Source organism: Ylistrum balloti, unplaced genomic scaffold (assembly GCF_031769215.1).
Source record: "Ylistrum balloti isolate Yb309-2 unplaced genomic scaffold, AGI_CSIRO_Ybal_v1 Utg370160, whole genome shotgun sequence".
In the NCBI taxonomy this organism is placed as follows: domain Eukaryota; kingdom Metazoa; phylum Mollusca; class Bivalvia; order Pectinida; family Pectinidae; genus Ylistrum; species Ylistrum balloti.
The window spans coordinates 1-288,358 of NW_026782156.1; the positions used below are offsets into that span (position 1 = coordinate 1).

At 35.4% G+C, this 288,358-nt stretch overlaps 8 protein-coding genes across 11 annotated transcripts; 5 read left to right on the forward strand and 3 right to left on the reverse strand.

The window, feature by feature from the left end:
- Positions 1-325: 325 nt before the first annotated feature.
- Positions 326-52,446, forward strand: LOC132550960 (ubiquitin carboxyl-terminal hydrolase 24-like; the record flags this gene model as incomplete). The annotated part of the gene is made up of 40 exons (XM_060215059.1): positions 326-379; positions 819-931; positions 1,568-1,745; positions 2,638-2,736; positions 3,065-3,178; positions 4,218-4,244; positions 10,645-10,689; positions 10,948-11,033; positions 11,295-11,379; positions 11,753-11,929; positions 12,085-12,462; positions 13,145-13,304; positions 13,565-13,720; positions 14,437-14,689; positions 15,938-15,999; positions 16,298-16,483; positions 16,748-16,862; positions 16,988-17,132; positions 18,671-18,831; positions 19,284-19,464; positions 19,994-20,076; positions 20,935-21,073; positions 21,328-21,447; positions 21,907-22,160; positions 22,625-22,764; positions 23,061-23,193; positions 23,928-24,129; positions 24,504-24,607; positions 24,975-25,088; positions 26,869-26,968; positions 30,274-30,393; positions 30,945-31,040; positions 32,042-32,153; positions 34,057-34,178; positions 34,530-34,643; positions 36,115-36,180; positions 45,547-45,637; positions 47,764-47,918; positions 48,175-48,267; positions 49,539-52,446. Coding segments are annotated over 40 exons (5,334 nt in total), but the record flags the coding sequence as incomplete, so codon positions are not given.
- A 1,369-nt stretch (positions 52,447-53,815) lies between these two features.
- Positions 53,816-161,036, reverse strand: LOC132550985 (cAMP-dependent protein kinase catalytic subunit alpha). 4 transcript variants are annotated; one of them, XM_060215088.1, is made up of 11 exons: positions 160,789-161,036; positions 117,635-117,796; positions 71,272-71,333; positions 69,221-69,349; positions 68,230-68,328; positions 67,208-67,290; positions 64,115-64,241; positions 58,210-58,305; positions 57,129-57,251; positions 56,573-56,737; positions 53,816-55,977 (listed from the first exon to the last, which is right to left on the reverse strand). In XM_060215088.1, the coding sequence occupies exons 2-11, from the start codon at positions 117,756-117,758 to the stop codon at positions 55,852-55,854; spliced, it is 1,134 nt and encodes a 377-aa protein (XP_060071071.1). In that variant the 5' UTR covers positions 117,759-117,796; positions 160,789-161,036; the 3' UTR covers positions 53,816-55,851. The 4 variants fall into 4 exon arrangements, with proteins under 4 accessions (XP_060071071.1, XP_060071073.1, XP_060071070.1 ...); XM_060215090.1 differs by lacking the exons at positions 117,635-117,796; positions 160,789-161,036 and adding an exon at positions 105,331-105,656; XM_060215087.1 differs by lacking the exons at positions 117,635-117,796; positions 160,789-161,036 and adding an exon at positions 82,248-82,795.
- A 29,135-nt stretch (positions 161,037-190,171) lies between these two features.
- On the forward strand, positions 190,172-191,344 carry LOC132550975 (uncharacterized). Its single transcript, XM_060215077.1, has one exon. It carries the CDS (start codon positions 190,172-190,174, stop codon positions 191,342-191,344), a length of 1,173 nt encoding a protein of 390 aa, XP_060071060.1.
- Positions 191,345-210,418: 19,074 nt separating this feature from the next.
- On the forward strand, positions 210,419-221,676 carry LOC132550961 (serine/threonine-protein kinase Nek8-like). The gene is made up of 17 exons (XM_060215061.1): positions 210,419-210,587; positions 211,183-211,388; positions 211,719-211,774; positions 212,237-212,413; positions 212,828-212,877; positions 213,468-213,549; positions 213,799-214,007; positions 214,224-214,288; positions 214,753-214,925; positions 215,530-215,671; positions 216,243-216,319; positions 216,430-216,547; positions 217,019-217,169; positions 217,551-217,708; positions 219,140-219,295; positions 219,637-219,792; positions 220,420-221,676. Exons 1-17 carry the CDS (start codon positions 210,541-210,543, stop codon positions 220,455-220,457), a joined length of 2,061 nt encoding a protein of 686 aa, XP_060071044.1. The 5' UTR covers positions 210,419-210,540; the 3' UTR covers positions 220,458-221,676.
- Positions 221,677-222,493: 817 nt separating this feature from the next.
- Positions 222,494-246,781, reverse strand: LOC132550954 (mediator of RNA polymerase II transcription subunit 23-like). Its single transcript, XM_060215054.1, has 34 exons — positions 246,654-246,781; positions 245,203-245,322; positions 244,160-244,284; positions 243,338-243,449; positions 241,970-242,068; positions 241,265-241,369; positions 240,395-240,464; positions 239,933-240,045; positions 239,715-239,810; positions 239,228-239,428; positions 238,746-238,832; positions 237,908-238,110; positions 237,286-237,359; positions 236,720-236,888; positions 235,821-235,963; positions 235,382-235,556; positions 234,793-234,962; positions 234,212-234,409; positions 233,343-233,409; positions 233,078-233,131; positions 232,594-232,705; positions 232,244-232,315; positions 231,825-231,935; positions 231,327-231,386; positions 230,708-230,815; positions 230,129-230,228; positions 229,082-229,180; positions 228,524-228,655; positions 227,826-227,991; positions 227,298-227,370; positions 226,705-226,901; positions 225,846-225,966; positions 225,418-225,503; positions 222,494-224,215 (listed from the first exon to the last, which is right to left on the reverse strand). The coding sequence occupies exons 1-34, from the start codon at positions 246,705-246,707 to the stop codon at positions 224,056-224,058; spliced, it is 4,032 nt and encodes a 1,343-aa protein (XP_060071037.1). The 5' UTR covers positions 246,708-246,781; the 3' UTR covers positions 222,494-224,055.
- Positions 246,782-247,091: 310 nt separating this feature from the next.
- On the forward strand, positions 247,092-252,944 carry LOC132550995 (myosin regulatory light chain 2, smooth muscle minor isoform-like). Its single transcript, XM_060215100.1, has 5 exons — positions 247,092-247,146; positions 247,844-248,045; positions 248,623-248,784; positions 249,291-249,358; positions 250,403-252,944. The coding sequence occupies exons 2-5, from the start codon at positions 247,862-247,864 to the stop codon at positions 250,496-250,498; spliced, it is 510 nt and encodes a 169-aa protein (XP_060071083.1). The 5' UTR covers positions 247,092-247,146; positions 247,844-247,861; the 3' UTR covers positions 250,499-252,944.
- A 3,632-nt stretch (positions 252,945-256,576) lies between these two features.
- Positions 256,577-257,276, reverse strand: LOC132550989 (uncharacterized). The gene has a single exon (XM_060215092.1). It carries the CDS (start codon positions 257,213-257,215, stop codon positions 256,625-256,627), a length of 591 nt encoding a protein of 196 aa, XP_060071075.1. The 5' UTR covers positions 257,216-257,276; the 3' UTR covers positions 256,577-256,624.
- Positions 257,277-268,330: 11,054 nt separating this feature from the next.
- Positions 268,331-279,161, forward strand: LOC132550965 (RNA 3'-terminal phosphate cyclase-like). Its single transcript, XM_060215066.1, has 11 exons — positions 268,331-268,471; positions 269,681-269,781; positions 270,071-270,214; positions 270,534-270,657; positions 270,989-271,047; positions 271,354-271,495; positions 272,019-272,143; positions 272,463-272,521; positions 273,663-273,757; positions 274,240-274,344; positions 278,224-279,161. Exons 1-11 carry the CDS (start codon positions 268,331-268,333, stop codon positions 278,305-278,307), a joined length of 1,179 nt encoding a protein of 392 aa, XP_060071049.1. The 3' UTR covers positions 278,308-279,161.
- Positions 279,162-288,358: the final 9,197 nt, after the last annotated feature.

The window sequence follows — 288,358 nt, forward strand, 5'->3', positions numbered from 1 at the left end:
CTTACTGTACGCAGGAAATCTTTAACTGTAGTTGAACTTCTGCCCTTTTGTCAAGAAGCAAAAATGAAAGATGTGCAGAAGTTTCAGGTCGAAGTTTATATCTTTGTTTGTAGGCATTTAAGGCAAATTTCTCTCTTTATGAAAATGAAAAGTTTTCAGTGAGGATGCACATATTTTCTTATATGAATTAGTTTACAGTAAATTCATAGTGCTATATCTACTCCCAGTTTGAGGAGCATTACATTCTAACTATATTACTTACTGAAATGATTGCAATAGAAGTGTTATGTTTTGGTGCTTGGACTGCCCTCTTGAATTTTTCTAGGACCCTGTGATACTACACAAGAAATTCATAGCTGACAGCAAGAGTAGACTGGAGGTATGTTTCTAGGGTTGAATTATGAGAGGATAGGTAAAAAAAATCAATGTTTTGTTTATCTGTTTACAATCTGAGGGAAGAAATTTCATTATTGCTTTAAATTATCTTTGATTTTTCATGTAAATTTATGCTCAACATCAGTTGTAAATTGATTTATTGAGGAAACCATTTATTTATACTGTATCTGTTAAAATGAAATACAGATGATATCTACACGACTACAAGATGATACCAGGAAATAAAGTATATTTAAAATGAGAGGAATCATTTGGATTTATTCCAGATATGTAAGGTAAAGAAATATCTTTGTATCACTTGATATGTGGGAGTTTTTGAAATGTTTCACCTAGAAAGGTGCTGATACAGTTTACCCAGATCTCATACATTGTTAGGCGTTTGGTGTTGGATTTTCTGACATTTATGTCATGTTTCTTTATAGGCGGCCATGATTGGTATAGGGGGCACTGTGATAGCTCAGTCCATCTCCTGGGCAACCAAAACTCTCACAGCTGCTATTGTACCAGAAGTAGCTAATGTGCCTTTACCCTCTCGGTAAGAGTTTTTTGAATTTCTGCTATGGGGAGAAGGAGAGTGTCATATAGATTGATCCATGTCCATGGTTCGGATCAATATCATAATCTTGAGAACCTTTCCTTCAAATCTTGTAGACATTTTTTAGGTTTTTTTTTCAGTTTTTACACCTTATTTCCCAACTAATTTTTGCAGATTTTCCATTTGATCAAATGCCACATTAATAAATTTGTTTTAGAAGGTGTAATCTGTAGAAATGTTTAACTTATCAGAGTGGAGCAGTAAAAGCATAAAACTCAGGTGGATGATGTTTAATATCTTCTTACCTGGTAGCTGGTGCGATATAAATCCTACACCATCGACTAGTGGTCAAATTTATTGTGATTATCGTCTGACGATGAAAAGGAACAACGTTCTTATTATTATCATTAAAATTGTTCATTACGAACTGATGAAAAACATAATGCTACATGAACCAGAATAAAATTCCTTTTTAAACAAAACTATAACTGAATGTATTTTCCTGTTACATACTGTAGATAGGATAACTAAACAAATTTGCTGTTGTAAAATCTGTCGTACATGTCTTTCAGTAAAATGAATATTGATGGTCTTGCTAAATAAATAGTAGCCAATACTTTGTTTGCTTTATTTTAGGAACATCAAGCTGATGAACATTGAGCGGTTGATGTGGATCGCTGAGGAGTATGTGTTAAATGTAGAGGAGACACATCACACGACTCGCACCATCCTCCCCCACGGTGCATCCTTCCATGGACATCAGATGAACCTCACTGTAATGTCAGAATCACCCAAACAAGAATTCTTACTTGTGGTGAGTTATCAGACCTGGCTTGAAATATATACACACCACCTGTAATCAATGCTATCACACACATGAACACTAAATTCTTTTTAAATCTTCATTCATTCTTAATAGTTTTATGATACTACATTTTGTCTCTTCAGACCTTATGTCTATCAAAGGAAATTTAGGTTTGTTAAACCCTACTGTTTATGTTAATTACTCTTGGTGATTCCTGTCCAGCTCTTCTCTTAGTTAAATGATTTACTGGAAGAGCTATGATTGAATTTCAAAGGTATACAATAGCAAACAGGAAAAATAGTTCAATCGTATTGCAGCATTTGAAATTTTGTTAAGATTTACAACTGATAGGCAACACGGGAACCTGAATTATTTTATTCAGTATCAAAGTTGTTATGAAAAAACAGAGGAATTGACAACCTCAAACCTGATTGAAGAACATAGCAACCATCTGAGATGGCAAACATTACAAACCTTTGTGAAATATCAGCTTTACTTCCATTACTGATAATGAATATGTATAATTGTCTCGGTATACGAGCTGAATTATTTCTATCCTATTGAAAACTTTGCCACAAATTTGAACGATCACCTGCCTTTTGAAACCTTTGTGAGACATAGATCAGGATTATCATATGCCTGTCTAAATCTTTGTTAGACACAGATTTGGACTGTCATATGCCTCTTGAAATCTTTGTTAGGCACAAATTTGGACCATTATATTCGTCCTGAAACCTTTGTCAGACACAGATTTGGACCATTACATTCATTCCGAAACCTTTGTCAGACACAAATTTGGACCATTACATTCATCCCGAAACCTTTGTCAGACACAAATTTGGACCATTGTATGAACCAAATCTTGAAAGTGTATGATTTGTATTTTGTTTACTTTCTACAGTGTCATAGTAATGAAACTCTTGGATCAATCCGGTCAAAAATATCCAGCAAATTACGCCAGACCCCAGAAAACATACAAGTGGTTGCTCAGGACAAAATGGTAAGGAATCAATATTTGGTTTTCCTTTTGCTTTCCTGCTTCGCACTGTTCAAGAAAATGAAAAGATTGTATTAGTAAATTTAATTTTTAATATTCATAAAATGCTTGTATAGGAAATGAGTCTGAATTGGAATTAGTCACAAATCATCACACCAAAAAAAGTTCCTCTAGTTATAATTTGGTGTTTCATCAATAGCACATCCAGAGCAAGTCTTGCTTCAAGTGATTACATGTGAAATTCAGCTTTTAATCATACAAGTATTTAGATTGATTTAGGAATTATCATAAAACAGGTTTTGATAATAATGTTAGACACACTTTCTTTAAGCTTGGGATTAACGACGACCAGAAATTACTGAACCAGCTAGAAATTGAAGACAATCAGGTGATTCAAGTAAGGCTAGCAACATCCTCAGCTCTCCAATCATCACAAGTCAAGGAGGTAAGTGAACCTAAACAGAATCATCATTACTTAATGAAGGGTAGCCTCATGTTTATGTACAATGTTTTGTTTTGTTTCACAAAAAATGTTGAATTTTCATTGGTTTTGCATGTTATGGTGTTCATAATATTATGTCGAGGATTCCTTAATGATTTAACAGGGAGCCAACTCATGAACTTTGACCTCCAAAAAAAGATGTTAGATTATCGGTCAATGGTTTAACAATAAGGGAAGCATTTGCTTGTACATGTATTGCAGTAGACATCACTCCATACTACCAGACATGACCTTATCATATATTACAATACAGCACAGTACTTTGGTTTCCATGGTTTCTAACACTCAGTTTAAAACCATGGTTACTAACACTCAGTTTAAATTGCAAGTTAAATTGTAATGTAGTTTCCAAAAATCTAGATACAACATTAATTGAAAAAATAATTTCACAATAGCCTTACTCTGTTTTTATCGAAAAAGATATTTTCTGATGAGGAAGGTATCAGAAAATATCCGGGTTTTTTTGTTGTCATGGACTGATATCTATATGTAATATTATGTTTTACTGATTCTGAGACAAATTGTAACCTTAGTTTTATTTTCATTTTATCTTCATATCAAGTCTCCCCTTAATGATGACCCCAGGGTTTGGGGAAATTTAGTTTTTTATAAGATGTCAAAGACATGTTCACTAGGTGATTAAATGATGACGTTAGATTTCTCGGGGGAACCTATCTAGATCCTTCATTGGTGATGGTCATTTATGATAATGATGACAGAAGATTGGACGAAATCATGTTAGTTTCTTTGCTGTTCCTGTTAATACTCACAAAGTGTTGATGTGGTGTGACTGAGGGTTATGCATGTATTCACTATGTGCTTCTTGTATGACATATGTCCAGAATTTGCATGGATTTGGCTATTTTTTCACATATCTACCTGGAATGTCACAGAATAAGATTTTTTCTCCGTCAGAATGCCTAAACTGTAGTTGTGTATCTCAGATTTATTTTGTTTATTTACGTTTCTTTCCGTTACCCAGATTCAGGAAAGCCTAAGAATAGATGAGGTAATTGCCTATCGTATCTGTGTGTACTTTATATATAGCCTTGTTTCTGCTTCATCTTTATTTCAACATCTCTCATTAGCACGATTCTTTCTGATTTATTTTCTACCTTCCCTTTAGTGTAACCTACTGGTCACTGCTCTGAAATACAAACTAATAAAAACTACTGATTATATAAAAAGCAATTGTGGGGAGACTCGCAAGACTCTGCTTTGTCACTGATGTGAAATGTCAGAGCAGAATCCTGTGGGTTTCTGATGAGGATAAAAAAAGAGGAGTATTTACTCCTGAAGCCAGACTTCAAAATGAAGTATATTCTACTTTAGTTAAAGCAGGATGCTGGTTTCAGCTTACCTGTGGAATAACATCCACAATACTCCAGGGGTTACGGCCACTTTGGCTCACTGCACCCCTGGAAGATGGCACAGCAAAATTGAAGGCACGAGCAAGGTAATTTGATTGGTTCCAGGAAAAAACTCTGACCAATCACAGGCTGATACACTCCTTTTGAAGATTTCAAAGGAGTGACACCCAGCTTCAAAGCCATAACAATATACTGTTATTCAGCCTTGAGATTCGTTTGATGTACATCAAAGGATCAAACTAGTCTTTTTGTCTTGTGCACCAAGACTCACACATGGAACTTTCAATTGTGCCAAGATGATGAAGTAGAAGCTTCTATATCATAACCATTAAGAAATTGATGGATGACCTGTCAAAAATTACACATCATTTTCATCAGAAGTATGGTGGCTGGCCTGTTTAGACTTGTAAGGTCATCAGACAGCACAGCCTAAATGATGAATGTCAAAGTGACAATACAAATGTTGACAACAAAAAGACTATTCTTTATAGGTATTCTGTTATTTATGATATACTTTTTCTAAAAATTAAGATAGAAAACATTTTAAAAATGTTTTGGCTTATAAAATTAAGGCTTATTTTTTATGTCTGTAAAATTCTTGTTTTTCATTATTTATTTATTAATCTATTTCTTTTTTATATTGAAACATTTAAGGGTAGCAAAAAGTTAATAACATAGAAGGTGTATGGAGTAATGATCGTGTTTATAAGGTGTAAGAAAGTTACATAATCACAATCTTTTTTTAGTATTATTTAGCTCACACAGAAGCTCCAAAAAACTGGTAAGCTTATATCATGACGCAGTGTCCATCGTCTGTCTGTTTTTCTAGTATTACTACTAGTCATGAACATCTAAGTGGATTTTGACCAAATAAGGTCAGAAGATCCTTGAGGGAAGGGGAACAAAGTTTGGTTAAATGATGGTTCTCCGTGTAGGGCTCAATAGGGGAAATGTTCCAAGTTCTTTAAAATCCTACTCCTTCTGTGGGAATGATTGGATTTCACCCAAATTTGGTCTGAAGCATTCTTTGGGGGAAGGGGAATTAATTATAAATGGTGGGTCCTGGCCCCCTTGGGCAGGGTCAAGTACAGAAAGTAAAACAAATTCTTTAAAATCCTTCTCCATGTGTAGGATTGAATGGATTTGCTAAAATTTGATCTGAAGCATTCTTGTCTCTATCAGGAATACTATAAGTGCTACAGGATTTTTAGGTCATCTGACCCGAAGGGTCCGGTGACCTATAGTCATCATGCTTCGTCCGTCGTCGTCCGCCGTACGCCGTGCACCGTGCGCCGTCCGCCGTGCGCCGTCCGTAAACTTTTCATTCAAACGACTTCTTCTCAAATACTAGAAGGTCTAGGGGGCTAATACTTGGCACAGAGGATACTGGCATGGAGCTCTACCAAGTTTGTTCAAATGAATGACCTTGACCCACTTTAAAGGTCACAGGGGTCAAATATGTTAAAATCTTTAAACAACTTCTTCTCATTAACCAAAAGGCTCAGAGTGTAGATATTGGGCCTGTGACATGCTGGGATGAAGGACTACCAAGTTTGTTCAAATGAATGACCTTGACCCACTTTGAAGGTCACAGGGGTCAAATATGTTAAAATCTTTAAACAACTTCTTCTCATTAACCAAAAGGCTCAGAGTGTAGATATTGGGCCTGTGACATGCTGGGATGAAGGACTACCAAGTTTGTTCAAATGAATGACCTTGACCCACTTTAAAGGTCACAGGGGTCAAATATGTTAAAATCTTTAAACAACTTCTTCTCAATAACCAAAAGGCTCAGAGTGTAGATATTGGGCCTGTGACATGCTGGGATGAAGGACTACCAAGTTTATTTAAATGAATGACCTTGAACAACTTTCAAGGTCGCAGGGGTCAAATATGTCAAAATCTTTAAATAACTTCTTCTCAAATACTAGAAGGCCTAGGGGGCTAATACTTGGCCCATAGCATGCTGGCATGGAGCCCTACAAAGTTTGTTCAAATGAATGACCTTGGCCCACTTTCAAGGTCACAGGGGTCAAATATGTTAAAATATACAAAGGACTTCATCTCAATAAGCAAAAGTCTATGAGTGCCGATATTGGGTCTGTAGCATGCAGGGAGGAAAGGCTACCAAGTTTATTTAAATGAATGACCTTGAACAACTTTCAAGGTCGCAGGGGTCAAATATGTCAAAATCTTTAAATAACTTCTTCTCAAATACTAGAAGGCCTAGGGGGCTAATACTTGGCCCATAGCATGCTGGCATGGAGCCCTACAAAGTTTGTTCAAATGAATGACCTTGGCCCACTTTCAAGGTCACAGGGGTCAAATATGTTAAAATATACAAAGGACTTCATCTCAATAAGCAAAAGTCTATGAGTGCCGATATTGGGTCTGTAGCATGCAGGGAGGAGAGGCTACCAAGTTTATTCAAATGAATGACCTCAACCCACTTTCAAGGTCACAGGGGTCAAATATGTTAAAATCTTTAAACAACTTCTTCTCATTAACCAAAAGGCTCAGAGTGTAGATATTGGGCCTGTGACATGCTGGGATGAAGGACTACCTAGTTTGTTCAAATGAATGACCTTGCTCTACTTTAAAGGTCACAGGGGTCAAATATGTTAAAATCTTTAAACAACTTCTTCTCAATAACCAAAAGGCTCAGATTGCTGATATTGTGCCTGTGGCATGCTGGGATGAAGGGCTATCAAGTTTGTTTAAATGAATGACCTTGAACAACTTTCAAGGTCACAGGGGTCAAATATGTCAAAATCTTTAAATAACTTCTTCTCAAATACTAGAAGGCCTAGGGGGCTAATACTTGGCCCATAGCATGCTGGCATGGAGCCCTACAAAGTTTGTTCAAATGAATGACCTTGGCCCACTTTCAAGGTCACAGGGGTCAAATATGTTAAAATATACAAAGGACTTCATCTCAATAAGCAAAAGTCTATGAGTGCCGATATTGGGTCTGTAGCATGCTGGGAGGAAAGGCTACTAAGTTTATTTAAATGAATGACCTTGAACAACTTTCAAGGTCGCAGGGGTTAAATATGTCAAAATTTTTAAATAACTTCTTCTCAAATACTAGAAGGCCTAGGGGGCTAATACTTGGCCCATAGCATGCTGGCATGGAGCCCTACAAAGTTTGTTCAAATGAATGACCTTGGCCCACTTTCAAGGTCACAGGGGTCAAATATGTTAAAATATACAAAGGACTTCATCTCAATAAGCAAAAGTCTATGAGTGCCGATATTGGGTCTGTAGCATGCTGGGAGGAAAGGCTACTAAGTTTATTTAAATGAATGACCTTGAACAACTTTCAAGGTCGCAGGGGTTAAATATGTCAAAATCTTTAAATAACTTCTTCTCAAATACTAGAAGGCCTAGGGGGCTAATACTTGGCCCATAGCATGCTGGCATGGAGCCCTACAAAGTTTGTTCAAATGAATGACCTTGGCCCACTTTCAAGGTCACAGGGGTCAAATATGTTAAAATATACAAAGGACTTCATCTCAATAAGCAAAAGTCTATGAGTGCCGATATTGGGTCTGTAGCATGCTGGGAGGAAAGGCTACCAAGTTTATTCAAATGAATGACCTCAACCCACGGTCAAATATGTTAAAATATACAAACGACTTCTTCTCAACAAGCAAAAGTCCATGAGTGCTGATATTGGGCCTGCAAGATGCTTGGAGGAGAGGCTACCAAGTTTGTTCAAATGAATGACCTCAACCCACTTTCTAGGTTTGGCTTGCTTTTTGTCAGATGACCGTTAAGGCCCATGGGCCTCTTGTTATTTTAACCTGAATGATACATCCAGGTAATTCTACAGATGCTGCTTTAACCATTTTTATTGCTGTACAGACGGTTGATAACAAATGTTCAGTTCAATGAATAAAAAGCTGAAGTAGCCAGGTGAGTAATTATGGCCCTTTGGGACTCTGGTTATTTTATTTTTCAATCAATTTTTTATACTGCCGATGGGACTTAGTTGTTCATGACTAGTAATGATTTGTAGAGAAACATGACAGACAGATGGACAGATAGACGATGGACACTGTGGTATGACATAAGCTCACCATCTCATTTTAAGATATTTTACGATTGGGATTGGTTTCTAATCAAAGGCTGTGAAAGTTCTTTCTGTGTCAAATAATCATGTATATCTTCAGAACGGTGATCTATATAGTGAATATTTTGGTTATGTGTTTTGTTATTACTTAGCTTACGAAAATTATTATGTTTGAATATGCAAGTTTATTGTGTCGCATGTTTGTTTGGAACATTAAAATTTTTCACCTGTGAAGATACATTTTGCCTTACCTCAATAAGAACCATTGTATTTTAGTCCGGCTATCGGAATAAAAAATTGTCATACACCTATATGTTACCTATATTAGCTCTGCCAACATTAGATATCAGCATTAGCATGGAAACAGTTTTATTCCCCTAGAAACGGATGGATTTGTTCAAGAATTTTAGCAATTTACTTTCAGGAAATTTTAGATTGGTCTCATAACACAATGGAAAATTGCATGCAAGCTATTTCTGCTGAAATCTTTATTGAAAAACTTTAATAAATTTAGGGATGAATTCTCTATGTAGTTTATTTATGAAGTTTTAACTTACAGCAGTAATAGAGGTCTGAAATCTTCTTTGTGAAACCCTGTGTGAATTTTATTTCATCAGCACTGTATTGCATGATGCTTTCTTTGAATAAATATTCATGGTTTACTATGAACCATCAGTACATGTTGAGGCTAGCAAATCAATTCAATTTTAGGTAAATAGCTGGTTAAGAAGTTGTACAATAAAAATATGTGAACACAATTCAGTTGAAAATGTTAACAACCTATTACAATGAAATGTTAACTTACACAATGTAAATACCCTGTGTATGACTCCTTACAATGAATAATAACATTCCTAATTATGTAATGGTGTCTGGGCTAATAAGCTTCACCTGTACAGGAATTGTATTATGTAATGGTGTCTGGGCTAATAAGCTTCACCTGTACAGGAATTGTATTGCCTTAACTAACCACTACTTGTACATCAAGTTCCACTGCACACATTATTTACTTGGTCAGGTTTAAAGTATTTATTCTGTAAACTTATTCTGTATTCTTATACTGTCATTAAAATTACAGGATTCAGATAAAAAAGGTCCAGATTTAAATCTCAGTGTCTAGATCAGTAATGTTCCAACCTACACAGAAATTATAAAGTTTTGACTAATGAGATATATACTGAAAGTGTTGGGAACTACTGTTTCCTGACGAAAAAGAATCCACTCTACACTAGCAGCCATGTTATCTGCACTGATACAGAATCGGATCTGCAAAGGATTTCCACTTCTATGTAAACATAGTATTAACTTATACGATACAGGATGATATCTGAAAAAAAGATGAGGAAGTATCACAGATATATGATCTATATATCTATGTTAATATTTATGTTGATGAAAAAGTTGTTAGATTTTGTTATTGTTCATCTCTTCATTTACTAAATATACCATCAGAGAGTAAATTAAGTACCTATTATCACATCAAACTATTTCCACGTAGGAAAAATATTGTCTGACTACTGTAAATTACATAAGAATTTGTAGTTTATTACAATCAATAACGATTACACAATTACCACCAGGAAAAAATACCTTGTAATTGAAATGTAATTACAATTACATGGTAAATTTTCACTGTAATCAATTAATTACAAGTAACTGAAAAAGTCTTCAGTTACTAACAACTGCAAATTACATCAGAATTTGTATATTTGTTTATTACAATCAATAACGATTACACAATTGCAATTACCCCATGCCTGTTATAATTATTTTGTTGTTTTCTGTACATCCAGTGCCCAGATGAAAATGTCATCACCTTCACCATGCATAGGTACAAATATCCATAGTTTTATCATAAGATAAATTGGTACATCATGAGGATTCTTGAAAAAAATTAACTGCTTTATACTGTAAATGGTATATTGTAGATTGTGTATTTTAATCTTTTTGTCATTCTTTTTCAGCCCCCAGCAACACCAACTTCAAAGCAGTCTTTTGATCTAGAACAGGTAAGACATTTACTGAACATTACAATATAGTTGTGGCTTGGGATAGGGATTGAATTTAATATCATTTTTCTAAATAAAGCTGGAAATGAACTCCTGTAAGGGCCTGAGATATAAAGTAGACAACGAGTCACTGTTATGATCTGTTTTATATTAAAAATTCTAAAGAAATTGATGTATTCCAGTGTTGTGTAAAAATTTTAATGACTTCTGTATTTACAAAATATTTGTGTTATGTAGCAAATCTGATTTTTCCTGCAGGAGAAGATGTTACCAGGAGTTGTAATGGCTATGGGCGGACAGGTGTTTGAAATGCTCTACCAGCTTGCAGACTTAGACGAACCACGGTATTGTGAAAGACTTTCTTCTTGTGAACTTTTTACTTATTGAACAGTCAGCTGTGTAAAGTCCTGAAGTCTTTTAATCGACCATTTTAGAACACTAGGTTTCTTTCCTATGTAGGCTTGTCATGTATGTAAAGTAGGTGTTTAACATACAGGTGAAGGATATTATCATAAATCAAAATTTAAAACATGATTCTGAATAAGTATGAAAGACTATCTAAGTAAATATTTCTTACCTTATTGATGATTTTGTCTGACCATTAGAATCACGTCCCGTGTGCGTAAGCTGCTGATGCTGATCCCAACCGATCCAGCAATATCGGAGTCCCTTGACTCCATCAGTAACAAGGTTAGTATCATTACTACATGTCAGAGTCCATCAGCCTGTATCTCAATACAACAATTTTTATAGGTATTCTGTACAAATATTTTGAGTGTTTCAAGAAAGATTAAAATTGCAAGGAATAAAAATAATGCCTGCTCTAGGGTACCTTGAAATTACAATAAGAAGGTTTGGCTTGTTTCATAATTTTGGTAAAATCGAAAATAAGAATTAGAATATATTGGTAATTTGGTAATAATCAAAGGGAGAAATGTTGGTTTTAATAGAATTTGTTATGTAATGGGCGATAAAGAAGTCAAAAATGTCAGACAGTGGCCTAAAAGTGTGTATTATAATAATACAATGTAATGCTTATTGTCCTAACAATCCTATTCTACAGGTCTCCAAACAGATGGGGTCTGGTGATGACATCAGTCCACGCGCCAGTCCTCGTAAGACAACAGCCACAATCACCCCTGTGTCAAGTCCTCGTCTACCACCAAAGGAAGTGCTCAAGGTTTTGTTTGACTCTGGAGCCCAGGACATGTCAGCCTTCAGGGTGCTATACAACCTGGAAGTAAGAAACTCATTTTAGATGTGTATAAAATAAGAATTGCTCTCTCAACTTCAACTTTCTCGTTGATGTGTTCTATCCATTTACATAAAGTATTACCATATTCTGTACAGTCTATATACGTATCTTCATGACATTGCTTTTACATTCTGATTTAGGTACTGAGTTCCAAACTGATGCCCACAACAAGTGATATAGGGACACGGCTCAGTGCTCAGCAATTCTGTGAAGACTTCCTCAACTGTGATGGTTTACAAATGGTTGTGAATGTCCTCCAGCCTGAGAGTCTTGCTCCAGAGCTAAATTATACCACACGCCAGGGCTGTTACTCTATCTGCCTACAGCTGGCCCGATTTCTCCTGTGTGGTCAAACAGTAACTGGTGAGGCCATTAGTACAGAAGGGGTGGTAGCCCTTCCCTCGGAGGCTGGTGATACACCTAAGGTCACTCTGTCGGCCACACCTCCTACATCCCTGACCAGTCCACTGACTATTAATGTGGAAAGAGCAGTCACTGCTGCTGGGCATGCAGTACAGGTAAGATCCTAGTGTTATAGTGTACACCATGGATATCAGTTTATTTCTATACTTAGACTTCCATTTCTAAAAATAAAACCAGTCGGATTGATGAATGATTAGCAGAATCTGTTAATCAAATTTCAGGTCACCAAGTGACTATTTTGAATTTGAATTTTTTTGTCTTACCTGTTGAAGCTATGGACTATGGTGTTGCGGCATCAACATTTCATAATGTTTTGCATTTAGACCTGTTACTTAAAAAGTATTAGTCAAAAAATGGTACATACCAGGTAGCTAAATTATGTAATGGACACCTCAATACATTTATCATTCATTAAATTTCAGAAAAAAATGACCGTCCAGCAATTCTGAAAACAAACATTGTTGAAAAGCCAGACTTTTAAGTTTTAGCGTTAACTCAGTTTGCTAGTTTGTTTAAAATGTTGTATACAAGCAAAGCAAACAGGCAAGACATATATGTAAATCTTGTTTTGTGAGTGTATTTCATCTTTTCATTTCAGTTCAAGTTTTCCATTTTTTGTGAAATTTTCATCTCAAATTTTTTCAATTTTCTATTCCAATTGGTGTACGTCATCCTGGGGCTTTCTAGGTAAAAATGTGATTAATGATTTACAGCAGAAGACATCAGGTTTGTTCAGCATTATAGAAAAAACAAAGGATTTATATTTTGTTTTTACAGACAATGGGTGTGCACGTCTTTACAGAAACAGTTTCTTGTTTTATGAGGGTGACATGGGCTGCGGCTGCTGGTCGGCTACATCTCCTGAGTTCTCCTCAGCCAATCATAGAAAGCTCCAACATGTATGGGTGTGGCTGTCGTAGTCGACAGAGTAGCACTGGTGAGAATTCTACTATATAGAGATTTGTTATAGAATTATTTATCAAAATATCCAAAATAATGATCTATTAGGTAATACTGTACTGTAAAAAGTAATAAGGACCAAGTAAAACAAATATCCCACCCTGCAGAGTTCTTGAGTCAAGAAGGAATAGCCCTTAAGGTACCAAGACCCTGAACAGATTTTCAAAATAAATAGTGATGTAATAATAAAGTTTATAGTGACATGCTACAAATGTTTCATCCATTTTGATTTAACAGGCAGCACAGCCAGTACTAACAGTGACAGTGACTGCCAGACACTACATGCTGGTGTGTGTATAAGGCAAACATTCATCTCTTCTAAAGACTGCAATATAGCTAAAGAAGCATTAGAAATTCTCGTGGCTTGTCTTCAACTACGTAGCGAGTTACTAGGTAAGCACCATGTTCATTCATCAGTGAGTGAGATGACTGAAGCAATAATTGATCAAAGTATTTTGATGATATTTTAGTTTCTAAATTACTCTATGCAAAACTTCATTAATTTGTAAAGCTATTGGCTGTATATTAAATATCACTTGATTCTAACTTTTATTTAAATCACAGTGTTATACATAATAGTATGTACTGCACTGAAAATAATTTTTTATCCTGAAATGAGTTCCTGTAATAAGTGTGGGTATGTGTGGTTACAAGGTAAACTACGATGTGTTGGTGATTCTGGTGTACAGCAATAGATAGGGGTAGTCATTTCACCAGATATTAGCAATTTGTATGATAAAAATGGTCATGGTTCTGATTTACTATAGTATTACTGCATAAGTAAAATTCATTAATTTCTATGGGGGGATTTATTTTCATGTAATTTGTGAGTACTCGATAACCATGAATATTTATGTGCACAAGATTATAAACAAAGAAATGTTGACATGGAGTAAAGTGCTAGTGGATTTTGTGAGCAAGATTTATCCTCAAAATCAAGAGCCAACAAAAAAATATATTTCTGGAAACAATGAAATTCGAGCCCCATGAAAATGCAGGAATTTACAGTATACTTGATAATAAAGTTGGTACGCAGCATGTTCAACACAAACAATTGCTTCCTGTTTTACTATGTTTTTTGTGAACATGTTTTTTTGTTTTATTTTCAGCCTCATTCTACTCGCTGCCATGTGTGAGTGACTTCATTATAGACATCTTAGTAGGCTGTTCTCAATCTGACATTAGGAATGCAGCTCTCGACCAGTTTTATCTTCTCAGTCAGACTCAATTATCTCTAACTGAGAGCAGCACAGTCAACTCTGTTGGACACCAAACACCACACCAGTTCATTTTGAAAGTGCTTCTGAAGGCTTATCTCCCCTTCTGGGTATCTTCTGCTAGTACTAGGGGTGCTAGTCAAAGGTAAGACATGTGACTGTATCTCTATTTAGGTGGCATTCACGTAACCCAGTTGCAACAGTTCAGGTGGTCTGGAATTATTCCATAATACGTGAACGCACTTGTACTGGATGTTGGACCTGATATATGTAAAGCTCAGAATGTACAGTCTCGGTATTTCCTGTCAAGCATAAATCAATTAACTAAAATTAAGATTAGTTTTGGACAGGTACGGCTGGACCTCTCAATCTGCATGTACCAAATATTTCGCAGTCCAGCCTCGGTCCCCAACTGTACCTTGCATTTTGCTTGCGGGCTCAACCGGTCCAACCCTTTCAAGTGCTTAAGCGAAAGTGCCTTTAATTGTTCAGCAGTATGACATTCAGCTATTATCTACTTAGTACATATGTTTTTTGAAGATATTTATTGTAAAATGGAAATGTGCAGTAGACATATTTCTGACAACATTAATGGAAGTAACTGTTATTCTGTTTATTGATTTTATTTTCATGCCATGGCACATTGTCCTTTTTTCTGTCTGGCATCAACTTTTCCATTTAAACAACTTCTTCTCAATTACCAGCAGACCAAAAGTCATGGTATTTGTCTGATGGGTGTTGGAATGAAATGACCTTGACCTATATTGAAGTTCACAGTGGAAAAACTATTTGAAAACTGTAAAAGATTTCTTCTTGTAAACTGAAAGTCCAGGAAGCATGATAGTTGTTTCTAGGTCAAAGCCCAAAAGATTTTGTGAAGAAAGGAAATGGCATTTACTTAAAATCTAGATCTTAACTATCAATGTTAAGATTTAAGTATTAGAAGCTCTTTGTTGTGGGTATTGGTTAAAATTGCCAATGGTTTTTAGTCAATATATTTGTGATATTAACTCTGATTCTATTTTAATGAACATTGAATACCAGGTGAGTACTGCAGGCCCATTGGGCCTCTTGTTAGCTCACAAGGTCTGAAGGCATTGCCCAATAGGGGAAATTGAGCAAATTCTTTAAAATCCTGTGCCTCCTGTAGGAATGATTGGATTTTGCCTCTTGTGAAAGTGAATATTTCTGAAAATTTCTTTAGAGTTTCCATCCTCCAAAAAAGTCATGAAATAAAACTCATAGAAAATGGCAAGCTTCACAACTAAACATGTACACTGAAACCTGTTCAGGAATGTCCTTTTGATAGTATCCATTGGTATATATCTATTGGTATATTTATAATGATAAATGATTAATATAGAAATGTTTATGTGTTCTGATGTCATTCCAGGTTATTAATGCAGTGTTCACAATATTTTGATCTGCGATGTAGATTGTTGGAAAACTTGAGTGGTATGTATCTACAGATCTAGAATAATGAATACACACCTATCAGCATGAATCTAAAAAAAGATATTGTTTATTAATGCCATTTAAAATAATTAACACTATGGTCATATCTGCTGTCAAAATGGATATCTTGTGAATGGAAATATTCTCAGTCTCTCTCTTGAAACTTTTTTTTTCATGACACCAACAGTTTAAAACATATTAAACTTTCTGGGTGGATATTTTGGTGTTGATTTTCCATGCCGTACAAATTTCAAATGTGTCAGTATGTTTGTGTAATAGTGAGGGATTTTGGTTGCAGTTGAAGATCAAAAGAAGTTATCATTAGATGTGCCTACTATGTTGGAGGATGAGATCAATTGGTTAGGAAACTTTGTACCATCTACAAACCTAGATCTGTCCGATACAGACAACAGTTTACTGGCAGGTCATTTAAAACTCATCAAGACCCTGTTTACATGTGATGGTGTCGACAAAGAGGAGTTTGGTATGATATTACAATGCTATACAATTAATATAGATATATGAAAATGTTTTTTTTAAATGTTAGTACAAAATAAATTCACGGTTGATAATATTCTTTTTCTAAAGCAAAATTGTAACTTACAAGAATATTATGACTTGCAGTCAAAAACAACTTCTTTCTTTTTAAAAGTTTGGTTCAAGTTTAATGAAAGAATATTTGAATTTATAGAGGAAAAAATCCAGTGAAATGAAGCAGGGGAGATAATACTTTTTTTATTGTTACCAGGGAGAGGACTAGTGTATGACCTTCTCAATGATTTCCTGTTTCCGGCCTCAAAAGTCATGATGGACAGTATGGACGACTCCAATCTCAAGGGTGACCTCACAGAAGCCAATCCAAAGTAGGTTGATGTTTAGACCAATGTGTCAATGTGTGAAATAATCAGAATAATATGTTAATAGGATTGCAAATTATAAATCCTAAATAGAATAGAATTGGACTAACCTGTATGTTTGTTTTGTGTAGGTGCAGTAACTCCGAATCCCGAGTTGCCGCTTATCAACTGCTGGTGGAGTTAGCCACAAACAGCTTGCCTATCCTTACAGACATTTGCAAGCAACTCATTCAAATGCATCACCTACCTCAACCTGATTGTGCCAATGAGTGGGAGGTAGGATGGATATTATCAATAGCCACACAAAAAGACATAGGCACATTTCACTTCCCCCAATATCTAAGATGCAATAAGCTTTGGGAGCCAACATTTGAATTCTGATTAAAAGTTTAGGGCTGGGCTTATTACAGTCAATGACATAATAATGTATATCTACTGAAACTGTGACTGGGCTTATTACAGTCAATGACATTATAATGTATATCTACCAAAACTGTGACTGGGCTTATTACAGTCAATGACATAATAATGTTTATCTACTGAAACTGTGACTGGGCTTATTACAGTCAATGACATTATAATGTATATCTACCAAAACTGTGACTGGGCTTATTACAGTCAATGACATAATAATGTTTATCTACTGAAACTGTGTGGCAGGGCTTATTACAATCAATGACATAATGTATATCTACTGAAACTGTGACTGGGCTTATTACAGTCAATGACATTATAATGTATATCTACTGAAACTGTGACTGGGCTTATTACAGGTCAATGACATAATAATGTATATCTACCGAAACTGTGACTGAGCTTATTACAGTCAATGACATTATAATGTTTATCTACTGAAACTGTGTGGCTAGGCTTATTACAGTCAATGACATTATAATGTTTATCTACTGAAACTGCGTGGCTGGGCTTATTACAGGTCAATGACATAATAATGTATATCTACCGAAACTGTGACTGAGCTTATTACAGTCAATGACATTATAATGTTTATCTACTGAAACTGTGTGGCTAGGCTTATTACAGTCAATGACATTATAATGTATATCTACTGAAACTGTGGCTGGGCTTATTACAGGTCAATGACATAATAATGTATATCTACCGAAACTGTGACTGAGCTTATTACAATCAATGACATTATATTGTTTATCTACTGAAACTGTGGCTGGGCTTATTACAGGTCAATGACATGATATTGTATATCTACTGAAACTGTGTGACTGGGCTAATTACAGTCAATGACATAATAATGTATATCTACCGAAACTGTGACTGGGCTTATTACAGTCAATGACATTATAATGTTTGTCTACTGAAACTGTGTGGCTAGGCTTATTACAGTCAATGACATTATAATGTTTATCTACTGAAACTGTGTGGCTGGGCTTATTACAGTCAATGACATTATAATGTTTATCTACTGAAACTGTGTGACTGGGCTTATTACAATCAATGACAGTAAAATGTTTATCTACTGAAACTGTGTGACTGGGCTTATTGACGGATTGGTCCTTTTCAGACCTATGGCTGTCATCTTAGGTTCTCAGTCAATTTTACGCCTGTTTTCTAAGCTATTGTAGCTGCCTTTGGTTGCATCATTATGCACATTCTCAAAAACTCGTCATTCTTTGTAAAATTCTCTCTATTTCTGATGTAATTGTAAAAAAATTTTATTGATTCACATTGATTTTTTCCCCTCAAATGAGTTATTCAAATGAGGTATATATAGCTACATAATTAGATGTTTGTAATCAATGTTTAGTGATGTAATAAGATTGTAATGATATACATCATAGTACCTACCCCCTGTTGATGGACGAGCCCGATGTGGTTTTGTGGGCCTGAAGAATGGTGGAGCAACCTGCTACATGAATTCTGTGATACAACAGCTGTACATGGCACCTGGCATTCCAGAGAGTGTGCTGGGTGTTGATGATGACCAGATAGATGAAGAAAGGTTTGTGAAGATAACAATGTTAATAAAATCATTGCATAAAAGTCACCAGCTTAAATTTCATCTTCATATCTGCTAAACTATTGTTGGTATTAAATTTATCCTTTTGCACCTGAATCTCTGAAACTAACATCATTAAATGTTTGAATTGCCTCAAATTTTACTTTTTGGTTAGATAAAGAATTTCCGACTTTGATGGAATGCATTAACATAGAATTAATGATAAAGATTTTATTTTTCTAATTCTGACTGGAGTTTGGAAAGGCTATCCAATGTTTGTCTTACTACTTATATTAAATTTTTAAAAAAAAGTCAATGGTCAAAATGCTAGAGAAAATCAAATCTGAACTTTACCTATATATTAACTAGATAATAGTACCAAAACACAACTCTATATCTGTATTCCTTCTTTGAAAATATATATTGAATGATGTGTGAATATTTCTGTTGGACAGTGTGTTTTATCAGATCCAGCAAGTGTTTGGTCACCTGATGGAGAGTAAGCTCCAGTACCATGAGCCAGAGAAATTCTGGAAGGTGTTCCAGCTTTGGGGACAGTCTATAAATATCCGAGAGCAACAGGATGCATTTGACTTTTTCCAGGCTTTGATCGACCAGGTTGACGAACATATGAAGGTAATGTGTAATGATTTGCGGTGATCTTTTCAAAATGAAGTTGTAGTCACTTTGTCAAGATTAAAACAATGTAGAAGAGAGTATGGTGGTACTTATGTATATACATGTAATACCCTGATCTGAGGAAGATATGCAGATTTGTAAACCTGAAGACTGAATGTTTATTAACCCAAAGGTTGAAATGGCCATGATAGGACAAAGGAATCTTTATTATATAGAACAATTGTGGATTAATAATTATCATGTATTTGAAGCAAATAATCAACAATTTAATGAAGTAAATAGAAACCACAAAGTTGTTTAATCAGGTGGCGTTGTTATTAAGAGATTTTGGAAAGTTACCAGGAGGTGCAATGTTTTGTCAAAAATTGTTACTTCCGTGAACTCTTCATGCTTGTCTTGGTCACATGTCAGAATGTTTTGAAGACGAGGAAACATGAATTAGGTTCAATTATATACCTGGAGTTTGCACTTTGAAATGCTTGCCAAACTTTTTGTATTAATATGAAACTACATATTCTGATTTCAGAAAAGTGGAAAGGAAGAACTTTTTAAATCCAAATTTGAAGGCATTTTTTCTGACCAGAAAATCTGTAAAGATTGTCCACATAGGTAAGTTATCGTTGGTCACATCACCCCAATGCTTTGTTACGAGATAAAACAATTGTCTACTTTGATGATGAGATCAGATTGGTAGTTAGAAGTCCCACTGACCTGTTGAGTGTTTTGGATGTAAAAATAAAGGAATCCTCTGATACCTGGCAAAATATAGACATGGATAATTACACTTCAAAGAAAGTTCATCTCTAAGATTACGGTTATAGGTCATATTGTAAAAATCAATTAACAAAAGATAGAATCATTGAGAATTCTTTCCTTATCGCTGTTTTAAATTACTGAAAATTCAAGAGGTATATATGTATTTAAAGCACTTCCATTGAAGTTTACCAGCATATCTTGTCATTATAGTTGTGTATAATCTTGTCATTATAGTTGTGTATAATCTTGTCATTATAGTTGTGTATAATCTTGTCATTATAGTTGTGTATAATCTTGTCATTATAGTTGTGTATAATCTTGTCATTATAGTTGTGTATAATCTTGTCATTATAGTTGTGTATAATCTTGTCATTATAGTTGTGTATATAAGAGAATATTTCTGTGCCACCTGAATCATTCATTTGCATACTTGAAAGGACCTTATTAAATGAAATCCTTAAGATTATAAAATGTTATTGCTTTAAACCAAGTATGATTCCACTATAAACACTGTTGTGTTATGATACACTTGTGGTTTTCAATGCGATTTTATCACTCTCTGAAAACGGAAATAAAAAATTAATGGGATGAAAATTTGTTGTTGTACAGTTGTTCTAAATATTCAAGATATTTTGTTGTGGCGATTCATTCAGTTCAGTTTAGTCTTATGTTCAGTTGTTGATGTATAACACACTGATCTGTTATTTCCAGGTATGAGAGAGAGGAGTCATTCTTCGCATTAAATTTGACTGTAAAGAACGCTACATTGCAAGATTCCCTAGATCAGTTTGTTCATGGAGAGTTACTGGAAGGGGACAACGCTTACTTTTGTGAGAAGTGTGGGGAAAAGGTGACTTATTCTTAACCATTGTCATTTATTTATGTACATTTTTTTTGTTGTATAAACAAATCCAGTATCTTAGTTAAAGTTGTTTTACATGAAGTTAACATTTTTCACTAGTGCTTAACATGTAACCAAGAATATTCTGTATTTCATTTTTCTTAGCTTCTTTAAACAGAACATTGATTGCAAGATTTTGAAAAAAAATGAAATTAAAAATGACAACCCCATTATGAAGAGATGTTTTGATAATTAACTTGCAGAGAAACACTATTAAGAGGATGTGTATAAAGACGTTACCGCCACTGTTGTGTATCCAACTTAAGAGATTTGGTTATGACTGGGAAGCCAACCGAGCTCTTAAGTTTGATGATTATTTCAAGGTGAGTCCTATTTTGACAAAGTGATCTGTATTGCTACTTAGAGAAAAAAATTATTATCTTCAGAAAATTGAACAGCATCTTATGATAACTGCTATCTAGACAATTGGTCAGTGGAGTATTGTTTTTGGATACTCTCTCAATCTCATAAATTAATTTGTCATTCATACTAGAATAAATTGAGTATACCTGTGTATGAAGGTGTGAAGGGAGACAGAGATTTGGAAACGTGAAGATACAAGGTATTTTGGATGTAAATCAAGAACTACAGTAATGGTCAGGTTTCAGTGTTGTTGTGAATCATCATTTCTTCACAATAAGACTATTTAGATACCATTGAAATTTTTGTAATCTATCTGTTGCTTGATATTTTGTTTACATTTTTTGTTGGACAGTTGATATGATAACGAAGTAAAATGTTGTTTAAATTTTTGTGTAACCTTCTTTACATCTTGTCTACAGTTTCCTTGGGTGTTAGATATGGAACCATATACAACAGAGGGAATGGCAAGACGAGAAGAAATTACAGAAAATGCAGAAAGCAGTTCCGAGTCAGAATCAGGGGAGACAATTTCATCTTTAGACGATCGAATGTCAGAAGTAGTTGAGAGCTCACAGGTGGAGTCAAAGCAGATAAATTATGAGTTGGTTGGAGTTGTGGTTCACAGTGGGCAGGCCAACGCTGGACACTACTACTCGTTTATCAAGGACCGAAGGTATGACTATGGTCATTGTGTGTCAATTCTGATAAGTTCTGATGTATCTTGTCCTTATACAGAGAGAGTTTATACCAAGATTGAACTTTGCCTGAAATTATTATGTAGATTTTACCATTACTAGTTAAACTTAATCAAATTTGAAATGATCGTCTCAGTTTAAAATGAAAATTGAAATAATTCATATAACATGCCAGTACTCAGAAAATATTCAACCAACTTTTCTTTTTAATTCTGACTTGTTTTGATATTGAATTTGAATTATTATATACCTAATTTAACAGTTCAGATTTTATCTTTTTATTGTTGTTGTTGAATATATGGTTATACAATATAACAGGTCATTACAGGTCTGAAAAATTATATTAACCTAAACTATATCTGTGTTAATATCTCTCTCACATCCCATATCCACCTCAAAATTTGTAAATTCTCTTGTAATGACCAATAATTATTTCTGACAGGGGGACTGTGATGGATAATCCAAATAAGGGCAAATGGTACAAATTTAATGACACAATCGTCGAGGAGTGTGAGATGACAGACGAGACGTTGGAGGCGGAATGTTTCGGTGGCACATACAAAGCTAAAGTCTATGAATCCTGTAAGATCCTCTGGTTTTGTATTGCAACATATTGTCTGTAATATGGCCTTTAATACAATGAGTTGATAATAGAATTTTGATTTATATTCAAAAGGATGTTTTTATTAATTCAGATTTGGAATTTAATTTTTATTAAGAATTTTAACACTCCCTTGCAAACCATATTCCTGTAACACAATGTAAGATTTAAAATGGAATTCTCAAAAAATACATCTGAAGTTGTACATTGTATAATTCTGTTGGTGGGAAGTTAACAAATTAGGAAAGAATTTCTTTGGAAAATGTATGAATTTCAGCTTCAAGTTACCCAGATGACAGAGTGCGGTATTGGAATGGATACATGCTGTTTTATGAGAAAGTACAAGAACCCAAAAATCCTAGTTCTGCCAAGAAAACCAAGATAATCAAGCGAGTGGTTCCAGATTTAGGGTAAGATTATATCAAAAACCTTGAATTTCATCGTAGATGAACAATGTGTTGTTTTCACATTTTGTGTGTAGCCATCTGCAAATAGAAATCATTTTTACCCAGACTCTATGTTAAGATCTTTGAACTTTCAAAGCTAAGTAGCAAAATACAGTGTTCAAGCATGGGATGAAAGAATTTTTATTAGAGTTAAAATTTTTGCTGTTATTGCAAAAAATAGAACAACTTGTGCATTAATTTGATTGAAATTGCCATTGTTCTGCAAAAATAAGCTCTGTTATGATATGATATACTATATTTTTGGACAGTGTTTGATCTGGGTTTCTCTTATCCTTGCATAAGACTGGATATTTCTCCAGTTTTATGTTTGACATTAATATGTAGAAATATATGTATCGGTTTCAAAATCAAACTTAAGCCCGACTTTTATTTTCACCTTGTTGACAAAATTCATGAATGGGCCTGTGGAGATATTTCTCTGTGTGTTGTATGCTTGAGCTCGACTATTTAGGGCCTTTGATAGTCTTGGTAATTACAATATCTGTGTTTCTCTCATACATTCAGATGCGCAGTGAGAGTTTGAGCAATTCCTATGAAGAAGGTCATTGTTTGGAAGCATAGAACAGGAGATACACTGTCTATTATCATAACTATATGGTGTTGTAACACATGCTCTAGACAGGGTAGAAATTACTTTATTCATTTTCATAACTCTGATTTTGTATTCTGATTTTTAGGAAAGGAAGGCTGGATTCTGACAGTCTAATGGAACTAACTGAACTTGTCCACAAGGGGGAGCGACGAGGAATCTTCACAGAACAGATGCCTGCCAGTATACACCAAGTTATTCAGGGTGAAAACCTCACATTCGTCAAAAACAGAGACGTTTACAATGTCGAGTACTTCAGATTTGTCAAAAACCTTGTAGATCTTTACTCGGTAAGAGACTCTGTGTATTTTAAGTGATTAAAGGAATATTTGGGAACAAGGTTCAAGAGAAAAGACAATTTTTGTTTAAACCTGTGTCATGTTCATACAGTCATACAGAAATGATGTGAAAAATATCATGAGAACAGTGTCCTCAACACTTCAACCATGACAATCATAGGTCTTGAATTCTACTTGTAAAAGTGTAAGATTGTTTTTGTTATAGACAAAATCTTCAAATTAAGGAAAGATTTTTCAAAGTCTCCAACTTTGATAAAACTTACAATATACAGAATATGTCAGTGATTAATTTTTGACTTATTATTTGATAAACATATGTAGATTTTGTCTCGATTTGCGATTAGAATTGTGATTCTGTTTTACAGAGAAGTAAAGGTAGAAAGGATTTCACGGCGATTTCTGTGCAAGCTCTCCAGCTGGGAATGAAATACCTATTTAACACATTCTTCAGGACAAAAAAGAGAACAAAGTCAGTGTACTGTCTGTTGTATCTAGTTATTGTTACCTTAACAATATTTAACTGAATACAGTTTACTTTCCTAAGTCTTAATTATATATGATTATTCAGTGATTGATAAGATATGCTTATAAGTTTATCTGAGAAAAATGAAACCTTCCATTTCTGTTCACATAATTTTTTTTCTGTTTTAAAAAATTTTCTCAAACTTTGATTTATATTAATTTTTCACCTATTTTTGAACAGAAAATATTTAATTTTGTCAGTTGTATCAACTAAATGTATCAATGCCTAGATTTATAAGTTTCTGGTTTGTCTATACAAAAGATATATTAGACGAAAACAAAAGCAAATTTGACAGTTAACAATTTACTTACAGAACGGATCTGAGTGACTGGGCAGACTCCATAGAGTATGAACTTCAGGCTTGTAAGGAAGCCTGTCTTTGGTTGGTGGAGTACATGTCTGGGGTGGAAGGATCTTCCTATATAAAGTTAGTATTTTATCATTTTTATTTAGTAATAAGTTCATGCCTAGTAATAAGCTCATCAATTATCAATTGCTAATCAGAAAATTTACCAACAAATACTGTTTCAATAAACTGTAATAAGCCTTGCCCTGGGAACACATGCATCCTGACTTAACTTAGAAGTATGTAGCACCACAACCAAGTCCAGCTGACAGCTAGTTTATATAAGATTTTACTATTTGAACAGCCAGTGTCTGTCTGAAACTTGGTATTAAGCTATGTAAGTATTTTCCATTTCTACAGGAAAACCTATATGGTGAACTTGTGAAATGTAATTGTATGTAGGTTTCTTTGTGCCAAGTAAAACTATTACACCGACGTTTTATATCTATATCATAAGAAAAGGTCTTTGTGCCAAGTAAAACTATTACACCGACGTTTTATATCTATATCATAAGAAAAGGTCTTTGTGCCAAGTAAAACTATTACACCGACGTTTTATATCTATATCATAAGAAAAGGTCTTTGTGCCAAGTAAAACTATTACACCGACGTTTTATATCTATATCATAAGAAAAGGTCTTTGTGCCAAGTAAAACTATTACACCGACGTTTTATATCTATATCATAAGAAAAGGTCTTTGTGCCAAGTAAAACTATTACACCGACGTTTTATATCTATATCATAAGAAAAGGTCTTTGTGCCAAGTAAAACTATTACACCGACGTTTTATATCTATATCATAAGAAAAGGTCTTTGTGCCAAGTAAAACTATTACACCGACGTTTTATATCTATATCATAAGAAAAGGTCTTTGTGCCAAGTAAAACTCTTACACCGACGTTTTATATCTATATCATAAGAAAAGGTCTTTGTGCCAAGTAAAACTATTACACCGACGTTTTATATCTATATCGTAAGAAAAGGTCTTTGTGCCAAGTAAAACTATTACACCGACGTTTTATATCTATATCGTAAGAAAAGGTCTTTGTGCCAAGTAAAACTATTACACCGACGTTTTATATCTATATCGTAAGAAAAGGTCTTTGTGCCAAGTAAAACTATTACACCGACGTTTTATATCTATATCATAAGAAAAGGTCTTTGTGCCAAGTAAAACTATTACACCGACGTTTTATATCTATATCATAAGAAAAGGTCTTTGTGCCAAGTAAAACTATTACACCGACGTTTTATATCTATATCATAAGAAAAGGTCTTTGTGCCAAGTAAAACTATTACACCGACGTTTTATATCTATATCATAAGAAAAGGTCTTTGTGCCAAGTAAAACTATTACACCGACGTTTTATATCTATATCATAAGAAAAGGTCTTTGTGCCAAGTAAAACTATTACACCGACGTTTTATATCTATATCATAAGAAAAGGTCTTTGTGCCAAGTAAAACTATTACACCGACGTTTTATATCTATATCATAAGAAAAGGTCTTTGTGCCAAGTAAAACTATTACACCGACATTTTATATCTATATCATAAGAAAAGGTCTTTGTGCCAAGTAAAACTATTACACTGACGTTTTATATCTATATCATAAGAAAAGGTCTTTGCAAAATCCTCTTAGTTTTAATTTACCTGTTAAAGTTTCTTTTTACAGTGTCTCCATCTTTGCCTGCCTTGACACTTGATATTTTCAGCATTTAGAACTTTTAGTTTTCAGCATAAATTTTTTTTGTCAATTTAAAAGACCAGTACTTTGTACTTCTGAACCTTCTGTTTGTGTTTTTCATTATTAAGATAAAAAAAATTGTCAGTATAGTAATTTGAATTTTACTTTTGTAGGCCATTTTTACTGGAATGTCCTAATAGAGAAGTGCGGTATACCTTTGCACGAATCCTCAATGCTCTGATGTCCAGCTACTTCAAGCATGGTGGAATTCAGGTATATAACAATATATGTATACCTCTATGAGTGTCTGTTTATTAATTCCTTGAGTTTCAATGTTGCTTGGCATGTTTGTATGGTTGTTTATGTGCCTGATTTGTGTTCATTTGTTTTACACACTGTAAATGAGGAATCTTAACAACCTGGTATAATCTACATTTATTATTTTCTGAGTATGTTTTCATGCATTCAGTGTCTCAAGCATCACCCAATTAAAATTACACAATAACAGTCATAAAGTAAACACACTTTAACAATTTGTATGTTTATTGTAAAATTTTTGTCCATGGAATTGTATATTTTGTGTGTTATAAACAAGGTGAACCTAGTCCTTCAAAGGCGTAAGACTTAGGCTAGGATTTGTTCCTTGAAACACATAGGCATTTTAGAAGAGGGATAATCTAGAGCAACATGATATCACTGGCATCATGGATCAGGCAGGGAAGTTATCATATCTTACTGAAAAACATTTGATTGATAATTCCAGTATGCGTTCGACTGGACTTCATAATTAGTTTTTGTGAATGGGGATCACTTAAAATTGAATGATTTATCTGCAATCAATCTTCAAAAAAAAAAATGTTATTTTCAATTTAGTGAAAAAAAACTTAATGTTCTAGGGTATTGTAAACAAAAGGAGTTTTAATGTTCTAGGGTATTGTAAACAAAAGGAGTTTTAATGTTCTAGGGTATTGTAAACAAAAGGAGTTCAGAATTATAGGTCGAAAAATGATGTTTTGATGATTCAAGATCTTATCTATTTTAAACAGATTTAAATTTGAAAGAAAGCAATGTATATATTTCACAGGGTTTGTCTCCATCACAAAGGAGAATGGTATGTAGAAGATTGGAGGATATAGTTTTCGATATAAGTAATTTGATGTGTGTTTGTTTATTGGCTGTTGTAATAGAATTGTTTACTAGATATTAAAAAAAATAAAATAAAATCTATGAGGCTGTAATTTTGGTTTTTTTAAATTAGAACAGTAAATTTCTTATGAAATTATGAAACCCTGGAAATTACCACAGGCAAAGATCTATGATGTAACTTTAGTATTTAAAATACAAAAAAAAAGTCCATGTCACAGAAAAATTCTTCTATTCTTAATTTAAAAAAAACCTCAATATGAATTATTAAACAACCAAATAAAAATGAGTTTTTTTTTCTTTTTTTTTTTTTAAACAAAAAGCATAATCTTGTAATTAATCCTCCCCATGCTTTGATGAAAATGTTTATTTATCTAAGATACAATGTTGGGAAAGGCAATAATATCTTGTAATTAATCCTCCCCATGCTTTGATGAAAATGTTTATTCTTTGAATCCTAACTGTCATCTTCATGTATTATTGAAAATGTTTATTTATGTGTGTACAATGTTGGGAAAGGCCATTATTTAATTCATCATGTAAATTATAAAATGTTTATTTATCTAAGATCTTTATCAAGTAACAGTTGTTTTTTTTGTCATTTTGTCCTCTTTTTTTATTTGTGTAATCTTTCATGGTAGGATGTAGCCTTATACATACTGATATGCAACAAAATTTTTTAATTTTTCATTCATGTATTATTGAAAGCGTAAAGATGCTTGTAGAATATCAACCATTATTTAATTCACCATGTAAATTATAGACTGGTGTTTCACTTATCTTTATCAAGTAACAGTTGTTTTTTTTGTCATTTTGTCCTCTTTTTTTATTTGTGTAATCTTTCATGGTAGGATGTAGCCTTATGTTGTGTCCGTCTGTCCTTTGTCCATCCTTCTGCTATTTTGTCTGAACTCTATCTCGTACACTACTTGTCACTGGAACTTCATACATGGAGTATTTGTTCATCCAGGTGAGGCAGTGTTGTGTATCAAAAGTAGGTCACTCTGACCTACATTTTGACCTTTGACTTACATCAAAGAAAAAGTTTGCCTGGACTTTATCCTCTCCACTACTAGTCAGTGCAACTTCATACTTAGGGTATGAGGGTTGAGGCAGTGTGTTATGTATCAAAGTAGATCACTCTGACCTACATTGTGACCTTTGACATGCATCAAAAACAAAGTTCATCCTTTACTACTGGTCACTGTTGGTGTTGTTTTTTTGGGTTTTTTTTTTTTTTGGCGGGGGAGGGTTATTGGGGTTTTTTTTTAATGTTTTATTCTATATCTTATTTTAAGTCCTGATATTATCACATTATCTGCAGAGAAAATATTCACCAGTAAAACCTATATATGAAAATTGGTGAAAACATTTTTTATCAGATCAATTTTCTATGAATTAATTTCATTCCATTTTAAAAATGCAAACAACAATGTGATCTTATATCACAATGAAAATACTTGTGGAGAAATACCTTTTTAGCTGTCTTGGTCCATACAATTAATAAAATTATGTCTTAGTATGGCTTTGTTTATCATCTGTCGGTTGTTTGTCTCTCCAAAAAAGAAATAGAAATAGACTTTGAAAATGGTTAGAAGACATTGGGCCTAATAGGGGTAATGGATGGAAATCCCTTTTCCTCTGAAAAGATGAGGAAAACATTGAGAGATTGTTATATACAAAACTACCCTAATTGAAGAAGATGGAGCAATTTTACTAAACAGAATGATTATGTCATCCTGACATTGGGTTATTGTAGAAAGGCCAAATGATGGAACTGTGGTTTTAAAGTTGAGTTAAATTTTCAATAAAATTGTTTTTAGAGTCAAAATGGGAAATTTGTGAACTGGAATTATAAATGGTGATTTTTCATAGTGATTGTTGTAATTGTTTTGTGAGTGATACAGACCCTCAACATCTCTTGTATAGAGGGTGCAGTGATATTTATCAGTGTTTGTTTCCTGGTGGGAGATTTTTCTATCCAGGTTTTAAACTAATCAAGAATATATCACCGCAACGCATACTGATCTTTAATACAACATTTTTTAGCTGGTATTAATCTTATATATAAAGATTACGCAATACAGCTTAACTAATGACTATATTAAAGTAAGCCATATATTGTCTAGTGGACACTATATCTTGAAACCAAATCTGATTAAAAAAAAAAAAAAAAATGTGAAATTCAAGTTACGATTGTAGAATGAAAATAGTGAGTTAAAACTACAGTTAACTTGTTTTCAGAAAAAAAATGATTCTATATTTATTGTAAATCATACTGTATTGCTTATGAATTTGTTCTACAGACACTTCAATAAGGGTATAGATTATGTAATGTCACAGATTTACATTAATACAAATTTCTGTAGTAATTAAACAGTTTTTGACACTTATGTAACTGATGTACAAAAATTGTATTTTGCTTTCTTTTTCAGACACAAAAGGACTTTGATGAAATCCTCGAGCGCTTGCTTCAGATGCTGAATAAGGATGTGATAGATCACTGTAAAAATTGCACCCAGTATTTCCAGGTTTTGTTTCACTATGTTCAGTTGGTAAGTATAATAAAAGAAAGGTTACAGGTGATTCTTAATACCTATAAACACTTTCTTATTCACAGCATTTTTTGTACATGTGCATGTTGAAAACAGGATTGAAGTTCAGACAGGTAGTACTCTTTGGTCAGAAATGGTCATTTTCATGCCAAAAACGAACTTGCCTTGTCTTGAATATTTTGACAATGATAATTGAATTGCAGATACCCTTGTATGTGCGATAGCTACAAAACTCTATAATAAAGGATTTTTGCTTTCCAATACTTGCTAAAAATAAATGAGAAAAAAAGATTTCAGTTCAACCTGAAAATATTTACTTAAACTTCTAACTTAAATGTTTCCATTTTTTGTGACTAAGAATTACATCTTATCTGTGCGATTTTTTTACTCTCCCCGGGGATTAGGTAGTTGGCTGTCAGATGTTGGGAGTAATTTTGATAGTATTGTTTCATTCTCCTGAAGAAAACTTTTAGAAATGTATCCATTTCTTCTTACAGTACAAAATGTATAGCACTACTTAATGACATTTATGTTGTGTGTTTTGTTTCTAGGGCACAAAGGCATGTACCCACATGTTTCTGAGACGAGGCTTCCCCCGATTAGTCACATTTCTCCTTGGACAGTCACACCAACACTTGGAGGACCACGTAAGTCTACACATGAAAACATACTGAGGCACTAGTTCATTGCTTTGTCCTTATAACATTTGTATGTTACAGAGGTCATTATTTATTTCTATGCCTCTGCTAGGATTTGAACCCTGGACCCCTGGTTAAATAGTCCTATACTCAACCAATTGAGCAAAAGCAAGACTTCTCATCATTATCATCATCTGATAATGGTGGGCTATACAAAATGGCCAATATGCAGCCATCTTTGATTTTTACAACAAAAGTTTGTCATTGCTATTTCTTGTAAAAAATGGATGCATCTTTCTCAAATTCCATCTGTAGGTTTCCGTTGGTCCCTCATTGTGTATATTTGATTTTGGGACTAATCACAAAAATGAAATGGACAACTGGTGGCCATCTTAGATTTTCTCTATGATGATTTGTTATCATTATTTCTTGAGAAGTACTGGATGAATCTGTATTAAATGTTTTTATATGTAGGTTCCCCTTGGTCATTAGTTGTTTCCCTTCAATAATGGGATTGATAGGAAAAACAAAAGGGCAGCAAGTTGACCATCTTAGATTTGATAATGAAAGATAATTATAGCTATTTCCTGAGAAGTACTCCATGGATCTTTCTCAAACTTCATATGTAGGATCCCTCTTGATCTCTGGTTGTGCCTCTTCAATATTGGTACTAATCTGGAAAATAACAATGGTTGACGCAAAGATCCCTCTGGGATCTCTTGTACTAGTTTTAAATGTAGTTACTTGTTCTTCAACTTGTTAAACATGACCTATACCTGAGTAGTTCTGGAGACATAGTGCACAACTGTGTCGTGCCTGCTGTTATATCAAAGAACAAAGCCTTCAGGTTTGAAATATGTGAAATTAATTATTAAAGAAGAATGTTTAAGAATTCTTTTCACTTATACAAAGCACAATGGAGTTATTGTTTTATGTTTCCTTCCTCATCATACAATTTCTATGGCCTTTTGTTATATTGAAACACAATGAAGAAATCTAATGTTTTACAGGAATCGTCAACTCGGCGATGGAGCTCAATACAATCAAGAGAGTTTGGCTTTCTACATTCAACCTTAGCAATATTGATCCTGAACTGTGATGTCTCCCACTATCACACAGAAGGTTAGTTTGGTTTCCTAAGTTACATCTGGATGGTCAGTAAGGGCCATTGAGGGTCAGTTGGGGTCAGTGTATTGTTCTGGAAATAAGCTCACCCACATTCATTAACCTTCAGTTGATTTACTAGTTAATACTCTCACCTCCAAATTTTTAAAAATATCTTTGGCCCCTTGGGTTTATAGGAGAATAAAGGATAAACAACTATTTGTATAAAGAGATTCTAGAGTTTAGAGTTTGCGAAAAAAACAAAAAGTGTGATTATTGTCCATTTATAATTTCAAGTGAAAAGACTGTTGATTCTGCAGTTCATATATATATATGTATTCACTTGTGTGACATTTTTACAATCATTGATACTGTTAAGTGTTCCATAGCAGCATTACCGGTAATTGGCCTGAACCTCAATACAGCAACTTTATGTATAAGTTATACCATGTGGAGTTACTGTAAATACAAAACTTGTTCATGTGACCTCACTATTTTGTTTATGTGACCTCATTGTCTTGTTTATGTGACCCCACTGTTGTTTTCATGATCCCTATTATTTATGTAACCTCATTGTTTTGTTTATGTGATCTCATTGTTTTGTTTATGTGACCTCATTGTTTTGTTTACGTGACCTCATTGTTTTGTTTATGTGATCTCACTGTTATGTTTATATGACCTCATTGTTTTGTTTATATGACCTCATTGTTTTGTTTATGTGATCTCACTGTTATGTTTACGTGACCTCATTGTTTTGTTTATGTGACCTCATTGTTTTGTTTACGTGACCTCATTGTTTTGTTTATGTGATCTCACTGTTATGTTTATGTGACCTCATTGTTTTGTTTATGTGACCTCATTGTTTTGTTTATGTGACCTCATTGTTTTGTTTATGTGACCTCATTGTTTTGTTTATGTGACCTTATTGTTTTGTTTATGTGACCTCATTGTTTTGTTTACGTGACCTCATTGTTTTGTTTATGTGATCTCACTGTTATGTTTATGTGACCTCATTGTTTTGTTTATGTGACCTCATTGTTTTGTTTATGTGATCTCATTGTTTTGTTTATGTGATCTCACTGTTATGTTTATATGACCTCATTGTTTTGTTTATATGATCTCATTGTTTTGTTTATGTGACCTCATTGTTATGTTTATATGACCTCATTGTTTTGTTTATATGACCTCATTGTTTTGTTTATATGACCTCATTGTTTTGTTTATGTGACCTCATTGTTATGTTTATATGACCTCATTGTTTTGTTTATGTGACCTTATTGTTTTGTTTATGTGATCTCACTGTTATGTTTATATGACCTCATTGTTTTGTTTATGTGACCTTATTGTTTTGTTTATGTGACCTCATTGTTATGTTTATATGACCTCATTGTTTTGTTTATGTGACCTCATTGTTTTGTTTAGGTGATCTCACTGTTATGTTTATATGACTTCATTGTTTTGTTTAGGTGATCTCACTGTTATGTTTATATGACCTCATTGTTTTGTTTATATGACCTCATTGTTTTGTTTATATGATCTCATTGTTTTGTTTATGTGATCTCACTGTTACGTTTATATGACCTCATTGTTTTGTTTATGTGACCTCATTGTTTTGTTTATGTGATCTCACTGTTATGTTTATATGACCTCATTGTTTTGTTTATGTGATCTCACTGTTATGTTTATATGACCTCATTGTTTTGTTTATATGATCTCATTGTTTTGTTTATGTGACCTCATTGTTTTGTTTATATGACCTCATTGTTTTGTTTATGTGACCCCACTGTTGTTTTCGTGATCCCTATTATTTATGTGACCTCTGTTGTTTGAACTGTAATGTTTTAAGTGACCTTTTAATTGTCTACACAATATCTTTGTTATGAACATGACCTCTGACAATTCAATCTCTCTGTTTATTCAGAAATAGGAGAATATCAACCTTATAAGCCACAATCAGGTGTTCATCCATCAAAATTACTTAAGATGTCGCCAGAGATGGAGAAATATGTGGTCGGAGCTGAGTCTGTCCGCTATATTCGTGAGGTAAGTTCATGAGTGTTAATTTCATTATAATTATGTCAACAGAATGTTTCCCTTTACATTTTAACTGATTTAGCACGTAAAATAAGCACATTAATGGAGCATGTATGATTATCATTGAATTAATATCATATATCAGTTGCTATAATGTCAAGACTAGATGGAATGATATATATATATATATATATATATATATATATATATATATATGACAGTATGATGGTCTTTGCAAAACATGTATAGATACACTTGGTAATGTATTTATAGTACTTTTTGACTCGTCAGTAATTGGGGAAAAATCTTCATGTACTAGAGTACATTTGTGATTCCTCAGTGTTTATCCTGTATTTGAAGGTGGTGCAGGCTGTTAGGGAAATCAGCAATATGTCCAGCCATGTGTCTGACATGATCGTCTACTGTAGCTTCTGTAACCAAACCTTCAGTGACACAGTTCTCAAGCAACTTATGGTAAGTCTGTACTGCTAGATTAATACAGAAATGATTTCAGACAGATTTGTGACATATTTAAGTCACTAAATATTTAAACTCTCTCAATTCTTTATTTTCAATTTTGTTTAAGACACATACACGTCCCTAATCCCACCACATTAGGGGACAAAATATTATGGAAGTTATAAAAGGGTTTAGAGATATTGGCATATTAGGTCATATTTTTTTATAACAGAATACCACCATTAGCATAGCACACGACTCTTTTATTGAAGAAGATATTTTGTACAAGTTAGAAATGTTTTGGCTATTTTGTACCTTTTAGAACTTTTTCTGATGACTAATAAAACTATTGTCAGCATCAGATTATTTTTAGGTCATCTGACCAAAGGGTCTGATGACCTGTTGCGATCGCCTTTTGTCCGGCACCGTCCGTCGTACATCGTCCGTCGTAAACATTTTCAACTTCTTCTCAAGTTCTACATGTCTCATTGAGCTGAAACTTACCTGAAATGATCGTGACATGATCCTGACCAAAGTTTAATTTCGGGTTGGTCCGAAATTCAACATGGCCGCCATCTCGAAAACACATTTTCAACTTCTTCTCAAGTTCAAAATTTGAAATCTTGTATTTTATGTCAGATGAACGTTAAGGCCCATGGGCCTCTTGTTTTAAGATAAGTTTCGACAGGTAGACTAGATGGAAATATCCCCAACCAGTATAAACTTAGACTGCCTGAATATGTAGTACTTTGTAGAATCTAGCACTCTGTCACTTTGACTGGATCATAGATTTCACTCAAAGTTCTGGTTAGATACACACTTCTGTACTCTGTTTACTTATAATTTCTGCTGGGGTCATTATTCCATTGTTTGGCTTATTTCTTGTTGATTTGATATATATACAAATATTTCACATTGTTCGGCTAGTAAAACACAACCATGTCACACTCAATCATGGTCAAGCAAACGTCTGTAAATCAATTTAGCTAGATCTATATAGAATTTCAACAAATCAAATATCATATGTTTACTCATATGGTGAAATGAGCGTACAATTTCTTTAAGAGCGTAAGCAAATTCTTTTGTGGCATTTTTATATGAAACCATTTAAAAAGATGTCATGTCTTTAAACTAGTTCAGTTTTTTCAGCCTACGTCCAGTGCACATTTCTGTGTGATAAAGAATTGTCAATTAACTGCAGATAAAATGATTAATTAATGACTTAAGGCATGAATCATAAGGAGTTCTTAAGTAAAACAGGTACCAGTCTATATAGTGGCAAACCTGTCATCATAGGACTTTTATCCTGTCTTTGTTAAGTGTTTGTTTGATAAGCTTATTTTAATCACAGGGTGTAGAATATGTGACTCCTTACCAGATAGTGTGAATTTATAATGTAGACAAATTATTTTAGTATTACATTTGTTATCAGTGTATTATTTCATATTTTGAAGTGATATTAATAGTCCACATTACTTTGTGACAGCTTCAGTACACGAATGGTCCTTCTAACGAACTCAAGATGATTTTCTCACTGCTGATGGATCTCCTGGTGAGTACCAAGTTTTAGCAGTTGTCTCCCTTTTATTTGTATTCTTGGCTACTTTTGTTTATAAAAATCATTAGGCAGGCCAAAGTTGTACAGATTTTATTTTGCTTTCAGGCTAACCTTGACTAATCATTTTGAGGCCTGCATTAATATGTGAGATTCTTTGTTTGTTTCCCTTTATCTATGGCCAGGGCCACTTCTGTTATTTTTAGTTTCACTTGTCCAGTAAGAGTTGTACAGATATTATTTTACCTACGGACTAACCTTAATTTAGGCTTTTGTGACCAGTGTTAGTAGGTACAGGTCCTTGCTGATTTTACGTCTGAAATGTAAACTTTTGTGGCCTGTATTAGTTGGTATAGGTCCTTCCAAATTTTATATCTGAAATGTAGACTTTTGTGACTAGTATTAGTTGGTATAGGTCCTTCCATGATTTTACGTCTGAAATGTAGACTTTTGTGGCCTGTATTAGTAGGTACAGGTCCTTCCCAATTTTATGTCTGAAATGTAGGCTTTTGTGACCAGTGTTAGTAGGAACAGGTCCTTCCCAATTTTATGTCTGAAATGTAGACTTTTGTGACCAGTGTTAGTAGGTACAGGTCCTTGCTGATTTTATGTCTGAAATGTGATTTTATGTCTGAAATGTAGACTTTTGTGACCTGTATTAGTAGGTACAGGTCCTTCCCAATTTTATGTCTGAAATGTAGGCTTTTGTGGCCTGTATTAGTAGGAACAGGTCCTTCCCAATTTTACGTCTGAAATGTAGACTTTTGTGACTAGTATTAGTAGGTACAGGTCCTTCCAAATTTTATATCTGAAATATAGACTTTTGTGGCCTATGGTGATTATCTGGTTTGTCTGCACTCACAGAAATAGCTCTATTTAACGATTGATTAGCCAATCATTTTACCTTATAAAAACAAGCAAAGACTTAACAGCATGTGGAGGAAATTCAGTTTTATTGCACACTGCACCATTTTGTCATAGGTATTTAGAATACACATGTTGTATTCTAATTGTTAATTACGTAGACAAGGAGGATGGGGTGTGGGGTTAGGTATCTGAAAAAATTTTCTTTCTTCATGTAGGGTAATGTTTAAAAAACTTCAAGTAGCGCTATAATGTGGAAAGTTTGTCTTTGATGTAGGTGAACTTGAGTTAGATTTGATATCCGTTCATTAAAAAGATTGTTTACCTTTTAAATCCTTTTGATTCTTTTAAAAAAAGTACCAAATGATGAACTTTTCATATCCTTTGACAATTGTGTACTTAAGAATTATCTTAAGAAAATCCATAAAAGAAACATGTCCTTTCTTTATATATAGTCAATAAAGATCATATATCTGTGGAAAACATCATTCCTGAATGGCTTATTTATACATTTGACACGTTGGAGTTACTTCCCTTCTCTAGTGCCACAGCAGTTCAGAACTTCTCATGTATGGTTGCAATTTTAATTCTTACGTGGAAAGGTCAAATCAAAGATGTGGAAAAAAAAGATGAAAGGGGGCTTTGTGTGGTTTTTTTTTTTTTTGTTTTTTAATTTTTCTTTTAGTTTCATTTTGTTAACATTAATTTGCTTTGCATTCATGAAAAATTGAAATTAATAAGAGCAAAGTTAAGTTTTCTCACAGATGTAGGGTTCTTTAGCACAGAAATCAGGGGAAACCATTTTATGTAATAATCAACTTGATAATTTTCAAAGAACCGAGAACAAAATAATTGAAATGTTTCATCAGAATCATCACTAAATCATATGCCTGATCTGTTCATCAATGACAGGGATATGATCTGGTAACTGTTGTAACTTGTTAATACCTCTTTAGCATGTCTGAAAGCTTCACCACACTGATCAGCATCTTACTGACATATCACTTACATTATTGTTTGTACAATGACTGTGTAATGTCACTTCTAAACTTACCATACTTTTTCAGCCCAGTGATAAGCCCAGTGATAAACCCATATATTGCTAATCAGTAAAATTTCAAACCAATGTTATCTCATTGACCTGCCCTAGTGATTTCCATGTTGATACTGATGGAGGAAAACAACATGGCCAACAAATGGCTATCTTGGATCCTGCAATTACAGTTTTTGATATAGCTATTTTAACTTACCATGATAAGTGCTGGATAGATCTCTTTTGGTCCCTATTGGTGCCCTCTCTATTTTCTGACTGATCAGAAAGAAAACTGTCTTACAGATTCGAGTTACAACTATTTCATTAGAAATACTCAATGAATCTTTCTCAAATCTCATGTGTAAGTTCCCTTTGTTCAATTTTCAATTTTGAAACTTATAAGAAAAATGATCTGGCTGACAGGTGACCATCTTAGATTTTGACAGTGAAAGTTTGTTACTGCTTGAGAAGTACTTTGTTGATTGTTCTTAAAATTTTAGGTAGCTATGGTCATCAGGAGATTTTGATGTGTAGGTAGCTATGGTCATCAGGAGATTTTGATGTGTAGGTAGCTATGGTCATCAGGAGATTTTGATTTGTAGGTAGCTATGGTCATCGGGAGATTTTGATTTGTAGGTAGCTATGGTCATCGGGAGATTTTGATTTGTAGGTAGCTATGGTCATCGGGAGATTTTGATTTGTAGGTAGCTATGGTCATCGGGAGATTTTGATTTGTAGGTAGCTATGGTCATCGGGAGATTTTGATTTGTAGGTAGCTATGGTCATCGGGAGATTTTGATTTGTAGGTAGCTATGGTCATTGGGAGATTTTGATTTGTAGGTAGCTATGGTCATCAGGAGATTTTGATTTGTAGGTAGCTATGGTCATCGGGAGATTTTGATTTGTAGGTAGCTATGGTCATCGGGAGATTTTGATTTGTAGGTAGCTATGGTCATCAGGAGATTTTGATTTGTAGGTAGCTATAATCATCGGGAGATTTTGATTTGTAGGTAGCTATGGTCATCGGGAGATTTTGATGTGTAGGTAGCTATGGTCATCGGGAGATTTTGATGTGTAGGTAGCTATGGTCATCAGGAGATTTTGATGTGTAGGTAGCTATGGTCATCGGGAGATTTTGATTTGTAGGTAGCTATGGTCGTCGGGAGATTTTGATTTGTAGGTAGCTATGGTCATCGGGAGATTTTGATGTGTAGGTAGCTATGGTCATCGGGAGATTTTGATGTGTAGGTAGCTATGGTCATCGGGAGATTTTGATTTGTAGGTAGCTATGGTCGTCGGGAGATTTTGATGTGTAGGTAGCTATGGTCATCGGGAGATTTTGATGTGTAGGTAGCTATGGTCATCGGGAGATTTTGATGTGTAGGTAGCTATGGTCATCAGGAGATTTTGATGTGTAGGTAGCTATGGTCATCAGGAGATTTTGATTTGTAGGTAGCTATGGTCATCAGGAGATTAGATTATGAATTTTGGTTTTAACACAAGATGAAGATTTTCTGTTGACCAGATGTATTAAATTTTGAATAATTTCCATATTTTAAAAATGTATGAAAGATGTTTCACTTTAATATAATTGTTATGTCAATAATGAACTTTTATCATTCTGTTGACACATTTTTCTTTTCTGTCCTTTCATACATCTTTTCTGTCCTTTACATCTTTTCTGTCCTTTCATTCATCTTTTCTGTCCTTTACATCTTTTCTGTCCTTTCATACATCTTTTCTGTCCTTTCGTACATCTTTTCTGTCCTGTCCTTTCGTACATCTTTTCTGTCCTTTCATACTTCTTTTCTGTCTTTTCATACATCTTTTCATTCATCTTTTCTGTCCTTTCATACATCTTTTCTGTCCTTTATATCTTTTCTGTCCTTTCATCTTTTCTGTATGTCCTTTCATACATCTTTTCTGTCCTTTCATACATCTTTTCTGTCCTTTCGTACATCTTTTCTGTCCTTTCATACTTCTTTTCTGTCCTTTTATATATCTTTTCTGTCCTTTCATACATCTTTTCTGTCCTTTCGTACATCCTTTCTGTCCTTTCATAACTTCTTTTCTGTCCTTTCATACTTCTTTTCTGTCCTTTCATTCATCTTTTCTTACCTATAATTATCCTTTTATTTCTCTCTAATTATAAAAACAGTACAAAGTGCTATGTTTTTCATCTCTTGAAATAATGTTCCTGCTTTGCTTTATTTACATATAAAAGAATTTAATTACATACAATTTGCTGTTTGGTATTTAAAATATTTTGGAAGGATGGAAAAATATGATTTTCATGTATGGAAAATTGGAATATGAAAAAAAGAATTATGATTTGACACTAGAACCACAATGTAATTGATAACTGTTTAGAAATGAATGTGGATTGTTCTTTTGTGATAATTGAAGGGAACTAAGACTTTGCTGGGATCATAACATCTTAACTTAATAAAGAATAGAGTTTTCAATCTGTTAAAGATAAACATCTTCTCAGAATATATGGGAATGATTGTTCATCTCTTTGAGTCTTGGCCCAAATCACATGAACATATTAACTAAGTATCAGTAACATCATATTTTGGTTCTCTTGTGCATTTCAATTCTTACATAAAACTGTCAAGACAATACCCTATTCAGATAAGTATATGACCTAATAAGAACATAGGTGAATCAGTGTTATAGGCTCAAAGTCAATGCATTGAAGACTTGTTTTATTTTTGTTTGTAGTTTTGTGTTGAAACTATTTTTGTCTCACCAAAACACATCCTTGATGTAACAGTGTAATTTACAGCATTCTTGACATTTTACCATATCAAAAATAACTTTCACTAAGATAGACCATGTTGTGTTAGGGATTACTGGTGTGTGAACTCTTTACACTAGGACAAAAATCCAAGTGGCAGACAATTCTTCTTTATCACATGGCAACACTAAACCTGATTCCAATAATACAATTAGTTAGTTATTCCGTCTGAAAAAGCCCATGCATTACGACAGCCTCTATTTTATGTTGAATACAGCTGGTTGTTTACTCTAAGTTAGCTTTGAAGTCTAAATCATTTGAATTCTAGTATGGTTTTTGTGTACTTGGTGATATGATCTGGGGAAGAGTGGAAAGGAGAATGAAAAATTGTTGTTTCCAGTCGGCCTTTAATAAAATAAAGACAGAACTTTATCTCCTTTATTATATATCCCGGTGGATATTTATATTTCGGTTGTAATTCAGTTCGCTGGGTGCTGGGTATAAAATGCAATTTGACCCCACATATGCTTCTCGGAAGTCTTTTAATTCTTTACTTGTGTTTTGTTGCTATTTTTATCCAGCAATAAATCTGTGCCTGGTAATAAGCCCACTATTATTGATTGCATTCAGTAGAAGTGTTTATCAATAGACACTATTTCCTGCAATAAATCAATGCCTGACTTTGTGTTAAGGTTTATATGTTGGCATATGGTGCATATTTGTAGGAATGTATAAATAGATTACATATTGTATTTGATCAAATAATCACACTATGTAATGTACAAATCAAAAACAGGTAAATGTATCAAACTATTTTCAGGGGAAAATTTACTTGTGAAATGTGTGAGTGTCTTTACCGTGATTTTTCATAATTTCACATTCCAGTCTAAAATTATGCAATAATGTATTTATTGTAAGTATTCATATATGTAGCACATTTCATGCTGGAAGTATTGTGCTAAAATATTATTGCTCTAATTGCAGTTTCAATATCTAGTTTATATAACAATCATCTTCAAAATAACTTCATACAAACTTGGCTGCATTGAATTATTTCCAGAATTGTTTCTATGGAAACATAATGAACACTCCTGATTGGTCATAACTGTTGTCCAATAAAGCTGAAATGTAGAGTGGACAGCAAATGCATGATTACTTTTCAAACTCTGTGCATCTGAGAAGGATTAGTTATTCTCAGGCTGTCAGTTCTAGTTTACCATGTGTATATAAATTTAGTCCATCCTCAGTGGAATTATAATATCTTACAATCATTATAATCCTGTAGTGAGCAGGATTTTATATGTCTGTACAGCTGTATAAGTAGACACCTACATCTTACAATCATTATAATCCTGTAGTGAGCAGGGTAGTATATGTCAGTACAGCTGTATAAGTAGATACCTACATCTTACGATCATTATAATCCTGTAGTGAGCAGGATTTTATATGTCTGTACAGCTGTATAAGTAGACACCTACATCTTACAATCATTATAATCCTGTAGTGAGCAGGATTTTATATGTCTGTACAGCTGTATAATTGGACACCTACATCTTATGAACAGGACAATCCTGTAGTGAGCAGGATTGTATATGTCTGTACAGCTGTATAAGTAGGCATCTACATGTCATGAATATGGCTTTAAGATTGTTTACATTATTTTAACAGCTGTATGTTTTAATCTGAATGTTGACCTGTAGAGAGCCTGTGTAATGACCTATCCAGTTGAGCACTTTAACATAAGACGTTCGTGAACCAAAAATATGTCTAGACTATTGTTCAAACAGTGTAAATAGATCTGCTTTTTCCAAATATAACTTTAGATTTAAAAGGATTTCGAGTCCTATGATCTCTTGCTACCAAAAATAGTTTTAGCTTAAATGAATTATGTATGAAAATATTTTAGTATTGCTGTGATAGTATCATAGATCATGCTTGAATTTAAATTTAAATTCATTTTGAAACAAGTACGTAAAACAGGTGGCAGATGATGTGTCATATTATTGAATAATTGTATCACCCTGTAAACACAGAACAGTGTTTCCCATACTATGGCAGGTCCTGTTACGTAAAGCATGTAATTTGTTTGTCTGTGAAAGCAATATCTGCGTTTACAGTGATGAGGGTGTTTTCATGTTAAGAATTGTTTGCCCGTTAAATTTTTTTGTGAGACAGTTACTTATTTTGTCTTATCCTTTCAGACACTCAGTAACTATAAAAGCCTTCAGTATATATTCTTGGAAAGCTTGTGATATATGGTGTGATGTTGGGTGGGTGGCACCATCAAATCAATGGAACTGTACTTAAATATAGAAAGCGCTGATGAGCTTTGAATCAATCCATTCCAGATATAGCCAGCAATATTTTCACCCGAGGGGGATGACCTATAATTCAATCATACCTGTTTATAGTCAGCAGCTAGCAAAGGAATTGTTACTGACTATACATATGGAAATTTACTTTAATTCAATACTCAGTATTGAGAAGAAAAAAAACATTCTGTACATCACCCATTCATTTCTGAAATCTATCCATGATATAAATATCTGTTCCTTCTGGTAACCATTTCTTTTTGAACATTACAAAAAAAAACATTAGGTTTATTGTTTGTGTGTGGTAATGATGATGTGTAGTAGTGATGCTGTCCTGGCATTTCTACAATGTTATAAGTCTGTTAAGTAAGTTTTTAGACAGAAGTACAATAATATTGTCGATTTTCCTAGGTCAGCTAATTTTTTGGCATGAGCACACTTTCCACACCATAGCATTGAATTTGGTGGTTATTGGTCAAGGTTGAAAGTGGTAGGTCATTCTTGATCACTTTCAAAGTAAAACGTTTGTGTGCAAGATACCTTATGAACATGTGGACATGTTTAATTCAGATTGATAGCATTGCCTCACAACACTAAGGTCTACTCCTGATCACATTCTAATAGACGTTTGGTCAAGGTAAGGTTAAAAATTGCCGTGATGAAAAAGTTTAGGGCACTAAAGTTTACAGCTTGTTGATGAATACAAGTAAATATTTATTTTGTGGTAGTAAAGATTTGACCACAAGTGATAACTACCATTAAAATGCCCAGAGACATGCAGTTTTATCATTAAAATGATTGGCAGTTAACTATGTGTTCTGTTGGTGTGGTTTCAATATCTCTTATTGAAGCTCTTTAAGTTAGGGTTATTTAAATTATTCATGAGACATACTGAGGAGATGGAAATGTTTATGTTTATCAAAAAGGAAAGACATCAAATTCAGTTTATCTGCCATTACATCCTCATAGTGTAGAGCTAAAATTAGGGTTTAAACTCTACGGATCAAATCTGTTATCAATATGTCATTCAAAACATTGACTCTAAAAAGCCATAAAGCGTGTTAGAATGAGTGGGTATTTATAGGTATCCAGAGTTGTGGCTCTGAAATTAGTCATGATGGATATCCACGCCTTTAAAAGTTAAAGTATGAAACAATGGTTTTTATAATTAAATGGGTTCTATCTGTGCGTCCTTCCATCTGTGCGTCCTTCCATCTATCCATCCACAAGCTGCTTTCCGCATGATTTCTTTTGGAGGATTAGTCAGATTTTAATGAAATTTGGTTGGTACACTTCCTTAATCCCTTGCCAAAGTTCGATTAACGGCTAATTCTGCGCATATTCAATGAGGCTGCTGTGACTTGATTGACTGATTTCTTTAATTACTCTATGAGAAGTCTTTCCACATATCATCTTATGAAGGAATGATAAATTTTTTAGGAAACTGTTCTGGTTCGATTATCGGCAAATTCTATGGAAATTTTATGAGACTGCTGTGACCTGATTGGCTGATATCTTTTCGCACTTTTACTGAATGTTTTCCACACATCATCTTTTGAAGGAACAAATGAATTATCATGAGATTTGCTTGGTAGACTTGTTAACGGAACCCCTTGTTCAAGCTTCATTATCAGCTAATTCTGCGCATATTTCTTTTCCAGTTTTCAATGTTGCTCACTTTAAATGTATATAATTTACAAATGAACATGACAAGGGAACTTGATGACCATATCCTTGTCATTGTCCTGTAGTAAACCAATCCACTGTTATGAAGTAAGAACTACGGCCAAGGTGTTGGTCCCCTGGGCTTACAACAGATAAATCAATATAATAGGTAGTATGTATGTTGGTGTTACAAAGGGTCTACCCCAGGTACTCAAGTTTCCTCTCTCTGTAAGGTCACCAATGTTTTTCCATCTCCACCAACCAGAGTGACATCAGTTTATACACCAATACTTATTAGTACTGCCATCCTGACCAACAAGGGAGAAATCAGAATATAAAACAGTACTTTTCAGTATTCCAGTCTCCTACAGCAAGGATGAAATTGGTATATACACCTGTACTTTACAGTACTGCCTTCCCCACCAACAAAGGTGAAATTGGTAGATAAACCAGTACTTTTCAGTACTGCTGTCCCCACCAACAAAGGTGAAATTGGTATATACACCAGTACTTTTCAGTACTGTCGTCCCCACCAACAAAGGTCAAATTGATATGTAAACCAGTACTTACTATCAATACTGCCATTCCTGCCAACAACAGTGAAATCAGTATATACATCATACTTATCAGTACTGATGTTTTCGCCTTTGATACAGTGACTTATTACAACAATAGCTATTATATTAGTACATAAAATAGATTTCCTTGGTAAAGGTGATAACTGTGTGTATTTTCCTATCATTTTACAGTCTTTAGAAGACCCAGTGCAACTGTCTCGCCTGGAACTAGTCATAGAGGGTACTATAGATGACTCTGGGACTCAGTACGAGGGACTTATAGGTAAGTACTTGGCTATCATTGTACTCTGGGATATAGAATCATGTTTTGAAGATCAAATACTACTTTAAACACTATATGTGTAATATTTTATGTCAAGGTTGTCACCCTTCATGAACATAAAATATTGATGAAGAAAGCTTCAGTGTATAGATATATAGAATCACTGCGTTTGTTGAAATCAGTTAAGTACCAGCTAGTTTAACCAGCTGACATTAATGTTCATTTTTAGCCTACCATATTTGGCATTTCAAATCGCCCTATACCTCTGGTTCGTCATCCTTGTTATTGCTATTTCTTGTAAAGTCTCTAGTTGTGTCCATTCAATTTTAAGTGCAATTAGTTAAACAAAATTGTCAACAAGCAGTCATGTTGGATTTTGACAGTTGAAATTTGTTTTAGCTATTTCTTAAGAGGCACTGGAGGGATATTTTTCAACCTTAAATATGCATGTTCCTCATGGTCCCTGGTTGTATCCATGTACTTTTAAGATGATCATGAAACAGAATGGCCGACAGCCAGCCATCTTTGATTTTGACAGTTGAAGATTGTTTATGCCAGTTCTTCAGAAGAACTAGAAGGATATTTCTGAAACTAGTTGTGTTTGTTCCCCATGGTCCCTAGTTGTACACATTTATTTTTGGGATAGATCAGTGAAACAAAATGATGGACAGTTAAAGTTTATCATCACTCTTTATCAAAACGGAAAAAAAAATTAGTAGATCTTTCTTAAATTTCATTTGTTTGATTCAACTGTTTTCAAATGATGAATAGAAAAAAGGGAAAAAATAGAGGAAAGATTTGTCAAGCATAATATCAATAAAGATCATTCTATGATGGACACCAAAATCTCATTTTTTTCATTAAGTTCTTTAAGAAGAAAGATCAATTTTCATGATAAGGCACTGTATACCTTTGAATAATAGGATCCATGCAATGTGTAAGTCACAGTTTTTCCATTCCTAGACAGGAAGGATATATCTGTAAATCTGTAACTGTATTAGAGTAAGGCAGCATATACCCTTAAATCTGTAATAGTATTACAATAAGGTAGCTTGTATTCTTAAATCTGTAATTGTGTTACAATAAGGAACTATATACCCTTAAATCTGTAATTGTGTTACAATAAGGAAACATATATCCTTAAATCTGTAATTGTGTTACAATAAGGAAACATATACCCTTAAATCTGTAATTGTGTTACAATAAGGAAACATATATCCTTAAATCTGTAATTGTGTTACAATAAGGAACTATATACCCTTAAATCTGTAATTGTGTTACAATAAGGAACTATTAGCCTTAAATCTGTAATTGTGTTACAATAAGGAAACATATACCCTTAAATCTGTAATTGTGTTACAATAAGGAGACATGTACCCTTAAATCTGTAATTGTGTTACAATAAGGAAACATATACCCTTAAATCTGTAATTGTGTTACAATAAGGAACTATATACCCTTAAATCTGTAATTGTGTTACAATAAGGAGACATGTACCCTTAAATCTGTAATTGTGTTACAATAAGGAACTATATACCCTTAAATCTGTAATTGTGTTACAATAAGGAAACATATACCCTTAAATCTGTAATTGTGTTACAGTAAGGAAACATATACCCTTAAATCTGTAATTGTGTTACAATAAGGAACTATATACCCTTAAATCTGTAATTGTGTTACAATAAGGAAACATGTACCCTTAAATCTGTAATTGTGTTACAATAAGGAAACATATACCCTTAAATCTGTAATTGTGTTACAATAAGGAACTATATACCCTTAAATCTGTAATTGTGTTACAATAAGGAAACATGTACCCTTAAATCTGTAATTGTGTTACAATAAGGAACTATATACCCTTAAATCTGTAATTGTGTTACAATAAGGAGACATATACCCATAAATTGGTGATTGTACATTCAGCAAGCTTGTACTCTTAAATCTGTAATTGTGTTTCTATAAGGAAGTATATATCCTCCAATTTGTAATTGTGTTACATTATGGAAGCATGTACCCTTAAGTGATTTTTCCAGCATTCATTCAAACATTTAGCCATAAAATAGAGCTAAACCAGTACATTTCCTTTAAAAAATTATGGTCATTTAACCCTGAGTATTGCCCTACAGGTGTGATACGACAAAACCACTTGCTGGACAGTAGAAGGTCTTACTCTTGTATCAAGTTCCTGGTCAGTCTGGCCAACAGGTGCTCTGCGGCAAAGAACTACCTAATGCAAATCCCTCCCAAGTGGCAGTGGGCGGTCAACTGGCTGAAGAAAAAGGTAAAATACTGCTGGTCATGTGATTTCAATATTTTATTACATAATAAAATACAATAACCATTCCATGTTGTGTAATGCTGTCAATCTGATATAATACTCTCTGTCTTTGTAAGTAACCAGTGTCACTGTGTCAGTAGAATAATCTACCATGAAATGTATGTTATATATGACTGTTTTAGAATTTGTAGTCTATCTTTTTTAATTTAGATATGTATCATTTGAACAGTCTTGTTAAGTTGTTTTGCTTGTTTTCCAGATGTCTGAGTATTATTGGAATCCTTCCTCCACTTCAACGGTGTCTAATGAAGATTCCAATCGCAAATCATTCCAGCGAACAATCAGTGCACAGGTTAGACCATTTATTGACTTTGAATGGTAACCGATCTTGGAATTTCCTATACCTTGCTCTGTGTTTGATATATGTGATTTCTGTCTACCCTAATAGAGATGCTTACTGTCTATATATTCCATAATTTCTGTATACCCTAACAGAGATCTTTACTGTCTATATATTCCATAATTTCTGTATACCCTAACAGAGATCTTTACTGTCTATATATTCCATAATTTCTGTATACCCTAACAGAGATGCTTACTGTCTATATATTCCATAATTTCTGTATACCCTAACAGAGATGCTTACTGTCTATATATTTCATAATTTCTGTATACCCTAACAGAGATGCTTACTGTCTATATATTCCATAATTTCTGTATACCCTAACAGAGATGCTTACTGTCTATATATTCCATAATTTCTGTATACCCTAACAGAGATGCTTACTGTCTATATATTCCATAATTTCTGTATACCCTAACAGAGATGCTTACTGTCTATATATTCCATAATTTCTGTCTACCCTAACAGAGATGTTTACTGTCTATATATTCCATAATTTCTGTCTACCCTAACAGAGATGTTTACTGTCTATATATATATTCCATAATTTCTGTCTATATATTCCATAATTTCTGTCTACCCTAATAGAGATGTTTACTGTCTATATATTCCATAATTTCTGTATACCCTAATAGAGATGTTTACTGTCTATATATTCCATAATTTCTGTCTACCCTAACAGAGATGTTTACTGTCTATATATTCCATAATTTCTGTCTACCCTAACAGAGATGTTTACTGTCTATATATTCCATAATTTCTGTATACCCTAACAGAGATGTTTACTGTCTATATATTCCATAATTTCTGTATACCCTAATAGAGATGTTTACTGTCTATATATTCCATAATTTCTGTCTACCCTAACAGAGATGTTTACTGTCTATATATTCCATAATTTCTGTATACCCTAACAGAGATGTTTACTGTCTATATATTCCATAATTTCTGTCTACCCTAATAGAGATGTTTACTGTCTATATATTCCATGTACCCTAATAGAGATTTCTATATACCCTGTCTACCCTAACAGAGATGGTCTATATATTCCATACTGTATATATATTCCATAATTTCTGTAAACCCTGACAGAGGTATCTACTGTATATATATTCCATGATTTCTGTAAACCCTGACAGGAGTATCTACTGTATATATATTCCATGATTTCTGTATACTCTGACAGAGGTATCTACTGTCTATATATTTTGTGATTTCAGTCTACTTTGGATGATGCCAATGCTCTGCTGATGGAGCTAGAAACCCATGAAGGGACCGGATCAGCCTTGGACATGGATACAAATGGAAACAAATCTGACATGGAGACAGACACAACGGTCAAGACTGTCCCAACAGATGGTCAGTCAGACTCACACATGTCTACTGAGGAGGAAGAAAAAGTACAGAAGCCCAACACTTGACCGGTTGCTATCTGTTGTCCGGATCAAATTCACTTTCCTCATCAGCAATTCTCATGGATGAACAAAGATTACATTAAAGTGTCAAGAGTAGATTTCTCTATGGCTCTTCATGATTAAGACTACTAAAGAAAGTATTTTAATATGTCAAAGTTCAAGGTGGGACATGGCAGAGAATGTTTATTCCATGAAGGTGGATGTAACTTGATGCACTTTATAAATGTCATGGGGTTAAGTGAGTGCACTTTGGGGTCAAGCAAGAGCATTATGAGATAATGATCAAGTGAATGAACTATTGAGTCAAGTGAGGGCAAGAAGGGTTAACAGGAATGCACTTTGGGGTCAAATGAGTGCACTCTGGGGGTCAAACAAGTGCACTGTGAGATCATGATCAAGTGAATGTAATTTGAAGGTCAGAAAATGCATTATGGGATTGATGAATGCCTGGTGATGTCAAGGACATGCTCTGTAAAGTCAGTACAGAAAGGAAGGCCTCATGTTTAGTGCTGTGATATAAACTCTCCATGATTAAGTCTGCCATTGTTGATATATATAACATTTGCCTTGGTTGAATTAGAGAGACTATCAAGATGTAAACTACTTCTGATATGTATGTGCCCTAATGACCTAATATGTGAAACCTGTTAGTGAAATGGGCCAAGGGTGGATGGTCCAGGCTAAACACTCAATCCACATAGAATTCACTCATGCTGACTGACTATCACTGCAATGATTTATAATACAATATAAATAGGAACAGCACTGAATACTTACTGGTTACGAGAAGTGGGTAATGTTCTTTATCTTACTGGTCATAGATCCAATGTTCTATACCACTGTTGTTATTGATTTTGATATTTATTACAACTACACTTAGACACTTGTTGAGAAAAAGTTAACTCTTGAGTTCAAAAAATGTCAGTTTTACTTTGTTTACTGTGAAATATGTGTAACAAGTGCTTATCAGAAACACAGAGACAATTTTCTCTTGGCCCTATTTACCTATCTGTGTGGCAACCTATGTTTTGCTAGCTGATTGGAATGTTAGCTTGAATTGCTTACATATAGTCTGACCAAGAGCTCTGAAGAAAAGTACTATTAATTGTTATATGTCCTTGGTAGCAATAGCTTCCCTTCTTCTTTAGATTAAAGAAATCTCATAAAATATCATTTATGAAAAGTAGAGCCAGATTCTGTTCTTTGTACAAGCTTAAGTGAATCAGTGATATTGGCGCTGTCTGTTACAAAACTGCTGTCTTTCTGTAGTTATTACATTAACACTTAACTTATAATCTGTAAATGTTCATGATGTTCCATGTACCAGGTTAAAATGTATATAGTACAAGGCAACAGTATACCCAGTACAGTGAACAAGGTTTTTATATACACAGTACAAGGCAACAGTATACCCAGTACAGTGAACAAGGTTTTTATATACACAGTACAGGGTAACAGTATACCCAGTACAGTGAACAAGGTTTTTATATACACAGTACAAGGCAACAGTATACCCAGTACAGTGAACAAGGTTTTTATGTACACTGTACAGGGTAACAGTATACCCAGTACAGTGAACAAGGTTTTTATATACACAGTACAAGGCAACAGTATACCCAGTACAGTGAACAAGGTTTTTATATACACAGTACAGGGTAACAGTATACCCAGTAGAGAAAAAGGTTATTAAATACCTGTACAAGATTATGATGTACCAAGTAAGAGATCATGATGTACCCGGTTTTAAGATGATATACCCAGTTATGAGATCATGATGTGCCTAGTATGAGGTCATGATGTACCCAGTATGAGGTCATGATGTGAACACTACAAGGTCGTGATGTACCCAAAATGAGGTCATGATGTAAACACTACAAGGTCATGAAGTAACAAGTAAAATAACATGATGTACCTAGTATGAGGTCATGATGTACCCAGTATGAGGTCATGATGTACCCAGTATGAGGTCATGATGTACCAAGTATGAGGTCATGATGTACATGGTATGAGGTCAGGATGTACCCAATATTAGGTCATGATGTATTCAGTAAAAAGTTAAAAATCTTGTGTGTTATATGCATGTCATTACTCATAGCAATTCTAGGCTGTAACTTGTGCAAAATACATTGGTTGTAGATGCAGCTGACTCGGAACTTTTAAGAATCGGTTACATTTATTTGAAAATGGTTGATATTATTTATTTGAGATGTGAAACAATGAGGAACTGGATCCTAGTTTTGTCCCTTTTTCATATAACCAGTTTAATAATTGTTAAGAGCAACATGTTGTATATGCAAAGTAAAAATGACTGTATACTTAACCCTTTCTGTAATTTTATTAAATCTACTACACTTAACAGTTTAAAAATGTGTTCTCCATTACCGAGATCATTTTACAACTATAAATACTTTGTGTCAAGTTCTTGGTTAGTCTGAAATGTGATGAAAATGATGAAGGCCAATGCCAATCATTGTCCTAGAGTGTCAATCAGTTTTGTACATGGAAATGTCCAGAGAATTTATTTTCTCAAGCGATAAACAAATATATTCTCTTACCTTTAGTTAGGAATTTTTCCTCATTAATGACGATATATAAATAGATGTTGATGTTCTTCTGAATAATGAATTGCTGATCAAAGTTTTTACAATGATTTATGAATTCCTTATTTTGACTATTTTATGTTTCAGAAGAGGGCTACAAATGAAAGAATTAAAATGCTATGAATGTACAATTTGTTGTTAATTTTTTTCAAATCAATTAGATCATTAAAACTTGACAAAGATATATATTAGGCCTTAATATTATTGTGTAGACTCCTATCCATTTACCAGTAATTAGTGTAAATAGCATTAGGTCAACAAGTTTCTTCTGTTTAATGTACAATATGAGCAATCAGATGCAATAGCAGGATCTCGATATTGGACAATATTTCAGTCTTGAACTGTCGATTTTTTTAAAATGAAATAAATTCTTTCCACTTAATGATGTGGTTAAAGGTCATTAAGCTAGTACATAACTGCTACTCATAAAAGGTTACGATGGTGAAGAACAAATCCATCCCATGCTAAAGAAAGATAACTCGTCACATTGAAATGATGCCAAAAAAGAAAACTTGTATGTTTTGTGATAAAGCAAATGAAGTTTTAAGGGACAGGGAAAACTGAAGTGCTGAAAACAACAAAGGAAAATATCTGAAATATCATTAAATCAAAATAATGTTTGTGAAAAACACAAGCTATAGGTCACGTTATGGTTTTAAGCCTACCTAACTTAATTGTAAGATCTCTTCAAACAATTGTAAAATTATAATGGTATTAAGGAAAACAATGTCAAGTAATGGTTATAAAGACCAGTAAAATGAAGACTTGGGAAGATCTTGATGTCAGATTTGAAATGCTGAAAAAAAAAGGTAAATACTCCTTCAAAACGATTTGATATGATGGTTATAAAGCCTACAAAGTTTGAAAGAAACAGGTGGAAGACTGACAGAAGATACCTCATGATGAGATAAACTTTATGAAATCACAAAGGGCAGTAACTCTTCCAGAATACAGCTAAAGTGATCTGCCAATCGAACAACACAACTTCATGTCATGGCGATTAACAAACCGACATAATAAATGCCACTAAAGTCCAATAAGGTACTTTACTGCCAACTGTTGCCTATGATTAAGCCACAAGGGCAAAGTACTGTTCCCAACCATAACAAAATTGTGGAATGGGCCATAACACTGCAAATAGAGGGGGAAGCAATCTTTTGATAATGTAAGATTTTTTTCCCCAAACAGACAAAAACTGCACTGCAAATCAGACATTTTTGTGTGACTTAAATTTTTGTGGTTTTAAAAAATTTGGCTGTTTGGTTGACATGCTATTTTATGACTAAAATGTACAAATGTACTTGTATGAAAATTAATGTCAATGTCGACATTTCAACAAAATTTCAAAAATTCTTATTTCATGGACACATGAATTTGTGAATTGACAATACCTACATAATCATCGAAAATAAAGCTCACACAAAAATTAATGATTTTTCAGTATCCAAACTCATACTTTCACAAATTAAAAACAACTAAAGATTCTGCAGTTTTCTTATTTATTATTACCTTAATTATGACTCAGAACTTAAAACAAATGCTTTCATAGTAATAATATTAATAATTATATATGATTCAATTGAAATAATTATACACTTATGGCTATTTTCAATTTACCAGTAAAATGGTAAAATTTTGAAAATATCACAAGATGTTAAAATGTTACTTTAGACAAAAAAAACACTAGATATTAAAATGATACTTGGCATTGATTCAGATCTGCGACACTACAATAAGCACGGCACTGAACATGTATTTAACTTGTAACAGTAAATTCACATAACCACACATTCTACCTTATAGCTTCTGCTTGGTTACTGAACCATACGTCCGAAGAAATTGTCAGGTGTGCAATATTTTGAATCAGCATTCAAATTTTCTAATGAAATATTTATGAAAATAACTGAATGTGACCAAAAGAAACAACACAATAATTACAAAACTGACAGATAACAAACCACATCTTTTACAATGTTTATGAACAGCTCCGAAATGGTATGTTGAGCACCGTTTCTGGAAATGTCAATCTTATATGACTTGTGCTCAAGAAAACTAGTACAGGTGTTTGTAAAAATTTGCACAACTTATTTTTTCAATATATGTTCCCACTTTCTAATATTGTTAAGAAATTCATACTTGGTGTAACTAGTTGTTACAATTAGATGAGGTTTAAAATGCTAAATAACAGATGATGAGACTGAATTGATTCTTCTAACCCATACTTTTGAGAGAAACTTGCAGTCATGCAAACACGATATAAATCAGCACCAGCTCCAAGTGAGATGGGACAATGAAAATTGACATTCAAAGAGATACAAAAATAAGTTATGCTGAATAAGAGCACTCATTTCCCACACATACTCTTTTGCTGGAAACACCAATTCAAATAATGTGACTGATAACCTTGTGTCATTTATCACCCATTTCCACCAAAATATCAAAGAATAATTTAAAGAACAACACAAACATTTAAGTTATATAACTCAAATGCCCCATTAAAAAACTAAAACAAATACAATTTCATAATTTGCAATTTTTAACCCAACATCTATTTGCTTTGAAGTTTGGCTGTTGAATATGTATTTTGACAACACAACAATGGTATTACATCTCTGTTTGTTATCTTGTCATGGAGCTACCAATTGTAAGTTTTATAATGTGAACATGAGCCAAGTATCATTACCGGTAATCATAGTGAAGCAAGTTGTTACAGCCAACACAGACCATTTATTTTAACACCTTAAGACAAACTTCACAGATAAATTGGCATCAGGAAAGAGGAGGTAAATGAGAGAAAAAAAAAATTCACTACTCGACCAAGACTAGTGAACACCTATATAGTACAGCAGAACTTGATTAAAACAGTCATTCATTCAGTATAAAAATCCATCTGAAATATGTAAAATTTGTAAATTATGTACAGCTTCATCCATAACAAAATACAATAGTCATATACATTCTAAGAAGATGTATCTGTATGTCGCTCAAAACAAACACTGATCAATGTTAATATAACTTGATCATCTTGATCATGTAGCACAGGTGTTAAATGCCAAACATTCCCATCACATCTGCCGATATGGCCACAATTCCTGTAATATCATATCATAGCCTTGGACAGTCACTGTGTATGCAGTCATACACTCGCCCATCATTGGGGCCTTCCATCGTTTCTACGTCAATCAACAGCCAGTTTCACATGTGCAGTCTGACTGGGATTGAACACCCAATATCACAGACATGTCCACAAACAACTGAAACATTAAATAATGATTTGATCAGTCTGTCTTTGCAGGCTACACACATAATTTGGCCAGTTTTTTGTTGGTTTAACATAAATATTGAACTCTTTGCCACAACAAATCATTGTTCACTCCCTGCTCAAGCTGCATACTGCATGTATTGCACATGTGGGATTTATCGATGCTTGATGAGATCTGTCACCGAGATGTTCAAGTGACAACACTTTACCTTGATGAGAACAACCAATGGGGGTTTACTATTCTGTTTCTACATCCTCAAAAGTCTGCAAATTCCTTAGCACACTTTTCTGTTGATGATATTCTCAGTGGTTCTTCCTCGTAATCATCAAAGTTACTTGCGTCCCCAGGGCCTTTGCATTTTGGTACAAAGGGAGCATCCACCTAGGGTAAAAACGATAACAACATAAAACAGCATCCAACACAGCTATGTCTAGAGGTTCAAGCTCTCTTCAGCTTAATTTTGATAATTTCAGACAATTTATGAATTATGTAATGTATTTTGTTCAAGTGTTGCTTGTTTGTAAATGACTACTTTGAATAAAATTTTGTGATGATGACAAAGTTAAAGATTTTTACATCAATTTGATGATTTTACGGCTTATCTTTTCAATTGAAAAACCAGGTCACAATAATAGATGTTAACTTCACAATGAGAGGGTTCGACTCAAATTCTGTCACTTTCATCAAGAACATACACCAAGATTTATGAAATGAATCCTTACTGTAATTGTAGAATATCTATTTGCATTGTAATGTATTGTTACAACAAATTTTTCGAAAGTAGAAACAAAATAAACAAAACCTCAGTACAGCTGCAATCAATACAGTGTCTCCTAAGAGATAAACTACAAAAGTCAATTGCGAGTTGTTCAACTTTTATCAGTCTTGCTCATAAAATCTGGAGAGATAAACAAATCAGAATTGGTATTGTTTACAAATATGTGCCCTACAGGTTACTGTCTGTAGAGGAACTCACCTTTCTTTGGTAGATAGCAATCCAGTCTGTGGATTGGAACCATCTGTGGTTCTTTATATCATTGACAGCATTCTTGAGGTTGCCATATCGTTTTGTGAGGTCCACTTGAAGAAGGTTACGCAATAGATCCTTAAGATCTGAGCTGAAGTGCGAGGGGAATCGTACCTGTGATGTGCAAACCAATTAATTAAGAGACTACATTTTTTCATATATACATGTAAAGATATACTATTGAGGGGCAAATACATTTTTTACATTGAAGAAAAATTGAGTAATTTTCAATGATAGCTGAGATAAGAACTGATTTTTTTAACAAAGACTGTTGGTCTCAACATTTGACCAATTTTGAAGACAACATTGTTCTGTAGGATTATGATGTATGTGGACAGTCTCCTACAAGTTTCATACCAGTTATTATCAACAAATATCAGTTATTTGTCTATTTATTTCCTCAAATCAAATCTTCAACCACTCAAACAATCTGCAGAAAGCATCTCAGGTTTATAAATGATAAAATTATGAATTTCCCTGCTGTCCAATTCTGATCGAATTATACCTTGCCAGAGACAATCTTTTCATAGATCTGTATAGGTTGGTCAGCAAAGAAGGGTGGATAACCTGCTGCCATTTCATACACCAGGACTCCCAATGCCCACCAGTCCACTGCTTTGTTGTAGCCCTAGAAAATACAATGCATCAACCTTGTTGTAATTTTTATGTATCACTATATGATACATATACTTAATAAGTGTATTATCTTCTGAAACTACATTCTGCATATATCTGAAAGCATGATTTACTTATTCACATATTAAAAAATTCTTTCATCTGTACATATGCTTTGTCAAGCAACACACTATATTTATCTAGCAATAAGCCGATGTCTGGCATTAAACCCATCCACCTCTACTTCATATCTAGCAGCTTTGCCAACAAATATTACTTCAATATCTTATAAGCCCATCCCCACTTTTAGTGAGAGTTTGTTTTGGATTTCCTGACCTTATTGCAGGGCAAATACAGTTGTACATTTTCATTAAGAAAACGAGACCTGTAGCTCTAGTAGCCGCAGCTGGCTATACTTTAACTGAGGTATTAACCAAACCAGGCCTTGGGATCATGAAACTCAATTTTTGGCTTGGACAATCACATGACACCACTTTTCATGACCTTATCCGTGATTTGCTTGGTCAAAATTTAAGACAGCCTTAGACTGAAGATTGTTTCATTATCCTGGAGCTAGGTCAGTCTCTTTTGTAATTATTTGAGCACAGCCTTTAAAACACTTGAGTACAAGCTCTGGACTATGAATTCCATAACTGAACTGACAGACAACAAACTTAAATATTGTCTGGAGTCTTTTTTGGATGTTTTACAGAAACAAACCTTACATTACAGGCACCATAAAAGCAGTTACATTCAAACGGTTCTATTTTTCACTATTTTTGAGGATACAACTAAACCATAGAAACCTTATACTAAGCAAATGAATTTTACAGACAAAACCATAGCCCGTTTCACGACATCTTCTTTGCTCCAAATTTTTAAACCAAGAAAAAGAAACAAAGATTGAATGGTAGTTATTAGCAGTGAGATACTTCTCTACCTGGGAAAGATTTTAACTTTCATTGATTTACCTTGCTGAGGATAATTTCTGGTGCCAAGTATTCAGGAGTACCACACAGTGTCCAGGTACGGCCTTTTACTCTCTTAGCAAATCCAAAGTCTGTCACCTGATCAAAAAAACAATCAAAATATCTAAAAGCTGTTAATTCACGGTTCTCAGGTTCTATACTTACCAAACACTACATGTTTATAGACATAATTACAAATAACTTACTTCCCAAAGAATACAAAGCCAATATAAACATTACCAATTGAATATACAAGAAATTGATTACAATCTCTTGTTAATCTGACAATCAAATAATTGTATTTTTTTTTTAAAGTTCTATTTTTACTTCATATTTTTCATTATCATTGAATTTTTATTTAATGGCTATGATGATATCACTATCCTCAGTGAAACGTAATTTAACAAATGTACAGGAATCTCATTTCATCAGTAATGTCTCTTTTTTTTTTAATTCACACACAAAGAAACACTAAAAAATTTTGACAATTTACAGAAAACAATTATTACAGAAATATTTTATTGAAAGCCGAGATGATTCTTGCAAGTATTAGTCTGTGCAAACTTCTTGTTCACTTCCATTCATTTGAGATAATGTAAGATTTAGTAGTTAAAGAAATGAAAAATAGCTTGATTTGATCTTATTTAGAGTATTTTAGTACAAATACAAAAGTTTAATGTAAGTTATGTTTAAAGAATAGAACTTTATGAGACTCATGTCTAATCAAAGTACACAGTTATGAAAAAATGTGACTATCATTATAATTATTATTTTCAGTTTTTTTTTTTTTTTGGTCTCGCAGATATTTAAGCTATATATATATTTTTTTCATTATCATTTCAACTTATTTGCCCTGCAGACATTATCTTGTACAAAGCATTGGTAGTTAGCTTGTGGTTGCTATGGTGACAAGAGCTCTTTCATTGCATTAACCAGATGTCTGGTGGGTTTGGCAGCTGTAGCCCCAGTATACACTGTAGGCCTTCACACACATATACACATAGCCAATGAATATGCTAGCAGCTCTTGTGCCAGAAAAAGTGCAATATGGGATGTTTTCACATTCCATGATCTGACAAAAATGCTGTGTACTGCAGTGAAACAAAACAATCTATATCAAACCAACATTGACAACAAACAGTGCAGCACTTCTTTTTTTTAAACAAAGGAAACAAACAAAAAATGTAACATACAAACTAGGTACCTATCTTCTGTGAATTCTTTCTCAGTATACCCAAGGTAACTGATATAAAACAGGCAAGGAAAAATTAACCACAGAGTACAAAAAGGTCATTCCTAATCATGTATGGATTTCATCAGGTGTACATTATTTCCAATTAACAAACAGATGCTAAATGTCTATAGAGAAGCAGTATTACAATACAATAAACAATTAAAAACTTAATGAACAAGTTCCTTCTACCCCCCCCCCCCCCCCCCAACACCCCCCACCCCCACCACCCCCTTCCCCCAATCCCTTGATCTTATCAGTACGTTCAGTACTAAAAGGCCATCAAGAATATTGGCAACACCAATAAAACGATTAAAGTTCATGATCATAATAAGACCATTGTATGTACAATGCTCATTCGACAACCAGCTATTATGCCATAAATAACTCTCACATTACATGAACATAAATGCAAAATGTTGTCACAGTATAGCAAATCCATATCATAATGTAGTGCACCATATTTTAAGAACTGGACTAGAACTAAATATGTTTCAACTGAAGTGATCACTGCTGATTGAACAAGCACTCATTAATGAAAAAGCTAGATTTCATATATTCTTACATTGTCCCACCAACCCAGCATTAAGTGTCATCTTTCTTTTCAATGAATTATCAAACTGAATTTAAGATGTGTCCCATTAGCCTTCAGTTGCTAGATACCCTTAACCAGATAGATGTACATGAGAATGACTGACGCAGACACTGGCATAAAGCAGCTGTTCTCAACCTATCAAATACTTTGTATAAAATGAACGATTTTTTTTTACTGGAAAAAATTTAATGAAATTTGAAACGTCCTTCAGTACATAGAAGTGACTTAGGAGCATAACAATCAATACCAGGCTGCTATGTACATACTGAGCTATCAGCTAAATCTACTACCAATCTAAAAGGAGACACATATCACCCAGGAAACCAAGAAGCTCCAATTCTGATCAATACTGGTCCTTAGGTGCCGTATAATACTTTCTCACACAACAATCTCCTACTTCAGATCAAGGATGATATACAAGTATAAAGAAACATCCAAGACATTCATGTATTGTACAATCAAGACAGAAGAATAAGGTGTGTCAATACTGTAGTGTACCAAGTAATAGTCAAAGTTAGAAGTGTGGACTTATTTCACACTTAAGCTAGACATTCGACACATTTCCCTGCCACATCAGATATTTAGTATTTCAGACAAGATCACTTGTGTCAGTATGTTACGACCTGTTCCATCCTAAACATTTTGTTGGATGCAATATATTATTGAACATTGTAGTTCTATAAAACTAGCCTGGATGTATTCTTTTCACATGGAATTTCCCCAAGGACTCAACACATCACCTGTGACTCAAAGACAGAGGGTGAGCCTGGTACAGGACATTGACTTGGCATTTGTTTGTAATTCTTTAGAACAATAACTCATATGTGTGGGCTTATTACTAAGCAAGGGCTTATTGACAGGTTTTTGGGTACAATTACAGCTGGGGACACATGCTTGCTCGTCTGTTTCAATGAGAAAATGCCAAACACGTTGAAGAAATGGACAAAAATACTCTGTGATGACTCTAGGTAGAATGTAAATCATGCACAAAATAACACACTTGCAAACAAAAAATAATTGTTTACTGGAAAACATAATCCTTATACAACTACTTGATGGGTTCCTGTATACAATTATGATTGATGGAGCCAGCCTATAAATAATCACATAGGCCTCTGGCGTACCTTCCAATCAATTGCCTCATATATAATACACAAACTGCCTGGCTGCACTGGGTAAACTTTTTATTAAGTTTGTTAATTCAAGGCCACGATTAGAAATCTGTCCACTTGACCCTGAGGTTGCTGACCAGTGATTACACCAAAGAATTATCAACGACCTAACAGTTGAATTCAGTGTGCTATAACATGGTAATCCATGTTTGCAAAGTCCTCTCCAGGACAGCCTGTTGCCATGGATGTTCAGGAGATCAATAGGTTATGAGCTGCTTCTCCAGTGCCTTACAGAATTTTATTGTACACGATTAGGGAGCCGTAGAAAGAAAAGATAGATCCACATATACCCAGTTGTATTGAATAGTTAAAAAAACTTTGCTCTCTGCCATTGTGAGAGCAGGTTGTGCTGTCAAGTGTACAAATCACCCACATATATACACGAATCAAGTAGGCTGTTAAAGCACAGGTAGAAACAGTGCCACACCTGGCTGGTCACCAGGCAAGCAGCCTTAATGGATTTATAACTACATAACATGAATGACTTACATTGAAATTGTTCCAACTGTTGCTATTTAAAGTAACAGAAGCTATTTATAGATACAATAATGACAAACATTCACATACAGCCATTGTGAATTTTATGTGGGGTTCAACCTTGTGTATAGGAGTCTGTTACAGATGGGGTGATAACTAGGGAGGGGGACAGAGCCAGTAAGCATATTATGTAGAGTAGGAGATACAATCATTGTAGAACATGCTATTCAAACATGGCTGTCACATTCAGCTATGGTGTATAGGATCATGCATGGAAAATTCTACACATGAGATCTAGTTTGAAGGAAAGTAGTCTTGGGAAAAACAGACAATATGTACACCTGAGCAGAATGCCACTCGCAAAGAGGTAGAAATTTCAATAGTTCTTCAGAGGACAAGAACACACACAGTTTGCACTTTTATTGAAGTTTTTGATAAATTATTAGAAAGACATATTCTGATGTAAATCAAGGTTTTAAGGGCAAATTTATTGGAATTTTTGTTGGAATCTGTTATCACAAATGATCTCCTGACAAACAAGACAACTATAAACCACGTAACAATCTAATAATGGTGACCTACAGAAGCTATATCTAAAATACAGCACAGTAATTACATTATTTTAATACAAAATGTAAACAACATAATGACAAATTTAAAGTAATTGTATCCAGACAAATTGTTTGTGTAGGTTTTACAAGAATAGATAATGAATTGAATCTCTTTCTTTGTAGCCACTAACTGCTGAGAAAACGAAATGGATCTAGATCTAGATAAAAGACAAGTAATTCTGTGATGGTTCCAGCTTGTCTCGGTACATGTACGATCAATAACTTCCTCTTGTGAACTAAAATACTATCGGGAATATGGCATAAGAAAGGGTAATTATGTAAATTTGTGGCATTCGGCTCCAACTCCACCCCCACAATAACCAAAACTGCCTTTAGCAACACTTAAATAAGCTACAGCAAGTATATGACTGGATTATATTATCACATATAACTACAAAATATGCATGTACTACAAATTAGACCTGAAAATCTCCTTCTTTCAGAAAACTGGGTATACATCTTGAAAAAAATATCAACCCAAATAATTTACTGTATTTATTATAAACTTGCAAAGGTAAGAAAATCTATCACCATAAGCTTTACAAGTAATCTTTGACTTTTGAACCTCTTCAAAGATAAAGACTAAACAAACCAGAAAAAAGACATCCTGTTTAACACAGAGAGATACATGCATTATTGTAGCATTATCTGAAGCATTCACTTTGAGTCTAATGCACTTGATGCATTAACCTTGGTATTAACACATACAGTAGATTGGGGATCCAGAGGGGCTGCCAGCTGCTGCATCATGTAAGCTGCCAAGTTATCAAACCTCTGACTGGACACAACTAAAGGGCAGGATTTTGGTCTATCTTTATGTCAGCTAGTCATGCTATAAAAATTTTCTTCATGCAGATCCGTGGCCTTTCTGAATGATAACTTAAATTCCAGCCTTTCAAGGCAATATATTAATCTAGAAGCTATACCTGGTCATGCTGCCTAAGATGTTTTCAGGTAGATCTCAGGTCTTGATGTTCCAATGATAACTTACAGTCAAATCCCTCAGAGCATCACAATCATCTAGAAGCTATACCTAAAAATTCTTACATATATTGAGCATACAAAGCAATTAAACACAAAATGATAAATTTGGTTTGAGATTTCAACACAGATCTGACAGTACACACATTCAATACATGCACACATTCAACACATGCAGTGTTATCTAAGCATTTAAGCACATAAAGCAACCTCTACAAGCTGAAGACACCTACATGCTACAGGAAAAGCAAAGAGATAAGGTGAGGTCAAATGGAAAGCAATTACATGCCACAAGACATTAAAGCTCAAATGAGAATTGAGGTTTAGCTTGCTACAAAGACAAGAATTGTGAGAAATCAGGTAATTAAAAGAAAACCAGTCATGTTCCTTATGTAAGTACCCTTTCACCAGACACTGGACGTTAAGCACACACTGAAAGCTTACCCTGGCCTAGGGTAAGGTGTATGTCAGAGCTAGAGACAGTTGCTGTCAGAATATAGCAACAAGTCCTACTGTTTCAGAACAACACCACACCGTACCTTCAGATAACCTTGGGTATCTACGAGTAGGTTTTCTGGTTTTAAATCACGGTACATACAATCCAAATTATGTAAGTATTCCAAGACCAATACTATTTGTGCAGCATAAAACCTGGAATGCGGCTCACTGTCAAAAAGAAAAAAATGCACAATACATATGTATAGCATTCTATAACAACATGATGCATCAACCAAACTATATTAAGGGAGTGAAGGTTAGAGGGACACTGGGAATTGGGGATCACACATATACCACAGGTTGGAAACATTCCTCATCAGCACAGGCAAAACCTCTTACTTACTTTAAGATAGCCATGAGAGTCAATTAGTAAATTCTCTGGCTTGAGATCTCGGTAAATGAGATCCAAATAATGGAGATATTCAAATGCCAATACTATTTGAGCTGCATAAAACCGGGAATGTGGCTCACTGTAGGAAAAAAAGACACATTGATGATTAGTACAGGCGGTCAGCTATTCTACCAAGAAAAAGGGCATATGGGGATGTGTTATTGAATGTGGTCAACTGTGGTCAAGAACAGTAAAAAAAACCGGGTCAAGATAAAATTTGAAATGATAACTCTTTCTCCCTCATAACATGTCATTTATATATTTTTTTAAAATCATTTAAAATTACATTTAAAATCTGAAAATATTGTTTCCAAAAAAAAACAGTTCCATTGGAAATGTTCAAGTATAAGTAAGGTAATAATAATTTTCTTTCTTTTAACATTTCCTGGTTTCCCATATAGACAGGGCTTGAAGTCCATAATTCACAAGTTAACTGATTATAAATATTATAAATGATTATTTCCACCATGCTGCTCAAACATTTGACATCTGAGACTTGAAATTTAAGTACAGCCAATTAACACAACCCCATCTCAAAGAAGGATCAGAAATCAATGTTGATGTTTAAACATTTTCGGGCAATGATGTTTGTGAAGACAATCAATAAACACTGTTAGAGTTGAATTGTTCATAGCAATGAAAACTACAGTAGATCAAATGTACACGTATTATAAAATTTCAAATTCAGTAAAGTTTTGAAAAATGTATACAACTAATTCATAGTTTTAAATTAGTTTTGTGGGTTTCAAAGATTAATTTCCTAGGAAACATTCTTCCAATTTCCAAGATTTTCCTATATGTCAGAAATGAGTGACAAAAATCAATACTATAAATTCCAGATGTGAATGCTTAATGTGAAAATAACATAAATGTAGCTTTCTATTATACAGAATTATATTCTGTACTATTTGATAGTTTCTGTAGTAAAAAACAATCATCTGTTTTATATAAGAGTCCTATTCAAGAATGTTAACATTTGACCTACAAAGGAAATGTCACTTTTAAAATTATTTCCATTAAAATTGCAAATTGACTGAAAACCATCTGTAAGATACCATAACAGAGAAAATATTTTCTCTGTCTTGTATCAAAGAGAGTATAACAATCTGAAAATAACTGTATATCAAACGATAAATGGATATGAAGAAATAATTTCACAACTCGAGTCTAAACAAATGGGAGAAGAAGAAAAGAATGTGATGTATATTATAAAGTGCTGTATGGTATGACAGAAATTGGATTATGAATGATATGAATGACTAACTGAAAATGAAAAGTTTTAATTAATGGCTCTGGTATGTTCTCACCAAGTGACCATAGCTGAATATGAACCTATAGTTAGAATGATTTAGAAAGATAACTCAATATTAAAGCAGATCCATACAATAATATGTATAGATACACAGAATCACAAGAATCCGTTGTTTTGCTGAAACTTACTACATTGTGTTCTCCCCTTATAATAAGCAAATAATCATAAACAAGGGTCTGCATTCTGTTCCCATAATCTGAATTTTAGAAGAAATTCCTCAAGGTTTAAAAACTCATATTAATCTCCAAATTTTCCTTTTTTTCAACAATTAAGCCAAAACTTTTTCAAAATTAGATTTTTCTGAATAAGGATTAGAGAGTCATTCAGATTCCATACTTTGTGTTGCAATGGAAAAATACAAAATTTGACAATCTTTGAACAGTTCATTTAATGAAATGTTTACAATAAAAATTATCATAATCTTGATCTATGTCACTAGCTCAAGCTGCCAAAATTATCCCTTATCTTCATCTATTTTTCCCTTCTCTCTCTTATATAAGGACTTTACTTGTACATTACACATGTAATCTGCAATCATTTTAAAGCATGTATATATATTTTCTTATATCCCTGCATATATATTTATTTCTTTATGTACTCTTAAATGATTGTACATGTACAAAAGACAGTGAATAACACCTTTCTATACAAATTTAATTTATTCATATTTATCAAAATTCTGATCTTGAATTCATAATTCATAAGTTACCACTTTAAGGTAATATAATCACACTGATGTTTACTCAATTCAATTCATCTATCAGTTGCTTAAAGAAGGGCTGTAACGAGTACCCATGTACCAGTATACGGGTCGGTTTTGAGAAATAACCAGTCTGAAAATATGTACCCAGATACCTGTCAAAATAGGAAACATTCTGTCTTCCCTCAGTGTTTACATTTCAGATCATTTAAGTAATACAATATCTCACTCAATTGTTCTGTTTTCATTTACTTTGGATGACACTTTATCTGTTTGTTTCATTTCCACATTCAACATTGTCATACTTTAGTCTTCTCACTACCACAATTCATTTTGGGAACCGTCAAACATGTGTTTACACAGCAGACTTGTGTACTGTATTTTACCCTGTTACCATGGATAACATGCAAGGATTCCCGAATTTCTCGTTTGAATTAAACAACATTCTTATTCGTTTATCTATGTTTTGATTACAGGTTGTTGGTGTTGTTGCTATGATGTCATTGTCGAGCACAATAACAATGTCTCATTCTCATTCAACTTCCTGTTGTAAGCAACATCATTGTACCATATTTTCGATAAGCTTGAGGGGGTTACGTTTTGTCAACTTTTGATCCAATGTGATTTGTCTCGAGATCATGTAAATTACAAAACAGTTGATAGATGCAAAGAAATGAACATAATAATATCATAAGTGAAGCATTGTGTTCATACAATGTATGGTATATGGTTGATTTTTATTCGTTACTGAGGTTACAAGCCCTTTTCAACATGGTAATACGATGTTTCATTATATGTCAGATAAAATTTGGGTACCTAGGTATCAGTCGGGTAATAAAATTTGGGTACCCTGGCCCAAAATTTTGTACCCGAGACAGCCCTACTTTAAAGCTTATTCCAGCCATTTCCATTTCAAAGGATTGTCCTTTGATTAATGTTTTCACTAAGTTTAGAGCTTCCATTTCATCCAAGTCAGATTTTCATTGCCCTATAAAACAGGTTACTTATTTCTGTGTTAGCTTAAATAACATACCTGAATCTTCCTATTCTCCTGAGATGTGAAAACATTTCTCCACCTGTCACAAACTCCAACACCATATACAAATTTGAGTTGTCCTGAGGAAATAAACAAAAAGTACAAAATCTTAGTGAAAATATACATAATATTTATAATGACAATGAAAATGACTCTATCACTTAATAGACCCAGAAAATTTTCTCACACTGACTGTAATGAGATCAGATAAACTCAGCCAATACAAAGCAAAGCACTACATTAATTATATATGCAATCAACATCTTTGGCCAATTTTCAGAGGGAAAATGGGCCTTATCCTTAATTGTGTATCGTGGGACAAGTGACCTGAAAGATTGAAGTAGTCCTTCTTCTAGAGATTCTCAGATCCAAACTCAGCAATTGTAGGCAATTAATGAACTACAGGATGTAACGCAGAGCATAGTTGGGTAAAAGATAAAAGTTTTGTGGATACAGCATATGGGGTATGCCTCAAGCAAACAGACTGTGAACAAAGGGCTTTAACTCTGTATACCGAGATCTTCATGGACTTTTTTTTCAGTTCTGATTGGTAACAAAACTATTAACAATCAGATAGAGCAATAACTCCATCTGATCATCAATTCATATTTACACACTCTTCTTATTCTCATATTCTTTTTAATAAAGCTACAATAAGATGCCAGCTTAAGTACAACACTGGCAAGACCATTTGACAAAATATCAAAATCATTGTCGATAGGTATCAATTAAAAAGTTTCAATGATTATCAGTATTATAAGGGCTTCAACAGGACAACACAAGGAACAATGTGTACTTATAAATAGATTAATTCATAAATATGACTTACACAACAAGGGTTCATGCAGTATGTGTTGGGAGTTTCTAATGCACTGACATGTATTGGTAGGTGGCCAAGCTTTGTAAGCTTTGTTGTTTTCTAATTTGTTGGTTTACCAACACTTAAAAATTGTTTAGTATGACCTTCTGACCTTAATGGCATGACTTTGATAACTAAATGGTAGAAAAATGTGACTTACCTTGAAATGATACTCTAAACTAACAAGGAATGGAAAATTGATGGCTTGCAAAATCCTCTTTTCATTCAAAGTATGCTCTACTTGTTTTAATTTCACAACCTGAATAGGAGAAAAAAAATATCTCCATTATTCACATCATAAAGGTAAATGTTCAGGAACACACACCATGAAACCTAATTATGGTAACAAGTTAATAATTCAATCCTCATTCTATTAGTACATTCTGAATTATTCAGTGTAATTAGCAGTTACAATGTTGGCGTTGAATACATATGGATCCATCTCCTTTAAGGTTTCTACTCCACGTGTGAACATATTACCTGTATCATGTCAACTCATTGAGCAAGATTCACCAAAGTTTTTTTAAAAACAATATTTTTAGACAAAATATATCAACTAGGTCTCTACCACATGTACTTTTACATTAAGTTTCTAATCATGAAATCAATCTCTCCTGTAAGTCATTATCAGAAGACTGCTAACCAACTATAAATCAAGTATCAGAATAGTCATGAGGCTCATTTTTAACGATCGCATGTTTACCAAAGTAAAATGCACCAGTTATCCTTTGATCATTATGAGCTACAGATGGACAAAAAAAAAAATAATAATCAAAATTGCTGACACTTAAACCAATGCATGACCTGTGATATTTATATATATTGTTTTATGTTAGTTATATAACAAAAAAGGTGTCAGCATCTTAACTTTACTGAGACACCAAAAAATGTTTTTGAAGACATTTTGTATGGTGACCACTTATATTTTTGTGTGTTACTATCTTTTACTACTTATAGTTAAAGTGTTGGAAGATATTGTATGCGCTTCAGATGTATGAATTGACTATCAACATTTTGTCGTTGAAAACGTTTCTAAATAAACAATAATATAAATTGCTTCTCAAACCGTATTAAATGTCCTGTTAAATGCATGTCTACCCAGGAATCTAGAGGTCAAAACAAATCATATGTTCAGTCACAAAGAAACCTACCTTTTGTTTGTCTAAGATTTTCATGGCATAGTATTCTCTGTTTTGCTTATGTTGCACCAACATGACCCGACCAAATGACCCTGTACCCAGGGTCTTTATCCGGTCGAAGTCATCAAGGCAGGCTGTGTTCTGTAAAGGAAAATAGCACGTATTATTTCAATTTTTCACTTTCCTTGTTGTATCAGACATTCTGAACAATACAATTCTTGGGTGTAGCCATAGTTCATTCCAATCACAGACTGGAAATTACAATATAAATTTTAAATCCAAAGTACATACACATTTCATGTGTACCTGTGAGTGGCCTCAGTATGAAATTTAAATTTCTTGTAAATAAAAACATATATATGCAAATTTGTGGTATCATACTTTTTTTAAGGGTCTTATTATGAGCCCCTATTCCTTAAACTGGATTTATTTTGTAATATGGCTGAACTCCCAAACAACATAGTTTACTTCTAAAAATTACCTACCCAATTATATTTTTTCTTCCCAAAATGAGATAAAAAAAGCCCATGCAAATGGGTGGATATATAACCTTGATGTATTTAAGGAATTACTGCTCATTAAAATGAAATCTTGTAAAATTCATCAATACATCATCAAAATATAATATTATACTGAAGCAGTCGAGATATTGTGAAAGTTGTATTTAAAGATTTACTGCTCTTTAAAACTGTTGCAAGATTTATCAATACACCATTAAAATATAATATTCTACCAATACATTGAAGATTTTTCACCTTTTCTACACATTTATTCTATATATAATTCTTTTTTGCACATTTATTCCATATATAATTAATTTTTGAACTGATGTTAAAATTTCCAATTGAAAAAAAAGCGACTTTAGTCACTGGAAAGGCATAAATGGGTTTGATCTGCTGTTTTAAGTGTTCAGTTTATGTAAATCATTTAAACCATGAATATACAAAAACATTCATGACGTTCAATATACGTGTATATTAAGATTCCCATCCATATACATCTATTATTATAGCTACATGATTAATGAATTAACAACAACAGTAGGGACAAGTGAATTGTCCAATTTTCCAATCGTCCCTTTATCAGGACCAAAATATTACATAAACTACATTACATACATAGAATATGAAACAAACACAAAGTTATAAACTAAAACTGAGAACAGTAGTGAAGAAATGATCAAGACACATAAATTTACACTATGTAATGTAATTTATGTGATATTATGTCTTTATAAAAGGGCAGATTGCCTCAAAGTTTGACAATTCACTTGTCCATACATACTGTTGTTGTTACTTCATTAATTATATATCTATTCTAGTTATATGCATCCAACAAACATTTGTTTGTTAGGATCCAGTACCAATATTGGACCACACTGCTGTCACATACACCTAATTTTACAGTTTACTTCATTGCTTGGTTTAAATGTATCCAATTTATTTTGAAGGTGCTATTCACCTATCTTTTCTATATAGTATGTGTAACTGAAAACATATAATGCCACTTAACATCATTACAGTTCACAACACTATCTAAACCTCCTGATCATGAGCAATGTGTATATATAATTCACTGACAATATGAAACATTTTCTATAACTGACCTTTTCAATTTTCTCCAAAAACAAAATCAATTACTACAAAGGATATATCACCTTGTAAATAAGCTACAATTTTGTAGATTGGCTGATATTATTAGGACAAAGCCTTCACTATCCAAACATGGTATACTGATATCTTGTTCGCAGGATTTCAGTGCAATTTACCAATTACAGACTATTGATAAAGATGAATGATCATAATAATTACATACTGTTGTTCCTTTTAAGTTATCACTATCAACTGAATGTCACATCAGTAAATAGAGACATTCAAATCTATTAATCTGTTTATGCATATTAAAAGGATCAAATTTGCATGCCAATAATGAAATAATTACAAATATCCTAATTAATATCCCTTTTTTAAAGCACAGAGATTCAAAAGGATATGGGAATACATACCGGTACTTATATCGTCTATGTAAACTTATAGTTCCATCTTTCTTACATATATATTTACCTGTTGCGGGTGATCCCATTTGTGTGTGAAATCTTCTCTGGCTTTAGTTAGAAACTCCTTGACTGAAAATAAAAGAAAAATACCACTGAATCTTTCATTTTCATGTAATGTGGATAAAGTTTTCTAAACTCATTGTGGTTATAGATGTATTTTCAAAATACCATCTTAACAGTTGAGATATTTATAACTTTAAAGCAATGAATGATGATCAAAAAGTGGATGACAACTATATATATGCCAAACTGCTACCCTTCCACAAAAAAAGAACACCACCAAAAAAACACAACATTGTCTTTATTACTATACATGTATAACTGCATATTCTTGTCTATAATGAAATATGTGACAATAATGAAAAAAAAATCTATCCCAATACAATTACAAAGCTTTTGTACTGCAGAAATAGAATTTAATTTCTTTGAAATCCGATTCTACCATAGACAAGTTCAGTTTTCCAGCAATTATGTCCAACCCAAAAGAATCTGTAAATGTGCACACCAACTAAATAATTTCATTCACATATGGTCTTAGCTTCCTATATCTAGCTTCAATTTCCAACTTTGATTAAAGTATTACACAGGAATGGGATCAATATGGAAACACAAAATTTTTAATATCTTGTTAACAGCCACATAAAGAACACTGTCTGATGGGAAAGGATTCTAAACATACCAATTAATATGACTATGTGATATCCAGTATCATAAAAGTTATCAGTGATTTCTAAGTACAGGTAAAAGTGACTTTATCTCTTCAAATTCAATGGCAACTGATTAAGAAACCACATGTACACCACAACAAAGTCAGATGAAACATTCCTATCTTAGTAACAAAGATATGATCATGGGGCCAGATATATATGAAGGTGCTTATATTGATAATACCTGTAAGTAAGAAAAGAGGGGGCTAAAGTTGGACAGCCTAGTACAAAACATTTCTACAACAGCAACAACTCCTGTATGGAGAAGACTTCTTTGTACATTAAAATAAGAGCACTTATTAAGTATAATTATAAATAAATCTATCATTGTTCTACAATAACTTCATGCATGTGTTTCAATGATCAATGTTAATCAAATGAAGTTTTGATTAACCATTATATGAAGGTGTTAAATGAGACAATTTTTTCCAGGTTTTATCATCTGGTTAAGTGTAAATATATTCAATATTTATTATAACTATGAACATTACTCTATATTGTCCTTTTTATCATTGATTATACTCCTAAAAGATCCATTTATGACAGGTGTAATATACCCTAGTTTACATCAAGCAGAAATTCTTTTATAGACATATATAAAAATAAAAATTATCATTCATGACATGTCAGGTGTATTATAGTGTATAATAACTTGAGGTTTAGAAACAACCATCATTAGAAAATATGTATTTAGGATTACAGTGTGTAAGTATGTATTATAAAGTTAAGCTAGACCGACCCTGCATACACATATGCAAGTCAGGAAATTGAATTTACAAGATAAATTGTACCCTTTATAGTACTAAATTCAGAACAAGCTGTTTATTTACCTCTGTTTACATGTGTATCAGGAATCACTCTGAGGAAAGCTTTAAGTAGTGTTAACAATGATCATTCCAAAATCTCATTATATTTCTCAGAATGAACACTTTGTATTATAAATGATATATTAATATATCCACTTTCTGCAAATCTTTAAAATCTATCTCCCCTTATCTTGACCCAGAGTTTCCTTTCTATATATGTTCAGCAATAATTCAAATGATGTACAAACTTATTAGGAGTGAGCTAGCACTTGACATACAATATGAACTTCTTGATGTAATAGGAATTGTCCACTTGTCAAGGAGTCAAATGTGAATTTGTGTTCTCCTTGTGAAGGTTGTATATAAACTGCATCCATTAGGTTACTCTCCCACTGTTTTAGTAAACTGTAGCAAAGACAATGTGATCCTCATGAAGAAAAGATAAACACTTCAGTTTTTATAAACTTATAACAGGTCAAAATGTTACAAGATTACCAAGATATTTCACAAGCAATGTACACTGATCTAGATGGATAACAACTGAACTAATGATGATATGAAGAAAATTCTCAACTCAAGCATTTTCAGTACGATTTTCAATTATACATCCATATTCAAACATGTTTATAAATTTGTATAACCAATATCAAATTACTGAACCATTAAGCAAGAATGAAAATCTTAACATCTGGCACATCAAAGGATCAAACCGACAATCGTCCAAGTGTGGTTTACATTTGCATATGGTATCACCTGGCATCATCAATGAATGAATGAACACACACATCCAGTGGACTTTTGACATTTCACTTTAAAACCCACAAAGCAAAACTCATTAGGGTGTCAAAAATACACTCTCAATGGTCTACTGAATGATCTGGCAGACAAACTGTTAGAGAAAATGTTGACAGAATTTCACAATCACTCAAATGCTATTGTATTTACAGTGTTAAAAAACTTTGCTTCAGTGTTTATGGTGTGTACTACCTAATGCTGTTGATGAGTGCAAGTACGTGCATATTAAAGGGACTTACTAAAAATTTTAGGAATCAGTTTAGTGATATCTAGGTCACATTTGAAAACCAAATATACAATCAACAATTTGCAAGATTGAATTGTGGAAAATTCAGACAATTTCTGATTGAGAATGCCAACCATACCTTAAGTATATCATATATGCAGGAATGTACCTGTATGTTGTTTTGCAATGTTTAGTACAATGTTTTGCATCATAATTATACATGTTATTTATACTGTCACACCAATCATTTCTTACTTTAATTTTCTTCTAAAAAGCAGATAAATTAAAATCCTTTGTTTTATTATCAAATGTCATCAACTATTGAAATAGAGCAGAGACTTTCCATGTATATCGATAGAGAGAGAAGCACAATATCATACTGTCAAATGACTGATCATGAAAAACTCCCTTACAGTGTTATATATGTAATGACGTGAACCGGTATTGCATTTTACACTACTTACTTTCGTAAAGAATACAATATTATCCAACATATTCATTTAATATGTTCTTCACAACAAGGTGCTTACGTAAAATCTGAAACTTTTCCCCTAATTTACCACGTTAGATTGATTTAATTTCCCAAGCAACATGACAGCAAAGTAAATGACGTTTGATTATCATAATTAATGAGGGAGAGAATGTAATCACACAATTACGGTACGATGGACAATTTAAGTTAACTATTCTGATGTAATAGTAGGGATTAATATTTCCTAGTTGTCAAAACTTTTAAGGCTAATAACACGTGAGAATATTTGGATGTTTGGTAATGCTATTTCCCTAGCAATCGAAATTTTGTCGATGGCCCATCAACATCTTAGCTCGTATGCGGCTTTTAGAAACCCCATATTACACCTACCGCTTTCTGCAGAATCTCCCTTTTTCGATGCAGCAGCATTGCCCATGGCCTCAAGAAATTATAAAGTGATGAAAACGTGATGATCTACGAACTGAATTTTCTGAATAAACACTTTCCTCTTCGTGAATGGTATAATCTACGTCCATGAACCGAAACTCAGCTAATATATCCTTACTCGGTTCTGAATTTCATTACGACAACGAGGGGAAAATAAATCAAGAATTCATATTGATGCTTGCAATAATCATAACCAGTCAACTCGAATATACGAGTGCAATACCGTGATATGGCATAAAATACGATAACATATAATATATTTACGAGTTTACTCCTCCATTTTGACTACAAAAACACAGACTACTTTCTTCTGCGCGCGTATAAAGCAAGTGCTTGCGTGATGCGGTTCCTCCATAATAGTTCTTATCAAAGTTCACAGTGGGTCAAACTAACGTGGGCCCGACAAAAATAGTGTATAAACACAGCCGGCAGACTCGCACAGAGAAGAAGTAATCTATTTTTAAACTTCTTTACACTAGGGATATTTTCATGTGCGTGTGTCTCATGTTATATACCGTTCTGTTATTTTAACGGATCGATACAGAGTACGTTATAAATGTGTTTGAGAGACAAAGTGAATTGTGATCTAAACGATCAAATCGATAAAATATTAAAAAATATACTAATTATAATCACCGATGTTATAAATGTAAAACACATTAATTTTTCATAATATGTTATTTCGGTCTAGTACAGATCTATTACTAGCCGTCAGAGATTAATTGCATGAAATTACAACGGGACTTTTCCTATTTTCAGAGTAAATTTTTGCAAAAGATATTGACTATATTTAGATAATAAGAAAGTAATCAGATATTACACTTGGGCACTAGTTTAGTAGAAAGCTAAAATTAAATCAAATTTAATTCCATTAATTTTATGAATTTCATCCCGTTGACAGCAGAGTCAAAATCTTTTGCACATTATGATATTAGGAAATTTACGTAAAACTATAATTGGTTGATCAGACATTGTTCAATAATGCAGCAGAAGGGAGGTAACACCCGAGACTTTCACCAAAATTAACTGAAAATAAAACTTATTGTTCTAGGCCTTGTCAAGTCTGGCCATTTAAAAAAAAAACAAACTTTTACAACGTGCTACATGCAAATAACTTGTCCGCGTTGACTACAAATTAGCATGTACAGGTGCTTAGCTGCGAGTTTTAAAATGCCGGTACCGTACACCCATTAAGCTTGTTAGGCTGTTTAAACCATTTCTGGTTTAGATACGAATTCTTGATTTCTTTCAGATTTGATGTTGGATCTACACAAGGCTTAGCATTTAATTCCTATGTGGCCAGGGGCTCGAGAGGAGACGACTGAGGGGTGTCCACTAGTGAAAGTAAGTTAACATATGAGAGTTTTATTTAGGCTACCTATGTAGGCCTACTCATATGATGTTTTAAGGCCATACGATCATCCCATTAACTAAAATCACACACATCCCGATTAAGTCATAGTGACATACATTCAATAAAACATCAATAGGCCCACTTGTCCTCACAAATATCCTACGTCAGCCATGTTGACCTTAGTGCATGGCGTTATTATGCAAACTTAGCGTAAAATATAAAAATAATAATTGTAACAGACTCTATTGTTCTGTGGTCTTCCATATGAAACTTAAAACCAAAAATATATATTGAGCATATTGCAAACAACTCCAAAACATACATGCAGGTGGAAATGGTTCTGCATCGTCTACCATTTTGTCAGCAGATGAACTTCCCGCTTTAATCACTTTACGGAAAACAACGAAGAGTGCGAGAATATACGAGAGTTCAGCAATCGAGGGGGATTAGACAGGGCGAGATTCCAGATTACGAGGGGAACCAGACAGGAAACAAAATCATTTCCATGGTAGCGTGGAAGACCTCCCCCGTTCACTGTTCACCAAGTGTCATAGCAATGAAATAATTTGGTTATTACACATAGATATTTCAGCGAAATTAAACAAAAGATATAAACAGTTTCCATGAATTCAGTACACAAGACTAATTAGTAATTTTACACGGGGGTGACAATGTCCTTTATCACATTTTCAGCACTCGTCGACATCCTACCCAATAAAGATTTCGTCTAACCTTGCTTCCGCATTACTGGTATCTGCATAAACAGTCACAGCGCTGAAACAATTGTGTTGCACAAATAATGGCCCACGTCAGTCATGAATTAATTACTTTCCTTTTAAACTTTAATATATATCGTGGAAGCGTTAGTTAATGAAATCAACAATGCTATGCTGGTTATTTTATTGTCTTGTAAAGGTCATATGCTAAAAGTTAAAAACAAACAAACAAGCAACAAAAAAAACCCCAAACAGACAAGGAAACATTTATCTTAATTTTTAAAGCAAGATTACAGCAAAAGAGTGTATATATATATAGCAGTATCATACTAATTCCCAGTATACGACAACCATGGACATGTTATATTTAGCCAATTGTCCATCTTGTCAACTTATCACATGTCAGTCTCAAAAGGTAACCCCGAAGGCCATACAGACACCTGATTATGATAAACAAATGTACATATGACGATCAATAACGTCGGGTCAATGATAATATCTCCTGCTTACCATCACTTGTGTACCATTACCAGTTTCACCTGGTAAACTGTGTTGATAATGTTTATATAGACGAACTGTCTGATAACGATTTCGTTATTTACAGTTTGGACAGTGTGCAGCAGAACGACTTAGCATCGGCAACCTTCGGCAGTTGACGTAAACGAGAAAATAACGAAAAGTGGTAAAGGTTCCCGATTGGATGACGAATTTGTATGATGTTTCTTAGATGACTCATTACAAGGACGGATTCTCAAATTGACAAGCCACATAAATTTTACCCTATGATTTTCCCATCATGGATGTGAATTATCGATACTTCTACCGGTTTGCGAAAAATCACAATTAAACCTGTTTGAGCATAAGATAACATCTCGCGCGTCATCCACTCATTTTCGACCTAAAGGATGTCATAATCAAAATGAAATCATCTCACAGTTGTCTTTCTGACAGATATATATAACATTAAGACAGATAAACAAACAAATAAACAAAAAATACAGTACAATCCCATCGAATTGAAGGATTTGAGAAAAAAAAAAGGTAGCTGACATATAGTTGACATGTGGACGTAACATTCAGGTGCACATACCGAGAAAGAAAATCTATTTGCTCTTATCAGGGACGTTCATAGAGATATACACATATTTAAAAATCTACAATTATTTAAACAGATTTTTTTTCTAACGTGACCAAAGTGTCAGAATTTTGTAGCCTTAGGCTATCATACAACAGGAAAAGTTTGGTCGACAGTCGAAATGTTGCAGCAACCAAAGAGTGCTATCGATAAACATGATAGTTAAAAGTGATAACTTGCAATATATATCGATACAACAATCGATTCTCATGTCAAATATTTATATGAGGAAGGAGCAGATGGCGGATCAATGGAATAGGTTTGATTAAAGCTATACACATATAATTATATATATTTGTCTTAAACAAACAAACAAAACGACCGAGGTCAAATCCACGTTATGTAGGATATCCTCTTGCGTCATGTCATCATTTGCATACGTGATCTTTTGTTACTGTCTAAATATGGCTTCACAGGGCTTGCAGTAAGTGTAAAATAAATGTACGTACAATCCCAATATGCACCTTTTAATATGTATATACGACGTCACACAATGTCGACCCTTCTCTATTCACAGGAAGCATGACGTGCAAGTATGCTGTGTGCGTGACCTCCTCCGTGAGCGTATGACATCAGTCGCTGTGTTGCCTTCCTCAGTGTCATGACATCAGTCAATGTGTTTGCCTCCTCCGTGAGCGTATGGCATCAGTTAATACGTTGCCTCCCTCTGTGTCATCATGACATCAGTCAATGTGCTGCCCTTCTCCGTGTAAGTATGACATCAGTCGCTGTGTTGCCTTCATCAGTGTCATAATTACATCAGTCAATGTGTTGCCTCTCTACGTGTTGGTATGACATCAGTCGCTGTGTTGCCTTCCTCCGTGTCATTATGACATCAGTCAATGTGTTGCCCTCCTCTGTTTCATCATGACATCAGTCAATGTGTTGCCTCCCTCTGTGTCATCATGGCATCAGTCAATGTGTTGCTCTTCTACGTGTTATTATGACATCAGTCGCGTCACTGTGTTGCCACCCTCAGTGTCGAAATGACATCAGTCAACGTGTTGCCCTCCTCTGTTTCATAATTACATCAGTCAATGTGCTGCCCTCATCTGTTTCATCATGACATCAGTCAACGTGTTGCCTCCCTCTGTGTCATCATGGCATCAGTTAATGTGTTGCCTCCCTCTGTGTCATCATGACATCAGTCAACGTGTTGCCTCCCTCTGTGTCATAACTACATCAGTCAATGTGTTGCCTCCCTCTGTGTCATCATGACATCAGTTAATGTGTTGCCTCCCTCTGTGTCATCATGACATCAGTTAATGTGTTGCCTCTCTCAGAGTCATCATTACATCATTCTATGTGTTGCCATGCTTCATGTCAGTATGGCATTAATGAGTGTAAAATAGATAACATAAATGCACAGCGATTAAAACTTGCCATATTAATCGAACCACGGATAATTGACAATGCCTTATATCTGTGGTATGTGTAGATCTGTATTACGTGCCTTCTTTATCCCCGGTAACATCCCTGCAATGACCACTCGTACAGAAATACATACCTAACAATCTAACTATCCATTAGCAATGCCCTGTCCCTATTTGCTTGTATGCGGCACTTGTTCCCCTACTTCTTTCTACACTGACAATTAGATCCCTGTAAATGCCACAGATATTAGATCAGGTGATCGATGCCGTAAATAATCCGTCTGGGGGTGGTAGAACCGTTTACTAGGTAATCAGCATGTTTCCATTTGACAGAAAATGCCAAAATAGGGCTTCACTGTTAATGTTTGGAGTAAGACTTTTAAAACACTGATTTCAGGACTGCAATGTTCCACGAGACAGGCGCAAAAAAATCGACTTTCCTTTTTCAAGATTTTTTCTTTCGAAAGCGAGATACAATAAATTACATAACATTGCATAAATAGACATTCAAACATGTCAATGGAGGGCACGTAGTATGTAAAACACTGTAACAACTAGGAGGGACATACTGTTGTGTTGTATCACGGGAATCACAGGGAGGGACATACTGATGTGTTGTATCACGGGAATCACAGGGAGGGACATACTGTTGTGTTGTATCACGAGGAGGGACATAATGTCGTGTTGTATCACGGGAATCACAGGGAGGGACATACTGTTGTGTTGTATCACAGGGAGGGACATACTGTTGTGTTGTATCACGGAAATCATAGGGAGGGACATACTGTTGTGTTGTATAACGGGAGTCATAGGGAGGGACATACTGTTGTGTTGTATTACGGGGAGGGACATAATGTTGTGTTGTATTACGGTATGACAGGGAGGGACATAATGGTGTTGTATACAGGAATCATAGGGAGGGACATACTGTTGTGTTGTATAACGGGAGTCATAGGGAGGGACATACTGTTGTGTTGTATTACGGGGAGGGACATAATGTTGTGTTGTATTACGGGGAGGGACATACTGCTGTGTTGTAACACGGGGAGGGACATACTGTTGTGTTGTATCACAGGGAGGGACATACTGTTGTGTTGTATCACAGGGAGGGACATACTGTTGTGTTGTATAACAGGAATCATAGGGAGAGACATACTGTTGTGTTGTATCACGGGGACCACAGGGAGGAACATACTGTTGTGTTGTATCACAGCACCACAGGGAGGGACATACTGTTGTGTTGTATCACAGGAATCACAGGGAGGGACATACTGTTGTGTTGTATCACAGGGAGTGACATACTGTTGTGTTGTATCACAGGACCACAGGGAAGGACATACTGTTGTGTTGTATCACAGGGAGGGACATACTGTTGTGTTGTATCACGGGAATCATAGGGAGGGACATACTGTTGTGTTGTATCACAGGGAGGGACACACTGTTGTGTTGTTTCACGGGGATCACAGGGAAGGGACACTATAATGTTTTATCACATTGAGGGGCATAATGTTGTATCAAATTGACCACAGGGGGGGATACTGTTGTGTTGTATGACAGGGAGGGACACACTGTTGTGTTGTATGACAGGGAGGGACATACTGTTGTGTTGTATGACAGGGAGGGACATACTGTTGTGTTGTATGACAGGGAGGGACATACTGTTGTGTTGTATCACTGGGAGGGACATAATGTCGTGTTGTATTACAGGAATCATAGGGAGGGACATGGTGTTGTGTTGTATCACGGGAGTCATAGGGAGGGACATAATGTTGTGTTGTATTACGGGGAGGGACATACTGCTGTGTTGTATCACGGGGAGGGACATACTGTTGTGTTGTATGACAGGGAGGGACATACTGTTGTGTTGTATCACAGGGAAGGACATACTGTTGTGTTGTATCACAGGGAGGGACATACTGTTGTGTTGTATCACGGGGAGGGACATAATGTCGTATTGTATTACAGGAATCATAGGGAGGGACATAGTGTTGTGTTGTATCACGGGTATCATAGGGAGGGTTAAGGTTTGTTAAGGACATTATGAGGGACTATTAGATATGTTTAATCTAGGATCGGCATTTCACGTGAACACTTACAAAGTACACCTATTTCGTTGGCCATTTTTGCTGACCTTTACGAGGAATCCGGACATTCTTTGACAGCTAATTTAAACAGACATTTACTTTTCTTTTGTTGTAGGTGACATTTAGCTTTAAACAATTTTCCGACTTCAGTTTTAGGAGAGATATTTCAGTTAGACTAAAAGCCAGAGATTTCCATGTCGTGGCTCTAATACACTCAAACACGTCATTTAGACAAATGACTTCATCAGATATCGCGGCTGATGTTGTGTTGTACTAAAGTAACAAGAACCCAAGGTTAACCGACGTCTAAGACCAACAAACACTGTAAGTTGATAGACGATCGGCTTTACAGATGCAATATATACTTCTGGAGAATCCCATGATCCCTATATACCGTACAAAATTATTTCTAAAAGTGTAAATGCGACATAGAATATTTGTTATTGTCTGACAGAACATCCTCCGCATTTGCAAATACGTACGTTTACTCTAGTATTGTCATTGAAACGCGAGTAGAGCATTGACTATTGTCCTGTTCGATCTATAATGGGACCTTGCTTTTGTCTGAAGAGTTGGAGGCCTCTGGAAACAATCAAAATTCTAATTTTAGACGTAATCTACGAAATAATCTCGACACGAGTCATTAACGAGATTTAAGAAACCGACGAATATGACTCATGTCGTATACCGTGGTTTTTACAAAGGATAGGCCGACGAAATGTTTACGAACATTAACGGCCAATGATAGTGATATAAAATTAATGCTTGAAATAATTCAAGCTTTTATTGATAGTAAGTATCCACTATGCTAGTTTCATACAAAGCACTTCACACAAGCCAATGAAAGCCCCCCTTACATAATACTTACTATCCCATAAATACAAACGGTGCAATTCCCGCTTTGTTCGTTCGTCTCGGACACGATTCGTATCCCGTGTGTCATATTTTCTGAAACTAAAAGCATGATGGCCCCTTCCTTCGATTCTGAGAGGGGGTAGTTCGCCTCCACTTCCGGTCCTGTTTCGATTGTCTGCCTGCTGTTGGGCTGCCCTTCTCTTCTTTTCAGAATCAAATAAGTCGAAAAAGAAATCCATTATTTACAAAGTATTGGTTGAAGATAATACACACTCTCTTTGTATACGGTTCACCAACTTCTACGTTACACTATGGGTCACACACGGGGCACATATTTCCAGAATTAATTCACTACCAACACAAAACAAGATGCTAGCCTTAGCCGATAACAGCTTGAGAAGTAAGGGCTTGCTTTTCCTTCGGGTCCTGTAATATGATCCTCCCCTTACAGACGCCGTCCGTTGGGATAACCTCGTTCTTTACCGTAACACGTGTGTGTAGTAATATTTTAGTTTTCCCTTGACGGGACATCCAATATAAAGTTGCGTGATAGGCCAAGTCCTATGTATTACGGTGTAAATTTGATGGTGGCGAATCCCTGACTAACTAACAGTAGGACTTTCTCCACCATTGGGCCGTACTTGGGAAACCAGGTGTGACTAAACTGGAACCTGACACTCTTGATTGATGTCCCATTCACACTGTCACACGCTTGTAATATATAGATACACAGGTATATCCGTCTGCTAGCAATAATTGTTTTTGCATTCTATTGAGCGACAAAATGCCAAAATAACCTAGTCTCGTTTCCGATCTACCAATTATTTGATTCATATATAATGCCTGTTCATTTGAGATAAAAAAAGAATAAGACACGGTTCGTATTATCGGTGCACTATAAAAGCTAGACATGCGTATTTCGGCGGGATCCAGTTACGGACCCACTGAACCCAAACAATGGCCTTTAGGTTGTGTTTACTATTTATAGCGAATAAAGGGACAAAAATAGGTATGAAAGGAGCCATTTCCCGGTTTAACTTAAGTGGCGTGTGATATTGCGTGTGAAACCGCTCGGAACAGAGAGTCGTTGAAATTGCTTTTTAAAAATTATTTTTGATAAAAGTGCAAAGCATATTAATACAACACTTCCACCGTTACATGTACATATGTAAGTTAATTAATGGCACTGTCAGTCATCATATTGGCATATATATACCACGTAATGACGGAATTCATATTACATAATCTGGTAGAGAGTATCTGGCGTGCAGCCATTTATCACATGTGCAAGTATGGAAACTTAACACATCAAATAAATAAACGTCCTGTGCTTGGTTGTCTCATTCACTGAAGTTATTAAATGGTTTTGTGGATGTAGGAGTTCTCCGTCTTGTATGCGATGTGTTGATAATCGTTATATAGAAACCAAAAACCGTCGTTAATGGAAATGGCCAAACATTGTTTATAAACGATTACATGAGAGTGTGCCATAAGTTTAATTTAAACACATACATATAGACCAAACTCGAGGAACTGACTATTAATCTAGAGACTATACATGGCACATACCGAAAGTAATCTAACGACCAGCACGCGTAGACTGTGAAATGGAAACTATTCCAGGATAATTTCGCCACCCGCATCATGTAACACGGAAACTATTCCAACGTAATTATGCCACCCGCATCATGTAACACGGAAACTATTGGAAGTAATTTTGCAACCAACATCATGTAACATGGAAACTATTCCAAGGTAATTATGCCACCCGCATCATGTAACACGGAAACTATTGGAAGTAATTTTGCAGCCAACATCATGTAACATGGAAACTATTCCAAGGTAATTATGCCACCCGCATCATGTAACACGGAAACTATTGGAAGTAATTTTGCAACCAACATCATGTAACATGGAAACTATTCCAAGGTATTTTGGCAACCCACATTACGTGACCGCAACCAATGCATGGGAACCTGGCGACCATTTTACTATGAAAACTGAGGTGGTAACCACTGTTTTACTGCCTTTTTAAGATAAAAAAAGTGTTGCTAGGTAACCGATTTGTCAAAACCGATATATATGAAAATTATTGATGGTAAAACAGCGCTTACGGTGTATTCGATAGGACAACTTTGCCGAGATAAGCATTACCATAGAAGTATACATGTCTTGAAATCGATTTATGCTAGATATCCTGTCTGGCCTGCTGCTGTTTCCCTATCCCGTGTTACAAATAGAAATTTAATAGGATTTTATATAATTGAACAAAAGTTGTAGCTGATAACCCAAAACCACACAATATAGGCACGCCCTTCATGTAATTTTTATTGCCAGGAGTTCCATTTGCGTGTTAGCCAATCCTACCTCCATAAACACATACCTATGGACATGTAAACACAAACCTCAGTGTTGAAGGGAGGAAGGCAGCATGGCGTTGTGTGCTTACTTACCTTACAAGTTTACAAGGAATTAATGTAATTATTCAGTATGGGACTTTGTTGAAATTATTAACAGTATTGATGTAATTGACGAAACACACATGAAAATGGGGTAATTTGTACACTTCCTAATTTTCTGTCTGATAAATAATTCATTTGAGAAGAGGAAATCACGCAATTACAGATACACTGGCCATAATTAGATTTTAACCTTATTACACAGATTGGTGTCCTGATGATGTCATGTTACTTGTTGCCAACGGACACTTATCTTCGCCAAACGAGATTCGAAGCTCAGCAGGGACAGATTTTTTTATATCTTTCAAATATCTTTATTCTGACAATAAACGGATTGAAGTAAAACATTTTTTGATAGATAGTAAAAGAAAGAAAGAAAAAAAAATTTAAAAAATTAAATCTCATTTTTATTTTCGTACCAAGTGTTGAATCCTCATACATCAACAACAACTCGACCACCATCACGTTTACAGGCTTCCACCAGCTTCTACTCTCTGCTTAGGCTGAGATCAGATTGTGCAGCACGTTCCCTAAAGACACGTGACGGATTGGAAATCCATGCCTAATACTCCAATCCGATTCCGTGGACATATTTCCGGATTGTCTCGAGGACGCTTGAGAGATTGGGTGGTGGCTGACCCAGGCTTTAGGATAAAACTTCCATTAGAGTGGAATCTAATTCCAGCTAGTATTCATTTACCTCAAATTAGCTTCATCATTCTTATAGAGGTACTCCAAACAGTGGGAGATCGGACGCATCTCAAAAACGGATTTTGGTCCAAAAATAAAGAGACTCGTGACAAAGTGTTCCAAAATCGATCTTAAATGATCTTCTTTATCCACTGGTAGTAATTTTTTATGCAGACGCTGTACAGGTCAACTAATGTTTAACAATGTATGGATGGTTGGGTAGCGCAGTTATAACGCTTTCGCTTTTCACCTAGCCGTTCGGGGTTCGATTTCCAGGAACGGACGTTAAAAGGTGGCGGAGGCACCTAACCAACCACGTGGGGTTTCCTCAGATACTTCAGTTTCAACCCACAATAAAACCTCCCGCGTGCTTATATCTCATCATCTAACATTGTATTTTTTTAATCGATTTTTACTTTCTTTTTCCCGCCATAAGGCTGGATAAATTGACACGTAGGAATTATCTTAGCTATTCTCATATACAGCTAGAAAGTTTTGAAGGTTTAATTTGTACATGAAATTTCCATCGTGCAGACGGCGCGGTATTGTTAGGTGTTAAAGAAACCAAGTAGAATAATCCTGACTTTTAATGTTTTGTATTTAAAGATAAACTACAGGTTGGACTAATCTGAAATCCTTATAGGTCCATTATTGTAAATAAACGACTCACATGAAGGCCGTGTGTTGCGTACAGTGTACTTCCGGACAAGAACTTCACTGTGGTCTTCCGTATGTTAAGATCAACATGACCTGTGAGATGAAGACATCCTGTTGGGAAGTTAAGGACAAGAATTACTTGTATGATGAAGACATCCAGTTGTGGAGTTAGGGACCAGAATGACTTGTGTAATGAAGACATCCCAGTTGTGGAGTTAGGGACAAGAATGACTTGTGTGATGAAGACTCCCAGTTGTTGAGTAAGGGACAAGGATAGCGTCTGGGATGAAGACATCCTATTGTGGAGTTTGGAACCAGAATGACTTGTGTGATGAAGACATCCTGTTGGGGAGTTAAGGATCAGAATGACTTGTATGATGAAAACATCCTGTTGTGGAGTTAGGGACCAGAATGACATGTGTGATGAAGACATCCTGTTGTGGAGTTAAGGATCAGAATGACTTGTGTGATGAAGACTCCCAGTTGTGGAGTCAAGGACAGGAATAACATGTGTGATGAAGACTCCCAGTTGTGGAGTTAGGGTCCAGAATGACTTGTGTGATGAAGACTCCCAGTTGTGGAGTTAGGGACCAGAATGACTTGTATGATGAAGACATCCTGTTGTGGAGCTAGGGACCAGAATGACTTGTATGATGAAGACATCCAGTTGTGGAGTCTAGGACAGGAATGACCTGTGTGATGAAGACTCCCAGTTGTGGAGTTAGGGACCAGAATGACTTGTATGATGAAGACATCCTGTTGTGGAGCTAGGGACCAGAATGACTTGTATGATGAAGACATCCAGTTGTGGAGTCTAGGACAGGAATGACCTGTGTGATGAAGACTCCCAGTTGTGGAGTTAGGGACCAGAATGACTTGTTTGATGAAGAAATCCTGTTTTGGAGTTAGGGACAAGAATGACTTGTATGATGAAGACATCCAGTTGTGGAGTGAGGGTCCAGAATGGCTTGTGTGATGAAGACATCCAGTGGTGGAGTTAGGGACCAGAATACTTGTATGATGAAAACATCGAGTTGTGGAGTTAGGGACCAGAATGGCTTGTGTGATGAAGACTCCCAGTTGTGGAGTTAGGGACCAGAATGGCTTGTGTGATGAAGACATCCTGTTGTGGAGTTAGGGACCAGAATGACTTGTATGATGAAGACATCCTGTTGGGGAGTCTAGGACAGGAATGACTTGTGTGATGAAGACATCCAATTATGGAGTTAGGGACCAGAATGACTTGTGTGATGAAGACATCCTGTTGGGGAGTCTAGGACAGGAATGACTTGTGTGATGAAGATATCCCAGTTGTGGAGTTAGGGACCAGAATGACCTGTGTGATGAAGACATCCTGTTGTGGAGTTAAGGATCAGAATGACTTGTGTGATGAAGACACCCAGTTGTGGAGTCAAGGAAAGGAATAACATGTGTGATGAAGACTCCCAGTTGTGGAGTTAGGGTCCAGAATGACTTGTGTGATGAAGACTCCCAGTTGTGGAGTTAGGGACCAGAATGACTTGTATGATGAAGACATCCTGTTGTGGAGCTAGGGACCAGAATGACTTGTTTGATGAAGAAATCCTGTTTTGGAGTTAGGGACAAGAATGACTTGTATGATGAAGACATCCAGTTGTGGAGTGAGGGTCCAGAATGGCTTGTGTGATGAAGACATCCAGTGGTGGAGTTAGGGACCAGAATGACTTGTGTGATAAAGAAATCCTGTTTTGGAGTTAGGGACCAGAATGACTTGTATGATGAAAACATCGAGTTGTGGAGTTAGGGACCAGAATGGCTTGTGTGATGAAGACTCCCAGTTGTGGAGTTAGGGACCAGAATGGCTTGTGTGATGAAGACATCCTGTTGTGGAGTTAGGGACCAGAATGACTTGTATGATGAAGACATCCTGTTGTGGAGCTAGGGACCAGAATGACTTGTATGATGAAGACATCCAGTTGTGGAGTTAGGGACCAGAATGACTTGTGTGATGAAGACATCCTGTTGGGGAGTCTAGGACAGGAATGACTTGTGTGATGAAGATATCCCAGTTGTGGAGTTAGGGACCAGAATGACCTGTGTGATGAAGACATCCTGTTGTGGAGTCTAGGACAGGAATAACATGTGTGATGAAGACTCCCAGTTGTGGAGTTAGGGACAAGAATGACTTGTGTGATGAAGACTCCCAGTTGTTGAGTAAGGGACAAGAATAGCGTCTGGGATGAAGACATCCTATTGTGGAGTTTGGGACCAGAATGACCTGTGTGATGAAGACATCCTGTTGTGGAGTCTAGGACAGGAATAACATGTGTGATGAAGACTCCCAGTTGTGGAGTTAGGGACAAGAATGACTTGTGTGATGAAGACTCCCACTTGTTGAGTAAGGAACAAGTATAGCGTCTGGGATGAAGACATCGTATTGTGGAGTTTGGGACTAGAATGACTTGTGTGATGAAGACATCCTGTTGTGGAGTCTAGGACAGGAATGACCTGTGTGATGAAGTCTCCCAGTTGTGGAGTTAGGGTCCAGAATGACTTGTGTGATGAAGACATCCTGTTGGGGAGTCTAGGACAGGAATGACTTGTGTGATGAAGATATCCCAGTTGTGGAGTTAGGGACCAGAATGACTTGTTTGATGAAGAAATCCTGTTTTGGAGTTAGGGACAAGAATGACTTGTATGATGAAGACATCCAGTTGTGGAGTGAGGGTCCAGAATGACTTGTGTGATAAAGAAATCCTGTTTTGGAGTTAGGGACCAGAATGACTTGTGTGATGAATGCTTTTCATGTATAGAGTATAGGGCAGGAACTACGTGATGAAGACCTCAAGTTGTTGAATCATGAAACTTGCAAAGACATATCTTCATACTGATCACGGGGTATGCACGTAAGGAGATTTATACTAATTGTATGTCCATCAAATGTCTTGGACGGGATTTTAGTGTCCAGATATGAATTTATCATAGCGCAGGGATCATGTCTGTTGCATGACGCACGTCTGGAGGAGCTACCATCCACATAATATTTACATTTACTCTCAGCTGTTATAAATTCCGTAGCATCCAACATCACAGAACTAGCAACACATCTCATAACAAAATGACTAACTGGTTATAAATATGTGCATGAAAGTAGTCGTATTTTTAATACCATCACTTGTTAAAGTAGAAACCCTTCGAGTGCAATATTTTCCAATGCAAGGGGAATAACTCGAAATGGCTATGTGTACGACGTTGTATAGATAAAACATATTTTACACGATATTATGGCTTCTGAAGTCTACTGTCGATCATTTTTTAAAATCACAATATGTTTGATAATATTTGCAAAGGTTTTAAAAAGTTTATATTGAATCCCGGAACATCCTCAAGTGTTCTGTCATGATAAATGTTTACTTTGTTCTTGTTCACTTAGTCAGTTTGGATGACACTACTTTACAGGTTTACTGCTTTTTAGACCGTGTTTACAGGCAGTATCCGCTATCATATTTCCTAATTAAGGCACTTAAACAATTAAAATGTTTATATAATTTTCGCATATTTTCTGGGTTTATCCAAATTTAACTACTTTCATTCTAAAGGGAACTGCAATATAATATTCTTCCTAGTGTTGCTAAGTGTTACAAGCAGTAAGGCTGTCATGTTGTTCTTATAATGATATCAGGCTGTGTGATTAGTTTCTATTAAGATATTCTTTTATCAAGATATTGAAATTACTTTCTAAAGGAGGAGCCCCCGTACAAAAGACTTTTCAGTCTGAAATCGTGTATTTTTGCATTGCGTACACTAGCTCAATACAACATATCAGTGTATTACCACTATAAGCTCTATCCACAGAGGATGAGAAGCATTCTCAACGTTTCCGTTCGGTGTTGACGACCGAGAACCGGAACCGGAAATTGGTCTATGGCCTTGTGGCTGATAGCAAGGTGTATATATATGTAAAGTATTGTGTCTAAATTGACCGACGTCAAAAATATACAGTCTGTTGTTCGAAATACAGACAATGGAGGATAATCTGGATATAACAGAAAACGTTTTGAAGGGGTTGCAGAGCAGGTTAATGGCCTCAGAACCTCTAATTCAAAATGCAGGCTTCTTTTGATGTGATTTTTCTATGTACACACACGATAAATAAATAAGGATTAATCGCCTGGATGACACCTAGCGTAATATCAGGTGTATCTCCTGAGATACTGTACGTAAACAGTTATCGTTCTACAAACTCTACTGTAAACAGCACCCAGTCTGTAACGAACATTATTACCACTATATCTCGTTTTTTTCTTCTTCTTTTGTAAAAATAGACGAAGCCAGAGCAGTTGTGACTAGAGATAACACAGGAACTGCTAAAGATAACATCATGACACAGAGAGAAAGCCTCCAAACTTGTGGTGTAGTGAAGTATGCGTGTTTATAACGTAACGATACTGCATGTTCACGTGCATCTGACAGGTAATGTACGTGTACACTGAAGGAGGAGTGACGTTAGAGCATGGCGCTACCTCATTATGGCCGGCCTTGAGTTCCAAGCTCAGTCGAACAATAATGGGGATACCGTGCTGTGGGCTGATGAGGGAAACCTCCATCACAGGCCATTGTTAACAAGAACATCTTTATCTAAATCTGCTCTTATTACCGTTGACTCTCTTGCCAACCAGTATGGTATAGTATGGTATGGTATATGAATATAGATTTGTAGAAAACGAGGCTTTCTTTTAATTTTTATCACCTGTCATACTGGACTGAAAATAGATCCCCACGCTCATAATGTGAATTTTGTCGAGTATGATATGGAGATCAGAGTGAATCCTGCAAAAAGTGTGTTCCAGTTTCGCACGTGCCTGTGATGTTATCAGCACTGACAGTAGTCCAAGAAATGTCCAACAAGAAGCTGGAAACATCACAAATGTAACCAAAAATAGCGTTCTGCTATCGGGACATTACGGTACACGCCTGGTATGTATCTACACAGGAACTACAGACTATGACTAATATTAAAGTAAACCAAACAAAACGACGGAATGCCTTCCAACAGAGACCAAAACAAATAATTATGGTGTCACTGGGTTAACCCTATCGACATTACTGTAAATAGACGTGAATTTACTCGCGGACTGGAAGAAGTGTGTGGAGGTTTATTGGGTGGAAACCAATTTGTTATTTAAAGTATCATTAACCTTGATAGTTTATCTTTTGACAACAAATCAATCTCAAGCAAACACTTTCGATAAATAACAGAGAATGTTGTTTAAGTGTAAGCGGTCCACTTGCACTTGCGTTATTTTCAGGAATGGTGACGTGGACGAACGGAGGGACAGACAGACCCATTACAACGTAACAAAGTACAGTTGTCCTATCACACCAACGCAATACCCCGGATAGTGTCATGTTGTTATGTCCATGACAACTACATTGTCATGATGATATCACTGAAGTGTCATATCCAGCATTCGATGTAATGACGACGACGACGACGACGACGACGACGATGATGATGATGATGATGATGATGATGATGATGATGTTCCAATGTGTGGCATAACCAGTATATTTTTACATTTTAGGGAAAAAAACAAAAATATGGAAAAAACACCCAAAATATTTTGTAAAGTTATCACCACTACATTCAGTAATGCCATATTCCTTAAGCATTCCATACGATGCAACACTCAATACACCACATGTCCAGTCCATCCGAAAACGTCTTGCAATTATATTTTATTAAGAGGTGTAAACATGAGACCAACAGTCTATTACAATCAATCTGGCACCAGATTAACTGGTAAACCTGCTGGAGTTAATCAGACGATAAATACATTCATTCAGTTTGTTGTCTCGACCGTACTGACCAAGGGTCAACAAGGTATCGTACTAATCTTAACAAGAAGTTCACTCATGTTTGATCAAAACGCCCGCTGTACATTATACACAAAACATGTGGGCAATTATTGCGTAAATCAATCAAATTGGTCATAAACGCATTAATGTGATAAACAGCCATGACCCTGACGTGACCACGTGTCCAAGACATACCTAAATTAATTCCTCAAACACTATAATCAACACATTGGAAAAACGATTCAATGTAAATATACAGAAGTAGAATTTCGGAAAACATAACTTTATTCTAAGACGTTTGACAGTATACCCTATATCGAACCAACTTTTTGTGTTTACGAACTGAAGTTTGGAATTATTTGTCAGTTTAGCACTTTACTACAATGCAATAATGAGAGTCAGAACAATTAGATAGTTATTGAGAAGTTGACCCAAACCAAAATTGCGTTTCGACGAATTTCATCAATGTCCGTATTTTTATTTAACGCTTACCTAACAGGAAATTTTATTTCAGTCAGGTACAACCAATGAGAAGGGATGATTATTGCGTGCATTACTGCATGACACGTTTTACTTAATCAAGGGTAAAACGTTTCGCCGAAAAATATATTTGAAATTCAAACATTTCCATAATATTTAGTATTTCTGGGTTTATATGTGCATTTGACAGAAAATGTGAATTCATTTGAATATCGTTGACACGATCTGTAAAGATTTACATTTCACGTTTCGGTTAGATTTATTAATACTTTTCGTAGCCAAACGACCGATGGTTCTTTATAACTGCAGATCCATATTGAACTAACTTCCTGTTTCAGCTGTCACTGTAAGAATATTAAATTGATATCTTCTGTTTTTATTTTAACATTTTCATGTGCTGAATATACAATTGTATGACACGGAATAAGGCATAAGTTGCCACAACTAAGAAACTTCCCCTGAAATACACTTTCACCTAATTACATATACTCCACACGTCTATGGTTGATACAAACTTGGCACTTCCTAAAAGCCGAGAACAATGTAGATTGTGAAATGCCTGTTCATGGGTTCACTCCAATTGTTTATACATCGATTAACAAGAAAATTCATATATTTATGTATCATTGTATGAATGCAACGAAGTGTATGAGGCGAAGCGTTTACGGAAGTGACGCAGGTTTCCGTCTTAAACCGGAAATCAGGTAAGCACGAACAGGTCGTTTTGCTGTGAATTGTGTGGTATTATTATTACTATTCAGCACAGTTTTGTAACACGCGTCTCAAATCAATAATTTATACGTTTGTTCTGTTTGTATAATTTGTTCTGTTTGTATAAGTTTGTTCTGTTTATGTCGATTACGTAAGGCCTAAATATATTTTTACTTCTGCACGAAGGCTTTAAAGCATCTTTTGTTCAAGATGTTTATTAATATCCAATCAAAAGGTCGAAAATTCTCCGCCCATTCTGCGATCATATAGGCAGTTCGCTGGCATTGTTGGTTTTTAAAATCTCTTCGAAGCTATAAAGAAGAGTATATATTCAAACCAGTGACAGTTGAATTGCTGAAGCCAGGGAAGAGATAGAAAGCAAGCAATAAAGTAAAACAGTATTAATCAGCATTAAAAGTCCCAGTACTGAATCAACAATAAATGTATCCGTTTTATTCGTAAGATATACAGTGTACATGAAATAGATCATGTTAACATATACATGGATACAATATAGCGATGTTCAGATTCTAGCAAATCATCCTTTTGTCTATCATGGACTTACCAACTCTGTTAAAAATAAAACGTTTTTTCATAGATATAGAAAAAAAATCTCAACATTATCGATTGATCTTTTCTTGGTACAAAACAGTTAAAAACTTTACTTGCATAATAGAATGTCCAGGTTTTCATTTTCTCAAATTCACCATTGCTGGCCGGTCGCAAAAATGATAATACAAATCGAAAATTTAAAAACAATTGACTCATAATAACAGAAAATGTTTCAGTCCTTATCTCTAATTTTCAGGTTAAAATATTTTGGTTAATATTTTAATTATATCAAAATGACACAAGGTGAATGTCACGTATATAGATAGACAAGTCTAGGGGACACTCGGACTAATAAATTGGACAGGATCCAGTTGTAATTGTCACAAAATGTGTTCAAGCATTAAGTATGAAGAGGTGCCGTCCTATATAGAGACAAGGTGCCAGCTATAGATCTGATAGCATCTGAGTAGCTGTTAACTCAATGTGTTGTGGCCTTGACACCAGTTGGCTACAGTTGAAACAATGACACACGAAAACCATGGCTCTTTAAAGAGATATGATGTTATCAGCGATCCAATGTTTCAAAGAGAACATTTCGAGCATTGTAATATAACTTTGTGGCACGTGTGTCCGACATGAACATGAACCGGAAAAAAATACTAGAATTTCGTTGTCGGTAAATGATATCGAGATTCTACAGTCTTGTATTAATTAAACTGGCAATGATCTGTACGGACTTTTAGATATCGTTTAATTGTTATCAATCGTAAAAGACTCTAGATGGGAATTACATTTTATTAGAAGAAAAAAACAGAAAATGATTTTCCGTTGAAATGGAAACTCAATTCGTAAACGTTATTGAAGGAAAGGTAATTTATGGTGGCCCCTCCCTTACAATTCTGCGGCTAACTTTAACCCTCTGTGATGTGATAGTATGATTATAATTAAGGACGTCACATCTTTATGTTTCATTCCATTTACTGGCAACATTTTGCTCCACTATTTTACATCATATTTGTCTAATATGACGTGAGATATTGACATTGTGACAGCAATATTAAAGAACCGAATTTAAAAAAAACGTTTCTTCACAAAAATATTTATATTTGCAGGTGATATAAGTTTATACTGTTGAAAGAAACACGTTTTGAAGGACATAAATACAGAAGCATAGCAACAGATAATCCGCTTCATCAGGCTTTATAACATCACAAAAGTACAGGTGCTCGCTCATACCTTCCTTATCCGAGCTGCCACCCTACTATCATACATACAGGTACAATTATAATGGTAAGCAACAGCAAATACGATGTAAACAGACTCACAAGCAAGCAAGGTACCATATTAAGTTACCTCTTTAATCTCGCCTATACCCTAGACGATATTGATTTTAATCAATTAAACACCTGTCATAAACATATCGAATGAAATCAACTGTAGATTGCACAGGTGTATTCATTCCCACAGAAAAACCAACATGTTTTAAACCAAGAGAACATGTTTTATACGAATCAACACATGAGAACATTTCAGTTCATTTAGTTCACTTATGTGCTATATGTGTTACTGTGTAAATACATATACAGGATGCTGAAATGACACAATAGACTTAAAAGAATTCATTTAATAAAACAAAGGTACTTACATAGATCTTTGTCCTTGCTTCCGGATGATTTTTTAGAATTTTTACTCATTTTTGTTCCGTTTAAGTTTTATATATATATATTATCCAGACAAAATAATATCCCACGAGCACTTTGGAATGAAATCCCAGACGAAAACGTACAGGATGTAATGTTGTGTACTATTAGGGATCAAATCATGATTAGCCGTACTAGTGCAGGAGTGGTAATACACACCAGACGATAGGTTTAACGGTACTACCCGGGTAGACGTGCCAAACATTTAAAAACCTTTCGTGGGGGCCAAACAAGGGACAATCGTCATACACACACAAAGCATAGCTGAGTAAAATATTGCTTTATACATGGTGCACAATAGTTTTGTCTCAGACTGAATGTTTAACTTATGATAATGTATGTAAATCTAAAGAACATATTCTGAGGAGTTTGTAATTGAAATGCCCCCCATATCCTCACTATATGGTACCCGTAAATTAGAGGCTTTGACAGGTCGGGGTTTTTCTCTGTATTTGATAATAGGTGATCATGTATATAATTGCTTATCAGATTTACTTATCTATCATTCAGTATAACGATAACACAGGGGTTGGTGAACCGAAGATTTATTTCTTCCTGTTGCTATTGTTGTAGTTATCTCCCCTCTTTAATTTGTTTTTATTAATCAGAGAGTATTGAGTGTATAAATGATGTAAATAAACGCATTATCGAATTTCTTTAAAACTGTAAGCCAAACCTATATTATCATTCAGTTTATGAGTTATCAAACATGGAACTTATTTTGGAGAAGATTGCTATGGCAGTAAGGTAGCATACATCCTTAAGTCAACCGATATCAAACGCTGCCTTAATTAGGGTGTAATAGGTTTAGGCAGTCTACAGAAACAAGTCTTGTTCACAAGTGCCTGTGTGTCGTATTCCTGGTTGACACAATATATATCATTGTATCAAGGTAGACGACAGAACCGCTCTGATTACTTAAAACAATGGGGAAAATCTTGTCGACATAAGAATTCTTCAACCTGTGTGATTATATAGAGAGGAACAAAACCATGGACTATCATTCTGTTAGCAAAACAACAATTGTGTGAGTTGAACTACTTTTAGAAATCCTGATTCTCCGACGTTTAAATATATGTCTTGATAAGACAATGGTATCGGTATTGGTCTATTGATAACATTGACAGTGTAGACTTATTTACCGTGAGCAATGGACAGCGCTTCGACGAATCGTGGTAAGGTCGTTATGCAGAAGACGCACAAATGAACGGAGTGTTACAGAATGACCTTGACCTACAGGTCATTTCACCTTTCTCTAAATATAGGACTGAGCTACATATGTTACGTATGAGAGGACAGACAGAATTGTATAATCTTTTTAAACACGACCGATTCCAAGGATACAGTTTCTCATATAAATGCCGAGGAACCTTGAATGAAGGTTTTGAAAAAAATCGAAATAACATTATAGAACTGTTTCTGACCGAACATGTACTGAACAGACGGCAGTCTAAACCCTTGATTACGTTTTGTATTCAATGTTGGACATGACGCTGTTGGCAATTCATACAGTTTACAACTGTATATCAACCTTATGTCTTAAACATGTCTGTAAAATATCGATTTCGCAATGTAAGTAAACACGCCACGAAAGAAAAAGGCGTGACAACGTTTATTGCATATGGGGACTTCGATCTCGATCTGACGCTATGGAGCAATCACAAACAATCACACTGCGTACAATATCTACGGGTAGCGAGGTGTACCTAAGGTCATCATAAGGCAGGAACCCGTGCTTCAAACGCGTAAACAATATACAACAGAACGAGCATTAATATTGAAGTAGGATTAAAAATTTCAATTGAAACTTGAAAAGGTAGAAGAAAAAAGTATGGCCTTGAAATGGCATCACGAGCGTTTACCGTGTATTATACAGTGACAAGACGAATGTTTTGGGATAGTCATGAATGTGTTAACGCAAATGGGTCTGATCCTTATTCGATTTAATCCCTTTATTGTTAAAAAGTATACTTTAATAAGTCTTCACACCAATCTGAACTGTTCATTATAAGAAGAACATGGTTCTCCGACAATCTAAATCACTTCAGCGATTGATTCACCTCTGTTATTGGAAACATATTGTCAAGCTTCACATTGTCAAAAACCGACACCATTTGCGTTTATAGTAGTATGAACACAAAAAGTGCTGTATTTATTACCTCAAGTATACACATTGGATACTTTCATATACGTGGATTGTGACGTCATGAATGTGACTTTTCCAGTTGCATATTTCATTCCAAGGAAGAAATACCATCTTTCGACAAATTCAACATTTACAGGATTCTATTCAATACACATACAACCTCTTGATCGAAAGTTTTAGTTTTCATTAATTTAGATAAAGATAAAACAAATTTCAGCCACATTATATATAAGAAACTTGTTTTGCATGTTGCAAATTCTGATACCAGTTGAAATCGTTTAAAATGATGATTTAGGGTTCCGGATAAGGTACACAGAATATAACCACCAACATACCAAATGCTTCAAATTGAGAATACGACAAGAGAGATAAACGGTAACGACTGATGGCGATAAAATCTTTCTAGAACGTGTCATTGTAAACGATTGTAAGATGAATGCTTCTGCATCCTTAATGAATAGTAGTGATCTTGCATATGTCCCTTCCCTTAATCATCAATTTCAGATCCTCGTTAATGTAAATGGTCTTAGGTTCTATCTGTCCTGACATTGTTAAGGGGCCACGGGTATTTATGTCATATTGCTTCCATCCTCAAGTAAATTAGGAAATCCTTTTCTAATTATACATTATCTGTCGTACTATGGCACTAATGACGTCAGAAAGTAATAGGCATTCCACAGTCACAAGAATAGATCTCTGCCCCCTCCCCCCTCCAAAAAAACAAACAAACAAACAAACACACAAACACACACTCTTATATCGGAAAGGTGCAGGCCGCCTAGCCTTCCTTCATCACCTGTGATTTTAAATCCTTGCAACGGCTTAAGTTATATGAAGATAGATGAAAACAATTTCAAACAGGTATACACAGGTAAAAATGTTTCGTTATTGGACACCATCGGTGGTGTAGTTCGGTCATAAATCTAAATAAACTTATTTGAATTTACAATAAATATGAGGCACGTGTTTACACACGTCCTCCCAACAGCATATATCTATATTATATATATGTAACCATTGAAGCGATTTGTTTACAATCAAGCTTTCATCTTGTTTACCCTCCATCAAACTTTTTAAACAATCTGAGATGAATGGGCTCGGTCGATTTTATTTTAAATATTTTTTTGGGGAATCCAAACATCTCAAATAACACATAAAAATGTGCCAGTCACAATTTTATTTTCTCGCGTGCAACACTGAGCAGACGACATATCAACGATCCATCGAGATTGTCGTTTACTTTTTCTATTTTTTTTCTTTTATTCCATCATCTAAACATTGTAAACGAAAACGCATTTGTTTCATGAAAAAAAAAATGTGCTGTTTGACTCCGATACCAAGGAGATAATGACCGGGTTTCCAGTAATATAAAATAAAGTAGACAGTTTATCCAAACGCTTTCTCATGGACATTTTTTAAAAATGTGGTTAAAAAAATCATAAGTTAAAAAATGTTGATATTATCATTTCAATTGATGTTTGAAGTTTTTTTATTTGTTTACGACAACATCAGTATCAATATCAAATGTACTGAATATCCGGGTACTGAAGCACGCTATACCTGGGTACTCGTACCTGTTATTCACCTTCAGAACACATTCAGTTCGGTAAGGTAAACACTTCTGCTTCTACAAACTTTAACGTTGATCTAATAAATAAATTGACAGATATGTCGTGTAACATTAAAATCTGTGCGATTTCAGATAACATAGTTCGTGTTTAGATCTGATATCGAGCACAAACATCATCACGCGCACTGTGATATTTCCAAACGAGCGTAATTGATTTCATTGCCTGCTAATACATGTAAACAGTTCGAGTCTATTTGCAATCGGTCAATGCACTATATGTACCTTGAGTAGTGGTATCTTACGTCACAGCTGCGAGAGAAGGCATGTTCCTTGAATATTACAGGACAACTTTACAAAGCCATTTCGATTTCTGTAACACATAACTGTGGTACATTTAGTTAAAATCTGACGTCAGTTAAGCCAAGCGGAAACTGATCGATGTGTTTTTCTTCACCTAGAAACCTATCTATGGAAATCAATCCTCCCGTAATTGTACGTGCACAGTTGGCGCTAGTTTCCAAATGTATTTGTATATAACATAAAAAAAATACGTGGAAGTGGTTCTGATGATTTAGGAAACATTTTACCATAAATAATCTTCTGTCTTAAATAATAAAATGTCTGCCACCAGCTCATACAGCTCATTAAATACATCACTATTGATTTCTGATGTCTTTGGTATGCCTGTGTTTTCTATTTTCGTATGATTCATTTTAAATAGAAATGTCGGTATCTATGTTTTTCATATCACTGTACTGTAAGCTTTATTTTTTTGTAATTGTTGCTGTTTGTATTGTTTTAATACTGTAGAAATAATATGCGATATCTCTGGCATTTAGAACCAATGTAATTGGTATCAACGAAAGCTTTAATATTTTTTTATTGATATAGACCAATACTGTTGAACTACGTGTCGGAATGACTTTCCACATGTGACATATTACATTCTGACATTTGGTACGTATTATTTGTACCTTTATAATATATATATCTAGTAAAGGTAAGAGGAAGTATAATATACAAGTATGGTAGAAAAACATGACGTGTTGTCTATGGTAACGCTGATGATACGACTATTATACCTACATACACGTATTCAGGATTCCTCTCTTGATAACATGGAATGAATACAGATATGCTATACTATAGATTGTTATTATTTCCTTCGTATTATTGAACAGATATCTTCGTACGAAGCTGTCAGCATAAAACACAACGTGAGCTATATATACAAATCTATCAACTAAGGGGAGGTAATTCAAATTTAAAGGTTACTTGGTACGATTAAAATGCAATATAACGACGTGTATATTAAGTGAAATACAACGACTAATACCTACTTCAGACGTTAGTGGTTTTTGGACTGGAGGGACCTACCGATAAGGTTACGACTCAGGCTTATAACATGGGCGTCCTGTACGTCAAGTCACTGGTGGAATACAGGGTTACGTTTTTCGTCCGCAGTCTTTAAGGATCTTTTGTGTGTGTGTGTGTGTGTGGGGGGGGGGGGCGTTTTTTTTTTTATTTGTTCGTTTTCTGTTTTCCGTCTCTTAAATTCAAAACTGATCCGGTTTTGAAAAACGGTATCTAAAATTCATTATCGTGCCTCTTCGAATACTGATAGTTAAGTCCCCAACCATCTCTGTGTCTACACAAACAACTTTAGTTAAGTCACTAACCTTCGTGATCGTGTATATGTGGGAAGGGAGTGACTTATCCCCTTCTCTCAATAATCGGCTGTTGTCAGTGCGCCTGGGGTGACAGATTTGGTCTAATATACAATGAATGACTAATTAATCTAGCATGTAATCTACTTACAACAACAAAGAAAACAAAATGTGGATAAAAATATATTTATACGTAACAGCGGGGTTCAATTGTATTCTATATAGTTTATTTTTACGTAACTGCGGCTTACGTTTGTGAGGTTGTTTAAGTCGTACCGTTGATACGTGTAATAATGAGAGCTGAGGTGGAGTAAGTACTAAATCATACCAATGGTAGAACTTTTGTACCGTAAATACTTATCACTTTCCTTCAATGATTATAATGATATAAGACACTGACGAACAAATACACATGGATCACCTAGTCCTAATATAAGGTACTTTGATTTGATTTGTTTGTAGCATAATTTACATTTTACTTTAACTTTCTGCAGGAATATACTATTTATTGTTTTGTTATTACTGATATTTTTAATAAAGTTGCCATACTTTCATCAAGGGTTCAAGGTCAAGGCTGACTGCAAAGACGACAGTTCTCATTTTCTTTTAATGCGGAACTCTTTTGTAAAGAAGAAGGCTAAAATGGTAAGCGACAATGATGCCAGCATTTGCTGGATAAAGTCCGGCTCCTTCTGTTTATAAATATGTATTTAATATATAAGTGTGGTTATGTGCAGTTTTCTCACAAGCAAAAACCATTTGCAACTGATTACAGCAATATATACCAGAGATGCTGATCAGATGTAGACTGACTGAAGTGGTTGTATAAAAGCCGAGCTTTCAACATCTTTAACAAAGTCTTAGTAATACAGTCATGATCGTGTACGGGACGGAGGAAATCACAGCCGATCTAAAGCTGTAAAACACATCTGTGTGGGCTTTATTTACTCCAAATATATCCCACAATTTGTCACCTTGTCAGGTGTTCATTTCTACCAATATACCTGGATTCGCCAATACATATCAGTCACTTTTATAGTTTCCTTTACTGTTAACCAAAATAAACCTTGTTATTTTTAGAAACGATATTTTGGGATGTTTTTCATATAGTTGAAGTGAAGCGCTTATCTCGGTAAGATTTAATAGAGCGAGCAAATGTCGGTCGCAAGTCTAGTTTTGAAAATGATTATCTTATCTTGAGAACTAAGGGAAAGGTTGTAACGTATAAACATGGATACTAGATACTCAATATAAATCTCATAACAACGAACACGTGTAATAAAACCCGAACAAAGAACACAGAGATGGATATAAAAATCCGGATTATAATATCAATGCGGGACAAAATATCACTAACACGGAGATTGTTAATCAACTCCGGATTAAGTAACCTACATAAAACGGATAATAAAGTATTTATTAAATAAACTTAGCATAGAAACGACAAAAACATATTCGGATTCCGGAATAAACAACGTACGGACAGGAGACGGGAAAAGATATCGGATTAGACAACACATGAATAGGGGACGGATACAGATATCGGATTAGACAACACACGGACAGGGGACGGATACAGATATCGGATTAGACAACACATGGGTAGGGGACGGATACAGATATCGAATTAGACAACACACGAATAGGGGACGGATACAGATATCGGATTAGACAGCACATGGATAGGGGACGGATATAGATATCGGATTAGACGACACATAGATAGGGGACGGAAACAGATATCGGATTAGACGACACATAGATAGGGGACGGAAACAGATATCGGATTAGACGACACATGTATTGGGGACGGAAACAGATATCGAATTAGACAACACACGGATAGGGGACGGATACAGATATAGGATTAGACAACACATGGATAGGGGACGGAAACCTATTTCGGATTAGACAACACATGGATAGGGGACGGATACAGATATCGGATCAGATAACACATGGATAGGGGACGGATACAGATATCGGATTAGACAACACACGGATAGGGGACGGATACAGATATCGGATTAAACAACACATGGATAGGGGACGGATACAGATATCGGATTAGACAACACACGGACAGAGGACGGATACAGATATCGGATTAGACAACACATGGATAGGGGACGGATACAGATTCTGACAACACATGAACACGAAGACGGAATAAGATTTCGACCCTAACAACACATCGATAAGAAGACGGAAAATAGATTTCGTACCAAGAATACTTAAAATATACATTTAATTTTTGTACAGAGGTTAAGTCTTTTCAGACAAAATTGATTAAAATTCAAGTTCAGACGAAAGTAAAACAAATTTCATTCTTCTTACATTGTATGTTATTCTTATTGTGTAACTTACAACTTTAGTCAAGCTGGACAAATAAAGAAATCATTCAGGACAACAACACAATCGTTCTGATGCCAGATGTAAAGACCCCATTGATATTCAAACGTAGTGGTATTAATTTTAATTGACCTATTGTTTTTTCGGACCGAACCAGAATTTCCTCTCGTCTCTATATATGTATCTATAAAACAAAGCAGACAGGTATATTTGCACCTCCGAAATGTCAGCTTTAATGTTTCTTATATATCCGTAATGATTGCGAACTGCCTTAATTACAACTGGCATCAAATGTTTGTCAGGAATACTATGTACCAAAAATAGTTGCGGATTTTATTTGTAGGTTCTATGAGGGTGAGAGCCTAGAGACGTTGGGTTCGGACGCCTATGGACAAAAAGAATATTAAAAAGACTGTATAATATTATTCATGGCATATGTTTTTCATCGTTTCTGTGGCTACAGAGTAATGATTTATATACACTGGTTAGCATTAGAACAGAGGGCGCCAAAGATCAGACATGTTTACATGCAATTATGTGGATGTGACTCTCAGGAAACCTTAGGCATAGAATTACACGTTAAAGATTGGAGAAATCTAAACGATAAACAGAAATTTGCTAGCGGCTTTAGATCAGCTATCTGGTACCCAGGCTTTACATGAAACGGTATGCAAGAACAGCTCGGGCCCTTAAGCCTAATCTATCCTCATTTGTGCTAAAAATAGAATATCACTAATGACCCTTCTTAGTGAGGTTCGGTTGTCAATGGATGTAATTATTGGCAGGGAAATGGAATGTACATTCATGTTCGGTAAATGATCGAGAGATGAACCGGAAGTGCAATTTAGTTTCCTGAAGAGGTCTACAGGTAACCGGAAGTACAATTCATGCAGTCGATGACTTCACAAAGGCCTGTGTCATCTCATAATTAATCACAATTTTTACAACTTTTACAACATTTGTCGATTTTGTTTTGAATAATTATCTTCGTACTACGTTTCACACGCCACAGGTCATACAGCGTGGAAGCTACCGACATGTGTCTGGTAAATTATCGCGAGGGTTTGCAACACCAGGTAAGTTTTAAGGACTATCCCTTGTTTGTTGATTTTAAAACGATAATCTAGCGTTAAAGCATTATTATGCTGTAAATACTCCTTGAGCGTAAATTATTACAAGCATGGCCTAGTTTTGAAAAAGGATAAAGCCGAAAGCTAATACATTGTCATGTTTATTAATACAAATATGTATTAATTATTTTTGCCATTCTGATAGTTTATATTTTTTTAAACTTGGACATACGGTTTTAGAGAAAAAGATCTAAGAAATTTTGCTTGTATTCGTCGTGTGCTGTTTGTTGTTGTCGTCGCCGCGGTCCTGGCGGTAAGTATCAGAAGTTGTGCACTGATTACACTTGAGGTAATATGAAAACATATTTATCACTACATTTCACTGTTTTTATACTGATATATATCGTGTCAAATAAAAATTGTCATAGATATACATATACATGTAGATACACATCTACTTCACAATCTAGATGCAATACATTACACTAATGTAAAATCTATATATACCAGGGCGTAATCTCTGTAATTATTTCATTTCTTAAGTCGCTGAAAACCGCATTGTCGTTCAAACTGTCGCTCTTCAATTACACCTGACGTGAACGTGTATATAGTAAATGACAATTCATGTAATTGAACCGATAATACACAAATCAGATTTCTGTACAATAGCACCATTTACAGGTAGAATGTATTAGTATTTTAAAGGCAATTTTTTCTTTAACTTCCATAGTTAACAGATATAAACCAGGACAAATTCCATTGAGACGTGTACATTGTATGCTACATATAATACCACAGGTCCTGGTCAGAATTGCTATATATGAACTTTGTTATATTACATTTGTATATAGTAACTATCAGAAATCGATGTTGTGACCAGAACCTGTGAGTAGAAAAACTGAGTACTTTTTATATAGTACTTTTGTTACACACATTATGCTGTATAACGTTAGAAGTAACAGTGTGCACTATAGATCCTCAAATCATAGAAATGATTCGGAACTTCAATACATGAAGTGAAAACAGACCCAATACCAGCCTCAGTATTAATAAGACCGCTGTGAAAATGTGATACCCTGGTGAAAACTAGTCTGAAGTATCCTGTTGGAGGTAGGTGAAGAGAGGGGGACCACCCATGTATACTCTTCATGAGATGTTTTTATCTTTAAATCATGCCGTTTGATAATTTGTTTTGATTACTTACAAAACTCTTCCGCCATGATCCAACTGCAGTAGAATCAAAAGCTCGGAAAACACACAGTATATAAACAGAAGGTCCGGGAACAGAAACTCCTCGGTCAGGTTAATTCCGGATCCACAGAACCGGTCCCAAACATACAGTTAGAAATGACTTATGACCTTCCCAATATATGTAAAACAGCTTATGAGTTATCGTTCCTCCACTCGCTTGTGCATCGAAACGAAATCTCCGGGGAAAATAACTTTGAGAAGTTTTTTACACCTTGTATACGTTTGCTTGAATTGGATAGCGAGTATTAAGGCACCAATACCATGTGTATATATATCTGTATGTACACCCCTCTCTGTGCTCCTTCCTCCAACTCTTCCTCTTAGTCCTTAACCAAGTCTATATATACATACAACGCTGCGTTCTATCACTGTTTACACTTCACCGTACGTGTTTAAACCACCAGAGGAAAGCAAAGATTTGTTTTAAAGTCGCATGCCTTGCTAGGAATAGATTTACAAGCCAAGATTAAGACGATTCGAATTCTAGGTCGCTACCTGGCGAAAACTTCTGACCAAGGGGTTGTAGGTTTTATAAGTGGGGCGATAAGGCGTCATAGTGGGTGTTATTTGTAGTTTTAAAAGTTTGACCAGAACGTTAAGACATGCCAGAGTTAACTTTAATCTTCAGTGATAATTGTAGTGAGTTACGAGATAGCGAGACCAAGTCCGACGTCTGATAACGATGGACAGATTGTTTACAGCCAAGCAATACACAACATGGATAAAACTTTTTTCTGAATATGAAGGTTAAACGGACGTCGCTAAAATCCGGAATACGGCGCATTTTTCGATCTTTTTAAAAATTAGAATGGAAACCTGCTTCAAAAATCCGAATTATCTTGATTCCACACGTTATGTTTGTGAATAAAAACCTAAATACATTTATATCAAAACAACTGCACAAGTTTAAGTTCAACATCAACACGTGTTACAATCCGGATGTAATAGTCTGCATATGTACACATTTTATTCCGTGACATATCGTGTTTCATTAATCCGAATAAAGTTTGCCCCGCAGCAATCCTGTCTTGTACTGCCCCCAGTTTGGACATAATACGTCCCCCAATTTGGACATAATACATCCCCCAGCGCAATCCTGTTAGATACTGCCCTCATTTAATGTAGGGTTTCAGGATAGGTTTGGACATAATACGTCCCCAGAGCAATCCTGTCCGATACTGCCCCTAGTTAATGCAGGATTTCAGGACAAGTTTGGACATAATACGTCCCCAGAGCAATCCTGTCCGATACTGCCCCTAGTTAATGTAGGATTTCAGGACAAGTTTGGACATAATACATCCCCAGAGCAATCCTGTCTGATACTGCCCCCAGTAAATGTATGATTTCAGGTTAAATTTAGACATAACACGTCCCCCAGAGCAATCCTGTCTGATATTTCCTCCAGTTAATGTAAGATAAGTTTGGACATAATACGTCCCCAGAGCAATCCTGTCCGATACTGCCCCTAGTTAATGTAGGATTTCAGGACAAGTTTGGACATAATACGTCCCCAGAGCAATCCAGCCAGATAATTCCTCTAGTTAATGTAGGATTTCAGGATAATTTTGGACAGAATACATCCCCAGAGCAATCCTGTCTGATACTGCCCCCAGTAAATGTAGGATTTCAGGTTAAATTTGGACATAATACGTCCCCCAACGCAATCCTGTTAGATACTGCCCTCATTTAATGTAGGGTTTCAGGATAGGTTTGAACATAATACGTCCCAGAGCAATCCTGTCTGATACTGCTCCCAGTAAATGTAGATTAAGTTTGGACATAATACGTCCCCCGAAGAATCCTGTCAGATACTGCCCCCCGTTAAAGTAGGATTTCAGGTTAGTGTGAAAATATGACAAAAGTTTTAAGCAGATTAAGATTAAATGTACGCTAATCTGGTAAACTGGACATTTTGACCTTAGATTTTCTTTAGTGAGCTGTTGGATTTTCTTGACCTTGTGTGTGTACCGATAAGGTAAGTTGTATACTGTATATTTTTCTGATGACCTTAAGCACTGAGTACATTAAGTATTAAGTATCTGTCGCTGTACCTTAATCACTGTTACAGTCCACGTGAAAATGATGAAATAGGTTATTTAATTATTAGTTACTAGGGATGTGGTGGCATATCAAACATGGACGTGCACATTTTTTAGGAAGTTTTTTTTATGTTATGAACTAACAAGAATGTGCGACAATTTAATAAAATGTATAATTATTGAAATTGTCGAAATTCCACATCATTGGTAGACAAAATAGCTCACTGTATGAAGGCAAGAATGTTTTATTAGTACTTTATATAAAAGGAGATTCCAATATCTGACACGTTCACTTACCTCTTCATACATACAACATGTGATAATTTCAATAAAAATATGTGATATCGTAGAGAAATGTAATAATTCACAGAGCGGTAAACCAACCAAACAACTACCAAATACACAAAAGAATAATGAAAAAATGAAAGAGAGTTTGATGCCCTCAAATTGGAAAATTCCCCTGGAAGGGTACAATTTAGATTTCTCTCTCTCTCTCTCTCTCTCTCTCTCTCTCTCTCTCTCTCTCTCTCTCTCTCTCTCTCTCTCTCTCTCTCTCTCTCTCACACACACATAGAGAGAGAGAGAGAGAGGGGGGGAGAGACAGAGAGAGAGAGAGAGAGAGAGAGACAGAGAGAGACAGACATATTAACAAGATGACGACGATATTAAAAAACAACAAAAATAAAACAAAACCAAAAACAGAGAAACAAAACGAACAAAATCAATCTAGTTTGTTTTATTAGTAATAACTTTTATTTTATTATGTGTGATGATACTTTTTATATGGGTTTTATGGAGATCAAGAGGAACCTACACATGAAATATGAGAAAGGCCCATAACGGTCAACCATTACTCCTCCATAAAAAGCGAAATCAAGGTTTGTTTACGGATGGACAGACGGATGGACAGACGGACGGTAAATGTTTCGATTGGTATCATGTTCAAAACATCATATTGCTGCTTGAAATGATCCTTTTAGGATGAAAATGTCGACCAAGGTATTGACCATATAATTCTACCACTCACGGCCATCTTGAATATCAATAATGTAGAAAATGTGCCATGAAGATATAGGATCCCTATTGAACATGATGACAAAGTATTCAGAATATCTATTCAGTCGTTTTTTTTTAAGAAATAATCACTCGTTTTAATGCTTGAAACTCATGGCTGCAGGCTGTCATTTCAGATAGTCGACGCAGAAGCTTAAAATATTGCAATTAGTATCCATGCTGAACATGTTCGTTAAGTTTCAAGAGAGCTGAAAAATTCAAATATCAAAATCAAAACTGCATGGCAGCTTGCTTGACGAAGATCATAATGCAGCTTATATATTCCTCTGACTTCTGCACCAGACGTTAGACATTTTGTCGGACAAATATCCGCAATCTGTCTGTTAAAATCTCTAACGTCTAGCGTAGAAGCAAAAAGAAACTAAAGCCAGCACAACTAGACACCATTCTAACAAAATTCCTGAAGGTTGAAGAACATGCCCACGAATTACTGTAGAAGCTTAAGAAGTATTACAAATCATTATACATGTACATCTCGCGCGTCACCCGCTTCTCCATATCGTCAGAATCATACTGTTCTAAATAGCGTAAAACGTCAAATTAATTCTTAAAATATTATTTAACTGCTATATTTTAAGAAAAAAATACGAATTGTATATTTTCCAAAAACGCACTACGTGTAAAGAGTTACATTTCAGCTAAACGCAAAACTTCATCATTATAATTAATTAACAATATCTATACTACGTTCAACAGTAGATGGAATTCTTAATGAATAAATGGGAGGATGTTCCAGGTTTACATATATCAACTCAACACCGAGCTACTCGTAAAACTTAAAAGCTTTAGCGTTGATTTGAAAATTAACAATCTCCTAATAACCTTCATGTAGTGGCTAAGATTATAATTTGTACCATGTGTTGAGATAGTCTCATTTACATGCAACTGTAACACGTAATTATTTCAATAAAGACGCCCCTGGAGAAACAACGTTTTTGTCCCGCTCCACGACTCCACAGTACGTCGGTATGAAATGTACAAAATGTGCAGGACCGAAAAATTAAATTAACAAATAATGAAATTAAATGTACAGCAAAGTTTACACAGAAAAGGATGGAAAAGTTAAATCAAGATTAAGAAAATATGAAATATATTATATATATATATATATATACAGTGCGGACAAGTGAATTGTTAATAGATAAGATCAATGAGGTAATAACGACAGCACGCTCAAGTGAATTCGAGGCAATCTGCCCATTCATTTGCACGTACTCTCGTTATTACGACATTGATCATATATCTATTCCAGTAATACGCATCCAACGAACATTTGTTTGTTAGCATTCAGTACCAATATTGGACCATACGATCGATATTACTTACTAGATTATACATACATATATATACGTTAGGACTTTTACATAGCATTTTTTCACCTATCGTGAGAAAACGGTTCATCGGAGACAAAATGTTGTTTTGATGACCCCTGATATAAAGCGTAACCTTTTATTGTCAAAATGTGAATATACATGTTTGCTTCCTTTTTACATTTTAAGAGGAATTTGTAACAAAAATCCACATGTGCCAGCCCCGGTATTGTGACTATGTATTCAATATGTGCCGTTCCCATACCATACGTCTACTTCTGAACAAAACAAGTCGTTTCCCTTTTTATTCGGAATTGATATAACGAATCTACTAGACCCTTCAACCACTATCTAATATCACTTTGATATTGAAATCATGTTTACAAAATACTTGTATATGTAATTTGAGGCCACGGTAGAACCCTGCAGAGTTTGATATTTCCTTTTAAAAAGAGATTTGTTTACTTCCGTCTGAATGTTGACAACTCGCTAAGGTCATATTACAAGTTTTACTAGAATAACTAATAGTAATGTATTACATATTTTAGTTAAAGATAAAAAAATCCAAACTGCATGTGTTAAATCCAAAGTAAAAACATATCATACTATTTCTTCTAGTGACATTTTTTCTGATAGAGTACGTTTGTCAAAATGTTTAACGTCTGGTGTCAGAAGGAAATTTAATAGAAAAACTAGTGTCCTGAGTGAGATAAGTGCTAAAAGTTCATTTCAGGATAAAACGTAAAATCATAAGAACAAATGAAAACACAGAAAAAACAAAATCTCTGTACAAAAAGGTAAAACAGGGCTGGGGAGGATATGGAGAACAGTGCAATGTACCTGTATGTATAAACTGAAAAGTCACATTAAATCATGTTCGTGGAGATAGACAGGATGTGGGAGAGAAGAGCTAGCAGTATTTTGTACACGAGTTTGTTTACAGAAGGGCAAGTGATTGAACTTACCATCCTGACTAAGGCTTTCAAAATGGATTTCCCTCAAGAAGATAACACAGGTGATAGCTTTGTTTACCTCCTCTTTGATTGATGTTTTCTGGGTTCGTGTAAGCACGTGCTGAAGTACATAAAGGTATCAGCGCTGGGGCTTTAACTAAACTGTTTATATGTTGTATAGTCTGTCCAATTTTATCTGAATTTTAAAATACAACATAGAAACAAATTGCCTTCTGTTAAATGATACGTGGAAAATAAGAAGCCATCTTTTCGAAATTCCATATATCTGTTGTGGTTTTTCTCAACTGAAACGACCGGGATTTCGTACTGATGAAACTTTCACTAGAAAATATATATCAGATGTACTTTTAACGGAGTAGTTCATTTTCTGATTTCACAAAGGGTGATTAGCTTAAGCAGACAAGTAAATGGTAATATCTTATACCGGTATTGTCAAACGTTACACAATCTCTTCCAATCATCCAACTTCCGTTTGTTAAAGCCTAGTCTCATTTAAGTACGTTCGGGCCGATGTTGCAGCCGAAACGAAATCTTGAGATCAATGAAACAGCTGTTTGCACTCAAATATTTTTACTATCATTTTTCATTATCAGTTTCATCAATTTCTGATACCTTTTCCTCCTAACACTGACTTTTAAAGACATACATTACAATTAAAGGGAGATGAGGGGGGGGAGGGTGTGTGTGTGTGTGTGTGGGGGGGGGGGGGGGTAGATTGTTTGTAGTACAGGTGATATAGACAAAAGGTTCGGTTTTGTTTTTCCAGTATCGTTACTTAAGTGTTAGTGATTAGTGAGAGGACACTACCCATCACGAGCCGTCCTGTGTTGTAATGATAAAATGTTTACAGCAAATCCACAACATTTACTAGCAGCTGACATTACGTAAAGGAAGCAAAAATACATCAGTTTATTATTTTGCCGACAAGGCCATTCACATCATATTTACCAAAATGTGCAATCCAAGTCGAGGCTTTTGATGCCAAACAACAAAAAAAGTCCCGTACGAGTGTATTTTGCAAACGTTTATTGTTATTCCAAATCTGTCTCCATGACGACGGGTTTTCTATGATACAAGGAAAGGGTCTGGTGAAGCCATCATACTCCAGAATCATAATTACCATCTACATAAGCGAAATCTTCCTGTAGTTTGTCTCGGTGGTGCAATGATCGGAACAGTCCCGCCCTCCTAAAACCCGCCAAAAATTCCTTCGGCTCTATGCGCGCATGTTCAAGGTCATTTGCTTAACTATGGCCATTAGTATTACTAAAGTACACGTGCACGTCGTGCACATGCATGATGTAAGCGACGTTTTGTCGACCTGTAGAGGCTTTTTTCGCTTAACCTTTTAGCACTCTATATGATGTCGGAAAAAAACAGGAAACTTCAAATGGCGACATTAAATGGAGGGCATGGGTCCAACAGAGAAAGAAAGGAATTCCGACATGCCTTCAATGGTGGAGTTGAACTATGAACTTTATTGGATTGGGCGTCAATCAAATAACCATATTCGAATCCCAATCTGGCCCTGTTGATTTTTGTTCCTTCCAATTTAAGGGCGTTTGTCATTAAAGGTAACGAGCAAAATAAATCAGATACCGTTTGAAAGCGGATTATGATATTTCAGTGGGACAACAACATCGCAATCAGCATTACTGACATACTTTCTAGATAAAGTTTTAGCAAACGGAATTCTAAACATCACATTATTATCTTGTTGTAGAATAATAAGTTTCAAACTCCTGTAACTTTTTCACGTTTTTTTTAAAATACACTTACCAGATGCCTTGAGTTGAATTACATAGGAAGCTGAACTCGAATGAAAATGGAACTTGTGAAAGACCTTACGATTTACCAATGATGATACGGCTGGGTAGACTAAAGTTCACAGTACTTGTGCGAAGTGTTAATCTGATTGCGTGTTAATTCAATTTCACTGATAATCAATTCCCGCCATGCGTAAGAGAGCTACGAGAATTCAAACATATATGCATGTTTTCTTGAAATGTATTGTATGCAGAAGTAATGCCTAAAACAGTGTGGGTCTGGTGTCTACTATTATCTCCTCTCGCTGTTTAATTACGGACTTACACATGTATGTACAATATAACAGAGTACAACTAAATTCTGGCATAGGGTTATTTCCCCTTAACCAATAAAGATACATATCTTTTATATATTCTAAATATCTAAATCCAAAATGTCTTAGAATCTTATACTCTGAATTATCAGATCCCTGTGTCTACTCTCGCTGTTCCTTACAATAATAACTATCTTCCATCAGATCTGGAAACTTAATCACGTTTTTCTTTTAGTCTCTCACTCAAATTCTGGTTTGATAAATTGCTTGTGGTATTAATGATTGTACCGGGAACAACTCTCTCCCTTACGTAAAACCATGACGTATTTCACAGAAATAGACAGCCAGTTATGATTAAAAACTTGTGGCAGTTTTCCAAAAGTACAGTCAACTTCACATTAAATTTCAAAGTGGTGTTCCGAAGGATGGAAAAATGACTAAATTTCTTAAGCATTATGATTATAGGATTAGTATACACGAAAATTTGTTATAATAATACTAATTATTTATTTATTTTTGTTATTTAGATATAGAAATTTGCAGAATAAACTCATTACGAATATTGTATTGCGAATGACTACGCTTACACTGACTAACGGCGCCATGTGGCGGATTGTCAGTGTGTGTGCAAAAAATAATTAATTTGCAAGTCTAAAATTATCTTCCTTACACTAATATATGTAAATCACTTAAAGAAAGTGCATTTACAGGACGATGATTGCAGTTGAATCAGCGTGATTTCAACTCGTTCCCTAGCATCAGTATAGAGAGGCAAACATTTAGATATGCTAGGCATGTAAATGTGTTTCACTTATCTAGTAAATTGGTTCTTGTCATTAACAAAACTGCTTCAAAATCCAATATATAGGTGCGTTATATTTGAAACTTTTACCGCGTTTTCCCCCCATATTCCGTTAATTGATGTAAATAATAACAATGACCTCAACCTTATATCACCGACGGCTGAGTTAAAGTTACCCACTGCTGCGAGCTTTGCACTTATACAAATGTACGGACACGTGTATCTCTGTCCACCCATCTAACAAAAACACGTGGACCAAAAAAACCAAAGTAAACAGAATCAATAGAGAGCCAGCGACCACATTACACGCGTCATGTTCATTCTAATTCTGAGACTTGATGTATACGTATTTGATCTAAGTATAATATCGTACTACCCAGGAGTTTAGGGAGGATTTCCACAACCTATACACACACTATTCATAATATACTTACGATTAAAGGACAGAACATTCAAAGGATCCGTTTTTTGTGTGTAATTGTTGGACGTTGCATAATACGATAATAGGATTACAGGCACTAATACTGATGTATATATTCCAAATATGATTTTAAATGGCACCTTGGAATGAAAGGACACGGAGGAATAATATATTAAGATATTTCGTATTCCAGTCAGTTCTTTAAAGGAAAAAAGCAATTCGATCTACTTGGTTATCAAGTAAATATCGTTATATACCTAACTTTTTTTCCGCGCGGATTTATTGGTTTCAAGTTTGATCAAGACCTGCTTAGCCAAGCTTTACCGCAACTTGACTATTTCTAAAACTTACTTGTGTTCATTTTTCTTTTTCTTCATGAGAAAATAGAAATACGATGTATCGACGTATACCTGAACAATGTATAGAACTTCTGGTTTAATTTGTCTTCCTCATCTATAGCTTTTTCATTACAAAACAACAATCTGATTTTCCCGCAGTAAGCCGCAATAATTTCAACAACTGATGGAACGATTTCATATTTTAAAAAAACTTAATACAAGTGTGTAAATATCACGGTAAGTAACAGTCTTTAAATTTTCATCGAGAACAATAATATTTCGCATTTATAGAATTAACAATCACTGAAAAATAAATTGCCATAATTAACCATACACAAACTACTACTAATGTAGTCTGTTGATGTAGGTGTACAAGTTTTAAGTCTATCTTAGCAAACTAGGACACCTCGTAACACTGTATGAAACAGAGTATAAAATTGCCTAAATTAAAATGTGCGGAATAATTTGTATAATGGACATTTATAATCTGCTTGTAAAAGTGTTAATGGATACAACGTCAAATCGTTTCTTTTGACTCTTATAATTAGATGGAAAAGTTATTTCATTTTAAGCAAATATATTGTTTAGAAACGGATATTCGGTCGGAATCTAAATGTCATTACCGGTTCACGTCACACAGACGGGAACTTGACAGAAATTATGTAAAGCTACAAGAGTTATTTCCCTTTGACAAACATACGGGTTCGTTTTTACACTGAACCCTCAGCTCTCTTTAAAAAGATAAAATGTTTCAGCTTCATTTATCAGAAACCAAGAATTAGTATTCTTCGTTGGTAATCACAACAGAACTTGACAGTTTTGTGGTTTACAACTTAAAATTGTCATATCATATACAACATATACATTATATAAGAGTTATGCCCCTTCATATAGTAAAATACTGACAAAAGTTCGTGTACAACCTCAGCTATCATCTGATTTGTATATGCGTAAATTTCCACTTGAAAGTACAATATATTACCAGTTTTGATTTGGCGTTTTGACTTGGCAATTCGACAGCACAAGTCGAAGCCACGAAACGTCACATTTATTGATAACTGATGTTCGTTGTATTTGATTGGTTCCCAACACGGAAGATATTGTTACAGAAAGATAATTGTCTGAGTAAACTCAAGGTCTGTCAGTTAATTAACAATTAACAAACACAGAACAGCATGTAATAACATTACATGGTGTTCGTTTTCCTACTATACAAAGACTGTACATATTATGATACAGGTAATTCCAACCGCTGATATCGACTACGGCGAAATCAATTGTATAGAATTGGCATCAACACACTTACTTGCGGGTACTTTACATGAAAATTAATAATGTATGAACATTCTTTGGATGGTTTAGGTTTCAAGGTTTCAAGATGAATTTTTATCTTACTATTTACAAAAATTTAAACAATCTTTACGTAAGCAGAAAACGTAGGTCTTGTACCAAGACAATTCTTTAATCATTGAAACCACAAAATAACGTGATTTTGATATTTGTACATTCAACCTAAACTCGTGTATTTTCTTTTGATTTATTTGTACATGTACTGTACATACACGATGTTTTTCTTATGTAATTATAGTCGATATAACATCACGTGACCTGTAGGACAATTCCATTTTCTTTCTATGTTCACGACGATTTACCAGAAAGGATTGACTGATCTAACAATAACATCGACTTTTATACAGAGAATATTTTACTACATATATCTGTATTGCCAACAACATCTTAAGAAATATCGTTTAATTGTCCAGAACGTGTCCGTCATCATAAATCCTCAAACCGTGCACTAACCCGTGCATAGCTTTCTGTCTCATTCCCATCAACTGATCAGGGAAACCATATTTTACGATATTCGACCTCACAACAACCATAGTCATAAGAGGATGATTATCTAGATACAAAACGACGGAGTAACGAAGAAAAAGAATCAAATGTGTAGTTAGGAAAGAAATAAAAGATAAATTCGCGGAAACGATATTATAAGACACAGAACATGTAACAGTGAACAAAGTGCTCCAAACGACTAAATGACGCAATAATTAGGTAACTAATGAGTCCCGAAGATTTCCGAGTGCAACTTACGAAAGATACAGCGGTGATACAAGTTCCATTGAGGAATAGATGTACAACATACTGTCTCCAACAAACAAACGCTGCCTTTCAGTCAAGGATAACGCTGGTGTAAATTAGAAATTGAAAATTACACAAAAAGAACGAAAAAACAAAAAAAGCAAAAAAAAAACAAAACAAAAAAAACAAAACAAAAACAAAAAAAGAGAAGAGAGAACCCGTCATTCCATGTTTCTTTCGTGAACATGTATACCTGTTTATAGCCAAGCCAAACCTCAGTCAAGCAATACCAATGGACACATCCATTCTATGTTACCATTTATTATGAAGATAACCGATAGTCAGTATTTTCCCAGGTATACCATGTGTACCGTAGTCTGTACATGGACGTTTGTATGGGAATGTTGCTTTGATATAAAGTCAAACTTAATTTTTCCCACGTTGTGTATCATATAGTCAGTGATTTGGTACAAATTACTACAAATCAATACACTAGAACTGAAGAGAAATCAAATCTGTAAGTGAAATACACTTCCGGTTCGTTTAGATATATTTTGCAGATAAATGTTAAAAGACGTGCACTAGCATCAATGTATGTTATGCACTTGATTTACTTGAGTGGAACCCGGATATCTCCTGAAGCAGTAGGCCTTGTCTATGAAATATTCCACATGGCATTTCGATTGCCAGATGTACAAGGTTTTAATACCTAAATCTAGATAGCACCAGAACAAATATGATATGCAACGAGTAAGCAGTGATCTGAGTTCCTTAAGAATGTTATTTCGAGATAGTTGGGCATGGTTGTTTGCCGAAGATGTACTATAAAATCTGTGGAAGATATTTTCAGTTTGGAATGATTTCGTTTACATAACGAAACAGTTTTCACCTGTTTACAGATATTAAGCAATAACTATAACTGTTGTCACGTTTAGAGAGTACATGACTTATTAACTTCGCTGGGTGGATACTTATATCCCGGTAATAGTGACACTAAATAATGATTTTATAACACCGACGACTTTTCTACAACCCATCAAAACACCCGGATATATATTTATGGGATAATCCGACATCCCTTCCCCCACGCCCCATTCTCCTATTCGATGTTGATATATATAATAACACTGTACTTACAGAACTCTTGCTGTTGTTTGGTATATCCTTCCGTTTCCGACGCTGGTTGTTTCCCAGAATTTTCATGGTGTTTACTATGATGACCGTGCTTCTGTCCGAATATTTTGTGGATTATCTCCGCCATAGCTTGGCCACTACCATGGACAGAATTTCAGATTCTACCTGCAAAATACGACAAAAGATTTTCCGTTAGAATATATAACATCCTTCCGTTCATAACTCCGACATGTCGGCTGACAACGTACATGTCGTCTCTGTGTTGCTATCGTACATCGTCTCATCGTGAGGATTAAAGTTCGGCCATGAAACCATTACATGACTCGATCGAATCCCAGCCTTTTAACATAGCCACCTTTTTATATCTCTGCAAGGACAAAGCGAGACAGTAAATACTATTCAAAATCACGTCTACAGCACGCCACTTCGCTTTATGAACGGGAAGCTAGCACGATTATCGCCCCGATAGTTTATATAATAAATCATCTCTTGAAACAGATTATTGAGTTTTTCCCGCTAACCTGTTCATGCGCCGTTTGTCACGTGCGTGTTAATTGCTCATACTACGTCAGAGAAGTGCGTGCATTCTTCCTTGTGTGTTTGATTATCAGGGAGGTCACGAGTAATACAAAAGGATCGTGTGAACAATTTGGATGTGTTAACAAGCTGTCCGATTCTGAAATAGTCTATAAAAAGATATAATACAAATTGATTGACGTTACATATTTGATAATCAGTTAAGTTGGGTTTAGATTGCTTGACGTCCTATCAACAGCCAGCATAATTTAGGGACGACCTCCCGATGTATGCGAGATGAGTACATGTACTGCGTGCGTTTGTTTTTTGGAGACTACGATATATTCCGAATCGACTTCATATTGCTACCTTCCAAAAATATACTGTCGAGGGCCCCGAACAGGACATCCCATCCGGTCACATACTGGCAGGGGGAAAACAGTTGTTACACTACCACAATATTAACCAATAAGCAGAAATTAGTAATTGCCATTTTTAAAGACTCTAATATGTCTCGGCCAGGGGATAGAACCCAAAACTAAAGGCCGAAAAGTGAGGCAGTGTCAAGAGACACATTAGGAAGAAAAAAGTCTTTATAAAAGAAAGTCGTTTAGTCGCCACTTAACATCATGGCTTGTAGACAGTTAGTACCATTTCATTGATAGTCAGCTCTGAGGTAAATTATGTCAGTTAAACTGTTTTATGACAAAGGTATCGGATACCATACCGATAACTTTGTCTTAAACGAAAACAGTTTATTTACCCGATTCTTCTGGTTAGAGGTTACAGTGTAATCTCACTGAAATGACAGGTGAACTATTTTTTCAACAGGTCTACGCTATGGCAAGGGCTCTGGAGGACGATACCGACACAATATGTGAACTTGACATCTTTTTTTTTTATTTGTAACTGACATTACTAGCCCAAAACCACCCCGGGGCACAAGACTTCAAGACCTGCAATGTTTCGACCGAGTTCTAGTGAATTTACACAGAACCAAAATAAATAAAACACGTCACATTGTTATGATTTATGATAGAAATGTGCCGATGAAGATTTATTTGAGAAGTGCCATCGAAAGGACGGAGGGCGATGGAAATGGCAGAATGAGGTGAGTCTGGCCAAGGTTGAGGACATTGATTAACCATAAATGTCTTTGACTTCAAACAAAGCGAAAAAACACGTAGAGAATAGAGAAGTCTTGCATGCAGTAATGAAGAGGCTATATAACTGCTGTATATCACTATGATGCGGGATACAGCAGTCCAGTTTTTTCACTTTGTGGAACGAAACCGCGCCAGACACTTGAAACTGACGTCGTGGATAACATGCAGGCAATAATGGCGACAATATGGTTAATCTATAGCAGCTCCAACAAAAGACATTTTGATATAAATATATCATATCAAAACAAATAAGAACCGAAAACCAGAAATATAAAGTAATTAAGGTAAACTCTGCTTAATAATCAATCAATTAGCAGTTCCCAAAAGTGTCCAACAAATTCGTTAATAATCAATGATACTGGCGGTCGATAAGGAGGAACTAAAATAATACAGCTAGCGTCATGGCTCCATTAATTTCGTGATAAACGTCACGATTCGGCGGGCTGCGGGACTAGCTGATGATTTGATAGGTGGAACCGGAAGTGGACCATAGCAGCAGAAATACTGGTCAAGAGACAAGTCAATATCGACCAGTTGTTAATGGAGCGCGTGGTGGCGAGATCGGAATTCATTGGTTATCTGTGTGTATGTGACATTTATCGAGAGGCCGAAGTACAGATATTGCCATATCAGTTGTCATATTTATACGTAAACACCCTGAAAATGTTCCTATCCAAACTTGGTGTCTGGAATGAGTATTATCAACGCAAGGCTAGCCTGAAGTTGCGCTGCTCGTCAATTATTTAAACATTGTGAGTTCAGACACATACACTTATTACAAAAAGTCTCATTCAAAAGCTTAAACTCTGAAAATAAAGTTATCGATCATGCAATTGAGAAGAGTTTTCAACGGTCGTGTAGTTGTTTCATGTGTGTTGACTTTGCGTTTAACGTCACACTTCGACAATCTTCGTCATTGGAGTGTTTGCTTCAAAGCTGCTAGTGTTCACTGAATGAAGTGAACTGTCAAGCGTTACATGGAGTTTAATGTTTAATGGAAGAATTTCATGACGATGCTGTACAAATGCCATAGTTTAAACGACTTCTGGTTATATTCTGAATCGCCGTGACAGAAACAGGAGATATTTCTCCTTGTCCGTACTGACAATGATTCGCACGTTTGCCCTATAAACAGTCTAATGAGTATAACGACGGGCAGATAACACCGGAGAAGCCATTATATATCAAACACAACGACCTGGTCTGATGATGATGGTGTGATCGTCTAGTATAACCTGACCCTAGGTTCATAATGTAACCTACATGTATATGGGCTTCAAAGAGTTGTCGTTCCTAACGCTCGTTTTGTTAGGAACGACAACCCTGGTAGGGACTGTGGTAAGATTGCTAAATTATGAAAACCTATGATTTTGATTCATTCCTACTCTTTAAGGGAATTGAACTGTAAATAAAGGGATTTGTTAAGTTCCTTATTATATACTATACTCCTTGCGTCAATGAACGAGGAAAAGAACCATTAAATGACTGTTCAATTTCTAGAAATGCAATTGACATTTTTTAAATAGTGAGTTTTTGGCCGGAGAGCCACAAAAACAACCTATTTTTGAATAGGACAACAATCTAAAGTATTTTAGACCCTCTTTTTCATGTAAAGGGACACAATAGCAAACTTTCATACCAATCCACCAACATGAAGGATTAGAAAGTTATTGTTAATTGACGCTGCAGACTGAATAGGTTGGTTCTGGGCCAACGCTGACCTTGACCCTGACATTTCAGATGACTTAAGATATACACAAAACGGTTTAATGCACAAAATGGAATTGTACCTTCAACCAAATAGTAAAACTATTGTGGTAGTGACGTCACTAAAAGGTACTTAAGATTGTGATATCAAAAGCTACGTCAATGAAAAAAGCTCAACAACATGTTGTTAGTTAAGTGTGTGTGTGTGTATGTGTTTCTACTGCAAATGTACATAGATGATACGGTCCATTTAACGCCAGTGTCTTCTTCATAAAGAACGGTGGATAGGTATTTGATTCATATGTTTATCATGTTTACGCTAAGGGCTCCCTTTTATTTTGTCTCTCGAGAGCAGTACCCCGAGGTCGGGCGTAATCTGATCAAAGTGTAATTAGAAAAACTAACAATGAACTAAACAGTAGATGTATCGACTTTCTGACAAATATTTGTAAAAAGGAAAGAAAATCACACCTTGTGTAAGAGACTTTAGTGAGACGCTAGGAGGCTCTGAGAAAATCAACAAAAAAAAAAACTCCAATTTAAAAAAAAAAATCTATGCGATCAAATTTCTATCAAGCGAGATATTAAAACACGATTTCTGACGGGAGAGTTCCTACTAAGATAGCAAACAATTATTTTTATTTCTATAGATACCTTGAGTAATTTGATAATAATATATATTTGATTGATAGGTTGGTTATATTGCACTTAAGCGCCGTATTAAATATAAATCAGAAATACATTTACGATTTATGAACAATAAATTTGCCTCTATGACATATCAGCCTATTGAATATAACTATTCTACGTTATTGTAGATGTAAGTGTGCAACTGCCTTTTGGAAATGTCGCACGAGTAATGACCCAGACTTGATTAACATATTTCTATTTTTGATTTTCTCTTCATATATATGTCCCATAAATTATTTTCGTATGGTCAAGATAATATTATAAATCAGTCAACATATTTTTTAATGCACTTCAAGACATTCATGAACTTGTAAACTTCAGGAATTAGATACATTTTAAAGACAATATTTTATTTACGACGTCCACTGATATACACCACCTATACAGGTCAGCCAGGTACAGAACCAATTATTTATTACGCTGTGACGCACATTATCAACATGTAACGTCACCAAATTTAACTAGTGTGCTATACATGTAGTTTATTCGTTTGTTTGGTAAAGGTTCGACAAATTCAGAATCCTTTTTCGCTTTCGTGAATCGTTATCGATGCAGGTAGAAATGGAATGTTGAACCGTAAAAAATATCTTATGCAGTTATCGCGTCATCACTAGGGGAGAACGATTCGAATGTACCGGTTAGTACTGCTGAAATTGATCGAAAATACATAAGGTGTATTATCGCGGTACCGTGAGACCTGAGTGTATGGTATCATAAAGTTTAAAGTGACGTCATTCTGTTATCATAAAGAAATAAAATATTTGCACTTCTGTTAAAACAAATCTATCACATAAGAGTTTGTATGACTGTTTACTGGCTTTGTAAATTGTAACAACAAGCATCCTTAACAATAACTTTATTTATTTAACAACAATTGTAAAACAAGTATTAGCAACTTATACTAATCACTCTTGTTGGCCCGGATGAAAGCGCGCAAGGGGTCTTACTCGGAGGAAATCGGGAGTACCCGGGGAACACCCAGGTGGTCGGACACGTGACCTGCTACCTTTTCACGCGATTGCGTTACCACAGCGCCACCCGACCACCCATATATCAAGAACGCATTTAAGTTCGTGTTTACATTGATGTCTAATACATGTTATAAAATCTAAATACAGCACTTACGTCATTGTTCACTATATTAACCATGCATGCTCCCGCACATCGATCTAAGATTTGATATCCTCCTTGGCTCGGTTTGATTGTCCCTATCTTGAACCATACACATCAAATTTACAAAATGAGTGTAAATCACCATTATTTTTTAGTTCGCTGTGTAATCTATGAAGTTACATTAGCACTACTTTACTTTTCCTATCCTTTGTGAATAAACACGTTGATTGTCAATATTTTGATATTTCTATACCCACATAAAAAAGAACAACTTTCCTATGTAGCTGGGATTTTTATCTTTCTAATGTATCTCATATATGCACAGGTAGAATTGATCAGGTAGGATTTCTTTTTACTTTTAATTATTCAGGACATATGCTAGGCTTTCTTGTTTCGCTCCAGCGGTACACTACATGTTGATCAGCAGTCTTTCTCATTCAGACATTTGTTAACACGCTCAAAACAAACAGATTTGACGCAATCACTTAATTAACCAAGACTCATCAAGTGCAAAGCCATTGACGATACACAAAAGCAGTAATTATCAGAGAACGTGTTAAAAGTGAAATGTCATTGGTTACTCCACAATGACATATAAATACATCCATTTAACAATAATTTAAGTATAATTTAATGCTTTCACAAACAAGTCACGAAGCACTTCAATGGTAATTAAGTCCTGCAGTCTCGTGTAAACATATATTTACAATGATAAGATTTCTTAGTAATTCTATTGGAATATATGTACGACACAGAAATAGACATGAACTTAACGTAACATATATAAATATATGTTTATATGTCACAATATACCAAGGTAAATGTACACGTATCACGCAGTCTTAACCACAGTTTGGTAGCAAGAGAAATGATATAACTTGTGCCCCATCCTAAACTTCAATTTTGAAAGCAAAACAACAGATATTTCGACCAAATTTGAAGGTCACCGAGAGTGAAAAAAAAGAATATGGTGGTAAGTTAAAGTTTTCGGTGTTGGACAAGAACGATTTCCTGTCACTATCTGGATAATAAAAGTACATGAATGAATATGTCTATAAATGTAAAGAGTAGAATACTTTTGTAAACAACTTGTGATGGCAGATACACGCTACACTGTGACATGGACACGGCGACACGGAGAAGCCCTGAGGAATGCCCAGTCCCCTTTTGTCACTTTCACTTACCAAAATGTATGTGTTTACACACTGTCCAGAAGCAACCATCCACAATTACAGAATTTGTATCAATTATCCTCCAGGTGAACTGAAACGTCACAGAAATTGTTTCAACTGAAAAAAATTGTTGCAACTTTCTAGCCTAGATCTGTCTTTACAGAAAGCACGCAGATAATTCCCGTTTTGTCGGTGTAAATGTTTACTTGATTTAGTCACACGAACTGTAAAGTGTCACGTCATTCTTGTGTTTACTATCAGACTAAGCCTCCAGCACACTATCAGTACGAACAACATACACATCAGGTGTAGCTTTGACCTCTTATATAATTAATCCTGTCTGGGTGACGTGACAAGGACCACTGTTCATCTAATGTCCATTGGTGGTCAAGCGGTCTTATCGCCGATATCCCTTTAAAAGCTTTTAAATTGACATCTTCTAGTTTCGATTCACCTGTGTAACAAAGTATTCATTATTGATGTTAAACGCCCCAGTAAATATACCGAGTACACAAAGACCACGAGTAGACACGACTATAGCACTGGTCATCAGAACTGACCGCTACACAACTGGACAGTGCTACATTTTGTATGACGTACAACACTACAATTAAGCCTCGTGCTACTTTTGATCGGTTCATATTTTCAGAATTTCAACAAAGAACAGACATTGATGACGACGTTGACGTCAACGTCGAACAGAAACAATAATTTAACAGCGACGACGACGACGATGACGCCACACAACAGCAGAAACACATTACATATACGAGCAAGATCGATCTATGTTAAACAACTGATCGATCTCTGTTAAACAACTGATCGATCTTTGTTGAACAACTGATCGATCTCTGTTGAACAACTAATCGATCTCTGTTAAACTGATCGATCTCTGTTGAACAACTGATCGGTCTTTGTTGAACAACTGATCAGTCTTTGTTGAACAACTGGTCGATCTTTGTTGGTTGAACAACTGATCGATCTCTGTTGAACAACTGATCGGTCGTTGTTGAACAACTGATCAATCTCTGTTGAACAACTGATCGATCTCTGTTAAACAACTGATCGATCTTTGTTGAACAACTGATCAATCTCTGTTGAACAACTAATCGATCTCTGTTGAACTGATCGATCTCTGTTGAACAACTGATCGGTCTTTGTTGAACAACTGATCAGTCTTTGTTGAACAACTGGTCGATCTTTGTTGGTTGAACAACTGATCGATCTCTGTTGAACAACTGATCGATCTCTGTTGAACAACTGATCGATCTCTGCTGAACTGATCGATTTTTGTTTAACAACTGATCGATCTTTGTTGGTTGAACAACTGATCGATCTCTGTTGAACAACTGATCGATTTTTGTTTAACAACTGATCGATCTTTGTTGGTTGAACAACTGATGGATCTCTATTGAACAACTGATCGATCTCTGTTGAACAACTGATTTTTGCTAACCAGACTTCTTATTTTTTAATAGACCTGATATTTATAAAAAATCATTGGAATTATTGAAAAGATTTAACATATTTGACAGTTCTGACTTTATAAATTCGGAAGTGGGTTAACGTCAGGAGAAATGACGTTGCCATACACCGATCTTTGTTGAAAGTTTTAGTTTTCGACCGAACACAATATCGTGAATCTTCGTTAACACGAACGACCTTGACCCAGTTCAAGTATAACTACTGATTTTTTTAGCTTCGAATCATCATTTCATCCGAAGAAGATATAATTGACGCCGGATGAAATGGCATCGCCCACAGCAAGTATTACCGCCATATGAGATGAAAACAATTATAAGTTTTAGTTAGAACGTCTGCTTTCTTCACAATGTACCCATGAATCTATAACCACACGAAAACCGAAATAAGGCGAAACTTCAACACGAGACTCGTATTTCTCATAACGTTCAAATGAACAAAGAAATCAGTTGTTGTTAATTGGATCGTATAGAAACAGAGATTGGCCTACGTAAGTTTTAATTGGCAAAGAAATCGATTTTTACAGCTATATGTTAGGTGGTTCGTCATTTGTATGGATATCTAGTCGGGCATGTAAACCGGTGACGCCTGCTAGCAATACATACCCAGATAAACATCGGCCTGTAAACATGGGAAAGGTAACTGAAGTCTTATCAAGGCTGTATAAACAGAAGAAAATACACACTTTTTCACGTACCCGTTATTTGAGACAACTATAACCCGAATTATTCTCACTCCGGTCGCGTCTTCGAGAAAGCCTCTTATTCGTTTAAGAATTTTGCGTGTCACGACGGGTAAACAAATGTAACTGTTTGTCAAGCATCCTTCTTCATGAACCTGCTATATATGTGTATATATACAACAAGTGTTTCATTTTGCAGTATAATTTATGAATATCGCTTTCAAGACAAGTTTAATATCGAGAAATGTATTGTATTTTCACTTCCGAACTTCATGAAAGTTTTAACAAATATCATCTTTATTGTTTCATCAAATAAACCTTGTTCGGAACAATACCTGTAATATACACATGTATTGCACATGTGACACTAGAAAGGAATTTCCCCAACAGTGATTTTGCTTGGTGGTAATAATTCATCGACATATCAGCAATATGAGTGAGCGAGTCTTTATCCACTAAGAGGGTTCCGGTTCAATAGGAGTGAGCGTATCCTTACTCATTAGGTGGGTTTCGGTTCAATATGAACGAGCGAGTCCTTACACATTAGAAAGGTTCCGGTTCAATAGGAGTGAGCGTGTCCTTACCCACTAGGTGAGTTCCGGTTTAATTTGAGCGAGTGAGTCCTAACCCACTAGGTGAGTTCCGGTTCAATATGAGTGAGCGAGTCCTTACCCACTAGCAGAGTTCCGGTTCAATATGAGTGAGCGAGTCCTTACACCTTACGAGGGTTCCGGTTCAATATCAGACATTCCTTTGTTTCGATCACGTGTTAAAATCTAATGCTGTAGAGGGTTATGTTAGTAATGAATAATGGATTACGAAAATCGGTTAAGTTCTTCATTGTTAGATGGAAATCCTATACACAGTGAAATATCTTCAACTTAAGTTGCAAAACCTCTGGCGAAATCGAATTTCGTTGACTTTAATACTTGTTTAATCGGGACGACACGGAAGTAATCTCAAATTTTACAGAGAACACATTTAAACCGACCATTTCAGTGGTCCCGATTTGTCAGGTTTCTTACCTAAGTATCTAATACAATCTTAGAAGTATGAAAGGAGGTATGACTCGTCAATACTTACCAAGCCTTAATCAGCCCGGAGTCTAAGCATATGTAATAGAAGTACACTACACTTGTCGTTGAAAGACCTTGATGCATTACATAGGGCGGCGGTAATTATATGTAAATATGTACAAAGTTGTCACATTTCAGTTGGAGAAAAATTAATGTATATGCAAACGCATGAATATATCAATCATAAACAGCCTGTGTACATAGGTATATAATACTTACACGTATGTTCGAAATAAACTCCCAACAGTACACACGTTCGTAGCGTATGTGTATTTTACCTCTTGCAAACCTGTACAAATACTTACAGTGCAATTACTTGGCACGGAATAAGGAGAATGACTATTTACTTAAAAATTATGCTATTATAGTACTTAAAACATAACAAGAGCTTAAGAAATTCCGGACACTCGCAACAACGTGTAGTATCAGATTGCAGACATACCTACTAATATTAATGTAACATCTCTTGATGTGTGTTGTCTTTATACAGACAATAGTAGAAGGTGCTTTCACAAGCGGTCAACAACCAGGCAAGACACTTATACAGTGGCTGACGGTATCACGTGTCACATTTACGTATCGGTCACACACGCCCTCTTTCCCGGCAGATTTTTTTTAATCATGAAAATCAGTATCTCAGTCGAAATTTAGCATTTTATTTACCGAGATGAAACAATGTATAGAAATATACTAATAAGAAATCGGTCGACAGATTCACTATTACGGCGAACATATTTTTATAGGCATCGAAAGTTCGGGAAAAATAAGGATACTGATATTTTTATCAAACAAATAAAGATAATTTTCTATTTGTTCAATCAAAACAAGATAACATGCGAGTACTTCTCTGACTTTTCTTAAAACAATGCTATGTGCCCCTCACTTAGCTAGAGAATCATACAATTTTGTGATATATATACCTTACCTACTTATTGCTAGGTATGTTGAATTCATTATTTTTCCTTTATTAACGTTTTTCTCCTGTCTATGGTTCAAACATTTAAAAGCGTTGTAAATAATAATGCATCATTGTCCTCCTTTTTCTCCAAACTTCACTCACTTTCAGCAACATGAACCTCTAAGTAGTAAATACTTGTATCTTTCCAAACAAAGCCGCTACCAATTCATACAGCTTATTTGTCCATAAGCCTATCCTGTTCGAAACGTTAATGAAACCGGTACAGTTCTTCCCAATACAGACTTAGTCAGTATACTGCAATCCGAATTTATCTAAATTATAAATAATCATCAGTCAATTTCCGGAACATGAATGGATAATTACATACGATAAACCACTACACCTGTAAATTGGCCAGTTAGATGACCAATTATCAAAGGGGGTAGAAAAATCCAACGAACCTATCCATAACGTTCGGGCCGATAATTGCATAAGTTATCGCATTTCACGAGCAGTATAGGTTTACAGGAAGAATAGGGGAGATGTAGGGAATTGAGAAGGAAAGTCGAGATATATTGTAAACCGAAATATACATGTACATATCTTTCGAATTAACAGCAGCAATAAAAACAGTACTAATTAATAAAAAAAAAACACAGTTTTATCTAATAAAATAACAATTGATAACAAAGAAATTGAATGGTCTTTTTTACAAGTTAGCAAATGATTTTTGTCTGTCTTTGAACCTATACGGGAGTAAGTTTTTTTTGGACTGTATTGTGTTGTCTTCGAAATTATATTGGGAAATGACGGCGCAGTAATTACACCGGATCTTTCATCTGATTACTTAAATCTGATATGAGGCATTGTCACAGCGTGAATATGACGTCATCATTTTTTGAGTGGTGGATAAACCAATATTGGTTAACATTTTTGCGTCTTAACGTCATATATAATACTGGTCAGTTTATATATATCGTATATCATCATCCAATGAATTAACGATCAACGAAAACATTCAAACATGTCTTAATTGACATGACATCCATTGTTGATATGAATGCAACTGCTTTTCAGACGAATAATTTTTTCATGTCAAGAGATGTTTTTCCTCCTTTTCGTGGTTTCTGATTTATTCATATTATGTCTAAAAACACATTCGCGTACGTTTCGTCAGAGTCGTCAATATACGAGATATTGTAACTTACTGATAGCACGATCCATCAGATGGATACTACATTTAGACCAAACATTATGCCACTGTATGGCAAAGAGAATAAAACCATTCATGTCAAGGCAAATTTGTATGCGTATGTTCTCTCCCTAACTAAACTTTTATGCAATGGAGCAAGCATGGGACCGAGGTAGAATGTATAGTTTGATGCTTCCCCATCTGTGAGAACACCTGTAGGGGTGTGACTATTAGGGAGCTGAGAAAAGGACCCGGGCAAAACTCTTCAAAACAATTACTTCGAATGGCGAGCGACGGGTCTCGTATGTTGTTTTGAGACAGTCACCAGGTACTAGAAAGATACTCTGCCTGAAAATGACTGTTGATTTGGCGATGTTAAAATTGAAAATTTTGGTCTCTGCAATAAAAAATGTGCATGATGTACGGATTCCCTATTTACATCGAATCATACCGTTGAAATCTTGGAAAGTACAAATATGTTCACTGGAACCAGTTCAGCTCTTTCATACTGTTTTAATTATGTGTTATGCCGAGTGACATCTGTAGGTCTTCTGTAAACGTATGTTGTCGATAACAATCATCGATCTATCAGCCCATTTCTCACAGTTATCACTTGCTAAGTGTTTGCATTGTATCGAACACGCCTTGATATTTTGTACACTGATGGATGAACGTCATCGAATGCACCGCAGCCATCGAGAACCGTCATTCAGGACATACACAAAGTGTACCTTAATCTGATTTTCCGTTTCGTTTGATATCTTTTAACACCTCGTAGAATCGAGTATGATTAAAAAACTGACAGCGTGTGAAAATCATAAATAGTCGACCACTGTCTGAAGGTTAAAGGTCATACGTCATCAGATAGCGCCATTATTTTCTTTCGTTCGCCATACCGGAAATTATTGGCTTGAATGCGTTAAATTGGAAAATTGATAAATTGTATACTTGTATTAGATTATTCCGGGAGATGATGTGGCTGTCTTCACTTCTGCTGGCTCGCTTTTCTGGTGTGTAAAGCGTAAAATTGGCCAACTTTTCATATAGAATATCACAATTGCATGTTGGCACATCGTCTTTGAATTTGGCATATACTGTTTGATATGGAGATTGAGAGTCGTTCGAGTCAATAAATAGTACGAGGTGTCGCTTGTTTTTGGAAGTTCTATGGTCTTGTATGTTAAGTAAAATATTATGAATTGTTTATTTGTTGGTTAGTAAACGGTCTTGAGTACCTCGAAGACTCCAGTTATAGCTCACGGTTGTATTTAAGGACAGCCGGTTCGTTATGAAAGCTTCCAGTGCTTGAATTAAACCCATAAAACAGGACAGATTACAGAAACACTATAATGACATGGGACACCATTAATCTTATTTCATTACCATTCCACTTCCTACAAACATAATCCGCCATCAAATTCCTTCCTGTTCAATATGATGCTGCAAATCGTCCGAGTGTTGAAGTTCGACTTTGAATGCCCCTGGGTCCCAGGTCTCGGACATATATGTCGATAATCAAGTATGATTGTCTCCCTGTCCAGTGCGATATAATCAACACACGATAAGTCTGCTCTACCGCCAATGGGAGCTAGATTGACAGCGGCTAAGATTATCAAACACTTCCGGTGTAAATATTGATTATGATGGCTGAAACTTCATCTCTGATTTACCGTCATCCTGATGCTGGCTGAACATTAGAAGTAATGTGTAATATTATTTCACTATTTATTTGTTTGTTCCTGTTTCTTTTTATTTCTTTTTTACGTTCTTTCTTTGCTTGGTTTATTTGTACGTGAACAGCCAGCATGACATCCTGAGCAATTCGTATTTTCCACAAGAATACAACCATGACACCACTGGACGATCCGTTTATACCATCCCCAATCACAATACAGACAAACTGAATATTCATGGATGGCAGCGACAAGCATTGGTCAGTTGTAAAGTAGTAACATATTCCAAAAGGAAGGGTTAGCTCCCCTGTCAGGATGTCAGTAAGACTGGAATGTCCTTGTTTCCGTTAATGTAAAGATACTGACATTAACAGAAAAATATTCTACGAACAGTAAAAATGACCTTTACTTTAAAAAAAAAAACACGCAAAAAGTTTGATGAAAGCATAAGAAATATAGTAATTAGAGTTTGATTCGTGTGACGTACCGACATAGGTATACGTACGATTTATGCACCAAGAGAAAAAATGATAAAGATTTCCAAACCGTGTGTCATGGCTGTTCTATGATTAAAGCGTATGCACTGCACAGAGTCGGTCGATATTTTCGGTATATGGCAGAGGGAATCAATATTTGTTTGTGGCGTGATTAGTTTCTCGGAACCCCTCTGCTTTATACATGAATCGTAATTATCAATAATAGAAACTGTCACAAGATACTTAAATAGTCGTAAAAACTCTATCATATAAACTAGTAAATTGACCACCAGATGATATCGTAACATCCTTATAAGAAAACCGTTTTTATGTTCGGACTGACCTGTTCAGAGTATGTTTTGGGTGGTCAGTCCGCATGGCTCTATATGATCAGTTTGTATGCGGAGGGCATTTACTCGCGTAAGATAACACCGAATGATAAAGATCTGAATCTATTGCTTCTGCTGTAGAGGTTCTTTTTGATGTAGCGTGTGAACGCCGCCTCGTCGCTGTATGTAATTCTACGATCACCAACCTTGGACTGCTACAGTGGCGTAACCCTTGCATTTCGAAGAAAACACGTCACGTCAGTAGAATATTAACTTAAACTCAGGTAGGCCGAGGCAAAATATGAACAACAGAAAGATTGACACGGAATCTGTTCAGTAATCATGGCTGTTGAAAGGACGTTAAGTAATGTAAAACCAAACCCTGAAACGTACACGGATAATATAACCATGTGTTTCGGAAGATTAATTGTCTTTGGCTTCCTCGACGACCCCCGCATTGTAAATATCTTAGTCGATCTTAGTAAGTAATGTCACGTTCTCCAGTAAGAACAAGGTTATCAGCGATAGGTCTTTAATTGATTAGTGACGGAAAATTTCAGTTTACGGGAACTAGCACTGAATTATTTAATACGGTTAGTTTTACTTGATATAATCGATTTTTGAGGCAGAGAGAGGCACCGGTAAATTTTTATTTTATAAATACACAACACTTCCGGGTGTTGTTCGCATCAGAAACAAGAAAACTGTAGTAAACACGTGCATCAGCTAAATACACAAGGGAAAGGAGAATGTAATTGTGTAAAGACAATGCACAATTCGCGAAATTCTAAAATCATTCCAAAATGCCTATTTTTAAAGTTATTATTCACATTAATTACTAAAATAAAATCGAAAACTAAATATAAGCGACAGTTAAAATAGAAATTGGATTTAGAATTCAAACTGACAATACTATTAAAACAAAGATTCCAGCTAGTTTATTAACAAAAAGAAAACCTTCTTCATTTCTGTTACATAATCGTAGACTAGTTCATCAATTTCTTTTGCTGTAAAACATCGTGTCTGTATCATAGTGTCTGTTCACTGCCTATAATTATGATGGATTGCCTCTTGTCTGTAATTGAATTTACAGATCCCTCCATAGTGCTCGCTTAGGTTTCTAGCAAGTGTCTTGTGTTTGTATAGGATAATGGAGGAAATGAAACATACAAATGTAACACTACCATATATTGAATTGCAGACCGTTCTGTGCTCTTTTTTCTATTACACATTTTTCTTACAGATCCTTCGCAATACGGCTTTGTTTCTCTGTGCTGGGGAAGCGGAGTTTAAGAAAATGTTTATATTTAATTAACACAAACAGTGATTGATAAATATGTATTGCGAGCGAGTCGCATCATGGTCGGAATTTGTAATGAATATTTGAAGTTAAATGGCAATTATTACAAAACACGTACACAAAATTTTAACATTTGATACCGCGAGATTATTCACGAAACATCAAATGGACACGTCGCGTTTCAATAAACTTTTGACTTTTATCCGGCAAAAAAATAATTACAAATCTAAATACAGCATATATTCTTCACCTGCCTTACCAAGTACATAAAGGACGGAGTATTCAAATTTTCTTAATATCATGCTTTTTTGGTAATGTATTAAATCTCACGAATACTAAACAAGGACAAGCTAAGATATGTAATTCATCAGTAGGCCTTCCATTCATTTTAAAATCATTTAATTCAATACACGTTCGAGCAAATTTCACATCTACGGACAGAAGTAATGAATGTTGTGGACTAGACAAACAGAAATCGCAACGTTGTCAGACACAAAGGGACTGGAGATGACATCTTCTTCTTATTATCACGTCAGTTCCATCAATGTGCCCGCAGCATAGTCATCATTCAGAGCTATAGTCAAAGCTCAGTTGTTCACATATTTCTGCTCACTTACAGCAAACGAATTGATAAAAGGTCGCTTAAAATAAACAAATGACAAAAGGTCGCTTAAAACAATCAAAATGATCAAACAAGCATTAGCACAAATCAAAATTTCAGATCTACCCAAAACGTAGAATAAAAGGATTTTCAGAAAGTACAGTGATGTAGAATCATAACTGTTATCAGTACCTTACAATAGTGGAGGATTCGACAAATCTACAAACCAGGAAACCTTTTCTCCTCTGATTTGCGCACTGCAGCATAAAAACGTCATTTTTTAAACGGAAACAAATTATTTCATCTGTTGAAAAACATTTTCAAAACTTTGGATCTTATGCAGTGAATTCTTAAATACTTTTAGGTCTTTAGCTGTTTTAAGTTTTTCAATGATTTTGTTTTGTAGCTAACGTTCAGTAAAAAGTTAACAAATTCAAATAACACCTGAAATAAACTTTCTGGTAAAATTCGTGAAAAACAGGTTAATAAAATTACTTGACACAATACTCAAGGGTCGACTGAAGATTGTCACTTGTACGAGTTCGTGTTACGGAAAAGGTTTTAAATTTAATCTGGACAAATCAGTTCTTATCTACATCCGTGAAATAGTCCCAGTTACCAATCTCGTGTCCCGGCTCTAATAATATATACAGAATGCTAATTAAGGCAGCATATTAATCGGAATTCTCCTGTCACACAGAGGTCGATGACATAGCGCCTATCACGAGATTTCTGACAACGCCAGGACAAAAATACATCAGTTACCTGTTAACAGCGTACCGCAAGCTCGAATCTTTTACATATACAGTCGAAAATAGATTGAGAAATGAGATTTGGAGAACATGACTTTATTTCACTTGAAACCGACATAAAGGAGAAAAACTAAATTCATTTATAATACATATAGGGAAAAATGCACTTCAGAAAATGACATGTCTGCGAGAAGTTTCCTTTCAAATATTCTTAACAACTTTATAGGATTCATACGTTCAGATAATGACCAGACAGAGCTGATATCGACATTAAATCATGTTAATTCCGTCTGTATCCCTGGAACCAATCTCTATACTTCAGGGATTACGATCACTTCCACTCTCTGTACCCCTCGAACCATCCTCTATACTCCAGGGGTTACGATCACTTCCACTCTCTGTACCCCTCGAACCATCCTCTATACTCCAGGGGTTACGATCACTTTCACTATCTGTACCCCTCGAACCATCCTCTATACTCCAAGGGTTACGACCACTTTCACTCTCTGTACCCCTAGAACCATCCTCGATACTCCAAGGGTTACGACCACTTTCACTCTCTGTACCCCTGGAACCATCCTCGATACTATCACTTTCACTCTCTGCACCCCTGGAACCAACCTCAATAGTCCAGAGCATCGAGTATGTATTAACCCAAAAGTTTATGGCCAATCTGGGTTATGGAATCTTCATGTATTTTCATTATTCTCATTTTCCAGGTCCTCACAGGTACTGATTCAATGTAGTATATTTTTTTTACATTTATATTAAATCTTCTTAAAGCAAAAATTAAAATTTAGCAAGAGGGCCATGACCCTTAACTGTAATCTGACATTCGACGAACGGATGGACAAACCACAGAATTTGCTGATTGTGGACTAACAAATCCGATAAATTCAAATTTTGAACATTCCTTGAAAGTGTGAGAAACTCGTAAATGGCTGGTTCTGTTCATGAGAAACAGTGGCACAATCATGTTACAAAATGCTTACTGTGGTTACCATGTTGAAGTTTTGATCAGACTGAAAATAACAACACCCCCTGATAATGTTTCAGGCTAAAAATTGGTTAAAATCTACTCAGCAATAACATTTTAAAGCAAAATTATTGACTAATTTTCCCATTTGGGGCCCGCCCCCAAGTTCCTAGGGGAAGAATAAACTCCTTGAATTTAAGAAATGATAACCTACATGCAATTATGTTTCAGACCAAATTTTAATGAAATCTACCCGAGTATTAAGAAGGTGTAGCGTTTTGAAGCAAAATGATGTCAAACTTCCACATTCAGGGCCCCGCCCCCAAGTCTCTGGTGGTCGAATAAACTTTCTGAATCTTAGAAATGATTCCCAAATCTAAATGATATTTCATACCAAATTTGGTTAAAATCCATTCAAGCAGTAAGTAGCATTTTGAAGCAAAATGTTGACGAACTTCTCCATTTAGGGCCCTTCCAGTCCCCAGGTCCCTAGGAGTCGCATCAATTCTTGAATTCAAGAAATGATAACCCATCTGCAATAATGTGTCAGAGCAAATTTGGTTGAAATCCATTCAAGCATTAAGAAAGTATCATTTTAAAGCAAAATATTGACTAACTTTACCATTAAAGGCCCCATCCCCAGGTCCCTAGAGGTCGAATCCATTTTCTGAATTCAAGAAATGATTCTCTATACCCAATGATATTTTAGACTAAATTTGGCGGAGTTCCGCGGAGACGTTAAGCAGGAATAATGTTTTAAATGAAAAGTTTACGGACGGCGGACCGCCGATGGCGGACGCCGCACAACGATGGACGATGCACAATAGCAATAGGTCATCTTAACCCTTTCAGTCAGATGACCTAAAAAGCAGAGCAATAAATATTACAAACTTGATTCCAAAGTGAGTATTTAAATGAGGGAAGGAGGGAAATGAAAAGTTTACGGACGGCGGACGGCCGATGGCGGACGCCGCACAACGACGGACGATGCACAATAGCAATAGGTCATCTTAACCCTTTCAGTCAGATGACCTAAAAGGCAGAGCAATAAATATTACAAACTTGATTCCAAAGTGAGTATTTAAATGAGGGAAGGAGGGATGGTAAGCTGTAACGAATCACTTCGGAATCGAACATTCTCGGTTCCCATCGCTATACTGGTATCGTGAAATGAAGGGAAGTAACTATGGGAGGTCAGAATGGAATCGATACGAGCGGGCATTAATTATCGTTTATCTGAGAACAGGTATAATGCAAAGCGTAGTTAAAGAAGTTTTTTCATAATTCGTAGGTGTGCATTCATTATGAGGGTAAATAAGAAGAAAAGTCCGTGCTTCGAACTCACGACTACGGCACCAAATCGCCACGTGAAGAAATTCTATAACCTAGCTATCTATTACACCACCACACCATCCCAAGTGATGTCTGGAAGTTGTCTGAAAATTCTCAACATGATCATAATGGTAAATTATCTATCATGTGATATGAACACCTGGATCGCGATATATACATGTTTACATGCATACAAATTGTGCAATGCGCACATTATACAATATATATCAGATTGTTTTCGTCGATGTTGAGGCCAGAAACTTGTGAAAAGGATCATTTCTTTTCACGATGACCTTTTCCGAATACTGTCCGTGACTAGAGGACAGAATCGTGATACAAGATATAGACTCGGAAGTTTCCTAACATGAACCGAATATTTGAAAATTTCACTGCCAACAGACGTTAATACTCCAGCCGAATTTAAAGGGAAATACATCCCATACCGAAACGTTGATTTATCTTCAATGAAATGGCTTCACGCATTTAAATGATCCATGCAACGCAATTAAAAAGGAAATAATGTGTTGCATGCCTGAAATGTAACAGTACTCGGCAGCTTTCCAAAACCACAAATTCTATCATAGTTCCTTCCAGCATAATCTGCTTTCTGTAAGGTACCATTCAATCTATTTCTTTTTTTGCAGACTTTGATTCCCTCAAAGCGTTGTAAAACGACAGATGTTGAGGCAGTTGATGAAAACAAATGTGACAGTTGAATACGATACCCGCATTATTTTTAAATCTAGACAATAGTCTTTTATTAGTAAGTAAACATGTTCAGTTTTGTATAATACACATGTTCATAAAAATACATGTATTGATCGTTGTTTCATAAACGTGTTTATTACAATTAACATGAAACACAGTCGGAACCATACTAGACTCGAGCCTGGACCTTTAACAAAGGCGGCATAGACAATGAGTCAGGGGTTCGAAGCCAGCTGCTTGCACATGATGTTGTATACAAGACCTTATTGTTTGGTCCCTCGGCCAGGAATACAGCTAGTATTCAAGCAGCATGATACACTATAAAAGATGCCGTTGGATAGTTAACAGAACACATTAAAATCTTCAACAAAAACTTCAGGGGAAGAGAGTAAAAATACCGAACTTCACCAGGATGTCTATTTACTGACAAAAGGAGAAGTAGAAGGAATTCAGAATTGTGTACAAAACATTTTCGGTATTCCTTTGTCAGACACACCTAGATGGACCAGCAGGAAAGAGGAATTCAGGGACCCTGAACTTGTAGTCATCGGTAGTTCCCAGTCCAAGCCGAGAGACTCTTAAAATGACTATTTAATAAAACGACTTTAAAAACCAAACGAATTGTTTATCATGCTAAACAATTAATTAATGACACACCGGCTTTAACTGAACTAGCCATGTTTGTTCTTGTCGACTCGTAGCTTAACTGATTACGTAATATTAAGCTTTATTCGAATTGTAGACAGATTTATGAGAGATTCAATAAAAATGTTTGATATTACAACATTTTACGGACTTCCTTTCTGTGTTTGTGTCACGAGTGTGTCTTTTTCAAACAGTTTTGTATCATCGATTTTTAAGCTGGAAAATTCTCCAGTGCCTAATTCACAATGGCCAATAACTACACGGAAACAGTGTTTGAATCTTATTTTCTATTCTGCGTGTGTTGAATATCATTGGGTGATTGTCGACGTATGTATTCCCTTACAAGTCGAAAGCTCTTGCACAATCAAACCAAGAAACGGAAGTCAGTAATGCGCATGCGTGTAGCTCATTAAAATGTAATTTGCCACGACAGAATCGAATCAGGACATGACTGAGTCTGTTAACTACATGTTATATCAAATATGTTCTTCCACTTACAGTATAACACGAAGTTGCTATATTTGATGAATGTGCAGGCATGTAAAAATGTTCCAGTAAAGCACGAAAAAACTGTTTGAAACTGTAAAACTGAATTGCTTAAAACATTATTAAACTGGTCCATCGATCCATCTGCTGTCAGTTCTTAATTATACACCAAGGTTAGCGGGGATTACACTACATGTCGCACGGTCTTGACAGCAGTAATGATAAATTTCTCTAAATCTTGCATCGAAGTTTCATTTCTGATGTTTATAATGAGTAGCCTGGCGTAGGAAGAACAATATAATCACAAATAACAGATCATTAAAAGTAATTTACGACAAAATCGAATTTACAGCAAGAAAAAAAACTTCCGATTCACGTCAGGAAATCGATACACAATTTCATCAATTGCACACTGCGATTTGTGATATAATGCAGTGACGCCTCTCTTAAAATTAGACAATACCACCCCTCTATATTATAATACATTTGTTAAAGATTCACTGCATGAAGTTTTTTTTCTGGAGTTTTGGAACATATGTTCCTGGATAAAGTTGTGCGGAAAGAAGTGGTGAAAATGCACAGTGACGAGTCTTGAAGGTATTTACAAATTAAAAAAAAAAATAGGTAGTGTTACAGAAAAGATGGTCTATTTTGAACAAAATATATTATTTGAGTCTTTGCTGTTAGGTTCACATATATACATCATTTCCCAAGTGAACTTCAACGCACATTCTTCTGTATTTCGATATTTTTTTTACATGAAAACCGTGGTCTGGTACGCGCATTACATGCAACATTTAATAAGCTATAAAAGCACATAAAGACGAGATATGGCTGTACTTACAAGATACGACGTACTGCATGCCACTAAACACTCTCGTGCATCATAGTCGGATAGACTCTTTGAACAAGATTGATGTCTCAAGCTCAAAAAGAGGACATGGACTCCTCCGGAAAGTGGCACATGTAAAAATCTATACGGACGTATATTTCTGTTGATTGTGAATACATAGAGTACATTTATATAAATCTAGTGATTCCGAGAAAATGTCAAGCTGAATTATTGCAGGAAGGGGTTTTATAGGGGCGATGGAATGGAGGAATGTACATTCATACACTGGTAAACATTTCTCCAATCTCGGTTCAGACGTCAGCTGTTGTATAATAGTGTGTTAGAATGTAGATATGTAGCGTAAACAAGGCCCCTCCCACACACAAACAAACGCCTCCGACCTGTGGGCCCGCGTCCTCAACCGTGTGTTTTGTAGCACGTTTTACATGTATAAGATTACCATCTTGCAATTTTTAAACATCTGACCTCACATTTGGAACAATTTATTCCTAACTGAATATAACTGTATATAGTTAATTAGTTTTTCTTGTAACGATCAAAGTACAAAGTCTTTATGGAGAAAAGAAAGAAAGAAGAAAATTTTATATACAATTGTATGTGTTTTGAATTTCTTTCTCTCCTTAAGCTGACAATGCTTTATAACGAAGCGCGAACTCTTTCTCTCACACTCTCGTCCTATAAGAGATCTAATGCATTTCTGAATACACATCTCGACACTCCACCTCCAATGCAGACAAAATCTTCGCTCCGAAGTATATTTTTCTGAGAGCACATCACCTCCCTTACCCACTCCCCCTCCCCCCTTTCCCATCCCTTCCCACCCCTAATTAATCCGCGAAATTGCTTCGTAAGAAAAGATGTAATAATATACGGTCAGTTTATTTTTGTCTAAAACCAAATTATCTAAACTAATTAGTTTTAGCAAAATAAAAATAACAACATAGAAATGCACATGTTGCAATGTAAATACAGTAATTATCTTTATTCCACTTCCATACTACTCGGAAATATATCATTTGAGGTTTTAAAAAATTGAAGACATTGACAGACACCATCTCGTGAAGTTGACAGATGCCGTAAATTTTAACGCGCGACTTCAAATAACCATACCCATTTTTTATAAGTCCAGTGTATGATTGATTCGTGATCAAATATTACATAAACTTTGGACTTGGAAATTATTTTCTGAAACGATATAAAGTGGAAAAGCAGACTAATGTCGCACTTCCGGTAAAATCAATATCATGACAGCGAAAAAGTCGAGCATCTGAAAGAAAGTCTAATTTAATCACGTCTACGAAAGACAATAAATAAATAATACTGAAAAGACCAAAAATAAAGACAAAACTGCATGTGCATTATGAAGCCTTTTGAACAGTTAGATATCGACGCAGAGACACAGGTAAATATCTTCAGGTAACACTGGAATTACTGTACGTTCAGTCTCATGAAAAAGTGTTATGTAATGGGTGAAATAAAGAATAATAATTCTTACTCATTTCTTTACTATGCTAAGTATTTGTGAGGAAATGGGAACCGGAAACAATACCACTATACGGTAAAACGATTCCGGATTTGTTAAAATATCCATTTCAATTTTAACAGTACAAGATAGATAGAGGATCATAGTCTTCCGCAATCCCTTTGTCAACACATTTCTGAATATTGAAAGGATAATGAAAATAAACAAACTGTTATATTGACAAGTGGTTAACATACTAAAATACATAAAAGTAAGTGATTTATCTCCACACACCGTACAAAAGTCATGTGTTTCCCCTTCTTAAAACCACAACGTATTTGAACACTGACGAGTAACACCAAATGACAACAAAGATTATAAAAACGTCTCGAGATCCAATTACAAAAGACAATATTTGATTTGGCTTTGGTTTTAAAAGAGATAGATGAAAGTGTATATACTTCGAGTCAGAAGAAGTGATGTTATTTTGTATGTACACGACGTGTTTTGTCAATCTGACATTGTCCTTGACATGTTTGTCATTTAATTGGAAGAACGACGTAATACGTTCTGGTTCATGTCACTCGTCTCCCCGACCTTCACTATCTAACGTTGACGGCCGAGTCACAGGAATCTGACACATATTCCGAACCCGAGATCCATATGTGTATCTATGGACATTTGAAACATGACTCTTTGCAACCGTGCCCCTGTGGTTTGACACTATTGTTTGACCTTAATATTGTCGCGTGTCGACCTTAGCCCGTTCCGGGAATTCAATAATGATATTAGTGATTGAATTTAACTTTCACTTTTTTAAACATCGCTCTTTCCTTTACTAGTACTTGATAGATTAAAAGAATGTCGTTTTTTTTATTTTTAAGACTGGAAAATGAACCAACAAGACTAAGTTTAAGGTATAAAATCTCTATACTTCTTATTCGTCTATTTATCTATCTGTCTATTTCATTTGACACTCGGAATACCCTCCTATGATGGTGCTTTCTGTAAACAAGGTCAGGACAAAACTGCATGATATACTGTTTTGACCCGTAGAAATGCGATAACACCAGCGACATCATAATTTTATTTTAAGACCTTCATGACAAACCGCAGACATAACCAAGTCAATTGAATGTCTGTCAGCTGTCGAGGTGTCACCGATATTAATTTTGTCCCCGAGCAAACACTTATGAAAACGGAATTCTTGACTTAGTATATCTTTGCTGTATGTGTGTATTACATCCGTATCGAATTTCAATTCTTCCAAACTCACAAAACTTAATCTCAAATCTTTTCATTGGTTATCGATGATTTGAATCAAGCCGTAATTTATCTCAATTGCCGTAAACAGCACAGCTTTTGGTTCCGAATTCGTGGCAAGATTGATTATCATTAAATTCTTTCGTTTCCCGATATTAAATGACCAACGGGCACTGTATCTACTGTGGCGAATATGCGGTCACGAATTGGAGTTAGGTTCGTATCTTACGGAAGCAGTTTACTGCCCAAACATAAAATGTAAATTACAACATCAAAATACTTTATGGTTTACCATGCTAGTAAAACGGCAATCTACGGTGTTGTATGTTTGCTTTCATTTCCGTAGTATAGCCCTGAATGGCTACCACCGGTAAACTGATAGATCTGAAAGAATGTACCGTGCTTCCTTATGAAAGATCAGGAAAAGGTTTGCTTGCTCAAGAAAGGCCGAAACGAACTTGAACAATTAAATTATAGAGGGCTTTTTGTCGTCCAGCCTTCAAATAATCTATTTGAGCTATTATCGACATACACACTCTGTTAAAAAACAATAGAGTGCGCTCTCATTTCGGCAAGCAGAACGACCAGACCAACTACTATAAAAATGCGCGATTTCCTACAAAAAAATGGAAAAAGTGTGTCTGAAATATATTTTGTTGGTACATTAATACGTGAATACACAAGATGTGCAGTTTTCATTTTCCTTCATTCTAAATAAAATGTAAAAAGTGGCTTGTTAGATCCATTGTAGTCAAGGTTTCCAAACAGAAAACAGTGTAGGTACAGTCACGTTAACTACATTCTGTAGTTGTTATCAATGTCTAGTAAACTAAGAAAGTAAAAATGAATCATCTTGAAACAAAAAAAAAACCTTGAAGGTTAAGTCATGTTACATAACAGCGACTTAACAGGCAAGGACTACTGTCCTAAACACCGTTTTGAACGACAGTAACTTTTAAACAGTGCATCAGTATCATCTTAACTGCCAAAAAATTCACAAAACGCAGGTTTACCACCTTGCGCAGGAGTACCAACCATCTTGAAGGCCAGTGACTAATCAAGCTACAGATGGGATGGGCATTTTCTTGAAATCCGGGAACATATCAGAAGTGCATATGTACCACTTTGAACGTCAGTGATTAAAAAAGGGATAGGTGCATCATTTTGAATGTCGGTGATTTAACAAATGATAGGTGCATCATTTTGAATGTCGGTGATTTAACAAATGATAGGTGTATGATTTTGAATATCTTTGTGTAAGTCACCATCTTGTTTGTCGGTTGTTATTGATTTCATCTTTCCTTGGCTATAATGATAAATGTATGTGTGTTATTGCTCCTGTATCAGTTTACCAGAACAACAACTAAAAGATCATTTAGAATTAATGAGATGATATCATTAGAACCATAATGTAAACATCCCAGTGATTACTTCCTATGTTAGCTGATGATTGTGGGTAATGGATGGTAGTAATCATCCTCGTCCTTATTATCGTCAATAAACAACCACCACGAGATTAGCTCTAGATAGGTGCACTTAACAACACATCACACAAATTTGCATTGTTAGCTTGAGCTATCTAAATCTGACTGTATTGTTGTTCCAAGGATTTGGTTTGTTTATATCGTTTAACGTCCTTTCAACAGCAATGGTCATGTAAGGACGACTTTCCGGTGTATGCTAAGTATATGTATGCGTTGAGTGCCAGTGGTTTTTTTGGGGGCTTTGATATATTAATGTCCCACTTAGGCCAACCTTGTAGAGCTACCACAATGAAGTATACTACCGAAGGCCTCCAGTAGGACACCCTGTCGGGTGGCGCAATTGTAACGCACTTGATTTTCACCGGGCGTTCGTGTTCAATTCCCAGAACGGACGTGAAAATGTATGGGTCACCTACCCGACCACGTGGGTTTCCCCCCTGATACTTTGGTTTCCTCCCATAGTAAGACCTCTTACACGATTCCATCTTGGCCAACAAGAGTGATTAATTCAAGTAAGAAAAACCTGCTTCGCAACTGTTGTTAAATAAAGTTTAGTGTATCAGTACACCACAAAACAGGTGACAACTTGCAAACCAGACGTTACACTACCACAGTGCTAAGCGTTTGGCATATGGTAATAAACTTTCCTCGCAGGGGCAAATACTCTATATGAAGACCAAAAGTGAAGCAGTGGGAAGGAATAACTGGGAAGAAAAAAATATCTTTACAAAAGAGAGAAAACATGAAGATACCTAGCGTTCCTATGCAATTGAATGAATGTGTGTTATAAAACCATAACGGTAGTTACTAAAACAATCACTGATTAAAAACCGAGTTTTTTTTCTTATTTTCATGTTTTCTTCTTAGTAAGAGTAGCTTTTCTACAAAATAAAATCAATATTTGATGAATTTTTCATTCTGCCTAGGGATGTAGCAATTTTTGATTTCCGCCTAAGGGATGTAGCTATTTCAAATAAATATTTTGAAATTGATAGTTAAAAATATCTACATACCTGTCATTAGTTTTGTTAAATTCCTGAAACATAATTAAATTTGTTGGATTGAAAAGCTTTTGAAAAGAAATTACAATTGTTTTTTTGTAAATGTTAATACTTTCGACAACAACAAATGTGTGATATTGATGTCTAGTAGATAACAACGAACGATAGATACCGGTTCTCAATCCAACAAATTTAATTATGTTTCTAAAATCGAACAAAGCTAAAGAAAAAAAAAGTAACTACTCCATTTGTTAGAAATGTGATTAGATTTTTGTATTCTGGATTTAATTTGAAAGAATGATTTATTTTCCTCATCATATTTCACTGTAACGATTACCGCAAGACCCCTAAATCCGGGTGTGCTTGACGGTCCACGCGATCCGGAATTTTACTAATGACATTATCGTTCCCGACCAAGTCGTTCTTTACTGATGTGTCTAGTTATCCCTTAAAGCATCTTAAGTAACACTTAAGACTGGACGAGATTTGGGGACTCTGTTCGTGATGAATATCTATACATTTATACTTGTCTTTAATACTCTATATCGATTCTAGAATCATAATGTTCACTGTCCGTCCTGGCAGGAAGTAGGTCTGGAAAGGAAAGTGAGTTATTCGCTGTCATTTTCCGGGCAAACACTAAAACCGGAAAGACTGGGCTAAAGTCAACTTCCTTCTAGTCTAGATTACACGTTAAAGGAGCACTGCCTACTAATGACAGTTGGAATAAGACAGAGATTGAACGATAGTTCTAAAGACTATGACCATCATTTACCATTACTTTAGAACCACGTGAAACGTGATCCTAGGATCTTGATTCACGCAGCATCCAATAACAAAAGGCCCAACGAGCCTGTAGAAATAACCTGCTCGGCAACTCATGGACATTCCCGGTTCCTTCGACTGTCAATCTTATCGCTTATACTGTGTAACGAAATGTTAACTCTGGGATATCAGAATTTTTGTAGGATGTAGACTTTGTAGGAGAGAATTAATTCTGTCTCCTGTATTGATGTAAAATCTTCACTCTGGGTCTCTTGGTTATGAACACCATTGACCTATGTGACGTGCTAAGTGAGTCAAAGTCATTCTTTTAAACATTTGAGTGAGTACAACATCGGGCCGAAGGGATGATGATTTTCATATGAAAACTATACTGTTTTAAACATCCATAAAAAAGACGAATATAAACAAACAATATCAAAAACAATTAGACAACATACCTATGTATACCTATGTATGTTGATGGTAATCAATGTAATCATTTTCCTCTCTCTCAAATAATTGTGTCTAGTCTTTAATCATACAAATGACCATCATGAAATATACACTACATACAACCCGTAAGGTATATATACAGAGAATTTCCCTGCCTTTATCAGGTTTCAAGTAATTTAAAAATAGATATTCTAAATAAGGCTGAAATATGCAAGTCATGTTGATGTTATTTTTAAAGATACTGTGTGACAAGTTTATATCGAAGTGATTAATACTGTATGTTTATAAATGAACGTTGTGTATACATGAAATAACATCATCAGAAATGCAATACACCTGTATTATTATTCATCAATATTGTTTATTTACATCGGTTGTGAACAGGTGTTGTATGTTTGTTGCCAGAAAATCAAACTACATAAAAAATCATCGTTGCTCGATTTGAACAAATTTTCTAGTCATCACAATCAGCAATAGAATTGGGCACAGATTATTACAACATTACTAAAACTCTTTTCTGAAAATAGAAAAAACATTTATTGCATTTGGAAACATAAAGAGATCATGAATCCATCATGCTATATATACTGGATGGCCACATTGATCTATGAAATGAGAACACAAATTATTTTGTTAAAATCCATTGCTAGATCTAATAAAGTTGTGCACATTTCTAAATATCATTTCATTAGTGCCTACATTTCCAAATTCTGCTCACATATGTGTTGTTTGTTTACATCTAAGTTGCTTGTATTTTCGTTCATAGTTTCTTTACAAACTTTTTTTTTTCATTTCTACTTGGAAACACCTGAATTGTTTGAAGCAGCAATATGCTCAGTCGGTAGGAGTCGGGTTTTAATCTTAAGAGGAGATCGGAGGGGTGTGATTCGATCCTTTTTTCGCGGTTTTTTTTTTACCAATTAGTATCACAGACTGCTCTTCATGGAGTTCCTGGGAAACTGGTCTGGGAAGCATGTGTCGGGCCTCCAGCATGCCGTGCAGTGAGGTAGCCTGTAGTTACTACAAGAAGTCACCGCTTTAATGAATTCACATCAATATTAATCTAAATCAGTCGCATTGATTTCTTACGTACATAAATGAAAAACATGTTGTCACCCCGTGTTGACACGATAACCCGAGAGTTAATCCATAGAATGTTGTCTTGCTGTGTTTTCAAACCGCGCCAAGACGACAACACGACTTTTTGAAGTGCGTACAGAATGTCGTATTTTCGCAGTAAAATGTCGTGTTGTCGTGGTAAAATGCCGTGTTGTCGCCTTGACGACATTTTATGTATTAAAAAACGAAAAACACGATCCGGCCGTAATCAGCCACCGTAGAATAACGTTAGTATTTATCAACCAGTCCCTTCCGGCAACATGAGATGGCTGGACCCACGGGCAACATGAGATGGCTGGACCCACGGGCAACATGAGATGGCTGGACCCACGGGCAACATGAGATGGCTGATTGTAGATACATCATACCGAATGAAACACAACCGTGCTACACCAACCAAATTTTAGTGATTATATCAACATTATATTTCAAAAAGTCTTTCTGTTATAAATCATTTATCTTTCATTTCTCAAAAGACAATAATCGATATTGTTTATTTCTGAAACTACAATAAACCTACTTAGTGTCTGTGGGGAAAGTCACACTTATCTTCAAGGTATGTATATTCTACGTGTCAATCATTTATCTACAATGTGCGTGTCTTATGTTCTCTAGGGCAGTGTCTGATGGTATAAGGCGATTACGTATCTTCCGAACTTGTGTCTTGGTACTTGAATCACGTGAGCACGTGATAGGTTGTCTAGACAATTTGTCTTTAGACACAACAATGTGCACGAAGCTCTTTACCATTGTTTCTAAAGGCGTTGATCGGATATAACTGAACACACAATAATATGGGAGTACAACAGGGACTGGCAATATAATTAAATTTGGTGCTGCACGTGCTTGTAAGTTTCATTGACTATCTAGATACCGCTTTTGGCAACCGTCTTCTCTAAGGTCAAGAGTTCAAGGTACCATCTCTAAACACAGTTGTCGTTCCAGACAACTTAATAAGCGAGTGTTAGGAACGACAACTCTTGGTAGAAACTTGGAGGACATCCATGCCTTTCGCGAAAACTTCCGTGTTTTACGTATTATACTGTTAACCTGAAGAACGAGAGGTTTGCACCATCACATATTGTCTTCGTTTTGACTTTTGAAGCATTTAAACAATAATGATGTCAGCGTGTCTTTAAATGTAGCTTATCTTTGTTAAGCAAGTTGTTGTGTTCAGATTTCATGATATATTTTTATTTTTATTTTTAACTTGATTCATTTGCTTATGTTTTTTTTCAAAACTAGAATGTGATATTCACCACTATATGTATCAATCTTTCATTAAAACTATAGGCCTACAATATGGTGATGATTTATTTTTTAAATTATATTTAAATGCAATTACTTTTGAATAAAGTGTGTAGGTTGTTGATCAGTGCATATATAGGCAAGATTACTGATAGATAACGGAATAAAAACGATAGAGAAATAAACCAAAGCAGAAAAAATATAGCATTTTCTTCAGAGAACACGGGTCCGTCGACTGTTTATCAGATAAGGAACACTGAAATCAGATCAGAGCCGGATGAATGTGATTGCAATAGGTCACTTTTTCTCAGGTGACTTTATAATAAACAAAGAAATTGTACCACAAAACATCGGGAACAACACGAATTACCAGCAGGACAAAATAGTGTATTGAAAAAAGACAACAAATGATTACTAGTGGAGTGATTCAATCGACGAGACAGACAATACTTAACAAATCTTAGCTGTAACCAGTTATATTGGTAGTCCAGCGTGCTACCCTACCGAGTTTCTCGGAGAGGTCCAGAGGATGGTGCAGCAGGCTTGTCGCCAAATATCAACTGCGCGGTCAGTGTTTGTAAAGGATTACTATCATAATTATGTACTATTTATCCTTATATTTTCTCGGTATTGAAAAATTCATCACTAAGTCTTGTTTTTGTGTGACGACGTTGTTTGTGTCCGCGAAGTGGTCAGTCCATCATGATGCCATACAGGGAGTGATTGTTTCCGACAGGTCCTCCGCGTGATCTTTTTCATTCATGGTCATATATTTGTTTTCCGCTACACAAACAAGGATTCGGAGTGACTGATTAAGCCAATAAAATATATCGTTTTTTCAGAGAATCGAAATATTTTACCGCAGAAAGTAGAGAGCTCTCCAATGTCTGAAGTCCCGTAATTACGCGCTATATACGTGTTGACAATGATTTGATAACATGGAGTGCTGCTTCTGGCAGTCTGATTCAGGGCCAATTTACTGTCTTTCTTCCGCTAATATCTCGGAATTAAATAGCGCCCTACATTTACAGAGTCACTGGCGAGAGTATGTCCAAATCAAATTGTCGTACATTCACATTTTACATGTGTAACACACACGGTATTTGGAGAGGAAATCCATAAAAAAAATCTTCACATTCATGGTCAAATCGATTTTTTGCATTCGACAGTTCCTTAAAACCTTGACAATAAATGGTATATTTATGAAGAATTTCCGTGAACATCATTGCTAGACGAATAAATCAACGAAAAAACTGTAAAGTCGTCCAACGCCTGACAGTAGTTAGAACTTACTGTTATGAAGAAAAGATCTCCCCTGTATAAGTTTTCGATTGTTATTTTTAAAGAGACGAAACTTAATTTGAGAATAAAATCCTTACAATTATGAAACACTGCTTATAAGGACAGCGTTCCTATCTTCAGAAGACGATCCAATTATATCGGAAAAAATCTTTAAAGTTTTGCTTTACCTGGCTATGACGCATACAGAACATTGAACTTTCCAGAATGACGAGCCCGTCAATAAATGGCATTTGAAAGAACAACACACAATGAAGATAAAGAACTCGGATTTTATCTGTGAAAGCAAGCACGCGGCGTGCATACAAATTTAAATCGGAGATGCCTGTCACGGAAAAATTATATATTTCAATATCAATGCAATTAACTTGTTGCCATGTTGTGAAAAATGGTTGAACTGATTACGGAATAGTGATATTCCGGGTTATTTTTCAATTCACCTTTTTGGGTTTTTTTTCTGCATCGCCTAATACGTCGTTTGATGAATTAGCTGGCATGGACAACTCGAAAGATTAGCACATATTTAAAGGGACTAAATGGTTAGACATTTATTTCATAACTTATAAAAAGTATTTTAACATTTAAATATCGGTTGAAAATGGTGTAGTTTCTGTTTAGTATAATATTTTCAAGTTTGCCTAACCATTTTGTTAACAACATCAAAAGATTTTAAATAAAATAGGAGCGACCCAACACTAATTCATATCATTATCGTTTGGAGAGTGTAAATAATGTCTTTGCGCATGCAATTTTAGATTCAGATTAATTCAAATGCATTTATTTCGCTTTGTCACGTAAGAGTTGTAATATGGCTGGCAAATTAAGTTTTGACCAATTAATTATACATAGTAAGAAATCATAACAAAATGGCGGGTTAAAACGAGGTTCTGTAAGGTCACGTGATGAACTCGGCTATCTCCGATCAAAACATCGATGGGTGGTAGACAAAACACCGAGTGTTGACTTGCGTTAGTTTGAAGCTGAAAATCTCCATCAATTTCTCACAGAGAGTGTTATAATTTTGGGAGAGCCTGATTTTAAGTATTACAATGCTTGTCCGAAATCAAACAATGGGAAAAATAACGAAATTTAACCATTTAGTCCTTTTAACATGGTCCGATTTAACCCTCTCGTCCTCTGGGCTAGTGACGCTACCAAAACCAATTTTCATCACTATAGAGACTACCGCAGCTAACTCTCCCAATTAGCTACTGTTTCATACGAATTAAGTCCTGATCACAGTTATAGATGACAAAAAAATATGCTGAAGTAATGAGTGACAAAGAAATATGTTGGTTTTTGGCTTCATGAAAATTTATCATAGTTTTAACACGTTTGAATATCCGTGGGCGGATTAAGACAGATGTAAAATATCGGAGTTTGTGATTAATTTCACTTGAAAACTTCCAGTTGATAATTTCTGAAGTAGGTGGCAGTCCAAAATGTCACTATACCTACTAAATCATACCATCTGTTGCCAGATCAGGTGTGTTTCTATGAATCTAAATAGGTCTCACTATGAATCTAAATAGGTCTCACTATGAATCTAAATAGGTCTCACTATGAATCTAAATAGGTCTCACTATGAATCTAAATAGGTCTCACTATGAATCTAAATGGGTCTCACTATGAATCTAAATGGGTCTCACTATGAATCTAAATAGGTCTCACTATGAATCTAAATGGGTCTCACTATGAATCTAAATGGGTCTCACTATGAATCTAAATAGGTCTCACTATGAATCTAAATAGGTCTCACTATGAATCTAAATAGGTCTCACTATGAATCTAAATAGGTCTCACTATGAATCTAAATAGGTCTCACTAGTGTTGAACATCAAATATCAATGCTATAAGCTTTAATGATAAGTAATAAGATACAGTAATTAATTTAGTTGCGCGAGTCCTAAATATCAAGTGAATGCCATGCACGTACCTCGTGGCTTACACTAAGTACATTACATATGGGCTAATGTATTCACATTACAACGATTTCAGACATTCCAACTACTGGTGAAGATGCAGCCCCCGTTTCAGTGAATCTAAGTTGATATCCTTATGTACACTTACATATTTACCTTACTATATTTAGGGGATTTAGCGGATGATCATGTTTTTGTGCATATACTCGAGTTTAGATCATGAATTTGGGTTTTATCAAGAGATTATGTCATGACATCAATATAAAATTCTCCGATGTCAACGTCGATCATCTGCCTTAGCGTAAAATATGTCCGTAATATTTGGCTTGCGTGAGAATGATTACCATGACAATCTATTGGCGATTCATAAATATACCGATGAATAAGATCCATTTTATCGCCATCATTTTAGATTACAAAGGTAGGTAATATAACCCTACTATAGTATATATAATAAAACAAAAAATATCCGAAAGTATATATTTAAGGATCTAATCTCTTTGACTCTGTATAAGTCATTCCACAGGCCACGACCAAGTTTACCCATTACGTTTCGTAATACACATATATTCCGGTGACGAATTTTGTTGTTCTCGTGCATGCAATTTTCATCATTCAGTCGTTTTTTTTTTCTTTTCAATCTGAAAGATTACATGCAGTTGCAGGAAATTACACCTAATGAAAAATTATGAATAATTTAGATAATTACGCTTAGCCCGACACAAGCGTTTTTGTTCAAATAATAATGAAATAATAATCAAATAGTAATGAAAAATAGCTGTCGACTTTTTAAAACCGGTTTTAGTATGCATACATGACATTTAAAGGCATTTGTTGTCTCGTCTAATTAGATATATTGCAAAGAAAGCGCACACTCCCGAGGCTATACGAACAGCACCCAGTGTCTCTTGAGTGTACATATACCTCCATAATTGAGGTCTCGAAATGATAAAAATGACAAAGGAAATGCTTTAAACATCACTATTCAAGCACCAGCCAATGGTTTTCCTCACAAAAACTCGACAACTGATTAACAACGAGTGAATCTTCACACTTACAAAGGGTAATTCACAAGTTCACATCACAAAAGATACATCGAGATGTATACATAAATAAAATCAATAAATGGTTTTTTAATGTTCTTTTTAAAATGGAACCATCTATTCTTACCCAGGAATTGTAATGCGCTACATACATTTGTACTGGTACTGTACCACTTTGAAGGAAAAAGTTTCAGATCAATAAGTTTACAGATATTGCCCTCATCATAGCATGCTTAATTACAAAAAAATCATTGTGAGCGTTAAGCTCCACCAGATCTAAAACGCATAAATACATTTTTTCCATTGAAATGTTTAAAATCGTGGGTTTTGTTTGTCATGCACGTTATATATAATAAGAAGTAGGTTTAGTTTCTACGGAACTGAAAGTCGTCGTTAATTTTGCTCACTTTAAGCAATTGAGCTTAGACACAAAGCACACGCGAATTCTAATCATCTAAATTTCATCTGTTTCATTTCAAATTCTTATCCTGATATAGGATCGATCTTTCGCTTCGGTCTAATTTCGACAATTAACTGTGCCCAATGAACAATCGTGTTAGTAGTAAAGTTCTGGGCAGTACCGGGTTCGCATTAATTAGTGTATGTGTTATATATAAACCGCGCGAAATCTGACATATCCTGTAATGAATTACGAATTACATATACTTCTCACGATTGAAAAAAAATGCTTAAACGAGATTGAGGCCTTTGGTTTTATAATCTCCTTGTAAGGACTTTCCATTATCAGGATTTTCGTTCATGAAGTCGTCAATTGACAGACGAACACAAGGTTTCAAAAGATGCAAATTGACGAAATTTTGGGGATGTTTGACGGTCGTCACAGTGATCTTAACGCGAAATATTCTATTCCTTTGTGCAATATGAAGCTAGACGTCAGTTTGCCTGTTGGTTCCTTTAACGTACCATTACTTACTTGGATTTACCAAGAATTATAATATGCTTACTCGTCCGGAACACCTGGTCTTATTCTCCTTGTACAGAAATCTCAATGTAAATCTTTCTTTGGTTCATATTTTGCCCTCGTTTTATTGATTTGAGTTTGGATGATGATTTTTTTGGTAGTTTCTTCTTGTTCTGTCCACAAACAGAATGGTAACTAACGCTTCAAAATGGTGCTTTCGACTGTTTCAGCATACCGCCAATGAAAAATAAGAAGTGACACTGTAAGATAACAGAATGCAGGAAAACACCGTCAAGTGTCTCCGGAGAAGCGCTGTCTTAAAATACTGTCGTAATTCCATAGAAAACGTTTGTGTCAGAAGTCATGAATTCTGTCTCATTTTTGTATGACCAGTCTTCAGTTGTTTTGGCCATTAAAACTACATCTAAGATTCTATAAAAAGCGTCTCTTTTATTTGGATTTGTTCTCATATTTATTGTCTAAAGCCGACATCAATATCCTCAAAAGATTCATCTGCAAGTCAGTGTGAATTTTCAGTGGCCATAACCGGTAGAGACGTCGGTGAACTGTAATGAACATGTCACGTGTTTTGGATAGCAGTTGAAAAACAATGATGTTTTATTAATTCCGGATTAAATGACAATCGTTGCAACAGGGGAAAATAAATGCTTAGATAGCTTTTAAAAAAATTCTTTGGTTTCTCCTGAAATTGTTAAAATCAATATTTTTCACTGCTGTCTTTATTTCGTTTGTATCATAAAATGCGTTATTCACTTGTGTGTAGTTTTTCAATCTTTAAAGATGAAAGTTTACCGCGAAAAATATAGATACCGTGAAAGGTCAGTTATTACAGAAAACTGTCGTCTGTTACAGGATTTCTGTGAAAAAATCTTTTTTCCTTCCAAGGTTTTGGTAAAACCACAAGAATTTAACCCAAACACATCGTGAAAAAAAACAAAGAACAAAAAAAAAAAAAAAAACCCAGAAAATTAATTTAACATCAACCAGAATATAGTCTCCGTCTTGCCATCAAAACGGCGGCCATTGTTTGAAAATGTCGAACTTTACCATTTATAATGTACTTGCTGTGTTGAAACAACCACCCTGACACCCCCGACCCCCCACAAGACATAACCCTATAGTGTCACCACTTCACGGATACGAGACGATAAACCACACAAGTTTATGAACTTTCTGGTTTATGTTGACAACGTATATAAGAAGAAGCGTTTATTGAAGTTTTACATTAAATATGCATGAATCGTTGCCAATTCGCGCCCACACACTATTCCCCTAAATCCATACTATTATCACCTATTTCGCCTGACTATCGCTCTTCTGTCATGAAGGTACAAAAGTATAATGGAGCACTTGCGTGAATGACGTGCCACAGGAACGATTTATGATGAAACGACCGAAGCAAATATATTTCAGATAGCTGTCGTTTATCTATATTTACTCTGCAACATTTTGGTTCACTGTTGTCCTAAATGACTTCGAAAAACATTCATACATGAAGCGAATGATGCATTGAAAAAGCCTTCTAGTAATTTTAGGCATTTTCGTATGACTATTTTCTTAAGAATATTAATATAATTGCTGACCAGGAAAGCTGAAAAGCATGTTTTTTCAAATCCAAATAATGACAGTTCCAAGTATTAAAAACATCTACCATCCATCATCTAATTCAAAATCTTTAAATTACTTTTCGCGGAAACTCAGAAGAGGTGTTATTTACGTGTATCTATTAAAAAGGAAGTCTGATATGATCTCGTTAATCCGGACACGGCCGAGACATTTTTTCTTGACTGATGATGTAGTGATATTGACAAGAAAAGTGGTCCTACATATGCTATTGATCCGAGACGTGTTTCACTCTCCGGTCCCTTCAATTACCGCTCTTTCTTTGACGTTGATAAATACTATGTATCTAAGTCAATGTCAGAATGTTCCTTCAACAGTGTTTTGGCGAAATTAAAACAGCTCCCAATTAGGCGACGTCAGCGCCTCTTTGTGTATAGCATAATCGATACGGTAGCGGCTAACCCAACACGCTCTAGAGGACAGCTAAGCATGGTCGGACAGACAGCATTTGTCAAAAATGTCAACAGACAGGAAATTAATTGCAAACTCTGCTACTCGGAAATATTACAGCGAAAATTCCATGCAGACATAAGAAAAATGCTTCAATGACAACATATATCTTAATGTATAGTTTCCGTTTAATCAAATGCTTTGCTGACTTTAAAACTTCCGCTGTCTTCTTGGAGATGTGCCGTCATGTCATTGAATTTTATTTTCACAATGAACCAAACTGTCATACGTTTACTACATAGGCTGATTGTCCTTAATTATTTAATAACATATCAACAGGTCATGTACAGATTTCCGATGTTTGCGACGTGGGTGCACGTGTTGATTGGGTACGGCTAATCTTCCTTGAAGTCGTGCCGAACTGAAGGCGACTTTGTAGTGCCAACACACTCAAGTAAACTGCCGAGAGCACTCATTAGGACATTCCACTCGGCCATACTGTAATGACAGCCTGTCGGACTCTACCATTCAATACCAAACGTTGAGCAGGAAGTAACAATTACGTTTTTTTCAGACTCTGGTATATCTTGACTAGGGGACAACCCAAAGCCTTCCTCACCGAGACCAACAATCAGCTAAAACCTAAAGTGGAAGTCAAGAGAGTCATTAAAGTTTAGAAACATATAGTTGCCTCTTACAATCATACAATGGGGACAGCAGGTACAGTGATCAAAGTTGCTACGAATTTTGTTCTTCGAATAAGCGCACGTGGAAATGACACATTTTTCTGCTCTGTTTTCATAGTATTTTACCTTTTGAAAAGCCTTGAAACTCAAAACAGAAACTGACAAAGTTGTAACACAGGTATCAGAGGAGAGCTTGTCAATGAAACTGGGAACATGAATTTGTTACATTTCTGAAGCAAGCACTTTTCGAACAACTACTTTCAAAGTTGTGTGAAAAAATAGATAATAAACGAGATTTTCTTTTCTGACCACCCTCGATATAAATCGATTGGTCGATCGATTTTATATTGTCATGTACACTTAAAGAAATAGGCTACATGAAGAACGAGTATGCCCGTTTATCAACCAATCCAGCAAGATTACTTGTCGATATCGTAGATTTAATAAAACTATATATAACTGTGGACAGGCTCTGATATTGACCAGGAGTACCTTAATTGACAATAAACAGACGCTCGACATGCATAAAAACCTGACGAAATCTTGATGACCAGCTACTGACCGGTCACGTGTGATCGTATACTGGTCCGAGGCCGTCTAGGGCCCTTGGGTATTCGAAACTATTTTCAGAACAGCGACAGCACACACTAATGACAAATTATTGCAATATACGTTTCTGGACTACAGACACATCACAGTGTCGGTATAATCTAGTATTATTAGAGGCAAGTATACTAGCACAGTCAACCGGTAGGTAAAACTATCAGTTATGGACGACAACTGATAATTAGGTACACTTACATATTTTGCTACAGCACTTTTCTAGATTTGTTAGTAGGTATATCAGTAAATAATCGTTCCATGACCTGTAATACAACGTCAGCCCATTACCGCCAGCGAATGGCCATGTTGCGTTCGAATGTCCTTGAGTGACCTCTGCTTGTGTCTAATTTGGTTACTATGCCGATAAATTAGCAACACTCATTAACGTCATTGTTTGCTCAGTCTATTATGGATGAAATCCTGAGGTCGTCCCTTGTGTGAATCACTCATCATATGCTAAGTTGATTCTTAAAGCAATGGCCTTGAGATAATGAGACTACCTGGTCGGCCGTGTGCTGTCACCTTGTAACAAACCATCGTTCTATACCTACAACCTGTTTGTCCAGTCCCCTCAACTAATATCACACAATGGTGAATAGGATAAGATTTAAGCGTGCTCCATCGCTTTATTGTGCGTATGCTGTTTACTGTTCTTGTGTCCTCGCGTGACTCACGAAGACACGTTTCAAAATAAACAAATAAACAAATTCAATTGTACTGGTTCTGGAGACCTCACTTAAGATATAAATAAAAACGCTCAGTGCTCTCGGTCCTCCTATATTGATTAGCCGATAAACACATGTATATGCAAAGCCACTTATGGGCGTGTTAAAACGAACGGAAGACTATTAAAAGTGTGGTAGTTTTAAGGGTAAACATTCTGTTATCTCTTTCCCACAGAAATGACCTTTTTGACAACGAGTTGTACAAAGCAGTATACAATTCTTCCGGTTTCGGGCAATTGAGGTCGAACACATGAGAGCAGTCCATATGTTACATCTCGAGAGCACAACAATGTCACATTTGACGGAAGAGCAATTTTGTTATTAAGTCCATTGGACAATCGTAAACAACACGTGTGCAGTATACACGTGAGGCAAACACATCTAACCATGTCTGATCGTTAACTGTCTACAAAAAAGGGAAGTTTTATCATTTAAATACAAACTTTTAAAAAATACACGTATTTTCACAAATATTATTGGGTGAAACAAAGACTTATTCGTCAACGAATCGGTCAACAGCTCTAACATGACGGACGGCTGAGAGACATACAGAGACGAAGTGGTCAACAGTTCTACATGACTGACGGCTGAGAAAGAGATTACAGACGAATCGGTTAACAGGACTAAATGACGGACGGCCGAGGGAGACGCATTGAGAAGTGGTAACCAGGTCACCCAACTGTAAAGCAGGAGAGCCTGTTTTTATTCAATATCTAAAGAATGAAGAACTATAAGCAATGGAGATTTAAAAGTGATGTTCACATGCTATTTATTTCGTCTTAATAATGACTTTTTAATCTTTCTGTGACAAATTAATCTTGGTTCCTCAATGTAATATTAGCAACGATAATGATAAACCAATGATTGAAATCGACACTGAAGCAATACTGGGAAAGCATGATCATGGCTACATCATACCCAATCCATCTCTTTCCACTTTACTAACTGTTAATACTAGCGACTTTTGTACGATTACCCATCCTATTAATACAAGTCTTCCGTGCGTGAACTTTGATTAATTTCATAGCCAATATAGACGTGGTGTTGTCAATTCTGCGACGAGTTTTCCTGACATTTCAATAGAACTGTCATCAGAATGAAGCTAATAACAAGGTCCATTCCGGATATATTGCTCAGTAGTCCGCTTAACTTGCTAGATAGGGCTTCTAATCACGTACAGAACGGTTTAATCGCCTCAAAGAGTCAATGTTTCATCGTGACGATAATTTCATTGATTCATACACTAAAACATCCATACGCTGCTTCAGTATTGTTTGAAGTTCTTTTTGTATGACCCGTTAAAAGAAATAAATCAGTTTCTCCAACCCGCTAAACGCAGATCGATATATATGGGACCACTTTTAGCCGAACAAATGCTGCAAGCTTTATTTTGTATCACCGATTCACTATAATCCTTAACATAAGTTACAAATGTTCGCGAAAATCAATCCGTACTTACCTAAACTGGCTGAACCAACTTTACGTGTACATGATGTAGCTACGTATCGATATGAAATATGCATAAGGTTCTCGTAATACTGAAAGAGAAGGTTAGGTGTTTTAAACATTTTCTCTGGGAGACCAGAACGAGTAAAGCGTTGTTGTTGGTCAAGTCTGGCTTTGAAAACAAAACCATACAGTTCGTTGGGTTAACATGGTACATGATGCGTTGCCGACTAGAGGACTTTATCGGAGTCCGACAGTAATACGTTGAGGGGAGTGTAATAGATTGTATCGGGTATTCGACACTAACGATGTTATCTTTCATGGTTATGTCGACAACGGCGTGTCAGCATAGGTCGTTGGTCAGTTGCCCAACACGCTTGTAGCTCCTATCACAATAATGACACCAATGTTAGAATGGATGAAATAGAAGGAGCGAAAAATGGGTAAACTACGAGGAGCGATCCGGAGGACATCACACTACATGTGCTAGTAAACCGGAAGTGAGAAGAGGGGGAGGGATGCGGTAGCTTATAAGGGGGCGAGGGAGCATGTATATGAGGCGTTTTTACAATGCTGTATGATATTGTTTCAAATAAATGACACAATTTGTTATCAGTAACAATAAGCAGTGTTCATCAAGGGTTGGGAGGATGGGTACTGCATCTGGCAGTTTATATGGATTAGTCACTTGATTATGAAAGAGATTCGTTAAACGATATAAGTAAAGTGTAAAGTATATCAAGTGTACTTTAAACAGTGTTTATTCGTTACATTAATTCTAAAATTAAAACTGTAGGATGTGGGATGCCGAAGTATTTCAAAGGCTATGAAGCAAATAAACATTTTTTCGTTGGAAATTAAGACGAGGTTAATATGCGGTTTTCCCTTTGAGCGAAACCGTTTTCATCCATAACATTTAGTCTAATTATACATTCCAACGACAGAAGATAGATGTGTTGACGTCCCCGGTAACCCGCGATGTCCGCTCTTCATCAAGTAGGAGACTACAACACACGGCCATGAGAGTATTGAGCAGGTCCTCTCACATTTCGCACCATTTACCGTTTAATATCTATTAGGTTAATCGAGTTACCCTTAAATCACCCCGGAACAAATTCGCGGCGTACAAATTTTGCGCAACACCGCTATCAGTTGATTGTAAAAAGACACACACGCTCTCCAACTTATTCCAAGGGTTAAAATTTCGCACAACACAACTTTAAATTAACTTTTGTAATTCTGGTGAATGTTAAACTTATTCGTGTGTTCTAAAATTAGCAAAAAGCCTGAAATAGTACCCATAAGTTTTCTTTTAATAAAAGTTTAACAGCTCGCGAGGTTTCGCGGGGTTTATTTTGTCTTCTTCGTCAATATAGCAAAAATGAAACACCGTCAAAATTAAATATCGACAGTAAATGTGTTTTACAGTAGATAAATGATTGTGTTGTCAATGAATATGCATAATATCGGTGGCGTAGCCAATGTTTTCAGGAGTGTATGCTTTCAATAGAGGGTCCTGGGGCGAAGCCCCGGTAGGGGTCTGGGGTGAAGTAAAGTAGAACAAAAGTAAGAAAAAATATCTCAATGGTATGCGAGGGTATGCTTAAGCATACAAGCATACATTATTGCTACGCCACTGAATAGCTAGGCTTTATCAGTGATAAATGGACACATTTGATATTTTCGCAGTTGACATCTTCGTCAATGACAAAATATAGTAAGTTGAAACTTCTTTGGTATTTTTCGTGACGGAAAATGAAGCGATCGTTTGTGACATGTAGACATTCCACCTGGTGAAGATAAAATGACACCACAGTTACGAATAATACTTATTTACACCATCAGTAAGTGTCTTACCTTGTATCTGTCCTTTGAAGAGTAAAGTTCCACGAAAGGCAACTTACACAGTAAAATCCTTCGGTATCAGTGCACAGGTAACTATGACGACTAATTCCTGATAGGTATTTCACCTCCACATAAATACCTACTAGAGATGAACAGCGGTACGGGAAGTATATATATCTGCTTTCGTCTGACCTACTTATTCCGACAGTTATAATCGGAATATAAATACGAACTTAGGACAACCACACTTTACAGGTATACGTGTACTACTGGGAGGTCCTAGCTGCCTCCCCACTCCACAACACTGTGCCTCTATCACGCCAAGACCAGCTTCTACCACTGCGAGTATGCAGCACGTTCTACGCGTGTTAGTAGACTATCGACTATATTCGCCTGTCGATCAGGACGCTGATATGGTAGACTAACACCACGATGCCGTATTATAACAACTTATCATTAGGTTGCAGCTCTGCTATTTCAAAGCGCTTTCAGAGCAAGTTTTAATTTGGGCGTATAATAAAATTGTTGTTCAATTTAGGTGAATGTGTGTTTGTTAGCGAAGGAGCTCAAGATAAACATCGTCCGCTTTCCTTTGGTGGGCTATGAAGCGTGTCTTATTAAACTATCGAAAGAGTACATATCTGTATATTACTTGTTACAAATTGCTTTAGAGCAGTTTAAATGTCTAGAAGAAGAATGTTATTAGCATACAATCAATAAATAAAGATGGGAATGCCGTATACTGAGAAACTCCCGAGAAAGACATCAAGTATAACATTGGAAACAACAATAACTGTGACATGTCTTTGGTGTACTGTGCGTGATGTATACCTTTATAATGCAGCACAGTAAGAATTTATATGTGTATATATAGAGGTGTATATATTAATAGCATGTAAAGAATGATTTGTTGCTAGTCAGCTCTATAGGGTCGAGAAGGCACGCATATGCTAAATATAACCACACAACTTCTCGTTATGTAATATATTACTTAAACCTGTACAAATTGACCCTTTGTCAATATCCTCGATACTCAATGTACACTAAATGTAATAATGGAATATTGTAAGTTCAATGTGCAACACCTCGTGGATAAGACGGGAAGACTTATTTGATCATTTGATGTAAATCAAACGAATCTCGTGGTTGCATAACAGTATATTGAACTGGCTCTGAAGTTTGGCGTTGCTCCTTTGTAATCTTCAAAGGAGCGTATTAGTTTGTGATCGATTAGGTTTTTTTCTCGAGAAGCCGCTCTAGACCAATCGCATTACTTCACTGGTGCATTCAGTTTTGCCAGAAAATGTTACAGGGTTGCAGAGAATGAAAGTGATCGTAATCCCTGGAGTATCGAGGATGCTTCGTCGTGGAAACAACCGAAAACCTGGTTACCTGTACAGAGTGGCCGCTGATCTAGTCACTTTCACAAAACCGTCACTAATCAGGTACATGCCTAAACATCAGGTGTATAAAACCTATCACTTGCACAGAGTGACCACTCAGCAGGTATATACTCATGCGGCAATTGAATATGCAAATGCGATGGGGTATAATAGCAACAATTTTGTACATAACGTTCTTTATTTTCCAACTCTCTTTCTCGAAATATGTATGTAACCTTCATTCTAATGGAGGACATAAACCTGCAGTGGATGCACAAGGTAAGAATATCAATCCAATAGATAATAGACTTCTGATTACATTAGTGAAAATTTCTAAAATATTTAGATTACAATATCAAGTTGTCTGAATTTGAACTTTGACTCTCACCTTTGATGTATGTGATTGTGGAGGTAAATTGCCCGAGAGCTTGTTCTGACACGAACTACAATGTAGCTGTGTAGTTCATTTCCTGTGAGGTGAACATATACATACATACATACAAGACCGCTTGTCTTCGCTCCAACAAACAGGACACCTTTCAATTTTCAGAATTTCATGTTCCGTTACTGATAACATGATTCTATTGCATGCGCGTTTAGGCCACGATTAGATAAAAATGTAGCGTATACACGAGATAGGCATGTTAGAGAGCCATAAAAACAAAGATGGAAACACTTTAAAAACACGTAGAGGAAAAATACCAGTGCAGCCTTTAATTATCACAGTTCGGGCCATGTTTAAACAGATGATTACAAAACAGCAAATTGTTTACATTTTATTGTTTACTATTAAAAAGATTTACATTTTCATATAATTTCTAAAGACTCGGACCAATCCTTCTGTCAAAGTATAACATGTTTGAAGTAAACTTGTTTGGTGTATAGAAGCGATGAACTTTGCTTGCGGACTTTCTCAATGATCGATTATTAACGTTCCCAATCGATCAAAATTCTGTTGAAAACAGGAAGATGATTGATGTTATAATGTTTGTGTGTGGAATTAATGTATAAGGTTGATTTAATATGTCACGAATCGACGTAATTAAATTCATATCATGTCAGTAACTAGTGACTTGATACGGTGGTCATGCGGATATTAATACATGCAAGAGTTGTGCCCCTTAGATTGAATGCATACTTAAAGAAATCTGGTATGAATTTCGTGTAAAAACTGATATGTGTCATTTCAAATGCAAATTAAGATTAATTCTATAAAAAAATAGTATGATTCACGGTAAATTAAACGCCCTGATAACAAACAAATATCTTAGAAAGTGATTTGTAGTGTAGTAGCAATCGTATCAAAGTTATGGAAAACCCGTGGGCCGTACCTTTTCGCGCCATTTTCATCATTTTTATAATTAATATTTATTTCTGCACATTTCTTATTATCTGCCGTTGTGGAATCGTTTCATATCCGAAAACACGTATACAATTTACGTAAAATTTAGAAGAAGGTCGTAAAATCAATATTTCTGTGTTACCGAAAAATAATGAAAGTTAACAAACGCCGACAGTAGCTTGGAAGGACGTTTATAAATAACACAAATTAAATCTCTTTATCGAGCCATATAAAAAAAATAACCGGATTTAACCACACAACCAGCGAAAAATTATACTGCATATCAATTAATGCATGTAATCATCTTAATCTTATGTTCTGAGCTGATATTGTTCAATCTAAGATACGTTGGAGATTTATACAACATAGATATCGTCTGACCTATGTCAATCAAAGCCCTTGTAGGATGAGAAAAATAGCTCACTGACAATTTTTTGTGATATGTAGATATGTATTCAGGATAATGAACAAATATACTACAATCTAATTCGGCTTGTCAAATAAACTTTGCCGACCACGACATTCTATGGAGTCCATTTTTCCATTTCCGGTTGTCGCTGTGAATGACGATTTTAGTAAACACGCCCGGAAGTGTAAGACGATGACATTTCCGGTTACTGTTTCAAGAGTAATTGGAACTCGTGTGGTTTAGGACATTTGTCCTTATAATAGGCATCATCAATTAGGTCACATCTACACATGTAAAATTCATAGCTCCCACATCCACGGTTTCGTTAATCATACTTTACGATAACCCTTTCAGAGACCGTAGGAGGCGATTGTTAAACTGTAGCTGTATCGCGTTGGACGTTGAACCTCCGGTGGAGATCCGAGCTTTGCATTCCTTGGGAATTGAGAAATGGATCATCTTTAACTGTCGATGTTGTGTCATCTTCCAATATATTTAACGAAATTGCTTTGTATGGTACGCGACGGGCATCCCGTATGCTCTTCAGTGATGTAGTCACTACTTACAGATAGGAGGCATACCTCAAAATGTCACTGGTTATTGACGGGCGATACACTTGCCGAACAACATCTTAAGGTAGACCAGTTGTATGTTTATCATCTGCCAACCCATAAGAGTTTTCTCCGTAAACGCATATCCAATTACATGCTGGCCAACAAGTGTGACTAATATAATTTCATAAAAAAGCGTATTTCATAACTGATGAAAATTAAATTCACACCGTAGTTGATTATTTTCTTCCTGTATGGAGGACGGTGTTTCGTTCTTCCTAAGAATCACATAAAATCGCTAAGTATGACACTTATTTCTGCGCATGATAAGACCAGATACATTACAAAAAAACAAATTTAAACTGATATCGACCGGAACTCACGTTCACATGTACTTAGAATTAATTTCAACCAACTGTGCTTAAACCATATTCGTAAACTAATGTCAAGGACACGTGTTATAGACGGATCTATAAACAATCAGGTATTCATTTAACTGCTTGTGTGAAAATATTATTACTAATAACGAAAATACATTAGAATAGGGTACATATCACCGAAGAAACAGCATCAGATATAAAGTTAAGTTTCAACGGAATAAGTAGTGAGGTAGTTATGTCCCTTGCTGTCGGTGTAATCAGTGAGGTAGTTATGTCCCTTGTCGATGTGATCAGTGAGGTAGTTATGTCCCTTGTTGTCGGTGTGATCAGTGAGGTACTTATGTCCCTTGTTGTCGGTGTGATCAGTGAGGTAGTTATGTCCCTTGTCGTTGTGATCAGTGAGGTAGTTTTGTCCCTTGCTGTCGGAGTAATCAGTGAGGTAGTTATGTCCCTTGTTGTCTGTGTAATCAGTGAGGTAGTTATGTCCCTTGTCGATGTGATCAGTGAGGTAGTTATGTCCCTTGTTGTCGGTGTGATCAGTGAGGTACTTATGTCCCTTGTTGTCGGTGTGATCAGTGAGGTAGTTATGTCCCTTGTCGTTGTGATCAGTGAGGTAGTTATGTCCCTTGCTGTCGGAGTAATCAGTGAGGTAGTTATGTCCCTTGTTGTCTGTGTAATCAGTGAGGAAGTTATGTCCCTTGTTGTCGGTGTGATCAGTGAGGTAGTTATGTCCCTTGCTGTCGGTGTGATCAGTGAGGTACTTATGTCCCTTGTTGTCGGTGTGATCAGTTAGGTAGTTATGTCCCTTGTCGGTGTGATCAGTAAAGTAGTTTTGTCCCTTGCTGTCGGTGTAATCAGTGAGGTAGTTATGTCCCTTGTTGTCTGTGTAATCAGTGAGGAAGTTATGTCCCTTGTCGGTGTGATCAGTGAGGTAGTTCTGTCACCTGTTGTCGGTGTGATCAGTGAGGTAGCTTTGTCACCTGTTGTCGGTGTGATCAGTGAGGTAGTTATGTCATTTGTTGTCGGTGTGATCAGTAAGGTAGTTATGTCCCTTGTTGTCGGTGAGATCAGTGAGGTAGTTATGTCCCTTGTCGGTGTGACTAGTGAGGTAGTGATATTTCCTGTAATCTGTGTGACTAGTGAGGTAGTGATATTCCCTGTGATCTGTGTGACTAGTGAGGTAGTGATATTTCCTGTGATCTGTGTGACTAGTGATGTAGTGATATTCCCTGTGATCTGTGTGACTAGTGATGTAGTGAAATTCCCTGTGATCTGTGTGACTAGTGAGGTAGTGATATTCCCTGTGATCTGTGTGACTAGTGAGGTAGTGAAATTCCCTGTGATCTGTGTGACTAGTGATGTAGTATCTGTGTGACTAGTGTAGTGATATTCCCTGTGATCTGTGTGACTAGTGAGGTAGTGAAATTCCCTGTGATCTGTGTGACTAGTGAGGTAGTTATATTCCCTGTGATATGTGTGACTAGTGAGGTATTCCCTGTGATATGTGTGACCCTGAGGTAGTGATATGTGATCTGTGTGACTAGTGAGGTAGTGATATTCTCTGTGATCTGTGTGACTAGTGATGTAGTGATATTTCCTGTGATCTGTGTGACTAATGAGGTAGTGATATTTCCTGTGATCTGTGTGACTAGTGAGGTAGTGATATTCCCTGTGATATGTGTGACTAATGAGGTAGTGATATTTCCTGTGATCTGTGTGACTAGTGATGTAGTGATATTCCCTGTGATATGTGTGACTAGTGATGTAGTGATATTCCCTGTGATCTGTGTGACTAGTGAGGTAGTGATATTCTCTGTGATATGTGTGACTAATGATGTAGTGATATTCCCTGTTATCTGTGTGACTAGTGAGGTAGTGATATTCCCTATGATATGTGTGACTAGTGAGGTAGTGATTTTCCCTGTGATCTGTGTGACTAGTGATGTAGTGATATTCCCTGTGATCTGTGTGACTAGTGATGTAGTGATATTCCCTGTGATCTGTGTGACTAGTGAGGTAGTGATATTCCCTGTGATCTGTGTGACTAGTGAGGTAGTGATATTCCCTGTGATCTGTGTGACTAGTGAGGTAGTGAAATTCCCTGTGATCTGTGTGACTAGTGATGTAGTGATATTCCCTGTGATCTGTGTGACTAGTGAGGTAGTGATATTCCCTGTGATCTGTGTGACTAGTGAGGTAGTGAAATTCCCTGTGATATGTGTGACTAATGAGGTAGTGATATTCCCTGTGATATGTGTGACTAGTGAGGTAGTGATATTCCCTGTGATATGTGTGACTAATGAGGTAGTGATATTTCCTGTGATCTGTGTGACTAGTGAGATAGTGATATTTCCTGTGATCTGTGTGTCTAGTGAGGTAGTGATATTCCCTGTGATCTGTGTGACTAGTGTGGTAGTGATATTCCCTGTGATCTGTGTGACTAGTGTGGTAGTGATATTCCCTATGATCTGTGTGACTAGTGATGTAGTGATATTCCCTGTGATCTGTGTGTCTGGTGAGGTAGTGATATTCCCTGTGATATGTGTGACTAATGAGGTAGTGATATTTCCTGTGATCTGTGTGACTAGTGATGTAGTGATATTCCCTGTGATATGTGTGACTAGTGATGTAGTGATATTCCCTGTGATCTGTGTGACTAGTGAGGTAGTGATATTCTCTGTGATATGTGTGACTAATGATGTAGTGATATTCCCTGTTATCTGTGTGACTAGTGAGGTAGTGATATTCCCTGTGATCTGTGTGACTAGTGAGGTAGTGATATTCCCTGTGATCTGTGTGACTAGTGAGGTAGTGATATTCCCTGTGATCTGTGTGACTGGTGAGGTAGTGATATTCCCTGTGATATGTGTGACTAGTGAGGTAGTGATATTCCCTGTTTCCTGTGATCTGTGATCTGTGTGTCTAGTGAGGTAGTGATATTCCCTGTGATCTGTGTGACTAGTGTGGTAGTGATATTCCCTATGATCTGTGTGACTAGTGATGTAGTGATATTCCCTGTGATTCCTTGTGTGTGACTAGTGAGTGTAGTGATATTCCCTGTGATATGTGTGACTAGTGTGTGATATTCCCTGTATCTGTGTGACTAGTGAGGTAGTGATATTCCCTGATATTCCCTGTTATCTGTGTGACTAGTGAGGTGATTTCCCTATGATATGTGTGACTAGTGAGGTAGTGATATTCCCTGTGATCTGTGTGACTAGTGAGGTAGTGATATTCCCTGTGATCTGTGTGACTAGTGAGGTAGTGATATTCCCTGTGATCTGTGTGACTAATGAGGTAGTGATATTCCCTGTGATCTGTGTGACTAGTGAGGTAGTGATATTCCCTGTGATCTGTGTGACTAGTGAGGTAGTGATATTTCCTTTGATCTGTGTGACTAGTGAGGTAGTGATATTCCCTGTGATCTGTGTGACTAGTGAGGTAGTGATATTCCCTATGATCTGTGTGACTAGTGAGGTAGTGATATTCCCTGTGATCTGCGTGACTAGTGAGGTAGTGATATTCCCTGTGATCTGTGTGACTAGTGAGGTAGTGGTATTCCCTGTGATATGTGTGACTAGTGAGGTAGTGATATTCCCTTTGATCTGTGTGACTAGTGAGGTAGTGATATTCCCTGTGATCTGTGTGACTAGTGAGGTAGTGATATTTCCTGTGATCTGTGTGACTAGTGAGGTAGTGATATTCCCTGTGATCTGTGTGACTAGTGAGGTAGTGATATTCCCTGTGATCTGTGTGACTAGTGAGGTAGTGATATTCCCTATGATCTGTGTGACCTATGTGTGTGTGAGGTAGTGATATTCCCTGTGATCTGTGTGACTAGTGTGTGACTGATCTGTGTGAGGTAGTGATATTCCCTGTGATCTGTGTGACTAGTGAGGTAGTGTGTGACTAGTGACTGTGATAGGTAGTGATATTCCCTGTGATCTGTGTGACTAGTTAGGTAGTGATATTCCCTGTGATCTGTGTGACTAGTGATGTAGTGATATTCCCTATGATATGTGTGACTAATGAGGTAGTGATATTCCCCATGATATGTGTGACTAGTGAGGTAGTGATATTCCCTGTGATATGTGTGACTGGTGAGGTAGTGATATTCCCTGTGATATGTGTGACTGGTGAGGTAGTGATATTACCTGTGATCTGTATGACAGGTGAGGCAGCCTTATAAGATAATGAAATATATGTAGTGAGGACGTGTTAGTGTTGGGAGTTACCTGGATAACGGATTTCGACAGATGACGTAGCTATATCAAAATGACGCAATAATAAATAACCGCTGTTGAATAACAAGAATACGGTGAACTTAGATTTCACCAAAAAAACTAGATGTGTTGATATTTAAGAAACCCGGAAGCGTGTCTTGTAACCATTAAACCCGTAATCAGGCAGTCTTGTTAAAGATACAAAACCAATTACAGAAACAACAGGACGTGGTTATATTGCCTCGATACATTACCATATTCCACACTAACGAACATGACTAAACGAACGAAGATAAAACATCGAATTGGATGCTGAATTCTAACTTAATCATCATGTAGGTTGTTTGGATATTTAAAATTTAAGGCTTGTATATTGTCATTTAAATTGACAGGTTACCATTTTTTATATTAAAAGTTTAGTTCTCTTTCCTATAGGATATTTGATAAGAATACACGATTTCTCAGTTTAAAGAATTAAAAGGATATTTTGATTAAGTATTTCACTGAAGCTTGTGCATCTCATTACAGATCAACATCTCTCAGGTCTGTGCGTCCATTATTTTGTTTCTTACCTTGGACTTAACCCATCAATGCTGATCTCATTTTTATTGTGACAGAGTACTAAACGGTTTGAATTAAGAACTGGAAGTGATTGGAGGAAATTTGCCGATCAATTTCACGGACTTTGCCAGAGCTTGGTTGAGGAACAAGTTGATTGGCAATTATCATATGATCTCATTATCTACGGCGGTTCTTTATCAAAGTCTGGAGTCAGTCTTCATGAGCGATTCAGGGCGATTGAGCTAAATTATCTATTGGACAATTTAATCAGCTGATGACAAGTTTTAACTTGAAAAGTTTTAAATTTGTCCCGTTATAGCTACAATATCATAAACATAACACATTATGAAGGAAAGGTTTTTTACCTTTAATAAGAAGATGTAAGAAGACGGAATTTCCTGGCGAGGAAGGAAACTCGCTGTTCGCATTAATACCACGTTACCTATGCGATGTAGATTACATTACCGAACATTTTATTTAGAGACAAATGTTTAGATTTTTAATTAATTTATTTTGAACCTTGTGGAATGTTTTACAAAATGTAATCAAACATTGTCTGGAAATAAAATCATAAAAATTATTTACAAAACTGTTTTACACAATATTTAGAAAGCCCATTGGATGTTTGATTGTCTCATTATCTCCGCAGGAGATGTATACAAAGTATATGATATTTAGGAAGTATACTGAGCTCAATACTTACATACAAGAGTTGTGTCCCTTCATTTAGCTTGTTCCTGCGCACTTGTATTCTTGATATTTTATATTACTCTAAGATATCAATTAATTTCGACTGAATTTAATTCATTTTCAAATAAAATATTCCATTTAATGCTCTACACTCTGTTCCCAAGCAAATTGTACAAAAATATTTCTAACCAAATAGACAAGACGAATTTTATATATAATCATATTTAATGTTTTTTTTGGCGTATTTTTAAAAAATCCCGATCAACCAATTAGATCGTAAAAGGTTTACCAAAATAATGCGCAGATTTCGCTGAGATTTAATTTCGTAGCTTTTGGTAGGGTTTAGATACTGCATCAAACAATACACACGTAATATTCAAGCAAGCTATCCTATCGCACAAAAATATAAATTTGGACGGACGGACGGAGGGTCTTCCGGACAGAACGAAACGTGATACTAATCGATAGATAACAATGTGATATTCGTTAGATTTTCATCTTTTTATCGTTTTGCCTGATGCGACTTTTCTAATAATGTCACATTCTTGCACAGTGCAAAAATTCAAGAAAGTGTATCCTTTGGCGATAAACTCTCCAAAACAATTTTACAAACCGAGTCATCCTCTTAAGTTCGTCTAGTGCGTGTTTTCACGATTTTGTCTAATGGTTCATGCTGTAATATTCAAACGAGACCATATCAAATTGTTAAGTTCAGCCAATGGAGACATGTACCCAAAGTTACAGAAATAAGGATATTACAACACCCGTCCGTCTACTAGATCGAACGTTAGACCTTCAGGTCAATGTGCAACCGTGAACTACCGATAGTATATTGGAAGTTGGAACATTTGAAGTAGTGTTACTGGTACTGGAGTAATCCCATCACCAGTAGATATTATATTCACATGAAACTAGTTGTTTAAGTATGAATAAAAAAACATGACACAAAACTTCCTACGACCTCCACGTATCAACAACTTCATTATGAAGTACAGTGACCTCCCTTAGTGACCTGAGTGACCTCAATTAGATGTCAGCAGCTCAAAAGTTCAAATACAGGTTACATATTGTTTTATAACACGGAGGATTGTCACAAAACAAAGACACTTCTCGCTTAAATAATGGACATCAAAGCTTTTCTCCGTACCACACGGATCTCAAACCATTACAATAAATCCCCATTAAACTCGGAGACAAATACAAGTTTTTAATGTCACAGACCATCAGCACGGTAATTAACGTACAAAAATATAATATAGTAAAGCATGCGCAGTCCGCATGTCTTGACAAAGATTCACGATGTATATATTCGACGGAGTGAGTCACGTAATTAAAAAATCTCTTACGAAAATTTGTCGATATACTAACCTGTAAATACATTTAAAGCAACATCACAGTATAGGGATTTTTATCTTCACAGATTTTTTTTTAAATATTTCATATACATATATAGTTTATCATCTTATGGAGAAAGCCAGGTGTTTTTCGCTGAAACATGCACATAAAGGCATTCATCATTCATTATAATAGGAAAATCGTTCGCTGTTTACCAACAGTCTGTATCTATCTTCCTTTTTGCGTCCTACGCATGCACACAACATCCAACGTCAGTAAACAAAAATTGGCTTCCCAAGTGAATCGGTCGCGGTTGAGAAATGTAACTTTGTCAGTCACAAGGCGAAGGATGGTCGAAAGTTGGAAATAAGTCAAAGCTTTACCGGTTTTTTCAAATCCGTACAGGGCTGGACTCAAACATAGTTCTTCAATTGAAGTTGAGTTAGCAAACAACGCCTACGTGTCCATAACAAATTATGGTGTCAAAGAACAGGTGATTACATCTTTTGTCGTAATATTGTTTCCACCGTCACGTGTTCTTGTATACAAACGAACTGCCGCGTTTTCAAAATTGTCGCGCGATGTGTTATAAGAAGGGTTTTCCGAAAGAATTGAGTGGTCGAACTGGACATCAGGAATCGACAGTTAATATCGGGATAGCATAACTGAAGTTTATAAAACACGCACAATCAAAAAATATAATTTGTTTACCGTGATGTTCCTTTCAAATAGGAATTCATACCGTTTTGTTTCACATAGTGTTATTAGTAAGTTTGTACAAGAGAGAGCTATCGTAGTTAGTTTGAGAGAGCGAGGAAGGACAGACAGAAAGAAGGACAAAGAGGGGGAACGTTATGCATTTCTATTTCATTCAAGAGTTTGGTAAAGGGAGATAATCGTCCCAGAGTGTGCCCGTTAAGGAACGACAACTCTGGTAGAGAAATTACAAACGTGACAACATAATTATAAACCAAACTAAAATTGCATAAAACCAGGGCAAGAAAGAAAGATTTATACGATGACACCTAAAAAGTACTATGAAAATAAATCCAGGTGCTCCGGGAGAGTAAGCGTCTTGTAAACCTTAGTCAATCTAAGTAAGTAATGTCACGTTTTCAAATGAAAACAAGGTATAAAACAACGGAACCAACAGTCAAACTAATGAGCACGTCGAGTTTCGTATAACAAAAAGAAGTAGAATATTTCTCAATGAAACCACCATGGCGAACATAATACTGCCCATAAATTTCATCAATCCGCATTTTTTAATCCCCGTGTTCCGAGTTTATCCGTCATTTGACGAATTCTTCAACGAAATGATAATGGGAACAGGCACTCCATTATCGAATAAACTACGACGTGTAAACACCATAGGTTAGGATGCAGGTATGTTGTAATCCGGAAATGGGAAATTCATAATAGGGAAATAGAAATCATCACGCTTATCATAAAAATTAGGTGCAAAGGTGTCAATGTTGGTTTCATTGATGGAAAAGATCGAGTTAAGCGGCTGATGTACAAGATTTTGTCGTATAATTGATTTCCAACTCTGATGGATATATACGACGGCCGTAGTCAATAAATATCTTGTTATTTAATGACAAGATCCCATAAATAAATATGAAAGTGAAATCAAATTAATTTTCAAAGTCTTTGTGATCTGTTTTGACAATTTCTTCGAAAAAAATCAGCACGTATAGAAACAATGACAATACAGACAAAAGGGGAGCAGCACAGCTAGTATGTATATGTATTCTAAAAGCCTGCTGGGATCCCTAACGACCAACACGATACTATCAGCCAGAATCTCTCCCATTTTTATGATTTCGGGATTTTATGATGACAAAGGTGACGAAAGAAGTAGCAATAAAATAACATTAATGTTGTCGAATCAACTGTGACATGTAAATAGCCTAGGTTGGAGATGAAGAGATATTGCTATCCAGAAATGGAAAATTTACAAGAGGGAAATTGAAATCATCACAGCTTGGTGGAAAGCTGTCGATGTTGGTTTCGTCGTAGGAAAAGATCGAGATTGGTAGTTTGTGTAGTTTGTGTTCAGCGTGACTGGCTGATGGCCAGACACTTATGTCCCTTGTCTTGAGATTCTGGAATCTCGTCAGTCATGTGACTCCGTAAGACATAACACGAAATCTTGAAAATCCTAAGCAAAATGTAAATAAATCAATGCTGATGTATACAGTAAATTGGTCGGTCATTTCCGTGGTACCATTAGAATAACAGTGTCAATCACGTGAGAGTCGTCATAAAAATCGGTATTGAGACTATTATGATTTTTGACGTGAATTTCAGGCGCAAGGAATCTATTTATAAACATCTTGTAACCATCAATAATTTTGACGTGAATTTCAGGCGCAAGGAATCTATTTATAAACATCTTGTAACCACCAATAATTTTGAAAATCTGAATTCAGTTATTTACCCTTTATCTCCAAATTTCTAGTAAAATATTTCCACCATTCAGTAAACTCAGACTTGTGTCACTGGTTATCAACTAGTGATGGAGAAACAGGTAGCTATTGGACAACTATTGTCGCTCGTCATTCCTAGTTGTACATGGAGTCGGCATATGTTCATCAGAGCGAGAGCGTGCATGACCCTAAAGTTAACCTTGGAAGTGGATCGAGGCCAAAGGTTTGACATAAACCATCGGAAAAGCGTCGTCTGGTGACAAGCCTTGTCTCCGAAGTAGAATCACTGCTAATTCACACACAGTTCATTAGTTTTTCCGGAACAAGTTTTCCCGGTTTCGGATCCGATTGAATCTAAGCCCTGCCGTGTTGATTAACGTTTAGCGTAGCTTTTTATTGGAACAAGAGATTTGCACAGCGTTATCGATGTCAATAAAAACGACCTGAGCACGTAAGGTTTGTTGACAACTATGTATCTGAGACAAAAGCATGATCAATTACTGGTCATAGATCAATTTTACAAACCTATAACTGCACCATTGGTGTTTGTTCCATAGCTGACTTCATCATTGCGGCTCTACACTATATGTTAAGTCGCTATTTTATAGGGCTGTCTTTGTAAGCTTATCTCGGGTGTGGTTCCAGGTTTCGTATCTAGGAAATCCTTTCGTTTTATCTACCATTCCAATAGGAGTTGCCTTCGGATTCGTCCAGTATCCCTTCACGGAAATATGACAAAAGATACAAGAGGGATCTGCGGTCTCCCCCTTTACGATCTACAATGGCTCTAAGCGAAAATTGTTTTATTTCCTCTTTAACATGTCTTGCATTTACAGTCGTGTTTATAGTAAATTATGTGATTCCTGTTGCTGAAATTACTCATACAAAACAAAACATTTTCAAACCAAATGACGAATATATTTAAAATAAATAACATACATATTGTAAGCGACAACACATTTAGAGATCAATTTTTTTCTAATTCAATAAACTTCAAATGGCTGTTGGTGGCCATCTTATATATATAATAAAGGTACAAGAGTGACATGCATGAGAAAGATATATATAGATAATTCCTGTATTCTCAAAAGATTATTGTTCTTTAAAACTTCACGTAAAAGTTCTTTATTTCAAATCCAAAATGACCACCGACAACCATATTGAAAAAACAAAAAGCTTAAAATGCAGCCAAGATAGAAAATGAGTTTGTCTCCTTTGCTTAAAATAAATCGTTTCAGCAGTTCTTCACAAATAGCAGTAAAAATAAAATTAACGGGACTGACGGACTACGTGACTGACGGACAGACTACGTGACTGACGGACAGACTAAGTGACTGACGGGACAGACTACGTGACTGACGGGCGGCCTTACAAGGTCATACTGCCAGACGGACCATAGAAGAAAGGTGATGTTAGAAGGCCAGAAATTGGTGCACGTTGGTTAAATTGTATACATCTTGAAATTTTGATGAGTTATCTTGTAATAACCTTGTCTTGAATCCGGTTGTATTGAGTATGTCGATTGAGAATCTCTGTACAAGACGTTTTATTATTTTTTTTTCTTCAAATCCACATCAATCTGACAGTTCTCCAAATAGCTCCATGTTTACATTATATGTACTCATTACAAACAACTGTTACACATTAAGACTGTACAAAAACACGCAAATGAAACTTTTCAATACAGAATAAGAATTAACGCAGAGCCCAAACATGAAATACATCTGCATCATACAGCTGAGCAGTCTAGGCATCGTCAGTAATGTTACATCATACAGATGTTTGGTCCGTCAAGACCTCGTCAGTCATGTTACACCATACAGCTGTTTTGTCCGTCAAGACCTCGTCAGTGATGTTACATCATACCGCTGTTTGGTCCGTCAAGACCTCGTCAGTGGTGTTACATCATACAGCTGTTTGGTCCGTCAAGACCTCGTCAGTGATGTTACATCATACAGCTGTTTGGTCCGTTTAGGCCTCGTCAGTGATGTTACTTCATACAGCTGTTTGGTCCATCAAGACCTCGTCAGTGATGTTACATCATACAGCTGTTTGGTCCGTCTAGGCCTCGTCAGTGATGTTACTTCATACAGCTGTTTGGTCAATCAAGACCTCGTCAGTGATGTTACATCATAAAGCTGTTTGGTCCATCAAGACCTCGTCAGTGATGTTATATCATACAGCTGTTTGGTCTGTCAAGACCTCGTCAGTGATGTTACATCATACAGCTGTTTGGTCTGTCAAGACCTCGTCAGTGATGTTATATCATACAGCTGTTTGGTCCGTCAAGACCTCGTCAGTGATGTTACATCATACAGCTGTTTGGTCCATCAAGACCTCGTCAGTGATGTTATATCATACAGCTGTTTGGTCTGTCAAGACCTCGTCAGTGATGTTATATCATACAGCTGTTTGGTCTGTCAAGACCTCGTCAGTGATGTTATATCATACAGCTGTTTGGTCTGTTAAGACCTCGTCAGTGATGTTATATCATACAGCTGTTTGGTCTGTTAAGACCTCGTCAGTGATGTTATATCATACAGCTGTTTGGTCCATCAAGACCTCGTCAGTGATGTTACATCATACAGCTGTTTGGTCCATCAAGACCTCGTCAGTGATGTTACATCATACAGCTGTTTGGTCCATCAAGACCTCGTCAGTGATGTTACATCATAAAGCTGTTTGGTCCGTCAAGACCTCGTCAGTGATGTTATATCATACAGCTGTTTGGTCCATCAAGACCTCGTCAGTGATGTTATATCATACAGCTGTTTGGTCGGTTAAGACCTCGTCAGTGATGTTATATCATACAGCTGTTTGGTCTGTTAAGACCTCGTCAGTGATGTTGCATCATACAGCTGTTTGGTCCATCAAGACCTCGTCAGTGATGTTATATCATACAGCTGTTTGGTCCGTCTAGGCCTCGTCAGTGATGTTATATCATACAGCTGTTTGGTCTGTTAAGACCTCGTCAGTGATGTTATATCATACAGCTGTTTGGTCTGTTAAGACCTCGTCAGTGATATTACATCATACAGCTGTTTGGTCCATCAAGACCTCGTCAGTGATGTTATATCATACAGCTGTTTGGTCCGTCTAGGCCTCGTCAGTGATATTACATCATACAGCTGTTTGGTCCGTCAAGACCTCGTCAGTGATGTTATATCATACAGCTGTTTGGTCTGTTAAGACCTCGTCAGTGATGTTATATCATACAGCTGTTTGGTCTGTTAAGACCTCGTCAGTGATATTACATCATACAGCTGTTTGGTCCATCAAGACCTCGTCAGTGATGTTATATCATACAGCTAGGCCGTCAGTGATGTTATATCATACAGCTGTTTGGTCTGTCAAGACCTCGTCAGTGATGTTATATCATACAGCTGTTTGGTCCGTCAAGACCTCGTCAGTGATGTTACATCATACAGCTGTTTGGTCTGTCAAGACCTCGTCAGTGATGTTATATCATACAGCTGTTTGGTCCGTCTAGGCCTCGTCAGTGATGTTATATCATACAGCTATTTGGTCTGTCAAGACCTCGTCAGTGATGTTATATCATACAGCTGTTTGGTCTGTTAAGACCTCGTCAGTGATGTTATATCATACAGCTGTTTGGTCTGTCAAGACCTCGTCAGTGATGTTATATCATACAGCTGTTTGGTCTGTCAAGACCCCGTCAGTGATGTTATATCATACAGCTGTTTGGTCTGTCAAGACCTCGTCAGTGATGTTATATCATACAGCTGTTTGGTCTGTCAAGACCCCGTCAGTGATGTTATATCATACAGCTGTTTCGTCCTTCTAGGACTCGTCAGTGATGTTACATCATACAGCTGTTTCGTCCTTCTAGGACCCGTCAGTGATGTTACATCATACAGCTGTTTGGTCTGTCAAGACCCCGTCAGTGATGTTATATCATACAGCTGTTTGGTCTGTTAAGACCTCGTCAGTGATGTTATATCATACAGCTGTTTGGTCTGTTAAGACCTCGTCAGTGATGTTATATCATACAGCTGTTTGGTCTGTTAAGACCTCGTCAGTGATGTTATATCATACAGCTGTTTGGTCTGTTAAGACCTCGTCAGTGATATTACATCATACAGCTGTGATCAAGACCTCGTCAGTGATGTTATATCATACAGCTGTTCTAGGCCTCGTCAGTGATATTACATCATACAGCTGTTTGGTCCGTCAAGACCTCGTCAGTGATGTTATATCATACAGCTGTTTGGTCTGTTAAGACCTCGTCAGTGATGTTATATCATACAGCTGTTTGGTCTGTTAAGACCTCGTCAGTGATATTACATCATACAGCTGTTTGGTCCATCAAGACCTCGTCAGTGATGTTATATCATACAGCTGTTTGGTCCGTCTAGGCCTCGTCAGTGATGTTATATCATACAGCTGTTTGGTCTGTCAAGACCTCGTCAGTGATGTTATATCATACAGCTGTTTGGTCTGTCAAGACCTCGTCAGTGATGTTATATCATACAGCTGTTTGGTCTGTCAAGACCTCGTCAGTGATGTTATATCATACAGCTGTTTGGTCTGTCAAGACCTCGTCAGTGATGTTATATCATACAGCTATTTGGTCTGTCAAGACCTCGTCAGTGATGTTATATCATACAGCTGTTTGGTCTGTTAAGACCTCGTCAGTGATATTGCGGGATGAAATCTATAAAGCAACAGAAGAAAAAGTGGTCAAAAGAAATGTCAAAAGCCAGACGGTAAGGTGCATAATTCAATTAATTGTATAATATTCAATATCGCAAAATTTCAAAAGATCGTCAAGTAGATGTGTTTATTCTTGTTTTAGTCTACATATATATCTATCCAAACGGAAGCCCCTTGTTCAAGAGAGCCTTTAAAAGAGTAGATTTCAAATCCTTATTACAGGTTGATGATGAGGACAAAATTTCATCTAAATGTAACTGGTTAAATACGAGCAGCAATACACCGCTCGGCCAGAGTGATCCTCTCTTTATCTCGATCGGCTGAGTTTCGGAATAGTAAACCAGAGGTTACGGTCCGAATTCAAGTAGAGGCAATGAAATAAAGTGATATCTGCTACATTGGCGCCCATGGAGGGACTCGGGAATAATACTCGTTGTAACCCCAGGAAACACGAGGACGAGTTATTTCCTGGAGGAGGAGGCCTATATAACCCTAGTGAAATACTAGCAGCAATATACTGATATAGAGCAGTATAGCCGAGCAATAATGGGTAAAATATTCCTTTCATTTACATTGTCAATATGAACTTGTATACGGTGAAAAACGGTTCTGTATTTTGACAACTGGAAATGTTTGTTCAGAAGCATATCTTCTATTGTTACATTATTTGATAAATATCTAGGAATAATTTGATGATGACATTAAGATAGCATAATAATCTTCTGTCTTCATAATATTCATCTACTTGACCTAAACATTTCACAGGAGAGTGTGTCATACGATCAATTTCAAATACTGTAAACGTAGATATTTTAGCAGTAATCTGATTATAGCCCGGTTCATGCTGAAGTTATTTCGTTAAAATATGATTGTACCAATTGCAGTTTATGTATGTTTAAAAGCAATCATTGTGGGTGCGGTCATTCTTTGTTGTCTGATTTACCAAAATGGGATTTCTGGCTAAAGTTTGACTTCGCCAAAGTACGTATGTTTAAAGTTATTCCAGCATATTGAACAGTTTACCCATTAAATTTCAGCTGTGTTCTGACAACACTACACTTTTACACACATTATTTCTGTCTATAAAATATTGTCTAAATCGGGAAAACATGATTGTAATAGGATATACCCACGTCAGTCCATCTTCACTTCAAACTTGTGCAAGTGTTTCATCACAACTAACTGGTTCTAGATTCATGTCACTGAATTGGCGGTTGGATCAATTTTCAAAAAATACTAAAATGCAAGTGTAAAAGTGAAAAATGATACTATTTCACATCCAACACTGAACTAGAATTTTTTCCAGTGAAATAAAATCTGTATATTGAAGACCTTTTATAATTTTTTTGTTTTAAGAAATTTCTGAAAAATCCAGTGCTGATAGTTACTTTTCATCTAAGACATCTTGAGTCACTTTACAGTGAAAGACTGATAATACAAATCTCCTTATTGAAGAAATAACAAATCAGAAATCCAATAAAACTCAATATAAATACATCAATTCAGTGACAACATTCGTCACTGTTTAGACCTACCAATGATAGTCTGATGGCAGTACCATCTAGTAGTTATATTCAGTAGAGCTGGTATACGTGTATTTCATTTGCGTGTTTTAATGACGTATTGGTCAGTATGAATTTGTCCCCAAACACCGAAATAGCCATGGGCCTGTCTATACCGTCTTCTGATGTCAAAATTTCTCTTGCCTCGGTTCCGTCTGCAGGAATCTGGACCACATTTTTGGACCAGTGACCACACACGTACACATTTCCCTCGCGATCTATGTCTACACCCATCGCTCCCTTGACCAACCCCGCGTTCAGTACACTTGTTTGTGACCCTTTGGATAATCTCGCGACTGCTACATCACGCGATGATATTGTATTAAAGCTGGCATACATCTGTTCTGTCAGAGGATCACAGGTCAGATGATAGCAACTTGTTGCTGACGAACTAACGTTTGCGGGCTCGACTTTTTCACTTAAAACGTAAAAGCCGTTGTGTGTGCTTGTCGTGAATACACCGTCTCTATACGTTACACCGAAACACGCGAGGTTTCCTGGCAGTGTGATTACTGATGAGGGAGACAATTTTGAGTCCTGTATTTTAATGATGTGTATTCCGGTCTGACCGTAACATACAGCGACTGCCACTGTATTATTGTCTACGACGCACATGTCACGTGGATCACTATCTATTTTCAGGTCATCTAAACATTGTCCGTCTGTTGTAAATAACGTCAGTTTTTCCGTGTGATAATCACTTACAACTACCTGGTCGGCGGACAGGAAAACAACACCTTCCGGAGAAAACGAACCACATCCAGGGACAGTAATTGCTCCGACTTTCTTTGCATGACATTTTGACAATGCCTTAACATAGCTTACTTCCTTGGGCAATGCTTTTCGCCTTCTGTCAACAGTGATACTACCCAAGATAAAGTTGGCGATATCGTCGAGAGTATGAAGACCAGTACCGATGTCGTGTTTGATACGCACAGATTTGAATGATCTCCTAATGTTGTTGACGAGATCGTCATAAGCCCGAACCTCTGTCTGACCTCGGATGAATAGCTGTACCATATCTACATCGTCATCCCTCTGTTCTGCAACTCTCATCGCTTCTTTTGTATTCTGCATAGTAGTTTTCAGTCGACTACATTTCTGCTTCCACAAATCAACCTTTGCTTTGTCGGTTTTGTAACTTGAAGTCATTTGATGAGTTATCTCCTCCTGCTTTTTGTCAATTAAGGTTTTGATCCTTTGTCGGAAATTGATGATACTGGTCGAACTATCATCCAGGCTTTGTCTCATTGCTTCTACCTCATCGTCTAAAGCTGTTATCATCCGGCCAAGGATGTTGGACGTTTTCTCAAGAGACTTCCTCATATCATCGAGCTGAGAGTTTTTCCTCTGCTTTTCGCAGTATTCTTTGGGTGTTATTACAACGTCACAGAGTCGATGTTCCGTAACAATGCATTTGTTACAACCGATAAACTTATGACCTTCACAATAATAGTCCATCTTCTCGTTGTGGGTATAACATATCATTGGCAGTGCTTGTGGCCATGTCTGAGCATTCTTCACCTCACAGATCTCTAAAATGTTACATTCGTTGTGAACTAAATCATGATGATTTACTTTACAAGGTCCACAGAAGAAATTGTTGTTAGTTTTACACCAAACCTCAGCTGGTGTTTCTAAGTTTTTTGCCTTTTTACACGGTCCACAAAATGCAGGAGTACCTTTCGCAACTTGAAGACTGATTAAATTCTGAACATGACCATTCACAGGGAATTGCCGCGCCCATTTTTCCTTTCCCTCAGAGTGATTGACAGGCGATATGATCTCCCTACAAACAGGACAAGGAAATGATGTCATTGCTGCCATCTCGCCCGACAAGTCTGTTACAATGTACGTACTGAGACACTCTTCACAGACAGAATGTAAGCAGGGAAGAGACCTTGGCTGTCGCATCTGCTCCAGACAAATAGGACATTCGAGAAGACAGTAATCTAACAAAGTACTATTGATGACACTGACTTCATTTCTACGTGGAAGTCCGCCTTCCGCCATTATTCAAGATCAGTGTTTTCTAAAAATATAAATAAAACTTTTATTACCCTGCAGTGAGAGAACCAATCGTCTCCTATCAATGAATATTCATGAACGATTCCTGTAAATTAGTAATAATTCTTGGATTATCGAAATGGCACCTGGTCATTTGATTGAATAAAATAAATAATGACTTCTTCAAATATGCTGCAGTCGATACATCATGATCATGTATCGTTTACTTATCCAGAAGTTTTGTTTGTTTTTTTACATAAAATAGTGTGAGTATTGAATATAGTTGACACTACACCAAAATAAACGCTAATTTTCTGACAAGCAATGAGACACAGGTAACATAATATAGTAAGTCAATAATAAGACAATATATAAATTAATGATATTTCACATACTCATATTCAAGTACAGTACAACTCAAGGCTATTGCATACTAATGTATGTCCTTCTATATTTCCGTTAAAGTATTAAGTATATAATCATTCAGAAGCACAATGATTAAGGAATTCGGGGAATTACTTAGATAAGATCGACTACTCCAGTAATTAACACCCAATTATCTACAGGTGTTAAGGGGCCCTCAGAAGAGATAACTAGTTATTACCTGTGTTACCTGTATTAGCTGCCCTAAATATTAACATGAAATTGAGGGGAAAATTTAGGGAAACAGTAGGACTGATTTATTGAACATTTATAATTATTTCATAAAATTAAATAAACATGATGATAGTCATTAATAAACAATTTTCCAAAACTGGGTTATCATATGAAATTTATTAATTCAATTCGCATATATAGACATATATTGTTGGTATATAATAATAAGTAATGGTTTTATAGAAATATATAGAATTCAATCAATATCATATATCATAATATATCTCATGATATGTTTCTGTAATTATTGATGATAACGTATCATAACAATTTGGTAAATTGTACTTTTATTGGGCTTATTAATTCAATTCGCATCTATATATATATTGTTGATATATAATCATACGTAATGGTTATATAAAAATCAATCAATATCATTTTCATATATTATAATAGATCTCATGATGTGTTTTTATAATTATTGATGATAAAATATCATAACAATTTGGTAAATTGTAATTTTATTGGGTTTTTTATGAACACAGCTCACACAAGATGTTGATATCACTTAAATGTAGACTCTCACAAGCTAATCACATGTACTGTACCAGGTAAAAGTGTGAAACTGTGAAACATCCCAAGCTGGCAAATCACATATAAGGAAACATGGACCTAACATTCATCATTCCAAAGTTCAACAGCAATGGCGAACGCACAGATCAATGTGGATTTCATCACCAACCGAAAAGGAGGTCAGAACCTAGCCTTAGACGGATATATTTTTTATTTGTTTTATTTTTCAAAACATTTTTCAACATGTATTGACAAATAAACAGAACCATACACACATCTTTACACACATCATCATCATCATCATCATCATCATCATCATCATAATCATTCTTACTATCATCATTATTATCAATATAATCATAATTATAACTATCATCCTATCATCCATTCATCATCATAATCATCAATTATAAATGCATTTTTGTTTACATACATTCATACACACTCGCATACTTTTACCACACATACATGTACACCCACACACATACACACGATCAAAAAAAAAATACACAGAAACAAAGATTAGAAAGAGAAAAAGATAAAAAAAAATATAAGAAAGGCAAGCACAGAGTAACAGGGCCACATGTACGATATGAGAAAGACAGGGGAGAGAGAGAGAGAGAGAGAGAGAGAGAGAGAGAGAGAGAGAGGGGGGGGGGGAGGATAGAGATGCTGGGCTAGAGACTTCCAAGCACTTTATATAAGCAATAGAATTTGGGTCTCAAAGGGAAATATACCCTAATGGGAACAAATGAAAACATTGTACATGCATTAACAAGTGGAAGGAAAAACAAGACCAACAACTGCTGTATGATCAACTAATTAAATAATCTTATTAAAACCTACATGTACAGGTAAAAAGGCTGTATAATGTACAAAGTTCAGGAAAAATCACAATCAAGGAGTTTTTTCCATTTTCTCCATTCAATCTCAAATTTCTGTTTATATTGTTCCCCTTGAATATTAGCAATGTATTTTTGGCAAATAAAATAATCCTTAATCAAATTAATGAAGGCAACAAGGTTTAATATCTTATGTTGGCACCTTGTTTTGTATATGTAAAATTTAATCAAAATTAGAATGACATTTTCTGTCTTATTTCCTGTTTCTCTCCCATTGTTTGCAAATACACCAAAAATAAAACTTTGTTTATTAAAAGAGAATGGGATCAGAAGGGCATCAAAAAGTGTTTCTAAACTTTGCAAAAATTTCTGGGTTTCAAGGCACTCCCATAAAACATGAATAATTGTTTCTCGTTGTAAATTGCAGAGATTACAAAATGGACTATAAACAAAACCTGATTTAAACAAAAAAGTATTTGTTGTTAGAATGTGTTGTAATACCCTATATTGAAACCATTGCAGTTTTGTATGTCGTGTTACTTTGAAAGGTGTACTGAATATTTCAACCCATTTCAATTCATCATCTTCAAATGTCTTTTCCCATTTACTTCTACCTGAAGAAACAATAGATTTTTTAACAAGAAGATTATACAAGTCCCTCCATCCCTTAGTCCTGTTTATAAAAAATGTAATATTGGCTGGAATTAATGGAAGAACAAGTGACTGTTGATTAAAACAAATATTTGATTTCCTTAAATATGATCTAATTGCTGAAATAACACCCTGATATTCAAGAAAATTTGCATTAACTCTATAAATCTCGGTAAACTCTTCAAAGGAGTAAAATGTGAGAGAGCCTGGGTCTTTAACTAAATCATTAACAATACTTAACCCACTATTAAACCAGGCCTTATCGAAAATTACTTTTTTTTCCAATAGTAAAGTTTCTATTGTACCAAAGCGGCATTTTCAAAACACATTTTTCACTTATTTTCTTTACTTCATTAGAATTATTAAACTTTACCCATGCTCTAAATACATCTTTCCAAAATTTGTTTTTACAATTTTTTTCACAATCTTGAAGAAATCCTGTCCCACATGTAGATAATTTATGCAGATCAAAGAATGTTTTGAAAATGAGTTGCCACTTAGATGATTTCTGATAGAGCCTTCGTATCCAACTAAGTTTTAGTGAGTCAATAAACAGATGTACATTTACCATTTTTAGACCTCCTTCATAATAGTTCTGCGTCATGACATCCCTTTTAATTTTGTCAACCTTTCCATTCCACAAAAAATTGTAAAGAATTGAGTAGATATTTTGCAGCAAGTGTTCATCTGGGTTAGGTATAGAAATAAATAAATGATTGAACTGAGATAATAGAAGAGATTTGATAACAGCTGTTTTTCCCAATAGGTGTGAGACACCTTCTAGCCCAGGTTTTAATTAGTGTTTTAAGTTTAATTAGTTTTTTTATCAAAGTTCAACTTAGGAATTTCATGCAAATTTACACTAAATTCTATTCCAAGTAAAGTAAATCTAACCCTTTCCCACTGTAAATTTAATTCAGGTAAAAAAGTATCACTACTGTAACTTTTACTTCCTATCCACACAACTTGTGTCTTATCAATGTTAAGTTTTAAACCCGATATTCTTGCAAATTTATTCAACTCAACAATAGATTCCTTCAATGATAATTCAGAGCCATCAAGTATTAATGAGGTGTCATCTGCATATTGTGTTATTAGGATTGGACAATTACTCACTTCTATACCCTTGATCTTTTTATTGTTTCTAAATCTGATTCCTAGAACTTCAACACAAAGAAGAAAGATGTAAGGGGCGATCGGATCGCCTTGATGACAACCTCGTTTAATATCTATAAAATTTGACAGGTTACCACCCTGGTTAACAGCAGCTGAAACATTAGTATGAAATAACTTAACCCAATTACGAACCTCTGGACCAAAATTAAAATAATCAAAAACTTTATCAACAAATTTCCAAGACACAGAATCAAAGGCTTTTTCAAAGTATAACATTAATAACGTTCCTGGAATATTCATATCTTCAGCAAACTGCATTATATCATATACAAGCCTAGTATTCTCCCCTATGTACCGACCTGAAAGAAACCCTGTTTGATCTTCACATATTAACTTATCTAGAACTGCTTTTATCCTACTTGCTATACAGGCTGAAGCAATTTTATAACTAATATTTAATAGAGTAATTGGTCTCCAATTTTTTTAAAAACTGTCTAGGTTTATCTCCCTTATGAATGCATATGATGACACTTTGTCTTTGAGTAACGGAAAGTAAGCCTTTTTTGTATCCACAATTTATAGATCTAACAATAAAAACACCAATCTGCTTCCAAAAACATTTAAAAAACTCAACAGTATACCCATCACTACCAGGACTTTTATTGTTCTTCATGTGTTTTAATGTTCTTGCTGCCTTGTCTAGAGTAACTAATCCTTCTAAGTCTTCTGCCTCCTTTTTATCTAGTTTTGGAACAACCGATGAGTATAAAAATTCTGATAAGTCTATATCCTCTATTTCTGAACTACTATCATCATATAATTTTTCATAATAACACGTATTTCTTCCAATATCTCAACTTGTTTTGTTATAATACTATGCTCTTTTTCTAGTTTTGGGATGATCTTGGAGACAAAATTCCTATTTTCTAAATACAAAAAAATACTTAGTTGGTTTTTCTCCTTCTTCTTGCCATCTAACTCTGGATCTAATAACGCTACCTTTAACTTTACTAACTCTAATATTTTCCAATTCCTTTTTCTTAGTTTCTAACTCCTCAGAATCTACCTGCTCTTGCTCTTCCAAATCTTGTATAGTTTTCTTTAAGATATCATCATTTAAATTTTGCAGTTTCTTTTTATATGATGAATAGGATATTGTTTTCCCCCTTATTTCCATTAATAATGTTTCAAGAAAAATCTGATCATCAATAAAAAATTCAATATCTGTATCTGAAATATTATCAATAGTATCTCTGTTGTACACTGGAAGACAATACTGTCTTTTTGTATCAGAAATTACTTTTTTTAACCAAATCAAGATATTTTTCATCAAAAAGTAATGACGAATTAAATTTCCATAATCCTTTACCTCATCTAAACTCATTAAATTTTAAATTCAAAATAGGAAAAGAGTGGTCTGATCTATAGCCTTGATCTATTTCTGAGCTGTTTACACTTGATAATAAATTATCTGAAGTAAGAAAATAATCCAATCTCGCCTGCTTCAATGGGGTCTTTTTTCTCTCCAAGTATATCTTCTATTATCAGGGTGTAGTTCCCTAAAGATATCAACTAAACCATGACTTTCAATGATTTCCAAAACCTTTTCCCTTGCTTTCTTATTATTAACATTTTTATAACCCTTATCATAGTCTATCTCTGGATCTAAAACTAAATTAAAATCCCCACATATAATAACCTTGTCATTACCAAAATCATCAATAGTGTCAATTAAATTATCAAAAAAGTTTGGTGTGTCAGCATTTGGACCATATAGTGAAATAAGTGTAATTTTTGTACCTTCTATTAATAAATCAAGAGCCAAAAAATTCCCAGTCAAGTCTTTCTTTTCCTTGTTAACCTTAATTTCACAGTTATTATTTAACATAATAGCGACTCCTCTGCAATTAGATTTAAAAGAGTTAAAAAACACTCAAATCCCCATTCACTTCTGATAACTTTCTGGTTTTCTTCAGTGAAATGTGTGTCTTGTAAACAGTAAATGGAACATCTCTTAGCTTTAAGGTACGAAAAAACATCCTTTCTTTTTAAGCTATCCCCGAGACCCTGGCAGTTAGCGGACAGAATAGATACCCCATCCATCAGTTCAAGTTATATTCCCGATTGACAAATACATGTTGACTAGCCCAGCGTTTGAGGAAAAAGTTAGAAAAGAAAGGAATAAGAAAGAAAGTAAGTTAAAAATCATGTCTAAACTGTCAAGTCAAAAACAACTGTTTACCTACGCACGCACGTTTCTCCTGTTTCAAACGTCATGTGAACAACCGGAAGTAAGTGCAAACCGGAAGTAATATATTAATCATTTACAGTGGACTGCCATTTCCCGGAATTTAAATAGATAAATGGAATTTAAAATCCAAGCTGCCCAAAAGCTTGACGATAGAAGATACTAAATCAATATTCACCTGATTTAGTTCTTTAAAGTTATGAAATTGTATTCAAAGATGTTTCATTGACGAGAAACAAACAGAATAAATATGCACTTACCGGTCTACAAGTTTTCCAGTAAACATCCCAATCGAATACATTGACAATAAAACTCACATCTTAAAGAAAAACACATTAAACACAATCACACTGTACTTCACACTATATAACTGGATCGATAAAACCAGGGCGTGTCCTTCCCTGGCGGTACTATAACGTACCCATGTCCACTATCGATCACTCAGTAGAAAAAATACACATATATACAAAATCCAAATATATAATATATATTTAAATTCACTGATACTAATCACTACCGGATCGGAAGTTTCTGTCATCTGCTAAGTAGCTGTCCGATAATTCGGTATCATATCCCAGTCTTCTTTTTTTTCCCGTTCTCTAAAACCACAAACAGTTTTCCATCCACACTATATGAATGCTTCACATTCTTTAGTCTATACGCCTGCTTTAGGATGTCCTGGTTTCGTTTGGTCAGGTCCTCGAAAATCACAATTTTCGATCCTCTTAGGTTCCGGCGCTTGCTGAGAATCTGTGTCTTTTTCCTTCGGTGTGTGAACTTACAAATTATGGTCCTTGGCTTGTCACTGTTAAATCTACCCAGCCGGTGGGCAATGTCTATATCATTCTCGTTTATGTCCACTTTCAATGAGTTCTTGACCAAAGTCACGACTTTCTCGACACACTCCTCCACCGATTCCCGATCGTTTTTATCTTCCACACCAACAATCCTAATGGAATTCTTTCTTCCGTCTTGCTCCAGGTCGTTTAACTTGTAGCCCAAAGAGGCGTTGGACTGTTCAGAATTCTTGGTATGTTCTTCCAGCTCCTCTACCTTTCTCCTCAGAAATTCGTTCTCCTTCTCTAAATCAAATATCTTCCCTTCTAACTGTTCCACGAGAACCCTGTTCTCTTCCCTAATATCTGCTCTTAGTCTCTCAATCTTTCTGTCCATCATGTTATCTAAATCATCCTTTGTCACTAGAGACGATATCTTATCAAGTAAAACGTCCTCTCTATCCTTCTCTGCTAAGGATTCACAAAGAGGATCCAAGGTCTTGCCCCTTACTCCTGTCCTCCCGCTTCCTACACTGTTCCTGTTAGCTGGCATGATGATTAAAAGTCCAAATAAAATAATAATATCGACAGGTGACACTCGTGCAGGTGAGGTAAATACATATACATGTACACACACTGGGTGCGCGGCGTAAACAGTTTTCAGTGGTCAGTCCATTGTTCTTGGTGTGTTCTCTAAAACAGCATTTTTTCCAGACTTTTCACCAAAAATGTCCCCAGAATACGTTTTAACAATTCACCGGACTACCGTGTGCCAAAAATCCGCATCTTTCTCCCGACGGAAATATAGAAACTTTGATGAAATCACGGAGCCCAAACAAAGACCGACTGACCAGGTCCAGATGACCTTGACCTCCGCCATATATCTACAGAGTTAATCGTAGAGAACCAGACAGAGTATTCTGGAGATGCACCGTACCAAGATGTCCAGCTTCCATCACCACATCAAACAACATTCCAGTATCATTTGATAGACAGCCCCATTTCCACCCAGCCGACCAGGTACAAGTAGTTGCCAAGCAGATTATGAACCAGATTACCAAGCGCTGTGCTGAAGAAATAGCTCCAATACCAACACTCTTCACAGGCGAACTCAACAAACTCCGTGGCCAAGACTGGGATGATGCCAGCAGAGAAGTCGTTGAGCGTCTTCCAACTTTCAACACAGCTAAATCATCATTGTATAGATCCCGCCGAAGACAGACACAACAACTACCAAAAGCCGTGAGCGACTTTGTACTTGGAGGGAAATGGACAGAGACAGCAACCGGGGACAGATTTCTACTATTTGATGACAGCCAGGATGCCAAACGAATTATAGCCTTCGCCACTACCGAGAACCTCCACTACCTTGCAACATCAGAAACCTTCTTATGCGACGGAACCTTTTACACATGTCCCAGCCTCTTCCACCAGATCTACAGTATCCATATCCCGATTGACGAGAAGATGACACCAGTCGTGTATGCCTTTCTCTCAGGAAAGAGCCAAGCCATCTACAGAAGATTTTTCCAGCTACTAAAAGACAAGATGGCTAAACTCAACTTAAGATTTTCTCCAACCAGTGCCCTCGCCGACTTCAAGACTGCAGTCCACAACTCAATTAGAGAGGTCTTTCCAGATACTACAACCAAGGGATGCTTCTTCCACTATACACAGAGCATATGGAGAAGAGCACAAGCAACAGGCCTACAGATCCTCTACAAAGACAACGACGCAGTGAAGACCTTAGTGAGACGCGCAGCAATCCTACCACTTGCGCCATTGGAAGACATTGAAGACGTCTGGTTCCAGGCCTTAGAAGATCGAGATGCCGCAGACCTTACCCAGCAGACACAGACCTTCACAGACTATGTAACAGAGCAGTGGATAGAAGGAGACCGACAGCTTTGGAACCATTTCCATACCGAAGGACCCCGTACCACCAACAGTGTAGAAGGATGGCACAGCAAGATAAAGAAGATGACACAGCACGCCCATCCAAATATATATTCTGCAATCCAGATGTTCAATGATATACAAAATGCCAATGAAATCAACAGAATCCAGAGAGCAGCCGGAGGAACCATGCGACCACGTTCCAAGAAATATATGAATATTGACCGACGCCTATCGACACTGAAGGAAAGATACCAAAACAGAACCATCGACCTGATGACATATGTAGATTCTGCATCCCAACTCATCCATCTCGGATAACTGTTCCAGTCATATTGAAATATGTTGAATAGGTTAATTGTAACAGAAATTTTTTTTAATCTATCTGTCAATATCTTTAATTAACTCAAGTTGTATCCAATACATGTGCAATATCAATATATACATATATTATATTTAATGTGCTACATACATTTGTTACAATACTATGCTATGATAAAATATATAGTTTATGCACCTGAGCTTATCTTGTGTCATTTTGTAATAAGACTTGTTTGTACAGGCAAGATGTTTACAATTTACAGGACTACTCCCCACTGAGAGCCCCTCAACACCTCAAGATAATTAGGTTTCAATTACAGGAGTAGTCGTTCGGGGAACACACCCGTATATGTGTGTGTGTGTTGGTTGTGTTTACCTAGGACTCAAGTTTTTGTAATTGGAAATACCGTAAAATGCAATATGTCTACTTTCATTTTTGATATATCCGATATTTCAAAGAAAATAAACTCTCAGGCTCATATGCCTTAATATGAGTATTAACATATAATATGAAAATATGTAAATAATCATATGCTATAAAAAAAGATAAGTAAATAAATAACCAGTACAATAAAGTAACCATAGCAACGAGTGCCCACAAACTAAACGATTGCGACGCAGTATGAAATGATACATGGTTAATATTATCCGATGTTAATGTTATGAGACTTACCAAAAATTGGAATGCTTTTAGCCAGTGACGTATATATTAACGGGATATGAAGCTCACGTATAGGATGAGTATCGGATAACAAGATCCCGAGAATGGCGAGATTTTACGAGATTGACGAGCCTACCAAGATAACCGCTAACAAATCGCCTTATAATTGTAAATATCAATTTATTCTTGTGACAAATCTTATGTTCTCAACTTGAAATATTATTGAAATTATCAGAGATATACTCGATAGGCAACTTCGATAAGGAAGTTAACAACAGAATACTCTTGATGTGTACGGATGTTCGATCAATGGTCATTAGGTGCGCGCCATATTGAGTTTTGCCAAATTCGGTCTTTTCATCAGTCGATTAATGCCCACATTACTGTTCCTAATTATGGTATATACGTCCCTGTTTTAGCAGTTGAGATTTAAAAAATGTATGATGATAAATCACAAACACAACAGGTCCTGTGCAATGTAGGTTAACTGTGTGTTTGGAATGCATTCGACTTGCGGACTATAAGTGGATACTTAGAAAGAACATTTAGTAATTTATAAGGCTAGTATGTGGTTTGTTATTTTTAACTGTTATTGAAATCGACTCGACAAGTACTTGTGTTTATTTATACTCTCACAATTTCTTGTAGATAGATTTATCTATAATTATTTTGATATTTGTAAGACAGAGATCATGCTCTTGGAATTTTGTTATTTATGTATTTAATACAACATATATTAAGGTGATTGGTTATCCACCCTCATAGAACAAGGCCTAGCTTGTATGAGACTATATGTTGACTGCATCTTCATTTAAACATTTCATGGAATTTATTTTTTTTTAATATTTTGCTATTTATTGGAAGACAAAGATGTATGCATAGAGTAGACTTATAAGATATTTCAAAGCTTGAAAAAATAATTAAACAAATTCAAAATGACAAAAAATTATCAGAGAACATACTCATTACTTTGGTAATAATTAGTAGCTATTCATTTTTGTATATGAGGCTTCACATTGGTTTTGTTGATTCTATTTTGTAGGTAATGTCATCCTGCGAGTGTTTTCTCGTTTGAAGGATATCTTTGCAGAACCAAAGAAAACATGCTTGATTGTCTATTCAATACCCTCATACCAAAATTATAGGTACTAATAGGTTGAACGTGTTTGGTATCATTGATACAGAGACTATTTGCTTCATAGTTAGTCATATATGGGTAATTTTCTCTTAATATGTGCATGTCAATGTTGACCATCTTCAAATAATAAGACATCTGAATAACTGGATTGTGTTGTAGATGTATTCACACAAAGTCTGACATTTAATTGGTTCCTAATTGATTTCAATAATTACCAAACTACTAAGAGACAGATCTGGATGTACTAAAATACATTTTAAAGTTCATTGGATGTGCAACAGACTTTCGGTCTGAATCAAACATGACGTTCTGTCCTATTTTTTTATCCTTTATCAAGTTATTGTGATATTTGTGTAAACATGGCCATTTACATATGGATTTCTTGTAAATAAAATGCCATCGTCAAACATTTGTAGTCATTTCATTTTGGATATATAAATAAATAGATTACTTACAACACATACGGTAATTACTCTTTTAACTATCTATGATAAACGTGGCACGTGTTTACATGAATAGTTGGCGTATAAACAAACCTGAATTACCGTCAGTTTTTAGGTACAAATCACTCCACTAACGGGAATATCTATTTCAGATACACATTATATTCAAGGGCACTTCATTCTAATGTAAAGTTGTATGGTCGAAACACTACAAGTTTAAGTGCGTAAACTGAAATATACTTACGCTTAGTCAGTTTGAATCTGTCAAATCGCAACATCCATTGCCGGACATTCCCGCCATGTCGATTATTTACATTAAAAATCAGTTAAGCTGATTTAAGTATCGAATTCAATTGATAATTGCTCGATGTAACAACATTATTAGATGGTTGCGTTAAATATGTTCTATTTTCACCACAGGATGTGCCTGACAAAACGGCTCGGGCAGCTCTTAGCACTGGAACGCCGGTATTGAATCTGACAAAGAAGACAGAGCGAATGGGCATGCAACAGAGGGGATCATACCAAAAAAGCATAGAGAGGGTGTGGAATTCATCATCGAAATGGACGACAACAAACCAAAACGATCCTCACACAGTTTCTCTGTCGCCGCAATACCGAGAGTAACACAATGTTCAACTGGCGAGAAATCTCGCACCGTGAAACTACCACCCATTTCTAAAATGGAGAGAATGATAGCAACCGTAGAAAAGATGGACAGGGCCAGATTGAACCGTGAAATGAAGATGAAGGAACGAACGGCAAAGACTGCCAGAACTGTCAAGGTACGAAAGAGGCGTGAATATAAAGTGAACAGACAATAATTAGCTGTTTTCAATGTTTTCTTCTATTATTTGGAAATGTAAAAAACTCTCTGTCAATTTAACTGACTGTTTATTGTTTCTTCTTTAAATTAATTGTTTTCAGGCACATTGTCATGAGCTAGGTAAGTATTATGTACATATCATGCATAATATTATTGTCGCAGGACCTCATGGACCTCAATAACTAATACGTATGTGTAAAAACATGAAACGTCTGTTTTTTACATTATGCAGGGGACATCACCACGTCTAGTTGAAAAGTTATTTGGCGCTTGAAAACATGTGTGCTGCAGGGAACACATGGATGTAGCAGTCTTTATCGGAGTATTCTCCGAAGATGAGCGTCAGTTTAACTTACGTAAACACTATAAAATGTCTACTGGTAAGTAATGGTACTCTATATGGACTTAGTTATGAGAATAATGACTTTCTGAAGTCTTAGGTCCCTGTGGAAAGGAGGAAGAGGAAGGTGTGATGACGTGATGATATTATATATATACATATATATGATCAATGAAATAAGTGAATTGTCAAATTTTCGAGGCAATCTGTCCCTTTATCAAGACACAAATGTACCTCACATACATCGAACATAAAACACAAAGTTATAAATTATACTGTAGAACGGCATTGTAAGTTTATGTGTCTTGACACCCTTTCATCCGAGGAAAGGAGTAATATATATATCATATATCAAGCTCGGGTACATTTACGACAGGTAATTCAAATCTGGCACCTTCGGACCAATCGTATATGATGCATTGTGCTAATGTCTTGATATTTAGGCATTGTAACACAACGAAGGAAGGCAATGTTTTATTTTTGATAACCTCTATACTACTTTGTTGGTGAACGCTGGGCTCAGGTAATGCACACTCGTCTTCATCTCTATAATAATCATGTTTCAGATACAGATCTGTGTGTGTGTGGGCAGGTTGAAACTCCTTATTATTTGATGCAGTGTGTACGCTATAATCGAGCTAGAGAAAATACCCTAGATACATTAAATTTCACTTTATCACTAGAATTACTCATTCATGGTGACCCAAACCTGTCTCAAGATGATAATATCATTATATTTGAAAAGGTGCAAATGTACATCGTAGAGTCGGGTAGATTCTAGGTGCTGGATGGAGTTTCCTTGTGCTCTCTTTATCTCTTCCTTTCTCCTATCTTACCAACTTATGTTATCTCCTTATGGTTTACATATTAACGGTCAGTGTTCATCAGTGAATGTTAAGTTTAAAAAAAAATCTCTTTCAATGTGTTCAATGTAAATTGTACTATTGTAACTGTTTTATATTGGAGATGGCTTAATATAAGATTTATAATCTTGTTGCCAGATCCATTTTCAATTTTATAATTTGTGTATGTGTATGTTGTAAACGAAAATCTGAAAATAAAATATTGTTTAAACCAATTTTTGATTCGTGCCCTGCCCGGGCCTCGAACTCACGATCTATGACACCAAATATCCAAGCCAATGAATTCCAGACTGCCTAACATACTATATCGTATAAAACACAAAGCGTCAGCACATTGGCATGCTAATTAGAATTTTCTTATAATTTATCGTGGTAATGTCACGTGACACATAACGGCCAAGCATGCGTATCGACAGCCGTCCGCGAAAAAGGAAAACCAAGTATTTCTGCAGTGATATCAAATATGGTGTACTACTATCGTAATGGCTTATTTCAGAAAATCGATATTTATTCTGCTAATCAAATTAAATAAGTTCCCGTCCATTTCGCGCGTAATTACTTTTTGGCGGGAAGTCGCTGTTGCATTTGATGACTGGGGAGATTATGTTGCAATGAATGATGAGATCCGCCCTGTAGGGGGCGCTCCACCCGCTATCGCTAACAAAGCACAATAATCACAACGACAACCAGTCTTTTTATCGGCTGTTTAAATAATAACGTGTTTTTAATTGAAATTCCGTACTAAGAGTGCACGTTTTGGCGTTTGAGATAATAAACCGATGATATCATTTCCATATTCTGAAATATTTTAACATTATGCCTTACACAACTTAATCAAAACAAAAAGGGATTCCATACGTTTGTGGTTCTTCTCTATAACTGGTTCTGGTTCCATACTATGACTTGAAGGAATTCAAATTCAGAATTTCGGAAAAGTTTTCAATAATCCAAGCTGTTCAGTGAACTTTTGAAAACTTGTGCATTAAGATATCTGTGAGCACATTGCCTTGGAAATAAATAGAATGTCGTGTCGATGCCTTTAGACAATCGAACATATTAACTACACGTCGTCGTCTTATTGTAGACAGTGTCGTTAATCAGTGCAATGATTACTCATGTTAAATGTGCATTCAGACTGAATCAAGAAAAATAAAAACGAAGAAATATCTTTAATGCATTGGAATTAAGGATTTTATCTGTGTGTTTTTCTTTTATCTGGAGAGGATGTCTGTAAAGATTGACATGACATTTCATTTTCATGACTAAATTTCATGATTTTTTTCAACTTATTTGGTTATGAGCTAATTTCATGTCGCTGTAAGGCTCATTTGGTCAGGATAATTTATACACGTAGATAGCTGGGATAAAGTACTTCAAAGTTTTTCACACAAACAAACTTCTCAACGTTCAGGGTTCATGTAACACAAATTAAACGTTTAGATTTTATCTATCTGCACAGTTGAGGTGAACTACCATAATACTACAGCGTGCTAAGACGAGCTGAACACATCTTTATAATGTGTTGGCGGTAACATTATAGGATACCCATAGTCAGGGATCATAAGTGCACTTTTAAAAATCTTCTTCTAAACAACAAAGGTGCCAAGAGTCAGGGTATTTGACCAGTATAACTTCATTGCGTGAAAAATTATATTATGATTTTGAGAGTGATAGCGAACCTCTTCCGATGTGATGTAATAGAGATTGATATATATCATGAACTACTCTTTTACTTAATATTCCAGGAGCCCAGAGTCCTTGTATTTGACCTGTTACACGACGACGTCCGCAAAGAACACATTTGTATAAAAGCAAAAAACCTTGACAACAGACACAATCATTTTGAGGCGGAGTCCTATTGTATGCTGGAGGCCGGCCAAAGCAATTTTGATAAAAGTTTTGTCCAAAGAGACGGTTTGCTCATGTCAAGTTTTGTATATAGAAATGACTGTGACCAACGGATAGGGTCAGTTTTATAACTTTTATTATGTGACCTCCTATAGGATAGATTTCTTCCAAAAGAGACATTGGTCCATTTCGACAAGCCGTAGGGGTAGGATGTTCAAAAACGAGATTCCATAGGGATCAAGGCGCCGACATTTTCATGATCTTTCTTTATTTCTTGAATTTTTATTACTTCATTTCTCTTTTTTCTCTTATTTTTTATAAATAAATTGTTGTATCGAGAGTTGAATTTATCAAAGTAACAGCAAGAAAAAGTGGGAAACCCCCCACCAAAAAAAACAAAAAATAAAGAAAATACCCACATATCTACAGAATCTTAATTCACACTCGAATTCATTGGAACAATGGTAAAATATGAACAAAAGAGATATTTACACGGAGACACCTTAACAAACAACAATGTAAAGAAGACCACCTGTTCCGGAATGGTTAGCGTCTTCTGTTTCATCGACGGCACTCACCAAGTAAATCTTGGTCAATTCAAGTAAAGTCATGTTTTTATATGAGAGTAATGTAAACAACAACGGAGCCGAGCCGTTAGATAAATTTGTGAGTATCAAACAAGTTCGACTTTATCTCACACAAGGACATTTCCCGGTGAGACCATGCTGACGACCGCAAAACTTCCCCAGAATTTTCATCAGCTTGCATCTGTCGAATTAATGTATCGTGATTTTTTTCTGTCAATTGCCCACAACTTGCAGAGAAATCTGATATCTAGAACAGACCAATGGCTATCGAACCATCTGCGGCATGTAAACGTTAAAGTCGTGGATGCAGGATTGTGGTATCTAGGAATGGAAAATTCACATTAGAAAAACTAAAATCCTCACACTTTTCCTACAGCTTCGTGAAAAGATGTCCCAATTGGGATTCCTTGCATCTAAAAAGCACTTGTCACTGGTTCTTTTAAATCTGGCTCGGAAATCAATGGGAATTACTAAGACCAAGGGGTACCTCCTTTTGTTTGAGAATTATCCACCTAATGTACTTTTCTCTACCACTATCGGGATGACGTATTATGACTGTTAAAACCCGACATTGCTGCCTGTCGGCAATTATATATATACATGTATGTAAATCAGTCTAAAAAAACCAAAGGGTACCCATTAGGGACCAAGATGAACTAGCAAATGAAATTTTAAAAATATGAATTTAATTTTTTCTCACGAAATAATAATATTCGAAATCAAAGATGGCCGCCTTTCAACTACTTTCTTTATGTAATCAGCCACTTTCTTTATGTAATCAGCCAAAACAACCTTTCATTGTCAAAATACAATATGCCCGACTCTCAACCCAATATTGTCATTTCCTGTCAATCTCAAAATGAAAATGGCACGGCTATAGGGTCCAAGAGGAGCCTTTATATGTACTTACATAAGGATTCCTATAGAACTTCTTTTCGTGTCTTTTTTACAAACAGACAAATCAATCTTCCCGAGGTATTAGGACCAATTCGATTACCTGTATCCCCAGGCCAAGGGTTTACTGGGCTGGTCTCAACACCGCGGGAAAGTATCGAATGCATGAAAAATGTTTGCTTACCAGAATTATCCAAAGTAAACAGGGATTATTTCATGCTGAGAATACACATGTATACATCGGTAATCACGGTCATTCAGACGCTCCGTCATACTCGTATGAATGTTTTAAACAATTTTCCCGTGGGAAGCAGTCGGAGAGACTTAATTGACATTTGCATAGTGAGTCATGTAACAACAATTTTTGTTTAAGGACTATAGTCAGCACGTTACATAATGTACTGTGCATAACTAGTCACGGTCATTGCCTGAGACTGAAATTTGCTCTGAAGGATGTTTATGAAGAGGACGTCAAATGTGATGTGATATCTGGCATGATCCTAAACACCGCGGTACCCCTACTTCCATCCCAACTCAATATAACCCAATCCATGCCCTCCATTTCCAGTTTTCTGCATACTTGATGTCCTGTTTAAGTATACAGAACTTCTGGGACACTAGGTCATGAATACGGAGGCTACCGTTTGTATTCAAAACAATCGGACCACAACGACACGCTACATACATGTAAAAGTTATCGAGAGCATTAGTTCCCGAGCGAAATCATTTGATGTAAGAAGGCATGAGTGCGTGTGTAACACAACTACAAAATGAAATACCTTTTCATGTCAATTAGTCTTCCTTGAGATAGCATTTCAAAACAGTAATTTTCATATTTTTATGCAGAAAAGGGTTAAAAGACATGATCACGCCGTGTTAAAGAAGACTTCTTGTCATTCGTAGAAACATAAGTTCGTAACAAGCGACAATTATTCTCAGTAATCCCGAAGTTATAAAATTTCAATGAGGGAGCCTGTAATTAATCGTTGCCCTGATACATGATGACTACAATTTCAGATGTAATCAACGTTAATGGAAATGAAGCAACCTTACAGCCTTACATGTTAGAAGCATCTCTTAACTTGTCACCAACTTAAAAGGAATGATACACATATCGATCATTTCATGGGTGTTAAGCTTTTGTGTTACAAGGTTAGCGTTCTATTATTGGCGTCAACGGACGCCATTTAGCTCAGGATCAGTTTCGTGTTTCAGCTCACAGAGAATTGATAGTTGAGCTTAAACCATAGAAAAGACATACCAAAGAAAAACAAGGTTAAAACATGAAAGATTACCTCTATACTTTTACATTATTAACAGAATGGAACAGAGAGAACGGAACGGTTCTATTTTTGTCCCCATCCAGTCCTAAACACTTAGGAGCATATGTTCTTATCCGAGAGTTGGCGTTCCTATTACTATCCAAGGCAATCGGAACACCTCGCGATTCCTGGGTCATCTAACCTCGGATATCCATTTTTGGGAACTACATTCAAGAAGGTCACTCGCACCGGCGTTATCCCCCCCCCCCCTCTCTCTCTCTCTCTCTCTCTCTCTCTCTCTCTCTCTCTCTCTCTCTCTCTCTCTCTCTCTGAATGGATTATGAAATGTTGATCTTGCTTTTCATTAGTACTGACAATGACCCCAGTTTGTTGTATTTTAAGCTTTGTACAGCAAGTCTGAACGTGAAAGGTCTTATTTCCCCTACTAAAAACTTCATTATTTAACAATATAAAAAAAATGACTTGTTGGTTGTCTAAGTGTGTGCATATGAAGTAAAATTTACTTGTTTCAATTTTTAAGTACAAGTTCTACAAATCAACACTAAAAAAGACAAACTCAAATAAAGCTGTCAAGAATGATGAACTGATCACGAGTCAGATAATTGAAAAATGTCTGTTGAAAGTCAATCCTGTCCAAGTGTAACAACACTGGGGATGAGCTCCATATCTGGATATATCGGTCACACTCAGGAGAAATCAATGTTAATAAGAAGTTATCCTCATGAGGGGAAGAATCTGTATCATTGGTGAAAACCACCAATCCAATAAATTATCCCAGAATGTTTTAAAACACCATCCATGATTGAGAATGAGAAGATCACACACGTGTGTTAGAGTTGATGTCTGCACGTCCAAGGAAACACGTTTCTTCCTGAGTCTGAAGGAAAATTGCCGAGTCTTGGTAAGACTGTTATCATTGACTTTCATTCTTACATCGTGATGATACATGTATTAGTGATTGTTAAAATGAAAAGGTTTTAAAAAACCGGCATTGTTAAATATACAGATTACACCCATATTAGATTTGGACTCAGATTAATTATCTCCCTTTTTATCTTCCCTGTTACCTGTACCAGGTAATAGGATATATAAGAGTATTAAGACATATTATCTACCTCCATATCTAAAATATCGTATCTTAATTACTTTATATACATTGTAGTATCATATATTTGATATATAATGAAACTGAATGTGTTATTTTAGCACATCAACAATGGCCTGACCTATTCATCATTTTCAGCAGCAACCATACATATTTGTGTCAGGAAAATTCTAATAATTTGTGTCATTTTCATTTGAGAAAAGTTATCTGAGGGGAGACTATGTAGAAACAATAAGTATGATAAGTGTATAATATGTAAGGTGTAGGTTTCCGTTCTAAATTAATGGATAATGAGATTTGTTTACATTTAAATTCACATCATGTTATTTCCTCATTGATATGCTTACATTTCAGCTGGACCAGGTAGTGACAGTAAATTCAAGCTCGTGTAACATTTTATGTAACTGCATATTAATGTGAGACATGTGGTAGGTTGTCAGAAACACCTATTGATACAATCAATTAAGAGTTAATTCTTCCTGGTCTTGTAGACATCTTTCATTTTTGCTAGCACCTGTACAGAATAGGAAAGTACCACGAAGATTAAACTGGGGATATTATTTAAATGACACATACTTTCGCATTCAGATTAAAATTACAGTAAGAACTTCATTTATTAAGATTTAATTTGAACATTTTTGTGTTTTGTAATTTAGTTACATTGATCCAGTGTGACCTTGACCCTCTTGTAGTTTGATATTGACTGTACATCCCGATGCCAGTAAATAAAGATTTGACAGCATTTTTTTTAAACATTAGAATTTATTAAAACAATGTAAGACTTTTAAAACACAACCAGTAGAAGATTTGAGTGTAACATTTCGATGACTACACGGTTACCTTCATCTGACAAGTGACCAGTGTGAAGCGCGCATCGTGTCCGAGGTGATAAGGTATCGATCAACTCTATCGACTATACTATGATCGAAAGATCGATAAAAAACGTGACGGAATGGTAAACAGATTACAGATTATAAAAAACTACACAAGATATTGAGAATATACTGTAGTGTAGACTGATGTAGAAAATACAGTGACGTGAACTTCAGAGTGATACATACGGATTTTGAGTGTTTATCAGTTCTGGACGTGGGTGAAATCTTAATTAGATATGGCCATTATTCCACTGTAAAACTGTTACGAGACATGGCCACGATGTAATCCCTGAACTACTAAACTTTTGTCCTCTTTGTAACAATTCTGCATCAGATATTTGTCTCCTGGGTAGAATTGATATCCATGTGATATCTATCTAAGTTTGTCATGAATATTTTTGCATAACATTATATCGATAAAAGTGACCCATCTCGCCGCAAGGTCGGTCGGTTCATATGATAACATTTTATAGTGATATGATAAATCTAACGAATTATCTGTATTAGATTCCTGAGACCAAGTTAATGAAATACCAAAGCACGTGGGTTTCTCGCTAGGGAAATCTTGTTTATTTGTCACAAAAACAAAGTGTCAATTAAAAGGAAATCATAAATGGATGATGTCACCAGTCTGTTTTTCGTCTTTATCGAACGATAAACTTTGGGACAAACAATTTCAAGAAAAATAAAACCATAACACAATAACCAGGCAACAATCACGATAAAACACATCATAACAATCGGGAACAATACACATCACAACATCCGGGTACAATACACATCATTACATCCTGACATAATACACATCACAACATCCGGACATAATACACATCACAACATCCGAACACAATACACATCACAACATCCGGGTACAATACACATCACAACATCCGGGCACAATACACATCACATCATCCGGGCACAATACACATCACAACATCCGGGCACAATACACATCACAACATCCGGACACAATACACATCACAACATCCGGGCACAATACACATCACAACATCCGGACACAATACACATCACAACATCCGGACACAATACACATCACAACATCCGGGCACAATACACATCACAACATCCGGGTACAATACACATCACAACATCCGGACACAATACACATCACAACATCCGGGCACAATACACATCACAACATCCGGGTACAATACACATCACAACATCCGGGTTCAATACACATCACAACATCCGGGCACAATACACATCACAACATCCGGGCACAATACACATCACAACATCCGGGCACAATACACATCACAACATCCTGACTCAACGACAAGTTATACCAAAGTTTCAACAAAGGTGATTAAAGTTTGTTAAAGTTAACACATACTAAAAACGTACACCGTAAACTACAAAGTAAACACATGCTGGCAAAGTATAACACAGGTCAACATATAGACAGATTATACCATATCGTCAACACAGACTGACAGAATATACCACAGGGTCAACAAATGCTGGCAAAGTATAACACGGGTCAACATATAGACAGATTATACCACATCGTCAACACAGACTGACAGAATATACCACAGGGTCAACACATATCGTCGGCTGGCTGACAAAACCTCGTAAGTCCAAAATTTGTTTTTTACAGGGGGAAGAAAAAACATTCTATAAACCAAATGCAACAAATGCAACTTGTTTCTTACTTAAAGTTGTTCCAAGGTTATTTTTACCGACCTTTATTTAAGATACCAAGGTCATGTTGTTAAATCAATATGCGCCTGATGAAGAAGTGGACATACAATATTTTGGTTCTGAAAATTTATGCCAATTTTGGACATACAACATTTTTGCATAAAATGTATGCTTTGATTTACGACTTTAAAATCTAACAAAAAACCATAAAAATAACGAAAGTCGTTCATAAATCAATAAAACAGAGTTTAATTAACATGAACAAAACCAAAGCAATTCAACAACAGTATCAATGAAATAATTAAACCTCTCGTATGACTAGAAAAAAATAAATAATTATTTCAAAAGTAAAACGTATAGCGTATAAACATCATTCATGTTTTCAGCATTAAAATTTAAAAAAAAGTATAAACATTATTCATGCTTTTCGGCATAAAAGTTCAAAAAAGGATAAAAAATGTAAGCAAAAACCACAGTCCTTATAAAATGATGATCACCTAATACAAGATTAGATATACATTCGGGAATCAACACAGATAATTTGTTAGACTGGCTGTCTGTTTTTATCAACAACAAAAAATACACAATTCAGCTTTAACTGTATAGCAATAGATTCACATAATAATCACATTAAGTATTTTCTGTAAATGTTACTTTTAAACACCTTTTACTTTTTGCTAAGCGTTTCAATGATTCAATGATTCTTAGATCTAAACAGTTTAAGTATAACATAATCCGATATGAAAACGATAGAAATAATTTTCAAGACTGAACAGGTTCATGTATGGCGTAGTACGTCATAAAACGGATGAAAATCCCGTGGAATCACATTTTTTAGTTCTTGAAGGTGTTTGTACTTTGATTCTTTCACCTTACATTGTGTAGCGTGAAGTGGTGCAACTGTCATTTCAGGTGTAGCTTGTTCATTAAGTTTGGCCTTTCTAGGAAAGTCACAAAACTCCTGATCATACATCAGCTTATACCTAATACCACAATGGGGAGAATATTCCAAAACACGAATGTCAGTCACAACAGGATCACCTACTTTAGTACCTGGCCTGATACTTGAATACAAGTTTATGTGCGAAAAGTTCTTGAAAAATGTGTGATCGACGTAGTGAACATGGTAAGGTTGAGACGGACGGACAGATTTGATTATATCTACGTAATTCTGTGGCACATAAATTGGCTTTCTCTTCAGTTTGCTTTCAATGGTGCTGTGTACGCTGTCTACCTCCATTTGGGTATGTCCTTTCTCCAAATATTTTTGTAAGATAGTTAAACCCCTTTCTTTTGCTAATTTGGACAATGCGTTTGCTAACACCGTGTTCCGGTTCTGGTATGTGCAACCATCGCTGTAAAGTACAACTGTTTTAATCTCTTTATCAGATTGAGCTAGCATGTCTTCAATAAAGTGGACAATACAAGAAGCAAACGAATTTCCAGTCAGATCACCCTCACCTTCGTGCCAAAAGTAGCAAGTAACATCTTTCGTTGCTAAGTCATAGAGTGTGAAATTATGGCATGCAAGCTTGGTCTTATAATAAAGAGCGCTGGCCTGAAGTCTTGGTGAAAGAAGAACGCACTGAAGATCCATAGTTACAACTCTGTAGGTATTGTCAGATATCGACTTTTCCTTGTCTCTGTTCTTTTCGTCTCTTGCAGCTTGTTTCCTTGACAAGTGTTTCTGAAACACTTCCTCTTTAATATTGCCAGTTTCAAACCCACAGCACAGATCACACTGGTCTTTTTTTGGAGAAAAAAGACTCAGATTTTGGTCATCAAACTCGGATTTAAACAACTTAAGACACGCTGCTTTCAAGCTATTTTCATCACAATATCGTTTGTATTCATGATGCAACTCCGTCAGTGTAGTAAAAAGAGGTTCCAAGTATTGCTTAGAGCTTGAGGACCTGCAGTAATGAGACTCTAGTTTCGGAAGTGTTTTCAAAAAGTCAACAACACTCGTCCTTAACTCTGCGTCTCTTTTTCTCCTCGTGTCTCCTTTCTTAGATGGAGGTGGATTGATTGGAATACCTGTGCTCGACATATTGACCCAACCATAAACAGTTTGTTCTCCTACAGCCAAAGTTGTTAAAAACATACTTTTACATACCACAACTTTTTCCTGGCCTTTCCACAATCTATAAACAAAGCTATGGCTTTTCCTACTTTCGGCTGCTGCTGTTCTTTTTCTACTTGTTTCAGATTTAGACACCAGCGAGTTGACATACACTTTTCGTTGATTCCAGTCAAGGTTATTCCAAAATTTATTAAAAATAACAAGCCTGTCATCTTCACTAAATTCTGCACACATTTTAACTTTTGAGTTTTGGCATTTTTTGGAACAACCTTTTGGGGCCAATATGCGACCTGGTCTTTGAGCCGAAAACTGATATTTGCCGTCTTTTTTTGTCAGTCCAGAATACTGTTTTCCTGACATTCTCAGCATTTTGTTTTTGTTTTTTACCCATTCATTACTATTACATTTCTTCCTTTTGACTGGTTTCTCATCGACAACTTCCTCATGATCTACCTTCATATCTTCATCTACAGGATCATCAGCATCACTCTCTGGTACGTAATCTGGATCATCAAAACTGTCATCAGCTTCTGAAAAATCATGTTCTGTTTCATCCAAAGTATTTTCTTGTAGATTTTGCCTTTTGCTATTTGGAGATTTGACGTTTAAACTAGAACCAGAAAATTCATTATCTGTTTCCAGAAGGGTCTCATAGCAAGTAATATCTGGAATATCTGCATCACTAGGAGCAATATCTGGAATCTCATTTACATTGGTAGCTGTAATTGTACCACCCTGGATTCTATAATGGACGCCTTCTTCAGATTTTTTCGGAATACTGCCACTTACTCCATTATTTTGAAATGAATCCGTTTCTGTAAGTGTCTCACAAAAATCAAGATCAGGAATTTTGTTTACACTGGTAGCTGTAATTGTACCACGCTGGATGCTAGAAAGGACGTCATCTCCAGAGTTTTTCGGAATACTGTTACTTACTTCACTATTTTGAAATGAATCCGTTTCTGTAAGTGTCTCACAAGAAGCAATACCAGGAATTTCTTTTACACTGGTAACTGTAATTGCACCTCCCTGGATACTACAATGAAGTGCCTCACAGGAAGCAATATCAGGCATTTCTTTTGCAATTGTAGCTGTAATTGTACTACCCTGCACTGTACAATGTACGCCATCTCCAGAACTTGTGTGGGTGTTGTATTCATTGGTGTTACTTGAGTTTGATTTGTCCGCATTCTGTCTTGCAAGACGAACCATTAACATACCCCGTGAAAGCATATTTTTGATGTTTCAAAAAGCCACAGCATTAGCAACCGTTTTTACAGTTTGGATGGAACTTAAATTCAATTTGCTCATATGAATTGCCCTTTCTTGATATAACTAAATATCTAGGTGTCGAGGACGGAAACATACTGTAATAAAAATATTGCATAAAATTGTATTGGGTGTTGTTTGTCTTTGCAAATGTTCCATTTTCACGTTCCCTCAGTAACTCCAACTGCGAGTGCTCATAGTGTTTGAAGTTAATCAAAGTTTTTATATCGGCGCCGTTTCGTTTCCAAACGTTACTCATACTTAAAGGATCACATGCCCCAGCCACAGTCTGCACATAAATAGTCCTCTACGAAGTCACCTTCTGTTAAATTGTCAGGTAAGTTTTCTACGCACTCATAATGGAAATATCGGTGACAACAGAGACACCATAACCAAATTTTTCCATCAGTATCAGTAAAAACATACTGTCCAGTTAACTGTTGATCTTCTAAATGAAAAGGATTTTTTGCAACCCTATCACATTGGCAACATGTCCATATTCTTTCAAAGTCTTCACAAGAAGATGTTGACATTACTACCTACAATATAATAAGCACAGCATCACTCAAGTGTCCCAACCAGACGCTACGAGTGTTACGTCATAAAATAGACAAGCAATATCAATGTCCCCTTCAATACAAACACAAAGTTACGTTTGTTATGTAAGAAGAAATTTTATATTAGGATTCATTACAGTCATGACTATATTGAAAGTACCTGTAGTAAGTTTTCAAGCTTTTTCCAGTCAATTCAGGACAATGCCTATAATTTCTTGTTCGTAATTTAGTCTAATAGTCTGTATGCTATAAAATGCCGTGTAATTCTGAGATAAAAATACTTGTATTATTTCTTAAAAATGAGCTTCTATTGGAAGACAAAATATAGTATGTCCAAACTTTGCTAAATAGAAAGCGAAGTGGAAACACTTTCAAAATGTCGTATGTCCATCAAATCACAAAAAAATATGGGAAAACTGAGGGTGGTGATAGATCCAAATTGTCTTAAGTGGATATATGGAGTAAAAGAACCCAATCGCTGTTTAGAAACTAGGCAGTAAAAATGCAGTTTTAAAGACAGAAGTAAAATGCATCAAATTATCGTATGTGACATACACCCCAAGAAAGAGGTCTAAAATATCGTATGTGAAAATAAACTTACTAAAGTTATACGTCTCGTTTTAAAAAAAGAAAAATAAATAAATTGAAATATTTCTTGTTTACTATACAGCTCATTAATGCAGTCAAATGCAAAAAATTACTCACAGAATATCGTCAAATGGTCCTCGGCTCCGATGAACAAGTTAGACCTTCTCATCACACGTTAATTCAATGGAGATGTGACATACGAGATCTTGTCACGACTTTCATTTGGACCAATGCAAGTACAATTTTTGAACACATGGTTATATCTCAAAATTTCATTGGTGCTGCATTACAATATTTTGTCAGGAGGTGCATTTTAATTTGTAAATTGGCGCTATGTGAAAAAGCTGTTTTCCACAAAAATGGACTTACGAGGTTTTGTCAGCCAGCCGACGATATTTATCCCTATTTTCTTCCCTTACCTGGTTATTACAGGCATACATCCTGTACACATTAATTCTCACTGTTTGTATGAAGAATAAAATGCTGTAGTGCGTTTGTTGTTGTATGGTAGGAGGTAAATTTGGGAACTCCTGACCTTATAAATCAGCATGTTAAACCCAAAATGATTAGAAGTTTTCTCACGTCTTCAACATATACATTTTCTCACTTAATTTCTTAAAACAAGGACACATTTATACCTGTACTTGTTTGAAATTTCCTTAGTTGACAAACTGTGCTGTTCTTCCATAGCCTCTGGGATCGAACCTGTGTTATTCTGGCATTATGTTTGGAATGTATTCCTTTTACTGATGCCGAAGACTAGAATAAGAGATATGTGTATCATTTCAAAGACTTCTTTAATTATGACAACACACAACACATGTTATATGCTATCTGCTTAATGAAAAAACATGTTCAAGCAATGACAACAATGGAACATTAGATTCGGTCTAGCTGTACTTCAATGCCAGTAAATGCATATACATGGATAAATGACTAAGTAATAACAACAGTATGGACAAGAGAATTGTCAAACTTTGAGGCAATCTGCCATTTATCAAGACACAAATGTTACCTAAAATACATCACATACATAGAACATAAAACAAATACAAAGTTTAGTAACTCTTATGCAGGGTCGTACTGAAATAGAAACACACAAATTTTGTTTAAAAATTTGCAACAAAAAGTGTGACAATGTAAATAATTGCTTAGGAAATGTTCATTTCCGCCATCTCTATAGCTTTGAGTTAAAATGACAATTTATATCACCGGCTTTGTTTTCCATTGCCAATAGTGTATAGCCAGTAGCAGCATTTAGTGCAAATATCAAAGGTGAGCATGAATTTACTTGTGTTCTATTTTCTTAGTCACACTACAAGCAGTTGGTAATCAATGGAGGTAATATAGTTTGTGATTTTTACAGAAAGCTAGACAATCATATTCACAACTTTTTGTGTGAAAATGTAAAATGTTGCATTGGTTATTGGGCCACGTCAAACATATGACACCCATGTTTTATTGTTTATGTTTAAAAGAACTTTGGTGTTTCTATTTCAAATGACCCCGCATTTGAGTAACTAAATGATTACCCAACTATATCCCTCAAATACAGGACTATTGCCAATATCAGGCGTTGTGTCCAACATGTTTTTAAGGAGCAAAAATATCATATGATGTCGTGTTAAAGATAGTGATTCAAGTATTCTTTCTAGAAATCTCAGTACAATAGCCGCTGAGCGTATATGTGTTTCGAGTGTCATGTTCCGAGGATACATGGATAACCTGGCTAACGCCAGATGATGAAGCTGATGAATGCAAAACTGGAAGCTAATATTTGATTCAAATACTCGGGCAAAATTTCTGTTCATCATATTTTGACCAAAATTACTTACAAGTAATCGTGTTCGACAAAGAAAATCTCTTGAAAGACGCCTGGCAGCTTGAACACTTGCCATCTTACAACTCATGAAAAGTTGTTTTGCAGTTTTGCAAGGTGCCCGTGGAGCTGTTAATTGAGGATCTGCAAAACGTTTGAATGGTACGTCCCAGCGATGCAAGCGTTTTAATGATCTCTGTATTTACCGAAACCGGACGTCAACAACATTCAACATTGATGAACATCCGAGAGATGAAAACCATTTAGTCTAAATCACTGTTGTAATATGGGTTGATGAGTTTTGTATGGATAATCTGTTTCATAGTTATAGTAGACTTTTTTCATAATGGAGAAATATGAAAAAATTCGTGTCGTCGGAAGGGGAGCTTATGGGTAATAATACCTCATTAGAGCTAATGTTTCACTGTTTTAATGCACCGACTTTAACTAAAACTTTTGAACTTTAAACTTTGAAACAGGCTTATAGTCCGTGAACTTGCATATCTCTTTACAAAGAACAGTGTATACGATAAGTTAAATATGGACCTACATGTAAGATATTAAAAAGCAACAGGAATGGAAATTCAAAGTTTAACTGAAGAATTGAACATAGAACCTGGAAAAGGAGGACAAGCAACTACTCTGTTACAATATTTAAAGACAGTGATTTACTTAAAAGTTACATTCATATGCTTTCACTTTTTTGCAATGTTTTTAAAGAGTATGGGATGGAGAGCTAACAGAAAAGGAAAAATACAGAAACTCGTAAAATTTAACAATATTCCAATTTTGATATTCAAATATAAAATGGATGACTTTGTTATATATTATTTGTGATTGGCTTGATGTTAAAAGGAAAGTCCCAAAATCAGGATAATACAAAACATAAACAAACATAATGAGAAGTCAAGGATTTCAGGTGTAAAAAAATTTATCAAAATACAGTGAATACAAATATGAATAAAATATACATTTTTCTCACTTGCAGAATAGTCCATCTTTGTCGGAGGTTGGCAGACAAGAAGTTGGTGATCATCAAGCAGATTCCAGTGGAACAGATGACCAAAGAGGAACGGCAAGCTGCTCTGAATGAGGTCAAAGTCCTTTCTATGCTGTCACATCCAAACATCATACAGTACTTTGAGAATTTTCTTGAAGACAAGGCCCTTATGATTGCCATGGAGTATGCTCAAGGTTTGAATTTAGAAATCATACTTTTTTTATTTTCAGTCTGAAGAATTTAGTAGAATTTAGAAGTTAGATTTCTGCTAAGACAGTATGGTAATTGGTACTTTCTGATTTAAAAGATTTTTCATAGAAAATAAACACTGCATTTTGCAAGACTGGATCATTTTGAAGTAAACTTTAATTTGTAATACATGTTTAGCAATAATATGATGTTGGAAAAGCCAGTATGCAGTTATAATATGTTGGTTAAGACAGATTTCAATTAAGTAAGATGTCTGTAAAATGTTAGTGGAGACAGATTTCACTGTATACTCTGTTGACTGTACATGTTTATAGGTGGAACGCTGAGTGAAGTATTACAACAGAGGAACAATAACTTACTAGAAGAGGAGGTCTGTATAACCATCTATATACATTAAGAGCTACATGTAATCTATTATGATTCTATTTTAAATAACATAGTATAACTTATAATAAACATTTTCACAATTATCTATTGTTCTGTCTTACACAAATTATCCTGCTTCCATTCAAATGTATCCTCAGGTCATTTTCAATCTGTTGACTGTTAAAAATTTCTTAAAGGAAAATTAAATTAAATTAAAATTAAACTGAAATTAAATTTATCATTGCAAAGCCTTTTAACCATGAGAATTTCAGATACAGGAATTTATTTCTGAAATAATGGTTTTCATTTCTTGAGATGTTAAGTATACATTATTATAAATACTTACCTAACTATATTTGTTGATACATTTTATAAAGCACTCACTACATAATTGTATTCCACTGTTTGTAACTTCTGCCTTATGGTAGATACCTAGCAGATATCTAACAACAGTGTTATTACACAGGACATCCTGAAGTATTTTGCCCAGATGTTACTGTCCCTACAACATGTACACTCCAAGCAGATCTTACATCGGGACCTAAAGACTCAGAATATCCTGCTGGACAGGAGGAAGGAAGTGGTCAAGATTGGTGACTTTGGTATATCTAAAGTGCTCAGCAGCAAAAGCAAGGCATACACAGTAAGTATAGTGGCAAGAACTGCAAAACCATTTCTTTTTGTGGGGGATCTATTTTTGTTTGAATCTACTGTTTATCCACAAATTTATATGTCTGTGAAATAATAAACAGGTAAAAGTTGGAATAGATCACAAGATTTATCCATGAATCAATTCAAACAAAAACGTATATTTTTGGAAAACCACAAGATTTGAGCCTCATAGAAATATATGATATACAGTATATATGTAATTATGTTTCCACCCTTTGGTGTACTGCAGTTTTAATACAGTAGTTTTAGTCATAGTAGAAAAGATATTTTAACATGAACTACAAATTATGATTACCTATTTTCATTAGAGATCATTTTCAATAATATATGTTTTTTCCTTGAAATATTGCAGTCCGCTTCATATAACCACTGACTTCTTTTTCAGGTTGTTGGAACACCATGCTATATTTCTCCAGAACTTTGTGAAGGAAAACCGTATCCTTTCGTTTTTTTTTCATCATTGTTTGACTTTTATTCGACACTGCTTCAGTGCTTTATTAGGTCAGCTGACCAGAAGGGCTAGGATGACCTATATCCATTATGCTTCATCTGTCGTTGTGTGCTGTCCGCCACACGTAAACTTTCCATTCAAATGACTTCTTCTCAATAACAGAAAGGCCCAGGTGTTGGTATTTGGCTTGTAACATGCAGGGATGTAGTGCTACCAAGTTTGTTCATATTATTGACCTCGACCTATTTTTAAAGTCACTAGTACTGTCAAATATGTCAAAATCTTAAAATGACTTCTTTTCAATAACCTAAATACCAAGGGTGTTGATATTAGCCCTGTATTATCGTAAAAAGATCCAATTATATTTCAAGGAATTGAAATTTTGCGATTTGGATTTAAAAGGACATCAAATACAGGTGTGTCTCATTATTTTACAGGTTAAGAAAAAGGTGCAATAGAGATTGTAAGGTTTGTTTTAGGGCAAAAGAATTTTGCATGTTTCACACTGATGCCATTACACGGTAACCTAGATCTGGTTCACTCTAAAATCTTATTCAACCTTGACTTTGATAAGTTATAATCAAAAGAGTGACATCTGGGCACTGGGCTGTGTATTATATGAACTTGCCAGTCTCAAAAAGGCCTTCGAAGCAGCTGTAAGTTCTTAGGATCATTTGAATGAATGGTCTCAATGCTCTTTTGAGGCTGTTTTTGTTAAAAAAAAAAAATTCAATTCTGATGTCAAAATGTTAACACAGTCTGTCAATCAGTCAAATTAAAGTGGATTGAAAAATTTTGCATTCAACTTCAACTGCATTTTTTAAAAAATCTATTAAATTTATGAAAAGTACAAAGTTATACCCAAGGTTTTATTGTTATTTAAGATATTGATTTTAAATATTTAGAATCTCCCAGCTTTGATCCTGAAGATTATGCGTGGAACATTTGCACCAATTTCGGAGACATACAGTGAGGAATTGCGGTCCCTGATCTTAAGTATGCTTCATCTGGACCCAAACAAACGACCACACATCAATCAAATCATGGCCCAGCCAATTGTATCCAATGCCTTGCTTAACCTTCACACTGAAATGGGGAAGCTGCCATGTTCTAGGTAATAACAAGGATACGGGTAATTTGAAACCCTGTGTTATTAGAGTTGGTTTCTATTAGGTGCACAGGACCTCTTGATAACCTTGACCTGGTAATATGTTGTACACAGTCATATTTATCTATAGGATAAATTATCTTATAGTAAATATTTTAGTTTATTTATTTATTTTTTTTTTAAATGATATAGTGTAACCTAAAAGAGAATTTTTAATTTTAGAGTTCACCGACCAATGCCAACTCCAGCCATTAACCGTCCTCACCGAGGGAACAAGAGTTCCAGAGGTAAGTGCTGGTGCACAACACAACGGTTATTAAAACACCTTCATTCTGTTGGGTTATGTTTCCTTATCTGTACAAAAATAACATTATCTATTTCAAGCTGTATATCATGTTAATTGTAATAATATATGGTGATGTACTTGTAGTTACTAAAACTGTTATATTTCAAAGCTGTCAAGTCAGTCTAATATAGTTGTATACCTCTATGACTCATTTTTACTGGTAACTAATTTTACATTATGGTCCAACTTTCACTTTGAAGACAAATACAGATTAACTTAATATATAACCAAGATGGTTTAGATTCAGATAAAGACATCAGTTCGTTAAAACCTAAAACTTAAGCATCTAAATTTCCTACGGATGTGACTTTGTTTATAAAATATGTAATGCTGTTTTCTTATTTAAACTCCTTTTGTATTAGTTTATCGGAAAATAGTTGTACAATATAGTTCAACTTTCTTTAGACACTCTATCATCTAAACCGCCATCCATGAGCTCGGTCTACTGTTGGGGTAATGGGATGACATCTCCAGTGAAGCTACCCCTTCCCACCATCGACACACAAGTCACCCAGGTGTCCACTGGTCGCTCACAACGTGCTGCCATCACCAAAAATGGACGCTTATTTGTATGGGAGGTGAGAAAATGATGTAAAATACTGTGTATAAGATGTAATTTCTTAAATCCTTGCCATTTTTCTGATAATGGTGATAGGCTTAAACTATAGAGACATCACATAACTGGCTGCATTGCAGGAAAAACTTCTAAGAGATATTGTTACATGTCCATCTATCCTGTCCCATCCCATCCTGTCCCATCCTGTAACAAATCAATGGCATACCTGGGATTTGGTTCATATTTAGCCTATGTATCATAACATAACATTTTACACCTGATCAGATTCTAGTTTGCATAGGAATAAGGGTATATCAATGTCTTAAAGACATTTTCTAGTTTGCAGAAAGATTTGTACAAATTCGTTTTTCAGGAAATCACATTCATGCCAATTAATGTAAATTTGTTGAAAGACATTTCTGTTGCTGTGATGGGTTTAAAGAAGAGTACAAAATAACTCTTTTAAGAAGGGAAAGTTTGAAAATTAATTTTCCAAGGTCTGACAATGTTTGGATGAAGTGATTATGATATAGTGAATATTTGAGCATTATATTGATTTCTGTACAAGGGATTAACACCCTGTCTTGATAAAAGCAGTAAGTTATGTCTGTTTAATGTGTTTTTAGGCCTCCGTTGGAACAGATAATTTGATGCCAGGAGCAACTGAAGGTCAATCTCTAGGGTTCATCCCTCGGTATCTAGAGGGCCAGTCTGCTGTCAATCTACAGCATGTGTCGTGTGGAGACCTTTTCACGGCTTGTCTTACAGGTAATGTTCCACAAAGTCTATAAAAACAGATCAAATAATAAGTGCAGCCTTAATTAATCCCACAGATTATTGTAGTTGTAAATCATGAATCCTAGTGAACTATTGTCAAAGGTAAAATATGTTTCTCAGAAACCTTTAAAGCTGAATGTGAAATGTTAAAAATGTTATCCAGAGGGTTCAGATATCTGTCTGAATTACACAGAGGTTATCAGTTATTTTTTCACACTTTCCTACCATTTTTTCATGGAAGCTGTTGTTACAGACTGTACAACTCATCATTAATTGCTGATGAAATGCATGTAAAAACTTATCAAATTGTGACATAACACCACATACAACGATGACAACCACTATTGTGAATTTTGAATTTTTATTAGTGCTTGTCAGCTGTCTTTTTCAAAAGGTGGATTATTCGTCCCTGAGAAACTGGGGAATGCACCCTGTGAATGGTGTGAGAAAACTCAGAGATCTCCCTTATTTTACTGCAAATAATTTGGGAAATAAATAAAATGATAATACTAAATGTTAGAGTATGTCTTTCTAGCTAACCATGAATCTTATATTGCTGTAGATCGAGGAATCTTGATGACTTTTGGAAGTGGGGCTAATGGGTGCCTAGGTCATGGAAACTATAATGATGTTGTACAGGTAAGATGGAAATTGTGACTTTGTAAGGTAGAATGTGACAAAAACATACAAGTTATTAGAATGTCTCATTTATAAGGTGATAATGAATGTTTTGTTATGATTGACAACAGGCAAAGATCGTAGAGTCCCTTCTAGGCTATGAGGTGGTGCAAGTGTCATGCGGTGCCACCCATGTACTAGCTGTGACCAATGAACATGAAGTGTTTGCCTGGGGCAGGGGTGATAATGGTAAGCTAATTTCATTTTAATGAAAATAGGACAGGATGTGTAAAGATGCTTTAGAGTAGATGTTACTCAATACCTTTTTGGTTATAACTGAATTCTCCCTTTATGGAAACTTTCACATATAAATTTCTTTTCAGTGCCTTTATCAATATCAGTAGAGATTTTTGCCAAAAGATGTTATTGTAATACATGTATTATGAAACATGCAATTAAAACTTAAACTTATTAACAGGCAATGACAAAACAATATCATTCTTTCCTATAACAGAATGCAATGCATGTTATTTCAATACATATTTCTGTTAAATGCTACTCTTGTAAATTTTCTTGTTAGTATCACATGATTCCTTTTGAACAGTACATGCCACTAAGAAAAATGTGTAAGCATTTCGCTATACCTTTTTTTTTTTTTTTTTACACTTTTGGTATATTTTTTCCACTGACCTTGACCTCATGTATGTGACCTTGATACAGGTCGTCTTGGCCTCGGTAGCCAGGACTCGTTCTCTACACCTCAGATGGTCTCTGTGCCAAAACCACACCATCCATCCTCTGTTCACTGTGGTATGGATTGCTCAATGATCCTAACATTGGACAATAAACTTCTGTGTTCTGGCAGCAACAGGTAAACACCTTATCTAGTTTTAAAAGTTGAAAACTTATTTAACAGTTATGATAATGATTTCATTCTCTCAAGACAAGGAATCATATTGTCAAACTCTGTAACTGTAAGACAAATATTTTTCAAGTATTGATTAAACCTCGTTAATGTTAGCTGCAAAGAGATTGATTCGTTTTCCCACATCTTGTTCTCTGGGTGTGAAGATCATTGAACATTGAAAATCAGAAATAAAGAGTCCCTTCGTTAATTTTTCTGCAGAAAATATTAACCATAGTATTAATAGAAAAAATTTTCAGTACAATATCAATGTTGACATTTTTCCCGCAACAATTGTTTTGTTACTAAATTTCAACTTTTATCGTCATGTGACTATGATTATTTCAGATACAACAAGTTAGGCCTCGATGAGATAGGACCTGATGGTACCTGTTCTAAAGTGGTAGAAGATATTTACAACTTCATGAGCATCACATCACATCCCATCAATGAGATGGCAGTAAAGATGGTGGCATTAGGGACATCGCACACTGGTGTTGTAACATGTGAGTATTGGATGTTGTAGAATCAAAAGAATCTTTCACTCCGATTGGAGATGAGATAGGACCTCAGCTTGAGGGAAAAAATTATTAGATTAATAAACATTTGACTTGCTGAGTATTTGCAACTTTTAATGATTTCTTCTTGAGGGTTGAGATCACACTATCTCACATGCGAAGGGTTGAATGATTATTTTTCTCTTACTCTGCTGACCTCTTTGAGTGTGTGATTTTTGTTGTCCAAGTGCTTCACATCGTTTGCTGTGACATCATTTATATACAAAAGGGTCCTTGAACTCTTACTGTGATATCATACCATTGTCCTGACAGGGGAATGCCCCCTCTTATCCCTTTGGTGAGACAAGGAAATCTCACTCAGGTAAAAAGTGTGGAAATACCTGTTCAAGGCAAGAGCAATACTTTTCTGGGGTAAGAGAAATACTTGTCCAGGGTAAGAGAAATACCTGTCCAGGGTAAGCGAAATACCTGTCCAGGATAAGAGAAATTCCTGTCCAGGGCAAGAGAAATACCTGTCCAGGGTAAGAGAAATACCTGTCCAGGGTAAGAGAAATACCTGTCCAGGATAAGAGAAATACCTGTCCAGGGTAAGAGAAATACCTGTCCAGGATAAGAGAAATACCTGTCCAGGGTAAGAGAAATACCTGTCCAGGATAAGAGAAATTCCTGTCCAGGGCAAGAGAAATACCTGTCCAGGGTAAGAGAAATACCTGTCCAGAGTAAGAGAAATACCTGTCCAGGGTAAGCGAAATACCTGTCCAGGGTAAGCGAAATACCTGTCCAGAGTAAGAGAAATACCTGTCCAGGGTAAGAGAAATACCTGTCCAGGATAAGAGAAATTCCTGTCCAGGGCAAGAGAAATACCTGTCCAGGGTAAGAGAAATACCTGTCCAGAGTAAGAGAAATACCTGTCCAGGGTAAGAGAAATACCTGTCCAGGGTAAGAGAAATACTTGTCCAGAGTTGGAGAAATACTTGTCCAGGGTAAGAGATATACCTGTCCAGGGCAAGAGAAATACCTGTCCAGGGTAAGAGAAATACCTGTCCAGGATAAGAGAAATACCTGTCCAGGGTAAGAGAAATACCTGTCCAGGATAAGAGAAATACCTGTCCAGGATAAGAGAAATATCTGTCCAGGGTAAGAGAAATACCTGTCCAGGGTAAGAGAAATACCTGTCCAGGATAAGAGAAATATCTGTCCAGGGTAAGAGAAATACCTGTCCAGGGTAAGAGAAATACCTGTCCAGGATAAGAGAAATACCTGTCCAGGGTAAGAGGTGTATAGATATATGTTTATTTGCTTTGCTCCTTTTGTATCAATTGCTTTGATTATACAGTTATGATTTACTGATAAAAATACTTCGAAAAATAATATATTGACTTCAGTGTATGTTTGTATTTGCTAATTGTATTTCGACAGTGGAGGGTCAGTGCTATGTGTTCGGGTCGAATCAGTTTGGACAGCTTGGAAATTCGGAGGGCACAAATCGCCAGATACAGTTAGTACGAGCTCTCCTAAACCAGAAGGTGACAAAGGTAGCATGTGGGGATACATTCACAGTAGCAAGTGTTGAAGGTAAGCAACTTTTTTAAAATTTTGAATGCAGATGAAATTTTAAGTATCAACAAGTGTTCCTAATTAACATGAGCTGTTTTTCATTTCCATTTCTTTTATTTTTAATCACATTTGTATTTATAATCATTCTCAGTAATTAGTCGGTGACATTGAAACCTTATTCATGAGAGTCAATACCTATTTATTCCAACAGATGTTCCATAATAACATACAGTTTCCAGATTATGATAAGAATATACATGTAAAATGAATACTATGATGGTATATCCTTGTTGTGGAGACTCTGTCGAAGGAGAGTTATGATCTTAGATGAACTGTTGATAGTAATTATTTATCAACAGGTGGAGAGGTTTACTCATGGGGGAACAGTGCCAGGGGACGACTAGGACGATCAGAAACCGACTCTACACCAAAAAAAGTCAATCTTTCCCCAGATGAACTCTTCTCAGTCGTATCAATATCCTGTAACCATGGAAACACATTACTGGCGACCAGACGTAAGTTAAACCTTGTATACTCAGAGATTCAGTATGAAGACTGGTTATATACCCTGTGTATTGAGATTTTTCTATCATGATTCTTTCCTACTTCGATCCCCCCATCCCTCTCTCACCTGTAGTTTTATCTTCATTAGAGTAAGTAATTCTTATATTCTTTGCATCAGAGTATAAAAGGTTAACAGTTTGTAATTAAGATATAGGTGTCATTCTAAGGTGAAGAAATTTCCACTATCGTACTTTTTGTGACTGTATTATGTCATGTAACTTCCAAGTTTTTAGGTTTATGACCCTACCATCTATTTTTTTACTACAACATCGCTGTCAACAGTTCCCATCATTTCTAGATTGTGTAGTTTATGCATGTAAGAAGCAATATACACTGTAGTCTATATCACTTCAGTTGTGGTTTTGAGATCACAATAAAAAGATATTTAAATAACATAACATTTAGGCAGCATCCCTTTGTATTGTAGGTAACAGCTTAACATACTTTGTAGATGCCACAAATGATCGTGCAATTCCTTATGAATAGAAACAGAAAGTAATATAGGTGATGATGATTGACAATTCATATTTTGTATTAATTCATTCATAAATGGTATTTATTTACTTGTATAATTTCAGCTGTTCAAAGAACTGACAGCCCCTCAATGGAATCATGACATCTTCGCATTTAGGAAGTGTCACTATAGCTTCTGTATAAAATGAGTCCCTCCATACAGCAATTTTGTCAGTGTACAAATACACCATCCATACATGCTATGTTACCTGTGTATAAGGACCATCCCTTCATGAAGCATTGCTGGCAGTGTACAAGGACCTTCCCTTTATGCAATGCTGCCTGTGTATCAGGACCGTCCCTCCATGGAGCAAATGCTGTCTGTATATAAGGAACGTCCGTCCATGCCATAGCCTGTGTACAAGGACTATCCCTTAAAGGAGCATTGCTGCCTGTGTATAAGGACCATCCCTTTATAGAACATTGCTGTCTGTGTATAGGGACTGTAAGGACTATCCCTTTATAAAACATTGCTGCCTGTGTATAAGGACCATCCCTTTATAAACTATTGCTGCCTGTGTATAAGGACCATCCCTTTATAGAACATTGCTGCCTGTGTATAAGGACCGTAAGGACTATCCCTTTATAAAACATTGCTGCCTGTTTATAAGGACCATCTCATTATAAAACATTGCTGTCTGTGTATAAGGACTGATCCTTCATGGAGCAGTGCTGCCTGTTGACATCCTCTACTGTAATTTCTGTCCACAGAACAATGATCAGCTTCCAATGGAGGAATAACATCTTTCTACAAACTGATTGTCTATAACAATACCTTTGTATTTCAACCGTCCATATTAATACCTTTGTATTACAACCGTCCATAACAATACCTTTGTATTACAACAGTCTATAACAATACCTTTGTATTACAACCGTCCATAACAATACCTTTGTATTACAACAGTCTATAACAATACCTTTGTATTACAACCGTCCATAACAATACCTTTGTATTACAACCGTCCATAACAATACCTTTGTATTACAACCGTCCATAACAATACCCTTGTATTACAACCGTCCATAACAATACCCTTGTATTACAACCGTTCATAACAATACCCTTGTATTACAACCGTCCATAACAATACCCTTGTATTACAACCAATTCTCAGTGTAACATGTAGTACACACTGTCCCTCCATGGAATTGTGATGAATTTTGATACTAGAAAGTAATGTTTTTAGAAGCTGAAGTATTTTGTCTGCTTTATTATGTACTTGCTTTATGTATTCATAGACCATTGATCATGTATCATTGACTGGCATCTACGCAGATCCGTCCTCAATCTCACTGTGATAAAAAAGATGTACTGAAAACTACAAGTCTTCATTGTTTATTTGTATTGAAGGTCTTTCCATGACTATTGAGGATAACTCATATTATAATACAAATGTACAGGGAATGTCAGTCCCTTGACAGTGGCAGGATAAAATCATCTGCATTTTACTCGAGTGGGTCACTTACACTGCTCAGGATGGTAATCTTTTCAGGAACACCAATTCTCATAGTACTTTTCAACAGTCTTTTCTTTGTTTATATTATGCCCATTTGAATCCTGTTATGTGTGTGAATTATGACTTTGTTCTTATCTCAGTATTCTCTCGCTGTTTTTTAAAAATGTGTTCCTACCTGGTGAGATTGGTAAGGTCATTCACTTTCCTTTGAAATTTGCCTGCTTGGCCTAGTAATCTTATTTTGGAATTTATCCCTGTACAAGTGACATCTGCTTCACTTGGATGATCTAGTTTTTCTTGTTTGCTGATTAGAATTGTTAAAAATGCTTCTCTCCGACTGTGACAAGCCAGTATTCCAGTTATCAATATATCAGTATCTACAGTATACATGTTTGTATCAGTAAACATTTTACTCACTTACACAAAAAAACCCAACTTATTGTAATGCAAGGTTTCCCATAATTTTGTTAGTAGTAGGCTGTGTAGTGAAAGTAGGAGGCTGGCCTGCCGTGTACGTGTAGTCGTATACGGAACATTATTATGGAACTGAATTGGTGTAGGCGGCCAAATGATCAAAGTAGCCAGTCAAATTGGCCGGCAACCGGCTCTTATGGAAAACCCTGGTAATGATTGTGAAATCACAACTTCTGTGTTCAAGTCCTATATAATAATTACCATATTGTCGGTTTCACAAAGTTTTATTTAATACCATACAACATCACACCAAACTTAAAAGTTCAGTGACTTTGTATAAGCAGCACAGACTACAGCAAAGCATGTATACAATGTATGATAATTACAATGTGATAGATATATCCATTGTTGACATGTTCCAGCATGTATGACGGTACACCAATACTGTATGTACAAGGTACAACATAAAAATCACTAGTCTGTGATTTACATGGTAGTATCCATGATAAAATCTGATTGTGACATTACATCAAATGAAAAATTAGAGGTCAACAAGGTTACATTTCATGCATTACATACACTTTTTGTATAAAAAATGTCAAATGAAGTAGCCTTAGTAAATGTTCAAAGTGATTTTGAATACAGATGTGAACTTCAAAACAAAAACAAAAAAGAAAAAAAATGTCCATAGACAAAATGGAGTTTAAGTAAAAAAAATTGGTCATTTTGTCCCCTTAGATGAGATTAAATCCTTTTAAAAATTGTTATGATTTACTAAGAGAAGTTAGCACTATGAGGATTAATCATGTTTCAAAATGATTACATACTAGAATATTATGGTATATCAGTGACAAACATATGATTCCCATGAGAATTCAATACTACTTTCTGTTTGGTGTTTTAGGATCCTGGAACCTAAACTACCTCTAAAGATGTCAAAACAGACCAAATCTTGTTCTGTGTCAGTAAACAATCTAATTTCAATATACAACTTTGAAATTGCTACATATTTGTTGGTTAGTGTTCTTTCTAGCATTAACCTCGATCAGACTTTTCCACTGATTTCAACAAACACAAAAACACTATCAGCATCCAAAAGTAAAATTGACTGAATCATTTTATAAATAAATTCATTATCAAAGAAACAAAAGAAACAAGCTCAGCCCGTGTCAACAAAAACAATCGCAATTCTTCCATCCTTATAAACATCTTTGATCATCCCCCTGAAAATATTGTCCATGTACGTGCTATGAGAGCAAACACTGTAAAATATGATATTTTAGCACCATCAATGCATCATCTTACCTCCTAAAAAATGCCAGCTGTTCAATCTATTTAATATGTATACATTAAAAGATGGACAAGAAATTCCTTTGAATGACAATAATATATTTACCGAGACTCATTTTCACTTAAAACTCACTCACTATACATAGAAAAATGACCTGCATATACAAAACAACCATATGTTCAGCAGCAAAAACATGATGGGAACTTTGACCTGCATACAATATATCATGACAATTTATTTCTTGTTTCTTAAATTTGATTTCCTCCTTTCCTTTACCACCAGGGCCTGCAAAATCATAATGCAATCCCATCTGACATACATACAACTGTAGAAACTACATGTATATTTAACTGAAGTTCATGACCTCTTCTTAACACAAATCAAGTGTCTTTAATTACAAATAACTTCTCTAACATGATATTGTTTCTGGCATAAGGACTTGATTCCACAATAGTTACTGTTAATTCACTAGTCTGCACCACCGGCTTGGCTGGCTAAACATCACTACCACTACAGTAATAACGATGAAATCATTCCTATGCAGACATTGGTTGGGCAAGGGGAGTCATGGCCTCCTCTATATTTATGTGAGAAATGAATCGCAGGCGAACCTGTAGTGGTTGACGAAGATTCCTGATAAGTTTTTCCACATCATTCTTCACACCATCTCCAACAAACATGTACTTGATGTGATATCTGATTTGGAGGTTAAGTCAAAAACGATACACTTGTTACATATATTAGATGGTCAAACTGTGTTAGCATGATGTCAACTGCATTGTGGAAAACTTCCGAATTTTCCAGGTTTTCAAATCAGAATCTCTACAAGTTAAGCAAGATCCAAGAATTTGAAATAATGAAGTTTAACTGTACATAGGAATTTTATACCTTGGGATGTTTTTTAGGTCATCTGATCTGAATGGTCACAATGACCTATAGCCATCATTTTTCATCCATCATCATCATCTGTGTGTAAACTTTCCATTCAAATAAATTCTTCTCAAGAAGGCCCAGAGTGCTGATATGCAGCCTGTAGCATGCTTGAATGAATGGCTACCAAGTTTGTTGAAGTGACTGACCTTGACTTACTTTGAAGGTCACAGGGATCAAATATGTGAACATTTTTAAACCACTTCTCAATAATCAAATGGCCAAAGGTTCTGACATTAGGCCTGTGGCATGCTTGGAGTTAGGGCTACCGAGTTCATGAAAATTAATGACTTTGACATCTTTTATAGGTCACCGGGGTCAAATTTGTTAAAAAATTTTAAAAACTTCTCAATAACCAAAGGTCTCAGGGTGCTGATATTGGGTCAGTAGCATGCTGGGATGATGGACTACCAAGTATGCTTAAAAAGAATTACCTCTACCCACTTTCAAGGTCACAGGAGTAAAATGTATTGAAATATTTAAACGACTATTACCAAAAGGTCCATCATGCTGATATGCAGCCTGTAGCATGCTGGAATGAAGGGCTACCAAGTTTGTTCACCTTGTTCTACTGTCAAGGTCACAGTGGTCAAATGTGTTGAAATGCGTTAGCAACTTTCTTAATAACCAAAAGCCCAATGGTCTTCAAATTGGACCTATAGCATGCTTTTTCAACAAGTAATATTTCCGAAGTAAAGGCAGTTGTGTATAGTGTATGTATAAAGAACAGGATTTCAAGTTTGCAGAAAATGTATGTAAGCTGTAGAGTAGTATTTCAGGCCTATTTGGCCTCTTTTATCCATAGTTCTTTATAGTCAGGTGACCCTTAAGGCCCATGGGCCTCTTCTTTCTGAAATCATTTCCATTTCAATATGTCTAAAATTTGACAGATTGAAAATGAAAATTTCTGAAGACACATTAATAATGATGACAACAGCAACAACAATAATGATGATGAAAAAGGATACAGAAAGTCTGTGATTGGATCCATGTAATGGAGATGTTCACAATTCTTGTCCACACTCACCAGAATCTCATACAGCTCCACCACGAGCTGTGACAAACCAAATAGAAACTTGTTTGACCAGACATCGGAGTATTCAAGCATAATATCTAATTCAATGCCTCACTACAGTTCTGCAATGGTGTGTTCAATTAAACAGATTTTAAGATTGTATTTTTTCTGTAAAAACCCTGATTATTCTGACATCATGTTTAGTGTGGTCAAGTTTCCCAACAGGGTGTCACATTAGACAGGTTTCCATGAACAGTAGTACTACCATTAATAGAATAGATGCTACGACCAATTATAGGTCATCACTTATTCCAATATCTTGTTTGGGTAATATGTTATGTCAACGAATGGTGAAAAATTAGGAATAACTGACATACATACCTCCATCAGACAGCGAGTTCGCTCTGAGTGCAGGCGCTGGAGAAATGGACCCACCAAGTGACACAAGTACAGGAACTGCTGTTCATTTATAATCACAGGCTTCAACGTCTCGCGGAGAAACCTGTACAAAAGTTGGAATTGTAATAATGTCCAGACCAACACAAATATGTCACAAGGTATTTTAATTGGTGATACCATCCCACATGCCGACATACTGCCTCCCTTACAGACATATTGATAAATCGAATAAGAAATAAATTGAGTCTAATGGAGTTGCGTAGCGGTAAAAAATTTGCAAAACGTAATGAGATGTACTAGTGAGGAGGATTTACTTATCTACAGCTTTTTTTTAGCAGTGTTGACTTTTTACTGTTAGCTGAAAAAGTCGTAGTGGAAGCAGGTAGAATTGACCTACTTGTTGTGTTTGCTGAGAGAGTTGACCTAGTAATGGTGAAAGTTAGAAGATTTGACCTAATTGCTGTGATAGTTGACCAACCTACTGTGGTAGTTGAGAGAGTTGACCTACTTACTGTGGTAGCTGAGAGAGTTGACCTATTTACTGTGGTAGTTAAGAGAGTTGACCTACTTACTGTGGTAACTGAGAGAGTTGACTACTTACTGTGGTAGTTAAGAGAGTTCACCTACTTACTGTGGTAGCTGAGTGAGCTGACCTACTTACTGAGGTAGTTAAGAGAGTTGACCTACTTACTGTGGTAGCTGAGTGAGCTGACCTACCTACTGTGGTAACTGAGAGAGCTTACCTACTTACTGTGGTAGCTGAGAGAGCTGACCTGCTTACTGTGGTAACTGAGAGAGTTGACCTACTTACTGTGGTAACTGAGAGAGCTGACCTACTTACTGTGGTAGCTGAGAGAGCTGACCTATGCCAGCATGATGCCAAATAGCATGTGTAAGTGCCAGCACATAGCTACAGTGCTGTTCGGCAAACACTGACTGGCTGCCACTAAAGTTGAAAAGCTGGAAAGGCTGCACATTTGGCTGGATGCTGCGTACTACTTCCTCTATCTTGCCATTAAGTGACGACCAGTAGGTGTCCTACAGACAGACAACTTATCAATACAAACACTTCAATATCCTTATAAAATACAGCATAAAGCAACATATTTCTACAGAATACTTTAATTACCATGGTAATCTGATTTATATTTATTATGAGCAATCTTCATCAGAATTTCTTTTTTAAATTACACAATCACTAATTTTACAACATGCAGCATTTTTACTGTGACTATATGCCAATTATGGTGATTAATCAGAATTTGTTCAGAAATCACAGAATCAAGACAAGAATTAGATTGATTTGACTGATCCTCTGTAAACACATAGGTCACTGATATACAACATTATCCTCATTACAATGTGTTCAGCATTTCATTAAGTATAACCATCTTCAAACATTAAATTAGAAGTAATGACATCAGTCCTACTCACCGGAAGTGCTGTCAGTACCAGCCCAACAGCATTCATCCATGACACGACCTGTGACCTCATCAGCTGCGTACAGCTAAATAAAAATAATTAAATCAGTTTAGTATTGATACAAAACTGTCATTTCTAGTATTTACTAAATTCCTATATTTCAATCAAAGTTCAAAACATGAAATGATAATAAGAAGTTTTCAGAACATGATTGTACACCTTCCCATGAACTTGTTTCCACTTTAAAGGAGCATCCCTCTAAAATGAAAATCGTCTTAAATTCCAAAAGGAATCTAAAGTGTACTTGGAGCTTTCTTTAGAGAAATAGGTTAGTTTTCAATTTTATTTGGTTAAATATAACAGATCTTGCACACAGGGCAAAAATGTTCAAACCACATATGCCAAATAGGCCTTACTCAGACAGGTTTGAAGGACTACTCGCATTAGGTTTGAAAGACTTTTTGAGTCAGGTTTAAAGGATTAATCGAGTCAGATGTAAAGGATTACTCGATTCAGGTGTAGATAAGGTTAAATACTTACTTTTTGAGGACAACATCAAGTAAGGCACGACCAACAATGTTGCCATGCACAGGAAGTGACATCAGTTCCACACAAGTGACATAAAGAGCATGAGCCGCAGGACTAGGGAACTCATTGAAACGCCAGTCACAGTTTGGGAACGGGGATGGTGTCTTGTTGTTGATTGCTGATACAGTTAAGGAAGTTCAAATCAGACAACTTTGCTTAATGGCCTTGAAGAGAATTTGGAATTTTTGTGAAGTCATCAACTAAGCTGGAAAGATGCCTTCCAGACATTTCATATCTTGGTTTAAAATGATTCTTCATCTGTGAATGTAACATTGGAAAGTGCTAGAATTAAACCTGATCTCAATTAAACAATGAATTTGACCTTTTACTTAAATCTATTCTTTAACTTGTATCTACCGAAGGTCTGTCATTCCTTTGTAATATTGACTTTTCAACATTTGTTTTCTACAAAACTAAAAATCGGGTTTTCCAGTTTTGAGGTTTCTTGTTGAAGAGCATCTCAGCAGGAATTCTTTGTATTGTAGAATAATTTCCAGAAACAAAATAACATGTGCTCATCCAAAATCACACAGAAATGCTAAAGAAACTAATCTTTGTTATAATATCTATTGATCCATGATTAAAATTCACATTTACATGAACAGATTGTCTAATTCACTCAGCATTAGACTATACTATAGTGAGGATACTGTCCACAAGTCTCCCAATGAGACGGACATAATAGTCCAGGTCTGGATTCCACTCGAGGTTGTCCTCCTGTATGAAGCGCTGGTAGTCTTCAGACAGGAACCAGTTGTTAGGACGAATATCCTTGTGGGCATCTGGTCAAGGTCATAACAGAAAGGCAAAGACATTACAAAGAACAGAAGAAATAGATTCAAGTCACCTAAATCAATTCAAAAACAAAATTTGGGAAACATTGGTAAATGTTCTTTTGATTCTCTTCATCAAAAAATAAATTGGAATTTTTGACTGCAGGGCACGTTCATCACCTAATCATATTTCTCATTTTGAATGAAAGAAAATAAAGCAAACATTATTTCTTATTTGAAAATAGTTAAAACACTACAAGATTAAATCTTAAAAATCAAACTTTGTTGATGTTATTTTCATTATTATTTACATCACGATAAGTTTATCGTCATCTGGAGTTCATTTTCTTTTAGAATCTGAAGTTACTGCTGTACACTTATTCAACACACCTTTTAAGGTCCTAAGGCCTTAAGCAGCAGTAACTAGATACTTACTCATGATAGACTGGACTAGCTTGCGTTTTAAAGGCGGTCTGTTGATGAGATTTCTCTGATAGTAGTGTAAGGTGTTATACAGGTAAGTTATCGGATGGTCTGTAAAGTAACACATAATAAAACAGATCAAATTAATGAAATATCATCAGAAGCAAATGAAAGCTGTGTGGCTGTGATCACTTATTGTATGCCAGGTCCAATATGGAAAAGTGAGGTTGACTAGGGTATCCTTGTGATCATGATTGTATATTATAAAACTCTTTTTACTGGTATTTTTTATTTATTTTCATGATTCCACCACAAGGTTTAGGCATTAAAAGATGTATATTTTTTACAACAGATTTAATCTTTAACTATCAATTTCACATCCCTGATACTCAAGGGGTTATAATCAATTCTTTGCACACCTTGTAGGGCAAAATTGATGGCACAAGCAAAATAATCTGATTGGATCTAGGAGAAAAAGTTGACCAATCACAGACTGTTACGCTCCTTCTGAAGATTACAAAGGAGCAACACCAAACTTCAGAGTCAGTTCAATTTACTTTTATGCAACCACGAGATTCATTTGATATACATCAAAGGATCAAACTGGTCTTGTACACAATGTGTCGCACATGGAATCTACAATTTTGCCATGACATGTTCCAGGGGTGCAGAGCAACAGATACCTCAATAGTGTCTGGAACAATGAATATGTCAGACAATGTAAGGTGTTCTGTTCCTTAGTAGAAGGTTCATGATTGTGTTTATTATTCAATTTACATGAATGAACATTATATAGCATTTCAGCATCTAGGGCCAGTTTTAAACAGTTTGATCAGCAGGACCAAAGTTCTTCATTTATAAAACTGCAAAAGACCTCATTATTTTATTTTGCTTTCTAAAACAGATTAATATTTATTTTGCAAAGCATCAAACTCTGCAGGTCTGTCACACTTTATGCTGGAAATGTTACATTTAATATAATGACAAACAAGTTTGCCAATATTAAAGGACATTGTCTTGGTTTATAGGAATAAGCTGAATTAATTTTTTTGCACTTACCATGGAACTTGTACAGGATTCCCAAATTTTCCAGGATTTTTTCCAGTAAGTTCTGAAGTGTGGGCTGTTCTATTATTCTGTGTATGAGGATATCCAGTACCTGAAATAATACATATTACAATATTTATCTTTCACTGCAATAAGGCCAGACAGCCAATATATTACTTCTTACACAAAGTCAGGGAGATGTCTTACTATAGGACAAAAATAACAATATCAATGGGTCAGCTTATTACTAGACATTGGCTCATTGAGAGATAAATACAACCTGGTAATAGGACTTGGTCACCAGGTTAACAAAGCCATCCAAGTAATGTTAATGTCTTGCAAATAGGTACAAGGTAGATTTCTGTTGATGAAATAAGACTTTTACAGGAAAGGACACATTTTAAATCACAGTCACAAAGTATTCTGTACTAAATAATAGAGAAGATTAAGTTACACATAAAATTGGAGTGTTTTGAAATGTACAGATTTTTATTAACTTAATAAAATCCAGATATGATCCTTTCAGGAAGTCTAAAGGAATATAGAATAATTCTTTAATACATATTTTCCACTGGTTTACATATTACTTACAGGTATAAAACGGAGACAGACATTTCCAAAATAGACAGGGAGATACTGATGCTGAATAGGACTGTTCAGGTCCTGTATCCCCTCGTAGTAAAACTTCTCTGGATGTTTCTACAAAGTGACAGTAAATGATGAAGATCAGCCATCATTCAATTTGACATTTAAAGCATCGCTATCGTACAAGAACACTAAAATTTCTTCTTTTTTTTCTTTGCTATGTTAATAGCCAGTGATTAGTAAGCAATTGTATACTGCAAAAATTGTTAATTTCAACAGTTTAAATTTCTGAGAGTTCATTGAAAGATTATAAAAAATGTCCTATGATTTCCTTTAGAAATTTTATTTTCAAGGTATCTATTAGTGAAAAAAAAAACCTTGAAAATAAAATATTTAATATCATATAAAAAGATGCTCTGAACTGCATGATTGTTTTCACACAGAGAACTCTTAAATAGATAACAGATATCTTCAAAATTATCAGTTGGGCCAATCTTTCCTTTTAAAATCAAGAGTTACCTTGCAAAACTTGTGTACATAAGAAACTCTTTCATTATTTGCCCGATAGGACGTATTTGATTTGTTTAAAAATATACAAATGATGCAGATGTGAGAAGAAACCTACCCGATGGAAAGCCATGTGTTTGTCATGCCAGTCGCTTTGTAGCCAGTGTTCTGGGGAATTCTAAAACAGCAGAAATCAGTAACACACTTACAGTTTGGCATGAATTGTTTCATTTATGGAAATACTTGGGTAATAAATATAATGTATTTTGTAGACTAAGTGATCTTAATGAAAGTACTATCTTTATACTGTTAACATTCAATAAAAACAATAATACATTAAATATGAAAATTTAACAAACTACTTTCACCATTTAAGTTCACCTCATCAGAATCTCCCAGACATAAAAGAACTTACAATTATTAAATATGTGGATTTAGAAGTATAATTCAAAATGAAGCAATTTACCATATTACTTTTGGCTGATATCCTTTATACAATAACAAATACATCTAAGTCTGTTTGAAACAGAAAGAAAATGTATATGCATTATCATACTGAAGAAAAATCAAAGTCTGAGTCAAGTAAGTATAGTTATTCAAATGAGCTAGAACAAACCTCTCTGACAAAGTCATGAATTCGTGTTTTGAATTCTGCTGGTTTCAGCAGTAACATGTGTATGATCAGGTAGCATAAACGAGCTTCATTCTCATCAAAGTTCCTCAAAGCCTGCCATGAAATATGAAGAAACAAACATTTATTAACATAATAACTTATAGGACTTAAAATATTTTTAATAAACAATGGTTTTGTGACATCAATGGGAAATTGCAAACAAGTTGCTAAATTCTAGATCAACCATTTACGATTACATTGTTTGCCTATATTATCAACAGTAAAAAATATACAGAATGTATATAATTAACAAGTTCAATGCTAATTAATAAAGGTGTTGCATCTAAACTTACTCAACTTTAAATCAGTGTACTGAGAGATTTATCACAACAAAGGTCATGGCAGCCTAATAGTATACTTACAACACACAAGACAAGTCGGTCGATGGTTACAATGTTGTACCTCCACACCATGTCACTGAGGGTCTCAATGAACTAAGAATACACAAACAAGTTTTAATTAGTTTTAATTACTATGAATTGCATTCCAAAGGGAACCAAAAATGCAGCCTTTATAGACAGGTGGCCTTTAAATTAAGGTGACCTTTAAAACAGGTTTGACTGTATCTCTGTTTATTAGACAATCTATCACACTCTTGTTTCTATCGTGAACATTACTGGCACTATGCAACTTTAAACACGATAAATATCCTTGCCTTATTTGATCTGGACTAGATAAGATTGTCCTTGTGTATTGTTGAAATAGTATTTACCTTGTTCACATTTTGTCCACTCACTCCACTCAGGTTCAGTTCATATACCATGAAATCAGCAAAGGTACGAAGATGGGATGACAAAGCTCGTGGTCCCAATCGGTCGAGTACTCTGTTAAGGTAGAGAATTAATTTTTTTATTTTCACACTAGATTTTGCATTTTTTAAAATATCATCATAAATTAAATAACACTAGTGCAGCAATTTCTTGTGCTCAAACAATTAATTCAATTAACATTCAAAAATTATATAAACCACTAAATATTGACATTTATGCAGCCGAAATGACAGCTATTTATAGGGAAGGATGGTTTACATAAAACATTAATCAACATCATCTTAAATTACTATTACCATTGTTACTATTATATTATCATTCACAGGGTTATTGAAAAAAAAAAAAAAAAAAAAGATAAATTAAAAATTGGAATATTTAATATATCACTTATTCACTACTAAGCAAAGGGTAGATATAAAAACTTACTTGTATGCTATTGGAGGTACTCGACTCTCATCCAGCATGTTTTTCCAAATAATACTGTACAACAAACAATTCAAACAAGAATTATATTAAATGTGCAAATAGCCCAAAGTTTCCAACGCAAGTTTCCAAAAGACATGTTTCTTCAGATAGCCTTTAAAAAATTAGTACTTTTCACCTTCTTAATGTGTTTAAGAATTGTAGTATTTCAATGTCTAAAGCTTTATTTGACACCACACCAAGATTTATCATCTTTCTTTACACATACCATAAAAAGAGAGGCGGAGTTCCCTGCATAGAAAAGTGGGCGATTATATCACTTTCATTGGCCATACCTGAAAAAAAAATTGTTATAGAATTTTCAAACATTTTATGGTAAGAGATGCCCTATAAAATATTTCTTAGATAAACAGATAAGGCATCCAAAATGACAGCATTTTAATATACTCAATAAAACTCAGTGTACATTAGTCAAGAGTTAAATAGACCACCAACACTATTTTTTGTGAGCAATTCTCACTCTCAAACTTTAAATTTCGCTATTTACTCAAATAACTATAAAGTATAACACTGTATCACCCCTATAATATATAAAGAAACCTTGACCTATGGAAAATGATCTATACATACACCTTGTATATTTGATTATTGTATCACCCCTATAATATATAAACAAACCTTGACCTATAGAAAATGATCTATACATACACCTTGTATATTTGATTATTGTATCACCCCTATAATATATAAACAAACCTTGACCTATAGAAAATGATCTATACATACACCTTGTATATTTGATTATTTTATTGTTGATCTATGCCTTGTTGCCAGGATCATTAAAGCATGTGTGAGGTTTGGAGGTAAGCTAGAGTTCCCAGAGGAAAACCACTGACCAATGGTCAGCAACTGGTGACAGCTCCATGTAGGCAGCGAAGCTGTGACCCAGAGGTGGAGGGCTAGTAATAAAGGCAATCAGATACCTTAACCACTCGGCCACCATGTCTCTCCTTATCTTCTGGGTGGCTACACACCATGCATTATACCTTAATTTACTGACATTAAAGTTGGAAAACTCCTTCTGTGAGCAGTACCTGTTACTTTATCAATTTGAGATCAGGAAGAAAGCTGTCTTACTTTTCCACTTTTTGTACTCAGTGTCAACTCTGTGCTTCAGCTGGGCCTTGTCTTCACGTGCAATTGGGTTTTGTTGGTAGAACTCGGCAAGACTTGGCGGAAAACAGGCCAGTGTGTTTGGGGTCCAGCTGTGTGGTGTGCTCTGCATGATCTGGGTTAGGATCTCTCGGAACCAGTTTGATGAAAAAGTCTCCACACCTACCAACAGAATATATACTATCAGTTAACAATATAAGCAGGACTTTGAGGTCTCTAGGTTGTTTCATTAAATGTTTTGTATTTATAAGAGGCATTCAATGCAATGTTAACAATAACAATGTTTCCATTACCCCTGCATCTTTCTCTAAATGATCATAGAAATATTGTCTTCCAGTGATGAAGCATAACAATACCTTGTGAATTTTAATGTGTCATTATCAGTACATGTCAGTTTAAAATGTATATCACCACTGACTTATACAAGATTGCCTGTTCGTCAGTCAATAACATTTTTTACTGGGTTAACACACTTGTTTGTAATCTCCTCATCACCATGCAAAAAATGTTTTACAAGAGCATTAAGTCAGCTTTGCCTGCCTTACCTGTGATGTGCATTGACCTGGCTAGAGTGAGGACTAAGGCACGGTTCAACTCCTCAGAGTCTCCGGACAGGAATCCTGGTCGGTTTGGTTCATTGAGTAACCGTGACAACTGAGGTTGGACTTCAGCACTTCCTAGACCTGTGATCAACCTCAGGGCTGTACTTTCCACACTGTAAACGCCAAGTGATATGCCATAACATGGTATTTTGTTTATTTTTTAGTGATGTGCAGCATGACAATAGCTAGAGTCATAATGACTATGGTATAGTGCTCTCTGATGCTGCTTGAAATTCAATTTGTGAATTTTCTTTCATTTTGGCTGATGCCATAAATGAATTTATATACTTGACAAATGACCACTTTCTAACATCAATAAATAGATACAACAGTCCCTCTTTTGACTGCAGTAATTAGTATTATATCATTGCACATTTAAAATTACACAATTGTTTTTTATACAAAGTAAAAACATTATAAATAATCATATTGGACCTCAGAATTCTATCTATTACAGACTTTTCCATTACATTTTTCTAAATATTCTAATATCTGTCTTTGTGTTGTACCATAACAAATTTTAAATGCTTACCATAGCTGTAATTGGTTTTGATTGGTCTGTTGAAATGAGTATAATGTATGCAAGTGACCAAGGAGTTGGACTCTATAATGAGGTTGTGTGTGATGAAGTCTGTAGCTGAACATCTCCAACAGCGTGTGGAGGATTCCCCAGGCATGGCTGGTGAACACTGTTGGTAAAAGCTGGCCTGAAGAAACAAAGCGTGTCTAATTATTTACAGAATGTAGTGAGGATTTCCTAGATATTCCTGGCAACACCACAATGAATGACACAATGATCTCCAGATATTTGTGGAATATGGTAAAAAATTCCCAGGAGTAAGGTATGGGTTTAAAATGATGTTAGGTAAAGTGACACTGAGGTGCAAGAAAGATTAAACTATTCAAAGAAAGTAAATCTATTAATCAGTCTTCAAGTGTAAGAATCTACTGTAATATTAAGAGATATTTACTGATAAAGCCTTTGATGCCGAGAGATTCAATCTCCATGTAGACAAGAAGTCTGCTGTAGGTCTCTACTAGAGCTGGAGCTGGGGCGATTGTTGACTTGGTCTTTGCCTGACGGATAACTCGGTGAACAATACTGTGGATAAGGCTACAACCAACACAAACATAAACAATGTTAGTGTGTTATTCAGGAGACGATACTGTAAAGTTGTTATTTTTGAGAATGCAATAAAACCAAGGAAAACTAACATCTAAAAAATAAAATAAATACAATAGATCATTTCTTGACTTCCTTGAAAAACTTTATTAATCTTTTGGTAAAGCCATGAAACTTGAACCATTGACGAAAACAAACTTTACAAAGCAGTGCTGTACTCACTGTCATTTATCGACTTTGCATACTATTGAAGAATGAGCAAAATAATTAGTTGGGGTAAGAGTTAACATCATACTTTATCCTTACACACACAGAGAAATAAAATCATAATATAGCCTTCTTTTGATTACCAATGATACATATTTTGCTGTCTGTACATGTACATAGGTGATTTTTCAAAATATACTAACACCAAATAATACAAACAACATGTTATCATATAAAAGGAACAGAGTCCAATACTTTGTCTTTTTAAAAACAAATACACTGACATTCTGTGGGATCTAACATACTATCTTCCATCTTTAACGTAACTGCTTCATGAATTCCAGTAAAATTTCAAAAAGAATATGTGACATTCTGAGAGTACAGAATAACATAATTGATTAACCACTTCACCACACAGTGGCTAACAAGAAACCAATATACACATACAATCTTATATTCCTCAGATTTTAATAAATGTATATTAGAAAAGAACTAGTGAAATCTATTTCATAACCATAATTCTGTATTGCCAACACAAACCTCATTTTGGCATGAACCGTTAAGGAGTCCAGAAGACTCATGGGTAATGGTTGTGTGGGTGCTGATGCTACAATGTTGCCAGGCAACAAGGTTGTATGTTTACTGTCTCCATAGATACTCTCCACTAGTTTTCCCATGGGGAGATTAAAGTATTCATTGTTTGTGCTGTCTGTAAGATAGAAAGTAAAATGAAAATGAAAATGAAAATTAATATGTAAAATGAAAAGATACAAAAACATTTTCTTTATGAGGAATCAAATTTATCATGTAGAAAACCCAAGGGGTCAACATAAAACAGTCTTAAAGGGGTGGGCTTATTACAAAAAAAAGGAAATAGCATTGGTTAATAATTTTATAAAACAGAAATATACATGGGTGAGGTTTTTATCAGGCATGGGCTTATTGCTTAATATATACAGGTAGTTACACATCAATAGTTCACTAATGTGTTGAGATACACTAATTTGTATGATACGGCTTCTGTCTCAAAAAATCACAAAAGTTAATGATTAAATAATCAAACTTCTATCATGAACAATTCTATGTATGTGTCTATATTCACTTACAAGCATTGCATAACAAAGCTATTTTGTAGTCATTCAGCGACATGTTTTTGTTGTTGACACACTGTTTCAGGTATCTGAAATGAAAAAAAAAATAGAACATGTTCATCAAGGTCCATTGATATACCAGGTAATATTAAATTCCTTTATCTACTGAAATCAAACCAAGTTATATTTTTCAATAAATCTGTGAACAGTGTGACAAAATGTATCTTTTCCTTGGTTTATCAAGCTTATTTAGATTTATGGTATCCTTAACCTGTTTCTATTCTTAGAAATATTAATATTGTTACAAATTATCTCATACAGTAATGATATCAAAAACAGTTACACAGAACTTGTTTGGATCCTACTCTATAACAGTCAAGAGTGAAATGTTATTTGTTAATTTACATAACTGATAATTTCAGAATAATTTACAGTTTTTACAATCTCATGATGTCTTCAAACATGAAATGTTTCGATACAACATACCAAGGAATTCAAATTCATCAGACATAGGTTTCAAAATGGTGAGTAGATAAATGGTTCAAGATTGACATTTATTTAACAACTTCCATATCATTCCATCTGGGTTTAAAAAAACCCAGGACGGTGAAATAAAATATCAATACATTGTACTCACTCCAGATGATCCTGAAGGGCATTTGGCATGGGTCGGGGAAGTTGGACCTTGTCTGTCTGTGCCTTTTTGTTAAGGTGTATCCATATACATGTACTGGACAGGGCATGTGTAGATGAGGCCTTGTTTGTGTCCGGCATAGGGATAATGGAAGTGTCAGAGTACAACAGGTCATACAGCTTCATCACTGGCAGGAAGTCTGTCAACTAGGGGAGATAAATCACAGTATTACAAACAGCTTCATCACTGGCAGGGATGTTGGTCAACTAGGGGAGATAAATCACAGTATAACATGTACATGTATTACTATGTACATAACTATCTCACTGAACATTATGTGTGAGGTCTGCTATATGATGTCCAAAGCAAATGAACTGAAGTTTCCTGTCCAAACACACAACTACAACAGCAAATGGATGTTATGTGTTCTCAGCTAAATTATCGTAAGAAAACATAAACTGTCATGGTTTTGGAGCACTAAACCATATTACACGGATCTTCTCCTGAGGCCGCAAATTCTTATGCTTGCACAACAATTGTGCTACCTATCCCTCTCCCCCTGCTTCCAATCCACACCATACTAGAAAGAATATTTGAGTCACAGTAAAATTAGCTGTACATCTTCATTTACAGATAGTCAAGATAGTTTGATAATCTTTGCAGACAACCTTCAGTATTTTTGCCATCCATGTATTTGTTATTTTTCCTTACAGTAGACAGTGAATGAATGTGATTTTTTACCTTAAACACATTGCTATGCAGATTGGTTTCTTTAAAACAGTGTTATGGCATGATACCACATATTTTTTTATATCCTGACAAACACTCAAAATAAACTTACAGGATTTTTTTGTATACTCCCAGATATGAACTGCAGTAAGACCCACATCAAGTGATCTCGTCCCTTGTTCAGGTTACGGCCTTTCAGCTGCAAAGACAAGTTAATGATATCAATTGAAACTCCTATGTTAAAAAATTCAACATTGAAAAATTTATGAACTAAAAAATTCTAGTTAGAAATGATAGCCCCCCCCCTCTCTCATGTATATAAATATCACCATTTGTTGAATTTCTAAAAGTTGTCAAAAGTGACCCCTGACCCTTTAACCTAGATAGATATTTATCTTAGTAATAAAAAATGCAGACTTGATGTTACAATACTATGAGGTAAATATAAAACAAATGTGTTGGTTAGTACCACTGCACTATATATCCTGACAGGGATAATCATAAATTAACTTACTAAAATCTATCTGTGGATCTATATAGTAAATATGTAAATATCATTAAGAAATAGTAACAAGTCCTAAACCGTTCTCTTACCTTGTCGTAAAGAGACATAACCATATGAGGGAAACTTGCAAACTGGAAAAGTACAAAGTAGATCACTTGGCTAGACAGATGTTGCCATAGTAACTGACTGAGACATTCATCGTTAGCTACATCATCATTTTCTGACCTCTCCATCGCCATGACAACCAGATCAACTAGTTGTTCTTCCAGCACTTCACATCTTTGCTTGACCTGTACAAAATTAAGGTAGAAATCAGTCACTGAGATGTTGAAGATCTTCATAGTTACATACTGTAAATATTAAAATTACATATTTTATAACATTTGTTATGATATATCTAAACCAGCAAAACTAGTGACAATCTTTATAAAAATTGCACCTAAATAGGTCATGAGTATATAGTTCAACTTCATAACATCTGATGATTTTGAACTGATAAAATTCATTATTGCCACGTGCTATAAAATAATGCAGTGGAATATGATGCCATACATTATCCTCAAATATTTTTGTTACCTGTTTATTCAGGCCAAGCATACTGCCCACCATGTCGCGGGAGTAGGGCTGTTCTAATACATATCTCAACAGTCCAGTCTGGGCTTCAGATAATGCCTTTAAAAAAACAGATATCATGCTATATAAAAAAAATAACTCTGGACATAAATATATATTAAAAATATGATTTAAAACTTATTTCCATTCTGTGAAATATGTTTAGTCAAACTGATACAAACCTTATCATAAGGAAGGGGCCCATTTAGGGGGAATCTAAGACTGGTGGAGTTCAATCTCCATACATTTCCTGTAGACAGTGAGTGACCAACTATAGGCAAGAGCTGGGCTCGACCTGAATCAAAGAGAGAGTCACACATATCAACTGACTAACACCAAGTGAAAGACAATAAAACTGCACATTTTCTGAATATATTCAGTTTTACCTTATGACAAAATTATAAATTGAAATGGGGGAAATGAAAAATCTCTTCCATGACTTTTTATCCAAAGTAGTGATTAGTTTTACATAAGAGATCATTAATTATTTCAATGTCTGTTTTAACCACAACCTCTGTAGAATGAAGTTCTCTTTAGCCAAGTGGTATATTATAACTAGTATTTTCCAGGGTTTCATTCGTATACTATTGTGATCAAATCTTAAGCTATCAGCATAACTTTATGAACTATCCTATTTATTTTACCTGACACTGTGACCATCTGTGCTGCTGGCCTAAAACTGTCCACAAAGTCAGACAATAGCTTTCCAAGCTTCTACATTAAATAAATGAAAAATTGTTCAAATGTATTAGGTTAGAAACCAATAATTTAGAATACAAAGGAATAATGCAGGTTACTTCCAGTCCAATCGAGGGATATTCTGTACAAATTATTATTTAAAATTATTTTTCACAAAAAATTTCTCATAGAAATGGTACACCTCAATTGACCATATAAACAAACATATAATATTCAATACGAGGAAATTCTACATACCAAGTGTTCCAGGACTTTAGGGTTGAGAGTGTTGTGTGTGTGCGTGACCCTACCCAGTGATGAAGGACTTTGGCTTTAAGGGTGGGGTATGTGTGATTATACCCTTGCAGCAAGATCTGACCCAGTTTTCACAGACTTTGGTTTGAGAGTGTGGTATGCATGATCTTACCCAGTGTAGCCAGAGTTTAAGTCTGAGGGTGTGGTCTATGTGATCATGCCCAATGAGGCCAGATTTTGAGTTTGAGGGTGTGGTATGTGTGATCTCACAGTGTGGTAGGAATGAGCTTAACCAGTGTGGGTAGATTTTGAGTTTGAGGGTGTGGTATGTGTGATCTCACAATGTGGTATGAATAATCATATCCAGTTTGGTTAGATTTTGAGTTTGAGGGTGTGGTAGGTGTGATCTCATAGTGTGGTAGGAATGATCTTACCCATTGTGGGTAGATTTTGAGTATGGGGTGTAGTGATTGGCAACTTTACCCAGTGTGGCCAGAAATTGGTTTGAGAGTGTGGTGTGAGTGATCTTAACCAGTGTACCTATTTTTCGAGTTTGAGGGTGTGGTGAGTTGAAACCTTACCCAGTGAGGCCAAACTTTATCTTCGGGGCAAACTTTGGTGATCTCATTCACAGCCAGATAGGCTGGCAAAAGACACACATTTCTGTCCAGAATATAGTTAATAACCTGCAACAGTAAAGCAGGTCCGTGATAAATCTAGTTCTCTGTCTTCCAAACCTATATATTCATATTTGTATATTGGTATCTATTCAAATAATTTTATAAGTATATCATAGAAATAAGCATTGAATCTGTATAATAGAACAGATTTTTGATTGGCAAAAGTCTGACCTTCACGAGAGAATTTCTTCTTGTTCAAAATGATTTTGAATTACACATTGAAAACACTGAATGGCTTGTAACCGAGTCTGAAGTACGAAAGGGATGAAAGTTAAAGTGCAGTAAGCAGTGTCATTTTTTCGTGAGAGCATCACGTACTTTTCAACATAGCTCAGCTATTGTATCTTTTCAGCACAATAATTTTTTTATCTATCTTATCTTTTTTATCTCTTTGGTTACCTCTTTTCTTTTTATCTGAATTTTCCAAAGTACTACACACGTAGTGTTTAGTTATTTGACCTTAAATATGAAAATAAGTACATAAAACTTATCTTAGTGTTTTAAAAGAATATTTCTTAATATCACATACTATCAGCACAGGACGAAAGAATTAATACTATGAAATGGGAAAGACATTTTCTATCATATAACTTATTGTATACTTACATTGACAACCACGTCTATCTTAGGTGTAAGAGATATGTTCCCAACCTCCGGTATAATCTGGATCTTTTCCATTATTGACCTCAGTAGATCTCTGCAGCCCTAAGGAATCAAGTTCCAATGTGTTAAACATATCATGACATCTAAATACAAGATCAGTACTAGGGTAGACAATTTTATTCCAGGCAAGCTTCACTTTCTATATATATATTTCTGTATCTGGATTAATTGTCAGAGAAATATGGGGTAACTCATAAGATAAGTTTTACCTATATTAAGCCCTGCTGTCAAACATAACAATGGCCACCATAATCAAAGTTGATGTCAGGAAATCAATACCAAAGTCCTGATTATCATTTCTCCAACAACTGGAGACTGATCATACCGTAAACTATTTGCAGAATTCATAAATTGGTAAAACACAAAATTCAGAATTCAATTCTATCTTAATGTAATGTGTGGTACAAATGTTAGTAAAATTCATCACTTTCTGGTATGCTTCAATACATTCACAATAACTTAAGAATATTTTTGGTTAGAAGTAAACTGCCACCAATCAACTAATTCTTCACAGTTGAAAGTAAAATGATAATTCCCAGTTGAAGGGATTAATCAGAACATCAGTATGGTAGAATAGTCAACATATGATTTAATCTTTCAGGTGAAAATATTAAGTAAACACAATATCCAAACACTGAACCACATTAAGTTTGAAACATGAACTCATACAAATGTATCAAAACACACCGAGTTACATACTTTAGGTATGTACATGTTCTGTGAGCTAATCTTAAATATAAACCAAATAATGTAGGTTCTTCCATCCTTATGTATTTTAGCATAAACACAATGTACCAATACATAACTGAAAATTTTGAAATGAGGCCTGTCGTAATCATGGTAAAATATTCTTTGTATATTCTGTTAGGATTTCTTATCTGTTTTTATCTTCTTTTCTTTTTTTAATTATTCCATATCAAATGCTTTGTCAGCCCATCCGTCTGTTTGTTCGTCTGTCCATCTGTCTGTCATAATTTTGTCCAGAGCATATCACAAAAACTGTAAGAGGTATCAACATGAAACTTCATAGGTAGATAAATCTTGATAAGAAGGAGTGCAGTGTACGAGAACCATAACTCTCTTTTGCATGATTAGCCCTTTTGGAACTAGCAGTTATTCAGGGAGCATCCATCAGTTCTACCAATTCTTTTGTTTAAGTATAAGTCTCCATTTAAATAAATGTCAAAGTGTAAAATCTTGATCATGTAAAGGCAAGCACACATCGTAATATTTCAGGCCTTCACTTAAGTATAATGTAGGTACATTCATAAGTTCAAATTCACTTAAACAATATATGTAAAGATCACTTACTTTATATTCCACACCACCAATGATTTTCTTGAGGAGTTGAAATGTCTTTGTCCACATGTGAGGGACCTCATAGTGAAGTCGGTCCTGGTTTAGTATTGCCTCACACACTGGTCTGCAATATAATTTCCATTGGTATTTATAAAACTATCAAAGAGGTTGGAAATGCCCTTGGAAAGTCAAGACTGTCTCGATTTTGCAGTATTTCTTTCTATTCTATTTCTTTCTACATCACATATTTAAAATTCAATACACATCTCATGGATTTTCACAGCTATTTTGGTTATCATGAACAACTTTCCATTAAACAGTTTTCATTTGTTGAAGAATTTTAATGGTATCTTCTAAAATCATTGTTCATTAGACGATTAAAAAACCACAGAAAGCGTTTAAAACAAAAGCTGTTTCAACAAATACATTAAGAAGAAGATGTACAACTATCAATAAAATATAATGAATTTCAAAATTTTGGAGTTTTATATAAGGCAAACTTGCTTGTGAAAAATACTACCATTAAGAAGTATCATAAATTCAAGACAGCCTTGACTTTCAAAGGATGTTTCCAAACTTTTAATAAGATCTAACATTCCCCATGTAGAAACTGAGAAAGCTTTCCAGGAATCATTACAAGGACCTTTCCATATACACGTATGTACTTTAATAGTAGGTAAATAAGGATCCATTTACCTGCATGTACCTTAATTGTATGTAAATAAGGATCCATTTACCTGTATGTACCTTAATCGTAGGTAGATAAGCTTGAAGTATTTCATATCAATGGATACAACCATTGTATACTTGATGAAGTGTCCAGCCTAGTCTTACCTGGCAGGTATGATATTGTTTTCAACCATGGACTCTAATAAGCTGGCCATAAGATTGACACGACTGGCATTGCTTTGATCGTACATGATTCCAACATAGGTTCGCAAGGCTAAGTCCAAGGAATCCTGAAAAAAAACAATGTCTTTTATACAGGTAAAGTCATACAAGCATGGTCTAACACTAGTTCCATGGTATACTATTTTTACTTCTTTGAGAAACTTTTTACATCCTTAAACCTAAGGTTTTATATACATGTAGTTATATTTAATTCTCTATGTATGAATTTATCAAACTGCTGCTTTCTGATTAAATCTTTCATCGTAATTCTAGTAAAATACTAGCTGCAATTTACCACTCAGCTAAAGAGAACTTCTCTTTAGCTCAATTGGTTAAGTGTCAGACTAGCATGTCAGATGTCCCAGGTTTAAATCCTAGCCTAATGGCCTCTGTTACATTGGTGTCTATGTAGAGACTCAGGATTAATACTTAGACCCTTGGAGACTCAAGGATAAGTTCTTTCCTGGAGGGAGAGTTTACAACCCTAGTTAAGTACTAGCCGCAACGTCACCGCTCAACTAGCTTAATTGATCGAGCATTACACTAGTAAGCTAGAGGTCTCAGGTCCGAATCCTAGTGGAGGCATTTAAACTTGATGATCTGATACAGTAAGTTGTTAGTAATGAAAACATCCAACAATAAAAAGTACAACTAATGGATTCTCTTTGACTAACAAGTTCCAGATTCTAATTATCTGACTTGAATATGTTAAAAAAGAGTATTAAATATAACTAATAGTTAACTTTTTATCTGTATTGATTTGGTAGTTAATGGAATTTCTACACATACACACTATATTGATTGACACAGACAAATAGACGATTATTCCTTGTTTAAATAAGTCCAATCTTATAACAATATTATATAAAACTGAGGTTACTTTGTAGGGCAATACATGGTCATTGTTCAATAATGACTTCTGATGGACTTCTGTTTTTTTTTTCTTCCATACTGACTCATTTGTGTTGGTCTTAACTCTTACATACCTGGGGTGTAGTGAGGAGGAGATTCTTCAGCTTTCCAGTACAGAAATCTTTTTTCCATGTTTCTGATTCTTTAGTATGCAAGATGACAGAACAGAATGCCTCTTCAATTGCCTCTCCTTTCTACATAATAAAATTGTATATCAGAACTGAGTTATTATTTTGATTATGGCCATATTTGTACAGTGAATAGTTTTCTGTTTTTATTCATATTCAAAATATATTCATATATACAAAGAGTTGAACATCTGTTTTACTGGTAACTCATATGAATAATGCTACTAAATGCCACCCCACGCTACCCAACTCCACCCCATACTCAACAACTCCACTGCACATTCACCAACTCCACCCCATGCTACCCAACTCCACTCCATCCCACATTTACCAACACAAGACCACGCTACCCAACAACACCCTATGGTACCCAACACCACCATACGCTACCCAATGCTATTAAGCAACTTGAATACAAAACCAGAATGAAAAGACAGTGTAAAAGAAGTAAATGATATTTTACATTATCTACTCAATAAACAAATTTGAAATACTTTACAAATATTACATTACCAATCTTTGATATCTTGTGGAAATGGCGGATATGAGCATGATCAGTTGTCTTACTTATTTGCTAATACTTTGGAAATAGTTATATGTGATAATGTTTATTGTATATATTATATAAACAATAAAATATTTACATAGGTTCCACATCTCAGACCCACATAATGTGTGGTGATCTTTATTGTATGTTGAAATAATTTGCTGCATAAATATCTGTTTTCTCTAATGCAGGTCATTTGAAATAGAAACACATTTTCTTTTAAACATTTGCAACAAAAAATGATGTTTTACTTTTCACATGGCCCAATGACCAATGCACTGTTGTAAATTTCGCTCAAAAAATTGTAAATGAAGTTTTCTCGCTTCTTGTTAAACGCACCAACTATATCATCTCCACTGATTATCAATTGTTTATACCAATAATGGCTAAAAATAGAACACAAGTAAATTCATGCTCGCCTATGACATTTCCACTGGCTACACACTATATAGTCAATTGAGAACATTGTCGGTGATCTAAATTGTCATTTTAGTACAAAGCGAGGTAACAGAAATGAACATTTTCTGTGCAATAATATCCATTGTCACATTGATTATTTGTACATGTTATAAAGACGACGATGTGTTTCATTGCAAATTAAGTAACGATCTAAATTCTAATTACCCAAAGCAGTAACTATTCTTCAAATGCTTGACTATTGCCTACATGTGGGGTTGTACCAAATTATATCGCCTAAATATACCATAGTAGAAAACATAATTTTTCTGACAAGCCACGATAAATACTGTAAATTACATGCGCGTCTGTGCAGTACAAAGGATTTGTGGCAATTATTCTTTCCCGTTTCCTGTACAGCTCAGTAGATGTTTGTCTAAACTTAAAATATTACCAATATTTCTCCGACAACATCATACACGCTGTCTTCAACTGTTTTCTGTGACATATTTGTTTGCGTTTGTCTTGTTCAATCCCTAGGTAGTTGTGGAATGGAAAGTGAATAGAGAAGATTTTTTTGAAGAGAACCCGCTGGACGCGGCCATTTTCCTAACGTTACTGATTCGAGTTTTTGGTACAGATAAAGGATGATCGTAAAAGTGTTAACGCCCAACTAACATTATTCAGGTTATTTTGTGATGCACTCCATATACATTCATAAAACTAGAACGACGGTTGATAAAATTAAATATGAAGTTCAGTCTGGCTAAGCGCGAATGATATAAACAGGATCTTATTGTGTTTATCGCTACATGGTTGATATGTTTTTCCTGAAGAGGTGTAGATTTTTTAAAATGTAGCTGTGGCGCATGCGCAACAGTAAAAATCCTTTGGATTTCCTGTCACACAAGTGCCTGGCATTCTTCAAATTTCTTTTTCGTTATAAGGTAAGTCACCGCCTTATTAATAGTATGTACTATTTGAAAGTTAGCAATCTATTTTTAGTTTTGATTATATCAAATATTTTTCTTATGCTGAGTGTTAGACTTTAAGTCGGTTTACCTGTCCTTTTCAAAACAATAAAAGACGTTCCATTTCCGGGAAGGACATCTTTGGGGTGGGTCACGATATTTGTAGCACATTGCATGATTCATACATAACACACTCAATCACCATATTTGGTAAGGTGCACCACTGATGATATCTACTTGAGTTTTACATACATAACGGTAAGTTTCAGCATGTAATTTTCAGCCGTCACAAATTTAACTGCAAATACTTCGATATCCTACATTTGTTCAAACGATTAATTTCTTGATAACTTCATGATATATATCGTTAACAAGATATTACTTGAGAAAATATAGATGTCACATCAAAATTTTAGAATGAGGAAGAGGGAATGATTAGTGTGAATGACAACTCCACCTCAGCACTACTTCCCGCATAGACATTGGCAAACATAATTATTGACAATTCGTTCAAGTCCACAGGGAAAACGCAATATTAAGCTTTCACCTATATACTTAATTCTCTTATGGAACTCTCTTATACTATTGAAGTTTCTGCTTATATAATTTGTATATCAGTTGTAATGTATCATTGATTATACATGTTTAAATGCCAATTATTTTTTTGTTTTAGTCAAATCAAACCATCAAAATGTCAAGCAGAAAAACTAAAGGAAAGACAGCCAAAAAGAGGGCACAGCGTGCTACCTCCAATGTGTTTGCTATGTTTGATCAAGCTCAGATCCAGGAATTCAAGGAGGCTTTTAACATGATCGACCAAAACAGAGATGGATTCATCGACAAAGAAGACTTGCATGATATGTTGGCTTCTTTAGGTATAAGAAACCCATCACATTGCAGAGATCATTTTGATTTATTTATACTTAATGTTTGTGCCAGACATTAGATACAAATGTCTGCTCAAAAGTTGGCCTGAGACAACTTGAAAACTCTAACATTAACATGTTTTGATTTGTGTTTCTCTCTGATGTTTCTGTCAAAGTTCAAAGCTACAAATGATCAAACAGAAATTTAGACATTGGATTCAGTTTCTTTGGGGAAAAAGGACTACTTTCAACAATGGTCCTTTAAATTCCAGATGAATTTTGTTTAGGTAGGCGAGAATGCCTGAATTCAAAGTCAAAGTTAAGATCACTGTTACTTGTATAAATAGAAAATTGGTGCCCTACAGTTGCTGTGTTTGATATGTTCAAAAAGATTCCATTTTGTTGTTGTATTTTTTCATCATTATCATTTGTATCTAATTATTCAAGTTATCATAATCATTAATACTTACTAATGTTCTTCTTACATTGTGATATGATGTGTCGGAAACATTTTTAGGTTACCACTTTAAAAGTATAAAACAAATAAATGTGCATCTCATAGTTGACCTGTATTTGACATTCCCAGGTAAAAATCCTACTGATGAATCTCTGGATGAGATGATGAACTGTGCACCAGGACCAATCAACTTTACCATGTTTCTGACCATGTTTGGTGAAAAATTGAATGGCACTGATCCTGAGGATGTTATAAAGAATGCATTTGCATGTTTTGATGAAGATGCCACAGGTGATTTTTTGATTTATGTACAAACAGAAAAATATATAAGATTGAGTTTGTTATTTATTTATTTGTTTGCAGTTAAAGTTTTTGACAGATAGAAAATATTTTTTAATGCTGTTGTATATAAATGAATAGATGTAAAGAAGGAAAACAAACTCATGTTTAAAAATAATAACATACTTAACTTCTCATTAACATACTTTTGATCGTGCATTAGTGCTGATTTTTCTCAATACAATCAGAAATTGCTTTCAGGAACTTTATATAAAAATAAACTTTCATTTCCTAACCATAAAAAAATATCTTCCCAACAATCGCTCGGGCACATCACATTTGAAAAAGATCTTCTTTTTTTTAAATTATTAAAATATCCTAGTAGATGGATTCTGAAAGACAAAAACATTATTTATGTATGTTGTTATTATACACCCCCAATATAGTTATGAGCATTTCCCAGAAAATGCCTTTAATGAGGAAAAGACCTGATGATTATCATTTTTTCTGTATTACAGGATACATCAATGAGGAGAGACTGAGAGAACTTTTAACAACAATGGGAGATCGTTTCACTGATGATGAAGTAAGGATATATTAAGGACAGAATAATAAGCTGTGAAATATAGATGTTTTCTTTGTGAATCTGGTCAATCACTGCACAAGTCTGTTGCATTTTCCCAAGGGAATGTCGAAAATGTATTGACAATAAACAGGAAATGTTTATAAGGGTCTTTTTAAGAAAATTTTCCTGCAATATCAGAAAAATCTCAGAAACCTATAAAAAAAAACAAAAAAGGTGTTACAGGATGTGGTACACTATACAGTATTTTATTGTCATCAATTAATTGTGATCTATATCAATGAATACATTGTACCTCAGGTAATTTTCTAGCTAGAACACTGGGGAAAAGTCCATTTTTCATAATTGGTGAAAAGGCTTCATTTGTTTTGATTTGTAACCATATTTGAAAAGTTGCTGTACATATAATACTAGAATTGTTTCTTAGATGTAACCTACCGTTTGCCTGTGAAGAAATTTGTGCACAATAACATGACAAATATGAGAAATGGTTTAGATCCCCATTCAAACAAATAGTACCAAATTGTTGGACACATTGTGGAGATGATTGACAATTCTCCTATTATGTTTAGTACAACTTTATCTTGTCCCATGGACAAGTTGTTGAGTTTCTGCTGGTTGAGAGACAAGAAAAATAAAGGTCTGAAATTTAGCCTCTTGATCTAACTTGCCCATTGGAATTGATTTTCTGAATCATAAATTAGAAGCTGTTTGGATTTCAATTCTTTAGCTGTATGTGCTATTGTAGACCATTGAGAGATAAATGCTTTTACCTAGCCCATGGGGACTTATAATTTTGTTTGAAATATTGCTTTTAATAAGAAATATTGCCATGATTGCTCAAAAAATCAGGTTAGTAAGTCAGATCATCTAAAACATCTTGTTATCCAGAGTGATTCTGTTGTCTATTAATTTAAATTTCACATATAGATCTATGTCAGCATTGGATTATTATTATTTCACTTTATAAAGACTCTCTTCATTGTTTCCTGTCAATTTTATTTGCTACAAGTTAATTTATGCATTGAATGCATTTTCACTTGTCAGGTTGATGAGATGCTGAGAGAAGCACCAATAAAGCACTGCATGTTCAACTATGTAGAATTCACAAGGATATTGAAACACGGAAAGAAGGACGAATGAAAACCCACATTCTCATCACTTTGGACATTTCTTCACACTTGCTCTGCATGAATAACATGTAGGCATTGCTGAGACATTCCATGTATGAACAGTTAGCCTTTATATATTGCATTGTAATCTCATGTTTGCTGTCTTTCAAAAATGTTAAAATGTACAATGGAACAAACCTATGCATGGCATTTATATATTTATGAAGTGAAAAGGACTAGTCTCATTTTGTCAGTGTCAGTTACAAGCAAATATCAGTTATATCAAGTTTACTCAAATGAATTACCTGTTAGGTAAAAAAAATTCATAGATAATTTTTAATTTCGATATTGTTTCTGAAAGAATTAACTTTTTTTTTTCTTTTTGGTCTGACTATATATGATATAAATCTGTTTAAAAACTTTGCTTTCAATTTTAATAATTGTAAAATATGTATTTAGAATTAACTTTGTACATGTTATTTAACTGGTTTAAAGTTGATACAAATTAATGTTTAGGTAGAAAGCATTGTTTGTTATGTTGGCTGTTTGAACAGGTGTAGTAAAGTAATTTTTTTCTCTTTTCAAAAGTCTCATTAATTTGGAGTTGTATGTTAGAATTTGATACTTAATATTCTCATTAGCCTTTTTAAAAAAAGTTAACTATTTCAAAGGTTTTCTTGAAATGTGGTATCTATGTCATATCAGAAGTAAAATTTACTCTCAAGGGTGTGTTCCATATTTGAAGGTGAACAGAATTTATGATTTGAGATGTAAAGCTATGATAATAGACTTGGGGAGTGTATGTTTTGTTAGTTTAGAAAAGTACAGTATTTCCATCATGTTTATAGCATATAAATAAATTGTTGTTATACTGATAGTCAGTTATTAGAGGGTTACCCATTAGGATTTAACTGCCCTCATCTGGTTCAATATTAAATAGTACAGTATGCAAAATGTTCTAAATAATTCCTTATTACTCTGAGACTGATTTACCAGGATTTGGAACATCAGGTAGATGATTTATAGACCAAAATTAAAATAAATGACAGTATTTTTGTTTCAGAAGATGTACTAAATTTTCTGAAGTTTTACCTCCTAATTATCTCCCTTTTCGTAAAAAATAAGTAAATTTCCAGTAAGTTGAAGTTACTCTACACAATTTTTGAACTTGTCAAGCATAAAGAGAGAAGGTGCAAGTAATGGGTCAAATGAGAAAAGGTAGCATAGAGCTTTAAGTGTCCAGTTTACTTCATGTCACAATTTGTTTGTACACAAAAATTTCAAGAAGAAACTACTCTTAGTGAATGACTTAGGTTTAAAAAACTTGATTTAAACAATGCCTATCTTGTCATTCACTTTATATCATCCTTGTAAAATTTTATTTCACCAATGAAGTGATAAGTAAGCTGACTGTATCAGCCTGTTTCTATTTTGTATTTTATTTTGATTTGATGTCAGAATATCATACCGCCAGTGCTAATTGTTATAGGTGTTTAGAAGAACTTGTTATTTTTAAGTACATTATGACAAAGTGCTTTCCAATAAATCCATTTTATGTTTTTTTAGTGATTTAAACTGAAACATTCCAATTTCGCTTGGTTCAATCCCATCTCATTCAATGTGCTGTGATTTGGCTGATAGAAGGTTCATGACATATCATCCTGGAAAAGTTGCACAGATACACCAGTGTTAACAGTGTTATGACAAATAAGTGTTAATGTCAACAATTTTCTCACATGGTCTTTCAAGTTTTAACAAATTGCTTTTATCATTATGTAACAACCTACTGACTCTTACTTGGACCTAATCTCAAAGAATATACTACAACTCTTATCATCCCTCATGGTCCTTTTTAGCTTTTCAAGAAATATGACACACATGTGCTTAAAAATTAAAGCAATCACATAGGTTATCAAGTGAGATGTTACAGAGCGGGAACTTATCATACCTTTGTTGTCTTCTGAAAAAGGCATCAAGTAAGATATCTCATCGCTTACACAGAGCTCCAGTCAGCTCTATATTTCATCCGATTTTTATCAGTCTTTCTTTCTGCTCGTTTCTGTCGTACACCATCAGTTATTCTTAGATATACCATGAGATCTGTTTTGGCATGTAGAGACTTGGTCAAATGAATAGCCATGTCAGATATTATAGGATTTTCCATTGTTAAGTAACTAATAATGCCTAATACATAGAAATCATGTCAAGCCTTTTCATAGGTTGTTATAATTTAAATGTAATTATAGTTTAATCTGAATTTGCTTAAGCTAATTACTTGATGATTTTATTGTACAAACATTCAATGCCTAACTAACAGATGAAATCAGAAAATTTATATTACATCATTGTTTTCTTCAAGAAATTTTGAATTGTTTCAGCTTTTGTTTTCCACTTATACATATATTATCATGTAGATTTATTTCTATAACATTCCACACATGATAATGCAGGTTTCTTCACCATAATACATTTAAACATTTCCCTTTAGTTTTAATTTAGTCTATATATACCCTGTATATATAAATATATATGTTTGTGATTGGTGAATGTTAAGTCAGTTTTTCCAAAGTTAAACAAATTAGGGACCATGTTATAATGCAGTAACCAATAGTTAATTATACTATTCATTTATTTTTAGATATTTTGCGAAATTTGAGGAAAGATGTCATTGTTATTGTTTCACTGTTTTGATATTTTACACAGAATAGCTCTTTTCTTTTTGAGAATTTTTCTGATGTGAAAGCATTCATGTGATAGACAAAACAAAACTTAAAATGTACGCAGGATTCATTCCATGAAAAAGGTTTTTTGCTATTGTTGATTATAATAATGCCATGAAATAAATTTTGTCCAAGAGAAATATTTTCTTGTGTCCAAAGGACAGGGAACAAAATGTAAGTTCCACCATGGATGGCAGTTATGTATAAACAATAAAATTTTATATAGACATTTCTAATGTTTGTGATTTTCTCTTATATATAAATCACATAATTATGGGTTTTAAAGCAATTTCTGCTCATGAAAAATTGAAAATGAAATTCCATTCCAGCATTCATTGATATCTGCTGTGACAATGCAGGTAGATAATCATGACAAGGAAGTTGCAGCTTGACAGTTTGTGCTGGAGTTATGTCCCTTTGAGCTCCAGAAACCTTTTAAGCATAATTTCTACATCAAGTTTATATATTTTTTGTAACTTATTGATGTACAGAAAGTATATCAAAACTATGCAAATATGTCTGGAGGAGTTACATCAGAACTCGGCGTCCATCTGCTCCACTCCTACACAAGATATTTGGTCTAATTGTAACTTAGCAGGTGGATGTTCTGCTATAGCTATATAACTCCTGATAGAAGAAAATGTGAATACAAAGAATAATAGAAATTATAAAAGAGCATGTTCAGATTTTCATATATCAAAAGAATGATGCTAGCCCACCACCATTCTCTAAGTGGGCTCTTTAAACCCCTGTGGTTCATCTAACATCGACCAAATCTTGTTAATCACAGGTTCTCAAATGATGGGAAGGAATCTCTTCCAGATATATAGGTAATGAATTCTGAAGATAAAAAAGATAAGATAGAACATATATCTAAATATCACATGATAATGGACATCGTGGTCTTTCTGCGATCTCTTGTTTGCTAATTTATATTTCATGTACCACAAGTGGGTAAATCCCAATTAGGTCAGGATGACTATCATGAAAGCTTTTGATTGTACCATAAAGATAATAATGTTGTGAACGAACATTTGAACACGAGGAAGATGGGATTGGATATCACGTAATAGGGTGTATTGACAGACGAGGCTAGTATTTGTATTGATATCAACAAAAAGCAGTGGACATCAAGACTTTGTACTGCGTATGATTTCCGTTTACACGTGTGATAGTGGAGAAATGCATGGTATGGCAAGGGTTCGAACCGCAGACCATTAGAATCGTAAAAGGACACGCTACCTATTCGACATCGATGATTACACTTCATTCTTTCTTGCTTTTTTAAGTCTTCGCCTCCGAAGACACAATTGTTTACAACCACGGTTTGGTAGCCCCTTTCCAAGCATTCTCTATTTCAAACTTTGCGGTTTTAATTCATAGAGATGAACTCGTCCCCTCCCTCCCCCTCCCCCACCCATTGACTGACGTGTAAGCTGCTGTTTCGTACCTTCTCCCCATCCTTTAATTGCAACAGTCATGTTGTATTTAAATTGTACAAATTGTGCCAAGATTTGATGTAGTATTCAAAGGCTTGCTATTTTTTTTTCATGTTTTCCGAGACAAATTGGCATTTACTGTCGAATATATTTACAACATAAGGTTTGGAGGCACTAAACTGATAAGTCGCATTAAGTTGTATTATCGATCATAATATCTTTGGAAATGCATATACAAATTACAAATGTATGTTCTCCATTTCTTGGTCAAAGAGATATCCAGTTTGACACTTCTAAGAGTTTATCTACAAAGAGTTCATTTGTCAGTTACGAAGGATATCGTCAGACCACGCCTCTGCTTATATTTTGTCCATTCTTTTTCATAATTGCTGTCTTGTTTACAAGTTATATTTCCCGTTCTCTCTGACGCCATTCTTCAATAGAAATGCATATAAGTAACTTAAGTGATAACGAAAGAAATTTCCAGATTGTTTTTTTTTATTTACAGTTCACATAAATTTTCAAATTTTAACTAAAATCTGCAAGATATTAAACAAAATTTCAATGATATGTACACAAAGTAATAATGTTAAACGTGAAACGATTGTATCCATATACAGATTTGGAGATCATTTATAAGAGATTTGCTTTTTTTCTTTGCTTGACGAGTTACCGAAATGAGGAAAAGGTTTTTTCTTTACCAAACCTTTATACCTGAATATGTTCTATTTTCCAAGTTGTTAAAAACAATAATTATATATATATAAACACGAATAAAACATAACGTCCATGTGTATTTATATAACAGAAAAAAGAAAAACACAATTTCCCTTCACTGTTCTTTCATTCACTCTCATACTTCTTAAATACCGGACTCTCATAATGTAACATACTCAACTTGAATTTTATAGTTTGATTATTTGTTACTTTTTATCATAAAAATAAAGCACACAGAAGATAGGACCGTAACAAGACTATAAGTCTGGATCTTGGATGTCATCTAATGTACAATTATCTCCCACTCCGAATGTAAAATTCAATGAGGACAGATGGTGAGTGACTTTACAAAGGATTGTAGCCAAGAAGGGTGAAACAGTTTAATTCACTGTCTTGCTCTACTCTATCTAATTCTGAATTGAAATGTGCTATTTATTTGTGCTTTTTGTACAATCTTTGAGGAGACAAACTCGACCAGTTTCGTATGGCCTGGCTTGTTTAATGCGAAATGCGTGCCAGCGCTCAGAATCAAATCACCAGAAACTCTCTTGAATCGATGTTATCCAAAATCATAGCTCTACTATGTGATATATTAAGACAAGGTAAATTACCCATACATCACCTGTCAAGGTGCTTACACATAATACCTTCTGTAAAAAGGTTATTCAAATTTTTATGATGTTATCACAAACCTGAAACATAGAATCCTTTAAAAACTTTTAACTAACTGGACATGTTTGATACTCATTAGCTTGCTTGTTGGTTTTGTTGTTGTATAACATGTTTTTATTTGACATTACTTACTTGGATTGACCAAGATTTACATGGCAATTGTCGTCGATGAAATAGAAGGCGCTTACTCTTCTGGAACACCTTGTCTTTTTTCCTAATTCTTTTTCAGTTCTGATTATGATTATGTCGTCAAGTTGGTATTTTCTTAACAGGATATCTGACAGTAGGTAGCGTACGACCTAATGACGTGATGTAAAGGTGACATTTTTGGAGGTTTCACATTTCTATGGTTTATTCTGAATGTTTTAATGAAAATTATTATGTTTCGTTTGAACTGATCAAGAAACAGACTAATGGTTACCCTATGAATTTTATTTCAAAGTTTATTTTAGCAATGTCTTATAACACCGGAAAAAAGCGAAACGTAAAACCCATAAACAGCAACCTTTGTAGTAGATGAGTTAGATGGAGTTTGTAGCGTTTTTATTGATGTTCTGTCGTACAAAAATATATGATTTAGTAACTATGGCGAAGTAAACAATAAGTAAACTACATTGTCAGTTCTCGTACTAACTGTGGCGGAGGTCGAGGGACCTCGTCTCGACGTAAACCAATTTGAGAATCGTCATGTGATTTGCCCAGGGCCTTCGGCGGACCGAGGTTTGCAAATCGGTCAGTTGGATTCTCAATGTAAATGTCTTCACCGTCTCTATGCATGACACTGAACAACAAAGTGGTCCGTCCATTCTTCTTTGAGACAGTGTTTGAATCCTTACTCTCTAGGTTCTGTTTGATTGGCTGCCGAGGAGATTGCTTTGAATTATATTGGTTGTAGCTGTATTTCATCTTCACATTTGTTTCAGTCTTACTCATAAGTTGTGATAGCCTAGTTTCTAATTTCTTTTGATAATATTTAAACTCCAATACAAAAAGTTTTTCTCCGAGTTCGTAAGATCGTATCTGTCTGTCACATTCCCTTGTAAGGTCTCGGTGTTGGCGATAGAGATGACCTTGCCGTGCTTGATTCCTCATGGATTCATATTTAACATTAGTAGTTATATCGAAATCCAATGTTTGGATGGCACTTTCGGTGTCATCTTTGATTTTTCGACCGGAGTAACCTTGTTTTGATTTCTGCATCCTTCTAATGCTATTTTAAAAGACTACTTCGTCATTTCTAGGTCTTCTATGTTGTCAGGTTCCTGAGCTGGGTCTGCCTGAAACAGGAAGTGATACACTGATACTTAACGTAAAAAGTTTCGTATTAAACTGTTTTTCCTGATTTTTATTTTAATTCAAATTTGCGTGGCTTTACTAAAAGCTTAACGCTGAGGGGATGTTTTTTTCGAGGGAGTCATGCAATGGTCTAATGTTTCCTTTATTTATTTCGTTTTAGAACATACTATTCACTTGCATGTCTTTAGTATAATTTTCGTGGTATTTATTTTTCGTGGCTTTAGCTTAAAAATAAAAATTACTTAAAAGAGGAAAATGGTTGCATTAGTGAAATCTTACGTAAGCTGTTTGATGTGTATAATAATATCTTTCGAACACCTCGATGAATTCTGATTTTTTGAGGGATCATGTTACAATTAATACAATGGAAATGTTCAGTACCTTATTATGTTACATGTCGACATTTAATTCAAAGAAATAAAAATATTTTATCTGAATAGAAAATTGATCTTTCAAAAGAGGTAATATTTCAAAGGTTTGGTATAATGAATAATTTTCAAGAATTACGGAACAGCTGTATGATGCAGTTTACTTCGTGATATAGTACTTCTGTATCAAATTCTAAACAACAAATCTTATAATGGATTGAATTACGTTCTACTAATCTATTATGTTATCTCAAGCAAACATATGTATATGTTTGTATATATTTTGCGAAATTAAAAGATAAAATTTGAAAAAAAAACTTCCTTGTTGAGAAAAATTGACAATTAATCACAAAACATATATTACTTCGTATTTCAGAGAACTTTTATTGATCTATAATTGATTACAAATAGCGATGTATAATATATTGATTTCATGACAGCAGGGAGTCGTAACGTTTAACACCCGTTCGGATCGATTCAGAAGTGCAATCAGTTGAATCGATACGACAGGTTCTTAATATTCTTATTTATTTATGAAGCCAATGTATGTTAAGATTATTATCAAACAAGAACTACCTAAGTGTGTTGTCTTCACTACGAGACGGTATGTTGTTTATCGGTGGAGTAGTTTAGCAAGTCATGCCAACATGTCACAAAACAAACATACCACTCCAGGTGGAAAACACTCTCCACATGTCAATGGTTCTCACTATACAGATCGGTATAAGGCGCGGTCGCTGACGCCATCACTCACAAGTAGGTAGTCAGATTGAGAGTTATCAAATAATCAGCCTGTTATTGAGTGAATTCTCACATGTAATATTTTTGCACATGTGGAGTAAGATACGCCGGAACGTTTTTTTCATTAGCTGTGTAAACCAGAAATCGATTATAATCTCATGATACGCACAGTGAACGTACGTCATAAATCGAAAATGACGCAAGATGAGTGACAACGTTTGATTTCGTCCACCGCATTTTTATCTTAAAAATTGTCAAAATGTAATTGTTTTAGTTATGTGATAAAGAGTAACCAAGGTTTGTTTCATTTCAAACGAGATTTTAAGAAACTCGTCTCAAAGTTTTCAGTTTTGCTAGCCAAGGCTCGCAAACATTAAAAATTAATTTATTTTCTTGAAATAAAAAACTCATATATTTTTTAAAATTAAAATATTAATTCTATACAAAGAAGTTTTTCAGTGTTATATGACAATTTTTAGCATTTACCTATATGTCTATTTCATATTATTACTTGGGGTTGTGTGTAACAATGATTGCTTTTATGTTTTGTGTACAGCATGTCTTTTCGTGCATTAAAATAAATGAACTTTACAGTATGTATAAACAAGTCACTGTCAGCACTGGATGTGAACAGATACACAGACGTATGTATTACACATCACAAAATCGCTGTAGAACATCTGCAAATAGCGCCAAGAAAAAACTTGACGCCATATGATGGGTAGTCTTTCACCCTTAATGCTGTTTAAAGTTACTTAATCACCATTTCTGTTATATCTGACAGCTCTGTATTTACCAATATCGAAATAATTTCATCGCGAGGCACATTCACTACTAAGTGGAACACTATTAACACAGAGTATATACCATTTCTTATAAACAGAAATTAGCGCCTGGATCGAATTTTAATTAGAGTCTAAATGACAAATGTATTAAAAACGATTTGAACAAATATTGAACGACGGTTAATAGAATGCCAATTACCTCGTTCAACTCATTAATTTCCTGCCACACAAAAATGAAATGCTACTACCCTACGCTTTCTTCCGGGCAACAAAGCGACATTTAAAGCGATTCTTACGTACATGTGTGTTCGGCATAGATTTGACTGGCACAATTCATTCCTATTAAATAAGCACACACTACCACCCCACCAACAGTATCGAATATCAGACAGGAGTTCCGGCGTCTGAGACTTAGTCATGCTAAATAATAGTTAATAGGCGATAAAAAAAATGTTTAAATGTGCTAGCGTTACAATCCGTAATCACTCATTCCTGTAATCAAGAAGGTTATAAAGTCATATATGAAATAGAATCATCTATCCAAGTCCTTTAAATATGACTATTTATAAAACAGAAAATCGGAGAGAAAAAACTATAATCAAAAGACAGAAACAGACAAATGATATATTAGCTCTTATTCTACTAATCTTAAGCGTATAAAGAGTAAAGCATGGAACTGTCGTGATATTACATTTATATTGGCAATAACTGCCATATCAAGACAATTATATATACTTCTCGGCTCATGTTGTTGCTATGTTATGCCGATTATAACTTTAATCGTGCCAAAATTAATTGTACATTATCAACAATGTAATCCGTTTTCTATGTCGACAATAGTATATTGTTCATCACGCACTTGATGTGATTTTTCGTATTTTAAAACAAATTCTTTTAATTAGTTTCTATCGTGACGTCATGCACGTGGATATAAATGATAATGGATTAGACGATAGTATATATTCTGCTATACTCACAACATTTGACTACACTGGCATGTTTCAAGTACATGTACCTACATATACCATTAATCAAGGATCGGAGTAATGCATTAATATGAAAACTATCCAAAGTGTCGTGTTCTAGATCAACACAAAAACAACAAGATACAAGCTATCCATAGCCGTGATATATCCTTGTGTCTCAGTACCAAAAAATATTTATACTGACAAGTATGTTCGACAGTCCACTCTAGTTGTTTCATTTGTATTCAAAAACGTGTAAAAGTAAATCCGGAACGTCTTTGTAAAGATTCTCCAATTAAAAGATAATATAAGATTCGTGTGACAACATTATCAAAACAGAATCGTGCTGAACGCTGCGATTTCAGCAAAATTTGGAACACCAATATATTGTGCCGTATTACAATAACTGTTTTCGGTATTGATTTCAAAATTTACAATTCATTACCTGTGCTCAGAATAACTCGCAACTAACCAAGGAATATTTATAACAAGAACACGTTTAAGAACATGTGGGAAAAGGGTATACATATACAAATATAAGAAAACACACACATTTGATTCAATATAAATTTAGACTACCAGAATATCTATACCTGGATTTTTTCAATAAACGCTTTTATATACCATGAACGTTTATATTCATAAAATGATTTTTATATAACATTAAACCTTATTTTAAAGTCTGGAAATTTAAGACATTTTATATATTCACAATTTGTGACCGATAGCCTTCTTACCTGGTCAGTATTGTTTGTCCATCTATAATTGCAGCCAATACAGATGTCAATCAGTGTGAAAGAAATCAGTTTCAATGTGTTTATGTCAGCCACAGTGTCCGTTTCTTTCCGTCGTTTTATGTATGTAGAAATCGACCGAGGCTCTAGTCAGTCCATTAACACTGCATATCAGCTACTGTAATCCGTTCATACAATCCGCGGTCCTCGTACCCTCTCAGTTGTAACCAACAAAATCATTGAAAATTGTTGACGGCCACACAGTACCGGGATGTCTCTTTAAGAGATTGATTTAAAGGAAGTGTGTATTCACATCCAGTGTAAATATTGACACGGTATTCATAACGTATGTATACTCCAAACAAAACTAAGTTCCCTATTATTTAACTTCTACACAAACACCCGTTAACGTATATATAACGTTTGTATGGTCACAAAAGTATAAGAATAAACCCCCATTGAAAGGAACGAATATAAATCAGTTTTTAATTTGATGTTATACCTATTATATAGTTTAATTAAAGCTATATATTCAATGTTTTGTTAAGGATTTTTGTCATTGAATGCAAAATTCGGGTTTTACACAAGTTAACATACAGACAGGTCTGTAATACTGGAGTAATCATAATATCATTCAAACTACATTTAAGAATTTGTAAATTCTGTACCATATAATAGCACCATGATGATAATGATTTGGAAATCACATGTAGTCAAAATTATAAAATGATAGCGTTCAATGGATCTTCAATTCGGCGCCGCGGATGTCTCCTTTACAATCGCATTAATTCCATTTCGCCACCGCCTCTTCCTCCAGCATTGCTGCTACAGTTGCTGCTGCTACTGTTACAACAACAACAACAACAACAACAACAACAACAACAACAACAACAACAACAACAACAACAACAACAACAACAACAACTACTACTACTACTACTACTACTACCTCTCCTATTACTACTACTACTACTACTACTACTACTACTACCTCTCCTACTACTACTACTACTACTACTACTACTTCTACCACTCCTACTACTACTACTACTACTACTACTACCTCTCCTATTACTACTACTGTTACTACTACTATTACTACTACTACTACTACTACTACTACTACTACTACTACTACTACTACTACTACTATAACTGCAACACTGAACTCCGGTGCTTCCTTCTCCCACGACGCAAAATATCTGTTATGCGCTATCTAATTCTCCATATTTTAATACCATATATGGGTACATTATTTTGTGTCCAAGTGTTTTCTTATCAGGCTAGTTTATTTCGATAATTTAACTAAACAGGGCAATGTTTTCTCACTAGTCCGGCAAAACACCATTGAACTGTTTTACTTAAATAATACGCCTAGTGTTTTGTTTTTAATAACTTGCCAGCGCATGCTAAACTGGTTCATGATTAGTAACGGGGTATAGACACGTTATAGACATGTTTTAAAATAATGATAACAGCAAGAAAATACCCACTTGTCAACAGAAACATAATTTAAAATCAAATTCCATAAAATAACATACAAGACCATGTGTCTAGAAGAGTAAGGCGTCTTCTGCTTCTTCGCCATGTAATATCTTGGTCAATCCAAGTAAGTAATGTGACGTTCCTAAATGAGAACAAGGTATACACCAACGGGACCAATTGGAAAACAAACGAACATCAACCATATCCAGCTTCACACAAAGAAATCGAATATATCTCGATGAGATCACAATTGCGACCGTAAAACTTCCCCATATTATTGATCAACCTGAAAATTTTGAAACCTTCTCTCACGAGCTTGTGCGTTAAATGACGACTTCTTGCATGAATATCGTGATAACTAGAACAGGCCCTTGAATATCGAATATCGACTGCGACACGTTAACAACAAAGGTTGGGAATGTAGAGGTATAGCTATACAGAAATGGAAAATTCACAATAAAGAAATTGAAATCATCACGCTTTTCATACAGCTTGTTGGAAAGTTGTCCATGTTTGCTTCGTTGAAGGAAAAGATCGAGATAAGCGGCTGGTGAAGAATAGTATCCTTTATTTCCAAGTATGGTTAGTATATGCGAAGGACGTGGTCAATAAATTTCTTGTAATTTAATTGACATCAAACGTCTATGGAAAATCTTTGTGACCAATTTTGATAAGCTTTGATAAATTTGGCCTCTTATAAAAACAAATCAGCTTACAGGTATGTCAATGGTCTGATGGACGATCTAACAAACTCGACGAATGTGTGAACAAGAAACTCGACAATTTTATATCATTGAGAAAAAAAAACTAAAAAAAAAAAAAAAAAAACATAAGAACCAGAGTAAGGTATTTCTATGTGTATAGTTAGACTTTTATACACAGGATTTCGAAAGATGTTTTTGAAATCTGTATTTGAAATTTTCTTTGGCTATCTTCATGACATTATTAAATGATATTTCAGTTCCTTGTGTGATATGAAGTTCTGTGTGTTTGCTGCTAGCTAATGTGTTTCCTGGTTTCGTTTTCTATCCTGATCTATATTTATGAACATCACATTTTCTTGGCTGAATCAGATCTTTATAGAGGGTGTTGTCGACGAAGCAGAGCACAATTATCTGTCTGGAACGTCAGGTCTTATTACTCAGACTTTTTAAAAGGTCAAAATGTGATAACTGCCCTTTTGCTGTTTTACCATTGCTTTATCGTTTTTAAGTGAGCTTTTTACCTATCGACATTCTCTTCGTGGTTGGTAGAACGGATTTTATCAACAACTATACAAGAAAATTATTCATAGAATATTGAATCATGTTGTGTGTCGCATTGCCTCTTTATGAGGAAATGTATTATTTTTCGTCGATTTTTATTATTTAAGTTCTCTGAAAGACGAATATCTATTAAAAAATTATTGAAATATTGGCCTTTGTTAAAAAGGAAACCCAAGCATTTCGGAGAGTGTTGAAGTATTTGTAATCAGAATAGTTACGATAAAACATAAACCGGAAAAACTATTCCGAAATCTTAATTCAAACTTTAAGTTGATGAAACGAGGGCAAAAGTACAGTATTAACAAAGGAAATATTAACACAGCGATTTTTTTCTAACTGGCACAAGAGGATCAAATCAAAGTGCTTCGACAAGGTAGACCACTTCTCCTTCATTATTGACACCAGACATGTAAATGTAGGTCAAGTAATATCAGGTTCTCGTATGTAAATCATGTTTATCGCAAACCTTCGACCATACAACATATAAAAATTTCAAATGGCAAAATCGAAATAGTTCCCAATTAAATGATGATTGCGACCAAATATTTTCCGATATAAGTCTTTATCAACTTGCATTTATGGACACTGTCTGCTGTAAGTTCATCTGCCACCTGTCGAAATCTTTAAAAGATATCGTGATATTTGGAGCAAACAATTGGATATCAATATCAACTTCGACCTGTTAACACTGTAGTGTTTTCCAGTTCTAATGAGTAAATACGATGTACATGATCAATAAATGTCGTGCTAATTAAAGGCAATGCAATATAAATATATCTAATGGTGAAACTAACAAGATCATTATTACCTGTTTTAATCAATTCAGTCTCGTATGAAAAATATTAAGTAAACCAAAAAACAACAGGAAAATACCAACATGTGAATAGAATCACAATCCAAACTTATTTTTTGATAAAACAAGGGTAAAATACAAGTTAAAGGCATATTTACTTGGGGACCCCTGAACCGTACACCGAAAAAACGTGTGTTCCGAAAGGGTCAGTGTCTTCTGCTTCATGGCGACACCCGCCGTGTAAATCTGGGTCAGTATGGGTAGTTTATGTAACGTTCTCCAATGAAAACAAAGTTAACAACAAACAGAACCAACAGGCAAAATAACGAGAGTAAAACACGTACAGCTTCATATCACACAAAGAAATAGAAAAGGGCATTCTGACCGTAAAACATTGATAAGTTTCGTCTTTAGAAAGATTCGATACAGTGATTTTTTTTTGTTATCGTACAGGACAATCTTGATCGAAATTCAATAAACTACTGTGAAATATGAACAAAAGAAATATTAACATAAAGACTCCTGAAAAGTACTAGGAGAATAAGACCTGTTGATCCAGAATATTAAGCGTCGTCTGCTTCATCGACGACACCCAACATGTAAATATTGATCAATCCAAGTAACGTGTGCCACGTTCCCAAACGAGAACACGGTAAATAACACGAAACCAACGGGTGACTAACTTATATTATTGCATACCCCATAAGAAAATAAAATATTTCTTAATTTTATCATTATGGCGACCGCAAAACTTCCCTATAATTTCAAACATCTCTTGATACTCCGTGTTGTGAGTTTGTCTGTTGTCGGTATCTTTAGCGAATGTCGTGATGTTGAGAATAAACCTTTAAATATCGAATCGACTGCAAAATGTCAACTTTGCTCGGGAATGTAGGGATGTTGCTCTCCAGAAATAGAAAATTTACAATAGGGAAATTGAAACCATCACGCTTCTTATATATCTTGTTAAAAAGTTGTTTCTGCTGATTTTTCACAGGAACACAGAGCGTTGATAGCGTGGTCGAACATCTGTAGCAACAGCAACAGCTGGAAACAATATAAATATACATGTATCAACATACATTTTCAGCCATGGAGATATTGTCCCAGTACATGCGTTGCATAACGGAAAGAACACTGACGTTTTGATTGATGTTAACAGTATTACACTTCAAATTTATCTTTGTTACATCATTCACGATATAAACAACAAGAACATACCAACATACCATCATTAAGATAATGGTCGGAATTCAAACTCAAAACACGCAAAACTTCTATAATTTCCAATACGTGTTGTGAGTTTGTCTGTTGTCGGTATCTTTACATGTCGTGATGTTGGAATAAACCTTTAAATATAAATGCAAAATGTCAACTTTGCTCGGGACAATAGGGAAATTGAAACCATCACGCTTCTTATATATCTTGTTAAATTGCAAAACACGACCAAAAACAATGTTTACACGGAGACACTTGAACAAACACAATGAGAATAAAACCATACGTTCCAGAATATTAACCATCTCCTACTTTATCGGTAAAATCCACCATGTAAATATTCCTTAATCAAAGTAATTAATGTCACGTTCTCAAAGGATAACTATTTAAACGACTGCGTGTTGGGGAACATGTTTATTGTTACACAATGTTGAAAATATAGTGCTCCTCTTACACAATCCAAATACTACAATTAATTTTAGTGACGGGGATTGTAGCACGATAGTAACAGTGAAATATTCAGCAATCCAACAGACCGATTCTGTAAGAACTTTTAAGATGGTTTTAGAAAAAAAATAAATTAAACAAACAACCTGGAGTTAAGAAGTATTTTTATATCATTGTAAACCTACATTTTCTTTGTTTCTAAATAGAATTAGGACTTGCTGGTAGATTTTAATTTTCTTTCATTCTTTTTTTTCTCTCATTCCTATTGATCAGTCGTGTAACTTTACGAAAGTGCGGAAAGATTAAAATTTCTGTTCTTTTCTCTGGGTCATATAAATAGCATTTATGTAGCTACTTCATTGCTTGTTATTTCTTTTTACTATTTGAAATATATATTGCTCAAACTATATGAAAAGTAAATGTGTGTAGAATCGACTTAATCAAGAGAGAATTTAAGCTACTTGACCAGCGACAACAGAAGTTCTGTGTATAGATAACGTTTTTGAGCGAATTATAATCAATCTCATAGAACGTACTTCTTTAAGAGCCCTTAATGTTGAAGAAGGTCACCCAACCTGAGAGGTTTCGTACTTACAGTACAATGATGTTCTCCAAACCTTCCTCTGTGTCATCAAAGTGAAATGTCAATGTGTACACATTTTATCATAATTAAATCCTATTTCCGTTCGTATGGATTTGAATATAACTTTAGTACAACACACATCCTTGAAATATCTTAATCCAGATATAATGGTATTTTAAATTACACGTCAGTGCACTGACCTGGTGCTATCGCCGATCCTGGACATATTATTATTTCAAACAACGGGCGCATTTTTTTAAGTCATGAAAGACAAACCTCCAAACACGAATTGGGTCAGTGGGTTTTATTATTAATGGTATTTTGATATCAGTACAACATAACTAAACTAATGTCATAAAAAATAGGCCGTGCAACCAAAAATGTTCAGCCAATTATAAAAGACGCTTAAAATCACTCTTCTGGCATTCTGATTTATAAAACGGCCAGTTTACTAAGCATATTTCAAACATTGGAAATCGTACATTTTCACTTCACAATTTCGAAATATAATCCTCCTTGTTGCAGTTGCATTCTATCTTATCTAATTCATTCAGTATATAACACCACTCAATCTATAATGCACATTTCAAAATATTAACCACAAATATATACATGGTGCACTATACCCTTAACTAAATACACTATTATAATTTATTTATATGTAAATTGACGTTTACAATTAACAATACTCTTCCTAGTCGCCAAATAAAATAAACTTTAAGACAAACATGTTCAGTTACTTTTACATATGCAATGCCAGCAAACATGACATTTTTGCTAGCACTTTAGAGAGATATCACAGACACTTGACAAATTTATTTTAGCAAACCCGCATTGCGTACATATTGGTTTAATCCGACGACCAGGAGATATTTCGAAGAGAAATGTATATTTAGTTGATGTTTTAGCAAAAGAAGGAAGTGCAGGACGATTAAGCTATATTTATTTTTAGTTGTGCTATGAACTCACTTTAAGCTGTGTTATAAACTCATTTTTATGTTGATGCCATGCCTTATACATCATGCATGTACTGTTACTTTTATTTCAATATTCCTTCTGTGATTTTGTTCTTTGTGTTATATTTTATGTTTTATCGTAAAAATAGCTCTTCTGAGCTAATGTTACGTGTTTTATTATATACGAAAGAGAATAAAATTTCTGGTATCTTGTAATATTCTATATTAGAGATGACTGTCAAAAGATCTTAAGATCTTACATTTGTCACAATAAAATGTATCTCTGTATCAGATCAAATAAATTGGATGTGTCAAGCACGCTACGGTTACCTCTGATCAGTCGATATTGAATTTCGATCATTTATATTTCAATATGAATTTTATGTTTTTAATTAAATTTTAAGAGAAATCAGATATATAGCAAGACCCCTTAAGAATGTCGTCCGTATCAAAACAAAAACAACATAAACACATACAAAATGACATCTACTAAGTCAATATTATATTAAAACTCTTTTGATGTTTCGGTGTGTTTCATGCGACTGTAACTACGACGGAACGATGTTCACCGGTCTCGTGTTGAATACTACTAATACGAAGAATCTTTGTCCCATATGCGTTTGTAGGGAACACATACATCGCCAAACTTCGGTTAAGCTGATATTTTACATCGATCTTTATGTTTGTGCCGACTTGTGCAATAATCGTGTGTATTCGGGCCCGCATTCCCTCAAGTGTCAAAATAAGATTTGCTCTGAAAAGAATGGCATCAAATAATTTCGAGACGCCAATCGAAATTGATGGTTCTGTCCTTGAAGGAGTAAGTATTTGTGAGGACTTACAGCCACGATTGATGGACTGAGGAGAGTTTTGTCCAAGATATCATTGGCGCATTAGATGCGGACATCTTAAGAATCATTTTTCGATAGGTATACCTTGTTGATGAAATGCGACCAAACAAATACATAAATGACTTGAACTGTGTTTATACAATAAGATTTGTTTAAGAACTGATTAGTGAAATACCAGATTTTTTTCTACAAAAATATCCAGATACGACCCTAAATTCGCTCACCTGAAATGATCGACATGTGTATCGGACATAAGACTGCACTCCCGTTTCTGATGACATCACTAAATCACAAAGACGCTTGAGTTAGCTTCGTGTGACCCACGAGTATTACATAAAATCATAATTTGAACGATAATAACATTTTGATGAAAATAAAAATCAAAATACATTTATGGTGCAAAAGTGTTAGATATATGTGTAAATGTGTGCGCCTTTACTAAAGCTTTAGATTCAAGTTTTTATTGTTTTATACTTATTGAAACAAATATTGACTTAATTTTACTTTCCCAATGGATTCATTATCCGATCAATCATTTTCAAGCTGTTATATTTTAAACTGACGTTGCCCCTATAAATTTTACATGAAATTGCCTCTTGGAATTCCCACTGTTACATTATAAGTACAAATAATAGACAGGTACTATTAATATCGATACCTGGCATTTGAACAGATTTGTAAAGTTGTTTAATGGCTACATTAATGTAACTAGTACATAGGTAGAAAATTCCATCATTGATTCACATGTACTTGCCAAGCTTTGATAGACCTACATGTACCATTGTGAAATATTTAGCTGTAGATTTCAACAAAGTGTTACATTGTACAAAACTACAGTTAAACAGAGTAGAGATTAAACAGGCATCAGTTTTATTTACAGTAACTATGCAATGCAGGCTCATCAGCAATGTCATCCAGTTGATAAGTCCATTGTGAAGGCATGAAGGAAGGGAATAATGTTAAGAGTGTCATAAATGACAAAATTTCTTTTTTGTTTTTTTATTGGTTTATTGCTTTTTTTATTGCGAAAGTTATTTAGCGAAGCATGCAAAATTACTTAAATGATTAAATGGTAGGGTTTTAACAGTTACAATGTGATTGCAGATTTATGGTAAAAGAAGATGAGAAGATGACAGCATTGTTATGATTGTTAATAAAAAAATACTTTTTCTTGATAGGGAGGTCAGATTTTGAGAAATGCTGCAGCTTTAAGCTGTGTGAGATGCTGCCCAATTCGAGTATACAACATCAGAGCTGGTCGGAGTAAACCAGGACTTCGGTAAATTTGTTTGATATTATTACAGCTTATTTAGTGTTTTGAAGAACCATTGGTAACTTACAAGCACTTGTTGTCTTAAACACAGAGGTTAAATTATATGTTTGTTTAACATTTATGAACTTTTAAGAACGTAATCCTTAGACAGATATCCGTTCAGTCTTATGTTAATAATAAATGTATATATATTGAAGACCATAGATTGGAACCAAAGAACTAATAAATAGTGTTGGTTTGAATGCAGCTTATCAATAAATCTTGGTACAAATTTGTTGATACTTCTGTTTAACAGACCTCAACATCTCTCCGGCCTCATACTGATAAATGATATTTGTGGAGGTCGATTAGTTGGTGGAGATGTTTCATCACAAGACATTGTATTTCATCCTGGTAAAGTGAAGTCTGGGTCTTATTTGGCTGATCCTGGTACTGCTGGGTGAGTTTATTTGATATTAAGATGTCATTATTGTTAAAAATCAGGATAAAAAACAATGTTTTAAATTTTCAATCTTAGAAATCTACCTTCTTCAAATTGAGGTAGAGACCTGTATAGAATGTCTTTAAAGATACAAAGACAGAATTATTAGGTAAACAGACACAAATCTATCTGTTACATGGATTTTAACTAACATTAACCACAATTGACATACCAAGTTCAATACTGTTACTTTAAAGTTTCACTAAGATAAGTAACTGTCTCTTAATTTACTGTACGTTGTAGCAGCACTTGTCTCTTAATTGACTCTATCTTGTAGGAGTATCTGTCTGTTGATGCAGGCTGCCTTACCCTGTTTGCTGTATGGTTCTGGGGAGTCCCACCTGACCTTGAGGGGTGGCACCAATGCTGACATGGCACCACAAGTGGACTATTACAACTATGTAAGTCACACAATACATTAGGAAATTTCCAGACTATGTACAGGGGTCTTCAATTTGGGAATATATCATAAATACATATATTCTCATTTCACATGTTGCTGACTAAGACAATATGAAGTTTGAAGATGATACCTTCTTAATAGATCTGACTACAGTGAAGACAGAATAAACTGCTTTCTTAATGTAAAAAGACACTTTGTAACAATCAACATATATATATAGAAATTACGTTTCCAGCATTCATACACTTTCAATAACCCATAAATGAGGAATGCTTTTGAGACAATAATTTCTGAAACAGGTGATAATTCATATCTTTGCTTTGTTTCAGGTATTTCAACCTATGGTTGCTAGATTTGGAATGAAGATGGATATTAACATCAAGAGAAGGTAAAGTTAAATTTGTGAGTGTTAGCAATATCTGATTTAGGATATCAAAGCATTCTCTCATTTGACTTCATATTTTGTTTTTGTTTTTTTTTGTTGGGGGAATGGGGCGGCGTTTGGGTGAGATAAGATTAATGCAAAGCTCAGTGAAGAGAAGACTCTGGATTAGTTGATGTTTAAGGCTTTCTGTGGTCAATATTCCAGACTTTAGACAACCATCAATGAATTTGCAAAAACATATTATCTTAAGATATTTTCTGGTTTTAAATCAATATGATGATATTTTCCATGTTTGAAAATACTTTGTAGGGGTTACTTTCCAAAAGGTGGAGGGGAAGTGGAAATCACATCATATCCAGTAAAATACCTTAGTCCAGTGAAAATGATGGATGTTGGAAAGGTAGTAAAGATCTCAGGACGTGCCTTTGTGGCTGGAGCTCTTCCAATAAAGGTACAAAATAACATGCATCTTTTAGTAACACTTTGACCAGTGATGTTCATCCATGAAGTAGAGATGATTGATTTTATCAACCTTGTGTACCATCTTGTTCTCATTTTGGAACTTGACATTACTTACTTGGATTGAACAGAATTTACTGGATGGGTGTTGTTGATGAAACAGAAGATGTTTTTCCTTCCAGAACACCTGGTCTTAATTGCCTTGTTCTTTTTGAGGGATCTCTGTGTAAATCTTTCTTTTGTTTCTATATAGCCATTGTTTCATCAAATTAGAATTGACATATTTCGTTAGTTATTTTTCTCTCTGATGAAAGTTTTAAATATTGATAAATTCAAAATATCAGGAGGTTCTAGCATTTTTCATTATTTAAACAGGTCATAATTAAGCCAATATCAGGCTGACCCGATGAAATCAATTGAGATGGTGATATTGGCATTCTCTGTGTTATAGCAGATTACACCTATCAGACTTTTTCTTTAACATTTCACAATGATTGATGTATTCCTTCTTAAAGGTAGCAGCTATAATGGAGAAACATGCAAAAGCTCTTATACGTAAAGACTTGCCTGATGTACCTATAAGTATAGATGTGGTGAAGGAGCCTCCACATATGGCTGTTGGTACTGCTACAGGTATCATGTAAGTCTTTGTGTTATCTTATGAAATATACTTTTTGTTTTCTTTTTTAAATCTGCAAAAAAAAAAAAACCGTTTTACATATTAAAGTTCATTCACATCGATAATTTTTTGTTTTAGATTTTTTATTTGATATTTAATTTTGATAAATTATGTCTCATCCTTGAATTAGTTTTAAAGTTGTAAGCGGTTTGAAATCGTTGGTATTTTATTGAATTCACATTTATTGAGTCTCATACTTTTTTTGTGGTTTCCTTCAAATGATAAAGTTATGAAGTAACAACCAATATATTTGAACCATTTTATGTTTTTAATCTGACAGAGTAGTTGCAGAGACTTCTGAAGGATTGGTACTGGCTGGATCAGCACTAGGAAAGAAAGGTAAGATCATTAATATTTAAATACCATATTCTCAAACTGCCATACAGTGTCATAACCAAATATTGTGTCTCTATAATATCATTTTATTGTGGTCAGGTAGTAGAGCCAATACTTTGTACTGTTAAATGATGGGTAGATGGGTCCAGTAAACAATACCTAATAAATCATTATAAACCACTTCCTGCCTGTTGTGATTGATTCTCCAGTGTTTAGGTAATTTTGTAGTGAAATTATTATTATTTTATAGAATGGTTTTATTTCTAGATTTTTCGTAATTTGCTGTTCTAGAAACTGAAAAAGAAAACAAAGAGCTTTTCAATTAACCTTGTAGTACAGTTAGAATTAATCAATATTAGGAAGTTCACAACATTTTTTTTTATATTTGTAACACATATAATTAACAATTCATGTAATTAATCCTTCTTTGATCAAATTACGGAATGAAAAACTTAGTTTTAATTACAAGAGGGGTTGAGTTGGATTAATGTTCATTTTAATTATCATATTTTCTTTCCTTGGTTAATTTACTTCTATGGATACACATATCCAAAGTGCTGTTACATACATGTATAAAATAGGTTAGTCGTTGTAACATGTACCAGTTTGAATCAAAGCTGGTCATATCAATCTTCTGTTGGAGACTTGATACAATCTCGTATTTGGGAAGGGATTCATCAGCCTGGTATTATTAGTATTTGAAAAGATGTTGGGTTTTAACACAATCAGTGATTGAAACTTGTGATTGAAAGTGTTTGCAAGCTTTCAAAAAATGTCTGTTTCCTATGTCAAGTCATGAGTGCAAATGACAAAGTCTTGATGACAGTACACTATTCACTGATTGGACATCTAAAATAGTAAAAAGAAACATATTTTATGTGCTTGCTTTATTGGGTAATCATCGAGATAATAATAGTGCTGCGGCAAGCTTGTAAAATGTCCTTAGGGAAGTGAAATGAGAAGTAAGACAATACCATGTCCAAGGTATTTGTATTTATTTATCTTTTTGACTTCTACAAGTCTAACGTCTCATTTATACTTTGTTCTGTATTATTCTGTGATAAGTATATTTACACAAAGAAACATCTGTCGCTGAAATGAAACATTTATCCTTTAAGTTGAAGTTTGTGTCCTCTATCTGCAGGGGTACCTGCTGAACAGGTGGGAGAGACTGCAGCTGAAGCCTTACTTAATAATCTGTGTCATGGGGGTTGTGTGGATGACTTTTTACAAGATCAGGTAAGTATCATTATCAAATAGACTTACTAAACTTTGAAAAACTTTTGTTACCTTAACATCAACAATCCACATTTTAAAAACTGATATGAAACATTGGCCAAAGGTTTTATCATTCACATATCATGTGTACATTATGTAGTATTGGACTCCATTGTAGAACAGGGACATACTGGTGCTAAACAATGAATTAGTCTTTGATTAGAAATTAAATTTTCTAGTAAAGTCTTTGGTTTAGATGCAAAAGTCATGGTTGCGGTTTTAACATTTATTTTGGAAGTTGAAAAATATTTTCAGTTGGCATGTAGTTTGTGAAATTGGTTGGTAAAGGACATAAACCAGACTAATGGAAAACAAAATTTTGTCAAATGTCCATCAATTGTTAACAATGGAAGAGTGAAAAAGGAGCTAATCTTTGGAGGCTTCAGGATAACATTCAAGGTCACAATACTTAGTCTATTTTTTATGGCATTGGTTTTTAACAGTTAATACTGCTGATGGCTCTGGCTAAAGGAAAGTCGCAGATAAAATGTGGACCTTTGTCCCTTCATACAGAAACGGCCATACATATAGCCAAACTTCTAACAAATGTAAGTATCATACCACACTCAGCAGCCGTCATACACATAGCAAAACTTCTAATGTCTGTAAACTCCGAAACTTCTTACAACTGTATGTACCATACCGCACTCAGAACCCATCATACACATAGCCAAACCTTCCTATTTCTGTGTTCCTCACCACACTCAGCAAACGTCATACACATAGCCAAACCTTAATATCTTTGTGTACCAGATCACCCATCATACACATAGCCAAACCTTCCTATTTCTGTGTTCCTCACCACACTCAGCAAACATCATACACATAGCCAAACCTTCCTATTTCTGTGTTCCTCACCACACTCAGCAAATGTCATACACATAGCCAAACCAACATTTCTGTGCAAACGTCATACACAGCCACACTCAGCAAACGTCATACACATAGCCAAACCTTCCTATTTCTGTGTTCCTCACCACACTCAGCAAACGTCATACACATAGCCAAACCTTCCTATTTCTGTGTTCCTCACCACACTCAGCAAACGTCATACACATAGCCAAACCTTCCTATTTCTGTGTTCCTCACCACACTCAGCAAACGTCATACACATAGCCAAACCTTCCTATTTCTGTGTTCCTCACCACACTCAGCAAACGTCATACACATAGCCAAACCTTCCTATTTCTGTGTTCCTCACCACACTCAGCAAACGTCATACACATAGCCAAACCTTCCTATTTCTGTGTTCCTCACCACACTCAGCAAACGTCATACACATAGCCAAACCTTCCTATTTCTGTGTTCCTCACCACACTCAGCAAACGTCATACACATAGCCAAACCTTCCTATTTCTGTGTTCCTCACCACACTCAGCAAACGTCATACACATAGCCAAACCTTCCTATTTCTGTGTTCCTCACCACACTCAGCAAACGTCATACACATAGCCAAACCTTCCTATTTCTGTGTTCCTCACCACACTCAGCAAACGTCATACACATAGCCAGACCTTAATATTTCTGTGTTCCTCACCACACTCAGCAAACGTACACACACACATAGCCAAACCTTCCTATTTCTGTGTTCCTCACCACACACACAAACGTCATACACATAGCCAAACCTTCCTAACATTTCTGTGTTCCTTCACCACACTCAGCAAACGTCATACACATAGCCAAACCTTCCTATTTCTGTGTTCCTCACCACACACACAAACGTCATACACATAGCCAAACCTTCATTTCTGTGTTCCTCACCACACTCAGCAAACGTCATACACATAGCCAAACCTTCCTATTTCTGTGTTCCTCACCACACTCAGCAAACGTCATACACATAGCCAGACCTTAATATTTCTGTGTTCCTCACCACACTCAGCAAACATCATACACATAGCCAAACCTTCCTATTTCTGTGTTCCTCACCACACTCAGCAAACGTCATACACATAGCCAAACCTTAATATCTTTAAGTACCATATCAGATGCAGAAACCAACATGTGCATAGCCAAACCTTAACATCTGAAAGTAAATTACTACACTCAGAAACAATCATTCACATAGCCAAACCTTCACATCTCTTAGTTCCTCACAACTCTCAGAACCGCCATACACAATGCCAGACTTCCAACATTTGTAAGCAAAACACCACACTCAGAAATCGCTATACAAGTAGCCAAACTTTAAGTATTTGTTAGTACCATACCACACTTAGTAACTGCCATACACGTAGCCAAACAATTAAATTTATAATCACCACACTCAGAAACTAACATACACATGCATATGCCAAACCTTAACATCACAAATTACCATACCATCTGAGAAACTGGTATCAACACCACCAAACGGTGGCATCTACAGGTACCTTAGAAACCATCATACTTATAGCCAGCTTTCTAACATCTGTATGTACACTTCCACACATACATATCACTGCCATACATAGCAAACCTTCTAACATCTACACATACATCTCCACACTCAGAAACCAATATCATACCTCGCCAACCATCTAACACCTGTATGTACACTTCCACACACAGAAACCAGCACTATACAGAGCCAACCATCTAACATCTATATGTACACTTCCAAACACACAGAAACCAGCACTACACAGTGCCAACCATCTAACATCTGTATGTACATTTACACACACACACACAAACCAGCACTATACAGAGCCAACCATCTAACATCTGTATGTACACTTCCACACACACAAACCAGCACTATACAGAGCCAACCATCTAACATCTGTATGTACACTTCCACACACACAAACCAGCACTATACAGAGCCAACCATCTAACATCTATATGTACACTTCTAAATACACAAACCAGCACTATGCATAGCCAACCAATTCACATCTGTATGTACACTTCCACACACACAGGAACCGGCACTATACAGAGCCAACCATCTAACATCTGTCCGCACACTTCCACTCACCGAAACCTGCACTCTGCAGAGCCAACCATCTAACATCTGTATGTACACTTCTACACACAAACCAGCACTATACAGAGCCAACCATCTAACATCTGTATGTACACTTCTACACACACAAACCAGCACTATACAGAGCCAACCATCTAACATCTGTATGTACACTTCTACACACAAACCAGCACTATACAGTGCCAACCATCTAACATCTGTATGTACACTTCTACACACAAACCAGCACTATACAGAGCCAACCATCTAACATCTGTATGTACACGTCCACACACAAACCAGCACTATACAGAGCCAACCATCTAACATCTGTATGTACACTTCTACACACAAACCAGCACTATACAGAGCCAACCATCTTACATCTGTATGTACACTTCTAAATACACAAACCAGCACTATACAGAGCCAACCATCTAACATCTGTATGTACACTTCTACCCACAAACCAGCACTATACAGAGCCAACCATCTAACATCTGTATGTACACTTCTACACACAAACCAGCACTATACAGAGCCAACCATCTTACATCTGTATGTACACTTCACACACACAAACCAGCACTATACAGAGCCAACCATCTAACATCTGTATGTACACTTCTACATACAAACCAGCACTATACAGAGCCAACCATCTTACATCTGTATGTACACTTCTACATACAAACCAGCACTATACAGAGCCAACCATCTTACATCTGTATGTACACTTCTACACACAAACCAGCACTATACAGAGCCAACCATCTAACATTTGTATGTACACTTCCACACACAGAAACCAGCACTACACAGTGCCAACCATCTAACATCTATATGTACACTTCCATACACACACAAACCAGCACTATACAGTGCCAGCCATCTAACATCTGTATGTACACTTCCTCACACACAAACCAGCACTATACAGAACCCACCATCTAACATCTGTATGTACACTTCTACACACAAACCAGCACTATACAGTGCTAACCATCTAACATCCGTATGTACACTTCCACACACACAAACCAGCACTATACTGAGCCAACCATCTAACATCTGTCCGCACGCTTCCACCCACAGAAACCTGCACTCTGCAGAGCCAGCCATCTAACATCTGTATGTACACTTCCACACACACAGAAACCATTACCATACATTGTACATAGCCAACCTTCTAACATCTATAAGTACACTTTCATACTCAGAAGCCACCAGCAAACATAGCTCACCACAAATATGAATCCCAATCTAAAGTATCAATACAAAAGAGTTAATCCCTAAAGTCAGAGCTTATTTTGACGAGTTCAAAGTAAAGTAGTCTATAGTGAGTTGTATACTGCTCTGTAACTTTATTATGTATAATTACGAGTAGTAATAACAAGCTTGTCTATATGATATGACGGATTGGGTAATGGTGAAAATACAAATTTATCATAATATCTCTTTTATTTTTTTTCAGGCAAAATTTGATGTGAAAGAAATATCAAAGACCTCAACTATAATTGAATGTGAAGGAATAGGACTAGAAAACACACAGTTATGATAATCATACATGTTCTAAGAAACTTTGTCAGCAAGAGCGCTTCATCTCAGGTGAATTCAGTGCTGGTCTTAGGAAAAAACCTGATAAGTTTCCTCCCTGCAATGGTGATAACTAGGATATATCTTCCTGTTTATCATTACCATTTTTGATGTACTTACAAATTAAGGCATTGCAAAATTTTTATTAAAGTTTGTTTTCCAATATTTTAGCCTCCAAACTATAACATCGGTTAAGACTAGGGATTTTTTGTAGTGAACACTCCTGGTGAACTGTTGATATATTTATGATACATGGTTGTGACTCTAATCTTGTAAAGAATAGGGTGTTTCTTCTGACTCTGAAATTTTTAGAGTTCTGTTGATGTAGAGCTTTTCATTATAAAATGGCTATAATGTGTCCATTCACTGATAAGCTTATTTGTTTTTGCAGTAGTACACTTTAAGGTCAGCTGTCTATAATATCTTTGAAGGATCAGAGATGGATGTTTTTGTTAATGCTCTAAAAATCTTAATTCAAACTCATATTCGATGAAACCAGGGAAAAATATGAGCAAAAGAAAGATTTTCTTGAAGATTCCTCAAAAATACAAGGAGAATGAGACGAAGGATTCAGAAAAAATTAATGTTTTCTGCTTCATTGATGACATGTAAATCTTGGTTAATCCAAATAAGTAACATCACGTTCTGAAATAAGAACAAGGTAAATAACAATGGAACCACCAGTCAAATTAATGATAACCAAACATATCTGATTTCCCAAGGAAATTAAATTTTACAGCATAGTAATAAAATCTTAATAGAGGTTGTCTCAAGTTTTTCTTATAGTTTATTGCAATAAATGAATAACACACCAAATTCGTTATTTTTCTTCCTTCTCATAAAACCTGTAGAATGATGATTTGATTTACTTTAAAAACTGGAATTCAAATTTATAAACTTGTTTCATCCTTGGCAAGAAATTAAAAAAAATCCAGATACTATGAAAGATAATTTAAAGCTGACTCAACATGAATGTCTAACCTTATACGACAGAGGAGTGTCCATTGCATCAAGTCAAATTAAGTTAAAAGGGATGTGAGAACTAGTTGGACTTACTCAGTTCTGTGTAACAGGGACCTGAGAATTAACAATCTTGGAGAATACTGATCTGTACCACAGAGACTTGAGTATGAACATTAGTTACTGTCCTGATCAATATGGACCGACCCTGATCTTTAGCACAGAGACCTGAAATTAAGTTACAGTCTAGGTTGATATGATTGGATTATATCACAGCATTAGTATTAGTTACAGTCTTGGTGAATATTGATGTAACTTCATCTGCAATACATTGACCTGAAAATTAGTTACAGTCAAGGTGAATATTGATGTAACTTCATCTGCAATACATTGACCTGAAAATTAGTTACAGTCAAGGTGAATACTGACCTACTTCGGTCTGCATCACATGGACCTGAAAATTAGTTGCAGTCAATTTGAATACTGACCTATCTTTGTCTGCAATACAAGGGTTTAAGAATGAGTTACTGTCTAAGTGAATATGTACCTACCGTTGTATGTATTACAGAGGCTTGTGAATTTGTTACATTCTTGATCAATATGGACCAACCATGGTCTTTATCACAAACACCTGATAATAAGTTACAGTCGAGTTTGATATTAACCTCCTCTGGTGTGTATTACAGGGACCTCATAATTACTTACAGTCTTGGTGAGTATGGACCTTACTTGGTCTGTATCATGAACCTGAGAATTAGTTAAGTGTTTAAGTCTAGGTAAATTTTGACCAACCTTGGTCTGTATCATACGAACCTTAGAATTAGTTAGGTGTTTAAGTCTAGGAAAATATTGACCAACCTTGGTCTGTATCATACGAACCTGAGAATTAGTTAAGTCTTTAAGTCTGGGTGAATTTCACCAACCTTGGTCTATATCACAGACAATAGGTTACAGTCTAAGTGAATATAGACCTGCCCTGGTCTGTACCCAAGGGACCTGAAAATTTTCATCTAGCTGGAAATACTTTAGAGTTAGATACAGCAGAGCAAGCAATAAATTAATCTGCATCGTATAGCTAATTCATCCGTTTACGACTCGCCAGAGATGTAACCGGCCTCAATTTTGAAGTCTAGGAGAAAAATCCAAAGAAATGGAAAGAAAGGTCAAACCTGTGTAATTGGGATGGTGCACCAGCCCCATAATGCAATAATTTGCGTAATTTCTATATAAACTTATCCTGATCTGCTTTTGTGGTTATCAGACGTATTTAGAGATGTTAGATCATTGTTATATAGAATTACATGCCTCTATTGTTTAAGCATCAATTTGCACTGCATGTTGACCAAACCTACCAAAATGTCTGAAATGTTATAAACACGTTGCGATTGGTACAAATAAATCTGTAACAAATTCTCTGGTCTCTTTTGGGACAATTTGTGACTTTGTTGGTGAAGAATTCTTTTCGCGACAGCTTTCCTGAATGCTCCCGATGTAACCGCCATACTAGCTAGCGCTGTAACTTGGGGAAACGACTCTAATGTAGTTAAGGCCAAATTACCCAAGTTACCCTCTTTTGATGTAAGCAAGGATAACATTGACGCATATCTCAATAGGTTCGAAAGGTTTGCTTATACTGTTAAATGGGATCAAGCTGAGTGGGCAACTCATCTTAGTGCATTGTTAAAGGGGAAGTCACTAGAAGTTTACAATAGGCTATCTGCAGAAGATGCTTTAGTGTATGATACACTGAAGTTAGCACTCCTGAAGAGATTTCAACTATCAGAGGAGGGGTTTAGGCAGAAGTTTAGTAGCTGTAAGCCAGATACAGGTGAGACTTCGGTACAGTTCGTAACCCGGCTGGAAAACTATTTAACCAGGTGGGTAGATCTTACAAAAACACTGCATACATATGAAGGTCTAAGAGATCTTCTATTACAGGAACAGTTCATCAATGCTAGTAATACACCTCTTGTTTTGTTTTTGAAAGAGAGAAAGCTGGTGAATGTAACTGAGATGGCACAGTTCGCTGATTAGTATTTAGAAGCTCATAAAGGAGCAGATTTGGCAGCATTTACGGTAAGTAAGGGACATAGTGGCAGATCTCAGAAGTCCAATACACCAAAAGATGAAGATTCTTCCCGGAAAGATGAACGGAGATGTTATGTCTGTTCTGATAAGGGGCACCTTGCAAAAAATTGTCCTATTAAGAAGAAACAAAGTCATCGAGCATGGTAACAGGATTACCAACAGATGAGTGTCTATGTTGCGGTTGTAATTCAGATACTGACAATGTGATAACCCCTAAAAACAGGGGAGTTAAAAAGAATAACAAGAGTAGTAGTAACAAAGCTATGAAAGACAGTAACCGCTCTGCAATGTCAGCAGGATGTGTTGTGTCAGTTAACTTGGGTCTATAGGACTGTACTACAGAGGATCATGTGGTGCTTGAGTGTGGGCATCACTTACCAGTGTTGAGCGCAGCATGTGGTAATGACGGAGTAGGTACGATTAAACATTTCCTCATGTTTACCAGTAACTGATGGTTATGTCGGTCAATCAAGGGTGTCAGTACTTAGAGATACCGGGTGCAGCGGAGTTGTAGTACGTAAGGAATTGGTAGAGAAATCACAGTTAACTGGGAGGATGGTATCATTTGTTCTCCTTGATAGCACAGTTAGGCAAGTACCGGTCGCATATATCATAGTGGATACCCCTATCTGAAAGGTGAGGTAGAAGCCTCGTGCTTTGACAATACTATATATGGCCTGATTATTGGGAATGTTGATGGGGCTAGAAACCCAGGAGACCCTGATCCCATGTGGAAGAAACAGCAGTATGAGAAAGGTCTGAAGGATCTAGATGATACTCCAAAGGGAAGTAATTCAGAAGTCAGGCCGTAGAGAGAAGAAGCCAGAAAGGTAAAAAGATGAAACCACTACGTGTACCATCTATTCTGGATTTGAATCTAGATAGGAAAGATATCAAGGAAGCCCAGGAAAAAGACGACTCTCTACGACACTTGAGGAGTTTGGTCAAAACAGGAGAGAAAAGGAAAACTGGTAGGTACAATACTGTATGGTTTGTCGAATCTAAAGGATCTATCGGAAGTTTCAGTCGGCAAAGGTGGAACGGGGTAAGGAGTTTACACAATTGGTGGTGCCAAAAAGGTTGAGGAACCATGTAATGGCCATTGATCACGAGTCTTTTTTCTCAGGCCAGGGATCCAGGATGAAAAGGTTTTGCCGTTCCTGTGATATATGTCAAAGATGTTTCCTAAGGGGAAAGTGAGTAAAGTACCATTGACGGAAATGCCATTAATAGATGAACCATTTCGAAAGGTTGTCGTGGACTTGATAGGACCCATTCACCCAGTGACTGAACAAAAGAACAGGTACACACTTACTGTGGTCGACTATCCCACTCGTTATCCTGAGGCCACAGCCTTGAAGAACATAGATACTGAGACGGTAGTTGAGGCACTGGTGGAAATGTTTTCCCGTGTAGGCATTCCAAGAGAAATTTGATCTGATCGGGGATCTCAATTTACCTCAGAACTCATGAGAGAGGTGGGACGTTTGTTATCCATGCAACAGTTAACTACAAGTCCATACCATCCTATGTGTAATGGGTTGGTGGAGAAATTCAATGTGACTCTGAAGTCTATGCTCAGAAAGATGTGTGCAGAGCAGCCTAAGGATTGGAACAGATATCTTGGAGCACTTTTATTTGCTTATCGAGAAGCTCCTCAGGACAGCTTAGGATTCTCCCCATTTGAACTCCTGTATGGTAGAACTGTTCGTGGTCCCATGATTATACTAAGGGAGTTTTGGACTCAGGATGTGGAAACGCCAGAGATAAAGTCTACTTATCAGTTTGTGTTGGATTTGAGAAACACCTTAGAGGAGACCTGTCGGCTTGCCAGAGAGGAATTGCGTAAGTCTCAGAAAAAATATAAGCATCACTTTGATAAAAAGGCAAAACAGAGACGTTTCAAAGCAGGAGAGCAAGTCTTTATGCTTTTACCGACAGACAGAAACAAGCTGCTGATGCAATGGCAAGGGCCCTATGACATAGTTGAGTGTATTGGGGAGAATGATTACAGGATTTGGGTAAAGGATAAACTGAAGGTGTACCATGCAAATCTGTTAAAAAGGTATGTAAGAAGATTAGGAAATGATGACCCTCAGAAAGTACAGGAGGTGGGAATGCTGAGAACAGCCTCTGCAGCTGCGATAGAGGATGGTGATGTTAGTGGGGAACTGAACATGACAAAGAAGGCTTTAATAGATCTACTACAGATGGTGTCAAAAGAGACAACTGAGGATGTACATATCTCTGAGGATTTGAGTGAGAGCCAGACCCAAGAAGTACTGACTGTCTTAAAGACGTACGGAGAAACCCTGACAGATTTACCAGGTTAGTGTAACATTGGAGAGCATAACGTTCAACTGACATCTGAGGAACCTATCCGTTCTCGACCATACCAAATACCCCATGCGATGAGTGATACTGTCAGAGAGGAGGTCCACATGCTGGAAATGGGGGTTAAAGAAAACTCGTCCTCTCCCTATGCCTCGCACATAGTTCTAGTAAAGAAACCAGATGGCAGCAACCGATTTTGTATAGATTTCAGAAAGCTCAACGCTGTATCAGTGTTTGATGCAGAGCCGATGGCCGATCCGGAGGAAATATTTTCCAAGATAGGAAAAAGTAAGTATTTTTCAAAGGTGGATCTTAGTAAAGGATACTGGCAAATCAGTGTTAGCCAGTACACTGCGTTTATTACTCCAGATGGTCTTTACCAGTTTACCGTAATGCCGTTTGGGTTAGTGAATGCTCCAGCTACTTTCAATCGGATGATGACGATACTTCTACGAGGGATGGAGAATGTGGACAGTTTTCTTGATGACATCCTTATCCATACAGAAACCTGGGCAGATCATATTAATGCTCTTCAGGAACTATTTAGGAGACTTAGTGGAGTAGGATTTTTGACAGACCAATCAAGTGTATGGTGGGTTATTTTAACCTTGAATTTTTGGGACATTTCATCGGGGATGGTAAGTTACGCCCTCATCCAAAGAAGATACAGGCTATTAAGGATGCACCCCGACCTCAGACCAAAAAGCAGGTAAGATCCTTTCTAGGACTTTTGGGATACTACCGCAAGTTTGTGTCCAATTTCGCGACAGTAGCTCTACCCCTCACAAATTTAACTAGGAAAGGGGAACCAAACGCAGTGAAATGGAAGCAGGAACATGAGCTGGCATACCAAGAACTTAAACAAATCCTAACGAAGGAACCGATTCTCCATTTGCCAGATTGTGAGAGACCTTTTGTGTTAAGAACTGATGCATCAAACTGTGGATTAGGCGCCATTTTGTTACAGGAATGGGATGGTGAAACATATCCTGTGGCTTATGCCAGTAAGAAGCTGTTACCTTGTCAACAGGCATATTCGGTGATAGAAAGGGAGTGTTTGGCAGCCATGTGGGGAATACAGAAGTTTTGACCCTATTTGTATGACCGTACCTTCATTTTGCAGACCGACCATCAACCATTGATATATATGAACAAAGCAAAGTTGGTCAGTTATGAGGTGGGCACTTTTCCTACAGTCATACACCTTCAATATTGAAGCAATTCCAGGACGTGACAATGTTGGGGCTGACTATCTCAGTCGTTTGTATGAGAGTTAGATCTCAGAAACTACTTTCAGTGAATCAGGTAAGTTGTATATATATTTAAAAGGTATTTTAATCTTAAGATGGGGGATGTTGTCAGGATACTCCTTACTACTGCAGTTACTATTATTTACTATTGAGGTTACTCAACTGTGACGGTACATCCATATACCTGTAATGCATGTCCTGTTTTCAGGGTAAGTCAGAAAACTGGGTAGACCAGTGTAGGCCAGTGTATGTACTGGGTGTTTCTCAAGTAAGTTGAGGAACTTGTGCTGAGCATGCACGTGCCATGTATTTTGTCAGGTACCCTAGGTGGGGTTGGACAGTACCAGACAGAACTTCGACGGAGGAGGTTGTGTTAGGCTGGGCTCAATGTATTGCCAGAGTACTATTGGGAGGGCTGTGTGCCTACTTCCAGATGATGTTGGCTTTTGGGGAGCCTAGGATTGGGGTCTGCCAGTATGACAATTTTATTAGCTGGGTGCTAATGGCTGTGTGCCTGTAAATAGTTTTTCAAAGCTGTATGCTTCGAAGCGGTGTTTGTCCATGACTGTGTGTCCATGGGACTGTAAGCTGTACTTGGGCTGTGTGCCCTCTACTTTGTCCAGGACTGTGTGTCCAAGCGGCTATGTGCCATGTCTTTGTAAAATAGGACTCTCCTTGGGGCTGTGTGCCATATTTCTGTAGGAGTGTTCCGGATGAAGCTACCTGGGAGTTGATGTAACCTCGTAATGTGGTACTGAAAATACTTAGGCCTCCTTGGAGAACAGTGTGACCTTGTGTTGACCTTGCCCGGGTTGAGGAAGCCATTTATACTGTGACCTCTATAAACGGAAGAGGATGGAGTTCCAAGTGTAAACCGGATTATGAACTGTGTTCTCGGAGAAAAGACTTCACATATCGCGACATCAATTTTATGTTCTGTGTATAGGTATAGCTTAGCATATCTGAGAATAGGGGCTTAAGTGTCTTTGGGAGCTAAGGTATGAGAGGTAGTGACGTGTGCGAAGTGGATATTAGTGTTTTCTGTAAATATGTTATTTTGTTTGGTTTGTAAATAAATGTGTATATTGTTAGCATATCTTAGCTGGTTTGCTGGTTTTCACCAATTTGGACATCCTTACATTACCACACCTCGTGACACCGAAGCCGATACTGCATACGACCAACATACGAAATAAAAGATGTGTTATTCGCATCTTGATTACAAACACTGTAAAGAAGCAAATCATTATAGCCTTATGTAATTTGACGAAGACACTGTTTACACGAATAGTCAGATAGTCAGAGATAATATGACTAAGACACTGTTTACACAAATAGTCAGATAGTCAGAGATAATATGACTAAGACACTGTTTACACGAATAGTCAGATAGTCAGAGATAATATGACTAAGACACTGTTTACACGAATAGTCAGATAGTCAGAGATAATATGACTAAGACACTGTTTACACGAATAGTCAGATAGTCAGAGATAATATGACTAAGACACTGTTTACACAAATAGTCAGATAGTCAGAGATAATATGACTAAGACACTGTTTACACGAATAGTCAGATAGTCAGAGATAATATGACTAAGACACTGTTTACACGAATAGTCAGATAGTCAGAGATAATATGACTAAGACACTGTTTACACAAATAGTCAGATAGTCAGAGATAATATGACTAAGACACTGTTTACACGAATAGTCAGATAGTCAGAGATAATATGACTAAGACACTGTTTACACGAATAGTCAGATAGTCAGAGATAATATGACTAAGACACTGTTTACACGAATAGTCAGATAGTCAGAGATAATATGACTAAGACACTGTTTACACAAATAGTCAGATAGTCAGAGATAATATGACTAAGACACTGTTTACACGAATAGTCAGATAGTCAGAGATAATATGACTAAGACACTGTTTACACGAATAGTCAGATAGTCAGAGATAATATGACTAAGACACTGTTTACACAAATAGTCAGATAGTCAGAGATAATATGACTAAGACACTGTTTACACGAATAGTCAGATAGTCAGAGATAATATGACTAAGACACTGTTTACACGAATAGTCAGATAGTCAGAGATAATATGACTAAGACACTGTTTACACGAATAGTCAGATAGTCAGAGATAATATGACTAAGACACTGTTTACACAAATAGTCAGATAGTCAGAGATAATATGACTAAGACACTGTTTACACGAATAGTCAGATAGTCAGAGATAATATGACTAAGACACTGTTTACACGAATAGTCAGATAGAGATAATATGACTAAGACACTGTTTACACAAATAGTCAGATAGTCAGAGATAATATGACTAAGACACTGTTTACACGAATAGTCAGAGATAATATGACGAAGACACTGTTTACACAAATAGTCAGAGATAATATGACTAAGACACTGTTTACACGAATAGTCAGAGATAATATGACTAAGACACTGTTTACACGAATAGTCAGAGATAATATGACGAAGACACTGTTTACACAAATAGTCAGAGATAATATGGCGACAGATATGTAAAATGAAATACTATTTTAAAAAGTGCACCAGTATGGAACCGAACAGTGTAATTGTCTAATAAACAGCTATACCTTTTGATACCATGATATTAATTCGTTATATTTTCATTTGTCTTACCTTTCAAGAAAGCCCGTTTCATTTTCAAACTTGTAGAAAGCTCAGATCCAAATCTTTTTTTCAAATTTATCATACCTTCAAAAACACTTTTTCAACCAGAATTTAGCATAGCGTCTTTGTGGTACCATGTGTAGAAGGTAATTGGACGTGATATATGTAAATATAAAGGGTATTTAGAACGTCTGGACATTCTACTGGATACATTAACACCTGTTAAGATGTATGACATAATTCAATCTCTCACCCACACATATGTATATATTTATGATCAATAAACAAAGCAACAGTACGAGCAAGCGAAATGTCAAATTTTCCGGCAACATGCCCCTTTATCATGACACAAATATCACATAAATTACATCACACATAGAACATAAAACGTAAAAATAAAAAAAAATACTGTAAAAAATGTTAAATGTTTTGTGTAGTTACACTGAAACGTAATTTGATAAAAAAAAAAAAAAAAAAAAGCCAGTTAAATGCACAAAATATAATTATAAAAGAAATATAATTTTGAATATGGGCATAACATAACGACAAATAAAATCATACCACATTCATTTTGTTTGTTAGCAATTCAAATAAACAGTAAAATACCGACTGTTCCATATCTAATTTTACAGTACTTACGTATAAGATACTAAATTATATTATTGAATTAGATAAAAAAAAAAAAAAAAGCCAGTATCTCGAAATGGATTGCCTCCAGGA

Excerpts from the sequence above, each read along its gene's own strand:
- LOC132550985 (XM_060215087.1), bottom strand. The coding sequence starts at position 82,473 with ATGGATTTCTTTTTCGACTTATTTGATTCTGAAAAGAAGAGAAGGGCA. Across the intron at positions 71,334-82,247 it reads CCGTTTGTATTTATGGGATA|TCAAGGAGTTTCTAACTAAA; the intron begins GTAAGTATTATG and ends TTTTATTTTCAG. Across the intron at positions 56,738-57,128 it reads AAAAGATTGTCTCTGGCAAG|GTACGATTCCCCTCGCACTT; the intron begins GTATAATTCGAT and ends TGCACATCACAG.
- LOC132550975 (XM_060215077.1), top strand. The coding sequence starts at position 190,172 with ATGAACCAGATTACCAAGCGCTGTGCTGAAGAAATAGCTCCAATACCA.
- LOC132550961 (XM_060215061.1), top strand. The coding sequence starts at position 210,541 with ATGGAGAAATATGAAAAAATTCGTGTCGTCGGAAGGGGAGCTTATGG. Across the intron at positions 214,289-214,752 it reads AGGGAACAAGAGTTCCAGAG|ACACTCTATCATCTAAACCG; the intron begins GTAAGTGCTGGT and ends AACTTTCTTTAG. Across the intron at positions 216,548-217,018 it reads CTGGGGCAGGGGTGATAATG|GTCGTCTTGGCCTCGGTAGC; the intron begins GTAAGCTAATTT and ends ACCTTGATACAG.
- LOC132550954 (XM_060215054.1), bottom strand. The coding sequence starts at position 246,707 with ATGTCACAGAAAACAGTTGAAGACAGCGTGTATGATGTTGTCGGAGAA. Across the intron at positions 239,429-239,714 it reads TGCTTGGCCTGAATAAACAG|GTCAAGCAAAGATGTGAAGT; the intron begins GTAACAAAAATA and ends AATTTTGTACAG. Across the intron at positions 234,963-235,381 it reads CAAAACCAATTACAGCTATG|TGTGGAAAGTACAGCCCTGA; the intron begins GTAAGCATTTAA and ends TGGCGTTTACAG.
- LOC132550995 (XM_060215100.1), top strand. The coding sequence starts at position 247,862 with ATGTCAAGCAGAAAAACTAAAGGAAAGACAGCCAAAAAGAGGGCACAG. Across the intron at positions 248,785-249,290 it reads TTTTGATGAAGATGCCACAG|GATACATCAATGAGGAGAGA; the intron begins GTGATTTTTTGA and ends TCTGTATTACAG. Across the intron at positions 249,359-250,402 it reads ATCGTTTCACTGATGATGAA|GTTGATGAGATGCTGAGAGA; the intron begins GTAAGGATATAT and ends TTCACTTGTCAG.
- LOC132550989 (XM_060215092.1), bottom strand. The coding sequence starts at position 257,215 with ATGCAGAAATCAAAACAAGGTTACTCCGGTCGAAAAATCAAAGATGAC.
- LOC132550965 (XM_060215066.1), top strand. The coding sequence starts at position 268,331 with ATGTTTGTGCCGACTTGTGCAATAATCGTGTGTATTCGGGCCCGCATT. Across the intron at positions 270,215-270,533 it reads GCTGATCCTGGTACTGCTGG|GAGTATCTGTCTGTTGATGC; the intron begins GTGAGTTTATTT and ends TCTATCTTGTAG. Across the intron at positions 271,496-272,018 it reads CTGGAGCTCTTCCAATAAAG|GTAGCAGCTATAATGGAGAA; the intron begins GTACAAAATAAC and ends TCCTTCTTAAAG.